The sequence below is a fragment of the Talpa occidentalis genome, unplaced genomic scaffold (genome assembly GCF_014898055.3).
Source record: "Talpa occidentalis isolate TD23 unplaced genomic scaffold, MPIMG_talOcc4v2.1 talOcc4.16, whole genome shotgun sequence".
NCBI classification, from domain to species: Eukaryota; Metazoa; Chordata; class Mammalia; order Eulipotyphla; family Talpidae; genus Talpa; species Talpa occidentalis.
Window position 1 is genome coordinate 21,045,005 of NW_023601653.1, and position 258,784 is coordinate 21,303,788.

General features: G+C 37.9%; 1 protein-coding gene across 5 annotated transcripts; it reads left to right on the top strand.

Moving 5' to 3' along the window:
• Positions 1–81,083: 81,083 nt before the first annotated feature.
• On the top strand, positions 81,084–202,405 carry ATP2B1 (ATPase plasma membrane Ca2+ transporting 1). Of its 5 annotated transcripts, XM_054696147.1 has the most exons (22): positions 81,164–81,236; positions 136,891–137,316; positions 147,511–147,708; positions 153,631–153,885; positions 153,976–154,101; positions 157,852–157,992; positions 160,204–160,242; positions 160,983–161,144; positions 163,333–163,547; positions 166,394–166,636; positions 167,946–168,187; positions 170,636–170,873; positions 175,709–175,888; positions 176,490–176,577; positions 176,951–177,057; positions 180,016–180,207; positions 180,482–180,695; positions 181,417–181,628; positions 187,103–187,210; positions 189,161–189,343; positions 189,726–189,839; positions 199,163–202,405. In XM_054696147.1, exons 2-22 carry the CDS (start codon positions 137,109–137,111, stop codon positions 199,472–199,474), a joined length of 3,777 nt encoding a protein of 1,258 aa, XP_054552122.1. In that variant the 5' UTR covers positions 81,164–81,236; positions 136,891–137,108; the 3' UTR covers positions 199,475–202,405. The 5 variants fall into 5 exon arrangements, with proteins under 5 accessions (XP_054552118.1, XP_054552122.1, XP_054552119.1 ...); XM_054696143.1 differs by lacking the exon at positions 189,726–189,839 and having other exon boundaries at positions 81,084–81,236; XM_054696144.1 differs by lacking the exons at positions 81,164–81,236; positions 189,726–189,839 and adding an exon at positions 81,593–81,849.
• The last annotated feature ends 56,379 nt before the right edge of the window (positions 202,406–258,784 follow it).

Consider the following 258,784-nt stretch of genomic DNA (forward strand, 5'->3'; position numbering starts at 1 on the left):
CTGCATAGTGACCTCTTTTACCACCATAAAAACAAAGTCTCTCCAGAGCAATTCATTGCATGAAATTAATTTAAAATGTTTCAAGGACTCTTTTCCTAATGAAGTTTTGAGTCCCTTAAACTGACACATAAGACCTCCAAAATGGTCTCTACAGCCCTGCTCAGGGCTGTTTCCCTCCATACACTGAGTCCCTCTTCATGCTCTAACCGCGGCAAGCTGTGCTGTGTCCTAGGCCTGGACAGACTAGGCACTCCACAAGTATTGGATAAGTCAAGCACTGGCAGCTCCCTACACACACCTACCCTTTGTGGTAGTGTCTGCTGAGCCCGGAAAGAATGTCAGAACTCAGAAGTAGGAAGATTCCCCCATAACATGGCCAGCATTAAGGTGTTTAAAGCAATGGGAAGCTAGGGAAGGGCTCTGGCAGGCAATGATGTAGGAAGGAAGAGGAATGATGTAGGAAGGATTCTCAGAAATAGCAGCCTGTGCACCATTCTGTACCCACATGACTCAGCATGTCTCCATGTGATCAGCTCTCAGGGCAGATTTAACAGCCCACTGCGAAGGGGCAGGGGTGGCCTCTGGAAAATATTTCCAGTTAGTAGTTTCCACTTGAGTTGCATCTCATACACTTTCAGTTCTGTCTTTTATGGAGCACATCAGTTTTGAGTAACATCCAAAGCCACCCAAGTAAAAATAAATCAAGGAGTATTGTGTTTTACACTCCGCTTCCCTCCATGTCCTTAGGCAGGAAGAAATCCAGCTTGGGGGTCTGAAACTTTCCCAGTCATTTGTCTATAGAAAAATAAAACTAAGTTCTCAATGATTTATTTTAAGTTATATTTTTCCAAAGTTAAATAAACATAGGAACAAACAAAACCTCCCTGTTTGGGTATAACTAATTCTGAACTTTATATTATTTGCCAAAGTGTTGCACATGGATATATTTGCTAATGTTTGTGTTGATAATGGCTACTTGTATTTGAACAAGAAATGACTGGGCATGGTTTATTCTCATCATCACAGTACTCTTCATGAAGAAAATTTTCTAAGAGTCTATTGATAAACTTTTTTAATAATAAATATGCACTAAATTGATCATGAATTGTTTATTTACTCTGTGGTAAGGATTCTTACCTGGTATTTGGACTGCTTTTTTTTTTTTTTTTCTTAACAGCTTAGGTATTAAAACTTCTTTGTGACTAAATGTCAACTAGAATCAGTTTTACTCATTTGTCAAAATATCTCAAGTTAATTTGACAGCATAAACATGATGTCTGCAAAGAGGAAGGTACATTGCTCTTTAGAGATCAGAGTAACTATGCAATGACTAGGCAACTACACGTCTTTCCTTTTTTCTTAAACAAATTCCTATAATTTTCATAAAATCTGAATTAAAATTCAGCAGTTTGCAAGACTTCATGAAATAATTTGCAGGTGCTGACATGCTGATAGCCGCTGCGCTGAGCTAAAAAACGTTAACATGTTGAAACTGGTGGCATTTTGGAAGAATCCAACATCTGGCATCAAGTGGGACACAATATTGGTAAATCTCATCTCCTTACACTCAGTGCTCAGAAGAGGACCGGCATGAAAAAGAAATAGAGGCAATCATAAGTTTGCAAGAGCAGGCCAGGCGCCATCTGGGCTATGTAGGAGGGCTGGTGGGGGAAAGGAACATGCTGGCATATGCTCTGAAAGTACAGATTGTAAAGAAGGGTAGCACCCTTATTTTGCAGACAAGTTACTACATTTGTGTTGCAAAAGAGCCCTCTAAGACTCAGGAAAAAGAATGCACTCTGGTTTCAGGTTAGCTGCATTGCAGCGTTTCCTAACCCTGAGGATGAGGGGTTGGGGGAGGGAATGTGTCTCTATTAGAGCCTAATAGGTATAAATCGGTGTCCATGGGTGTAAATTTCGTAACTATTGAGTGAGAATCTTGGGGGAGGAGCCATGTCTAAAACGTCTCCTGCATTCCCCACAGAAATGTAATGCGGGGCATGTGAGAGTGGCAGAAACACTGTATTTGGGACTCAGAACATCTGGGTCTAATTACCATCTGTGTTTTTGTGAGAAAGTCAACCTCCCAGCCTAACTCCTCATCTGCAAAAGAAAAAAAGGTGGGGGAGGTTAATGTCGGTCCAGTCAGGTTTTTTTAGGGCTTTTTTGTCAGAACTGGATAGATTAATATGTGATGATGCCACATAAATGGTAAAATGTCCCACAACTGAGAGGTGATGAAATTACAACTGGTGTTAGATGGGTTTCTTGATTAGGATTTATTCATGACTCATCCATGAAGGATTCCTTTCCATTTTCTCAACCTCAGGACTATTGGCATTTTGAACCAGATCATTCCTCGCTTGTGGGGATGGGAGGGTAGGTTTCATTTAGAAAAGAAACATATCACTCCACCCATCAGATGCCAGCACAGCCCCTTCAACCTCTTAAGAGGTGGTTGTGTCTCCACATATGGCCAAATGTAACCCCTAGGAGGGGTGGGGAGGAAATCACTGTCCCCAAGACAATTTCCTGCTATATTCTGAAAAAGTCATGTGAGTTTTGTTTTGTCTTTCCCTGAACCATAAATGATAGCCAGCAGTAGTCATTTATGATTAATCTATAGAAGGCATTCTATTAAACTATTTGCTTACCTAACTCCTTTAGTCCTAAAACAACATGGAAGTTCAAGTCATCTTTACTGTATAGATGAAAAATTGAGACTGAAATCATTGAAGTGATTTGCCCAGGTTCTAAGTTAGAATAAAGAAGAGCTGTATCTGGATCTTGCTGTGTAGAATAACAAAGTCTTTGCTCCTACCCATTCCTGCTATACTTCCTCCCGTGAGATAAAATGATCAAAACAGCCCCATTTTCTGTGGAACCTAAGACCACGCTTGTCAAGGTGAATCTGACTTAAGACCTCTGAAGAATAAAGCATGCAGTTATCTAAAACTGTAACTGCTTGATGTTACAGTGTTATTTACATGAGCTATATAACTAGAGATTAAAAAATCAGGCATATCTGAGGAAGAAAAGCAGCTAGTCATAATATATTCATGCATAATCATCCTTTAATTTCAGAGAAACCAGTCTGGGGGGGGTTATATTTTCTTTGTAAATATTTACGTTTTCTTACTTTAGCAACATGAAAAGAGATAAAGCTGTCCAAAAGTAGAAAACAAAATGAATAAGAATAAGTTGATTCAAGTGCATGTTGACAGATATAAGTGCTAAAAGCTTAGCTATAGAATCAGTAAGCTTTGAGCAAATGCTATTTCATTCATTAGGCATCTATGTGGCTATGCTTTGCCAGGTGCTTAACAAAAAGTTAATGCTTAGTGACTTAATACCTAAGATCAGGGTTCTTTCAAATTTGAAAAGTTGCTGATATTACTGCCAATTTCTGGCCCAAAATTTAGACAAGATTGAGCAATATGTGCCAAGTCACAGAAGTCAAGAGTTGGCAAAAGAAAACTTTAATTACAGAATGAGGTATGACTCGGATCATTCCACATATACTGTCAATCATTAATGTGTACTGAGGAGCTTGAGTAGCAAAGGTATTTATTTTCTTAAGAGATCCATCACTCATAGATATCCCTTCTCAGCTGAACATGGACAAGACTGTACTTACTAGTTTATTCCAAGGAAGCCAGATTTCATTGCCCCCCGACTGCCAGAATCAACGAGAATTCCTATCTTCCACAATTTGATACACATGTATTTCAGCTAAAAATCTTGAAACTAGGTATATTGAGGTGCATTTTTTCTACCAATATAAGAGTGCATCCATGTTCCCCCAGTGGGGAAGATCTGGCGCTTAGCAATTAGAGGTTCAGTTTGAGCCTGAGCAGGCAGGCATGGGTATAATTTTGTTCTCAGCTTCCACAATCAGTTTCACAAGTATCCCAGCATTCTGCACTTTCACCCTTGAGCTTTTGTGCTTGTTGGGGAGTATCTGCTTGTGTTTGCCCCCCCCTAAGGAGTTCTACCTGTGGTCACCTTCTCACATACTACCACATTTCATCTGACCCAAAGCAAGCCTTAGTTAATGCAGGTGCCTGAATTGTGAAGAAACTGCATAATCAGGCTTCTTTCTTTATGAAGGACAGAAATCAACTCAAATTTGTTTAGGGACAATTATCTCCCCTAAATGAAAAACCCTAGGCATGAACATACTCAAAGTACACTAGGATTCTGAGGCCTTCCTAAACCGTCTGCAAAGAACCTTCTGATTTATTGAATTTTTAAAAAAAAATAAATCTGGGCCTCCCTTGGTGGTGCAGGTAGTTGAGTGTAGTGCTGTGAAGCTGTCCACAGCCTCTGCAGTGCCGGTTTGATCCCAGCCACCCAGCGAGGGTCCCACATGGTGCAGCAGACCCCTCCTGTCATGCCCGCTGCTCCCCTCAGCAATGTATTTGGTCAGTCTGCCTGTTCTGCTTCCCTCTCTGTCTCTGGTGAATCCTCTCACCCTCCTGTGAATCTGGCTTGTTCCCTGGTTCTTGTATAAATAAATAAATAAATCTTTTAAAAATATAAATAAATAAATCTAAGCAGTATGCAGGACAGGCGTACTTCATTTTCTAGATGCTGTTAAATGATGTGCTCAGCATCTCTCAACTAGTCAGTCACCAGGCTGATGGCTCAATCACCCCAGGTGTTCTGAGTCCAAAGCAGTGCACATTTCCCAGTGTAGTATATTTTGAAAGCAAAGCATTAGACAAGATCCTTATCCTCAAGACACTCAATTAATAATGAAAAAAGAAATTGACATCCTTGAAAGCACATTTTGGAAAGAATTGATGTGTGCATCAATAGTACTACTTTGCTTTTGTTTTTGATTCTTTCCCTAAGAGGAATTCTACATGACTCACTTGTGGAACTAAAATCATGTGCACAGGAGAAACTGAGGCTTTATTTTGTCACAATAACATTAAATGAACAAATGGACCAGGGCAAGAGTATTATCATGAGGTCACCATCGTCAACAGCTATCACAAGTACCTTGAGAGTAACTGGCATGTGAGCTGAGTGCCAAAAAGCAGGCACAGTCTTTTGTTCATTGTCACATTCTTGACACTAAGCATAATTTTGGTTGAATTAATGGAGAACAAGTTCTAATGGGTTATAAAATCTGAAGACTGAGTAGAGAAAAATGGAACTCTGAAGACTTTATGAGGGTCATGATCATCGATCATGAGGGTCATAGATATTATTCTTTTCGAGAGTATAATAAAATTAATCATTTCTTGAACTTCCCATTGGTTATAAATGAAGAGTACTAATTGATGAAGGATACACATAAGTTCCCCTATGGTTGTGGTGCATATTAAGTTCCAGCAGAATTAGAATGGAAAGTTTCCTCTCCTGCTACTTGCTTTGAACCCATCTCCCCCACCCCCCTCAGGAAACTTGCCATCAAATATCCACTTTCATATACAAGTTTATTCAACACAGAATTTTAGTTGTCACTCTCAACAGTAAAGCAATTCTGCCTCTGCCTTATTTCCTCCTACAGTGGCTTCTCTTTTCTTTCCTTCAGAAAACAAAATCCATAACCATTATTTCAAGTTTTCATTCTGTGACTAGGTTTTCACCCCCTCTACTCAGCTTAACTTGTCCCTGCCAGTTTTTAATACCATATACCAATTTAAATTCTAAAATATTATTTTTATTCCTGATCTTAACCTCTTTGGCATTTAATGTTGTAAACCATTCCTTCCCCAAAACTCTCTCCTCTGAGGCCACATTCCCTGGATATCCCCTACTTACTTATTCTCACATTGTTTCCCCAACACATCTACTCTCTTAAATGCTATTATTCACCCCAGTTTCCCTTATCAAACAGTCTTTTTCTCTCTATATTCTCTTTCAGAAAATCTTACTTATATCTATGCATTCAATGATTGTCAATGACTTGTCTCCCAATCTCTGCCTCCTTCCCTGCGTTTTCCTTCAATAAATCCACATTCAATTCAGCTATCCCACAATTTCTACAATGCCCCAAATTTATTGCACTGTATTAAATACCATCTGAAAGGTTCGGCGCGGGAAAGAAAAGGAGAGCCAGGCTAAATTTCTCAAAGGTAAGGAAAGTTTATTGCACCCCGGGCGGACCTCACACACCCAAGGTGGGGGTTAGTGAAGCCATGCATGTTGTCAGGGGGAAGCAGGGTTTTATAGGGTGAGGAGAGGTCAGGTGGGAAGTTGGGTTCTATGGCGTGAAAAGGTTTGTGGGGCAGGTAGAGGTTCTTTGTCTGAGAAAAGACTCTTAGGGGGAGGGGGAGGCTCATTGTCTGAGTCCTCAGGCAGGTATCCACATTCCTGCCCCACAGGTAGGCTTCCGGGTAGGCTTTTGCATTGCGGCCTACTGCATGGACATTTCACCATCAACCTTCATATCACTTACTCCCTGTGCCCATGAATACCAGCATCATTTACTCCATCGCCCAAGTTGGAAACTAAAGTCATTACAGACAATTTTGCCAAATTCTCTTAATTCTCATTTCCTGTTTCTTATATTTCACCCCTTATCCCCCACTCTCATCTTCATTCCCCAGATGTTCCTCCTGGTGTTTTGAAGTTCCTCATTTGTTCCCCTTTGTCCTTCCCACCCACTCATTTGCCCCCATTTCTGTATCACCACTGTAAATTCATATCCTAAAGAGCAGTCCGAAGTCCTTCTAAAAAACAAATCTGTTCAAGTCATTTCTGTGTCTAAAATACTTTGCAGACTCCCCATTGCCTTCAGGGTGAAATTTTAACTCCATAAAATATCACTCACACAAGGTGCTTCAGTTCTGGCTATAGAACATTTCTCCTATTTCATTTCATACAGTCTTCAGTTAATATCTGTATTTATAGCTCTAGTACAAAATGGGCCTTTGACAGGCATTGAATGACTAGATGAATGGATGCAGGTATGAGAACGAATGACTGAATGATTTTTGATAAAGATGTCCATAGATTTAAAAAAAAGTTATATGACTTCCTTTTGTCTTCAACAAATAATAATTTTTATGCAAAGCTAAATTCCATAGCTTCTTTGTCTTAAAGCTTAACATTATCATAAAAAAAAATAGGGTCTTAAAATTTGCTCCTCTTTTAGAAAGTGTGTCTCCTAGGAGAACATTTAATAAGTTATTTTACAATACCTCCAAATATATGAGGAATTCCCAAACTTGTAAATAGGCTATATTCCAAAAATTCTTTTATAATTTGGTTCTTTGAAACTTGGAATGCTTTTTCTCATAGAAACAATGCTTTATATACTTTATTTAATTTAGACTTAAACTATTTTTAAAATGATTTCAAGTAGGATATAATAAAATACACATGTCGTAAGCTTTTTAAAATAATGAAAGAAAGGTCTATAGCATGTATTTGCCCAATGGAAAGTAATTATAATCATAAATCCCATAAACCTACACTCACTGAAAACCAAGAAGAAATTTAACTATGAGAATACTGTCAGTCAATATAATATAAAAGTGAGAATAAAATGAGAACTTTCTCCTTTTTTATTTTTTAACCTTTTTTAATTTCTTTTTTATTATCTAATACATACAGTTCATCAGAAGACATATTTTCTTTGTAGCAAATTCTCAGAACTTATTTTGCATGAAACCTTATTCAAAGAATGTTTTAATAACCTAATGGGCAAAGATGGCTTAATAGGACAAGCAGAAACATCATAAGATGATTCTTAGAGCTGAGAACATATTTAATTATATTCCTATGAAGGTATGTCTATAAGTAATTCAAGTAACACATAGCTCTCTCCCTAATGCTCTAACTTGATATGGAATCAAGATTATTAATAGCCAGCACATATAGGATGTATATACATACATTATCTCCTTTAACCATCACAAGATCTCTGAGGTAGGTGCAATTATTACTATTCCTATTTTACAGATGAGAAAAGTGTCTAACATGCTAATTTCTCATGGCTGCATTAGTGATATTCCCTTTACATTTTTCTCTCTCAAATACTAGTCATAATTTTAACACAAGCTAAATAAGAGAAAAGGTCAAGTTTGAGCTTTCTATTGACCTTAAAATGAGCTGGCCCACACCAATCTTCCTAATGCAATCTTACTCGATTACCCTCCTTGCTCACGGGATTGCTTCATATGCCTCTATCCAACCAAACTGTTCCTCACATTAGGATTTTACATTTGATGGTAACTGATATCGTCTTGGAGAGGTGTGGGGTCCAGTGAGTGGGGTCCTTGGGTTACCGCTGAGAAAAATTTCACCAGAGTACCCCTTTCAGCAGCACATGGTGAGTTTACCCATAAGATGAAGATGTTAGACACAGGCAGGCAAAGGGTAGAATTTAAAAGGACAGGATTATTAGGAAAAAGAAAAAGAGAGGCACATACACAGTCACAGGAGGGCAGGAGAGCTGACAGTTTTTGCCAGAGAAGTAATGTACTGATTCAGTATTCTTTGGGAGAAGGGTTCATTCCTCTGTGGAATTGTTATCTATTATGAAACTAATTACTTTTAGGTTGATATTTAAGGACCACAAACTCCCTACATTGGCTCTCCAGCTCTGTATCCCACCTCTGGCCTGCGCCTCCTGATACCTTCTTTAGCATCTGATACATGCTGTAGCACTTGGGGCCTAGGGACTTTACATTTCTATAGCTGGCTTAACAGCTATGTTAAGCATTTCTAACCCCACCTCCAGTTTCTGGTCTTGTGAAGCCCCCATCCTAAATTCTCTACTCACCCTCCATTATTACATCTTCCTAGAACATATCTCCCAAATATATTTTGTGTGGCTGATCCATTTTCACAATTCTGGTCTCAGCTCAAGAAAGATGGCCACCCAATCTAGAGCAGTCAAATCAGATACTCTCTGATGCATCATTGGATTTTTTTTTTCAATCTATTTATTAGTATTTCATTTATTCTCTTCTCCCAACCTCTAGAACATGCTAATAAAAACATAATGTGAATCATAAAATAACTTAACTTTCAAGTTGCCACACTAAAAATGTAGAAAGAAAGCAAATGAAATTAATTTTTATTTTTAATTCGATGTACCTAAAATATTACCATTTCAATATTAAACAAAAATTTTAATGATGAATTCATGTTCCTTTTTTCATGTTAAGCATTCAAAATCCAGTATGCATTTTACCTTGGCAATACATTGCAATTCAAGTACCGCATTTCCGGTCCTTAGTAGCTTTATGTAAATAGTGACTGATACATTGGATCACACAACTTAAAATATAAACTCTTGTTTACTAGTGTACCCCAGAAACTCTCTTAGCACAACAGGGCTTAGATCTTTGTGTACTCAAGAAATTCATTCATCGAATGAATTAATGGTATGAAATATAAATATGCTCTGTCTTAGCTTGAAAGAAGACCTACTTCCTACTGGCACCTGATTTGTAGGTGACAGATATTCTCTCGTATCATTTAGGAGAATCAGCTCAAATTTATTTACCATTTGGTTTTTTTCACCAAGGAAACAAATATATGGTGCTAGAGTGGGAGAGGAAGGTACTTGGATAATAGGGTAGTCCCCAGGAAAAGGGAAGGTCCCAGTTTCCTTGCCACACCCAAGGGAGGGTGGGACTGAACAGAAAAGAGGAGAAGCTGGAGAGGACACTGAAGGGGAAAGGAAGGAGGATGGAGAGCCAGAAGGAGACCTGGAGGAGGCATATCGAGTGAGAGACGTGTGAAGAAACTGCGATTGATTTTTGGTCCTGAACTCATTGAAACAGATGTGGGTGAGAGACTGGTGGAGAGGTTAACAATGGCAGCTTTGATTTTGATTTTGATTTTGTTCTTTTCCTCTCAGACTTGTCTGGCTATATATGACTCTTTTCTATGGGTCCCTTCCAGAAGATGCCTTAGACTTGTGACAGGCTTTCAGGCCTCAGTGGTTTTGTTTGGGCCAACCCTATTTGGCTGGACATTTACCCATGAGCGGACAGGTAATTTTGGGTGCTTGATTTGGAAATTTTATTCCTCCCCTTTTCTTTGTTGCACACTTAATGTATTAAATTTCCTTTCCATTAAAGGTCTTATGTATTTTGTCTTGATGCTGCAGATGGCAGAACCTATTTAGAAAGGGCGGGTTTGGGGGTTCTGGGGAAATAATTAAATTGGCATGAGAGATTAGCAAAAGACAAACTTTAAATACAGCATGGGGATGAATTGGAGGGTGGGGACATAGGCTATGAACCTGATGTCGTTTTGTGAAGTTGTTCGGTCCTTGGGGGCACTCTGGGAAAGGTTTCACCAGAGCTCCCGTTTCAGCAGCACACGGCGAGTTTCCCAGGCAAGTTTCTCCATGAGACAGAGACGTTGGTTATATTTAAAGAACAGGTTTATTAGGACAGGTTTTGCTAAGAGTGGCCTGCATGGTTGTAGGCAGGCGGCCTTGAGGAGAGCTGCCTCCGCTGAGGGAGGTCAGTGAAGAAAAGTCCTGGCATGGTACAGGTCATGGGCAGGCAGGAGGCTGCTGCCCTGCAGAGGGAGAGAGTTGGTAAAAGAAAGCACCTGCATAGTCACAGGTGGGCAGTGGAAGTGCTGCCCCAAGTCTGTGCAGAGACAGCATTGATCTAGTCCTTTTCTCTTTGGGAGGAGTCACTCCTCCGTGGAGTGGCTGCTTGTTGCTGATGTTGGGTAGCAGGCAAAACTAGAAAGGGATCAGAGATTCCAAGGTGGGCCCAATCTCCATATCTTTAACCTTAGGCCTGTGCTCCACTCCCTGTAGCAGTCTGATCCTGCTTGGGTCTCAAGCCTTGTGATAAGGAACTGATGCCTGAGGGTCACGACCTCTACAGCTGGGTTAATGGTCATGTTATTCCCCTCGACCCCCACCTCCTTATGTGAGTCAGGTTTTAGTCTTGTGAGGCCTCCTTTCCAGTTTTTCTATTCTTGTCCTTCATCAAACCCACCATTCCAACATATTTAGGAGGGAGAAACAGAACAAAAACTTTTGGTTTAAACAAAACCTAATTTGGCTGGGTTCACCTATATTTGCATCAAAAAGAGGCCTTGCAAGCCTTGAGGTGATAAGGCTGTAGGGTTGTCTTCCACTACTAGAAAGTTCCTGTTTGTGTTTGTTTTCACTTTTTAAAAATATATATATATATATATATTTATTTATGCATACAAGAGCTGGGGTATAGGCCAGAGGCGTGGGAGGGTGAGAGGATTCACCAGAGACACAGTGAGGAGCAGAACAGCAGACTGACCAAAATACACTGCTGAGGGGAGCAGTGGGTGAGACAGGAGAGGTCTGCCGCACCATGTGGGATTCTCACCGGCGGGGAATCGAACTGGCACTGCAGAGGCCGCGGACAGCTTCACAGTGCAGCGCTCAACCCGCTGCGCCACCGAGGAGGCCCTGTTTTTACTTTTTAAAAGGACAGATTTATTAGGAAAAGGAGAAAAGTAAAAGAAAGACACCTACTTATGCACAGGCTGGCAGGGAGGAGAGCTGCCAAAATGCCCTGCTTTGGAAGAAAGATAATTAAGCAAAACATCGTTTTTTGATCTTCTGTCTCTGCACGCCACCTGGGCACACCCTATGGCAGTCTGTCTCTGGTTCCAACACTACATAGCTGGATATTATCTATCTTTACTTTGATCTTCCAAAAGATAGTCATAACCTGACTCTAGCAATCACTAATATTACCTTATAAGGGCAAAAATGGATTTTGCAGATGTGATAAAGGATCTTAAATTGAGAAAATCATCCCGAATTATCCAGGTGGACATTATGTGCATCCTTATAAGAGGGAAGCAGAGGAGTTTCAACCACAGGCGAGAAGAAGCTAATGTATGATATGGAGGCAGAGATTGGAGTAACACAGCCACCGACCAAGGAATGGCAGCAGCCACCAGAGGAGGGGAACTGATTTTTTCCCCTGAAGTCTCCAGAGGGAGTGCTGCCCTACTGACACCTTAATTCAGCCAGTGAAACTGATTTCGACTATCTGGCTTCTGGAAATTAAAGGAGTAAATATGTGTTATTTTAAGTCATCAAGTTGGTGGTAATTTGTTTTTTTAGCCATAGGAAACTAACAGATTTTCTAATTTATGAAGCTACCTCCATATTAAATATAATTCTCCGATACTTTGCAAAAATAGCCACAGTCTCAGCTCCTCTCTATATCGCCTCCCTTTGCAATAGTTGCAATAGCAACTCCTCTCATTAAGAGGTATAGACTTGTGTGTCAACTTTAGTGATTCTGCCATTGAGCAAATATATAGTTATGCAAATCTGGATGGTATAGTCTTATCATGTATCTGGGCTTATATAGGTACCACTGTTGTCTATGTGGATCATCATTGACCAAAACATCTTTATGATATCATGACTGTAGGTGATTTCTCCATTCTATCACTTTGGTCAATAAAATGCTACAAAAGCAACATTCTACCACTTCCTAATCTAGTATCAGGTATGTTTTTTTTTTTCTTCTCACTTGGTAGTCTGTGAACTTCCAAGCAAAGAAGCATGGTCTAGCAGCAATATGGTGATAAACTTGTGATCCACAGATCCCCTATTAACCAACCTGAGAGTGAACCATCTTTTGGACATTGGAGTGAGGCCATCTTATGTCAGCAAACTCTCAGTTGACCTACCAACATCTGACTGCAACAAATGAGTAATCTCCATAGACAAAAAAATCACTACCTACCTGAGCCCAGCCCATATTGCCCAACCATAGAATTGTGAACTCAATAAATGGTTGTTGTTTAAAACTACTAACTGTTGGAGTAGCATGTTATACAACAGTATATAACAGATAGATTCCCCTAGAGCATAGCCTTTCTACGTGTGTTCATTTTTTCCATACAAATTCAGAGAAGTCTGCCAAAAGAAAAAAAAAAAAAACTATTTGTAGTCTTACTTAGGGACAGTGCCAATGACTCCATTTCCTACTGGAACATCTACAGAGCTAATTTTTTTTTTTAATTGAAGCAACATTTCATCATATTGAGTATCTCAATGAATACTTGGCTAATGTCAAGAGCTTATCATATATCACAGTAGAGGTGCTGCAGGCTTAGAGTTTCAAGGTAGATATAGGCAAATAGTTGATTTTAAACATTTATTAAATCCCTTGCTATCTTGCAATAAAATTTTGAGTTATATTAAGTCCTTTCTGTCCAAGGAAGATGAGCTAATAACAAAATATGTCTTTGGTAACTATAAGAATTGACCTGTTAAATCATGAATTTATCTGGTCAATCTGAATCCACAGGAATAATTGTAAAAAAAAAAAGTCATGATTCTAATATTGGCAGTTAATATGAAATTTCACTGTCTGACAGTAATGAGCCACTAATTTCAGCTAGTTCAACTTCTTAGTCCTGAATAAGAATAAAAGTTTATCTCCAAAATAGAAGATGATGCTAGTTTCCATGTTTGCTAAAGCAGGAAGACACACACCCCATTTATTGGAGTGATATTCAGATAGGTGATTAATAGATGCCAGGGTATGATCTATATACCAATGTTTAAAGTTGGAATCCAAGGAAATATTTCAAAATTGACACTTACTAGAAGCCCAGGCTGCAGATTGTCATAACGACTTGCTAAAATACCTATGAAGGCAACAGAAAAACAAAAATGGATGACAGCCGAAAGTAAAACTGACAGTCATCTTACTAACAGAATCAAGGGGGAAATTCCATTAACTGCAGAAGCTAGGGAGATGAAGTGCAAATCATATTCAGCAACTACTTGAAATAGAAGAAATTGAAAACGTGAATACATGTAGAACTTTCTTACATCCTTCACTGTATAGCATATAGATCAAAGATGCAGGATTAATACTAGTCAGAACACCAGAAAATATATGCCACCCAGGGCAAAAAAAAAATGCAGTGTGAGTGTGTATAAGGGGATGTGGGTGTGTAGGAAGAGAAGGAGAAAGTCATGGTGACCATAGATACATTGCATGTTTGGAGAAGTAGTTTTGTAAGAAGGAAGGCATATGGGTAAAAGCAGAAAAAAAAGAATATCCTATTAGTCAATAATGAGAAAGTTATTCTTAATTGAGTTCTATGTATTCTTTGTAGGTATTGGAAATTTTCCCTTTGTCAGATGCATGATTTGTGAAAATGTTTTCTCCCATTCAGTATTATATCCTTTCATTTTAATAATTATTTCACTGTGCAAAAGTTTTTCACTTTGAATCTAGTTCTACTTATTTATTTTTGGTTTAGTTTCCCTCGCCATATAGTTGATTCCCCCAAATCATCACTGAAGCCAATGTCTTAGAGTGTTGTGCCTATGTTTTCTTCTGTATACTTCATAGTTTCAGGTCCTATAACCTACTCTTTAATTCAAATTCATTTTGGGTTAATTTTTATGTATAGTATGACATATCGGTCTTGTTTTATTCTTTTCCATATGGCTGTCCAGCTTTCCCAGTACAATTTGGTGTAGAAACTTTCCTTTTTCCAATGTATACTCTTGGCTCCCTTGTCATAAATTATTCATATAAGTGTGATTTCCAAGCTCTCAAATCTATTTCATTGATTAATGTGTCTATTTTTATTCTGATTCCATACTGCATTGATCATACAGTGTAATATTATTACTTATAAAAGCAAAATAAATCAATCTAAATACTCATTAGGAAATGTGTGATTAAATAAATTGCAACATATCCAGAAATTGGAATGTAAAATAATTTAAATGAAAATATAAATCTGTATTTATTGTGATATAAATGTGTACATAAAATATTACATATGATTTCATGTCTTTATTTAAAAATATGTGTATATGTGAGAACACAGGCAAATATCTTAACATCTGTACCCCTAAGTTTTAGCAGTATTTAGTTATGCAGAACATAGATGTCTTGTTTCCTTAGTGATTTTCTGCCTTAATAGAATTCTTATAATGCACAGCAAAATTCCATAGACAAAATTCTTGAGAGTATCCAGAAAATCTCTCTTAAGTCTTTACCACATACTAAATTTTGCAAAATTTTCTTTTTCTAAACTATCAGTATTTAAAAAGCTTAAAGTTCTAATTTCAAAATAAAAAAAGGTTAGATCAAAACAACCCACAACTTAAAGAACAGATGCTTGGGAAATAACAAAAATGAGAACCCACCATATCTTCCTGGTTTGCAGATATCTAGCTAGCGACCTTCTCCTTAAGACCACTCTGGATGAAAGGAGAGCTGTGGTACCTCTACCTCTCATAATAATACCAGTTGAATAGAATTATGATATCACTTAACTTTAATTACCTCCCTAAAGACCCAAATTCCATATACAGGCAAGTGGAAGTTTACGGTTTCAACATAAGAATAGAGAAGGGTAGGCTGGGGTCAATCTAATCCATAATACTGGGTAGCTTCCCTTGACTTTTGCTTAAAATACTATTTTAATAGTAATCTTTTCTGCCTTCCCAGAGGTCTTTACCAAACTAAGAGAGATGACAACACTCCCAGTAAACCACAAGGCAGTAGGTAGCCCAGGTTATAACTTCAAAATACTTGTTTAGCAGAAAATGCTATACCCATAAGGTACTATTAGTAGCAAATTCTTTTATAAAAATTACTCACTAAAACCTCTTCTGGATCTTACCTTTTTTAGTCCCCCACATCTTATTCTGCCAGTTATGGGTAGAGTTCTATTCAGCAGTAGTTATGTTAAGGAAAGAAAAATAATTCAGAAAAATGGTCCTTAACTTTAGATAAGTTTTCTATCTCACAAATAAAGATAATTAAAGGATTACTGATGAAAGTGTATTGACCCCATCAGCATATACCAAGAGCCTTTAAGTTCATTGACTATATTTTTGATTTTCAGAATTTATCGTAAGTACATTAGAAAAATTACCCATATAGTTACATAAAATTCTCTCCTTTGGCATTATATAGATAACAAAAATATCAGCAACTTCAGCAAGGGCATGGTTAAATGAATTATAATATATTCTGACCATTAAATATGATAGACCTTTTGGAGTAAAAAGTAAACTCTGAGTCCATGAATGATGTTTTGAATGAACTCAATTTCCTTATATTTTTACCAACTCAACCGCTTTCTCCATGCTAAAGAGATCTTAGACACTGAGGATTACAACTCCCATCATGCCATGAACTTCACTTCCTGAATGGGGGATGCTGCAAACTAAGGGTGGAGTTAAGCAGCCATATTTGGTTTATGATTAAACACATGTGGGCTTGGGCCCTCTTGTTTCTCTGGCTTTAACTTGCACCTAGGAACATGAAGTAGACACAAAGAGGAGAGACGTGTAGCGATACTTGGAAGAGATACATGGGTCAGAAACAGGTGGGAAGGCTCTCCTGGTCCCTGACAGAGACAATGGCAACTGTTATCCTGACTTTATGGTGGATTATTTGGTATATTTTGATTTTGTGTTTCTCCCATGTCCCAGCTTCCTGGGACCTTCCTAAGTGCTTTCTTGCACATCCTTGGCAAAATGTACCCTAGAATTATAACCAGCTTTTGGGACTCAGTAGCTCTGCTTCAGGATAAAACCGTTTGGGTAGGCATTTGCATACAAGAGGATGGGTAATTTTGGAGTTTAATGAGCAACTATTATTAAGAATATCCTTTCTGGGCCTCCCCGGTGGCGCAGAGGTTGAGCGCTGGGTTGCAAAGCTGCCCGCAGACTCTGCAGTGCTGGTTCGATTCCCAGCTGCTCCCCGGCCACCAGAGGAGGGTCCCACATGGCGAGCAGACCTCTCCTGCCACCCGCTGCTCCCCTCAGCAGTGTACTTTGGTCCTTCTGCCTGCTCTGCTCCCTGCTCTGGCTCTGGTGAATTCTCTCACCCTCCCCGCGCTTCTCACTGTACCCAGTGCTTGTATAAATAAACAAATAAATCTTAAAAAAAAAAAAAAAGAATATTCTTTCTTCTCTATGTCTGTGCACAACAAGTCTATTAAAACTTTTTTAATTCTAAGAGTCTCTTTCCTTTGCCTTTATGCAGCCACAACCCGTTTGTGCAACCTGACCCCTTTTAGAGCATATACCCCCTGGGTACCCCTCAGGCACATGACATCAGGGCCATTAAATTTAACAATTGCCTAAGAATTTTACATGAAACAAGAACATGGTCACAAAACATCATTTAAAAGGTATACATGGATGCTGGTGGTTAACCAATTTATGATTCTGAGAATTAATAAAGGAAAAATAAATTTTCACATTTTCTTGCATTTTCTGTACTAATGAATTTTGTATAACTAAATATTGATGAAGGAAATTTCTTCATAGAAGAATTCTAGCTAACAAATGCAAGTGGAATGACAGAATCAGAAAATCCCCGATTTTGTAGCTGCTAAAACAGAGAGAAAAAGCTCACATTAAAGGGAGGACAGTCAGATACATGTTCCATGAGTAATGTAATAGGGATTATGAAGTACCACCTGTTAAATAGTCCCATCAAAATAATATTAATTAAATTGGGTCTGAATCCAATCAAGATTCTAGATCCATCTCCCAATAATAAGAAAATATGGATAATAAAGGAACAGGTAAAATGACATCACAAGGAAGCAATCCATCAAATTCTGAATGTGAAGTAGCATAACAAATCTGTTTGGGGTTTTTTGGTTTTTTTTTTCCTCACACAAATTTTTTTTTTTTTTTTAAGACAGGTGTGGTTTTTTTTTTTTTAAGATTTATTTATTTATGCATACAAGAACTGGGATACAGGCCAGAGGTGTGGGGGGTGGGAGGATCCACCAGAGACAGAGTGGGGAACAGAACAGGCAGATCGACTGAAATACACTGCTGAGGGGAGCAGCGGGGAGATTCATGCGCCATGTGGCATGCTCCGTGGCTGGCCGGGGATCGAACTTGTGCTGCAGTGGCTGTGGACAGATTCATGGGCTGCGTCCCAAACCCTTGTGCCACCAGGGAGGCCCCACAAATGGTACCTCTTTAAGTAGAAAAAGGGGGAATTATTGTGAACTAAAAGTGACATTAGAAACATATCAACCTGGCCTCCCCAGTGGCACAGCGGTTGAGCGCTGGGCTGCGAAGCTGCCCGCAGCCTCTGCAGTGGAGGTTCCATGCCCGGCGCCGGCGAGGGTCCCACATGGGGCGACAGACCTCTCCTGCCGAACCCGCTGCTCCCCTCAGCAGTATATTTCAGTCAGTTTGCCTGTTCTGTTCCCCGCTCTGGCTCTGGTGAATTCTCTCACCTTCCCATGCTTCTGACTGTACCCAGTGTTTGTATAAATAAATAAATAAATCTTTTTAAAAAAAAATCAACTAAATGCAATGTAGGCACTATGACTCCAAATTAACAAACCCCACTATACAAGGTAATCTTTGAGATAATTAGGAACATTTAAAAATTAATCAATACCAGAGGATATTAAAGAACTGCTATTTTAGTTTTAAGTCTGATAGTAATATTGAGATTGTATTGAAAGCAAAAGAAAAATACATATTTTAAAGATATAAGTACTTATGGGTGAAGTGATATGACTTTGGAATTTATTTTAAAATACTGTAGCAAAAAAAAAAAAAAAAGTATAGTTGGGGAATAAATAGCCAGTAGAGTGAGAGAGAAATGAAATGTGACTGGCTGAAAATTGTGAGATAGACAATAGGTACTTGGAGATTCATTATATTCTTCTATCTATTTTTATCTGTGTTTGAAATAAAGTTTTTTAATGTACATCTCTCATGAAATACCCTGAATAATATAAACCTAACAATATTAACAGTACATGCTATTTCTGAAATGTGGAATTGGTGATACACTTCTTTACACTTTTCTTCAATTTAATTTTCTACAAAGATCACAAGTTACTTCTATAAGCACAAAAGCAGGCACTTTAGATAAATACTAACCTCCTGATTAGGGATGTCAGCTAAGTCCCTCCTACTCACCCAGGCGTCCCATTGTCTGGCATTTAATGATATTACGTTATGGGGAGTTATGTTTTTCTTATTAAACTCAGCCAGTATCCCTGAAATAGTGGAAGAAAACCATCTCCCAAATTCAAATGTTCCTAGATGAGAGCTTAACAAAGGTATTATTACTTTTAGTATTAAAATGTCCTGCAATGCCTATGTGAATTAATAAGCTATTTTTTAGAGGAAACTTACAAGATATTTGTATGCAAAACTGTTTTAGAAACCAAAATATTAAAAGATCATGAATATGAACATTTCAAAAAATAGAAAATAGATAATCTAACCTGATACTAATATCAAAAGACTAGAAAAACAGACTGATCATCCAAGGACTACAAATGCATCATATTAAACAAAACAGGACAACTAAGCACTTTATGACATAGGCTCTTCTTATTAGCAGTTATGAGTTAAAATTAAAAGTTAAATTTTAGGGCTTCCCTGTGGCACAAGGGGATAAGTCTCAGCACCATGCTGCTCTCAGCAACCACTACAGCATGAGTTTGATCCACAGCCAAGGAGCCAACCTACAAGGTGCAGCAGACCTCTCCTATCTCGCCTGCTACTCCCCTCATCTGTGTATTTCAGCAGATCTGCCTGTTCTGCTCCATACTCTGTCTCTGGTGAATCCTCTCATCTCCCCACCCCCACACCTCTGGCCTATACCCCAGCTCTTGTATGCATAAATAAAATAAATATATTTTTTTAATTTTTACATACAAGAGCTGGGGTACAGGCCAGAGATGCAGGGAGTGAGAGGATCCACCAGAGACAGAGTGGGGAACAGAACAGGCAGATTGATTGAAATACACTGCTGAGGGGAGCAGCAGGCAAGACAGGAGAGGTCTGCTGCTCCATGTGGGTTTCTCCCTGGCAAGCCGGGGCTTGAACTCGTGCTGCAGAGGTTGTGGATTGCTTCATAGTGCAGTGCTTAATCCCTTGTGCCACCAGGGAGGCCCAAAATAAATATTTTTTTCAAAAGTTAAATTTAATTCAAGAACATACTCCTGAAATTATCTGAATTTTGTAAAAGGGCTTTGTTTTTACATTCATGTTATTTAGTTTCTAGATTTGTTAAAAGGAACAAATCCTTTAGTGTGAAGGGATCAATTACTTACAGTCCATGTTTCCTGTAAATAGATGATGTTAAAACCAGATCAAAGAACTTCAATTAAATATAACAAATTCTATAATGTATTTTACCTTTTCCCCACTCCCTAAGTTTCTCTAAAGCAACACCAAAGAGATTAAAAGGGCATAAAATGATGAAAACAAAGAGAGCAGGTTAACAACAATAAAATTCAGATGTGGTTATTGACTTAGAATACCAGAAAAATCTAGCAATACACACTGCAGGCCTTTGTAACGATACCTGAAACTGGGAATACCTGATGTCTCTTGAAAGAGAGAATGTTAAGTTGGGATGAAAAAGAATTAGATGAAAATCAGTATGAGAAGCAACACTTCTCAAATCTAAAGTTTTGACTCAAACTGAATGTTTCACTCTCTGGAGAAGTGAATTGCAAGAACTCTAATTTGGGGACACCAGGCACATCTGAAGACTAGGATATCATACAGAATACAAGGATTAACTAAAATCTACCCACCCAAACAAAATATTAAACTTTGACACCCAACTAAGACTCTCCTCCAAATATGTTTATCTACAAAAACTACTGATGAACTGTTCCACCAAAATGGGTGAATTCGCCAAGAAAACTGAAAACGTAAGATCCAGTAAAGCAGCACAGAGGAGAGAGCTGCGGATGACAGCTGTGAGGCAGGCCTAGTATAGATTGAAAGACAAGGCTCAAGAAAGATGTCTCCAGTGAGGTGAATAAAAGAGGAATTAAATAGGAATCAGGGGCCTCCCTGGTGGTGCAAGAGGTTAAGACGCAACCTATGAAGTTATCCACAGCCACTGCAGCACGAGTTCAATCCCCAGCCAGGGAGATACCCACATGGCACAGGAGACCTCTCCTGGCTTGCCCATTGCTCCCCTCAGCAGTGTATTTCAGTCAGTCTGCCTGTTCTGTTCCCCACTCTGTCTCTGGTGAATCCTCTCATGCCCCACACCTCTGGCCTGTACCCCAGTTCCTTCATGCATAAATAAATTAATCTTAAAAAAAAAAGTAATCTGAAATGCTTTAATATCCTGAGCAAAAACTGTAGTTCTAGTGAGAATCTATATGGATAAATTAGTGAAGAGGTAATAAGAAAAATGAACAAAAGCAGAAATAAGATTGTTATTACTTCAGAGCAATGTTTTTTCAATGTATGAGAAAGGAAATACGAGCCTTATGCACTGCTTTGCTCGATGCAGTTGTAAATGATGTTGACATACTCATAATAACGTAAACACAAAGTATTCTTTCTAATCAAAACTTGATGGCTATATAAGAAAAAGATGAAAAGGAAATGTGCTGAAAGTATTGGGGAAAGAAAAAATAGAGAAAAGTTTGCATCTTTTATAAAAGCAAGTCAAAAGATAACAAATAAAAGTAGAAAAACTCAAATAATAGCAACATAACATGTTATTTAGAAATAAAAAGTATATACCAGAAGAACTTGCTAGAACATCTGTGAGGAGCAGGAGTCTAGTATGCAGAAAGGAAGACATAGGCAATTGCTGTTTTATGTTACAAATCTAGTAAAAAAAAAAAAAAAGACTTTTAAGTCATATGGTAGCACTGATAAAAATGAACAATGAAAATTAAATTTAAAAATAATGTAAAAAAAATAAAAAAATAAAAATAATGTAAACTGAAACCTATGAACAATATAAGCTGGCCAGAATTTTGGAATTAAGTTCATTTTCCTGCCACCTTCTAGGACAGGATTTTTTAGTAAGAAGTAAGTTTCTGGAAATAAAGGGAAATATTACCATTTGCATTTTTTTTTAGCACTTAGCAATGTGTTAGGTTTTAGTGACGATAAAGACCCACTCCAGCTTACCCCATCAGTAACTACCACAGAAAACAGGTGCTTACATAACTGGAAGAGCAAGAGCTAGTCTTAACTCCCAGAAATAATGATTCCCAGACAAAACAATGAACTTATATGGGAGCTGTTATTTCTGCCATCAGAAAACTGGAAAAGAGGGAAGATGCAATTAACCACTTCAGGAACACACCACCCTCACCACAAACCACTCCAGCAAAGTGGATGCTCTACGGCCCACTTCTCAACACCAGAGAAGTTAGGAATCCTTATTGCAGAAGACCAAATGCTCTGAGACAAACTTAACCAATGCAACAATGAAAGCACAACCAGCTCAACTCTGACTTCCAAATCTCACACGTGAACATCTGGGAAAATCCCAACAGCAAAGAAAACTGGGAAACATAGGCTTTGATGCAGTCTCTTTCCTTCAGTAAGACATAACCCAAAGGTCAGAATGGAGTTAGGTGAGCCAAAGAACAGCATTTTTACAAGGAAGGAGTTGGGTGAGCCAAAGAACTGTATTTTTATAAGAAGTATATAATACTACATCTGCTAATTCACTAACAGATCCCAGATGGGACTGGCCACCCACTGAGGTCTGGGCGAAAGCTAGTACAGTCATTGATTCTTACTGTCGAGCCTTTAGGAGAACTCCTAAAACTGATCCTCTCAGAAGTGCTAGAGTTAGATGATAAGTCAATGATTAGTAATAGTTAGTAATTAGTAATAGAATATGTATTTCTATATAATTATATATCACATATAACATTACCTCCATCCTGGAGACAAAAGGACATAATGAGTAGCTAGTAGGTATTCATGGACAAAACTGTTATCAGGCAATTAATCTGAACAGGATTACAGAGACAGATCAAAACAATAAGTTAACTAGAAAATTTAACCCTGTATGAATTCAAATGATAGATTCAAGTCAAAAATCCAAATAGCTTCTTTAATGAAATTAAAAGATTGAAACCAATTAAAAACAAAAGATTTTTAACGGAATCTTAGCACTCTTGAGGCTCTTTTTTATGCAAAATGTCCAAAAGTGAAGTTAGGGTCATATTTGGTAGGAAGTTTGAGAGTTTAGATCTGAGAGGGAGGTATATGGGATTATTCTGTTACTTCCAGAAAAGAAAAAAAAATGAAAGGAACTGCATGCACCCTAAAGCCCACAGTAGTGAGAATCTATGGATAAATTAGCAAAGAGGTATTAAGAAAAATGAACAAAAGCAGAAGTAACATGGTTATTACCAATTCTAAACAGCTCCTTACTTTCCATCATAAAGAGTTAGAAAGCCTAGTGTACCAGACATGAGGGGAATACTTTTGAGATTTTACTTTAAAAGTTGACAACAGCACTTGAAGTAAGTTGCTGTTCTGCCAAAGGAGACTATTTGTGTATACAACAAATACATAGCACATATACAAACACACCTCTTTAAGATTATATTAAAATTCCAACATAAATACTATTGTCTAAGTGTTTTAGAAGTGAAGTTGTGATGAGCAGAACTATGTTCTACACAGGATTGTGTCTTTCCACAATGTCAATTCATGTGCAGTTTATCAAACTAACAAACCAATGGGTGATGATCCATGACAAGTAAAAATCAGCCAACCTGATTATTAGAATAAGTGAGTTGGGCTCACTTAAATCGACACAACAAGCAATGCATTGATTAACAACAACCTCAATGCATCTGTAAGTCTGATGTTTTCAAACACTGTCAAACACAGTCAACTGTTAATGAACCAAAGTCCAAGCAAATGCAGGTGCTGGTCCAGTCTGGGCAGAGATGTTTTCAAGCTCCACAGCGGGAGCTTATTATGTTCAAGTTCTATGTGAGCTGCGTCCAGCATCCAAGAATTCAGAGGGGAAAAGTACCTCAAGGCTGATGCCTAGACTGAGTAGTCTCAACAAACAGATTTATAGGGAGATGTGCCTGTGGCTTGCTTGATGTCCAGATGCCATTTTTATACTTTTTTAAAGTCTGTGTACCTAGAGTCATATATCTGGTTGCTAGGTTTCCAGGAAGACCACATAGAAAGTTCCCCTGGGGTGCTACCCTTATCATTGTGTTGGTAAGTCCATTTGGGGACTGTCTAATTTACTTCTCCAAAGTGGATTTGTGCATTGATATTGGCGATCCCATTTTATATTTGACATAATTTATTTTATTCATAGCTTATTAAATAGTATACTATTTGAACTATTTGAACAATAGTATACTATAATTTGATAGATGACATACTCATTGAAAGGGATTTGAATTTAAAGAAAACCTGGGGTTAGGGTAGAGCAATGGATAAATCAGCTAAAAGGAGTCAATTGTATGGTTAACAGTAGAATGGACTCAGTGGTAAACATAATTGTAATATGCAAATGTTGACTTAAGATGAGGTACAGCTGAAACCAATATAATTTCATAAACCAAAGTTATTTCCATATTTTAAAAAAATCCAGGATAAGATGACCTGCTTACTGCTTACTTCACAAGTATAAGAGAGGTCATGCAAATAACCCTAAGAGGTGAGACACAAGCTGAGTTCCTTAGACTCTCAGTGCCCAGCAGACATTCTTACTTCCTGCCACCACAAGAACATTTCAGTATTTGTAGAAAAGTAAATGTTCATCAACTGTTAGGAAATGTTGGTTATTTTTTTTAATATTTATTTTATTTATTTATGCATACAAGAGCTGGGGTGTAGGCCAGAGGTGGGGGGGTGGGGGGAGCAATGAGTGGATTCACCAGAGACAGAGTGGGGAGAACAGGCAGATTGACTGAATTACACTGCTGAGGGGAGCAGCAGGTGAGACAGGAGAGGTCTGATGCACCTTGTGGGTCAACTCCCTGGCCAGGGATTGAACTCATGCTGCAGTGGCTGCTGAGAGCTTCATGGTGCTGAGACTTAACCCCTTGCACCACCAGGGAGGCCCCAGAAATATCAGTTATTATATCAATCTCAAAAGCATATGTTTCTATATTGTTACATGATTGTTATGTACCTGTAGGTGAAACTGGAATTGGACACATACATTTTGAGGCTAAAATCCAGAACAGTTTCCTGGCATTCACTGCCAATAGAGTGATTTTGGACATTCTCAGAGCTGAATGATAATGTTAAATTGAGTTTGCAAAGAACTGAATTAACAGAGATTGACTGTCTACATCGTCCAGACAACTAGCTGCATCTTCTCCACAAGCACTTGTTGCTACACGTTGCACTTGGACCCTATGGACACAATTTATTTCCTTAAACTTCATGAGCCAACCTCTGCAAGCTTCAAACATTTCTTCTGCAGCTTCCTCACTTCTCTCAGCCTTCAGTCATGACAGAATTAAAGAGTTGGGGCCTTGCTCTGAATTAGGCTTTGGTTTAAGAGAAAGTTGTAGATGGTTTTATCTTTAATTCAGACCATTAAAATTTCTTTCATATCAGCAACAAGTTTGCTTCACTCTCTTATCATTTGTGTGTTCACTCAAGTAGCACTTTTAATTTCCTTCTAGAACTTACCCTTCATACTCACAACTTGGCTAACTGGTGCAGTGGCCCAGCTTTCATTTTATCTCAGCTTTCAACTTGCCTTCCTCACCAAACTTGTTTTCAGCTTTTAATTTCAAGTGCGAGATGAGTGACTCTTCCTTTCAAGCACACTTAGAGACTATTGTCAGGTTATTAATTGGTCTAAAGTCAATATTGTTGTATCTCCAGGAATAGAGAGGGCCAAGGACAGGGAGGGAGATGGGAGAACATCCAGTCTGTGGCACACTCAGAACACACACACACATGTATCAATCAAGTTGCCATCTTATATAAAAGGAAGTCATTCTTGGCACCCCAAAATAATTACAATAGAAATATCAGAGATCACTGATTACAGATCAACATAATAATAGTAATAACAAAGTCTGGACTATTGCTAGAATTGCCAAAATGTGACACAGAGACTCGAAGCAAGCACAAGCTGTTGGGAAAATGATACCGAAAGACTGACTCAACTCAGGGCTACCACAGACCTTCAATTTATAAAAAAACACTATATCTACAAAATGCAAACAGCGACACACAACAAAGTAGGGGATGCCTGTATTCACAGTCTTCCAGGGAGTCCAAAGTAAATGAGTTATTTATGCAAATAAGATAATAATGCAACTAAAATGTATGCTATTAAAATAATAATGCCACTGAAAATCCTAAAAAAGATATTTTAAAATTAAAATATGTCCCTGCACAATATGGAATGTAATTTTATCCATATTTTTCAGGATAATCAATTTACTCATTTGCTATATTGCATACTTTTTCATCAACATGATTACCAAGTAAATGAAATTATTTACTTAGTCATTTTAGGTTTACAAAGAGAAAAACAATATACCTTGGATACAATTACAAGTACATTGTTCTGGATGCTGTATGTGCTCAGTTCATTTTAGCTGACTGGCTGGCTGGCTGCTGAAGGTCTATCTCTCCAGACAGGTCCGTATATCACAATGGAAAGGACACTGGACTAGGAGCCAAAAGATCAGATAACAGCTCTACAGTGTCCCTGGGAAAATCTCTCAGCCTTTATAAGTCTCAGCTTTTTCATCTGCAAAATAGGATAAAAATATCTTCTGGCCTGTCCTGCTGGATTTTAAGGGGCATCAGAATAGACAATGCATGTGAAAGCATTTTGTAAATGCAAAAAACTAGTAATACTTGAGTTTTTATATTCTCCTGGTTTAAAGTCACATTTTTAGAACTAAGACAATTAGTTATGGCAGCTCACATATATCCCAAAGCTAAATTTGACATAAAAACATAAAGTTCAAAGGCCGAAACCATGTGTCCTATCCTTAGGCTGAAAATTATTCAATGTTTTTTAAAGCTGGGGTAAGTTAGTTGGTGCCTTGGGGTGGTATCAGCAGCTTGCCATGATACTCAGCCTTAGCAGGGGCCCGCTTTTCTTCTGACCTCAATATCACAGTGTTTCAATGGTCACGTGTTAAAAGCCTGGAGGCTGGTGGATAAGAAAAATGAGGCACTGTACTAACACCAACACCTAGGGCTCAGCTACTTTAGCCAAGTCGTTGTTAGGAGTTGGGAGGCATTTCCAGCTGGTGCTCATGTTTATTTAAATTGACTTGAGCTTTAAAGTAAACTATAAACCTACTTTATTTTTTTTAAGATTTGTTTATTTATACTAGAACCGGGGTACAGACCAGATGTGGGGGAGGGTGAGAGGATTCACCAGAGACAGAGTGGGGGGAACAGAACAGGCAGAAGGACCGAAATACACTGCTGAGCGGAGCAGCGGGCGAGACAAGAGAGGTCTGCTGCGCCATGTGGGATCCTCGCTGTGTGTCCGGGATTGAACTTGCGCTGCAGAGGTTGCAGACAGCTTCACAGCACTGCATTCAACCACCTGTGCCCCCAGGGGAGGCCCTATAAACCTACTTTAGAAATGACCAAATTAGTTAGCAATGTAATTGTTCAGTTATCAAAAAGGTCCGCTATGTACCTAGTCCAAGAAAGAATATGCTGTCACTTAGGTATTTAATCGGGGCAGAAATTCTTTTCTTTTCTTTTCTTTTTTTTTTTTGAGCTTGGAACATTTTATTTTTTCTAATAATTTTATTTATTTTCAATTGAGGCACTATTTGGATGCCCTTTGGATATTACCAACCTAGTGCACTCACAGTCCATTGTGTTTCCTTCCCTTTGTTGTATCCCCTCTCCCAACCCCTCCTGCCATGGCGATTCAGTTGTGTAGTCATCTAATTTTTAAGCTTGTCTTTATATGACTCCTAGATTAGTTACTCTATATTCCACATATAAGCAACACATTCCAGTATTTATCTTTCCCCTCTGGCTTATTTCATTTAGCATTGTCAATTCCAGCTCCATCCATGTTGCCACAAAGGGCATGAATTTATCTTTTTTGATAGCTAAGCAATATTACATTGTGTATATTACCACATCTTCTTCATCCACTCATTTGTTTTGGGGCACTTAGTTTCTTTCCATAATTTAGTTATAGTAACTAGCACTGCAATAAATATGGGAGTGCAAGTTCCTTTCAAATTAAGAGTTTTTGAATTTGGGAGCAGATGCCTAGAAGTGGAATTGCTGGGTCAAATGGCAGATCCATCTTCAATGTTTTGAGATACCTCCTTGCTGCTTTCTATGAGGGCTGGATCAGACTGTATTCCCACTAGCAGTGTAGGAAGGTTTCCTTTTCTCCATATACTTAGCAAAACTTATTGTTTCCTGTCTTTTTCATATGTGCCATTCTTACAGTTACGAGTTGGTATCTGATTGTGCTCTTGATTTTCATTTTTCTAATAATAAATAAGTGATGGTGAACTTTTTTTCATGTGCATGTTTGCAGTCTGGATGTCTTCTTTGGAGACATGTCTGTTTAGTTCTTCGGAGCAGAAATTAATTTCTAGGTCGTAGTATCATCTTATACTTGTCCCATCTTTGGTGGATAAAGGTGTATAGTGCTATGAGAGCAAGAGGATGGACTGGAACCTGCATGAACGTCAAGACCATGAAGCCATTGCTTACAATTTCAGCTTTCAATTTTCAGATATCAAAACAGCAAGAAATGTTTTTATGAATGAAGTGGTACTTTTCCCTTCCCCTGCCACTTCACAGCTACATTATACCTGGAAGTGAAGATACAGGCATAGGACTTTTGTGTTTCCATTAGCAGGTTGGTTTGCACCATTAGATAAAGATGTCTGGAGAAGTTCATATCTATTTTACCACAAGGCTCCTTTTAATTTTTCCACTTTCTTCTACATTGTATAACATAACAAAGTTAAATAGCAAAATTTCCCAGGTCAAGAGCTAGCAATCAACTATACTAAATCTATAAGAATTCAAGCTGTGAAGAAGCAGAATTTTTAAGAAAACTGAAGGAGCAGAGGTAGGAGAGCATATGTTTTAATTCGTTATACCTCTTTTGGGCTCCTAATATTTGTAAAATTATCCCCTACTTTATTAGCATGATCTGTTCAAGTAAAGCAATTAATAAAGTATTACACTGCCTCTTCCATCAATAAAAAAAAATCTATAAGCAGAAGTACTACATCATTTTATCAAAGTCACTTTTTAATAAAATAATGGTGTTTGGAAATTAAGGTCTAGTGACATTGCGACTTGTCCCAGCACTTTGTTGATCTATAAATCATAGTAAACCAAGCATTCCTAGGATTCCTCCACATACTAACATTCTATGCTTGTGAGACTACAAAGAACAGATGCAGACAGCTATTGAATTGAGATAAAACAACATACCTTAATAGAATGTAACTGATAATACTAAAATATAATTTTATTAATTTTTTTTTGGCTCTTCCCCTAAACATTTTCTCTTATGACTATTCTTTGGTAACTGCATAAATAGCAAAGGGCCAAAGAGATGACATAGACAAAAAACATGTTAGGTCAAGGGATAAAAAGTTTTAGTTATAAGAAAAATTAGTTTTGAGTCTCCAATTCAGAGTGTGATGGTTATAGTTAACAATGTGGTATTGTATGCTTGAAAGTTGCTGAGCATTGACCTTAAGCATTCTCAATACATACACACAAAAAAATTAATTATGTGAGTTGATGGATGTGTTAATTATCCTAATGTTGGTAGCCATTACACTAAATACATGTGTGTATACATTTATGTGTCTTTGTATACGCACACACATATATATACACACACACATATATGATTTGATCATACAAATACCAAATCAGCACAATGTATACTTTATTTTTTTAAGATTTATTTATTATTTATGCACACAAGAGCTGAGGTATAGGCCAGAGGTGTGGGGGATGAGAAGATTCACCAGAGACAGAGTGGGGAGCAGAACAGGCAGATCTACTGAAATACACTGCTGAGGGGAGCAGCGGGTGAGACAGGAGAGATCTGCTGTGCCATGTGGGTTGCCAGGGATCGTACTCATGCTACAGTGGCTACGGACAGCTTCATAGATTGTCTTTACCCCTTGCACCACCAGGGAGGCCCATGCACTGAATAATTTAAATATATATAATTACATTTGTCAATTATTCTTCAACAAAACTGGGGAAAGACAATACACCTAAACTCTCAATATTAAAAAGCTGGCTATAGGGCCTCCCTGGTGGCGCTAGGGGTGAAGTCACAGCACTATGAAGCTATCGGCAGCCACTTCAGGACGAGTAGGATCCCTGGCCAGGGAGCTGACCCACATGGCACAGCAGACCTCTCCAGTTTCTCCCACTGCTCCCCTTAGCAGTGTATTTCAGTAAATCCTCCTGTTCTGCTCCCTACTCTGTCTCTGGTAAATCCTCTCACCACCCTGCTCCTCTGGCCTGCATCCCAGCTCTTGTATGCATAAATAAATAAATCTTTTAAAAAAGCTATTTCACTAAAAAAATTAAAAAATCAAAGGCTGGCTATAATTAGGAATTGACACTATTGCTAGGGAAATCTATTAAAAATTCTAACTTTGCTATAAGTAGCTTGGCCCTTAAAATATTCCAGGTGAGATCCTAAATGTTGCTTGCATTTATGTTTTTCTTCAACATCTTTGACTAGTTTTCACAGCCCCTTCAATTGAGACTAGGAGAAATAATGCAGTAACAATTTTGTTCCAGTGCTTTGTGCTACTAGTTGGCCTCAATCCTGACCTAGAAGGAACATCTTCAAAGATGAGAATTAATTTAGAGTCTATTCCAGGTCAGTCCTTGGCATCTTTACCGAGAAGACCTATTAATGCCAACCTCAACAGAAATAAACTCAAGCCCATTAGGAATTGGACTAAGACCATCAGTCATTTAACATGACAAATAGCAACACCTGTCAAGTCATGAAGCTCCACAAATACAAAGAGCAATTCCAAAATGTAGTAGTAGGTGATATCCCATTCAAGGCATACAGTGTACACATGACCAACAAAAGTCAATATACTATTAAAATAACATGCTAGAAAATTCTAATTGCAATGACTTCATGATGTAATATGAACCAAAAATACCTCAAAGTAACCTATTGCAGCTAGAACAATTCACTACATATTATCCTGTGTATCTAGTGCAACTTAAGATACCTACAGGGATACATTTCTGGGTTATCTAAAAATGGATTATCCTAAAAGCAGTAAGCTGAAAATATTAAAACATAACTAATTAATGATTCAATTTTTAAAATATCTTCAAATATCACCATAGGTGAAGGTGTTTATAGGGTTATAAAGTAGGTACAGGATTTTCTTGGCAGCAAATCCTAGCAGTACAAAGCTCACTGATATTCATTTTCCAATAGCCAAAATAGTCACAAATTTAAATTAGCAAATAATATTACATGATCATATTGAAAAGCATGTCCTTTGCAGTTTATACATACATATTTCAGACACAATTTTGTATGCACAGGAGAACTGGATTAGAAGACTGCCTTTCTAGGGTTATCCTTCCTCGATATATAAGGGCAAGCCCAGACTGAAAGTCTGTCTCATGTAGCTTAGAGACAGAGACTTGTGTTTTCACTTGGGCACACGTTGCTTCTGCTACTTCAGCAATGTAAGTGATGAGGGGAATGGAGCCAGGTCTGGGCAGGGACAGAGCTAGGAGAAACTGACCCTGCTACATGACAGGTGCTCAAGGAGGCAATCTACAATCAGTCACATGACCGTTCTGAAAGGGCAAAATGATCCTTGAGCTTGGTTGCAGCAGGCAACAGTATCTGTGGTCCACTGAACAGGTAAAGTCTGGCAAAATGAGGTTTCAGGCACTGATTGATCCACTGAGACAGATGCAACTGTCAATAGAGATGATCAGGTCCAGAAGGAAGCATTCATCACACTCAGGTGATGAAACACACTGCTGAGAGGTGTGTGCTGAGAGGTGCAGCAAGTGTGACAGGAGAGGTCTGCCATGCCATGTGGGAATCTCCCTGGCCGGCTGGGAATCAAACCCGCACTGCAGAGGCTGTGGATAGCTTCACAGTGCTGTGCTCAACCCACGTGCACCACCGGGGAGGCCCCAGAGGTTGCACTTTTAGAAAATTACCCAAGGGACTATTTGGGGAGAAAGATGTCTCAGATCTGATCTCTGACAGTTCAGGAAGAAAATCTAAGTGAAAGGGGGAAAAAAGACAAAAATTATAAAACATTAATATTTTGGAATTTGAATGAAGGATATATGGGAGCTCTTATACAATTTTTACAATTTTTCTTTGTCTGAAAATGTGCAATAAAATTGAAAATAAAAATCATGAGAGCTTTAACTGGAGTAATAAGTAAAGATTAAGCAATGAATTATCCAGGGGCCATGAAATTCAAGGCTTTGCTGCATGGAGTACTTGTACCATTTTGGGATTCTTGGCATGAATTGCTATGTTGTCTGAATATTATTTTAAATGTACCCTGGCTAAAGAATCCAAATATCTTTTTCTATAACATCTGTATTATATTTCCATTGTGTTGGCATTGGAGTGCATAGGCAATTAAATATTGTGGATCTAAAACAAGATCCTATATTTCTGTCTTATCGTTGGTAATACGAGTTTAATTCTTTTCCAGGAAAAGCAAGCAATTGTGGATTTACCTCATATGGGAGGATAGAAAGCCCCTGACAAATCAGTCCCTCTTCTACAGATTTCTCTGGAGTACAGTGAGAGCTCTTCCAAAGCAGCATAAGAACATGTAGAATCCAAAAGTAACTCAAACCTATGAGAGAGTGAGTGGTTATCTAGAACTGATGGGAAGCTAAGTTGTGAGAGAAAACATTCTCAAATAAACACTGCCTCTAGCACAGAACAGAAAAAGAAAATCAAATGTCTCATATAGGCTTCCATCAACCACTAATAGTCATGGATGAAATAAATTGTCATCATTTCCCTGACAACCACTCCCCCACCATGTGTCTAACTCCAAGTACAAAGCCCAGTTGTTTAAGGCATAGTCTATTCAACAAACGACGTGTATTTACTATTATTTTCAGCACTACAATCATTATAAACTTATGGGTATTTAAAACCCACATTTCGCAGATGGTCCTGATAGAACATTTTTGCCACATTACTTATAACAGTATAAACTTTGTGGTACTAACTATGAATATGAACTCAGATGCTTAATGAACATGAATTATATCATACTTTCTTATTACTCATAGCCTTAATGGGACTTTGGTTATAACTAGAATTGGTGGAGTCTATTCAACAACTAGCAACTAATGTCCAAGAAACTTAGCTCTACTCTCATGCTGCTGCTGAGTTGAGAAGGGAATGATATTGAAAATATCATTGAAATGATAGACAACTATCAGTGAAATAGGCAACTGTTAGGCATCCCTGGTGGCGCAAGGAATTAAGACACAACCTATGACGCTATCCACAGCCTCTGCATTACAAGTTCGATCCCCGGCCAGTCAGAGAGCTAACCCACATATTGTGCAGCAGACCTCTCCTGCCTCTCCCGCTGCTCCCCTCAGCAGTGTATTTCAGTCATTCTGCCTGTTCTGTTCCCCCACTCTGTCTCTGGTGGATCCTCTCACCCCTCACACATCTGGCCTGTACCCCAGTTCTTGTATGCTTAAAGAAATAAATCTTAAAAAAAAGAAAGAAACAGGCAATTGTTACTAATTTATGCTGTCTGGGAAGTTCCAAGAAGACTTATTTATATATATAATCTACAATATTACCCACTATGAGAAACTCCTTCCTTTGAAATGACCATACCTAACAAGGTCTCTTTTAAAATGCAAATACTTTTAGGTATGTCCATGACACAGAAGGGTAAATCAGTTTATTAAATATTTGAAAAATGAGGGTAACATAAGAGTATTTGGGGAGATCTAGGAGTGGGAGATTTTGAAATGAAGGAAAGAACAGAGAATAGGGAAGTATAAGATCTTAAGGGAAAAAAATCTGCCTACTTCGACAGGTTTCTCTTAGACCAGTCTGGAACTAAAGTCATGAGGGAATGGTTGTATTTTCTTTAGCTCTGTCCTGTCAAGAATTTTTTTTCCAAGCCACAGTCTATATCCCCAAATTTACATCTTGTATCAGAGAGTTGTGGGATTATTACAAATTGATTACTAGAAATTTCAGAGCATGTGACCCATAGACATCATCCTTTAAATATGGGAAATAGCATCAAATTTAGGAAGAAATCCAGGAAATTTGCTTACCTTCTCTATTTGCTTACCTCTCTATGACCTGCCACTTCTAGCAATCTTTCTGCCAAAAATAAAGGTTTTTTTCTGATTCCATGAAAGAACGTTAACTGAAGTCTGCAGCGGTTTGGAAGAATATCTTTAAGCGTGGGGCTGAAACATCTTCAATTAATTTTCAAAGAACATTTTCTTCTGTAGAGATTATGTTTGGAAGTTCAGGATTCAAAGCAAAGTACCTTAAGCCTCATCTTCAAACCGAGCTTTCTTCATTAATTTCTCCCATCACAGGGTGTGTGCATTGTAGACAACTCCCAAGGACCTGTGTCTGATCACAGCCCACAGTTCAGCAGGAGGGACTTTCCAAGCTATGATCTAAAGATAAATTGTGCATATTTTCATGAACATCTCTCTGAATAATACCTTGCATCTAATCACTTCAACTACTGCAGTTCTTTCCCCTTGATAACTTGTCTTAATTTTCTTCTTTAGTGATGAAAAAGAGCAAAACAAACATATAATCATTTTCTCCTAGCACTTTATCATTGAAACTACATTTCTTTCTAAATTTCTAAGATTTTCCTGTCCTGACTATTTTCCTGAAAGCAGAAATGCACTTAAAGATGTGTATATTATAAAATCTAACAAGGTCAAATTTCTTGTTGGGTCTTACATGCATAAAAAGGCAAAATGCTTTCTGTCTCATAGTGTCATGGGACAGATGAAATTACCTAACACATGTTGACTCTCTTGCACAGTAAGTGGCAGCTCTTATTTTCTAAGATGGGCATTTAGAAGTTGGCAACTCAAAAGCAAGATGAAGCCTGGATATGCAGAGTATGGTTGATAATGATGAGCCTGTGTATGATGTTTTACAATACATGGTGCATTTTCTAGACATCACATCACACAATGACCCCACAAGGGAGATGAACATTATTACTATATTTGTTTCCTATTGCTCTATTACACATGGCTGCATATTTAGTGGATTAAGCAGCACAAACTTATGTTACAGTTCTGTAAGTCAGAAAACAATGGTCTCACCAGGCTAATATCAAGGATCAGCAGAACTGTTTCTTCTGAAGACTCTAGGGGAGAATCCATTTCCTCACTTGAGGGGGGGGGAATCCTATACTTCCAATACATAACCCTCAGGAGGAACTATCTGAGTTCATTGACTTTATGATGATTACTTCTTCCAAACTCAGTGCATTACCTTTCAACAGTTTTCCTTCTTAGTCACCACTAGTGTAATTTTTAATAATTGCACTAATAAATTGCGCTAATTTTTAATAATTGCACTAAAAAATCTGTCTTAGGGTCTTCTTCACACCACTAGCACAATGTACCTTCGATTCAGCTCACTGGGAAACACACTCAGCTGCAGACTGCACGCAGGAAGCTTGGGGAGGAATATTCACTCCGTGAGCACCTGTGAGGTAGTACTGGCACCAGGACAGGTCTGGTGGAGAAATTGAACTGCAATGCAATTGAAACAAGGCCTCAGCTGACCACTGGGGGCGGGGGAAGCCAAAGAGCTTGAATGGCCCTTCAGAATTCTGAATCAAAGCAAAAAGCCTTACCTTTGAATTCTCTTGGCCTCAAATCAGTCACTGAAAGCAGGCTGTCCCTAGGGACAAGACAGACGGGTGAGACAACTCTGTTTGGCAGAGGATAGTATCCAGAGAAAAGATTTCCTGAGGAGGATATGGATTTTTCTGTCTCCGCCACCAATAGTTCCAGCTGTCCACAGGCAGAGTGAGAGTCTAAGACATAAAAGTGGGGATGAGGGAGAGAAGGGGGTTTGAGACATATGGGCAGTGTGCCTCAGCAGCCACAAGGTTCTATCCCTGGTGCAGTGACAGCAAGGCACGGGCATGTTCTCCAGCGATTCCAACAGAGGGTAAAGGAGAGTCCCAGAGCCCTCTGGTTTATTCAGGCTTTAATGCTCTTTCTATGCCAATTGCATGGGGCAAGCCCAAAGGCTGGCAAGGCATGGAGGCCTGGGGTGGGGGCCAGGAGGCTGGCAGGTCTCCCAGGCCCCAGTGAATCTTCGCTTTCTCATTGGGCATTCTCTGGTGTCATTTCGTGGTTTCGTCTTCTCATAGCCGTTCTGCTGCAGCCATTTCTGTGTGAAGCCAGTCATACAACCTCCACCTCCAGGCTCATGCATGCGTACAACACTCATGCATGTGCACACCATACTCCATGTGTCCACCATCAGGTGTGTGTGCCCCGAACCCATGCTCCCAAGCACCACCTGTATGCTAGCCACAGATGATAGCCTCAGAGGCCAGTGGCATAAAAGCCTGGGCATCTTCATTTACCCCACATTTGGCTTTGCCGCTAGCAAGTAAACCTGAACAATCCAGTCAGTCATCCTCAGTCTTTATTTTCTCATCTGGTAGCCAGGGGAGTGCAAGAACTGAGTTCTAGATGGTACGTAAAATGGCAGGAAGGGTCAGTGCAGGTTTTCTATGATCCGAGCAGACGGGGTAAAGAGGAGTCTTGGAGCCCTCAGTGGCTTTTGCAGGTTTTTATTTGGATGTACCAGGCACACGCCAGGCATGGGTGCTGGGGGGCCGGGAGGCTCGCAGGCCACCCAGCCCCCAGCAAGTCTTCACTCTGTCTGGGCTCTCCTGCATTCTCTGGTGGCCTTGTTCTTTGCTGCTCTCGTGGTTCTTCATGTTTCTGCTGACGTCCCTGTGACGCTGCCCTTAAAAGCCCAGTCTCAGCCCAGATGAATCCCATCTACACAGGCTGCTTTTGGCCACCAAGGCCTACTGGCCACCCCCAGATTCCCATCTCCTCGGGTTTACAAACGAAACTGTTCCACCCCCAGGGTCCCAAAAACATATCAACCTGCAAGGTCCTCCGCCTTCTGGCAGGATTGTCAGTCCAACTCCATTAGTCCAAGTCCATCAGGCCTCTCCCTGCATCAGCACTGGTGAGCTCCGAATCATGATCCTCTTTTCGCCAATGATTCTGCTGCCTCAGGGGTCATTGGCTGGTCCTCTCGGGCATCTCCTCCTCCAGCTGAGGTCTCGCAGCTGGAGGACGGTGTCCACCTTCTGTGCCGCCATGGCGCCTCCAGCGTCGTCACAGTCAAACACAGTCTGTTACTCCTTAGTCCCTCCAGGTCTTCGGAGGGCTCCAATACCCTTCTACATGGATCATCTTGCCGACTTACGCCAATTGTAAAAGGCAGGAATGACCACTGAGCAGGTTTTCTGATCCAGCAGACCAGGTAAAGGAGGAGTCAGAGTCCTTAGTGGGTTTTTGCAGGTCTTTTATTGGGGTTCACCAGGCGTATGGCAGGCAGAGGTGCTGGGGGGCCGGGAGGCTGGCAGTCCTCCCAGCCCCCAGCAAATCTTCACTCTACCTGGGCTCTCTGGCGTTCTCTGCTTCTGCTGCTTCTTCTCTGCTTCTCTCTCGGCTTCTCTTTTGGCTTCTGCTGCTGCTGGCGTCCCCGTGACGCCGCCCTTAAAAGCCCAGTCTTAGCCCAGGTGAATCCCATCTACTTATGCCCACACCCTACTCCAGGTGCCCGCCATCAGGCATGCATTCAGGACCGCAAGGATCCATCATCTATCCTGATGGCGGGAGGGCAGAAAAGCCTGACATTTTTCCTTACCCTACACTCATAAATTTAGTTTTTAATGATGGTATTCTCAAGGTAGGAAAAAGAAGAGATTCAGACAGGAACTTTTGCTGATTTTTATAGAAACAGCTGCTTCTATCAATGCATTGCTTCATTTAAAATAACCTCAAGTCAATACTTAGTTTCCAGAAATTTCAGATTTCTGACTTTCTTTTATCATTCTGTATCTTTACAAAGCATCTGAGTTTTACAAGGGCACCTAGTTTCATCACCGCACTATGCAATCCATTGCTTTATTTTGTGATGATGAGTTACATCTATTCACCTTTAAACACACACACAACCAAGTTTCATAGATGAACCTAAAAAAATGACTTCATAATGCAATCTTATCTCTGCTACTGTGACTGGATGGGACTGCTTTTAAAACATTCTGGGGGAAAGGTTATATCCATGCTTAAATGTCATCAAGGAATTTTTAAGAATGTGATATAACCTTCATTCAGAGATCAGCAGCTCTTTCAATTAGGAAGTTCTTCCTGGTATCTAACCTAAATCTCTCTTACTGCAATTTCAAACCATTTCCTTTTCCATTCTTAATGAATTAGGAAAGGAGTTGGTAATCACTGTCTCCTGTCTTTTGTTTTCATATTTCATTTTTTAGAATTTAGACTTAACATTCGCTCCTATAAGGCAATTTTTATCCCATTTTTAACTAATGTCTGCTTTTTAACTCTTGAAAAAATATTAGTCTTTTAAACATATTTTCTAGCTCTCCTGTGTATTCCATTAACTGTGGTGACTAAACTTAATGAGATTTTTAAACACTATGAATGAGAAAGTATGTTATTTTAGGGGTGGCATGTTACAAACCAACACTGATTAGCTTTCAAATTGCCTTAAACTATTCCTACATTAAAAATGTATATCAGATTGTTTAGCCTAAAGGAAGAACAAATTTTCCCACAAGACCTACTTTTACAGTAGGGCAGTACTTTCCCTCAGATGGGAAGCTGAGGTAAACTATTCATGACATGTATCAGGTGCAAAATATTCTTAATGCTAAATCTCTCTAAATAATCTGTAAAATAACAAGACTCATTTTGTCTATTGCAGTTTGGTTTTGAAAGTCAAACAGTTTAAGTATTGTAAGGTCGATAATTAACACTTGGGACATCACTTTTTTTTTCCTAAATGTGGTAGTTATGGCATCATTGCTTTGACATTGTTCCTTGTCTATGACAATCTGTTACATGCAACATCCTTCCTCATGTTTATGAAATTAAAAGGGAAAATGAACGGAGCTGCTTAAAAGATTTTTCTTTGGTAAGTAAGTTAAAGAGAATTACCTGCACATAGATAATACAGAGTTCAAACTTTGAAGAACATGTGGAGAAGTACAAAAATTGTAATTCACTTTCTATCTAGTGTATCAGAGATAAAGGCAATTTAAAACATTTGAGGGGTTTCTATATTCTTTATAAGTGTAAATTTTATACTTCCATGGAAAGCAATATTATATATATATATGTATATACTTGTGTTTTAGAATACAGCCTCCTTTTTTGATCTATTTGATAATTTGATAACGCATCTCCTTCTAAAACTCAGCTATCAACAAATGCCTGTCAATAAGAGGGTCTCATGCACACTGTGTTTTGTATACCCACTGGCCTGTAAGTATGGTGACTGTGTGCCTCCTAGGTTTATATTGCTCTTCATATTCCAATAACAATTTTTCAGACAAGTAATAAGAAGGAAGGAAGAGGGGCAGTAAAATGCACATTAATTCATTATTCCATTTTAGAGTCTGGAAATTCGTCACCTAGTGACACCTCCCCCCTCCCCAGGAAATTGGGGATACTGAGCCAGTGTGTTTGGCTCTTGGACAAGGGAGGTGCCCAGAGTGCTGCAGTGGACAATTACTGGGCACCAAGAAACACCAGAAGGAACACATAGTTTCCACTTTAAATTGTTGCTGAGTATGGCTCTGCTTGTGATTTATATTATGTCATTGTTGGTCTTATGACATCATTTTGATCCTGCCAATTTTAGATGTAACCATTGTCTTCATGTTGATCTACCACATGTTCAGTAAAAAGAACAACAAAAAAAACCTCTGTAACTCTGGCATACTAATGGAATTTTCAAATAATCGATGCTAAATATTTTTATATACAATTAAATATGGCATGGGGGGACATCTATTAAATCTAGACCTTAAATTTGAGTTGCTACTTTTTTCCTTAACATTCTATTTCTTTATAATTAATTAGTTCCACAGAAAATGATATTCCACCTAAGTAGCCAACTTCTAGACTTCATGACAGCTTTCAACTCTGTATTGTGCCTGGCACCAACATCTTAGAACACTCAAATCATCTTGTCATACTTTAAAAATTAAAGTGTTGGGGGCAAATATATTAAAAAATAAATAAAATTATTTTTAATAAATAAATAAATGAAATTGAAATTAATAAAATAAAGTGTTGGTGACATGGTCAAAAACTGGGACTCCATTGAAGGCATCACCTAAGATTTACCTGACTTCTTGTTTCAGTCTCCTTGCAGACATATTTGAAAAGTTTATTAGTCTGCAGTAATTCTTTATATAAAAAACTGAATCACACAGTGGGAAGAGTCACAAAAGCTAATGACCCTTTTTTACCTTTACTCTTCCAATTGCTGCACAGGTAGTCAAAGGAATTCAAATTTGCCACTACCAGTTCAGATGAGCAGTTACTATGTTAGAGTAGTAGGGACCTGAATGAAGATTCACAATACAAAACCGAGGGGAGGACACTGTATTATTATTATGAATGCTTCAGTGAATTTTTAAATGTCTAATAGTCACTCTTCTGTGTCCCTCCAATAAAATCAATGATGACATACTAAGAATGATCATTTATAATTGAACATGTGGTTATTAGTGTATCAAAGACACCAATGTTACTCAGTTCAATTTTTTGAGTTATAGTAAGCCCTACCAGAGGTTGCCATTATTCTAGTGCTTTGGCAGATACAAAGAAATAAAACTAATACATTTTAAGTGTGTATCAGTTATCATTTATAATTAGTTCTCACTTAACATTGTCCATTGGCTCTTGGAAATGTGACTTTAAATGAAACAAAAGGTGATGAAAACAAGTCCAGGAATAAATGTTTCATTCAACATTGGCCAAGATCATCTTTTTCTCATCAACATTTTAAGTGAACATTGATGAATGAAACCATGCAATTCTTGGACCAACTGTATTTTTCATACATAAATTAATTCATACCTAATAGTATCACTCTCGTGTAAGAAATTAAATACAAAACCAGACAAACCAAAAAAAAAGGAGTTTATATAATTTGCCCAGAGTCATAGGTAGTAAGTTGCAAAGCTGAAAACCAAACTTCATCTTCTATCAAAAAAACAACATATCCTGCTCTTAAAAGACCCACACAGGTCTCCCCAGTGGTGCAAGGGGTTAAGTCGCAGCACTGTGAAACCATCCGCAGCCACTGAAGCACGAGTTCAATCCCTGGACAGGGAAGTGACCCACATGGCACAGCAGACCTCTCCTGTCTCGCCTGCTGCTCCCCTCAGCAGTGTATTTCAGTCAATCTGCCTGTTCTGTTCCTCACTCTGTCTCCGGTGAATCCTCTCACCCATCACACCTCTGGCCTACACCCCAGTTCTTGAATGCATAAATAAACGAATCTTTGAAAAACAAAAAAGACCCAAATCTCATTGCTGTGGCCAAAGTTTCACAGAAATGTTGCCTTAAAATCCCTTGAAATAAGACAGACAAAAAAATAAGACATACTTGCCTAAATAAGGGGTAAAGCATCAGACATTCATCAAGTTATAATTTAAGAAAAACCATTAAGGTCTTTTTTGGTGGGAAAAGAAAGTGTCTCCAGAAGTGCTAGAATGTTACAGTGCTAGACCTTCAGGTGTTCCAAAAATGTGTAGAAGCGGAAGAGGAAAAGTCTGGATTCCACCTGTGACATTAGATAAAATCGTAGAGTCAGACATCTGCCAGAGGGTAGTAAGATACTGATGAATCTTGCAAACCACAGGAGCAGGAGATTTACACTGGAGAGTAGCAGGTAACAGTGGTGGCCAAAGTAGAAGAGATGAAGTTTAATAGCTCAAAGACACAGTTAAGATCACAGTGTAGGTAACAGAATCTGGATTCAACCTACATCTCCCACTCTAAATTTGGTGTTTTTGCAAAGGTTATGGTTCTTTTAAAATACATAATGAAAACTGGAAAAGAACCTGCTACAAAGTGTCCCCATGAAAGCAAAAGGGAGAAAGAAGTGCAAGATAGGAAAGGACATCATTGCCTTTAAAGAATAAAAGCATATATAGAAATAGGGACAATTTTAAGGTAAAATAACAAAATATAAGCTGGATAGATATAAAACATATGCTTAAAATATCTAAAGATGCTCCGTGGGTGGCATGACATTGTTTATAAACTATTACATATTAACAAAGAATTCAAAATTGTCTCATATTCTTTGGTAAATTTAGGAGTACTTCCTGAAGTTAAAAAACATTAAGTGATAGAATGTTATAAACCTGAAATTTTATATTTTTCATATTATTTAGAAATTGGGCATAATTTTGCCAAGTGCCAAGTGATATGTTTTTCTTCTCTATAAAACGCATGTTCTTTGACATTTACCCCAGCCAGGCCATCATCAACTCACAGCTTAGTGGTGAAATTCAAAAACTAAAACTCAAGAAATTGTCCAAATAAATGAACATTTGACCTGCACAGCACTACAGAAAACAAAATGTTTCCTTCTAAGGTATGAATCAGAACAAAATAGTAATCATCTCATGAAAGTATTTGATCCTTGTTTAATATGCACTTTCAAAGTGATTTAATAAACATAAATGATATCAGTTAATATTGGACTCTGGAGAAGAAATAATTCACAACCAAGTCCTTCCTGGGATCAGCAGTCCTTCCTCTGGGCCATTCCTCAAAATCACCTGCAATGCTTTATAAAAACACTTGCTGAATCAGAACCTCTGAAGGTGCAGCTCTGAGCTTCTTTGTAAAAAAAAAACCCTACCTCCACAAATGAGTTTAATGTACAAGTGAGATTCAGAATTCAGATAAAAGCAATGCATAAATAGCTCTTTGGTGGGTTTCTCTGAGAAGAATTAGTTCATATATTGCCATATAGCTAAAAACAAAAAAGTGCTCTCTGATAAGGGGAATTTGAGCACTAAGAAGAGTTATCTCAATTTTACTGCTCCACAAAACAGCTGTGTTCCACAATCTGTATACCTCCAGGCTATCCCACTTCAGGCAGCTGCGATAAATTCCAAGCATATTTCCAATGCAAACTGACCCAACCTTTGAATCTAAATCCCTTCAAGTCTCTCCTAAAGTTTAACTGAAATGTTCACTATAGTTCGACTTTCCATTTGCCTTGTTTTAATTCAGTTGATATGGTTTAAACATTTATAGGTAACAAGGCTCAGATATGATCCATATTTTATTGTAGTCAAATGTTAACTGGGTTGTCCATGCTATTGACTATTTGATTGCTATGGAAATTTTAAAATAATGATTGCCAATGAATCTTGACTTTTTTTGTTAAAAAATAAAAGGACTTGCTTAATGAATATTTATTGGAATTCTATTATTGCTGGACATTGTGACATATATAACATACAATAATGCTCATAATTTGCTCATATTCTAATAGGAAAGGTTTCACTTGACCAATGTTTATTGAATGCATGCAAAGAGGCATAAGATATAATCTCTGTATTCTCGGACATCACAATCTATGTATAAGGGAGACTTATAAACAAAATTTCCTCTTTAATTTGGTTCAGATTCATGGTAGAAGTAGCTACTGAGTGCCATGTGGTCACAAGGGAAAAGCAATCTATACAGGGAAAATCATTACAAGAAAGTGGTAACTAAACTAGAAGAATGAATGGAATTTTCCAGTCAGAGAAGAGGAGAGAGATTATTCCAAACAGAAATAGTGCAGGAACAAGAAACCCATGGCACATTCTGAGAAGAATGAGAATATTTAGTGGAATATTTAGCACAAGACTCATGAATTCTCTGTCCATCTTTACTCTTGTCATCATTCTTGATAACTTTACCAGTCTCGTAGATATTCATCCAAACTGCTTGGTCTCTAACTTCTTCACTTCCAATCATCATACAAAAAGGTGGAATTAAGGAGAACTTGTTCTCTGCCTCACTGTCTTGAAACTGAGACACCACTCATCTCCTGCACTCAGATGTGAAATCATACCATCAGCTGTCATGGTTCCAGGCCTTTGAACGTGAACTGGAACTACCCCACCATGTCTCCTTGATCTTCATCTGCTTACTGCAGACCTTGGAACTTCTGAGTCTCCATAAATGTGTAAGTCAATTTCTTATAAATATGTGATATATACATATGTGCTTACTTGCATATGTATATATATGTATGTGTGTCCTAGTGGTTCTTTTTGTCTAGAGGATTGAAAAGAAATATAGTAAGAATCAAAGTGAATGGATTAATGATCCTATGTGTAGTTAAACTATGACAGGGGAATTAAGATATGAAGCTAGAGATATACCAATAACAATAACCAGAGGTTAATGTGTTATGCCTTAATTATATGGAAAAGATTTTGTCAAACACTTTCAATGGACCATTTCATTTAATCTTTTTAACCCTATGGGATGTGTATTATAATTATCTTCATTTTACAGAGAAACTCACTGAAGCTCAGAGAGATTGGGTAGCTTTCTTAGGTCACATTATTATATGTTTGTTTTAATTCATTTCTCAAATAGAAATCTCTTTCTTTATTATTTCTGTTCTTTCAAACCGATCAACTAAAAATTGAAGCAATAAGAATATGCTGAGTTTGCTATTATGTGACCTAGATGATTTCCTCTCAGGAAATAAAGGCACTGATGGTGAACACAGACATCTTTTTGACTTCAAGAAACATTAAGTCAAAAACACACCAAAACACATGATGCCTTTGGACAACCCTTCCATTTCCAGTTCTGTAACTAGTTATTTGCAATAAAAAAAAAAGTAATTATAAGAGCAAAATAACTACTAATTACAAGCAACTGTAAATAAGAAAAATTGAGTTTAACGAAGCATTTTAAACCATGTGTTCCATTTCAGAAATGTGGAGTCCTGCTCATTAGTAACGTGGGACTTATGTTTTACTCTAAAAATCAAAAAGTCTGTCTCTGGTAGACTTAATTGAAAAAATAAAATCTTAAAAACAAGCTTATTCCCCCCTCACACAGAGCCATCTAGTTCAGGGATTGGCAGATCATTGCTGTAAAAGGCCAGATAATAAATATGTTAGGCTTTGTGTGCATATAGTGTCTGTCGCAACTGTTCAGCTCTGCTGTGGTAGCGTGAAAACAACCATAGACAATAAGTAATGAATGGGTGTGCTGTGTTCCAGTAAAACTGTATTTCCAAAACCAGATGGTAGGCTGGATTTGGCTGGAGGGTTGTAGTCTGTTCAATCCCCAAGGTAGAATTTTAGGTACCATCTTCCCAGATTAGGAAACATAAGCAGAAGAAGACAGGCTACTCACGCTGGTGCAAATTATTGATCAAGTCTAACCTAGTGAATTGCAGTGTTTAGAGGGAAGAATGAGGTGTGAAGGGGTAATATTTAGCTGCGGTTAGAAAGTCATGTCTCTATGGAGCCTATCATAGATAAACAACTACAACAGAACCTATGTCATTAAAGAATCAAAGTGGTTATCACTTTAAAGCAGGAAACCACTTTTGTGTTCAACACCATCTTTCATCAGTAGGCCCTTAAACATTGTCAGTTCTCTTACATAAATACCATTGTCTACAGAAAATGACCTGCTCTCGATAAAACAACTTTGTTGCTTTCCCCAAATTTATGGTGACTTATAAACTGAGAAATAGATACCAACTATATAAAATAATCTGCAAATTATTTTTTAGGTTTTTTTCCTAATAATCTAACCAATACTTAGCCAAAATAATTCATTCAATGGAAATTTTCACACTCAAAATATTCAAGTACATTGATCCTAATTGAGTTTCAAATTATAATAAGCTTCTTTAAGTGGTCTGTAATACAAATCTATGAGATTGTCTTACCACCACCAATTTCTGAGAATCAACCTCCAACAGCCTACATGGTTACCATAGTGCCGCAGGATTTCATCTCCATACACCATTGAAAAGTCCTGTATTGGACCTCCCTGGTGGCGCAGGACGTTGAGCGCAGTGGTGTGAAGCTGTCCACAGGCTCTGCAGTGCCGGTTCGATCCCCGCTGGCCACGAAGATGCCCACATGGCACTCCAGATCTCTCCTGTCTCGCCCTCTGCTCCCCTCAGCAGTGTATTTCGGTCAGTCTGCCTGTTCTGTTCCCTTCTCTGTCTCTGGTGAATCCTCTCACCCTCCCGCACCTCTGACCTGTACCCGAGTTCTTATATAAATAAATAAATCTTAAATAATTAAATAAAGAGAAAAGTCTTGTATTAATGCTTGGAGCTGCTGTAACAAAATATCACTGACTGGGTAGCTTAAACTGCAGAATGTATTACCTCACAGTCTAGAAGTATCAGCAGCGTTGATTCCTTTTGAGGATTGTGAGGAAAAAATAAGTTGTATACCACTCTCCTAGCTTTAGGTGGTTTGTTGGGAATCTTTGGCATTCCTTGGCTTTTAGTTGCATTACTTCATTTCTGCCTTCATGTTCTCATGGTAGTCTTCTTATTTGTCTCAATGCCCAAATTTCTCCTTTTTATAAAGACACCGGTTCTGTTGGACTTGAATCCACCCAAATGAGCTCATCTTAACTTGCTTTTCTGCAAAGACCCTATTTCCAAGTAAGGGCATATTCATAGGGCTGGGCACAAAGACTTCTATGTCTCATGTGGGGATATAATCCTATCCATAATATGTCCTAAGTTTTTGGAAGCACAATGGATCAAAAAGAGTCCTTTCTGAGAATTTTTCAAAGTACAGCTGAGATAGTCCAGATGACTAAAGGGATCATACGTAAATTCAGGAACTATTGGCAAACATTCACTAGTGAGAAATTAAAACTAAAATGCAAAAGAAATAAAAAACATGGAGTTGCGATGGCATTTGAGTCCCTAGTACTTGCTGTGTCTGTCGTCCAATCTCAAACCCACCCTTTCCAAGATTTCCTTATAGTCCATAGGTTTCTGTAACTTTCAAACAAAAGTACTAGCATCTTTAGCAGCTCTTACAATTAATCTTCAAATATATGTTCTCTGATATACTCACCTAAGAGACTCCACAGGAAATGCTTCATAATGCTAAAAATGACTTCAGAAATATATTGCACCAAAATACAGCTATATGATACTGAACACATTGTTGAATCTAAGAGATAAAAAGCCATCAAGAGACATCAGGTGTTAAGCAGAGAGAAAACATTGTCAATGAAGATATCCATGACTACATAGAGGTTATTAAAATTTGGCATGTAATAGTACAATCTTACATGGAGTCAGTTCCTCTTCCTTAACTGTTCTTTTCTGAATGTGTCTCTTTTTTAAAAAATATTTATTTATACAAGCACTGGGTACAGTCAGAAGTGCGGGAGGTTGAGAGAATTCACCAGAGCCAGAGCAGGGAACAGATCAGGCAAACTAACGAAATACACCGCTGAGGGGAGCAGCAGGCATGGCAGGAGAGGTCTGTCACGCCACGTGGGACCCTCTCCGGTGGCTGGGGATTGAACCGGCCCTGCAGAGGCTATGGGCAGCTTCGCAGCCCAGTGCTCAACTGCTGCGCCACCAGGGGAGGCCCTTCTGAATGTGTCTTGTCCTATGTGTTTGACACATAGTTCTCACTATATCAAAAATTATTATGACTTTTAGCCTTTGCTCTCAAAGGTGTTTATAATCTAGTATTTATACACCCACACTTAGATAGATAGATAGATAGATAGATAGATAGATAGATAGATAGATAGATAGATAAGAGAGATTCTGCTATAGATATAGATATCTAGATAGAGATAGAGTTGGGGGGCATGGAGAACAGGAAGATACTTTAGGCATATATGGATATTCCTGGAGAATTTGTGGGACCAGAATTGTAGAGGAATAATGCTTTGAGAGATGAGAAGACTGCAGGAAAAAAATTCATCCCAAGGACTGGGGAAATCAAAGACTGATCCGTAATAGTGGTCACCCACAATTTTCCTCCAGTTCAGCCCCAAGCAGTTCTGTAAAGTCCTTCATAGGGTAAAAAGACATTTCATCTACCAAAGTCTTCATGTGTCACTGAGAATGCTAGTCAAACTCATTATCACTGCTTTGGCAATAGCAGGACAATGTAACCATGAGTTACCCACATTGAACAACATTAAGCAAACAAAAGAGCATGAAACGATTTCAACATCAGTGACTTTATGAGTAGAGGTGATATAATTGCCACTTTTGGTGTCATCACCACAGTGAGCCCAAGGGGGAGAAAATAGAATATTCCACATGGCAGTCAGAAGGACCAGTTTCCAAATCCATGTGAGGCCACATTCTAGGGATGCCCAGAATTTATCTGAGGCAAATATATGAGGACTGGACTTCTACAGAGAAGAAAGGAGAATCAAACAGGAAACCTGTTTTGTGACTGTAATTGTCATTTCATTTTTGTTGGTCTCAGCCAGGGAATAGGGTTGATGAAAAAAGATCCTGTCATTCTAAGAAATGATGAAGTAAATTTTTTATGTATTTTCAACTATCTTGTGACCTTACCAATTTCTTGAATATTTTAAATGTAAAATGAAACCATTTCAGAGTTTCATTACTCAAGAAAAGGTCACAAAAACATTTGTTATCGTTTCATATGAATGATACCATAGGTTTCAAAGATAAGTCCTAGATATCAAGGAATCTGCATTGCTAGGTTTTGAACATTTCTAGTTTGTTTTTATTTTTATTTCAAAAGGCAAGAGAATGCTTCTAAAATTATAACCAAAACATCTGACTCATAATTCCAATAAATATTAACATTAGGATAAAATATTGTCTTTCCATTGAAAATGATGTCATTGCTAACCATCCAACAAAATGTCATGAAACTGAAACTCACCATTTTAATGTCCCTTAAAATTGGACTTACATCAGTAACACTTTTTTTTACTTTACTCATTTGTTTTTATAGATTTATAAAATTTATAGTATTTTGTTAAACAAGTTGAAAATGAGATCTTGTTAACACATTACACTGTAATTTTATTGTTAAAAGAATTGAAGAAACCTTCAAAAGCTATCTGGTTTAGGCCTTCACTTACAATGTTGAGTCATTAAATTTTAATTTCCAAGTGAATTCTACAGAACACAAGTGTCACCAGTAAGAATGATAATTTCCAGGGTCAACTAAGTTTAGGAAACTCTCGGTTAATATTAAACAGGTTTCAAGAATGATCTTCACATAATTTATTCTTCTGAAATAATTTATTCTATTTGCCCGAATTTCTATCCTCAGAAGGTTCATGTAGGATTGGGGTAACATTTCTAAGAAAACAGCATTCCACTTCTGGAAAAACTGTGTATCAGGTGCAGGGTCAAGGATGTCCCTGGGGCACAGCAAAAGTCTCCAGCTCTTTCTTTCCAAACTACTAAAAGATGTCAACAAGCAGGTTCAAGCACTTCCAGCACAGGAGGTCTTTTCCCCTCCTATATAGGAGGTGGGTCGCTAACTTTGATAAGAGAATTTAACTGAAATCAAGTAACTAAAAAAAAAAAAAAAAAGTTACACTTATCGAGTTAATGTTCTGCTATACATTATGGTACTGTTATTATTTTGAGTTGTAAATTTTTCATGAAAGAATGTTTAGATCCTCTGGGATTTTTTTTTTAAAGATTTATTTATTTATGCATACAAGAACTGGGGTACAGACCAGAGGTGTGGGGAAGGGGTGGGAGGATTCACCAGAGACAGAGTGGGGAACAGAATAGGAAGACTGATTGAAATACACTGCTGAGGGGAGCAGCGGGTGAGGCAGGAGAGGTCTGCTGCATCATGTGGGTAACTTCCTGGCTGGGGATTGAACTTGTGCTGCAGTGGACAGTTCCTTCGGTTGCATCTTAACCCGTTGCACCACCAGGGAGGCCCTCCTGTGGGATTTTTTTTAAATTGATAATTAAAGTACATTGAGGCAAAAAAAAAAAAAAGGTACATCTTTATTTTAAATTACAAAATGGATTGTGACAATAGTCTTTTAACAAGCAAAGGGCTATTGTGGAACAGGGAAACACATCAAAGAAAACCCATTTTTTTCTTTTTTACCCTAGGAACTTGAGGTTGGAGAGTTAAATATACTTTCTCAAATGTTGCTCCATTTATTCCAAAACTTAATGTGCATGACTTCTGTACATAACAACACTTATCAGCTGATTATCAACAACTGCTTACATGAAACCACAGCTCAAAATGTGGTTAGAAACTACCAAGAAAAAATGAAAGAAAAAAAAAGCTTCCTATTTTTCAACTTTATAAAAGGAGAAAGGGTGTGGTTCAAAAAACAATGCATTTTAAAATACTGAGAGAACCCTTGAGGCAACTAAGTCCATCAGTGGTTGCTTGAAAATATATTGAAATATATTTTTAAGTGAGTATCTTTTAAAATTAGATACTTTATTTCATGAAGAACTGAAATGAAGCCATCCTATGTCATAATAAAAAACTGCCTTGTGATTTCTTAAAATCACCCAGCCTCCAAGTGCCAGAGGGACTAATCAACCAAAAGAAGAAAAAAAAAAAAAAAAAGGAAGAGGTAAATAGTAGAGAAAATAGAAAATTCGGAAAGAAATTTCAAGAAAAATTCTTTTAAAGATTTCTAGAGAAGTCTAGAAACCTAGTAAGAGAAGGAAATAGATAAAAGGGAGGTGAGAGAGAAGGCAAAGAGACAGAAAAAATAGTAAAGAGGGTTTAAAATAGATTTATATCAAATACGCATTGCCTTAATTTTTCTTCCTTCCAAAAAAAGAATCCCTATTTTGAAGTTGTCGAAATTACGTAAAAACATAAACTGCAACCACCCAAAAATGACAGAACTGAAACTTTTCTGTCACCAAAGTAGCCCTTTTGCTGTTCTATACATAGCCTGCCCCACTGGTGTTTCTGGTACACAGTGACCACCCTATCTGCTATCTGATGCCATGGCTCACTTCCTTCTCTTTTCATCGCTCATGGTCCACTTTCACAGGGAATATACATGACACAGCGGTGTCAGAGTTCTGGAAATAAAGTTTTAGCGGTAGAAGATTCCTGTTCTGCTTGCAGCCATGTAGCATGGAGACAATGAGAGCTTTGTAGCCACCACAGTGTAGTAACTAATTGAGGCAAGTAGAGGAAATAGATGCTAAAATCTTGCTCTCAAGTATTACTGCACAGATCGCTTAGTAATTTTAAAAGGGGGACTCTTGTCTTTACAATGGAAAAATCTGGCACCATTTTAATTGAGCAATCAAGCTTAATATTACCAACAGTGGAACAACCTAATAACTTTCACCTCTGTACTATTCTTGCCAAAAATAGTTTAACTCAGATCTAATTGTGTGGAAACATTCAAACAAATACAGAATTTGGGACATTCTGAATGACAAGTGACCTGACTTTTTAAAAAACATAATAACATGAAAAAGAAAAGCCAGAGAAACTTTTCTTAAAAGAGATGACAGATGCAATACTCAAATGTTAGACGACTCTAAATTGGTTTTTAGGTAGGAAAAAAATATAGAGCTATAAAAGATGTTTTGGAACAGTTATGGAAATTTAAATATAGAGGGCATGTTAACTGATGTTACTGAGCTATTATTATTAGTTTCCTTAGGTGTAAAAGATTTGTTATGTAGGACCACGTCCTTAATAAGAGATGTCGGTTAACTGTGCTTGAGTGTCTTTAACTCACTTTCAAGTATGTCACCAAAAAACTGCTTGCTGTGTGAGTGTCTGTTGAAAGATACAAAATTCAAAGGTGGCAAAATAACAATTGATGAATTAAGCAAATTAAGCAAGGGTATATAAGTGTCCACTGTTCTTGTTTAAATTTTCTATAGGTTTAAAAATGTTCTAGAGCCTCACTGGTAGTGCAGGGGTTAAAGTCTCAGCGCTATCAAGCTATCACCAGCAACTGCAGCATGAGTTCGATCCCAGACCAGGGAGGTAATCCACATATATATCGTGCAGCAGACCTCTCCTGTCTCACCTGCTGCTCCCCTCAGCAGTGTATTTCAGTAGATCTGCCTGTTCTCTGCACCTCTGGCCTACACCCCAGTTCTTGTATGCATAAATAAATAAAAATAAAACTTTTTAAGAATAAATAAATGAATAAAATTGTTCTAAATAAAAAGTGGGGCAACAAGTGGGTATTGGGAATGCCTGCTCTTGAAGTCAGAGACCCTGGAATCTCAAATCTGAGGCAAGCCACAGATTAGTCCCTGGAGCATGAAAAGAATAACTCACTTTTTAAAACTATACTCCATAAGACCTGTGCAAGGACAAGTAATAGACACAAAAGGATGATTATAAACTATAAAGCACCCCAGGTTTTGTGACCTAGATGGAATCCATGAATAGAAGATAGGGTTCTATGAATTTGGAATGGGAAAATAAGAGCACCTTCACTTCCACTAGCCTCTAATTCAAAATTAACATGTCCCCCAATTCTACATATGGGTATGAGATAACATGTCATGTGTCTCACTGAACTCATAAGACCTCAATAAACATTCACTCCATTATCATTACAGTTCATTTTTTTAAGTTGCACAAATGAAGGTCAGCTCGAGTCAGTCAAGGAACAGCTCGAGTCAGTCATGGAGTTCTTAGGAACCCGCATCATCTTTTTCCTTCCACATCTAAAAGGACACAGCTACTCTAAGCCAATACTATGTGACAGATGCGTTGTTACTGACTGGTTTCCACCGCCCTCAGTTGTGAAACTTTAACAACAACAACAAAAAAGAATTGTAATAACAGAACTAATTCAGTGTATTCAGAACTAAACGGGTTTCTCCCGGAACCACCACCCTCCCTGTCAAAAAAAAAAAAAAAAAAAATTACCTAAAACAAAAAATACCCTGCTCAGTCAAAGCCTCTTCCTTAGTAGCACTCTATCTGTCTAGGTACAGGGCAAAAATGTTGGGGTTCTTCTTTTATGCCTCTTACTCTCTGCCCCTTCAGGAAATTGTGTTGGCTCTAATTTTAAAATATGCTTTTAAAACTTAGCCACTTCCTAGCTCCTCCACTGCAACTATTGTGGTTTAAGTCACCATCCCTTGCAGGTCTGCTAACAGACCTTCCTTCTTCCCTTACCCCTCGCATCTATTCTCTCTCTCTAGGGCGATCCTTTTAAAATATGTCACATCCTATCATTCCCCTTCTCAAAACCTTGCAATGATTTCTATTTCCCCCCAAATAAAATCAAAGTCCCTCAAGTGGTCGCGAGAATCTATGTGATCTAGACTGCCCCCTTCTCAAATCCTACCATTCCTCAACACGGGCCTTTGTGGGCCTTTAAAAGGACAGCCTTGCTTCCACCTTAGATCTTTTGCCCCAGCTGCTCCCCACTGCTGTAGAATGCTTCTTCCCCAGCATTCCATCATCTCACGTCTCTCTGCTCAAGTCACAACTTTAGTAAAGCCTACTTTGACAATCTTATTTAAACCAGCAACCTACCTCAGGAGCCAAATCTCCCCTTATCCAGTTCTGCTTCTTGTGGCTGTAACACTTACCACCTTCTAACGTGAATAATTATGTATCATCTAGCTCTCCCTGCTAGGTTATAAGCTTCAGAAAGATAAATATTTTTATTGTTTGCTTATATATTTTAAAACTATGTATTCATTCATTTATTTTGTAGGTTTAAAAAATTTTATTGTGATAAAATCCACGTAACTTAAAATTTACTCTCAACCGTTTTTGAATGTACAGTTCAGGCATATTAAGTATATTCACAATGTTCTGCCACCATTACCACCATCCCCAAAACTCTTTCCATCATGCAAAAGTGAAAAAAAACTCTATAGCCACCAAAGAATAACTCCCCATTTCTGTTTACACATGTTTTTTAAGTACCTAAAATGGTGCCTACTACATAGAAGCTTAATAAATTTTGACTGGATGAATGAATGCCTCTGACAAAATTTCAAATGTCATTTCTGTGGGGAATTTTTCCAAATGTATAATTCAAGCAAACACATTCTGTTTCAAATTCCTCCAGTCTGTCTAAATTATGCCTTTCTCTACACTAATAACTGTTGGAAACATGGACTGGCCACTGGCACCTTTGTATTTTTCAGTATTCATTAACATATTATCTTACTCAGAACAAATGTTTACTAAAAGTCTAGTAAATGGATACATGACTAAGTACCAGAGCAATGAGTGTTGGGTCTCCCCTGGTCTCAAAACCACCCCCACATGATTATTAGCACCTCCTGCATAGTCCCAAAGCTGCCAGCATGTGTCAAAACTGAGAGGTCCTGAATAGGAAAGGGATGAAAAGTCAGTTGAAAACACACAGAACCACATTTCCAAATCACAAAACCAAGGCTTAACCTGATATCAGTGGCCTTACTTTCAGATATTATTACACTGATGGCCAGCAGATGAGAAAGATGAGAAGCATGGAAGAATCTAATCAGTATATTCACATCAGGAACCGGAGATAAAACAACAGGAGTTCTAACTGCTTGAGAACCTGCTTCTCAGAGAAAAACTGAGAGGGAAAGAAAGCCTAGGAAACCATAATTGACACGTCTCACCCAAAAAAGAAAAGGGAAGTGATACAAACCCACCTAAAGTAGGAAAAGATCAAGAAGTTTAGAATCCATCCTGTGATATCTGTTAATTATAGTGAGGAAGAAACGATTTTAGGAAGATATGATTATGTCACTGAAATTTACTTGCTCCCAGTCCCTAGGAAGTGTTCCAGATTCTTTAGCAGAAGTGCTTGTAAATGAACAGTCAGTATAAGGATCCTAGGGCAGAGCCACAAACAGCCAGAGCTGGGGAAACCTCCCACTCTTCAATGAAAAAGGAAGGCGCAGCAGCTGTCGTGAGCGGGGAGGTGGATGGACCAGAGGCACCCAAGCAGGGGTACGCAGAGTATCTGCTGCTCTGCAACCCATGAGCCTGCAACAGAAGCAAATCTTTCGTGGTCACACTGGAGAGGCTAAGAGGAAGGATGTGTGGAAAGACTAAGAGGTCCCGGTGGATTTTTTTTTAAATGATATATATATTTTTTTTTTAAAAAAAAAGATTTGTTTATTTATTTATACAAGCACTGGACACAGTCAGAAGCGGGGGAGGGCGAGAGAACTCACCAGAGCCAGAGTGGGGAAAAGAACAGGCAGACTGACAAAATACACTGCTGAGGGGAGCAGCGGGCTGCCGGAGAGGTCTGCACATCATTTGGGCCCCTCGCTGGTGGGCAGGGATCGAACAGGCGCTGCAGAGGCTGCAGGCAACTTCGCAGCCCAGGGCTCAACCACCGTGCCACCAGGGGAGGCCCTGGATTTTTTTTTTAAAAGACACATTTATTCAGCACCATGACCCAAGTATTACATTTAGCAATCAACAGCATGGGTGCAAAAATATTATACATTTGGATTTTTAACTTAAACCCTGAAAGTCCTTATTTGTCCCTCCTGTTCTAAATTGCTATTAGATCAATTCAATTGAATTAGATCAATTCAATTGAATTATCTTTTCTGTAAATTCAAGTTTCAGCCACAAAAATGGGTCATAGAAGGTCTGTGTGTCCTAACTCAGAGATATTCTATATTCCAAAATTTCACACTGGTTGAATTTTTCATCAAACTCTCCATATGATTAGATCTAAAAAGTTGAAACTGACTTCTGATGGCTGTTGAACAAAGTGATACAGTCTCCTTCATGTCCCACATCCTTGTTCCTCATCCAATGCCTCTATTTTTAAAAAACTTCACTTCTGACCCCTAGATCAAAGCTGTAGGATTTGGAGGGTAAAGGAGTAGACAATTATGTGATGATAGAAAAGTGTTTCTACTCTCGTGGGCTTCTTCAATTGGTCACAGCCCCAATTCACAAAAGCACACAAAGATTTGGATCCTGAACACCATGGATCTCAGACATTCCTGCAGCATCTCCTTCTTTCATCTGCTTCAAACTTGCAGAAATATGGACATATTTTCTTATCTCAAATTTGGTGACATATCTTCTAATTGCTTACCATATAGGCAGTCCCCATTTTTCAAGAGTTCACTTTATACCACTTGGCTTTTAAGAAAAATATACGCCAGTACTTGTTTTTGCTGACCAAAGGAAATCTGAAGAGGATTTCTGCTTTCATGACAAAAGGCAAAAAGTAGACATCATCCTCAATGTTTGCAGCAGCTGTTCTAAAGGAAGATTGCACCCTGAACAGCTGGAACACCAACAAACACCTCCTTCTTGGGGAGCTACTCTGTACAGGCTAGATAGTTATATCATTCCCACTTTTGCTGTGCATTAGTGTTATTTAAAGTCTTCTGTGTTATTTGGCATGATTTAGTAGGTTATTTTTTATGGAGTCTGGAAATGTAGGCACACTCTACTTTTGGATAGCTTGGGCAACTTGTATCACTGTAAGACACTTATTTCTAGTGTTTTTTCTTTAGCTCTAGGGATAGCAGCCTATACCTTTGGGAAAATACCAGCCAGAGCCATAGGGCCCTTTCAGGGAAGGAAATCAGTCACCAGAGTAATATGAAACAGGGAGTCACCTTATGTATTGCAAGATGAAATATTTTGAAATTCAGTTTTACTCAGTCATCTGTTTATCCACTTGTTAGAATATGTATTAGCTGACATTACAAATGATGTTATAAATGATAGTAGCGGTCATATAGTTATTTAACCGCCATTTCTTCTTTTTGTTTAAAGAACTCTGGTTACATGGCGAGACTTAAGAGAGAAATTGTGGTCTAGACAAAAAACGGCAAACTACTCTATAAAGAGCCAATAGCAAACATTTTAGACTTTATAGACCTATGGTTTCTGTTTTAACCAATCACCTTTGCTGTTGTAGCATAAAAGCGCCATAATAAGTATAGGTGTGAGTGTGTTTCACTAAAACTTTATTTATAGTTTTAGTGAACAAGCACCAAGGCAGGGATTGACTCGTGGAAGCTAGTTGTCAACCCCAGGTCTGAGACAACATAGCAACTCTATTTCCTTTCACCAGTGATTGATGTGATCATAGATCACTGAGTTCTTTTCTGTAAGAAGTAAGAGGAAGTCAGTTAGGAGATTTCTGGTAAAATTTTCCTTTCATGATAAAAGAAAGGGGGTATAAAGAGAAGCCTTTTTGATCCCTTCCCTTCCTCTTTGCTTTGAAAATTTGTGTGGACATGATACCTAAAGCTATAGCAGCCATCTTGTCCTCATGAGACTTTAAGTTGGAAAACAAGATAACAAATTCAAAGTGATGGAACACCAGAATGGAAAGAACCAGGGTCCTTGTTGAGTCACTGACCTGCCACCTTTCTCTAGATTTCTTACTAATAAAACAATAAATATTCCAATGGTTAAGCCATTAAACCTTGGATTTCCATTACTTGCAGCTAAAAGCATTTTTAATTAATATAAGCACAGAAGCTCAAAATAAGAATGAAATAGCTTAAGTTCTTTGCTATATGATAGGATATTTTCTGTCAGGAATTGGGGTGCACATAAAAGGAAGACAAAGATTACCAATAATGTACAGGATTTCCATAGCAGAAGATGTAGAAAGTAGGGCAGTTACACCAGTGTGTCTCACTGGTGCAATCTTGGAGTTATCATAACTATAAAGGACATGATTTTTTATATATAAAATAAATTAGATCATATCTGTGTAAGTCAGAGAAAGTGTATTGATTGTCCAGACCAGGAGCTGGCAAAATACAGCACACTCTAGTAAAAATTTATTGTAGTACAACCACACCCATTTGCTTTCAAATTGTCTATGACTCCTGTAAAGGCAATGTTTTTGTATATTTGTTAAAATATGTATAATTTTTGCTGTCAGAATTTTCCATATAACTCTTAACAAAGACCAACATAACCAGTAATCTATACATAAAATTTTGTCTTATTTAGTAATTGCTTGTTCTTTGAAATAGAAGCATGATATATGCTACACATACCAGCATTATTCAGTCTTTGCCTTTTTATTTTTCCTTCTTTACCTCTCTCCTGTCAGTAAAATGCCCCTTCCATGAAACTCATAGTCTAACCAACTTATCTCTGTATTGCAGAGCCAAGTCCTGGAAGTCATGGGAAAAAAGTATTTCTAAGTATCACAAAATTCATATAGTTGAGTGTAAGTACTTTAATCATAAGAAAACACTTAATAAATTAAGGCCTATTTACGATTATTTTAGGCATAATGATTTAGCTTATGCTCCAACAGAGCAAGGGGAACAGCACATTAGAGGAGAAGGGAGAGGTAGAGAAAGGCACAAAATAGAAGTAAAATTGATTCAGTGGAAATAGCATTGGGCATATGAGAAGAAACCTCCACTGAAGATGCAATTTTGTGGCTAAACGGTTTTTAGAACTTGAGCAAATCAGGACACGACTCTAAGATTTAATAATTTAATCTGTAGTATGAGGAAACTAAACAAGATCAAATTTAACCACATTATATCTTTTTTTAACCACATTACATCTTAATGAAACAATAGGTTTATAAAATAATTAATATGGTATTTCACAAAACCAAGATCTCATAGTAAGTGAAACTCAAAAATACCATATAACTTTGCATAATATTCTCTTACTGGAAATTTATACAGAAAATTAACATAATAAAAGTTCTGATACCTTCTGAAGTTAAATGTTTTTAAAACAATGTTTCCAAAAATTAATAAATGGTGAGACTTTTTATTTTTTGAATTAACTATCTGTTTACATTAGGAGAAATTAAGTTTCAGAAGACACAATTTGAGACTCACCAATCTAGATGATTCTTGAGGGTCTCTAGATTTTCAAAATTTTAAGCATTAATTTAAAAATATGTATTGGCTGAACACACCTATTGTGTGTAAAATACTGTTCTAGGCACTGTAGACAAATCTACTAATACTACAGATTTCTGCCCTCATGAACATTATGTCCAAGATCAGGAAACCAATTCTCTATGCATTAAATAAGTTTTAAAGAGTGGTAAAAATTATGAGTAAGCCTAAAGCAAGATAAAAAGTAGAATATAAAAGGGGATAGGAGTCCTCTCTCAGAGTGTTCATAACATTGAACATGAATGAAGTAAGTAAGTCATGGGGGATCTGAGGGAAGATCTTAATAGAAAGAAGAGCAAATACAACAGAAAACAATAAAAAGTGGTGTGGGGAGAGGAAAAAACAGCTGGAGCAGGTAGAAAACAAATAGTAAAGTGGTAGCTATTTCAAACTCAGCCATGTACATAATTACATTAAACATAAGTTCCCTAACTATTGAAATTGACAGGCAAGATTGACAGATTGGATAAGAAAATAAGAGCCAACTATTTGCTGCCTGTATGAAATTCTAAATATAAAGAAACAAAAAGATTAAAAATTGGGAAAATCTATACCATGCTAGCACTAAACAAAAAAAAGTTGGAGTGACTGTAACAGAAAATGAAGTGGGATTTTTGAATAAAAAATTATGGTCAGAAATAAAAAAGTAAAATAATGATGGTGAATGCATCAGGAATATCCCAAATCTTTATATACCTAAAAATAGATAATAAAGATAAATTATGCCTAATATGGATAGAAATGCAAGGAGAAACAATCAGATGACAATTACAGCTGAAAATTTGAACACCCCTCTCTCAACAAAAATACAAATATCAGTTTGGATGTAGACTCAAACAACACTCTCTTAACTGACATTTATAGACTATTCCAGCTAATAAGGATGATTTTAAAAATAGATTTTTATTTTTAACCAGACCCAAGTACATAGCAGTCAGGTGGTCCTGAGAACAAGATTATGATCCACACAATCCAGTCCACCCTGAAGATAGCATTAGGTACAATTATATCATTTAATAATTCATTTGGTTATAAGGAACAGAATGTGGACACAGACAAAGTTTTAATAAATGGATCATTTTTCTAATATTGTAGCAATGACTCAGTGTTTGGAAGACAAATATCTCTGTGATTTTCTTGATCTTTCTTCTATGAACAATAAGCCATTCTGAAATTATTTGAAAATGGTTTCAAATAAACCATAACTAAATGATTTAGATATCATGCCCACATCATGTCCACAACTAAAGGGATAAAGAAGTCAGAAAGCAACAGAGCAAAGTAACTTCAGTTCTTTCTTATGAATAGTTAACTTTTTAAAAAATTTATTGCAGAGATGTTGGATTATATATAGCAAAAGTTTTAGGTGCACAGCGTTATAATTCAACATTTATACACACTGCGTCATGTTCACCAGTAAAAGTTTAGTTTTCACCCACCACTATACAAATGTCCCCTTTGACTTAATTCACCCACCACCAAACTCACTTCCCCTTTTGGTAACCAGAAATCTCTGTCTCCAAGAGGCAGCTTTTGTTTCATTTTTCTTGTTTGCTTTTTTTCTTTATAGTCCACATATAAATGAAATCACACAATGTTTGTCTTTTTCCCTCTGACTGATTTCACTTAGCACAATACCCTCATTTGATGCAATATTTTCTTCTAATTTAAAAAAAAAACTTTCCCAGAGGGTCTCCCTGGTGGTGCAAGGGGTTAGGCACAGCACTATGAAGCAATCTGCAGCCACTGCAGCATGAGTCCGATCCCCGGCTGGCCAGGGAGCTATCCACATGGTGCAGCAGACCTCTCCTGTCTCACCCACTACTCCCCTCAGTAGTGTCTTTCAGTAGATCTGCCTGTTCTGCTCCCTACTCTCTGGTGAACCCTCACCCCCCCACACCTCTGGCCTTTACCCCAGCTCTTGTATGCATAAATAAATAAATCTTTTTAAAAAAAGCTTTCCCAGAAAACCCTGTGCAGGTTACTCAGCTGGAATTAGGTCACATGGTTATTCTGACTTTTCAGGGAGGCTGGGAAAGAGAAAAGTTATGTTGACTAGATCGGTACTGGCCAATAGAGACAACTAACAATGATTGTCACATCAACAAAATTACTGAAAATAATATTATTTTGAATTGTCAAATAAAAGTAAAATCACCTGGTTTCTATTTATGATTTAAAGGTGTATTTTTAAAGTTTGTTGTGCAATCAAAAATAATGCTATAATCTTTGGAAAATTGAGCATTACAAATAAACTCATGTTCCTTGACCCTATTCATTCAATAGATGCTATTTACAGGTAGCTTATAGTGTTTTTTGAACTTTCTGTGTGACCTTTGGATCCTAGCACATGTTATTTCTGCTGAATGGAAAATTCTCCCTCCTAGTATCACCTTCCCATAATCTGACTGACTCTAACTCTTCTTTCAGTCTCAGATTAACTATTACTGCTTCAGGAAAGCCTTTTTCTAGCTCCACACAATTGTATTATATATTTTTATGGCTACCTATCAGTAAGTCAGCCACCTATCATTATGTTCATTGTACTTCACTATAGTTGTTTTATTATCAATCTCCCTCACTACATTTTATACCCACAACATCTAAGATCATGTCTGATTTATACAGCAGGATCCAGCAGAGATTCTGACTTCTGTTTAATGGGTACTTGTTTAATAAATGAGTGAATGAATGAATGAAATACCATGTAAACTGTGAAAAAAAATTGAAAACAGAACTAAGATAAATGAATAACATTCAATACTACTACGTGGCTAAGGCTACTGAAGAAGTATAGACAAGGTGCTAAGGGATTCAGAAGAAATGAGTTTAATCTGAGTCCTGAAAAATGTGTTTTCCAGGTAGCCAAGGTGGGTAAGAGCATTTTGGGCAAAAGGGACAATAGTGGGGCCTCCCTGGTGGCGCAAAGGATTAAGTCTCAGCACTATGAAGCTATCTGCAGCCACTGCAGCATGAGTTCAATCCCTGGCCAGGGAACTACCCACATGGCACAGCAGACCTCTCCTGTCTCACTTGCTGCTCCCCTCAGCAGTGTATTTCAGTAGATTCATCTGTTTTGCTCCCTACTCTGTCTTTGGTGAATTCTCTCACCCCCTGAACCTCTGGCCTGTGCCCCAGTTCTTGTATGCATAAATAAATAAATCTTTTTTATTTATTTATTATTTTTTAAAAAACATTTATTTATTTATTTATACAAGCACTGGGTACAGTCAGAAGCACGGGAGGGTGAGAGAATTCACCAGAGCCAGAACAGGCAGCAGAACAGGCAGACTGTGGAAGTACACTGCTGAGGGGAGCAATGGGCGGCAGGAGAGGTCTGCGCGCCATGTGGGACCCTCCTCTGGTGGCCGGGGAGGCAGCCCGGCCGGGGAGCAGCCGGGGATCGAACCGGCGCTGCAGAGGCTGCAGGCAGCTTCGCAACCCAGGGCTCAACCACTGCGCCACTGGGGAGGCCCAAATAAATCTTTTTTAAAAGCAGGGGTTGGTGGGACAATAGCCTAGCCAAAGACTAATAAAATCCCAAGTCAAGACAATTGTTGTGGGAGAAGATGATTGAAAGTTCATGATATTTTTAGAAAATAAGATTAAAAAATTTGTGGATGTTGAGGAAATAAAAGGCATTCGAGATGACAGCCATTTTTTTTCCTTAGACCACTAAGCTAGAGATAATACCATCTATTAAGTAGGAATTCAAAGAGAAATAATGTTAAGAAAGAGAATAAAATTAGTGAAGTTTAGGAGAAACAGAATTTTAGTATTTGGGGAAGTTTTTGTGTGGAGGTGAGAAGTTAATCAAGTTTGAGGTGGAAGACAAATCTGAGGGAATCAATGATGCCTAGAAGAGAGCGAAAACATGGGCACAAATCAGGTCAAGTTCAATTAATGAGCATCTGTAAAATCATGGCACAACTATTAAGTAACACAGTTGTTCCTTCCAGAAAAAAAAGAAGGGAGAAAAGGATGAAGGGACAGAGAGAAGGAGGGAGGGAGGGAGGGAGAGAGAAAAAGATTTTCTTATGTGACTTAGCACTGAATCTTAAAGCAATTTTAATTCAACCACTATCTCGGCAGGGTCTGTGGGGTAGCCACTGTGTTCTGTTCACAACAGCAAAAGGGAAGCTCCTGATGGGTTCTGTGCTATAACACTATCATTTGAGTAAGTATTCAGTTTCCCCAGTTGAGTCCTTTGAAAGAAATATTACTTAGAGAAGTATTATATCTTCCTGGCTTCCACAGGGTTGAGCCAAATGCCTCTTTAGTGTGCTCCAAAGCTCCATATGCATATCTCTTTGATAACATATTCATATGAGGCTATTACCATCTCTATATGTCTGTCTCTCAAGACACTGATTATCTTAGTCAGCACTTAGCACAATGCCTGACACAGAGCAATGGTTAATAATTGAATATGTAGAAGGATTAATGAGTGAGTGAGTAAATGCATAATTTTGAAACTTCAGGCAGATTTCTGCTCAAATAGCTGTCCTCAGGGAGACCTTCCTTAATCAGTTTATCTAAACATCTACACACACCTGCCCGTCTGTCTCTATCTTTTTACTATGCTTTATTTTTCTCAATAGTATTTATAAATATCTAAAATTATGCATTCATTTGTCTATATGAATATTTAAAATTATGCATGCATTTGTCTACTTATTTTTTATTGTCTGTCCTCAGGAGAATGAAAGCATCCTGAGCACAGCACCCTTGCCTAGGTTGTTCATACATGCATCCCCTGATGCCCAAAACAGTTGCTGGCACAATACATTTTTTTTCATTTTACTTATTTTTCTATTCAGGTGACATTGGTTTACAACACTGTACGTGATTCAAAGACATAAATTCATACCTCCTGGGATGCACAGTTTCTTTTCAAACATACAAATACCTATCTCAGTTAATCTGCTTATGTAATAAATTGCTCCAAAATTTGGTGACTTAAAACAACAACTATTTTATTATAACTCACAATTTTGGTGGTCATGAATTAGGATTGGGGCCACGAGGAGTCTTATGACAACTGAGGCCCTTCACTAATATTTAGCTGATGGCTGGGCTGGTCTAGAGGGTGTAAAACAATCTAACTTACTTTTCTGGTTCTTTAACATGGATGAGTGGAAGGCTGCACCTAGCTGGACCTGAATACCAGAGTGTGTCCCCAAAACCTCCCTAACAAAAAGATTTCAAGGTGGTCAGTTTTCTTAGTTGGTGGTTGAGGGTTCTCAGATAAACAGTCAAAGATATATGGACAAGAGATGCAAAACTTTCTATCACCTAGCCTCAAAAATCCGATTCTGGCCTATTCATCAAGCCAAATCATTAATTCTAGCTGTATTCAAGAGAAGGAAAACTAGGCTTGCTCTCTCTCTCTTTTTTTTAAAGATTTATTTATTTATGCATATGAGAACTGGGGTACAGGGCAGAGGTGTGGGGGGTTGGTGAGAGGATCCACCAGAGACAGAGCAGGGAGCAGAACAGGCAGACTCACTGAAATAACTGCTGAGGGTAGCAGCAGGAGAGACAGGCGAGGTCTGCAGCACCATGTGGATAGCTCCCTGGTCGGGGATCGAACCTGTGTTGCAGTTGCAGAGGATTGCTTCATAGGTTGTGTCTTAACCCCTTGTACCACCAGGGAGGCCCTATGCTTGCTCTCTTAAAGAGAGGTTTGGCAAATAACTTATGATCATGTTTTTAATTTTCCACGTACCATGAATGGGAAAAATATATAAATATGTGTGTGTGTGTGTGTGTGTGTGTGTGTGTATAATTGGAAAGGAATGAAAAAAAAAAAACACTGATTGCTAAATGAGTGAGACATTAGTAGGCAAGAAGAAAAGAATGTATAGCCCATATATCTTTTCTCTAACCACAAGAGACCCATTTTTAGAAAAGATCAAATTTCTGAAAAATAATATCTACAAAGCACTTAGTATGTATTGTCCACTGTACTGAGTATGTTATACATAATCTCTCATTCAGTTACAAATCACACAATTGAGTGGATATTATTATAATCATCCCCTTTTTCACATGAGGAAACTGATTCATTCAGATATTCTTTAAGATTATAGAATTAGAGAGTTCTATAAACCTAGAGAGTTCAAGTCCAGAGCCCACATTTTTATCCATCAAACATAGGCCTCTCTAGCTGGGCATCATAGTATATTGCAAGGCTGACATTTCTCTTTAAAAGTGAGCAGCAGGGGCCTATTTTAAGAAAGTGAAAAGACATTAGCTTTACAGTAACCCTGGGTCATCACCCTGGTTCTTCCTGGTAATAACTGTGTAACCATGGGCAAGTTATTTAACCTTAATTACTCATCTGTAAAATAGGGGTGTTAACAGCTAGATTGTAGGATACAGTGAAGATGAAAGTGAATATTTTAAGATGGCTAGAATGCTTCCATCCCCTAGGAAATCTTAAAAAGTGTTCATTTCTTTCCCATGTACTTAACTAGAGCCCCACTTACAGAATCATCCCATTGTGTGTCAGTTTTTCAGAATTTCTCCTGTCATAATGAAATGTTTATACTTATAGGGGAAAAATAGGGATATTCCAGAAGTTTAGATGTATTTATCTCCCTTAGTCCAGTGCCGTCCCTATCTAATAATGGACAATAGAATCAATTCGTACAACCAATGCTAGGATTCCACTGATAAAGTCATAGAGAAATTTCAACACCATTTTCACTGGACATAGAAACAGTTTTAGAAAAGGCTTACGTTTTAGTTGAAATTAGAATGACCTATAAAATAAATAAATGAAAACGCTCTAGATTTAGTATCTAGTTCCATGTTCTACTAAATTTCATAAGGGGGAGAAATGGCGATATTAAAATACCAGCATATCTAGACTCTCACAATCTTAACACTATGATTAACACGAATATTTTATTACCCACAGTATACAGTCATGGCTTTGTAAGAAAATTTCCTTTTCTACAGCTAAAAGCACAAGATTGGCACTCAGCCACTTATAACTGTTATATGTAATAATTTACACTACTATTTTAAGACTTAAATTAGCTATTTGTCTGACAAATAACAAAGAATATCAATTGCATTTAGCATACTCAAATTCTGCACACTCTGTTAAAAGATGAGAAAAACACTTGAAAGCAAGCAGGCAGCTCAAGTCTGCAGAACATAAGTACACCATTAGACTAGGGCAGAAGTAGGACAGTGCATGGGGTGACCGCAGGAAAAAGCTTGTAGCTATTAGAAGGAGGAGGAATAGTAGTTGGAGGTCAAGTGCAGAATAGTTTGGCATAGAGGACTAGACAAATACATGACAAATACACAAGATGAAAACATTCTTGAATTCTAATAATGCTATATTTACAAGGACCACATTTGAAGACCAGAATTTTTCGTTACCACGTATTTTTTATGACCTAAGCTACAAAATTCGAATTTTGAATTTCAGAAAGGGAGAACTACTTTAAAGAAATAGAATGTGACAATTACAGTAGAAACAGAAATGCATGTGGAGACAAAGTCTGATTATTTCAATTGTTTTAAAAAATAATGAGCCTAATTTTTTTTTTTTTTTAACTAATGAGAATACAGTAGAAGCACTGGGACCTTGAAGAGAAAAGATTTCAGAGAACTTAAAAAGAAGCATGGAAGACCAAGGGAATTACTTAGACTATGAGAAAACAGTGTCTGGTGGTGAGACTGTGCTGTTGCTATAGTGCAATAGCATAGGTGATGGATAATTATTAAGCAAATGCATTTATGGTCAATGAGTTACAAAGGAATTTCAAATCTCTGTTAATTACATAATATATGCATTTCTAAAAGCCTCCTGTGAAGTAACCAGTGGAGATCAATTAAAAGGTAATGGCTTGGTCTTTGCCCACTAAGTTACTATCATCAGCCAAAACAAAAATTCAAAGAAAGGAACTTTTTATCATGAGTGATATTCAAACCTATAAAATTTTATGGCTCCTGCTAGTTATGGAAAGTCTTATGAATTATTGCAGTTAGGATTGCGATATTGCACTTGTGATTAGCACACACATTAAATGAGATAGAATGGAAAAGTAAGGGAAGAAAGTCTGAAAGTCACATGTGGATCAATACCCTGAGTCATCACTGTGGCAAGAATGTGACCAGCAGATTGCTACACATCTGAGGGTTTTTTTTTTTTTAAAGGGGTAAGTAGAGAAATATATGTTTGCATAATGGAAAATAGTGAATGAAAGAACTTCGGATAGTCATATACTGGGCAGTTTTGGAAGGAAAGTGTTATACAGATAAATTTAGGCAATTCCTTCTATGTCCTGTGATTTGAGATCTACCCCAAAGGGGTGCCTGTTCTCTACCCAAAAATAAGACTCCCACTTATTGAGGCATCTAACATTCATGCCATCACTTATCAGTTTAAGTTTACAAATAGAAAGGAAGATCCTTGGTACGTTGGGCCAGGGTTGAGGAGCACCATGAAGAGGGAGCCCAGGAGCATAAGAGTGTGTCGTTTTCTAAAAATGACACAGAAAGAGTAGCAAGGGAAAATGGGAAAAGGCACTGAAAATAGATCTTCCTGATATTGCCCAAGAATTTGGTACAGAAGAAATAAGAATTGAATATTTATCTCATCAAATTGGTAATTTTGGCCTTTTTCTTAATTACTGTCTTTTTAACTCTTCGCTGCTTACTGAGTTGGGTTTCATGTACTTATTATGAAGCTTTTGTTTCTTTTTGGAAAGTAATTTTGCATTTGACTCCTTTCCAGCACAATTCCTTTCTAATCACCATTAATGATTATTGATTGAATGGGACAATTTTCAGTTGTGAATAGAATAAATGTCTTTATAGTGATTTATAACAAATCTAGATTATATTTTTATCTAAATCTTTGGAATTTGATTCAGGTAGAGTGATTATAGGAACCATATTTATATTTATATGTACTAATAAAAACTTTTATATATTTCAAACTTTCAAATATATGCTTTTTGCATATAAGAACATATATGGAGTAAGACAAAGAGACAAAGACATGTATATGCATATATTGAACTTTAACTTAACATCTTAAAACATTTAATTTGTCTAAATGATTACTCTTATGAATGAGTAATTATATATACACGATTATAGGAAAATCTCTACGGGCTGTGTAAGTTACTAAAGAAATAGGGGGAAATCCTATAGATTTCACTTACAGAGAAATTGTTCATTTAACATTATCCTCTGATACTTTAGCACCCTAGTTATACAAATGTAAATTGGGCTTTTATTAGAGTATAAGTGACCTTAAAGATTATGGAATTCCAAGCATCTACTCAATGCAAGTCTTCAACAGATAATCATACAATTTTGTTTAAGGATATCTAATTTCTAGTGGTGAGGAACTCACTGCTTTATAAGACTAAAATTAGATGTGGTGTATAGGTATTTGTATTGTCATTTTCTGTACTTATCTATGTGTTTAAATTGGCATACTTCAAAATGAAAACTAAAAATAACTTCAAGACATATATATATATATATATATATATATATATATATATACACACACATATAAAATTACCTAAGCATTAACCCACTGACTGACTTAATTCCGTATGCATCTATTAGATTTTAAAGTGGGAATATGTATTATATGTGAAGTTTTATTTGTTTGGAGGTATCTAGTGTCTACCCAGACCCTTGCTGGTTTATTCACAATGCATTTTTACCTGCTACATTATAAACATCCAAACTATTCAACCATTCAAAAGTTATCTCATTTTGCTATAGCAATGACAAGAATGCAGGATAAGTGCAAGCCTGTATATTCTAGGGTTAAGTGGAAAAAATTGTCAAGGATTCACTGACTTGCTTCAGTTTTCTTTTTCTATACATGGATCTCCTAGGTCCATCTGTAATGTTTTCTTAAGTCACTACATCAAGGTGCCTGAAATAAAGTAACGTATTTTATGGCCTTCAAAAAATTTCCAGTCATTCATGTGTCTATATTCATGTGTCTTTTACTTCTATTCTTAAGGCCCATAGACAATAACTGAAATAATGACAGCTTTCAGTACTTACTGAGAAAGGAGATTTTTGTTTCTTACTTAGATTTCTAGGTATAAATTTTAAAGCTTAGTTATTAAATTAAGAGAGAAAGTATTAAACTTCATAGTAATTTAAATTATTCTTTCCTTACATATTTCAATTATTACTGATTTATTTCAAAGTTAATTAAGTGCAGAACTGCTACATATTTCAAATATATATCTAGCCGTTCAATTCTAATCATCTAGTATACTAGTAGTCATCATTGTCTTTTAGAATCTTAGAAATAATAATATAGAATATGAATTTATTTTTGAAAGTGCTGTCAGAGTATATAAAGCACTGTCTTCAGATTTTATTTTATTTTTTCTTTCGATTTTAATGTCAGAGTGCAGTAGCCTCATTATTTTGCTTAGAAAGCATTGCTTCGTTTTTTGCATCTATATAAAGGATCTCCTAGGTCCATCTATAATAAGTGGCTTATCCAGTATGTTAATTTTTTAAATGCTGATTAAAAAAAAAAAAGGCTGCCTTCTTCTGATAAACCCCCGACTTTAATAACGTGTCCTCTGAATTAATTCTGTAAATGCAATACTGAACTTCAGCTCAGTGATCTGGGCTGTTTAATTAGCTCACAGCTGCACTGCTGGATAACATTTCTTCTTGAGGAGGTAACTTGGTATTCATTATTTGGGCTCTGGTTCAGAGTTCAATGGTCGGTTTAAGCTTTCTTAAAGAATTACTTTTCTTTGTTTTCAGGGGAAGACCATATACTCTCTCGCTTAATCATTACTCAGAAACACTTGTTAGTTTTCTCTCCTGATTGTATAGCCATTGATTTGGCCTTAACAATTGGTAGCAGTTTTCTAGCTAGAGAGAGATCCTCTAGGTCAAAAAGGTGATCAGAGTTATTAAAGAGAAGTCATGCAGAGAGAACCTAAATCACAACTGCCTTACTATTTTAGAATTCTTTACCTTTTTTAAATTTCCTTTTAATGATGAATGTGGATTATGAAATTTAAAAATTCCTATTGAAGCTGTAAATTTAACTTTCTACATTTCTAGTAGACTGTATTGTGATTTTGCGCACTAGATAGTACAGAGTGTGACAGATTATGTGGGAAAACGAAGAATATAAACACCGATTTATGGACTGTCTACTCAATAAATGAAAAAGATATTATCTAATTTCATCTTCACACTAGAAGGTGACCCCCTTTTCATATGGGGGAGGTAGGGAGGGGGGCGCCTAGAGAATCAGAGCATTTAAGGAACTTATGCAAGATCACAAGCTGGTAAAATTCAGAGCGGGGTTTGAATAAGGCTTTCCTTACATCAAAATCAGGCTTTTTTTACATGTCATGTTGCCTCCTCCTCAAAGTTAAAGATTCATCTTTCCCATAATAACTTTTCCAATGAATTTTAATATTCTTGATGTGAATTTATAAAATGTGTATTATCTGTCACATATTTATATTTCTTTCCAATTATTTTTTGCTATGATTTTTCCAGTTTATGAGAAGTAAGTACCCCCTAAGTCCAGATTTTAAATTCTCTGCTCCTATTATGCTACACAGCAATGACTCTGGACATTGTATAACTTTTTGCACTGTTTATGTCAGAGTATCACTACAGAGATCTTTCACTTTTTGCACTATACATATCTGTACTTTCTACATAGAAAAAAGAAATACATATACACATATTGATAATTATACTTAGTATTAAAAATGCAATGAATTCCTAGTATGTGAACTATAAGGAAAAAAGTTTACAAAAAATATATATACATATTTATCTAATATACTAATTTTACCATATGACTTGTTGCAAATTTTAAAAGGAGGTAGGTGTGCGAGGTGGCTTAGTTATTTTTCTGTTTACAATATTAGTGGCTAAGATTGTAAAAATCTAGTAAAAGATAATCAATGCACAGAAGTAGAAAAAATATGAGGTTACTAAATACCTCACACTCCGCTTTTAAAGAAATGAAGAGGAATTATGAGGGATGGTGAGAATGAATATCACAGAGAAGGATGACAAAATGTGTAAGACAAGTATTTACAGGATGAAGGGAAAGATAAGCACACCATATTTAAGAAAATGGGACCTGTACAAACATTACAGTCTATTGAAAATACCCTCCAAAATATTATCATGAATATAGGAAGTCATATGACTCTATGCATGTTATTATGTCAGTAAAATAACAGTGTCTCAAAGAGAAGTTAAAATGGCCAATCAAAATGATTAAAACTTCACATTTTTTTGCCCGATTATTTAGTATACAAGTGTTTTGTGACCCTACAAACAAGGCTCTCGTAGTTGGGAAACACAATTTTGCTAGAATAATATCTTGTCCAATGATGGAATGATTTCATATAGCTTACGTGGAAATAAGGCATTTGATAAGTGTGAAAAAATATTAGGTGACCAAAACAAGACATGAAATAGTAATGAATAAACACTTGACTAAATGCTGGGATTGTGCATGAGAGCATGAGAGCATGATGGCATGAAAGGATGGGTCAGAATTTGGAACTGGGAACTCCAGAAATTTAGAGGAATTGAGAACCTTGAAAAGACAAGGGATTTAGCCATTAGGACACTTCATCAGAAAAAGGCATATTTAAAGTTCAAGATGAGCCAATGAGGTCAGAAATTAAGCAACAAACAAACTCAGTGATTATAAATAGATGTGAGAAGTAAGTCTAATCATTCGGTCAGAAATCGGGCAAGCCAGCAGAAGATTAAAAGGAGAGCTACTAGAATTTGGAGCAAAGAATGAGAACAAGAGGACATGGGTTCCATAAGAGAAAAATAAAGCAAATTAGTCAGAACTTGACAGGTGGTCTAGAACCAGAAAATTCACAATAGCCGGGTAAGTAAGGTTGGTACAACAATTTATAATAAATTGCCTCCAGAAGTTTCCCCAGCATGAATGTAAAGAAATTTCATTAAAAAATCAGTATTTGTAGGTCTCAAGAGTAGAAATAGGAAGATGCATCTAACCGGGCACATTGTTGCTGGGTTTTCATGATGATAATGTTCAGCAATTATATCTACAGAATTTCAAAGTTGGTGTTCTCTTCCTCTCTACCACAAAGTAACTCCTCTGTCCCCTCAACTCTGTCCCTAAAAAACACAGCTTAAGTTCTTTTTTATGTAACTGTGATTTGCAATTGTATTATCTCTTGAATTCATTCACTTGTTTAGTCTTCTGATGACATTTGTTCACCTATGAAATTATGTTTCAATGCATCACTATGTGGTACTTTTCTTTTTTTAAGATTTATTTATTTATTCATACAAGAACTGGGGTACAGGCCAGAGGTGGGGGTGGTGAGAGGAGTCACCAGAGACAGAGTGAGGAACAGAACAGACAGATTGAGGGCCTCCCTGGTGGCGCAGGCAGTTGAGCACAGCGCTGTGAACGTGTCCGTAGCCTCTGCAGTACCGGTTTGATCCCTTTTGGCTGCGGAGCAACCCACATGGCACGGCGGACCTCTCCTGTCTCACCTGTTGCTCCCCTCAGCAGTGTATTTCGGTCATTCTGCCTGTTCTGTTCCCCGCTCTGTCTCTGGTGAATCCTCTCACCCTCCTGCCCATGTGACCTATACCCCAGTTCCGTATTAAAAAAAAAAAAGAGAGAGAGAGAAAGGAACAGACAGATTGACTGAAATACACTGCTGAGGAGAGCAGGTGAGTGAGTCAGGAGAGGTCTGCTGTGCCATGTGGGTAGCTCCCTTGCCGGGGATCGAACTCATGCTGCAGTGGCTGTGGATATCTTCATAGGTTGCATCTTAACCCCTTATGCCACCAGGGAGGTCCTATGTGGTATTTTTCTTAAGCAACTAACTTTAACTATCAGCCAATGAATCCCCCATAAACTCGATTTTTTCTGTTGGGAGAGGCAGTATTTGCTTTTCTACGCCCCTCTTCTTTACCTTCTATAAGTCATGGCTATTCCAGTGTTGGAGACAAGCAGGATGGAGGAGGAGAAAAGGGCAAAAACTCTTTTCTTTGCTCCATACCTCCCCAGGCCCTTAGGGCTGGGCAGGCATCTAAGTAAGTACTTGTGTTTTTTCTTACAAAAACCCAGGAAGGCCTTCCACTGCTCAGTTTACACACACCCTAAAATCCCTCTTCATTTTCCTTCACTCAGAAAAAAGCAGGTGTTGATCACTGTATCTGCTGCTTATAGAGACATCCAACCAAGAAATACAAGACCTCCGGCATTTATGTATACCTGCCCCTTGGTTTGTAATCAGTTGAAATTACTGTCGCGAGAAATGATGCTTTCCATACTTCACACAGGACCAGCGAACTTACTCATCATCCTTTCCTTCCTATCCCATTCTAGCCCTCCTTTAAAAACAAAATGGTAGGGGTGGGAGGAAATTAAGGCACTTGTGCTTCTTTTAATAAAGTTTATGGAGTTACACAATTCTGTCTGTGCATGGTTCTGTTTACAATGTGGGTTATTTCTTGCATCTTTTTCCCTTACTGTGGGTCCTAAATTCAAGTTCTTAGACTCCAGGAAAAATTAATTCAATATCTTATTTCATGATGTTGCTGTCATTAACACATGAGACTTTTATTTGTCAACCAGAAAGGGAACTCACATCAGAATTGTTGGAGGATATTTAAAAGTATCAGCACTTTTTCCTAATGTCTGATCCATAATGTTTACACCATGTCCACTAACACCAACAACTGGTTTATGTGCTAAACATTATACTCTGATATTTTATTGGCCATCTTACTATCTTTATCTTGTAAACTTATAAGCTTAAAGTTAAAATGGAGCTCTGATCTTCTCACGAACATTATAGAGACCTAAAGTTTAGTCTAGTTATGCTTTCTCCTGTCACATTCATGATCTTCAATATTTTCATTCCACTATATGTTTAGCTCCTAGCTCTTGTTTGCTGTTACTATTATTGCTTTATATCTTATATCTTATCAGATTTCCTGGTTTCTTTGTTTATTAGTCCCTCAGAATTCAATTCTCTTCTTTTTGATATATATACTTTAATAATTCAATCATGAAGAGTCTCTTTAAAGTATGCTCTTTTAGGGTTTTCTGAAAATGTATTTACCTTCATTCTTTAATAATATTTTACTTAAATATGGTATTGTAGGAGAATTATTTTCCCTTAGAATTTTAAGATATAAGATATTTCTTTATCTCTTGGTCTCTGTTATTGTTAATAACAATTCTGCTGTTACTCTAATTATTTTAATTTTCTGTTTTATTTTCTCTGGCTACTGCTAGGACTTCTCTTTGTCTTTGGTGTTACACAGTTTCTCAATAATTTATCTACAGTGGATTTCTTTGATGTCTTTCAACCCTTCTCCAAAGTTCTCAGCAGATGACACACCTCCTTGATACTTTTCTGACACATTCTGGGGAAGGTTTATTGGTAGGAACTGGTTACCAGTTCAATACTGGCTAGAACACAGGATATGACTTCACCTGGGGTTCACATATGACTTCAATGACTGCTCAGGGCCTGTCACATCTATCATTAAAACTCCACGTTTATACATTTATGACTTAATCCCAAGTTCAGCAAACCCCTGGGCTCATATCTATTTATTGCATGCTGACTATCCTAACCTTGAGTTTCTAATTTTCAACTCTGCAGATTTCAATTTCTTTTTGTACTTAGTTGTATATTAACCATCATTGCTATATATTTTCCCAACATTTATACTCATGTAACTATGATCTGCAATTGCATTTTCTCTTCCAATTCACACACTTGATTATTCTTCAAATAACAGGGGTTGCATAGTGCAGGAAATCTAATCCAATAGATCAGAAGCAGGACCCTGATGTGTGAATTCTGAAAAAATATTCAGCAAATGAGTCTGAATTGCCCCCTCAGAAACACATATACCCCAACATGCATATGTTGAAGCTTCAAGCCCAATGTGATTATATTTAAGGAGTTTATGGGTATAGGGCATTTAGGGAGGAAAGTAAGATTAAATGAGATCATAAGGGTGGGGCCCAAATCTCAGAGGAGGGGTGTCATGATAGGAAGAGGAAGAGATACAGATCCTTTTTTTCATGCCGTGCACAGAAGAAAGTTTACATGAGAACACAAAAAAGGGGGTTGACTTTATGCAAGGAGGAGAGTTCTCACCAGAAACCAAGCCTGATGGCACTTTGATCTTGCATTTTCAGCTTCTAAACCTGTTAGAAACAATATTTTTATTGGTTAGTCACCCCATTCTGTTGTGGTTTCTCATCACAGCCAAGTCAGTTAAGATGGTCTGGTTATCAATGTTCATGTCCATCCCAGCCGAGAAGCTCTGCACACTCTAAAGCTGGTAACAACAATAACCACCATGGGAAACCCCAACTTTGAGTCACCATAAAATATCATGTAAGCCTATTTGATGTAGATCAATCTGTCAATTTACCAGGTCTTGGTTAACATTTTCTTTACCTTCAGCTCATTCTTCAGTCTCTTTAAACTGCATATTTTAATGCTTAATCTGACTCAATTCTGCATGATGATCATATGTGGCTTTTATATAAGAAATATTAAAGTGACATTTATATGCCTATGTCATCCTTTTTCTAAACTTAAATTTTTACTCTTCCTTCACACTTTTTTTTGGCCTTTTCCTGCTACATCAGAGAAAGAGGTATTCCTTTTTCTTTTTAGATTGTACCCCCATATCTGTTTTAACTGCCACCTTCTTCTGACCTCTGTATCCACTCCCCAATATTTTCAACTTTGCTTGCTTGGTCCCTCTCTGTTATCAAAAATACATAATTTTGGGCTTTCTGTGACTTGATTTTTGACACTTGATTTTTGGCTTCTTTCCAATACATTTATCTTGAAGAAAATCAATTCACATAAAAGAAATTTTCCTGGGTCACCAAAATAAGGCAGCGGTATAGATTTAGAATTTATCACTAGAGTGGTGATAGTTTATATTTTCATTCCTTCACTTCAACCTATTTTAATTGTAAACACTTATTATTTGCCAGGCCTAATAGGACCTGGCAAATCCTGACAAATAATAAGTGATTAATAAAAGGAGTTTTGTGTAAATGAATACATGGACTATATTACCTGAATGCCTCCTAAATGGACACCTGCTTTGTTTTCCTGTCTTAATGAACTGAGAGGACATTTGTCAGCATCAACAAGTGATTAAAAAGCAAATGAAAGAGTAACATTATCCTTGTCTTTAAGAGGCTGAAGTCGTGAAAATGGGTCAACTTTATATAGGTGAAGATAGAGAGAATGGCTCGAGTATAACAACTCAGTATTGAAAATCACCGTGGAAGTGTATGTCATGCTGGAAAAACCTAATTATAATAAAGTAAAAAGCAAAATCAGCAAGCAACTATAAACTAGAGACAAACTACGGGCGGGAAGGAGGAAGAAGGAGGGTCAAAACAAGGGGGGTGGGAACTGTATGGGGACTATAATCAAGATGAAAATTCATACATTGTGCAAAAATGAAAAATGATGTAAAAAATGCATAAAAAATAATTAATTAATTAATTTTAAAAAATCACCATGGAAAGAAAGACAGAGAAGAATTACTGAGGAACACAACAAAAACCACTGGGAGATAGGGACACGATGAGGTACATCTCACTCATTTAAAGGGATTGTCAAGAATGCAGTTCTGGGGCCTTCCTGGTGGCACAAGGGGTTAAACACAGCACTGTGAAGCTATCGGCTGAGTCTGCAGCAAGAATTAGATACCTGGCTGGCCAGGGAGCTACCCACATGGTGCAGCAGACCTCTCCTGTCTCACCCACTACTCCCCTCAGCAGTGTATTTCAGTAGATCTTCCTGTCTCTGGTAGACAGGCAGACCAGTAGATCACTCTGTCTCTGGTGAATCCTCTCACCCTGCACCCCTCACCCCTGCACCCCTGGCCTGTACTCCAGTTCTTGTATGTATAAATAAATAAATCTTTAAAAAAAACAAAACAAAACAAAACAAAACCAGAATGCAGTTCTGCAGACTTCACTCCAAGGTGATTGAATCAGAAACTTTGTGAGTCTGGCCCCAAAAATCTGCATTGCTACATTTACAAAGGTGACACTTCTGTATAGTCTAATGTCATGAAAAACAGAGAGGCAGTTTCAAAGAAGTGAGGGAAAATGGAAACAAAAATATAAACACTAAAAATCTGAAAAGTGTCAGATTCACCCCAAATGTGAGCATGATCATTTTCCTATTTTTAGTCTAAAAAGATATTGAAGTATGCCTTTACAGCATGGTGGATCAGAAAGTATGGGTTTGATGGCTACATTCAGCAGATGACTCAACCATACCATCGTCTATTTCTAAACTTCTGATATGAGAATAAAAACCCCTATGTATTAAGGTAAAGTGAAAATGTGTATTCATGTTTGCAGTCCAGTTACTTGGCAATAAGGGGTTAAGATGGCTGCTTATGAACAATAATGACAATATTTATTGAGCATTCATTATACATGAAGCACTCTGTCAAAATCTTTATGTAAATATCTCAACCAAACTCCTTAACATCCAAATAATACACCACAACTCACCATTATTAATGGGAAAATAAATGAATTCTATCCGTGGAGGGGAAGCATATCAAAAGTAGCAGATATATTATTAAAAGGATAGGAAAATGGGGCTTCCCTGGTGGCACAAGGGCTGAAGTCTCAACACTATGAAGCTATGGGCAGCCACTGCAGCACGAGTTCAATCCCTGGCCAGGGAGGTACCCACATGGTGCAGCAGACCTCTCCGGTCTTGCCCTCTGTTCCCCTCGGCAGTGTATCTCAGTAGATCTACCTGTTCTGCTCCCCGCTTGGTATCTGGTGAATCCTCTCACCCCCTCCCCACACCACAACTCTTGTATGCATAAATAAAACAAATCTTTAAAAAAGAGGGGGTGTAGGGAAATGGATACAGTAAACACTTTAATTTCCACTTACTTTTCCTGGCATTTCCATTGCCCATTTTCTTTTGCATTCATTTAAATCTGATATATCTTTTATGGCACATGTTAAGACCAAATCCTCTTTTAGGAAATCTTCCTCAGTAACATTTAAGTGTGCACTTTCCCTTTTTTGATTCTCTGTCATTTAGATTTAGGACAATGCTCCATGACCTGGATTACACAACACTTGAGGTAAATCTTAAGTCTAGAAAAGACCAGGGTGTTAAATAATTCCTGTCAAACATTGACATCGAACCATTTTGCATTTTTCAACACTAAGAATTTTCCAGTATATGACTTGAAAATTCTTATTTTATAATCTTGCTTTAATTCAGCAAATGTAATTAATTTGTTACTAATAGATAGCAGTTCTCTGTGGCTTTTAGCTCAGTAATATTTCCCTTGACAGCCCTCTCTGGTGGTCTAGGTTAACGAAATTTGAGAATATATACATCTACTTTTTACGAGGCATTGAATATTCCTCTTCTCTTGCCTCCCTACAGCTGTCAGTTCTCTTTAGCATTCTGCAATGATCTGAACTGACACATTCATATGCGCATTTGGGGAAATGATATGGTTTTTAAAATATACTGCTGTTGGCATGTCTTTATTTTGTCCTGTTGCTAGATGAACGTGATTGAATCCTTGAGAGAGTTCCGATTCTAATGTTTCTCTTTTACACTTAATTACACTGAGGATTTTAGAAAACTGTCTCCATGAGTTTGCATTCCTTCATGTTGCAATGATCAACTTATTAGGAAAGATTTCAGTAGTTTAATACTTACTAAAGGGAACACACTAGCAATTTTGAAAATACATTATTTTGCATACATGGCCTAGCTTCAAACAATGTCAACATCCAAATAGTAACTTGCCATAGAATTTTAAATACCTTTGGTGAATTTTGCAATGTAACTAAAGATATATTCAAACGTATTAAAAGAACTTGGTAGGATTATGTATTCCAGTAATAAATTGCATTAATATGCTGTTGATATTATGCATTGATGTATCAACTAAATCCATAGGATAAGTGAGATTTAAGATGAAAAAGATATGGTTGTAGCATATGCAGTGACATTTTTAAATTCAAGTTCTTCCTTTATTTTTAGGAAATTCTATTTAAGTTGTCAATGTTTTCTTGGTTTTCACGTTGAGAAATAGACTTAAGGAGATTGCAGTACTAAAACTTTGGAGGAAAATGAATTTCCTAATGTAATGTGTGCAGTTATTTCTATATTGTTTTTAGTCTTCATTTGCTATTTGAGGAATGAAAATATAAAAATCAAACTACACAGTATAATCATCTTGATTATGACAGTAAAAATATATCATTGTATGTGACTCATATTTCATTAAAATGCATATAAATATGTTCTGTGATATATATGTATATAATCTCCATAAATGAAAACTCTATTGAAATCATGTTCTGAAATGAAAATGCTGAGTAATTTTTTTATGACCACAGCACTTTAGGAGCATATATTTTATTATTTGGAACTGCTACAAGCCCACGAAGTGAACAGATTTTAGTTTATCTATTATCCATTTTGCTAGTGTACTATAGCAATGATTCATATATTACTTTAATGTCAAATTCTCGATTAAAGTAGAAACCATAATTCAATTTTCTATTGTGACTTCCTTGGAGGAAAAGTTGGACAAAAGCCAATGATTCTTAAATGTCTCTAAGGCATTCCGAAAAGTTAATCTGTTTTTCTCTTAGGAAGTTCTGAAATAGTGTCTAAAAAACTGCTTGGTACCACACCAACCAATTCCTTAACAGTGATTAAAGACAGGGAAAAAAATGATGCTATCTATCTAGGGCTAATTTTGCATGTCAAGGGCACAGCTCAAAAGGTTGGTAATATCTGACTTGGTGAGATATGCCAATCGATAAAAAATTATCTTCAACAGGATTAAGTTGGATTTTTTTTTCTTTTTAAACTTTTCACCTATTTTGTTTCTAAGCCCTTAAAGCATTAAAACATTAAAAGATAAATGTTGCCAGAGAAAAAACATACACAACAGCCCTTCTCATCGCCTGTACGCTTTTAAGACGACGTGAGGAATGTTAAAATTTCCAATCCTAGAGTTAAGACAAAGGAGGCGACTCCGCAGAACTTATCTTTTTGTTTTGATCAAGTAGTAGTGAAAATAACAGACAAGGTTATTCTGACAAGCGGGGGTGGTGAGTTCAAAGAAAGGCAATTAAGACGAAAGCGGAGCTCCAAATCTGGGGTCTAAGACACAAATCTTTACATTGGTGTGTGTGTGTGTGTGTGTGTGAACAACCATTTCATTTTTCAAGAACGTAGATGTCACGATGGTTTATTTCTTTATTTTTTAAGTTAACTTGCAAAAATCTCTTGATCAGGCAAAGCAGGTGATCTTTCAGCATATCTCGCACTTTACACTGGGTTTTCTCCACACGAAAGAGGGGTGCAGGAGTGAGATGCTACAGGTGAGCTAGGAGAACCCCCTGCTTGGCACAGGTAGAGAAAGCACACCCACAGCGAAAACACGCATTTTAAGCGCGGATCCAGCGGGGGCCCGCGTCGAAGTGCCCAGCGCCTGCTTTAATCCTGTGAGCTCTGCAGCCGGGATCCCCGAAGTCTGCGGGCCCGACCCGCAGGAAGAGACGGGGCGCCCCGCGCCGGTAGGGGGAGTGGGTTCTCCTCCAGGAGCGCGCGAGGCGGGCGCGCTTCTGTCGTCCCGCACGTGCGTCACGGCCCGGGACGGGCAGCCAGAGTCGCTGCGACGAGTCGCTCTAAAGCCCGTAGACGCGGGGTCCACCTGAACGGGTCCCCGCAGGAGCGCCGGCCCCCGAACCCCCACCCGCCCAGCTCCTCGGCTCCAGAGGGGCGCCAGTCCGGGAGGGAGGGGGGCTGGGCGGGGCCCCAGTAGCGTCCCCGCGCTCTCCGCGGCCGTCCCCGCTCCCCGGCTCGCCCCGTCGCGGGAGCTGCCCGGCCCCGCGCGGAAACAGCCGCTGTGACAGACGGAGTCCCCGCCCCGCGCGCCCGCACCGCCCCCTCCTCCCCCGCTCCCCCCCCCGTCGCCTCCCTACGTCATGGAAACACAGACGTCAGAGCCTCTCAGCCAATCCCGGGCAGCGGCCGGAGGAGAGGAGCGCGCGGAGGGGGGCGGGGGCAGCGGTGGGCCGGGGCTCTCGCGGAAGGAAGAGCGGGAGGGGCGCGCGGAGGCGCGAGGCCCCCGCCCCTCACTCCGACCACTCTCCCCCGACCGCGCGGCAAGTTCCAAACGCCGGGCGCGCGCTCTCCAGGCGGGGGCGCGCTGGCCGGGTTCCGCCCCCGCCCCCCCTCTGAAACGCCTCTCTCCGCGCCGCTCGGTCCTCAGTCCCCGTCCGAGCCGCGCTTCCTCCGCGTGCGCGCGCGCCCGCCCGCCCCCAGGCTCCCCGCGGGCCGCGTCACGTGACCGCGCCCAGCCAAGGCGGCAGCAGCGGCGGCGCGAGCTGCGGCGGCGGCGGCGGCGGCGGCAGTGGCAGCGGAGCAGCTGCGCCGCCAGCGCGGAGCGGGAGGCGTGAGGGCGCGCAGAGGAGGGAGCGCCGGGCCGGAACGGGTGAGCGTTCTCCCTCCGCCCGCCCCAGCCGTCTCCTCGGTGCCGACGGGGCCCCTGCCCGACGCTGCGGGCAGCCCCCTGCGCTCGGCCGTGCGCTCTCGGGGGCCGCGGGCCCCGCCCGGAGCCGGGCGGGCTGCGGGGCTCTCGGGGGGCGCTGCACCCCGCCCGCCGCCGCGCCGTTGCGAACGCGGGGAGAGGCCGGCCGGCGGGGCTGCCCGTGCCGAGCGCGGCGCGCCCAGTGTGCGGCTCTGCGGAGCCGGGGAGGCGGGTCCTGCGCGGACGCGGGCGGCCACTCGGCTGCGGCCGGGCTCGGGGCGGGGGCCGGGCCGGGCGCCGCCTCCTCGCCGGCTCGGGGCGCAGCGCGAGTGGGGAGCCCCGGCGGGTGGACGCCGAGCCTGTGGGCTCCGCCGCGCCTCCTCCCCGAGGTGCAGCTGCACCTCCGCGTGGCGCCCCGAGTCCGGCGAGCCGGGGGCGGACGCCCCGAGGGCCGAGCGCCGCCTCTGGGCGCCTCCCGCGGCCCCTCGGGGACCCCCCGCCCGCCGCCGCCGCCGCGACCCCCCTGCAGCCGCGCTTTTCCTCCCCCCTCGGAAAATGGTTCCTGCGGCCGGGCGAGGTGAGAGGCGGCCGCCGCCCGCTCGCGGCGGGGAGGCCGGGGGTGCGCGGGGGGCGGCGCGGCGCGGCGGGGGCCTGACAGCGGGCGCCCCGCGGGCGGCGGGGGGCTCGGGAGAAGTTGGCGCGGGCGGCCGGGGGCTCCCCGCAGCTTGTCTCCTGCCGCGCCCGCCGCGGGAGAGCGTAAAGGTGAGCGGGCTCCGCGGGGTGAGCCTCGGCGCGGGGTCCGGCCCGGAGTCCCCGCCCAGAGCCGCGGGGACCCGGCTCGGCGGGGTCCGCGGCTGCCCCGCACCTCCGAGGCGCCCCGGCGGCTCCGCGTCCATCCCGCCCCCGGCCGCCCCCGCCCGCGCTTGGTGACCTTGAGGGCAGCGGTGCCCCGCGCCCTGGGAGTCACCCCTCTGAGCCCCGACCGCGGCGCCCCGCGGGTGGGGAGCGGAAGCCCCGGGGGGCCCCGGGCTGGGTGAGGGCATGGATGCGAGACACCTCGGACGGCGGTTCCCCGGAGTTCCAGCGCCGCCTCGCCCTGCGCCTCGAGGCTCGGGTCAGGCCCCCGGGATGTGCGCGCTGCCTCCGAATCGCCTTTTGGGACTTAGTTTCAAAGGAAGCCCAGAAAATGCCTGCGATCTGCACCCCCGCTTTGGAGAGGGTCAGTCGGAAAGGACCGCATTCCACTTGCGGGGGTGGAGGGACTGTTCCCCCCGTTTTCCGCGGTGCTGGGGAACCCCGCGGCTCAGCGAGTTGGCGACCCCTGGTTCTGCGTCGCGGCCGCGGGCCAGCTCGGTCCCTGCGCGCGTCTCGTTCCCAGCTCGGCGCGGGGCTCGCCAGGCGCCCTCACTCCGGTGCCGGGAGCGGTGCCTGGCGCCCCGGGGAGGCTGCGGAGGCCGGGCCGGGGGGGGGTCTCTGGAGATGCCCCCCTCGACCCTTCTCCGCAGGAGCATTTGTCCCTTTTCCTGGGGCTCGGGCTCAGCAGACATCCATCTTTTACTGTTCTACGTGGTACTTTCCTGGGGTTATTAACCTAATGGCTCCCACTGGTAGCGATTGTACGTGAGTTCTATGGATTTTTGGGGTGCGTGCGTAAGTATATGCCTGAGTCTGGGCTGCCTTTCAACATGGAAGCTTTTGTTGTGTTTTGCCTCCCCCACCTGAGGACTATCTTAATTTAAAATAAAGCTCTTGTTCGGCGTGGGTGTATTTTATAAGAAGTACTTGTGAGGATCTGCTTTGATTGAGGTTTTCCTCGGGCAGAGGGTGTGTAAGCCCACGTGAGTGAGTGGGGGGCCCTCGCCGCTTGCCCTGTTGCTGTCTCCTCAGCCTGTCCCTGTTCATGAGGCAGAGGCGCATTGGGGGAGTTAGAGGGACTGGAGGAGAACCTGCTTTTTGTAGTTTGTGTTTTACTTGGGCCTCTCTCTCCCTCTCTCTTCTCTTATGCCCTGGTGAGTTCAAAATTGAAGCAAATAGAAGCATTTTCCTTAAAGGGGGCCTTTGAAAAGTAATATATGAAATGGGCTTATTTAGCCGTGATTTCGGGGGGGGGGCTTGCGTTTTAGTTTCTACCTTGCTTTGGATGAGACAGTTAAATTGCTGTAATTAAGGGTGGATCTCTGTCCTGATTTTGGCTTGGGTGTAACTGCAAAGATCTTTGAAAAGTAACTGTTATTTCCTACCATATAGTCTGCAAAAGTGAGTCACAATCGGGTGAGTTGAGGACAGAGCGCCACCTTTAATTTAAAATTTTGCGATTTTCTTTTATTAACATGGTGAAAATTCAGAATACGCCTTCTAGATTTTTACTGCAGTTTACTGTTGTCATTGGCATCCCCATTTAGATCTATAAGGTGAAATTGTCTTCATTTTTCTGTATTCTGTAATTTCTTGGGGGGATTTCTTCAATTTTGTTGGGAATATGGTTCTTAAAATTGAAGCTTGGAGTTCAGTCAGTGTAGGATTCTGAGCAGAGGTAAGAAACTAGTTTTGATTTGTGCTTATGATATAATAGTAGCGGTAATGAAAATCTGGATCTACTTAGAAGAAATAAGGAAAATAAAAGCTGTATTGTAAATAGATACTCAGAACTAGCTATTGCCACCAAATAAGGAGGCAACTATCAGCTTGATAGTGGTTTTACAATTTTTTTCAGCCTCTGTGCTATTAACAGATTTTGAAATAGACATATATACAAAATTATAAAATGTCTACCCTTGCTTGACCAAGGATAGTCATTTTATTGTTTGTTTTTCAAACAGCTTGACTTTTAGGTTTTACTAAGAATTTAACAATGACATTTTTAAATAATACAAAATGAGATGTTCAGCGGATACTTATACTCAAAGTTATTAAAGACCACGTTGGGGAAAAAAATTGTTTCTATATATGGCTCCTCTCAAATGCATCTCCTGTAAAAAGCAAATAGAGTTTTTAATGCTTGGATAACACATGCTGTAGTGATAGCTGAATTGATGAGATTTCCCTTCCCTGCCCACTTGATCCTGCCTGTCCTCCCTTCCAAATCAAAAATTTAAGTAAGGTACACGTCTCTTTAGGCACAGAATACTTTTTGATTACTGTCACTGCAGTTATAACACGAAGAAACAGTTCACTTTCATTTAATGAATAAATTAATGTGTGGATATTACCAAAATATAGTTTTAATTGCAAACCACAAGATATTATTGCCCTTCTGTCTGCACTTGAGTTTTAATTCACACTTGCAGTTTCATCATAAACTGCTTTAAAACATAGCTATTGAACTATAGGTAAATTTTATTAAGTTCTGAAATATCTGCCTGAGATGAAAGGTGGTTTATGCTTTTTCAATCTTTGCAATATGGCCCCAGGCTAAAAGGATAGTACTTAGCAATTAGTTTGATGTATGCAGAGTAATTATACATTGTTATGCATACTTTGATAGAATCCTTGATTTTTGGGGTTAAACTTACTGATTTCCTTTATTTGGCAGGCATTGAAACTTCATTTTGAACAGTACCTTACCATGTGAATTGAGTTGATTAGGTCAACAGATTTTTTTTTTTAAAGATTTATTTATTTATGCATATAAGAACTGGGGTACAGGCCAGAGGTGTGGGGGGTGAGAGGAGTCACCAGAGACTGGGGAACAGAGCAGGCAGATTGACTGAAGTACACTGCTGACGTGAGCAGCGGGTGAGACAGGAGAGATCTGCTGTGCCATGTGGGTCAGCTCCCTGGCCGGCCGGGGTTTGAACTCGTGCTGCAGTGGCTGCAGGTAGCTTCATAGGTTGTGTCTTCACCCCTTGCGCCACCAGGGAGGCCCCAAGTCAACAGATTTTAAATGGAATCGCCAATTATAACTGTTGGCATGGTCTTTTGGAATACTCACAGAAAAGGATATTTACCCTTTCAATCCCCTTACATTTTATACATCTGTGCAGTCAAAACTGGTTGTTTTCACTTTTTTAATTCTGAAATCTTATAATGAGTGAGCAAAAAATCAAAGCTGTAAAGATCAGTAAGTAAAAACAGAAGATTTGAATTTTTGCAACTTGAGTATTTACTTAAACTGTTGGAAGGGAATAAGCGTTTTCTAGTAGGTGTCAGGGTATTAAAGGATACTGAGAGTAATTTTATTTTGGAATATATAGAGTCAGAGGTAACATTGAAGGAAAAGAAATGATACAATAGTTGGGTGAATACTTTTCCCCCAAAGATAAAAATATTTAGTTTTAACTTTTACAAGTATTTTATATACATACATTGTAATGTGATTAAAAATTCTTATTATGGAAATTGTCAGATATGTGAAAGAAGAAAAAATAATATACATACTGGCCAGTTTTAATAGTTACCAAATCTTGGCCTGTCTAATTTCATTTGCATATTTATAATAAGGAACAAATGTTATAAATGGGGACATAGGACTAATAATTGAATCAAATTCGTACGTTTTATTCGGCAGCTTATAGAATACACACAGTAGTGTCCAATAATCTAGTTGGAGCTGAAAGATCACTTTTTATGTTCTTTATTGTTTTTGTAATATTCTGATTTGCAGCAGGTGTATAAAGGTAGTGCTTCCCAAATTTTCTTCTTTTAATAATAATGCCTTTGATTTATAAAGTACAGCATTTGAGAATTACTTATGTAGGATCTCATTTGATACTCAAAATAAATAATCCTGTGAGGTGAACAGACAGTTGCACCTTTCTTTTTCCAGATAACCAAAATGATCTGTCTAAGCCTGCAGGTCACATAGCTAGCAGTTAGATTAGCTAGGTTAGCTAAGACTGAACTCAGTAGCTTCTAGTTTTTGCTCCATTACTCTTTCTATTAGACATATCTATGTAAGTTTTTGAAAGTTATATAAATTTATGAAAATTCGGTTTCTGATCATGTTACTTGCTCTGTAACAATCAAAATAAGTTAATAACGTAATATGTATTTGTTTGAGTTTAGCTTTATAAATTTAACGTTGCCCATATTTGGTATAATGTAAGCAGCTCTTATCCTGACTTAACAGATGAGTAAATGAAACTGAATATATTTGAAAACTCAATTTTTCAAATTTTTTATATTGTGGATTGGATTATTTTTAAGTTAGGAATTTGGTTATCATAGACCTGTTGGTCTTGAAATGATTAGGGGTGTCTTAAATCTTGAGTTAAGAATAAAAGTTCCTTTTTTTAAAAACTGCAGCTGTGTTTTTTATGCAACATATTTATTACTTACATGTTTTTGAAATATTGATTTGTCATGCAATGAAATTTAGTTTTTAAAAGTTCCAAATGAAAAGATTTTAGTTTGAGATCCAAATCTTACTATAACTCTCACAAGGAAAGTAGAAATTCACTAGTGTTAGCATGCGTGAGGAGCCACCTGGGGGAGTTATTGAAAGTGCAGATTCCCAGGCATTGCTCTGCAATTCTGATTCAGCAGATTTGAGGTGGGGCCCACAGTCTGCATTTTGAGAAACGCTGATGTTGAATTTATAAATTGCTTAAAATTATGTTGTAGGGATGCCTATTAATTAGAAGGACCTCATTGCCTTATCTGATTTTGAATATAGCAAAGTTAGTGCTTTCAAATGGTTTTGACTGTTGTAACTAAGTTTGATATGTGGACTTAGTAGTGGATTTTGTGACAATTGTAAAATTGATAAATTGAAAATATTTGATCTTTGTGCACTCTTTTTCCAGAAAAATCTATCGGTGATTTTTATTAAATTATTTATTAAGCACAGTAAACTCCTAGACAGAGAATGTTCCCTTTTTGTTTTCATGCCTCATTGTCTGCCATTTCTAAATGACTTAGTTATGGGGCTTATTTTTGTAGAAATAATGCATGCTGTGTCAGTATATTTACACCTTAGCTCATATTTTTTTGTTTTGAGGAAGGACTTTGAATGTTCCTTTAAACTAAAAAGACATAAAGTGGTGAATAAGTATGGTCCCTTACTAGTTTTCAGTTAACAAATAGCGCTTCCTTCATAAACACTATGTTAGTGCCTGATAATCTTTCGAGAATATTCACGCTGTAAGGCTAATTGATAATTTATCCTACTGTGCATTAAAATAGAATTTGCTGTTATTTCACTTAAATGTTAAATAACAGTTACATAGTTCAATAATTACTGTAAGGTTCATTTGATGTTAACTGGTCTGTCTGAGCTATTTCATCTAATACTGTATACCACATATGGAGTCCTTTCTATTTAAGACTGGTTTTAAGCTGCAGTTGTTTTTGCTTTATAACAATATAGTAATATCCTGTATTTGTACTTAAAATACACTTTTTATGAAATTCATTTCAGAGCATGTCGATCTCAAGACTGTTCTGAGGATATTTATGTTTGTTTTTACCAAAACTTTGGCTTCTTGCTACACTTTAGGATATTCCTGACCTTAATAATCAGGAATCATGACTTATGGTTTGCTAATGATCATGGAAATAAGAGGCTAATGCAGATTTCTGGCAGAGACATCCTCATAAAACTATGGGTAAACTTTTACCCATGTTCTTTTGAAGCTATTTTTATCAAATTATTTCTAGGACAGTGTCAACTATTCTAAACTGCAGTGTTTTAGTTATCTCTTTGCTGAGACTGTTATCTGATATTTCTAAGTACAGTAATTTCTTTCTAACTATGTTGTTTCTCAAAAGCTGGGATACCTGCTTTGTATTAATATTACTGTCACCTGGGCCTCTGGGGTAAAGACTAAGGATAGTTTTGAATGGATCGGTGCTTGCTTACACTGTGAAATCTGAGATTACACTGCCTAATTGTAAACTGGTATGACTACTATAAAGACTTGATAAATTTAGAAGTAAAAGTCTTATGTTCTAAAATGTAGCTCTTAAGAAGGTTTTGTGTTTAAATAAGTGTTTTTTAAATAAGTTTGTTAGTAACAGTGCAATTATTGTTCACTGTATTAGTGAATTTACTGCCAGGATTTTTAAACAATCTTTTACTCTCAAAATTCTCAAATCTGCTGCTTTAGATACCTTTCACATATGTGCCATTTTTTTTTAAAATAGTTTTCCTCCTGTTATTTTTTCACTAAAAACTTTCATTGGTTCCTCCTTTTTCTCTATCTCAAGCTGTAGTTTTGATCTGAAGCTAAAGACCTTTAATAAAATAGCTCCGTATTTTCTGAAAGTGTGTTTTAGAACACTGGTTCTGAGAAATATTAGTAGGGGTTTTCTGGGGAGAAGGAGACAAAGCAAAAATTCAAGACATACTGGTTTTTGTGATTCCCCCATTTGGGACTTCTCCCATACTTTGATAGACTTATGTGGACTGATTTATCTAAATGTGTTTAGGGATTTGCTCCCCTGTTTTATGGAATCCCTTTAGTGCAGCATCTCACCTGTTTTTTTTTTTTTTTGTTTTGTTTTTGTATTACCTAACCAAGAGCATCATTTTGCACAGCTCCACGGGTTGCTGTTCATAGCATAATCTGAGTTATGAAATCTGGAACATAATCTGAATTATGTAATCTGGAATTGAGAACAGTGCTACAGTACTGTAGTACTTGCTGACTGCCCACCATGTGACAAGCATATATCCTGGCATATACTCTTCTCATTCCCTTTGGTGTGACCCCATGTATGTTTTCTCTCTCACCCAATAGAACCCTCTTCTTGTCAATCTAAATGTTCCTATCTTCAATTCTCACCATTAGTCACCCTTTCCTAGTCACCACTCATTAATTTTCTTGTCTGAATTTCTCTACGTTTATTGTCTGGGTTGTACACTTCCCAATAGCCTTCTAAAGGGATAGTATATAGTATTTTGTTTTGGTAATTTCACATGGAGATAATATGGAGGAGTTAAGAACATGGGTTCTTGCGGATGTGTAAAATTTTATCCATCAAATGTTTTAAAATACTGACCAGTATTTTTTGGCAGCCTGATTTAGAAATTCGATGTGTGTATTCACATTGTTAAAGTAAAGCAGATACGATTGAGGAATTTTTCTTGGAGACTTTCTAAAAGTTTTACTTTTGGAATTACAATTTTTAGATAGATCATAGAACAACCTGTTTTACTTCTGGCGGGCGGCCTACATTTCATAGAATGTTGCTAGGACAATAGAATTTAGCTTCTAAATATAGCAAGTCTTTTTCTTGATTTCACTGTAGTAATTTATTTGTCCACTTTAGATTTTACTCTGATTGTAATTAATCATAATAGCTAAAATATATATCTTAAAATGGCCAGTTTCATTTTTCCTTTGCCTTATGTTAACCATTTCCTTTCATCTGGATTGATGTTCTTGTTGGATCTGTAATCCACCAGCAGTACAGGTAAAAGAACCATAATTTGAAGCATATATTGTGACTTAAAATGTAAAGTATTACTCTTACAGTTTCTGTTTATTGATAGGAACACTGGTGGAGCGTAGTTTTTAAATATCTGTTTGTTGCAGGGTCTGATTTTTCTGAGAGAGTTTTTTCCCTAACTGTCAGCTTGTGACCTGGTCGCTATCGGCATCAGGAAGGAGTAGAGGCCTGTGTTCTCTGTTACAGACTAGAGCACTGTTATGTGGTTATTCATCTAACTGCCTTCCTTGGGTCAAGAAAGGAAAGCCCGTATTTGACTTTATCATTTCTGTTGAATGCCCATGTGATATATGGAACCATAATTTCAAGCATTCGATCTATTTGTGATTTATATAGAGCTAGCAGATTAATCAGAAGAGGAACATTGTAGTGGTGTTACTAGTTTAAAAAAAAAAAAAAAGCGGAAACCTATGAAGGCAGAAATCACTGAAACTAGCAAAAGTGAAATGAGTTGGGACGCTTTGTTTTTTTCCTATTAGACTTTGATTTTTCTTGCTGGGACACTGTGGACAACTTTGGCATGTCATCTTTGCTGCTGTACTAATTTCTAGAGTTCGGCAAGATTTTCAGTTTCTTTGCTATAAGTTTGTCCCTTCTTTTCGACTTATACCCCAAATCAAGTGAGTTATGCTTGAACTTTTTTTGTTTAAAAAATGACTCAGGAACTTCCTGTATTTACTTTGGACACTCCTGACAACTAATATGATGATGAGAACTAGTGAAGAAACACCGGTGCAGATAGAGAGCTGGAAACAGGGAAGATCAGTCAGCGAAGTAGAAAGAGATGATGGCTAAGTTTGGGGAAAGGAGCTCCTTCAACATCAGACCCTTTTACTCCCAGGTGTCAGAACAACAAACATCAGTCAGTGTCAGCCCTTCTGTTCCTGCAAAGTGGACTTAGGGCAAAGTTAGAATCACTTGCCTTTGACGCAGACTCTACTATTTTTATATATGTAATGGAGTCCTAGACCTTACCAGTTCTCTCTTGCCTCTACATCTCTTGTTGCAGCCTTCCTCTTGTTAGGAATGGCCACCTTTTTCCAAGCCTGTACATCCTCATGGTTTTCCTGTATGTTACTGAAACTAAAACTTATGATTTGGGTTTTCACCCTGTGGTGTTACCTTTAGGTCTGCCTGGACTTAAAATAAATTTGCTGTACAGATTGAGATTTTCCACTAAAAACTAAGTGTCCCTGGGTATAAATCACTTGTTTTCTTTGTTACCTTCCGAAACATTGTTAAATATAAAGACAGTGAGTTTTATTATTTTCTTGGGAATTTTGGATTTAAAAGAAAACTTGCTTTGGGGGAAGAAAAAAAAAAAAACAAGACACCACAAAAGTTGGTATGGCCGTACCAGGTCTTATTCTCCCCTGCCCCTATTTTTCAAATTTTTAGTTTTTTATTCTGTTAGATTTACCCTTTAGTTTTGCCCTTTAACTAGCTTATTTGATATTTCGTCCGTGGTATGCTGTTTCATTCATGAACATAAATATTTATTAAAAGGTGAAATTATCTAAGATTTCCAGTTAAAGAAATGGGATATAACTGGCATTTAACTCTGCTACCTGCTAAAATCATACTGAAAGTTGTGGGAATTTATGTTAAGGTCCCCAGCCCCTTCCCTCACTAATCTTTCAGAATGTTGGGCAGAGCTGAAGTGTCTTCTCTAAGGACTTTGACCAGCTCAAGGGCAAGGACCTGAAGATTCTGACACTGCCCTCTGTGTGAGTACTTTTTCCAAAGAAAATGTCCCAGTTTGATCCCTGTAGTGAACTCTATGGTTAGAAAGCTCCACATGTGAGTTCAGAATTTGTGTTTAGCTTATTTGTTTCCTATTCTTTTTTTTCATAATTAAAAAATTATTTGTTACAGCTTTATTAAGGTAAAATCGACGTACTAGAAACTGCACTTCTTAAAAAGGAAAAATTTGAATTTTGACATATGTGTACGGTGAAACTACCATCACTGTCATCCTCTTAAATATTTCCTGGTGCCTTTTGGTATCTTCCTCTTTTCCTCCCATCCACTTTCTCAGCAACCATTAATCTGCTTTTTGTCATTATAGATTAATTTGAATTTTCTAGAATTTTTTGTACATGAATCAGTATGTGCTAATTTTTGGTCTGGCCTTCATTCAGCATAATTATTGTGTTTCATCCATTTGCATGTTTTAATAGTTCAGTCATTATGGTTGATAAGGATTTCATTGTATGGATATATCAAAATTTGTTTACCAGTTTCCCTGTCGGTAGACATTTTAAAGTTCCAGTAATTTACAGCATCTATTCAAGTTTTTCATTCAATTTTTAATTAGGTTGTCTTATTATTGAATTATAGTTTCTTTATATACTTCTGATAAAAGTACTATTGTAACAGGGTGGTCCCCAGGAAAGGGGGAGGTTCCCTGCCCCACCCAAGAGGGTGGAGCTGAGCAGGGAGAGGAGAAGCTGCAGAGGAGACTGAGGAAGGAAGGAGCAGGATGGAGCCAGGAGACCTGGAGGAGGCACATGGAGCCTAGAGACACGTGAAAAAACTGAGCTTGTCTTTTGGTCCTGGACTGGGTGACACAGATGTGGGTGAGACCCGTGGGGAGGTGACAGTGGCAGCTTTTATCTTGATGTTGATTTTGCTCTTTTCCTTCCGGGCTTGTCTGGTAGTTTCTGACCCTTTTCTGTGGGTCCCCACTGGAAGATGCTTTAGACTTGTGGCAGGCTTTGGGGCCTTGCTCTGGGCCGATCCCATATGGATGGACTTTTACCCACGAGGGGACGGGTAACTTTGGGTGCTTCATTTAGAAACTAGACTCTTTGCCTTACCTTTATTGTTTCCTAGTTTTATTAAAGTTCCTTCCCATTAAAGTCTCCTATGTTTTGTGTTAATGCGGCGGATGGCAGAACCCATTTAGAATAGGCAGGTTTGCGGGGTTTGGGCTGCCCCTCTCCTTGTCCTATAACACTATGGGAAGCATTTATTTTGTGTTGGGAGTGAATGAATGGTGATGAAAGATACATGTAATGTCTAAAGTGAGAAGGCAAACAGGAGCTCTGTTAAGTAGTATTTTAGAGATGGAGTTAGGCTCTAGAATGAAAGTGTACTTTTCCTACTTGAGTGGAAAATGACATGGGGACTAAGAGGACTGCAATATTTTTCAGAAGGCCTCTCTGTCAGTGTCCATAAACAAACTTTGTTAGTTTAGTCAAAACTAAATTCGAATGCATATATGGACTAAATTTAAATGTGTGCATAGCTCAAATATGTCACCAGTCACTCAGTTTCTGTGTCTCTATGCAGTCTTGTGCAATTTAGATGCAGAACTCAATATTACTTTGGGTTTTTAAAAATCCAGTTTTATAAAAGCATTAGTGAGGAATGTGGACTTTACCTAAAACTCCTTTAATGCAAGCCACATAAGATCTTAAATTTCTCCCTCTAGCCCTTCTCCACTTTGTAAGTGCAGTTTCCTCATTCTTTTATTATGTAGAACAGTTGGTTGTCACCTTTGGTTTCTTGGGTTTTTTCCTGGGGCTTCCCTCTCAACCACACTGCCACCACTACCCACTCCATACGTACTCCGGGCAGCTGGTAAAACGTATAAAGACATTTTTCCTGACAGTTACATATAGTCCTCTCCCTGGTAAGAGTATGTGTATGATTTCTTCATTTTCCAGAAACAAATCATCTGGATAAATGTATATTCTTAGTGTTAGAGTTTAATCCCATGAAATACTGACATCTGATAGACTTTTAAGAGAGTGTATTTTTGTATGTGTCTTAACAATTAGCCATATTTTAAAATTCTGACCCCTTCATTAATTTCCTGTCTTCCCTTTGTGGACCTTGATATTTGAATTTCGTCCTCTTGTTCTCTGAAATAGATTCTCTGAGGGGATCAGCATTCATCTCTTAGAGATGTTAGAATTCGGGGGTAGGGGGGCGGAGGGGTGGGGGTGGGGGGGAGAGTAGTGTTTCTTTGCCAAGATGACATTGAGAGGAACTGAAGTAAATACCAGCTCTAAAACACACTGGTTACTTTGATTAGATAAAGGGAATTTAAAATTACCTAGTCAAATGAGCACTAGTGTAGCTGCTTTCTTCCTGCCAGATATTGTTTTGAGCAATTTACAATTATTAACCCTCTTTACAATGAGTGGCTTCTGTGGAATTTATGGGATGATACTTTGTACCAAAAAAGATGAAGAATTATTAATGGTGTTAAAGGGAAATCCTAAAATACAGTGACTCATATAGCCTTTTCACTGATTTAAAATGTAATAATACTGGTTGTGTAATATTTGGAAAACAGAGAAGAATGTAAAAATGAGACAAAGCCACTCAATTCTACCTCTGGGAAAAAGCCAGTTTAACATTTTGATTTATTTTTGGTCTCTTTCTAGAAAACTTGTTACTTATATAATACATTTGAGATAATATAGTGTATTTGTGTGCTTTTAAGAAACTATGTCATTTTCTCATGTCATTATGTTATTTCATTAACATTTCGGTGAATCTAATAGTCTGTGGCTATTTCCAGAGAAGTTTTGGTTTTTAGGATTTTTTTTTCTGATGTTAAATAGTCCTTCAATGAGCATCCTTATTTGTAAGTATTTTATCTTCATTTATCATTATTTCCTTTGTAATTACTGAGTTTAAAGGATTTTGATTGAAATTTTTTTTCTAGTTTCCTTATTGTGAACCTGACTAGGTATTTGAGATTCTTTGTCTTTTTTCCATTATACTCACTGTTAGATCTCTGCTTTGTTTTTTCAAATTCCTGTAGCACTTTAAAATATAAAATTTTAAAATGTATAATTTATGTTTTGTTGTTGCTTACATGTTTAGCACCTCTATGAGATGTTCAGTTTGAGAGCAGGGACTGTTAATCTTTCACTTGCCCTTGGCATAGCGCCTTGTACCTATGAGGTTCCTGATGACTTTTGAAGGAGCAGCCATATCCAATCTTGAGCTTAAACCCACAAATATTGGTTATTGACCAATATTTTTTGTCTTGTTTGTTTTGTCTCTCTGTAGAAACACTAATATGCTTGCAGTGGGAATTTATCACAATGCGCTGTTTAACTTCAGTTGTATGACACTATTAAAGATAAGAGAATATGTTGTTGTAGCTAAGCTGTATAAATTTAATTTCTGAAACAATTCCACTTTTTCTGATTTTAGAGGGAAGGGTAGGCTTTACTAAGTGGAGAATAGTAAGAAGTCCATAGCAATGAAGATGACTTATTTCAAAATGCCAGTGAATATATAATCAGATTTTACTAAAATTCTTCTTTACAAATTAATGTATCTATTTTTTTAGTAGAGGGGAAAATGTTACAAAAATTTAATATCTAACCTGTTAAGTACTAAATGATGTTAAGAGTTAAAAGTTTTAGGAAGGTGTTCTAGCAGGTTTTTTCTGACATAGTATCTGACTTTGAGTGGAAAACTTAAGATCTGGAATAAATATATTCCTTTAAAAATATTTGTGTGATCTCTGAGCAAGACAGTAACAACTGTGACCTGTCAAGAAAACACTGGTATGCAGAGCTTTAAGTCAGCCTCACTCAGTGTGTCCAGTGTTCTTTCTTGGTTTCCTTTTTTGTGTGGTGATTCATCGGGTGCTGTGTGAGTCCAGTGAGCCAATATAAGTGTGTGCACAGGTCCCCTCCCTGGTCTTTGATCTCTTCCTATAATGAATGGGATATATTGTTTGCAACTATTCCTGTGCCAAGAAGAAAGGCATCTTAGAATCTGCTGTCAAACTTTCAAACCTCAATTGTTTTGCTACCATTGTATCCTATTCTTAGAATTGTGATAGGGATCTCTGTCCCTCTGTCACTACTACTTTTTGAAGGGTTTTTGTTTGGTTTTATCAATAGGTTATTCTGAGCTCTGCTTGTATTTCCACATATAACTAAGATAGAGAGCCAATTTGTCATTTCTGAGTTGCATCATCATTTAGACTGCACCTACTATCTCTCATAGTAGAGAGATAAATTCAAATTGAGTGTTTCCCCAGGTGATGACAGGATTGGTGAAAAGTCTTTGTCGCTGACAGGAGAACTCTTTGGTCACGCCCCTTTAATAATTCCATACTAGGAAGTCCCAGAAGGCAGATGCCCCAGGTTGTGGAATGGGAAAACATTTCAATTGGTTTGAGAATCAGGACAGTTTATAGTTTAACTTAAAACTGCAGATGTACAAAAAGTTGGAGTCATCAAAAGTCACTAGATTATAGCAGTATTAGGACTTTAAGATGACAGGTGTAAAAGTTGAATCTGATGGGGAAAGAGAATAGGACAGATTATGTTGACTTCATGTACCTTTTTATAGGTGGTTGGTAGATATAGTTCAATGTGTATTAGACCATTCACAGATAGTCTTTCTTTCAAGTACTGCCTCTTACAGGTATAAAAGGATATAATGTTTCGAAAATCATGTATAATGACATTATTCTAATGTGTTCAGTGAATACTGGTCTTGTCTTGGGATACAACTTAGCGGACTAAGTGATATCTGGAATGAAAAGGAATGAATGAGAAAGGACATTAGGTTGCAGGAAAAGTGGGGCATAGTTTTCTAGCCTGAAGGCTATTATTTATACAACTTCCTGAACCAAGTAAAACAAGTAGAGAACCAGGAAATTGGCAGGAAAGCCCTTCTGGAAGCCAGAAGTCCATGCAAGCTCTCAGTGCCTCACTTCACTTTAGGTGTATACTTGGTGTGTTTGACATTTTAATAGTGAAAAGGGAAATTTTTAAATAAATAGGAGTCACAGCAAGCACAGGTATCTATCTCTGCAAGAACCTACTTGATCCATGTTCAGACGTATCATAGTAATGGAATTACCATGGAATGGATACCTAATAGAACATGTATAGAAAAAAAGATAAAAAAAAAAAAAGAATTCATAGAAGTTAATGGTCATGGGCAATTTGTTTCAAAAACAATAGCTCTCTGCTACTCTTCCCATCTGCAATGTCCTCATCTGGACTGGTCATCTTTTCGGGCTCATCATGAAACTCCTTCATGAAGGCTTTCCAACCTCTTTTGAAAATTAGATGCTTCTTTCCTGAACTAAACTCACATGTGTTCAGTTAGACTTTGAATTCCTTTGCCCATCTCTGTTGTCACAGCGGTAACCTCAAGTCATACCAGGAGTTCACTGTATTACAGACGTGCTCATTATTCTTTGACATACTTTGTACATCATACATCCCTTGCCTAAATTCCTCACATACAAAATACTTCTCTGCAAGACCCATCTTAAAAGTTCTTTGATGAAGCGTTCTCCCAGCTTCCCTTGACAGGGTCATTCCATAGCTGTGTTCATGGAATGAAGTCAGTGTTTACTTGATTCTGAAACATAATTGGAAAGTAAAGCTATTAAACAACCATCGTGGACAGTAGAAAGAAAAACTAAATATATGCAAAAATACTTTTACTAATGGGAGCATATATAGGCATATTTTGCTTTACTACATTAAAAAAAAAACAGCTGAATCCAATCTTTTTCTAAGCTTGAAGACCTTAAATCATTTTGGTTGTTGATTAACAACAACAGCTTGGTAACGTGTTGCTTTTTATAATCTGTGATCTTAACCTCCTTAACACCTTTATAATTGACCTATAACTTTGAAACTTAGCAAAATATATGGATTTTTTTGTATTTCCTATTAAACTCAGGTTGTGTTTAAATTTTTTGTCCTTGATGTAATAATAATAGTTAGATGCTGATATATAAAAAGGAAATAATGTCTTTTCTTAGTTTCAGAATCTTGTTATTTTCTGAGTAGTGGCAAATTCTCTTCCATAAAGTTGATTGGCCTGGTGTGACAGGCAATCTATGTATACTTTAGCTTCGGTTTCAGTGTTACGTCTTAATCATAGGCATTTGAAAGATATTTTAAGCAAAAATTAGGGACTCAAATACCCATTAGCTCAACATGGAAAACAGATGGAATTTCCTATTTTATGGGCTAAAAATACTGGGAGGTGGAAAGAATGATACCTGGAATATATTTGAATGAGGGAAATACGGCATTTCTAAAATATCATTTATCATCTTATATTTATCTGCAAGTTCATCCTCTTCAATAATCTAGACGGAGTTCTTCAAGGGTAAGGTCTAGATTGGTGGTCATTTGTATACCTAGTACCTAACATAGTAGCTGGCACTCTTCAAAAAATGAGTAATTCTTTGTGATTAGTTGCAGTTTTAATTATGTTGGGCTTTTTTAAGTTGTCCGAGATAATTTTGTGGTATGTTATTGGAAATTTTAGAGTAAAACATTTAATTTTTTTAATTAAGGGTAAGCTTCAGCTTAAAATAATCACCTTGTAACTCCATTCTGCTTAAAAAGTACGTGCTTTCATCATGAAGAGTCTGACTATTATACTGTAATAGTCACAGAATGCAGTTCCTTGCTTTAGTTAAAAAAAAAAATGAATTTGGCTTACTGACTAATATTTGAGGATAAAGAATCAGATTTTCCTTTATAGTTAGAAGAGGACTGGTTGTGTCAAAAGCATGCATGATGGTGCGTGTAACAGTTGGTATTGTTTACTGGAGAGCAGTCATCCGAATAAGATGATGACTCCTTTCTCTGTAGATACAGAAATGAGTCAATTCACCTGCCCAAGTGCTAAATAGCAGAGAAGGCATGTGGATCCAACTTCCGCTATATAATGCATTGTTGAATCTCTACCATGTTATGAGAAGTTTAATGTCAGGAGTTAGTGAGGATTTTTTTTTTTCCCCCTTAGAATTGAAATGTTCTTGGATAATTCTTGAAGTGCTTGCCTATTTACCTAAGAATTGATGAAAAATGTACAAGAAACTAGATAATAGGTTTATTTTTATTCTTTCTGACTTTAATTATTGACTGCAGAAGTCAAAACTTTAATTCTTCAGGGGATATAGAAAAATTGTGCCATACATTTAAAGTGACAAACAATAAAGACTTGCTATTATCCTGGTCTTAAAGGGAGATCAGAATATTTATGCTAGCAGAGGTTTTAGGAGGAAATTTGTTAATTGTTGATGAAATGTATTTCTGATGATATTGGGGAGGGAGGAGGTAAATTCTGTACTCTGTAGTAGAAAAAGACAACATGAGGTTGGAAGCACTCTCGTTAAAATGAACAAATGGTTAATAACAACTGGCAAATCACATGTTCACTGGTTTTAAAAAAGTGCAGTTCTGATGATTTCATCCCATGAGATTGAACTACTCTTTTGGGTTTAGGATGTTGACATTCTGTATTGATTGAGGAGATTCTGTTACAAAATAATGCCTTACATAGACTATTGCCTTTGGTAAATAACAGTTTCTAACTTTGTTTTACCAGGGTCCCTGTAACATAGTGTGTCATTCACCCTATTTAATTTACAAAATTTATTTACAAAATTACTCTGGCAGTACATCTTACAAAATAATTAGTATGTGCTATCACTGAAAAAAGTGCTTCACAATCTAAAGGAAATTTCAGAACATGGTATTTGAAATGTTTTTAGGATGAGCGGCCTTATTACAATGAATAAGATAATTCTTTCCTGGTACAAAATAAATATTTTTAGGCCATATATGTTCTGATACATATTTTGAAATAACACTTTTTAGTCATACAATATAGTAAGCAGTATCTAAGACAGAATCTAGATTTATTAAATGCTCAGTAAATGCTTACTTGAAAGAAAATAGGTAGTGAGAAAGTTCATAACTGGAATTTTTATATATTTTATGCTTAAACTATGGACAAGTCAAGCTGTCAGTATGAATTTATTTCAAAAAATGAATTCCAGGTTTGTCATAGGATCAGTAAGAATTCTGTGCAGACCATCAAATGTTTGTATTTGTAGTATTCTACAGTGACATTTAATATTTAGAAAACATTTGCTAAAATTCTGTGTATATAACACTGTGTATGGGAAAGGGTAGGAGAGGAAGGTGAGGATATAAAAGCTGTACTCCGTTAGGCTTAATAATTTAGGTAAGATAACTGAATATAAACATTAATATAGCAAATTAAAGAAAAAGTGAGGTTTTAAGAAACTCAGGTATTGATAGTCATAAAATTTAATTTATAAAATATGGTTTGTATACATAAACTGGAATGTTAATAAGCCATAAAAAAAGGAAACCTTTCCATTTGTGACAACATGGATGGCAGTTATGCTAAATGAATGTCAAAGATAAATACTCACCGTGTGATCTCACTTATATATAGAAACAAAATAAAAACAAAAACCTGTCATAGATTCAGAATATAAATTGGTGTTAGAGTTGGTATGTGGGGTGGGAAAATGAGTGAAAGATGATCAAAAGACATAAACTTCCGGGCCTCCCTGGTGGCGCAGCAGTTCAGCCCTGGGCTGCGAAGCTGCCCGCAGCCTCTGCAGCACCGATTTCGATTTCGAACACCTGGCCGGCCGGCCGGCCAGCCAGCGGGTCGAGAGTCCCACATGGCACTCAGACCTACCCTGCTGCGCTGGCTGCTCCCCTCAGCAGTGTGTTTCGTCAGTCTTCTATTCTGTTCCCCACTCTGGCTCTGGTGAATTCTCTCACCCTCCTGCGCTTCTGACTGTACCCAGTGCTTGTATAAATAAATATATAAATCTTTAAAAAAAAAAAAAAGACGAACTTTCAGTTATAGAAGAAATTAGCCTGGGAAGTGTCATGTATAGCATGGTAACTATAGTTAATACTGTACTGTGTATTTGGAAGTTGCTAAAACAGTAGATCTTAAAAATTTTCATCACAAGAAAACAAATTTGTGATTTCTGTATGGTAATGTTTACTGGACTCATGATTATTTTATATTATATACAAATATGCAATCATTTTGTATATCTGAAACTAATATAATGTTATTTTTATCTTAGTAGCATGAAGGTATTAGTTTCATTAGCAGGGGGGCGGGGAAGGCAAGGCATATGGAAGGGGCTATTTTTACAATTCACGTCCAATGTTTTGTAAGTGTTAGGTTGGGATCCCAGAGTGAGGTGAAGCTTAGCTGGCCAGTTACCTTCTAAATCAAAGAAAAATTAAATTTCATGTTTAAATTGTTTTTAAAGGTTTATTTCATTGGAACCTGGTAATTAATCAGGACCAAAGTTGTTAGATTTAGCAAATAAAATTATAGGATGCCCATTTAAATTGAACTTCAGGTAAGCAATATTTCTTTTAGTGTAAGTATGTCCCAAATATATCCCAACAACTAAGAAGTTGTTGATTGTCTGTAACTTAAATTTAAGTGGGTATCCCATGTTTTCTCCAGCAACCCTATTAGGACGTGACAGGACAGGCAGTAACAGAGAGTGAATCATTTGTCTAAGTTGGGAAACTGGAAGAGACGTGTAGACCATATATAGATTTGGAAAATGGATGCCTCTGAGACTACACTGGGTTGCTGCTGTTGCTGCCACACTTGTACCAGATCTCAGTGAGATTGGCTAACACTCAGAATGGGAGACAAGTCAGTTTGGGAGCAGATTGGGTCCAGGTTCTTTCAACATTACTACCTTCCTGTTAGTTGATAATGACAGAGCACAACTAGGCACAGTTTACAATGAAGCGCCATGCCTTATGTGGGAAGGACAGCAGTACTGGCGGAAAGCCGCCTTAGTGAAAAAGTTGCCTGGTTTCCATTTCAGAAAATCCAGTACAGTCTCATGGTGCAGAATCATCAGGCCCTGCCAACAGCGGCATCATTAGCATGGTTTTGGACCAATTCAAGACTATGAAGACCCCATTCAGGGTTCCACCAGATGTTAAAGCATATCAAGGAAGCTTCTGTTTGCACCAGTGAAACGTTCAGGCTTGTCCTCATTCTAGCCAGGAACTCATGTTCTTTCCTTCTCCTTACAATTTCTGATATTATTCACACTCCTCCAGATACCCAGATGTCATATGCAAACAAGTGTGACCTCACTGGGAGTGGGCACGTGTGCTGCTGCCATTGAAGTATTGTGTTATTGGGGTGCTAGACTATTGGGATGCTAGACAGAAGTTTGTGATGTACCAGCATGCGCCTTGGAAAGACTTAAGTAATGCAAAATGTAAAAGATTGTCTCTCTCTCTCTCTACCCCCCCCGCCCCCTTTTTTGGTTAATTTACTGACAAGTTGGTCTAGTAACCCAAAGAGAAAACAGCTGTCTCACTGACCAGCTATTGATTTGTTCCAGTGTTTCAGTGCTTTTCATGATACAATAAAGCCATGAAACTTTTATTAAAAGTTAAAAAAAAAAAAAAGGATACCATTATTGAAAACGTTTGAGGAGCATCTGTTTATTTTCAATCAGAATAGATAGGAGTTTCTTAGATTCCAGATGGAACTTAACTGACTACAGTGAACCAAGGTTCTGAATCACTGAAGTGAACTTGATACTGAATGTACATTTCAGTTTGCGCTTTCTTTTGTTGTATTTTCTGGAGAGGAAGCTATAAGCTAAAGATACCAGTAGCCCTAAACTCATGGATAGTGAACACTTTGCACTTGGACTAGGAGGAGGAAATGAATGGCACCATTTTAAGGATATGCAAAGAAATTTAGAGCTAATAAAGATCTTAGAAGACTTGGTTTAACCTTTGTTTATAGATGAGCAAACAGACATGGGGGCCTCTGCAGCTTGCCCACTCATGAGGCACAAGTGAGAATAAAAACTCGGATCACACTCCCAACACGTTGCCCCGTTTAGTCTTCTTTCCACGTTTACCTCTCCTAAACTTGACAGAAATAGTATTCATTCAACAAAATAGATCCCTGTAGCTTACTCTACTGTTCTATAGTAATTATGCAAACACTCATGTCTCTAGATATTTTATAACCTAAAGCAACTGATTATCTCTAGTGGTTTATTTATAGTTCACTCAGTTATCCTTGGTAATGAAAAAATAACATCCATGAGACCTCAGTGGTTGTATGAAATTTCATCACTTGTTACAGTGAATAAACAAAAATCTGACCTTGTCTGAAGACCTCATCATCCTCTGAGTTAGATGCCACCTAAAGGCCTTGATGTGGCGTGATGTGTAATTTTTAAGAAGGTGGGAGTCTTTAGTATTTAGAGGAGCTCTCATTTGATTAGCACTAAATTCCTGATTTTCCTTGCCTCTCTTGGAGAAGAGTGTTCTTATGTTATTGGAGCTTTTTGTTTTTCGTGTTTTTTTTGTTTGTGTGTTTTTTTTTTTTTTAAAGACAGTGCTGTGCATTTGACTAATTTGATGGAGAGGATACCATGCATATACTTTGAATTTTGCCTTCTTATTTTGTCTTGGCATCTTCAGGATATATATGCAGAACATACTTGGTTTAATTCAAACATTGAAAAAAAAACAAGTATCAAACTGTAATTTTTAAAATCTAGTAACTAAAGTTGCTAGGTAACTATTCCATTTCCTTATTAAACTTACCCCCAAAATATTAGTGGTCTTCTGTCTAATATATGGGTAAAACTTTGTTTCTTTTATTCAGGTGCTTCAGTTTATAATTTTTATCATCAGTACTTTATTGGATAATATACATTAAGAGGAAGAGTGAGCTAAATTTATACTTTTCCAAGAATATTTGGAATGTGTTCTTTAAATTGATCTCATTTATAAACTTGACTGTGTCTCTAAATTGGAACACAATTTTTCTGATTAAATATTAGGTGAGATTCTAATTAACTGTGATTTTATACCATTTTAAAAAGGCATTTAGTATAATATCTTTCTAGGAAAATGATATATTAGTATTGTTAAAACAAAAAGGGACTAGATTATTAGATTGACCATTTTCTTGACCTTTTTGTTTAATATGTTGAAAGCGTTTTATCATATTTCTAGAAAATATAAGTATCCATGTAAGGGTATCATGTTAAATTAATTATGGATGTAAAGTAGAAAGAGCATCATATTTTTATTTATATTAATACCTAGTTGCTTTCTCTCAGTATATGTGACCACTCTAGTAGCACTTAACTGTCAGTCCGCTATGGCCACAATGGTAAAATAGCACAGGCTATTTAAACAACAGAAATCAATTTTCTCATATTTGGGATACTAGAATTTCAAGATCAGGATGTTGATAGGTTTGGCTTTCTCCTGAGGTCTCTCTTCTTGGCTTGTAGATGACTGACCTTGTTATAGGACAGGGAGAGGGGCAGCCCAAAACCCCGCAAACCTGCCTATTCTAAATGGGTTCTGCCATCCGCCGCATCAACACAAAACATATGAGACTTTAATGGGAAGGAACTTTAATTAAACTAGGAAACAACACAGGTAAGGCAAAGAGTCTAGTTTCTAAATGAAGCACCCAAAGTTACCCATCCCCTCGTGGGTAAAAGTCCATCCATATGGGATTGGCCCAGAACAAGGCCCCAAAGCCTGCCACAAGTCTAAAGCATCTTCCAGTGGGGACCCACAGAAAAGGGTCACAAACAACCAGACAAGCCCGGAAGGAAAAGAGCAAAATCAACATCAAGATAAAAGCTGCCATTGTCACCTCCCCACAGGTCTCACCCACATCTGTGTCACCCAGTCCACGACCAAAAGACAAGCGCAGTTTCTTCACGTGTCTCTAGGCTCCATGCGCCTCCTCCAGGTCTCCTTGCTCCATCCTGCTTCCTTCCTCCGTCTCTTCCTGCAGCTTCTTCTCTTGCTGCTCAGCTCTACCCTCCCTTGGGTGGGGCAGGGAACCTCCCCCTTTCCTGGGGACCACCCTGTTACAACCTCCCTGAGGTCTCTCCCTCTTGTAAGGACACTAGTTCTTTTGCATTCAGGCATCATTGTTACTGTCTCATTGAACTTTAATTACCTCTTGCACAGCTCTGTCTCCAAATACAATCACATTAGAGGGTTAAAGGTTCAGTATATGAATTTTGAAGAGATACAGTACAGTCCATAAAAGAAAAGCAAAGAAATTCATGCCAAAGCACAATTTTAGTAAAGAGGAACAGGGTTCCCAAACTTTAGCATTTATCAGAATCACTTGGAAGGCTTGTTAAAATACTTTGCCAGTCCCTACCCTTTCTGATTTAACAGTTCTGGAATGGGTCTAATAATTTGCATTTCTCACGAGCTCAAAGGTATGCTGATAATGCTGACTTGGGGCCATACTTTGAGCATCATTGAAATCTTATTTCCTGTTTGGATCAAGAGAAATGGCTGAAGAATGCCCCTGAAATGGGAGAAAGTCTGTGGGGTGGGACTGATGAGATGCACTCCAATGGGAAATAGAAAATGTGGAAATGTTGAAGAAATGTTGGCTTTTCCTATCAGCAATTATGTTTACTCTGAATTCATTAAGTTAAAGATATATTTTGACTGGATGTTGAAAGCAAGCACTTCTGTTGTCTGTTACAGAAGGAAAATTGGCATCACATCCTTCCAGTGGCTGAAATGTTCCCCTTTTGGTGAGGCATTCCCTGACCATCCTTTGCATCTAAGAATTGGCCGGCAAAGTGAAAGGCTGCAGTGAAAAATATAAGTTAGGCAAAGTGATATCTAATCATAATGTTTGCTTAGTTTAAACAAGCTATAGTTTAAGCAAACTGTAGACAGTTGAGTAAAATTGGATTATGCTTTAAAAGTTCTTTTTTGTTTAGAACTTGAAACACACTTTCCCATAGAAATAGAAATATACACAGTTGGTCAATTAAACTATAGTAAAGTTAATCAACTAGTACTACTCGACTGAGATCTGGGAGTCCCCATTGTTTTTAATACAGTACAACAGGCAAAAGGAAGAGAGAGAAGAGAGAAGCTGGATTCCCTTCATCCAATCTCAAATGGATCACCTGGGATTAAGTTTTAGAGAGAGAGCTGTATTTAAAACTCTGTATTAGGTGCTCCAAATAACCAACATTTCTTTTAAAAACTGTTCTTTTGATCTAGCTGATTTTAGCTGAGTATTGAAACATTTCTAATTCATTTTACAGTCATGTGTAACTAATCCTCAGTCATGTGTAACTAATCCTCATCCTCAGAGATTCTTGTGTTTTAAGAAGTTGTGTAGACATGTATGCTATCTGTATATGTTTGTGTAATTATGTATAACTATATATGAAATCATCAATTCATACTGCTACCTTCAGTTCCAGTCTAGCACACAGAGTTCTTTGCTTTTCCTCCATTCCATTTTTTGTGTCTCTACTTCCACAGTGAGAATTGTAACTTCTAACATAGTCATTGTAATTCTTTGCTTAGTCTTATAGTACACATGAATGTGTACTTTGAGAACTTTTACATCCATGCCACTATGAAAAACAAAAGTACTGAAAAAAGTTTAAGATTTGTGTATACTCTTCCCCCCCACCCTTCCCCATGAAGGCTGTGTAGTAAAGATAATAGCTTTTCCGAAAGTTACGTGGGGTGGTCATTTTATTTTCTTGAAACACAGCTGGGCTCATTTACTTATGTTGTATTTAGTTTTAATTCCCTCCCCAACCCTTTTTATTTCAATTTAAAATTTTGAATATGAGCGACATTATTATGCTTCCAAAAGTCACATTATCCACAAAAAAATGTATACTCTAAAAGTGTATGTCTGTACTTCGCTTTTCCTCTATGCCCTGAAGTCCTGCTCTTTTTTGTGTGTAGCCAGTTTTCTTGCTTTCTGGTTTATTCTTTCTGGTTATTTCCCCTAGAAATAGAGGACTCTGTATATTTTCTTATTCTTTCTTTACAAAAAAAAAAAAATTACACTCTTCATTCTACTTGATGTATCCTGAAAATCCCCCATTGACTCGTAGACTTCTTCCTTGTTCTTTCTTATAACCGGGTGTGCCATTTTTTAAGCAGTCACTCTTCTGTGTTTGCACATTTAGATAGCTTCCAGCCTTCATGCTTTGATGAGTAACTAAGTATACATATATTTCATAATGTTAAGATGTGTTGTCAGAGTGGATTTCTAGACATGAGATTGTTGAGATTAATGGAAAATTAATATATAGCTTTATTACCTATTATCAAATTTTCTTCCTCGGTTATGCTTTGTTCTTATCTAGTTATCTACTAGTGTTCAATAAACCATCCCAAATGTAATTGTGTCAAACAGTCCTTGTATTAAACTCTTGGGTTCTAGATTACACTTTTGGATAAAGAACAGTGTGGTGATTTGTCTTTGCTCCAATGTCTGGGAATTCCATTGGTAAGTCTCAGATGTTGGGGGTGAAGAGTGTTAAAAGAACAGATAGGGGCTGCAGTTACACAGCAGTGTCTTCACTGATGGCTGGTGACTGCACTGAGATGACTGAAGTTGGGCTCAGTTTCTACTAATCATGCACTAGAACTTGTACCCATGGTATCTCAGTGTAGCTTAGACTTCAGAATTTTGAGTCTGAGCTCTGAGCAGGAATATCAAGAGAAGAGTGAGCATTGCCAGACAACCAGACAGAAGCTATTGACCTTTTATGACCTAGTTTTAAATTCAGTGATGTTGCTTTTGTTGGAGGAAGCAGTCACAAGTTTGTCAGACCTAGAGTCAAGGGTAAGGACCCCCACCTCTTCATGGGGGTAGTGTCAAGAAATTTGTATCCGTGTTTTAAAGCTGCCCAGTAACATTTTGCATACATGGATGGTGATTTGATTTTTTCCCCAAAACCTTGTCAAACAGTACATTTCCTACCATTTGAATTTCTGTTAATGTTTGGTGAAAGACGGTGGGTCTCCCTACTTTCAATTTGCATTTCTGTTAAAACTGAATCTGACACTGGTCCCTGTGTCTGAAGGCCTATGTTTCACATTTTTGTGAAATGTCTATCGTTTTTGTTCATTTTTCTATTATTTGGTTTTTTTGATGGCTACTTAAAAATTTATTTAATGTACTATGGAAATTAGCTCTTTTTCTGTGAAGTTGCTAATCTCAGTGTTCGTTCTATCCTAATTTTACTTACAGTGTGTTTTACCATCTAGAAGTTTAATTTTGTAGATTACAGTCTTTAATAATCTTATTTAACATATCTGAATATTAAGTCATGGTTAAAAAAAAACTTCTTACATTCAGCTATAGAGGGATTCACTTACGTTTTTTTCTTGTTTCGTATAGTTTCACCTTTTGATCATTCACATCTTAATATGTCATAGAAATGAATAGATCTAATGTCTCTATGTCTGAACTGTTAAATTGTCTGAATACAATTTATGAAAAAGTCCATCTTTGTTTCCCCTTCCTCACAAATAATTTGAGTTACCACCATTACCAAAGACTAATTTCAACATGTAGTTGTGTCTTTTTCTGGACTTTTTATTTTAATCCCTTAGTGAGAGGCTCTGAGAATTTCACCCTTGTCTTTAAATTATAGTATCTTTGAAAGGTGTGTTTTGACTTTTTATTCCTATATTTCATATTCATTTTCTAATTTGCCTGCCTTTCTTGTCACTGTTAGATTTTTCAATCCATTCTCCCTTAAGCATTTGTGACTTTTTTCCTCAGTCTCTGAAATTGTTTTGTCTTACTTTCTTTTATTCCTTCTTTGGGGTAGCTCAGTTCTCATTGAATTTCTTCCTAGATTTTGGTTCCTTTTCTTTTTTTAATTTTAAAATTCTTATATTTTATTAGATTTTTTTTCTTACATCATTATAGTGTCAGCTTTACAGCTTTCTAATGTTCCATAGGTTTGTTGCTGGGTTGTTTTTTGGTTTTTGTTTTTTTTAAGATTTATTTATTTATTTATACAAGAACCAGGATACAGGCCAGAGGTGCGGGAGGGTGACAGGATTCACCAGAGACAGAGTGGGGAGCACAACAGGCAGACTGACAAAATACACTGTTGAGGGGAGCAGCGGGCGAGACAGGAGAGGTCTGGCGCGCCATGTGGGACCCTCGCCAGCCAGCCAGGATCTGAAGAGGCTGCGGACAGCTTCACAGCGCTGAGCTCAACCACCCAGGGGAAGCCCTGGTTGGTTGGTTGGTTTGTTTGTTTGTTTGTTTGTTTGTTTGTTTTGGGGCGGGGTGGGGGGTGGGTCATTGTTTTGTAGGAGAATATTTGTCCTCTGAAATGTTTTAAGTTGCATTTTGTTTTCTTCCTCCAGTAGCTTTGTATGGAATTGTTTTAATTTTTTCATTCCTAACTCTGGGCATTTTGTGGTCAGGGTTCTTAGTTCCTGAACTGCCTTTTGTCAAAATAGTGAAGTATCTTTTTTTTTTTTTTTTTTTTTTTTTTATGGATGGTGGCAGTAATGGGTTAGGCAGGAATTTGTGTCTTTTTCTCTCTCTTCTTCAGAATCCTTATCTTTTCCCTTTTTCTTCACACTCATATCTCTAAGGGATATCTTCCTTTATTGATCCGCTTCCCCCAGAAGCATTGTTTGTCTTCCTGGCATTTCCCTGTTGCCTTTCAATCTCCTGTGTAACCAGTGTGAACTACCACATCCCATTGTTTAATATTTTGGCATTTGGTGTTGGGCCTTTTTTCTGTGGGTAAGACAGTGAGCGCTGTTGGATTTTGGTGAGCTCTATTTGCTTTCCCTATTTACAGTGAGCTCTATATGATTTCTCTGTTTACAGGTAATTTGAAGTTTGTGGTGGTGTGTGTCTTGGTAATAATGGTAGTCATGTGCATTTTTATTTATACTTTTTGTGATTTTATGTTTGGGGAGCAAAGAGATTGTAATTCACGCTGCCCCTATTATTTTGACTCAGAAGTTCCAGGGAAATGTATAAAAATTAAGATTCTTAGTTCCTAGTCCTGGTGACTCTTACTCTGTTGGTATGGAGTGAGACCTAGGACTTTTTTTTAAAGCTCTTTACACAATTCGGGTATAGAACTGGTTTGCCTCAGAAAAAGAGTAGCAAACTTTTCCTAAAAAGGTCATATTAAATATTTTAGGCTTTCCAGTGCATGTACAGACTGTGTTACATATTCTTTTAAAAGAAACAAAACAACTTTTAAAGCAGTATAAAAAGTATTCATAGCCTTAGGCCTTGCAAAAACAGGCTGTGGGCAATTTTGGGTAACCTGCCACAGAGCATCTTCAAATGCCTTTTTTTTTTATTTGACTTGAAAGTTAGTACAGTGTTTTACATTTTTCTGTGTCTAAAACAAGTTATGTTTCAAATGCCTCAGCAGCTTTGAATTTACTCACTAGTATAAACCAAGATATGATATGAAGTACAAAGAAAAAGCATGGAGGTAACAATATAAGAAACAGGAAATGTAAATATAGATGTCTCTGGTTGCCTGCCTCAACAACAAAAGAACTTTATATGATTCTTGTAAAATGCCCAGCTTCACAAAATACTGTGTGTGTGTGTGTGTGTGTGTGTCCCTTGAAGAATAAGTTGCAGCTATCCCTCCAGAGTAATAAGTTTAACTTTTAAGAATTTGTACCAAACTTATTTTGATTTTATGTGACTCATATTGAACATTTCTGTGCATATATAGCCTCAGTTGCTTAAGGAAAGGCTTGGCAAGTGTTAGTTAAATGGATACAAAGTAACTCCCTATTTCCCTTGGCCATAGGGCATGTTACGTTCTTAGTCTCATAGTAAGACTTAAAAGTTTATATTGAATGAGGTACATGTAGTTTTACTGTTGAGATGACCATCCTTATTACTTCTGATTCCCTGGCAGTGATTTTAAGCAAGTTTTTACAGCATAAGACTATCTTAATGAGCAAAGATAGCATTTTTGAAGGGTAAAAAACATGAATAACAGTACAGAGGTGAGAGTAATGCTTAACTAGCAGGCTTATTAGTAGGTAAACCTTCTCTGAATGTCACTCACTGGCAGGTTCTTCTTTCTCCACCCAGTAGATGAAATGGTGGTCAGATGACCACTTTTTGGAGGGAAGAGAGGGAAGGGGGCTTTTTGGTAACTTTCTATTGTGGATCAGTATGGTTTGAAGCATAGGGGTTTAAAAAAGAAGGCAATATGTTAGTCACCTTTATTTTTGGTCACTAGTCATCCTGTTTATTATTCACTGATGCAGTCAGTGTTTAAATGTCTACCACAGACATGGGAAGGAAGTGAAGTTAGTACTTTGAAAATTTTGCTCAATACAAAGTAGTGTCCTTGATTTCTCTTTTTTAGAGAAGTTGCGATTTCATTTCCTTGCCTAACCAAAAAAAAAAAAAATTGACAAAGCAATTACAGCTTCATTCTCTCCCACAATATGGTCCATTTTTCATAGAAACCAGAATAATCTTAAAGCATCAATCAGACCATGCCACATTGTAATTAATATTCAAACTCCTTGTCATGGCTTGTAAAATTCAGTATCTGGCCTTTTGCAGTTTCCCCACTCAACCCCTCCTGGTTTCTGTCTCATACAGTGTGCTAGCTGCATTGGCCCTCTTTTTTACTGTTTTGGCTTGTGTTGTCTTGGGACCTTCCTGTGCCCACCACCAGCAGGGCTCTCACCCCATCACCCTCGTCTTTGCTTCCTCCTCATTGAGGAGACACAAATACTCCTCTTCATCTTCACTAAAATTGTGCCCTTTCTTGTGTACTGTCTTTTGAGGTATTTTCATTCTTAGAAAAATAGATGAAACAGGTAATTAATAGGATTCATGGCAGGCAGGAGCATGGCCATTTTCACTGAATTTTGGGTTTTTTTAAGTTGCCTGGCGCACATTTCCTTTAAAGAAATGATTGCAGAGTTTTACTATCTTTGTGACTTTTATTTCAATTACAAAGATTATAGATAAAATATGAACAATGGTGTAGCTCCCCCACTAGACTCACTTCTGTGGTGGAAAGGAAGGGACTACTTCAGCTGAGCATGGAAGTTGTATGGGGTGGGACCTCTTACATGCTGTCACTACCCTGGTCCGTAGGTTGTGGGAGAGATTTTAAAGGAGGCACCTTTCAGTATAAGGGTAAGCACAAAATTGTGTCTCTGCATGATACCTAGGAAAGTTGACTGTTACCAGTTACCTTTTTAGAGTAAATTTGCAGTATTCACATCCATGAATCAAATAATGAAGAATTACATTTACCTGTACTTCTGTTTGACAAAAGGATGGGTTTGTTTTGTCTTTAATAGGACGCTGGTTTTTGCGCTTCTCCATAGAGCATCTGAATTTAGGTTTCCATAGAAGCAACTTCACCCTACAGTGGCCTTAACCACTGACCCACCCAGCGGAGCTTTTCTGTGGTGCTTCAGTGTTTCGCTCCCCCAACCTCATGAAGAGATAATTAAGCCCTTCTAAAAGTGGCCAAACCTAAGGGCATCAAATACCTATCCAGGCAAATGATGTTTTTTCCTTAATTAGTTTATTCGAGAAACTTTGAAGATCCATTAATACCTTCCGACTTACTTTAGGTAATGTTAACATAGACAGTCTTAGATTGAATTTGTAATGAACTAAAACGCCTAAAAAATTTTTTTTAAGATATCTCTGTTCTGTGCTTATAAATGGCTGTTTTTCCCCTTAAGAAATCTAAATGCAGGATTAGTGTGGATAAAATTTTGTCTTGTTCCTTTTTTGGTTCCACTCTTTGAACATGTAGTTTGCCATCTGGTATATGAGATCTCCCCTCTCTGTGGCATTTGAAAATTGTGTCTTTTATGTCTTCATTTAGGTTTTTGATGAAAAACAAGTGAACAAGATGAACATATAATTTAATTGATGGTCTACTACCGGTGAAATTATGAATAGCTACACCTAATTTTCTGGTACTATAAAGAAGAAATGAAAACTGTAGAGGCTTAGTACATGAGAAATAAGCAAGTGCAAAAAGATTTGTTGGAATCAACTCATGTGTTTTCAAGGAAGTATAAGTAGTATTACTTGCAGTACAGTTTTCATTTGAAAATAATGGAGAAAGATGTAGAGAGTACATTTATTCTGTGGTATTTTCAGTCTTAAAATGAGTAAAACATAGTTCATTATAAACTTGGTCCCTATGTTCTCCCATTTAAAGTATAGTGAATCAGATATTGCTATTAGTGAGTTAGGAGGAGAATATTTGAAGGACAAATTAATCTCAGTTGGAAACTATTCCTTAAAATGATCATTAGTGTGCTAGAAAGATTTAGGGAGGGTATAATCACTGCCTCCCACTTCCGAGCACACAATTGAAATTAAACTCCTGTGGATAAATCACTCAAAACAGCTGGGCTCTGCATAGGAGTACCTCAAAAGCTAGGCCCTGGATCCGTGACAAATACAAGGTGTTTAATATCCTGCAGGGTGTGTATTCGGTATCATTTGGTAATGATAAAGAAAGCTATCTGCTGGTCCTTGTGTTGCTTTTCCAAGTCTATTGGCTATATGGGGTAGTTGTTAATATTCAAAATTGTGAAATACTTCCCAGATTAGTGCTATGGTTGGGAGTTTTGGTAGTGGATTTTGTGTTTTTTTTTTTTTTTTTAAAGATGTATTTATGCATACAAGAGCTAGGGCACAGCCCAGAGATGAGGGGAGTGAAAGGATTCACGAGAGACAGAGTGGGAAACAGAACAGGCAGACTGAATGAAATACACTGCTGAGGGGAGAAGCAGGCGAGTCAGGAGAGGTCTGCTGCACCTTGTGGGGTGTCGAACTTGTGCTGCCCAGCCCGGGGGGGGGGGGGGGGGGGGGGTGTTGTCGAACTAGTGCTGCAGAGGCTGCGGGTTGCTTCATAGTGTGGTGCTTAACCCCTTGCGCCACCAGGGAGGTCCTGGTTTTTGTTTTTGAGAGACAGACAGACAAAATGACTTCTGGACTTTTTTTTTTTAAATCCATAATGCATGCTTAAGTTTTTCTAAGGAGAAAATGCAGTTTGAAACGCTTAAAATCTTTTTTTTTTTTTTTTTTTTTTTAAGATTTATTTATTTATTTATTTATTTATACATGCACTGGGTACAGTCAGAAGCGCGGGAGGGTGAGAGAATTCCCCAGAGCCAGAGCGGGGAGCAGAGCAGGCAGAAGGGCCGAAGTACACTGCTGAGGGGAGCAGCGGGCGGCAGGAGAGGTCTGCGCGCCATGTGGGACCCTCCTCCGGTGGCCGGGGAGCAGCCGGGGATCGAACCGGCGCCGCAGAGGCTGCGGGCAGCTTCGCAACCCAGCGCTCAACCGCTGCGCCACCGGGGAGGCCCCTTAAAATCATTTTTAAGCTTGTGTTCTGTAATAATAATAAATGACCAATAAATCTGAGTATTAAAATTATTTAAAAAATGTGAATTTAGAAGAATAATTATCTTGTGCTAAATGGGAGAACTGAAACTGTAAGCAAGTCAACTCTGTTTTTGGTGAAGTGGAGCTTAGTATAAGTGACTGCATTTTGGGCCTTTTTTTTTTTAAAGATTTATTTATGCATACAAGAGCTGGGGTGCAGGCCAGAGGTGTGGTGGGAGGTGAGAGGATTCATCAGAGACAGAGTGGGAAGCAGAATAGGCTGATAGAGTGAAATACACTGCTGAGGGGAGCAACAAGTGAGACAGGAGAGGTCTATTGTGCTCTGTAGGTTAGCTTCCTGTCTGGGAATCAAACTTGTGCTGTAGTGGCTGCAGATAGCGTCATTGTACTGAGACTTAAAACCCTTGTGCCACAAGGGAGGCCCTCTATTTTGTTTTTAACACTTGTAAGAATGTGGGAACCAGAAAGGTATGGTGGTGTGTCTTTTTAATGCATCTGTGGCAATAGCTACACAATGAGTGAACTATATCTGTTTGCAACTTTTATACCCTTGGTTATGTAAAAGTGGTGTTTTAGAGAAGACTTTGCATATCACTGTTACCCTTTTAATGTAAGTAATATCTGTGTAAACAGCAGCAGCAGAAACACTTAAAAATTGAAATATAGTAAATGCTAATTTTCCAGGCCTCTTCTAGGAAAACGTTATGATTTTTAAATTAGTTTTCCAAGTCGTAAGTATTTATATCTGCTGTTGCCACACAAAGTCTAATAAAATACCTCACCAGTGATTCTATCAACCACTACTGTGTAAACCCTGTCTGTAATTATTCTGTAATGCCTGATACAGTTCTGTGCATCCAGGATAAAAATTCAGAAATTATTTATTGTTGGGAGTAAACCAAAACCCTTTGTTTTTACTCCTTTAATCTATACTTCCAGAACCTGCAAGAATCCTCCTGTAATGGGGAGAAGAGGAGATTGGGAGTTCTCCATCTTTCCCTATTCCCTTTGCTCATTCCCAAGGTGGATATTGTATTCTAAGTATTAGTCACTCACCAGCAAAGGGTTAAACTGCCTTAGGAAACACCTTTCTGCTAATTAACTTCTCTCCCCAGTGAGGAAACATTTTGATGACAGTAAATCTGAGATTGTAAAAATAGTTCTTTTGGCTAAACAGATTTATTGATTAAGTACATATTAAGTAAAATTATTTTCCAAGGACCTGTTAAATAATTATACCTAAAAATACATCCTGACCCAGGTAGGGCTTTAAGGTAAAAGCAGTATCTCCCCCAGAAAGGTAAGCAGTACACCCACAGACTGTAATGAAGACTGAGGCATCCTGGAAAGGACCCTTTTCTTATCTGTTTTATCATACTGATAACTAATGATTTAATCTGTGAAATATTTAAAGACTCATAAGCTTGATATAAGGACTACTTTTCTGGAATGTAGGAAAAGCATATCATTGCCTCAGTTGTATGTTATAATACAACAGTGTTATTTTAGGAAGGGTGCAGATTTTATATTTTCATGCTTTTTATTTATTTTTTAGCAAACACTTAAGTACCTTCCTTGTGCCAGGCCACATATTCTGCAGTTAGGGGTAAAAGATCAACTTCTTAGGCTTCTTACTATAGCAATAACACACATGTTCTTAAAGTTCAGAATATTACCTTTAAAAGAGAAAAGGAACATTACCTTCAATATACTAGTTTGTCATCCTTTGGAATAGATGAAAGAGATAAATTGACATTTATGTAATGTGGTTACCATTCACATATATGTCCTAATTGTGAAAAGCATGAGCTTAATAAGCCTCATTGCCAAGGTAAACTGAGGTTTTCTTGTTTGTATTTAATGAAGAATTCTTTTAGGTTATAAAGTGGTCAACACTTTTCCTTTATTTTAGCTTCTTTTTATTTACATGATATATTGACTTCAATTAATGTTGGTGGTGATGAAAATCCCTTCCTAAACATAGGATTCTTCAAAACTAAAATTTCCAGAGGATTTTAATAACAGTTTAGTTTTATGTGCTGAATTTTCAAATAGAAAATCAGAGATCCCATACCACACCTTCAGGTTTATCTGTGCAAAGGCAGAATGGTGAGGAGCAAACCATGCTGCTTGGTTGTTGACCCTTATCTCTGACCTTAATAACTTTGTGACCTCAGACGAATTGCTTAATCTACTTTGATTCAGTTTCTTCCACTATACAAATGGAAAGGAATACTACTAATCTCATAGGATCATAGTAGTGTAAAACACTGCATAAATGTTATTATTTTTACCATCATCATGGTAACCATTCAAATTTTTGTAAAGCTGATAGCACAGTGCTCTCTTTTAGAGTTACACATTCAAAAGCAGGTGGTTTTTACATTGGGCATTAAACCAAGGCATTGGTACTCTTGAGCTGTGTTTGCTGTCATAGGCACAATTTCAGAGAATTTGCTTTTAGTACTACCTATAGCCAAAGTTCCCTCACTTAGTCATTGTTATCTTCCCCCCAAATATCATACATTCATTTTGCATTTTCTGGTTTATTCCAAAATATCCTAATGTGATATACTGTATGAGGTTAATGCCTCCTTTATCCCTCCCTTTTACAAATTATGAATAACTGAAGGTTAAAAAAAGAATCAACTGATGTATACTTAGCAAAATTGTAATTAAGTAAGTGTATAATTAGTAGCTTCATATATATCCTCCAGAAGAATATAAGTTCTGTCTTGTTTTCCACTTTGTCCCCAACACCTGGCATTTTGGTATACCTTGAATGAGAATATAATGTTTGAAAACTTACAGGTTAGTTGAGGAGGTATGCAATTTAAAGATACAGTTAGAAAAATCCAATTTATCATACATGAGAGATTAGCTATAAGCTGTTACCTATTCTGTATATCCTAATTGTGTTTTGCAGGTGGTGGTGACCCTCTGATAGATAGGACACTGATTGTGCCACTCCTGTCATATTTATATCATCTTCATTTTTTGTTTACATTATTTAAAAATCCTCAAAAATGGCTCATGTGTAGGAACAATAATGCCATTATCAAGGAAATGAATATCCTTAAGCTTTTAATTAAAATTTGCCAAAATAAAGAGCAAATTCCAACTTAAGTGTGAGGGAGAAATGTTGGTGCTTATGACAGACGCATGATCAAGATGTCACATTCATTCTCTTCCAATTCTCATGATAGTCTTGAGGGGTTGATAGCATAGCTAATATCCCAGATGATCTTTAGCATTTGTGTATGACAGATTCTGCAATCCATTGTTTTAGATGGAATAGAAATGCTGACTATGATAGGATTTGAAGGGAAGGGAACTGAGTTACTGATTGGATATTGGGGAGACAGTGAGAAGCCAGAGGTTCTTTTCGTCTTAAGTGGTGGTTGCTTTGACTGAAATAGGAAAGAATGGAACAGTGTTTCCTAAAGTATTCTGTGAAGTACTGGTTCCAGGAGATATTAATAGGTGCTCCATGGAAAAAAAGAGTAGTTAAAAATAAGTTCAGGAAATGCTACATATAATATTTCCCTCTTGTAGATTTACAGATATGAAAGGCTATGAAAAGTTTCTAACTAAACAAACCTATTTACTGTGCTGAACACTAAACACCTTTTCACATCCTAGCTGCTAGTATACTGTGATTAGTCCACTCTTGCATACCAGTTTGGAAAATACTGGTCAAGAGGCATTTGGGGATTGCTAACAGGAATTGAGTTTTTGGATTTAAGCTTGAAATCAGGACTAAAAATTAAATGACCGCCAAGGTTTTAGAGATTCTGAAGATGAGAGAAACATGAGACTTGGAAGTCTGGTTTTGTAGGTCAACTAAGTAAAAAGCAAGTGAGAAAACTTGGGAAAGAAAACACTAATAACTTGTAATCCTGAACCCACTAGATGTTATATGTTCCAGTGTAGTCAGATAATGAGGCGTACGGGTAGTATTTATAAATACAAATCTAGAGTAAAAAATGTGAGTGGTGATAGATATAAAAGTCAAGGACCCCACCTTCTGCCTGCTCTGCTCCCCGGTCTGGCTCTGGTGAATTCTCTCACCCTCCTGTGCTTCTGACTGTACCCAGTGCTTGTATAAATAAATAAATAAATAAATAAATAAATAAATAAATAAATAAATCTTTAAAAAAAAAAAAAAAAAAAAGTCAAGGACCCCAGACCTCACGGAGATGGCTGTAGAGGCAGAGAGTTGATGGTAAATGTAAAACTGAAAATTGCACATGGTAGGTAAGGCTAAGTGTTGCATCGCATAGGCCCCCGTAGCAGTCATATAAGAAAGAACTTCTATTGGAACCAGCTCCTCTACTTTATGCACAAGGAAAATGAGACTGAGAAAGGAGATAGGGTGGTTTGCTGGGTATTAAAGATTGGTATTGGAGAGTCAGGGTTACAATCTTGTCTCTTCATTGTTGCTTTGTCCCTTCTTTGTAATCTAGAGATTTCAGAAGAGACTGCTAATGGTGATGTTGAGGTAAGTGCTCTCCCGGGGCAGTGAAAATTAGCTGTCCCCAAAAGGCCTTCATAGGATAGGGATTGAATTTCTACTTACCTTGATTAAGCAACTGAGACTTGCAGCCTTATCTATCTACTAATGATAGCTTTTTTGGGTTAAGTTCATATTATTCAAGTTCTTGATATTATTGTAAATATCAGTGTGTCAGTTTATTAATGTACAGTAGGAAAAGAATAACTGCCGGGCCTCCCCGGTGGCGCAAAGGTTGAGCGCTGGGTTGCGAAGCTGCCCTCGGCCTCTGCGGCGCCGGTTCGATCCCCGGCTGCTCCCCGGCCACCAGAGGAGGGTCCCACATGGCACGCAGACCTCTCCTGCTGCCCGTCTTTCCCCTCAGCAGTGTACTTCGGTCTTTCTGCCTGCTCTGCTCCCTGCTCTGGCTCTGGTGAATTCTCTCACCCTCCCGCGCTTCTGACTCTACCCAGTGCATGTATAAACAAACAAACAAATAAATAAAACATGCCTCTATTTAAAAAAAAAAAAAAAAAAGCCTATCTCAGTGGGGTGATAATATGTGTGAAATCTTGAAAGGTTTGTGACAAGAAGAGATCTAAATGGGAAGGCCAGCTACAATATTAAATTAGTCTACCTTAAAAAAAAAAAAAAGAATAACTGCCATGGGAAACAGACAACAGACTCTCAAGTCCTGGCTAGCACATCTTCCCCCATAGATTTGCCAAATTATAATTAGAAGGTTGTTTAGTGAGTATGTAGGCAGAACAAGTGGTATATAGAGTATGTTTGGAATGTGTAATGGAGTCAGACTTTCTTAACCTCTGAAAGACCTTATCTGGCAATTGGAGTAATAATAGTACCTTGTTCATAGGGTGTTGGGAGGATTACATAGAATAGCCTGTGAAGAGTGTACTGTAAATTGTTTACAGATTACCTGGCACAAGGTATTCTATTCTTAATAGTAACTACTCTTTGGTGTTATAACTCTTAACAATTAGGATACACATACTACTACAACTTCACTGTGGTTTAAAATACTCTTTCCTAAACACTACTTGAATGAGGAAGGCCATGTTTTCTGTTCTTTGCTTGTGATTTCATGGTTGACCATCCCATTACTGATTGTAAAATACTTTTTCCCCCCATTAATTTAAATTGACACATTTAACTAATGTCAGATATTGAGTCCTGTGTTCTGTTTGTCTCTCTTTAAGGTGCTCTGCTTGATTGATTATATTATGTTGAACTATACGAAATAGTTGATATGGTGCTGTTTTCATCCACAAAAATGGTACTGTCATACAACTTAGTCTCTCATATTGGCTTTAAAATTTAATCCCTCCAGGATGTTCCCAACAGTTTGTATTATGAGAGGCTGAGTTGTTGGTGGGTTCTGAAGACTTTAACTGCAAAGAGGATGCACCAATACACATTTTTCCTTGTGGCCAGATTTGGAAAGTGTCGTACCTATTGTTTGTTTGCTTGTGTCTTTTGTGTCATCTGACATTTTTCTTCTTCTCTTTACATTTAGTCTCTATTTGCTCAGGTCAGCATTGAATTTATGAAAGATTTGTACTTCCTTGATTGTTTCATGGTTTCACGGTGATTGATTATTAAATCATTGTTTGCTGTTCACCATATATTCTGCTTATGATATCCTAGGTCATAGGCTTTAAAATTACTCAGAATTTTAGTAAGGATGTGAATCATTATCAGAGTCGGAAAATTTCTTTCATTGCACTAGAATTTAAATATAATACTGATAGATTAAAATCAGAATGCCTAAAAATTGAAGGGAAATACTTCAGTTTATTTTGTATAAAGAAAACCCAAAGCATGTTTTTCTGGTTCTTGTCCATTTATAGTATGTGAATTCTATATGGTTATAATCATTGGATAGATGTATTTCAGCATTTCCCCCTGAATATTCTGTCCCAAAAAGACTTTTCCATCTTGATGTTTAGTTTTCATAATCATTATTTTTAAGTCTCTAAGAATCTTCACCAATTAATCATCTTACTTTAACTATGGGATGAAAGCCTTCTTCCCCTCTGGGGTGTCACTCTGCTCTTCTTTCTAAAGTAGACCAGTCTAGTTTTCAGATTGGCAGTCATAAAAGTCTGGATGTGTGATACCATACTCTTGCTTTTACATTCTTAGGTACTATTAGGTTTCGTACATAGGGACATCATGTTCACTGTTGAATTAAATGTCTGCATTTATTTAGCAAATATGCATTAATATTCCTTCTATTTTAGAAGGATAACTTAAATATTATATAATGTATGCTGAATGTCAGTTTATTGGAAATTACTTAAAATGTGTTACTGCTGTTGATAGCAATTAATACCTATAGTTTACTGAGCATTTATTATTAAATATCAGACACTGAAATGTTGGGATGATTTCAGGTATTTCATATATGACTTATTTAATCCTCTCAGATATTATGATGTTGATTGTATAGCATCCTTTTACAAATGAGGAAGCTGAAATACTGGGTAAATTGCTTAAGATCACACAGCTAGTAGGAAAAATGCTATTAATAGAATGATATCTATGAAGTTACGGACTTGTTACCTTCATCCTAGTTAGATTCATGGGTAGGCCATGCATCTTCTCGGGTGCTGAATCTGTTTATCTGGGAATGAGAATTTCTGTGATTGACATCTGAGATGGATCTTGCTAAAAGACCCCTGTTTGTCTTCAGTGCCTTGTCCCAGTGTTGTCCACTTCAGTTTTGCCATTTTGAATTGAGTAGTTTCTTTGGGTGAGGTTCTGTTGCTGTGGTGGTCACAAGAAGATACAGAAATGAGCAAGACCATCCTGCCCTTAGAGCTTACAGTTTCATCAGGAAGAAAGCTATCTGTACAACTAATTATAATATAGGTATATGTATATATTATGTATGATAATGGCTCAGAAAGACCACAAAAACAGAGAATATTACATTAATTGCATATTATGGGGTCAGAATAAATGGGGCATTTTAAGAGTTTTGTGAAGGAGTAGTAGGAAGGCAAAAGGAATAGGCCAACTTTCATTATGGAAAATGATACTAGGAGAGTTTGAAACTTCTCCAAAGTAAAAGGAGGTAGACAGTCTGAGAGCCATACTGAAACAAATGAATGAGAAGGAGGGATGCCAGATTGTTACCTAACACCCATGTGAAGCTGTCAGTACCCACATTCTTTTATGAAGAATTGTGCAAAAGGGAGATGCTTGGGGAGATGCTTACAGGCTGGATGCTGCCGGCCGGTATCTCTCACAATCTTGAAAATAATTTCTTGTGATCTCCTTCCTGGTTCCTTTGTTTTACTTTCTGTAGTTGCTAAGAGAAGAAATTTAACATATTCTTACCTACTCAAAAGATCATATTCTGATCTTGTCAGAATCTCTTTAGTGTTACAAGATTTCAATCATGTTTATTAGAAAATTATATGAAAAAATTGGGGTAGTAGGACCTTTCGAAATGATACGATTTTTGTCTTCTAGTATTATATTAGCCTAAGGTTTTGGTTATTTTCTAATTTATGTGCCTTTTTATTGTATTCTGATTTCCTGTTAGGGCTCATGGCAGGCTTTAATATCATTACACTTTCACAGTTTAACCTTTACTCTTACTCATTTTCGTGCTGGTGAGCAGTTAGGCAATCCGTCAGCCTCTGTAAGAGGCTAAGAATAACACAAGTTGTGGCTGCTGCCCTCAGGAAGCTTAAGCTCCAGTTGAGGAGAAAACAAAACTTTTAGGAAACCTTACAGAGGTAAATATAGTGTTTTTACCAGGGTATCCGAATTTCCCTGTGCTGTTTCCTGATCTCTCTTCAGATATATCAAACTATCAATCACACCTCCTTATTTTCCTCCCCTTCACACCCTTCCCTGTTCTTCCTCAGCTAAACGGGAAGCCTGTTTCAAAGCTACACACCCATTTCACACTTAATCCTTTTGTGTGTTCACCAAACCTTTTGTGGTGCTCTCTATAACACTTAATTGTACTTGCTTGTATACTCGGCTTTCTTTCTCATTTAGTTTGTAAATTCATAGAAGAAAGTTTTGGACATATTACTCAGATGTTTGAGACTGATAAGAACTTAGAGAAGAACAAGTTTGGGAGGGATAGCGATAAGTTTAACATTGGTGATTGAATTTGATGTGCTGTAAGATATTTATTTATTTATTTTTATAGAGGCATGTTTATTTATTTATTTGTTTGTTTGTTTGTCTTGTTTATACATGCACTGGGTACAGTCAGAAGTGCGGGAGGGTGAGAGAATTCACCAGAGCCAGAGCGGGGAGCAGAGCAGGCAGAAGGACCGAAGTACACTGCTGAGGGGAGCAGCGGGCGGCAGGAGAGGTCTGTGCGCCATGTGGGACCCTCCTCCGGTGGCCGGGGAGCAGCTGGGGATTGAACCAGTGCCACAGAGGCCGCGGGCAGCTTCGCAACCCAGCGCTCAACCGCTGTGCCACCGGGGAGTCCCTGCAAGATATTTAAATGGACATATCTGTTAACAGTTGAAAACAGACCTAGAGCTTGATCAGGGCATTAGATGTAGGTCGTGGTGTGGTGTGGGCTGCTGAGAGATCTTATAGGAAAGAGAGGTCAGTGGATAGATCCTTGGTTGATAGCTTCATTTAGGGCGTGGAAAGATTTAAAAGATTTAAAAAGCTATGGAATGTGGCTGAGGAGATTGGTTAGAGATCTGTGAGAACTCAGTTAAGTAATGTAATGGATAAGAGAAAATAACACTGTCAAATGACAAAAGGTATACAGGATGAAGACTGAGAAAAAGTCCAGCGATCATTAACCACTGCAGGGGAGGGTGGATCTGCTTTGCCAAGGGTCAAGGTGAGAGTAGATGATCAAAAAGAAGCATTAAAGATAGACCTTATTTAGAGATATAATAGAAAGAGGGGGAATAAAGGATAACTTGTTTAATTAACAAAATCTAGGAAAGGTATCGTCTCTCTGGTGGTGGTGGTGGGAACAGTCTTTGATGCAGTACAATATATCTGAATATTGGTTAGGCTAAGTGAAGGAACCAATATGAAGTGGTGGTGATGGTGGTAGTTTGCTGTGGTAACCAAGGAAATAAAGTCTTGGAATAGACTTGAGTAACCTGGGCAGAGATGGGAGCTACAGTGACTTAGAATCATAGTGGAAAGAAGAACATGCTGGAGTTAGAGTAATAACCCTGAATGTGATGAGAAAATTTTCTAAAAGAATCAAGAATTCAGTTTTGAAAAGTTTAACCAGTATTGCTCAGCCAGATGGTGTGTCTGTTGAGGAGTACCTAATTAAACCAGAGATAAAGTAGAAAGATAAAAGAGCAAGTGAGACTAAGAGCAGAACTGTAGTCCCTGACCATAGAGAAGTTACCTTTTTTAGACAGACAAGTATGATTAGAAAGAGTCTTAAAGCCACTGAACCCAGAGGTCAGAACACATGCCCACTATTCTTTGTACTGCAGAGAAATGAGGGGATTTAAACTGTGCTGAAAGGAAATCTTGAAAATAAAACAATTCCAAGTGATGATGACTTTTAGTATACAGCTCTACCCTTGGATAGCAGTCACGGAATAACAAGTCAAACTCTTGGAAAGAAGGTCAGGAACTCTGTGAAACCAGAATTTGAAGGATCATCAGCATGATGTGATGGAGTAGTTACAGTTCAACACATTTTCTAATGCCTGTATTCTTTGTACTTGGTTAGTTAACCCTAAATCAATTGCCTAACAGCCTCTTAAAATATAGCTTACCTTATTTTTCAACCAGATTCTTTTAATGATTTGTGAAAGTGAGTGTTGACTTAATTGAGCTGTTCTCTAGTAACCACAGCTAGAAATTGCTGACCATCAGCTATCAAGCTATATAAATAAAAAGGAGATAAAAAAGTAGACAAGTATCTCCTGCCCTTATTTCTTTGTTTAGTTGTTTAGTTATTGGGATAAATAATCCTTAACATCTATAGAATTTTTAATTAAGAAAACAAAATGCTCATATTAAATTTACAGATAAGAGCTGTGCCTCCCTAAATATTGCCAGTTTTATTTTTGTGAGCTTATTCAGTGACATAATGAGCATCCTGTTTCCTTAAGCATTTAAGTGTAGGTTCTTGTGAACTGACAGGATAGAAGCTCTTAAGAACTGAGTAGGCTGATGGAGCAGCTGGTGTGACATTCAAGTGTTCATATTGCCTTATAGCTCCTGAACAGAAGGGAAAAAACAGTTTTAATTTAGAAATCTCTTTCTTGACTATAGCTGAAATTCTCAAAACCAGTGAGAATAGAATATGATAGAACATTTTGTTCTCCTATTTCACTGGAGATATAATACGTTCTTATATTTGGTGGTAAGATTATGTAAAATTAACTTTATTTTTGAGCTTTTCAAATAATTTTTACTGGGAAATTAATGCTGTTAAAATGGAAGTTCATGAAATGCTTAAATGGAACAATAGAACTGGGAAAAACAAAGCATAGTTTATTTTGGGGAAAACAGGAAAAGGTAGGTATCTAAATTATATTTCTCTATAATATATAGGTATCTAAATTATATTTTAAATTGGTTAAAGTTTAGTTCTTACAAGTGTTGAAAATCATTTTATATATGTTTAAAATTAGTAAAACGGGTGTACATTTCTTTGAATGAAATAAATTAATTGCAGTGTTTGTAGAATACAGTTTTAAGTAGGAAAAAGATCAATATACTTCCATTTAAAATTATAACAATTTAAAGATGCAACTCAGTATTTTTAGAATATGATCTACTTTCATACAAATTAAGAATAATATAATAAAGAACCACAGGTAATTGGCTTATATTATTGTTGGGAAGTTTTGGAGTAAGCTGGTAATCCAACAGTTTGTTCCTTGGTCAAGAGTTGAAGGCATATTTACTGTCTACAGTAGTGGTCCTCCAGCACTGTTGTCTGCGAAGTTGTTAGAAATGGTAATTCTTGTGTCCTATTCCAGTTACTGCATTGAAACACTGGGATGGACACCCAGCAACCTGGAGCCTTTCAGGTGCTTCTGCACACTGAAGTTTGGAAAACACTGATACATACTGTGTAGAATTAGCACGTAAGCGATTTTAATCATCGATTACGTGATTCAGCACTTTTAAATTTATCCTGGTTCTATAAATTCAGAGGGTATTTGGGGGGTAAGGGGAATTTCACTTTGAAAGTGCAACCTTGCAAAATTAGGACTTCTTTTTAAGAGCTACAGCTGTTGTCAATGTTTGGAATAAAGTGATTCTAGCCTTAAAATTTTCATCATATACTCTGTGTAATTAAGTACTTTGTTGGTATATGCAAATAATCTATGCTGGAAATGGCAGGTATCAAAAACCAGAGTAAATTTTCTTACTACCCCAAGGGGAGAAATGAATCACCAATTTAGAGTACCTGTTCTGCTGTGCACTGTCATATTTCTCTACAGACTAAAGGCTGGGAGGGGGGGATAGGAGCTGTGTTTGGGGCCAGGATAAGGAAGCTTATTCACACTTCCCCTGAGCCAAACTGCTGTAGTGTGGTTTCACCATTTTAATTGAATTGTGAAATTCTGAAATATGAGAAAAGAAAAAAATAAGTAAACCTTGTAAATACACATGTAGATAAAAATTTGCTGTTATCTATAAACTGATCTCAGGCGCTGACTAAAAAACAGATGAAAACAATTATGGTCAGGATTGCATTGCCACCCAGTCCCTCCCTCCCCACTGGCTCCCTTGACAATTATTCAAGATGTGGAAAGTGAGAACAAGCAGCTTGGACTGAGGTGTGGTAGGAGCAAGAATCCAGCATAAGAGAAAGCACTAGAAAAAGTGAGGGGGTTGTGAGAAATAGCAAAGGCTGCTCGGATAAGAGGGACTAAAGGTACCCATTAGATTTAGGTCATTGGTCACCTTGAAGTTTCAGTGCTGCACCAGTGAAGCTTGATCGAAATGGTTTGGTCCTTAAATAGGAAATAAAGTAGAATGAGCAAATTTCAGGGAGCATGGTAGCTATTCAGATTTGATGTGAGATGAGGATTTTCTAACTAAATAGTCTTTACCGGTAAGATTTTTACCTCTCTATTATTTAGAATTGCTAATTGTATTAAGCATATTGATTTGGTATAAATTTAATTTATACCCCTAACATTATTTCTCAAGTAAGTACATCTTTTCCTCCAGGCTTTATGAAATACTGAAGTTTATTATTAGTACTTTGCAGAGCCTCACGGATCTAGGACTCCGGTTAAAAACTATTGCCACATTACAACATTGTATAATTCATTAGAAAATCCAAAATACTTGATAGTCTCAAAAGAATTTAAAGGAAAATTAAGTTTATATATCTTGCATACCAGGGTAGTTTGAAAACTCCTCTAATTCTGTAGCTTTCTCTTAACTCATTATACACTTAGCATAGCATATTTAAACATAGGGTTATCAGGTTTTATTTTACTTTGCTATTTAAATGATCATTGTTTACTGTTGTAAAGTATAGACATCAAAGATGAAGAAGGTGTGTTTCTGCCTTTAAATAAATAAATTTTCCATGTACCAGGCCTAAATTTAGGTAGTTCTGTAGTAGTTACACTGCAAACCCTCTAGAGGACATTTAAGGTGGAGAGTTTCAGATTAGTGACACTTAGACACTGACTGGTTTTTTTAATGTATGAGCTAGAACTCACTGTCAATGCCAGTAGCAGCCACATTGAGGAACAGCTTAAAGGCTTACTTATCCCTCTTCTGACAACTGCCTGTCTACAAAGGAAGTTGAATTGATTTTTTTATGTTTAAAGAAAAGCAACCAAGAAAATGGGATTTCTTAAGTGTTCTTAGCCTTTTATTAATCAAATAATGTAACAGTTATCAGTATTATCCATTTGAAGTAGAATGCCAGTTACTGCCCTGATAAACTTTTAAAATCTATACATTGTTACAATTTATTCCATGATTTAAGTTTTGATCATTTACTCTTTTGAATAATTTTGTGAGTGTTTTATGCTTGCTTTCTTTATTAGAAACATCTTTATCCTTTTTGGAAGTAGATGAATATGCATGTTTTGTTTCACTGGCTATAAAATGAGCAGTTGGATTTGATCTCCAGCATCCCTCTTAGCTGTTAAATTCTAGGGTTATTTCCTTTGTAACCATTTTTTAACAAGTTCTGGCTTGTTAAAATTTGTTAATGGTTAATATTTGATTTTGATTTAGCAAATTTTAAACAAGTATTTTCTTAACAAGTGAATGAAAATAAGCCGTCTTTAGAGGATTTGTTTTGTCAAAACCCCAAATGCATAGTTTATGTTCATATAGAATCAGTCATGGATTAAGCTCCTTTGTAAGTATTATTCTTTGATTTTTAAAAAATTTACTAAGATATATAATAAAGCTAGTAAATAGATGTTAAGTTATTTCAGTATATCAAATGAAAACCCAAAGACAGTTCTATGAGTTACTTCAGTGTGGCTATCTTAAGAAATTTGTTTGAATTTTCTTGAGAAAGAATCTGTGAAATCGAAAGTAACCTCATGCACTGAAGTAGTTAGAAAATCTGTAAACATTTGAAAATTGAAGAGTCGGATTTAGGAGTATAATTTTTTGTTTCCTTTTGAAATTTTACTAGAATTGAAAGTGATTTGGGAAAAAAAATCAAGATTTCCTAGCAATCTTTGTAGTTGACTCTACGGGCATTTTAAAAGACTGATGAGATTTTAAGTGAAATGATTGGTTTATAACAAATTACTTTTGATTTATTACCAGTTTATTTAAATTTAGGGTTGAAATCAAATGATTTTTCCTAAGCTTAGGGTGACCAAATTTAGCATGACTGAGTTTAAGTAGTATCTTTATGTTAATCTAGAAATTCAGGAGGCCATTAAAATGCAAAGTGCATTTACTTGGAATCAAATGATTGAAATTTTGGGAGCGCAGAATTTACATTAGAAACCCAGAGTGTCCTGGGCCACCCCGGTGGCACAGTGGGTTGAGTGCAGCTGTCCACAGCCTCTGCAGCTCTGGTTTGATTCCCAGCCTGCCAGGGAGATTCCCACATGGCGCAGCACACCTCTCCTGTCTTGCCCGCTGCTCCCCTCCCCAGTGTCTTTGGTCCATCTCCCTGTTCTGTTTCCCGCTCTGTCTCTGGTGAATTCTCTCACCCTCCTGCACCTCTGGCCTGTACCCCAGCTCTTATATAAATAAAATAAATTTTTAAAAAAATTATTTAAAAAAAAAAACACCAGAGTGTCCTGAGGAGGGACAGAGGTTGGGGGCTTCTTTTACAGAGGGAGAAAGTCGGCACTGTAACAGATGAGATGTAATGGTCAGATGAAGGAGTCACAAGGAATGAAAGGAACAGATGGTGGAGGTCTCACAAAGTAAAAACAGGTAGAAGTTCACTTTTATCAGACTTTTCAAACGTGATATCCTTGGTCTTGCTGTCTATTTTGAATATAGGCAGTTTAGCCCAATGCAACTGTCTGGTGAGGTTAAAGAAGAAAGTAAGTTATTTTTCTGCCGTGGCTTGCCTGGCCCTATTTTTAAAAGGCTCCCACAATGTACTATATACAAGAAAGAACAACTTTTCCTGTCTGGGATGTGTCATCTTTGAAATAAATCTTGTCTAAAAGGAATCTTGATTTTTAAAGGCTGAACAGGATTAATGGAAAATAGGTTGCTGAACAGGAAGTCACTTGCTTACATATATAAGCCATACTTACTACATTAGGACTCATACTTACCTTTTAAAATAGGAATAGATTTTTAAAGATTAGAATTGTCACAAAAAGGTATGGAGTTCTAATTCGGTATAAGGGACCTATATTAAGGGTTCTCTGGAACAACAAAACCTATCAGTAAGAATATATTTTTTATATATATTATATATAAAATGCATGTATATATAATATATAAATAGTACATATATAATGAGATTATTAGCAATTTGCTTAGCATTTACAGAGGCCCAGAAGTTCCATGTTTTGCCATCTACTAACTGACAGCCCCGGAGAGCCAAAAGTTTAGTTCAGTCTGAGTTTGAAGGCCTGAGAACTAGAGACTAATCCAATGGTATAATTCCCACTCTGAGGATGGGGAAAGAGTGATGTTTCGGCTCAGCCACTGAGTAGAGAGGGTCTGCAAAGTCCCCCTCACTTTTGCTCTATTCAGACCCTCATTGGACTGGTCATGCCCACCTACATAAAGGGCAAAGTGATTTATTTAATCTACCTATTTGAGTGCTAATCTTATCCCTAAACACCCTCAGAGGTACCCCCAGAAAAGCTGTTTAGCTAAATATCTCAGCCACTGGTGATCCAGTCCACTTGACATAAAATTAACTGTTGCAGACTCATTTGTCCATTTTGGATAATTTATTGTTAAAAAGTTATTCCTTACTTTTTTAGCCAAAATCTACCTCTCTGTTAAACTTTATTTCTTCTCATTCTAGTTGTGCCCTCTAGTTCACTATAGGATATATACAGCCTTCTACATTACAAAATTTCAGATATTTGTAGTTATCATGTCATTCCTCCTTTAGACTAAATTCCTTCCATTTCTTCAGTGGGCTGGTTTCCTGGCTTTTTCATCATTCTCTTTGTTAAGTATTTGATGGGATACATTTCATGGTAATTCAGACCTGACTAGTGCAAACTTCAGTGGGTCTATTTATAATACAAACAAAAGTTGGTGCCTATCTTTCATTGTTATATGTTTTTTATGTGTTTGGTCCATTGTATGCTTTTTCTATAACAGAATTTCATTTACATTATACTATCAGCATTCTCTTTTCTTCAAGGTTTAGAAGTTTTATTTCTTTAAGCATTTCTCATCTGAAGTGGCTTGGGGGTGGAGGGCTCCCCTATATAGGGAGAGGTTATATTCTGCACAGTGTAGCTATAGATATTCTTAAATAATAAAAATTAGCTAACATGTATTTACCATTTACTGTACAGCCACACTAAATTAAAATTGTTTTACGTATATTAATACATTTAAGGAGGTGTATACTGTTGTTGAGTCTCTATTTTACAGATGAGCATGTAACATTATAGGGATGTTTATTCAACACAAAGTAGGTCTGTTACCTCTGTTAGATGTTAGACTCCTGTTATTGCTGCCTAAGACAGCTCTGGGGTTGGGAGGGGAAACCACATCATCTGGATTAACATCCTATTAATAGAGACTAAACTTTGAGTAAACTGAAGCTTTGTCTTTGAATTTATACTGTTGCATTTTTTTATATGTCATATTTCTCCAGTTATGTTTAGAGAATTAGATGTAAGAGACCATTCTTTTGTGCCAATTAAATTTAACCTGTCTTTCTGGATCCGGATTCTGTCATCTGACATATTTGCTGACTTACTTAATTTTACGTTATCTACAGATTGGATAAATAAAACTTCTGTGTCTTTAGAAATTAGAAACCCAGTAATGCATTTGAAAACACCTTATAGATTGTTCCTCTTGTTCTAATATATTATCTTTTCTGCAGGAATGATTATATAATAATCACTTTTAGAGGTCCATGTTACATCCAGCTCCTTATTTCATTCCATAATTTCCTTAACTATTCTTTATTTTTGTTAGGTTTTTTAATGTGTGATTTTGTTGTTATCATTGTTAAGTCTAGATAACTTCTACTTCAAACTTTCTATGATCTATAAGTCAAGTAACCCTGTGAAAGAAGGAATTAAAATTGTATAATTAACAAAGCTGTCTCTTTATTAGCTCTACTCATTACTGGGAACTCACAATCATCCTTTTGTGCTCTTCTGGGGCACTGCCCATTCACAGTAAAACTTATGTGTCAGATAGAATCCATCTTATTCTTTTTAAAGATGATGTTTGTCCAACTCGTTCTTAAACTCATCTTTGTCTTTCTCTGTAATCCCTCAAAGACTGTCAACAGTTACTTGATCACAGACATCATCTAAGGATTCTGGGATAGTTACATAGGCCAATAGGTCTTAGGTAGAGAAGCTATATGATTTCTTTAAAATCTCCCTCTTTGGGGGCCTCAGTTTCCATTTAGCATTTTTAAAACTTTTCAAATAGAAGATCAGAATCTTTTAGAGAACAAAGAAGCAAGATTAAAAGTCCTCCTTTCTGTTGTCTCTCAGTTCCAAATAGTGTGTTTCTCTCTTGTCATGTTGGAACTAACAAGTAAAAAACAGAACTTCATTGGCCCTGCATTTTTGTGAATCCACCAGTTAGGTGAATGGAAGGGCAGCATGAAGATAGAAAGGAAAATAGTGGGAGAGGCTGTAGATCTAGAAACAGACTACTTGTAACTTGTAAGTAATCAGTAATTCAGATAGTCCACTTTTTTGTAGGGTTCATTTGCATTTTGTGCTTTTGCTTGGATTTTCCTTCCTTTAAAGTAAACATGACTGGTAATCATGTACTTGGCAAAGCCCTATGGGTTGCAAGTGATAGAAAACCCAACCTCGAAAAAGGAACTTAGGCTAAGTTACTGAAAATATCAGGGACAGATCAGACTTCAGGAATTGATTGACCAAGAGCTTCAAATGATGCAGCAATAACAGTAGTCGCTCTCCTGTCTCTCCCTCTGTCCTTTTTGATCCTTTTGAAGAGGCTTTCCACACAAGTTCCATAAGAAACCAGTCTCTGCCCCACAGTCACAGCAGCTTCATTGTTGTCTTATTGGCCTTTGTTGGGTCACATGCACATTCCAAAGCAAGTTGTCATTATAACCAAGAGCTTATCTGAAGATGTGGATGGCACTTCATACAGACTACTTCAAGAATTGATCCCTAAACAACATGTAGTGCTATTGCCGAGAAATGGGAGGAAAGAATGTTAAGATGGCAAACAAATATTGTATAAATTAGTATGTTTTTTTTTTTTTGTTTTTTTTTTTTTTTTTACCTACAAAACTTCCATTTTTTTTTTTTTTTTTTTATAAATTTTATTGTTATATTCCCATACAATTGCAGCCCCCCCATTCTGACCCCAATCCCTCCCCTCCCGCCCCCGCCCCCCTAAAATTGTCTCTGGTTCATAGTTTTTTGTTGATTTTGATTTTCACTTTCTTATATTTATTCATTTTCCTGGTCCCTTATTTAAGTTTTCTAGATTCCTGCTATGAGTGAGACCATCCGGTATTTTTCTTTTTCTTTCTGGCTTATTTCGCTGAGCATGATCCCTTCCAGCGCCATCCATGTTGCTGCAAATTGCATGTGTTTATCTTTTTTGAATGCTGAGTAATATTCCATGGTATATATGTACCACATCTTCTTGATCCAGTCATCTATTTTTGGGCATTTGGGTTGTTTCCAAAGCTTAGCTATTGTAAACAGTGCTGCTATAAACATAGGGGTGCAGGTGTTCTTTGGAATTGATGTTTCTGTGTCCTTTGGGTAAATACCTAGGAGTGGAATTGCTGGATCATATGGAAGCTCTATGTTTAGTAGGTCCAGAAATCTCCACACAGCTCTCCACAGTGGTTGGACCAGTTTGCACTCCCACCAACAGTGCAGAAGAGTTCCTTTTTCTCCACACCCTCGCCAGCATTTGTTGTTGCTAGTTTTTTTAATATGTGCCATTCTCACTGGTGTAAGACGGTATCTCATGGTAGTTTTGATTTGCATTTCCCTGATGGCAAGTGATGTTGAACATTTTTTCATATGCCTGTTGGCCATTTGCATTTCCTCTTCAGAGAAGTTTCTTTTTAGCTCTTGTGCCCATTTTTTGACTGGATTATTTTCTTTGTTGTTGCTGAGTCTCATCAGCTCTTTGCAGATTTTTGTGATCAGTCCTTTATCATTAGTGTTGGGTGCAAAAATGTTCTCCCAGTTGGTGGGGTTTCTCTTTGTTTTTGTTATTGTCTCTTTTGCTGTGCAGAAGCTCTTTAATTTGATGTAGTCCCAGCTGTTTATCTTTGCCTTCACTATCACTGCTTTGGGTGATGTGTCTGTAAAGATGTCTTTGATGTGCAGATCACGTAGTGTTTCGCCTATATTTCCTTCTATATATTTTATGGTTTCAGGTCTTATGTCTAGTTCTTTAATCCATTTTGAGTTGATTTTTGTGTATGGTGTGAGGTAGTGGTCAAGCTTCATTCTTTTGCATGTAGCGACCCAGTTTTCCCAGCACCATTTATTGAACAAACTTTCTTTGCTCCAATGCATAGTCTTTGCTCCTTTGTCAAAGATTAGTTGACCATAAATCTGTGGATTTATTTCTGGATTTTCTATTCGATTCCATTGGTCTGTATGTCTGTTCTTGTTCCAATACCATGCAGTTTTGATGATTATGGCTTTGTAGTATAGTTTGAAGTCTGGGAGTGTAATGCCTCCATTCCCTTCTTTTTTTTTCAGGAGAGCTTTGGCTATTCGGGGTTTTTTGTGATTCCATATGAATTTCATCAATAATTGTTCTATTTCTTTGAAGAATGACATTGAAATTTTGATTGGAATAGCATTGAATCTGTATATTGCTTTTGGAAGGATGGCCATTTTAATAATGTTTATTCTTCCAATCCACGAGCAGGGGATGTCTCTCCATTTCTTTGTGTCTTCTTCTATTTCTTTTAACAGTGTTTTATAGTTTTCTTTGTATAGGTCCTTTATCTCTTTTGTTAGATTTATTCCCAAATATTTGATTTTTTTTGTTTCAATAACAAAAGGGATGGTTTTTTTTATTTCTTCTTCTTCAGATTTATTGTTTGTGTATAGGAAGGCTACTGACTTTTGCATGTTGATTTTGTATCCTGCCACTTTACTGAACTGATTGATGAGTTGAATTAGCTTTTCTGTGGAGTTTTTGGGGTTCTCTATGTATAATATCATATCGTCTGCAAATAGTGATAGTTTGACTTCTTCTTTTCCTATTTGGATTCCTTGGATGTCTTTCTCTTGTCTTATTGCCCTGGCTAGGACTTCCAGTATTATATTGAAAAGCAGTGGTGAGAGTGGACATCCTTGTCTTGTTCCAGATCTTAATGGAATTGCTTTCAGCTTTTCACCATTGAGAATGATGCTGGCTGTTGGCTTGTCATAGATGGCCTTTATGATGTTGAGGTATGTTCCTTGTATCCCAAGAATTTCAAGGGATTTTATCATGAATGGGTGTTGCACTTTGTCGAAAGCTTTCTCAGCATCTATTGATATTATCATATGGTTTTTATATTTCTTTTTGTTGATGTGTTGGATAACGCAAAACTTCCATTTCAACTTCTGTATCTCTGTTTGGAAATTTAAGGGCATCCAATAAATACCACCTGTTTCCTCTCGCTTGAGTTCTGTCAAGAGAAAAGAGAAAGACTGGCACATAGGAATAAAAGTGACAGTTTTACTACTGCCAAAGCTGAAATGAAGGGGTTACTTTTTGTGTGATAATAATGGTTTTCAAATATTAGACCTAGAATGAAATAGTAATTTATTCCCTGTGTCCCTTAGTAGCATGGACAAGAGTGCATGAGGCTCCCAATAGCATGCAAGAAGTGAAGAGGCTGCATATATCTAGTTGCTATGCAGGAAATCTGTCAGGCATTTCATTTTAATTTAGTGGAAATTGGTGGGTTAGGAGGCCAGAAGTTGTCAAGGAAAATTCCTCTTTGTAGGAACCAGAGGAATGTTGACATACATGCCCCCAACACACAAACTTATGAATGTTAATTATTTTATCTGTCAAACAAATTACATTTTAGGACAGGTATGTTTAGAAGTCAGCAGATGTTGGGAATGGAAACTCAGGGAAATTATCAAATAACTACTCTCCATTTTAAAAAAAAATAGATTATTATAATAATTAATGTGTGAGTAGGAGAGAACCCACTGTGTGCCCAGATGAGTAAAGTTGGTAATAATTGCACATGCATAAAGTTTTGTGATGTGGGGGGAAGGAGACAATGAAAGGAAAAAGAATATTTTCCAAATCCATAGCTATCATATCCTTGCATATTTATCCCAAGTCAAGCAACCTTTTAGTTTACCAGCCCATCCTCAACCAGCTGGTGTGAATTCAGTTTTTTGACTATTCTTCTCTCCAGTGGTTCTCATTGTGTACATCCTGAATCTGTAAAAATCTGTTGAAAAAGCAAATTATAGCACCCACCCTAATCCTACCTGATCTAAAACTCTGAAATGAGGCCAAGCAATCTATATTTTGATAAGCCTGGTAGGTGATTTTAAACATCACCTATGAGAAAACCACATAACATGATTTGCAAACATTCTCATAACAATTTAATAGCTAAAGATTCATTGCATTTCTAGCTCCTAATCATTAAATATTTTCTTTATTACATACAGGGGAGGCAGATATTTAGGGCAAAGAGGTTTAATGGGTAAAGTAAAACAGCATGAATGCCAAACAGGTATGAGCAATAGAACTGTATTTTCATCTTCTAAATTTACATATGGTGGCATGTTTTTAAAAATATGGCCTATTTAAAAAAAAAAAACAGGTGCACAATGGATTAGATGTAGGAGAAACTAGCAAAGGGGGAGAATCTGGAGTAGGGGGCAAAGGGGAGGTAGTGATTATAATTTATGTAGGGGGACTTCTGAAGAACAGGAAGAAAAAGTTATAAAAGAAGAGGCTTTTCAAAAGAATAATTAACTAAATTCAGTAACTGACTGAAACTCCAGTGGATGAAATAAAAGTTGATATAAGATTTTGAGCCCATCTGACTGGGGAAGAGAATTCTCTCATTATGGAATAATATGAATTCAGTGTTGGGTTCATTGATTTTGAGGCGATTATTAAAAGTACATATATGGACAAAGAAGAGTTGAACACTTACCTTTTGTAGTATAAGTGGAGAAATTTAATGTATCTTATTCCTCTAATACCTAACTGAGTGTCAACCATATACCTGGCAGAGTTCTAGGTTCTCAGGATGGTAGTAATGAACAAACCCATGCTCTGCATTCAGCACCAATATCGTAGGTAGCGGGAAATAAATAAACAAGGCAATATCAGATAATAAAGGCCAGCAAGGAAAATAAAGTACCAGAAAGAATAAGGGGTAAAGAATTTCTTTAGATAGCTGGTCATGGGAGACTTGAGGCAGTGACATTTGATACAATTCATTTGTGGATCGTAGTTTTAAGAAGTCAAAAGATGGTGCCATCACAGAGTGGCCAAGGAGAGTCATAGGAAAGCATATTAGAGGGTTTATTGTACTTTTTGCCCTTCTAGGGACTATTAGAAATGAAAGGTTTGGAGAGAGAAGTCCATGTATCAGAAGGAACATGGACTTGGAAACATCCCAGCTCATCCATTTGAGGCATTTGTTGGCTGTGCAGAAACTCCTCAATTACTCTGAGGCTTACTCTTCTCAGTAGAGTAAGGAGTAATATCACCTCATGGGATTAAATTGTGATGATTAAATGAATTTAAAGCAACTAGCATAAAGCTTGGAACATAAGTGCTTAATGATAACTATTAATATCAGTAATGTTGAATGGTTTATAAAATTAAGTTGTGTGAAATGCAGTTACTAATGTGAGATCTAATGTCTTATGGTATACAATTTTATTTAGTAAGTTAGACTTTGGTCTTTTGTCATGCAAAATATTTTAAAGTTACGTGACTAGTTAAAATATATTTTTATAATTTAAGGATGTACTGTGTTTAGCTCCTTCATGACAGTTGGAAAGTGTGCTTATGTGTATAATATGCTAAGATGGATTTTACTTATTTTTAAATATTTTTTTCTTACAGATGTGTGTATCTCGTGATTGACGTGAAGAAACTAGTCATGGGCCAAAGGTCAAGATACTTCTCTGGGAAATGCTGCTGATGCTGCTTTACAAAGTTAGACAATGAGTGTTTGGCTTAAGAAAGATTTTCATATTTAAAGGATTTTCATCTTGGAAATATATCAAGTGAAAATTAGAGTCTTTTGGGAAACATTTTCCTTCTAATAAATTATACTTGTAATGGGCGACATGGCTAACAACTCAGTTGCTTATGGTGGAGTAAAAAACTCTTTGAAGGAAGCTAATCATGATGGAGACTTTGGAATTACGCTCGCAGAACTGCGGGCTCTCATGGAGCTCAGGTCTACAGATGCATTACGAAAAATCCAGGAAAGCTATGGAGATGTCTATGGAATTTGTACCAGGTTGAAAACATCTCCTAATGAAGGTGAGTTTTATTGTGTTCATTTTTAGTCATTTGTGTGGAGATTACTGTGTATTTGACTCATAAACAAACACACTTACATTGTCTTGGCTAGCTAGTGTATTATTGTGTCATAATTTTAGTGAATTTAAAGATAGGTTTACTCATATTGGTGCAGTTAAAGTAACTAGATCAAAAAGTAATGTTGCAGATTAATTTATATATTTTAGTTCGGTAGGAGGAAATATTTTCTACTGTTGTACATATTATTGCTGCTTGTTTACTGTAGCAAGATTGTCTTTCCATTCCAGCTGTAGAGGATGGAATCATGCTTGGTAGCCTCCAGAGGGTTCAGTGGAAATAAACCTGCTAACCTTCATTTTGCCAGGTGGCTTAAAATACTTGTCACTGCCGGTAACTAACTGAGCTGTTTTTAACCTAAACGTTTGATAATTTGTTCAGAACATCTTAAGCAAAGGGAATAGATTAGAAAGACAGTTGTTGGGTTTTTGTTTTTGTTGTTTTGTTTTGTTTTTTTGCGGGGGTGAGGGGGGCATTTGACTTTGCAGACATTCCCTTTAATTTAACAGTTTTAAATCTTAGAATCATGTTCAATTTCCCTGTGTTTAAAGAAACATAATTGTTTATTTGTACTGGTTTTTTTTTTTTTTTTTTTTTGTGAGAATCAGGAAAGGAAAATTCATTATAATTTCTTTTTGTTTTTATGGTATTTGAAATTATTTAAAAGGGATATTTAAGACGGATGGCCTTTTATATATTGATCATGTTGCACATGAAATTAGGGTTAGGAACTTCCAAGGAAGACATTCCTAAATTTCAAACGAAAGGAGAGGAGTATACATGAAGATGAATGTTTGGTGATTACAATTTATTTTAGTAGTGTGGGAAATAATTAATGTTGAAACTTTAAAGTATGTTACTATGTATTCCAAAGGCAAGTCTAGAAAATTATGCAGAAATATTTTTCTTGACATTTTTTCCTGATACATCTTGTGCCTTGTTACTATTTATGATAAAATTTTAATAGCAAAAAGTTATGTCAAAAATTATTAATATATTTTAAATCATAGCCCTAGCTTCTTTAAAAAATTTATATAAATCTGCTTGGAGTTTTAATTGTTTTAATGAAGCAGTATTAGATTTACACATATATATCATAAAAGGGCTGCTTCTGCTAACATTTTGGGAATGTTCTTTTTCTACCGTACCTCTTAACTCTTCCAGATATTCTGTATCTTTTTCTCAAGTCCAAACCATTAGAAAAATGGACTTCTTTGTTATACCTTGAATATGCTGTATCATTTTAAGATAGCTGGGATCCCTGTTGTTGGTGTAAATTTGGGGACTGAGGAAATGATCTTTGATAGATAGTAATTTGACAAAATTCAGAACTTGTTCATTTTGTAAAACCACTTTGAGATACTAGCTAACTAAGCCATTTTAGAAATTTGCACATTAATATCTCAGTTGGTAGCTTCATTAATTCAACCTCATGTACTTACTACATTTATCTAAAACTTAATTGTTACATGGTACATCACCACATTGCCAGTATAAAAAACCTTCAGTATAACTACTTAATTTGAACTTCAGTATTAAATCTACATTTAACTGTGTTTCTCCCATCCATATGTTGGTATTTCTCTCTTATTAATCAGAATTCTTGTTTTTCTAAACACTTTTCCATGATGCATTCTCACTTTTAGTGGACTCTCGTTAGTTTGCACTGCAGTTTCTTTTGCGCTGTTATTTTGGGCAGTACTCCTTACATTAATTTTGGTTTAATTAATGAAGTTTTTTAAGGTAACTGACAACTTTTTATCCAGTACAGTACAGTGGTTTTTAAAATTTTGGGAAGGAGTGGTTTTATACCCTCATTTAACAACATGATGGAAGTTGTTGATGATCTTCAGAAACACTCAATACTAAAATTTTTTGTGTATTCTTGGTATCCTGTGCAATTCACTTAGTCTTAAAAATTCTTACTCAGGGCCTCCCCTGGTGGCACAGCGGTTGAGCGCTGGGTTGCAAGGCTGCCTGCAGCCTCTGCAGCGCCAGTTTGATCCCTGGCCACCGGCGAGGGTCCCACAAAAAAAAAAAAAAAAAAAAACAACTTATTTTCTTCCAAGTATTGTGCTTTGAAAAATTTGTATAAACTGTTGTCTTCACTGTTTATATATATATAGTTTGTCATTTTGAAATTATATGAAAAAAATTGTAATAACTTTATTTGTGTGTAGTTGTAAGAATAATAAAAACAGTCTTCGTAGGAGTATTATTTCCAAAAGATAGTTTCATTTATAAGTAATTCACTCCAGAGCTAATGTACATTTGTCACTGATCAACTAGACAAATAATAGTAAGTAAATCATCAGGAACAGTTAGGAGTTTCAGTGTCCAAGAAAATGATCTATCTAGACAACAAGTATCCTGTAAGTATTACCTGCTTATAGTCACGGAAAAGGAAAATTAAAAAGATTCTTCAAAGTATATGAATTTTGACTAGTTCATATTAAAGTTTGACATTCCCCTTAGTTCTTTTTATTCATTAATTCATTCATTGACACAGTCTTTCACCAGACCTAGGTTGTTAATTGTCATATATTTTATAGCCTCTTTGAAAGAAGAATTAGTGTTGGCAGTTACAATTGTAAGATAATTATAAGTGCAAATTGATGTGCCTCCCAACTTCAGAGATGTTAATAAAAAGTAAGAACATTTGTACCTTAGAATTGGTAGAATATTGTATTCAGCAGGTATCTACTATGTGGCAGGCACTTTCCTTGGCTCTGAGCACATATCCATGAATACAACAAAAATCTCTGCCATAATTTTACATGTGGGAGACAAATTCACAAGACAAGTAAATGAAATGTTTAGTGTGTTCATGATAGGTACTTCAAAGTGAGATGAGGAAAATCCAATATTGAAGTTGTTGATACTCGATTACTGTAATAAAGTCTTAAGTTTTTCTTAAGAACAGCCACTACAAGGATGGTAAGTTACCCTTGTATAACTCTTTGTGCCAGGTTGGTTATTAGAATTTATAAAAATTAACTGATTTTATTCTCACAACAACTTTATCCTATTTTACAGCCAACGAACCAACAGCACAAAAATGTTACATATTTTACCCAGTAAATACTCACTCTTAAAATAATTGGAAGTTATTTATTTCAAGGTTAACTGGAGTTGAGGCTTTGTAACGTCTCATTTTTAGCTTTATCTATTAGCATAAGCCCCTGGTTGAGGTCCTTGGAATCCAAGAATGTTAACTTTCATGCCAAAATAACATGCTTGCAACTTCCTAATAGCATAAAATTACCGCTACAGTTTTTGTGTTCTCTGTCTTCATTGTTTTTCTACATTGACTTTCTTATTCTTGTTCTAGTTCACATTTCTTGATCCTTTTGTTTTTGCACTAGCTTTTGGTATCTTTTCCATTTTATTGTGTTTATGTGTTAACTGTATTACATTTTACATTGAGTGGTAGAATAGACTTTCTAATAAGATTTCTAGAACACAGATCTGTAACCCTGCTATCATGTTTTTTGTTTGTTTGTTTTTGTTTTTAAAAAAGATTTATTTATTATTTATATAAGCACTAGGTACAGTCAGAAGCGTGGGAGGGTGAGAGAATTCACCAGAGCCAGAGCGGGGAGCAGAGCAGGCAGAAGGACCAAAGTACACTGCTGAGGGGAGCAGCGGGCGGCAGGAGAGGTCTGTGCGCCATGTGGGACCCTCCTCCGGTGGCCAGGGAGCAGACGGGGATCAAACCGGCACTGCAGAGGCTGCGGGCAGCTTCGCAACCCAGCACTCAACCGCTGTGCCACCGGGGAGGCCCAGTATCATGTTTATTGTACAGTAGTATTTCATTAAACAAAAGATAAAAATCATAAAAATTGAAGACAGGTACTGAGCGATACTTGTAAGAGGTATGGCTCCATGGACTTATAAAAGGTAAGGAAGCAGATGAGACACTAAGCTTTTTATGTTGTGATTGCTAAAATTAGGTAGAAGAGGAAAAAAGACAAAAGGAAACAGGGTTAGAGAGAAATAAAAGAGGCATGTGGTAGGAAGTGGGGTTGAGGCAACTGTAATTGTCCTGGCTGATGATTCTATGTTTCAGTGGCAGTTTCTATTTGCACTCTAGAAGTAGGACTGTCTAATGATAGAGTGCTTTGACCATTGCCTTCATCGTGTGATAAAATGAAATTAACGTATGTGGAAATATATGTGTTCTAACATATTTAAATATAGAATATATTAAAAATCTAACTCTGGATTAAAATCAGCCTTTTACCAAGAACATGGCTAAATTATCATTGACTTACAAGCTACTACAAGAATGCTCTAATGCCCTGATAGATGTGCTTGGTTACACAGGTTGGCACAGCCCTTTTGGGCATTTTGCAAGGATGTAATGGCTAGCCACAATTGTTTTAATACTTGCATAGAGTTTACCATTGATATCTTTATAGCAATGTACTATTTGATATTTAACTTTGACTAGAAATTATTACTGCTGTGTTAGAGAATTACATACCTGCTCTGGTGTCTCCAGTGTTCTTTGCTTATGAATTCTTTTGAAGATAGTTGTAACATTGACCACTTCTCTTTGTAGCATAAATGTTATTTTTTAAAGTTGCACATCTTGATAATACTTAAACTAGCATGACTTTAGAGTTTTTTTAAATGCAGTTTTCTCTGAATACAGTAGACATTTCTTCCTCAAAGCATTCTCTTCTGCTTTCATAACATTATACTTGTAAGGTTTTCATTCCTCATATCTGACTAGTCTCATTAGTCTCAATGATATCTTTTAGGTGGGCCGAGGCTTCTGTACATCTGCCTTTGTCGGTGCCTTCTCCCTAAGTTGTGTTATCCACTTTTAAACCTGGATGCTAGTGATTCCCACATCCATAGTGCCACTTCAGGTTTTTTCCCCAAGCTTTGGTCCTGAAACCCTGGTATTCTAGACATCATCATCACCTTTTTTTTTTTTACTCTTTCCAGACTTTCCCTTCTGAAAATATACTTCTTCCCTCTCCCCCTTTACCGGTGAAACTGTTGTCAGCCTTGCTAGGTGGCCTTGATTTTAACAGGAATCTTTTACCAATTCTGACTCAACTTGGTAGACAAGACCTGCATACCATAACTTCTCTTAACTATAAAGGGTTGCTTTTCTCTATCTCCATTTACTCTGGTCAAGGCCAATGTCTTCCCTTGCAGTAATTCATTAGCAACATATTAACTGGCATCTTTTCCTGTCGCCTTTATGCTGCCTGATGATTTCTTGCTTAAAGCTGGCAGTGATTTCACATTGCCCTTAAACTTCAGACTTGTCACTTAGTTTAACAAATTTTCTTGTGATCTGGCTTCTGCTTACCTCTCTAATCTCATCTCAGCGTTTGCAGCATTGCGTAATTTTGAGTTAATCACACACTGGGTTGTGATTAACTTGTGACTTGTCAGTTTCCTCCACCAAACTGTGAGTTCCTTGAGGGCAAGTGCCACAGAAGGGTATGGAGCCTGATTCACTTTCCTTTGTATGTTTAGTGCCTATCAGTGTCTGCCCTATGGTGTATATTCAGGTATTAATATATGTTTGACTTCAGACCAATGATTCTTAAATATTGGGGGCATTCTCTTTTAAAATTGATAATTTAATGTTAAGACCCTTTCCCAAGAACAGTACACATAGACATAAACTTTCATTTTTTAGTTCTGATTGTTTTCCTGTGGCCTTTACCTGGAGAAGTCAGAGTGGCTGCTGCCCCCACCACCATCTGTCTGTCTCCTGTTGGCTTGTGCATGTGTGCTTGTACCTGCTCGCGTGCACACACTCTCTCATCATACATACACACAAACACAAGCATTAATTTCAAGTTTAGAATTTGGAAAGGCTATAGTATCTTCTGTGTATTTACCATGATTTTAAGTAAACCTAGCTGCATTCCAGTATCACACCCCCATTCCATTCCTAAATTGAGATATGATTGTATTAATCCCAGTCATTTAGAAGCTACATTTTCTTGTAAAAGTTCAAGATTGATTGAACTTGCATTTGATTGCTTGCATTTGCTATTGATCACATTTGCATTTTATCCCATAATATGACCTTTTCAAATGTAAAGATCCATTGTTTCATTATTCATAGAATAATAGGGTTTTTTACTTCCCACAGTGATGGATCTTGACTCCAAAAGCATATAATTCTGAGGCTGCTTTTGGAATATATTTTCTCTTTGTGAAGCTAAGTGGGCCATAAGATCAGTCACGCCCTGACCTCATTGCCACTGCACTGTCCTCAGCTGAGCCAGTAGGACTAGGCAGATTTCTTACTATATTTATTCACATAATATTCTTAATGCTTTGATATCATATCTTTATTTTTAAAACTAGGATTGTGTAATCATGTTAGTTCTACCAGCTTAACTATTATCTCTTCTCACAAACTACTTTTTTCCTTGCTCACAGTATAAGCCTCTTTCTGCATCTATGATAGGCTAATACCCACACACTGGATTCAGTCCCTCTTGCCTTTTTATAGGCTTTATTCTAGCACTAGCCTTTGTTTCCTGTATCATTAATGCTCTATTTTCTCCTTAATTATTTCCATTGGTAAGTAAATTTTCTCAATATATATCACTCATTCAAAAAACAAAGCAGGTTTTATTTACCCATTTTTAATCTCCTTAGCTGCTTTATTTCTGCTTACAGCATCACTCTCCTGGAAAAAAATAAAGTCCAGTCACTGTTTCCACTCACTCATTCCTATTTTGTGTTAAATTCTTTATAGTCAGACTTTGTTCCATACCACTCTTGGAAGATTTCTTATCAAGGTCATCAACCTCCATCTAGGGAAAACCCATTGTCCATTCTCTGTCTCTATCCTGCTCAACCTTGTAACACCATTTGATACAGTCAGTTCTGTCATCTTTTAAAAAACTCTGCTAAGGCAGAACTTAATCTGCATACTTTTGTCTACTGTATCCTCCCTGATTAGTTCCCTAATTGATCTTCTCCCTACCCTCTCAAGTCTTTCTGTCTTAACTAAACTGTTTAAGGTGGTATCTGAAGTCACACGCGCAAGTTAGTCATGTATTCAAGTCATATACCTGTTATTAAACTTCTTTTTGCCTTTTTCTCTCATTTAAAACTCTCCTTTTCTAGGCTTCCATAGTACTAATGAACCTGTTTGTATGTATCCCCCACCCCCAAGAAACTATTTCTTCTCAGTTTGACTCTTCCCCTATCTGACCAACAAACTTTTGAGTCCTCCAAGGTGCTCACCTCAGCCCTGCTCTACTACTTCTAGCGGTCCGGGAGTGCAGATCAGGCCCATGGCTCCAGAATCATCAGTATGTTGATGTCTCTGTAGCTCAGACCTCTCCCTGAGTTCTGAATACAACTAGCCAGCTCTCTACTAGTTATTTCCACTTAATTGTTTAATGAGTAGCTCATGTTTAAATCTTTAAAACCTTGACTCCTATGTCACTTTATCCACCCAAGTTTTCAATTCCCAAAGCCTGTTGTGTTGGTATATTCTCTACCACCTACCCACTCAAATGTTTGAACAACAAAAAAAAAAATCTGGATATTATTCTTTATTCTCTCTTTCTTTCAGTGCTTGAGCATGTTCTGCCTAAGCTCCTTACAGGATACTTGTCAGATCCAGTCCCTCTGCTTCCACTTCTAAAAGCCGTCATCATCTCTTACTTTGTACTGACAACCTCTCAGCTGGTAGCTGGTCTTTTTCATCCACTTTTGCACTCTTCACTTTTCTCAACAATTTAAATGAGCTTTCTAGAAGGCAGATTAGTTATTACTACCCTGCTTTAAAACATCATGGTTTCCACTGAAAGTAAAATAAATGCCAATCCTCTCTCCATATTATTTCAATTGTCTATTTACGTCTTTCCCTCCAGTATAAAATAAACTTGCTGAATGTAGGATGCATTTTGTTCACACTGACTTAATATATAGAACAGTCCCTGGAAGCATTGAGATGTTCAGTAAATATATGTGGGAGAACAGACTATTTTGCAAAACTCTTGACTTAAGTTTAGGAAAATTAGAACCACCTTTAAGACCTACTGCTTTTTCACTTCCTTAACCACCTCGAAGATGTATTTTTAAGCTACCTTTAGCTGTTTATTCTTTGCTGCATTAGCATCAAATATTTTCCATGTTATAACCAATGTAAGTTAAGATTTGATCAATTATTTTTATAGTTAAAGTGGTGATATTTAAAACTACCAGGTTTTATACATAGGTAATTTATCATAGGCTCTGTTTAATGTGAGTTAAACTGATATAACCAATATCTTCAAACAAATTTCTTAGACAAAATTGAAGACTTAAAAAATGTCTTGCTAGTAAGGGGCATTAGAATATAAAACAAAAAAACTATCCATTGTGTCGTACTGTCTTTCTGTAAAATAAAGGGCATGTAATTTGAAAAGCAACAAGCACATGATCTTAGAATATCTCAAAGTATAGTTCCTTAAAACAAATTTTGTTTCTTGGCAACCTCACCACATTGACTCCCCCAACAGCACCCATCTGTGAATGGGGGGCATAGCCCCTATACTTTGGAGAAACTGTTGTGTGGATTTGAAATAATAATTTAGATTTTTTTTTTCTCATGTTGTTTTTCCCAATCACAGTTACCACCACCCTTTCTTTTTGTTGACTGTCTCAGAGCCTGCAACTCTAGAAGATTTGAGTTGATGACTTTGAGTTGATGAGTTGTTTGTCATCAGGAATCTTAAAATGCCTTCTGAACCATTCACTGGAGTGACTGTTACAGTTGCTAGTGAAAACTTTCTCTGGAATCCTTTTGTTATCTTTAGTGTGGTTAATAATTATTTAAATAATTATTTTAAAAATAATTATTTTAAGGGCCTCCCTGGTGACGCAGTGGTTGAGCACTGGGCTGCGAGGCTGCCTGCAGCCTCTACAGTGCCAGTTTGTTCCCTGGCCACAGGTGAGGGTCCCACAAACAAATAAAAAAATAAAAATAAATTTTAAAAAATAATTATTTTAAGTGTTTATATTACAATTTCATTTATTCTAACAACTTTCTTTGTTCTGTCTTCTATGTCTGCCTCTGCATTGAAATTAGTAGTTAAAACACTTAAAGCTGAGAACTTTTAGTCACCTGTTGTTAGAAATGAGCTCTTGTTAAAAAAAAAATATTTAAGCTTAATAAATAATTATAAATTTAAATTGATGGTGAATTAAAATTCATATTCTAGTGTCTCTACCCTGTCTTTAATATTCTTGAACAGACTAAGGAAAAAAAATAGCACTTGTCACGGCTGTGTTTTCATATCCTCCACAATAATGTGTATGTCTGCATATTTTGCATTAGCTAACTATGATATGTCTAAGTTTGACAGGATCGGTTGAGGTTAAATTAGAGGAGGACTTGTTTGATAGGGTGAAAGAAAGGCAAAATTAGTATAACTCTTTTTTCCTCATAGCTGTCTAGTTCCAACTAAGAAATATTTTGTCTGACAGTATACTTGTTCTTTTACAGTGACAGTAGGTGCAGTCAGTAGCATTTCTTCAATTGGAAATGAATCCGAAAAGTAAAACTTGAAAGAAAGGACATCCTAAATTCTCTGTGTTTTGTGACTTGCACAAGTACAGCATATATCTCTGTGGAGAAATTTTTAGAACTCGAAGTAGATTAATTTTTCATTGTTCTTCAGTAATTAAGAGTGAAAAATCAAAGTCTTTCACTATTTAAAGTTACTCACTTATAAGTAAATCAAATATCTTTATATAAGTCTTTCTGTATTTTTTGAGGGGAAACATTTTAAATAAAGGTTAGAGAAATACTTAATTCTAGTATAAAAGTGATCAAACTGTCATTATCAGCGCTGGTCTCTTGCAATATACAAATAATGGTATAAGGTAGTGTAAACAAAAAAGAATGTTTACCAGAGCACCTCACTCATTTTGCTAAAAGTAATCAAAGAGAACAAACAGACAAAACAAGAATGATTTTTAGGCTCTGAATATCTCAATCCAGTTTTCATTAATACATTTAAAATATTCTTTAAACCATTTTGATAGGGTCCTATGAATTGAAATTTAAAGTACATGTGAATGTGTATTCCGAATAAAATATATTCGATTTGTAAGTATTAAAACAGTTTACTGAAATTTGTTTCTTCTTATTAGGTTTAAGTGGAAACCCTGCAGATATAGAAAGAAGACAAGCAGTGTTTGGAAAGAATTTTATACCTCCTAAAAAGCCAAAAACCTTTCTTCAGTTAGTATGGGAAGCATTACAAGATGTCACTTTAATTATATTAGAAATTGCAGCCATAGTATCATTGGGCCTTTCTTTTTATCAACCTCCAGAAGGGGATAATGCACGTAAGTAAATGGGGCAGGGGGTCACTTTTATGTGTGATACTAAGTTCAACTTGTTTGCTTATTTAATAGATAATAATAGTGCTTACTGACTGTTTGCTGTATGCTAGATACCATTCTGATAGTGCTATAATAGATTTTTAAATATATGAACTTAAATACGTTCTACAACAACCCCACGAGATGATAATCTCTCCATTTTAAAGCAGGACAAAACACAGGTTTGCATCCTGTGTGTATGGCAAGGATCAAGCCATATATGTGATGTGTTCTATGCTTCAGTCTCTCCATCCTTTAGAATTCTGTTGTTAAGTAATTGCAGTTTTCAGTTTGAGGGTTTTGTGGAAAGTCTTCACAAATGTCATTATGAAAGCAAAATTCTATTCTCTCCCTCAATCTATTATTTTTCAGATTCCTGAGATGTATTATAATTTCCTTTGAAGGTCTAGAAATATCTATACTACAAAATAAACATTATAGAAATATATTATAGAAAAATCTGTTTTAACTTATAGCTATAAATGACTGTTTTTCTTGCACCTTTTTATGTCCTTCATTTCTCTTTTAATATCTTCTGAGTTTGCTTTGGCAGCACATACACTAAAAAATAATGTCTTCTCTTAAATAAAATATTTAAAGTGAATGTTCTCAATGCCTTCTATAAGTATTAAGAAAACTACCTTGTGTTTTGATCTCTATATTTAGGTAGTTATAGAGTGTCAAGTAGTATCTCATATGTCAGAAGAATGACACACCAAAATATTTTATTTGTGAAGCCTTCATTCTTATGCCTTTCAAGTTAAGAAGTGTTTAATAAATGCTTGCTAACTCTGACTCTTAAAAGTTGACTCAGGTAATCATTTAAAATAATTCCTTAAATAGTTTCCTTAAATAGTTTCACTTGAGTTCATGCCTAAAATTCAAGTGAAAACTTTTTTTTCTTGAGCTAGTTGGTTACAGAATAAGCCAGTTTACCTGAAATCATTGTTGATCAGGGTTTCTAGGTGCTTTATACTTGACATTTTGCACTACCATATTTTTTTCTTGCCAGGTTTATTGTACCATTTACCCTAATTGAAGCAACCAAAAATGTCTCCAAACATTTTCAGGTTTCACATAGAGGGCAAAATTATCTAAGAATCACTTATGTAGATAAGAAGGGATTTAGGTAGCCAGTATTGAGCCAGATTATCTTTAAAGCTTTTATTTATTTTTATTAAATAAGCAGTACATATTTTGCTGTAGAAAAATTAGGAGGATAAGAATCCAAAGGAAATAATATTCTCTGAAAATCCCACTTCTTAGAGATAACTGCAATACCATTTTGTTATAAATCCTCCCAGATTTAAAAAATGTTTATATATGTCTGTGTGCTCATGTGTGTGTGTGTTTACATGCATGGGTAGCTATGAGGGGTGGTATAAATGAGTGTTTTTTATTATTTTTTAAAGATTTGTTTATTTATACAAGCACTGGTTACAGTCAGAAGCGCGGGAGGGTGAGAGAATTTGCCAGAGCCAGAGCTGGGAACAGAACAGGCAGACCGATGAAATACACTGCTGAGGGGAGCAGCAGGCGGGGCAGGTCACACCATGTGGGACCCTCGCCGTTGGCCGGGGATCAAACCGGCACTGCAGAGGCTGCGGGCAGCTTCAGCCCAGCGTTCAACCGCTGCGCCACCAGGGGAGACCCAAATGAGATTTTTTAAATCTGAAAAAGGAACATCATACCATGTTTAGCTATATACTGCTAAATTCTTTAGTGTTCAGTTTACCAAAATTATCATGATAGACTATTAGGAATTGGCAATCTAGAATTGTATGTTAGATTATGAAAAACTTAACTACTTTCAAGTTTTCCAAGATTATAAGAAAGATTGGCATGGATTTTGTTACTAATAGGTCTGGATAAATCTTTTTAGGATTTGGATCACTTCATTTGTAGCATGTAGTTACAGACCTCTCCCAAAATTTGCTTAAAGAAATACTGGTATGAAATCCTACTGGGAAGATAATCTAGGACTCTCGATGTCACAGGTGCTATAAAAAAAAATTCAAAATCTTTTAGGTGGTGTTACTTAAAATATAGAAAGATGTTTTGCCTGATGTTGAAAAGTTAGTGTTTGCACTGAATTTTTAAACATTTATTAGTGTATTGATTAGTGTATTCTATATGGTCATATTATATTTTAATACTAAGAAGTAAATGGGCCTCCCTGGTGGCGCAGCGGTTGGATGCCGTGCTGCAAAGCTGTTGGCAGCCTCTGCAGCGCCCATTCGATTACCCACCGGCCAGGGAGCTCCCCACATGGCACAGCAGACTTCTCCTGCCCCTCCCGCTGCTCCCTTCAGCAGTGTCTTTGGTCTGTCTGCCTGTTATGCTCCCTGCTCTGGCTCTGGTGAATTTTCTCATCCTCCTGCGCTTCTGACCTGTACCTCAGATCTTGTATAAATAAATAAATCTTAAAAAAAAAAAAATACTAAGAAGTAATAACATGCTTCAGAGAAAATCCATTAGTTGTAAAACTAAATTCACAGAAATCTAAATTATGGAAATTCCTTACTAGTACTGTTTGATTAGAAAATAAGCACTATAATCCACATCATAAATAAATCTACTCACTAGTGTAATGCTAGTGGTTCTTCGACTTTTTGGTCTCAGATCCCCCTTACATTTTTATAGCTTTGAGAATTCAAAAGAGCTTTTAAATATATATATAAGTTAAATACCATGCTAAATTAAAACTAAGAAATTTAAAAACATTTTTCTGGGGCCTCCCTGGTGGCGCAGGGGGTTAAGACGCAACCTAAGAAGCAGTTTGCAGCCACTGCAGCATGAGTTCGATCCCCATCCAGGGAGCTCCTCATATGGCGCAGCAGACCTTTCCTGACTCGCCCACTGCTCCCCTCAGCAGTGTATTTCAGTCATTCTGCCTGTTCTGTTCCCCACTCTGTCTCTGGTGAATCATCTTACCCTCCACACCTCTGGCCTGTACCCCAGTTCTTGTATGTATAAATAAATCTTTAAAATAAATAAATAAAAACCATTTTTCTTCATTTTAAAATTAATAGCTAAGTATATTTGCAATATAGTTACGATTTACTTGGAAACACCTTTGGTAAATTAGATCTGTATTGTTATATTTACACTTATATTTTAATGAAAACATTATTAAAATTCTTTTAAAAAACATAATGTGTAACTTTGATTTAGGGATTTTTTCCCCTCCCCTACATCTCCCTAAAAATTTGTAGTGGTCATCAATAGGAGCATGATTAATTTCTAGAAATATTTTACTATTTCAGAATCATTCCAAATTTATCTGTATATTTTCCTTTCCCTCTAACTTTTGTTGCATTGATCTTTAAACTTTTTTGGTTATTTATCTTTTTTTTTTAAGATTTATTTATTTATACAAGAACTGGGGTACAGGCCAGGGTTGTGGGAGGGTGAGAGAATTCACCAGAGACAGAGCGGGGAGCAGAACAGGCAGATGACTGAAAACACTGCTGAGGGTAGCAGCGGGCGAGACAGGAAAGGTCTGCTGCTCCATGTGGGTATCTCTGGCTAGATGGGAATCGAAACTGCACTGCAGAGGCCGCAGACAGCTCCACAGTGCTGTGCTCAACCCACTGCGCCACCAGGGAGGCCCCTGGTTATTTATCTTAACAGGAAAAATCCTGGGCACTTTATCTTCAAATGATGCATTTATGATGCATAAATACATCACTTGATATAATTACAGGATTTTTTTAGTCATATACAAAAGTAGAAGTTAAAATATTAGAAATAAATTTAAAATATTGATATTTTTAGTAGCCATAAAACAACATTTTTGAAAGCTTGATAGAATATACATTATTCAGCAGCACTCTGTTGTCTTCATTTAACCTGATTTGGGTCTATATCAGAACTTGGTTTTTATATCTCTCACAGCTGGGGGAAAAAACCATCAATGACATTACATAAATTATTCCAAGTGAAAGAACTGTATTCACTAAGTTGTGATACATATTTTTACTCCCGTCCACCAGTTATGCAAAAGTTTTTTTGAAATATAACTGATAAACTCCATCTTCTAATGTCATTCTGTTCTTGCACATTGCTATAATAAAGTATTGCATTTTTGTATTTTTAACAAATGAAATAAAAACTCACTAAACAACTTTATTTGGAAAATAGTATTTTAGCTGTTTCCAAGTTGTTAACAGTGGTCAACATGGTATTTCAACCTTTATCCTTTCTTGAATATATACTTGCTCTGTCTCGTTCAAAGAATGGAGTAATAAGGGACTCTGTCCTTACAGCTTTGTTTAAAGTAATGTATATCATAAATTCACCTAACTGGTTATTGTATGCATTGATACATGGTCATTTTTTCAGCATTAGTACAATTAAAATAGAAGTTTTAGTATTTGGTTGGGGCCTGGCACTCTCAATGGGTCATTCTGTTAACCTCCTTTGAAAAAGGTGCCTTCTATCCATTGTTGGCCAGATCCTATTGATGGTCCTCAGGATATTTTTTGTCATTTTTCACATCATCCCTCTGTTTGATCTCCAGTGTGTCTTCGTCCAGTCTCTCTCTTCTCTCCTTTTCATTACCCTACATGTATCTCTCCCAGATGAATCTTTCTTCAATACTTTTACTGCACAAATCCTCCCTTCAGTTCATGCTTGCTAGTCTGGAATATGCTTTAATCACTTCCAGTATTTTTCATTTTACCTCATTGTTTTCTTCTGATTAGTTCTCTTTCCTATTTTGCCTGACCGAAGAAAACCGTGAAATATATTTCACATCAAGCGTCAATAAAAAATAACTTTACATAGGAACGTAGAAGAACTTATCCCTTCATGTGAATTTATTAATAACCAAAGTAAGCTTTGAAGAAGCAATATTTAACCATTGCGAGATGTAACAACATTTCTATTTTGTTCCATTTCATTTTTCAAAATGCTGGCAGTGAGCTACTGAATTGATTTGATTCACAGCTAGATTATAACTCAAAGTCCAAAAAGCACTGTTCCATTCATTCCTCACCATTTATTGACCCTACTGTTTGATGGTTTCTTCCCTTCCATTTTATCATTTAGCTCCTAGCTCAGATGTCCTGGATACCTTGGAGGGGCCATTTCTATTCATCCAACCACAATTAACTCTCTTTTTCATCTGATACTCATATCATCATGTGTTATTTTCTTACAGACTTGATGAGATAAGAAATTATTTATCTTTTATTATCTGAATTCTTCATATACCATCTACATCTACCAGTCTGAATATTGATTCCCTAAAGAGAAGGAACTTGTGTGTCATAGTTACTCCTCTATCCCTAGCTCCTAAAATAATGCCTGGTACCTAGAGTTAGGTGTTCAAATAGTTGAGTTAGTAAGTAGCATTTGACTTAACTATTCATGTTATAAAAACCAAGCTTTGCTCATACTCTAGTAAATTGATAGAATGAATAAGCATGCTTCCTAGGAGCAAGTAATGCTTGACTTTTTAATGTATGTAATAATTAATAGCATTAATCATTTGTTGACTGCAAAGGATGTCTCAGCTACCATGTACTTCACACAGATATCCTTTCACTCCCAGGTAGGTAGTGGTATCCTAATTTGACAGATAAAAAAACTAAGTCTCAAAAATAAGTAACTTGCCTTGGGGCTAAGATTTAATCTTCCCCAGTGGCCTTGCTGTTAAGTAGTTCCCTAAACTGCCTCCTTATCCTGAGGGTGCAAATCTTCACTGGTGGGGGAACTTGAAATTGACGTAATAAGCATTGTTGTCATTATGAAATGCTTTGATTTCAATAAAGCCTTCATAGCTGTAAGTAAAATTAACGAGATATACAAACACGGTAATTACTACCTGTCCATTGCCATCAGTTCAGAATCCTTTTTAATAAGTATTTTCTTTCTAAATAGTTTGTGGAGAAGTTTCTGTTGGAGAAGAAGAAGGTGAAGGTGAAACTGGTTGGATTGAAGGAGCTGCAATCCTCTTGTCAGTCGTCTGTGTGGTCTTAGTAACAGCTTTCAATGACTGGAGTAAGGAAAAACAGTTTAGAGGTTTGCAAAGTCGAATTGAACAAGAACAGAAGTTCACGGTCATCAGGGGTGGTCAGGTTATTCAGATACCTGTAGCTGACATTACTGTTGGAGATATTGCTCAAGTGAAATATGGTGAGTAAGAAAGACAGTACATCTTAACAGTAGATGGATTATTATTTTACTCTTGTTTACAGGTTAACCCATCATTGGTCTTTATTTTAGGTGATCTTCTTCCAGCTGATGGCATTCTTATTCAAGGCAATGATCTTAAAATTGATGAAAGCTCATTGACTGGTGAATCTGATCATGTTAAGAAGTCTTTAGATAAGGATCCCTTACTTCTATCAGGTATAACTTTCTTTTATAACCGTGAACTCTTTTGCCACAACTATTGCTACCATTGTTAGCAAACACAGTTTCTCTGAGAGTCAATAATGTGAAGAATATTCTGTATTTTATGTTAGTTTCTACTCCTGTAAAGCTTAGAGAGACTTTTTTTTTTTTTTTTTTTGTAAGCTGGCAGGGACAGCTTACCAAACATTAACATTAAAGTTAACATTTATTATCTTTGAATCCAGAGCTATAATTTACAAATGAGGAACCTGTCCAAAAAATCAAAAGATTTAAGAATCAGTTGTTAGTTATTGTTAGTATAATGATAGAACTAAAATGTAAGCCTAGAGATAACTATTGAATTATTTTGTTTTTCTCTATCACATTTATTATGAAGAACCATTGAAATAAAGTTAAGGAACGATTGTGTTTAAAGCAAAGTAAGGAACTCTTTACAATGGTTTATAAAGGATAGGATTTTTGAAAAGAACTTTTTAAAATCTCAATGTTTTACCTAATCCAACTACTTCATTTTTCTACTAAGGGATGAGTCTGAGATACTTATCCAAGATTGTATTAATCGGCAGTAGGTCCTCAAGTAGTGCCATATGTGCTAGGCAGGATTAAATTTGCACATGATTAGATATGTCTTGAAAAGGAAAAAGGAAAGATTTGTATACATTCTGGTATTGTTTAAAATGGGGAAATGAGTGTCTGCTTGGAGACTCTTAAAACAGTCTGATTGTGTTAGCTTGACCTAAGGTTGATTGAAAATGAAATGTACTGAATATGGGGAAAATGACAAGCTGTCTTGTAAAATACTAAATAAAAGGAAGCCAGGACACAGCTTGACACCAAAAGTATTCCAGTTCTTTAACTTCTGATTTTTAGGTTTCTAATCTTAATTTAGAATTGTCTGTAGAATAATTGTTTTAAATATATTTGCTATGTTGCACTAGAATTTGGAGGAGGCAAAATGTTGCTGTGTTCTATCATTATCAGATACTAATAGATTGCTAATGTTATATATAATGTAAGGCGATTCCTGTTTAATTTAGCTATTTAATAACTGGGCAGTTAATCTTTTGGTTCTTCTCTGTACACTTACATTTAATCAGTTGAACATAATTTTACAGAAACCAAAGTCAAATCTGTGGCAAATGTTCAGTAAGTTAGAATCACAACTTTAGGACTCGTATGTAAGTTTAACGATTACCTGTTTAAGATCTGCAAATATGTGCCCAAAAATATATTGCAAAACATCCCACCATTAAAAGCCATTGTAATTATATATACAGATATACACCATTTATAACTCCATTAGAATAGAGTGAAAGTTCCAATTGTAGTGTAGACTTCTTCAAACAAAAATCTTGATATTTGTGTACCTTTAATATCCTACACCATTAAGTGCATTCATACTCTGGATTTTCTCTACATTGGTGTGCTTGTATTCCAAATAGAAATATCTTGAATATATGAGTATAATGTATTTAAGTATAATGCATACTTACGTATTCTTCACCATACTTCTAAGAAACTAGTTAATGTTTGCCAAATAAAATCTATAATCTTTCCAGAGGGAAGGGAAGCTACCTGATCATGATTTACTGCCACAGAGTAACTGGAATACTATTTTTGGTGAACTAAAATAGTCTCCTCTTGCCTCTTTGCCTTATATACTTCATGGACTTTTATGCACATCCATCTTATTTATATAATGCTTAATTCTTCAGGTTGACATTCTTTAACTGATCTTTAACTGATCCTTTTTTTGTTTTAACAGAGATGGCTGGTAAATTTATGTAGACTTGAGTTCCTTAAACACCAAGTATACTAAGAGGACTCTACATTTTCCATGTTTAAGAAAAGACTGAAATAACTTTGTAGAGTCCTTTATCTCAATATGGATGGGAAAATTTTTCTGCTTTTATTTCCCTATTCCAAAAATGTACTGAAAGACATGAAATGCATGTATTTTTAATTTATTCTCATGATGCCATCTCTCACTGCTATTCATTGGCTTCTTAAATTTAGATTTTTAAAAGCAGTTATTTTGTTAGCAGTGGGGATATGGCCAGAAACAAAAACTATTTACTTTGCCTGAGCACATTAACTGCCAACATCTGATTACCTCTGGTAAGGAAGATTTGTCATAAAAAATTGAAATCTGCTGAAAGCCAAAATTATTAAAGCAGTCTTTTACACGTAGTTCTTGCTCAATATCCTTAATTTCACTTTCCTTAATTACATTTCTACTTTACACTATCACTGGTGAAGAAGTGAATAATTAGAAATTATTCAAAATATAGATGTTTTATAAACAAAAAATCAAAGGCCTAAAAAGTTCATTTTAGATAATTTTCTCAGTAATTAATAGCCAAACAAATTCTTAAGTACTAGAGTAACTGCCTATGCTTTGTGATCTTATTCAGCTAATAATCTTTAAGCATTGGCTTGGTGCATATGGTAGTGGTGGACCAATAGATAAGTTATAATTGTAAGGATTTTACTGAGTATTTTTTTAAGTTAGGTTTTGAAAGCTATTAAAAATTCACAAAAAGAATAGAGAGGGCGGGAAGCTTTTAACAAGTGAGAAAAGATGCAGAGATTTGGTTACACTAGTTGAAGAATTATAAGCAAACTTATTGGCATTATATTATAAGAAAATGGCCTGTTTCCTCTGAGAAAGCTGAACTGAATCTTTTCCTTGCACTTTATAGTTGTGTAATCTCAAGGAACTTTCTAGCAAATAAGAATTGTAATGCCTGCCAACTTGTAGGGTTGTTGTAATGGACAGACTCAGAATTCAGTGGTGTTCCCATCTCTGCTCCCTTGCTTTCTATAATGGAATTTTATGTTAGAGTAGTGGATGAAAAAGTTAGAAATGTTTGTTAGCTTCGCAGTGAAGACTATGAACTTAATGCAATATAGGTAGGGGAGTCACAAGGTTTTGAGCCGTGAGAGACTGATAACAGAAATCACATTTTTGAAAGATTAAAACTGATTTCAAGATTAAATGGAAATAGATGGCTCAGAGGCTAATACCTTCATCTAGGAAGGCTGAGATTAAAATCTGTGTTAGGTCAGGTTGTGGGGTCAAGTATGGGAAAGGTGGCTTTGGTTGCTGTGGGATCCTTGGGTTATAAGCATGTTTCTGTAAAAGCAATATATTTCTTAGAGAAATATTAAAAATATTGATGATGATGATGATGATGATGATGTTATAATAAAAAATAATGAACTTTCATTGAACCCCTATAAATTCTAGACTGTATGCTAAGTACTTTACATTTATGGGATTATTTGAGTCTTCCTATTTTCATAGTTTTTTTTTTTTAAGATTTATTTATGCATACAAGAACTGGGGTATAGGCTAGAAGTGTCAGGGGGTGAGAGGATTCATCAGAGACAGAGAGGGGGACAGAACAGGCAGATCTACTGCAATACACTGCTGAGGGGAGCAGTGGGTGACACAGGAGAAGTCTGCTGCGCCATGTGGATTGCTCCCTGGCCGGGGATTGAACTCATGCTGCAGTGGCTATGGATTGCTTCATAGGTTGTGTCTTAACTCCTTGCGCCACCAGGGAGGCCCTTTATAGTTACAGAATTAAAATCTTAAACATAAGAATTTAGGTTTTGTTTAATGATTTACTGAGTGTAATTAATATTGACTATATTAAAGACATTGTTACTGAAGCTTGAAACTTGGTGGTTAAGAGGAAAAACCTATTTGAAATTAAAAAAATAAGTTTTCTGTTGTAGGTACTCATGTAATGGAAGGTTCTGGAAGAATGGTAGTTACTGCTGTAGGTGTAAATTCTCAAACTGGAATTATCTTTACCTTACTTGGAGCCGGAGGCGAAGATGAAGAAAAGAAAGATGAAAAGAAAAAAGAAAAGAAAAGTAAGAATAGCCATTGACTAAGAATTGGTATTTGAAAATGGGGCAATTATTTTCCAAGAACTGGTATGAAAAGCACTTCTTTCATGATATTCTGATATGAAAATGTCTATCAAAAGTTAATTAACCATATTGTACTTTCAAGTGGTAGAATTAACAAAGGTATTGTTTTTCTTTTAGATTTAATGGTTTAAGAAGGGCCTCTAGTCTCCTTAAGCTTTTAATCTTTTTTATGTTTCCTGCTATTCCATTTCCCATTCTTACCTACAAAGTTGAATTTTGAACATAAGACCAAGACTTAAATTCGACACCAATTTGCTTGCCTTGTATTTATAACCCATTCTTAAATATCAAGATATGCTTTATTTTGATTTATCGTATATGCTGTCCCTCCAAGTGACCTATCATCAGCAAACTTGATAACCATAGTTTATCCATAAAGGTCTTTTAAGAAACTCTGTGAAACACAGGGAGATAGCTCAGAATCACCCAGTTGGGATGTGGGGGAAGAGGGACGACATTTTTTTTTTTTAATTGCCCTCCCATTCTGTTTCTTAGTGTCTGCTGAACTACCCTTCTCACCTCCAGAGGTGTTTCCCCCCGACCCCCTTTATTTGACAGCAGCTGACTGGTTTAGCCACCGAGATTTATTTGATTTTACTTAGGGTAGTAAGCCCATGTTTCTCTGTCGTACCAGTATTTTGAGATCTTCTGAAACAAATGCCTTGCTAAAATATTGGTTTGCCAAAATTACAGTATTATTTGGGTTGATTTCTTTTGTTCTTTCGGTTTTTGACTTTAGTTATGAAATTTTCACTTCAAACAAGAATGTGTTTGAAAAATTCTGACTGTAGGAGCAGGTAACAAGACCCACATTCTCAGTTTTCCTCTCCTGCTCCTCATAGCAGCCTCCATGTGCCACCTGAGTTCAACCGCTTAGTGGAAGGCAACTAGTAGTAGTGGTACTATTTATTGAGTACTTTATATTCATTATCTCCCATTTCTCATACCATATGATGCAAATACTGCTATTTTTACTGCTGAATAAACAGCCTTATGGAGGTTGGGTAACTTGGTCCCAGTCAAAGATGTAGTAAATGACAAATTGAACTCTGCTCATTTCAACTTACTCCTGTTTAGAAAGAAAGGGAAGTTTGTTACGACTTTATTCTTTTGTCTTTTTCAGTAACCACCATATTATCTAAGATCTTACATCCCTGTTTTTATTAATTCAAGAATATCCCCAGGAGTTAATATCTAACTCATTGTCTACTTTTTGATTCTTACTTGTTTTTGTAGAACAGTACACCATTTTTCCATTTGTGGACTGCCAGCCCTTCTCCCATCCCCTTGACAGCTTTGTTGGTTACGCAAAAGCAGTCTAGGGCAATCTGTTTCTGTTCTGTTAGTCAGGAAGGTGGCTGTCTGGTCTCTCTCCAAACTTGAGCTCATTGAAAGTAGCCAGGTATTCTCTTACTATCTTCTCCTCTATCTTGAGCATCTGTTCCTTCTTGACTATATTTGTTCCACGTTTTCCAGTTTGAAGATCATTTACCTGGTAGAGGAATTGGGAAAAAAAATAGGCTAAATGGCTTTGCTGCTTCTTTGTCATTTTTTAATATTATACTGTGTACTTCAGACAATAGGCTCATTCCCTCCTTAATTATTGCTCCAAAAATTTTCATCTTTCTGTTTTCTCCTAACCTAAGCTAATTTGGGGAATTACCTTAACGTGTGTTCTTACCAGATTATTCTAGTTTTTCTTCCTTGTTTGCCTCTCTAATCCTTATACAGCACTTTGTTCTCATTCCCATCAAAGCTCTCCTGTGTGCCTGTTCTTTCTGTGACATTCCTTCCTCTCCCTCTCTACCTTTGCCCTTTTCTACTTTCTTTGGATTATATCTATTTTTAGTTTGAAGCTTCTTGTACCATATTTGGGTCTAGTACAGCATTTAAAAGAGTAAAGTGTTGTGGCAAAATCAAACATATAAATGCCCCAAATTATTTTGAAGTATTCTCCCCCCCCCCATGGATAAGATCTAGAGAGTGATTGACTTAGACAATCATTACAAGCTAAATGCTTTCTAATCTGTATCAGACACATACACCATTGTGTAACAATCCCGTTATAGAAATGTGAACTACCTTTGCATAATTTAACATGGCTGTATTCATTTCTTTTGGAAAGCTTTAATTCCCATTTTGTTCCTACAGATAAGAAACAAGATGGAGCTATTGAGAATCGCAACAAAGGTAAATTCAAGAGGTTAGGAGGACGGTTAGTTCGTTTTAGTTATACCCATGGATATACCTACTATGTACTATATTCTTTCATAAGTAGAATAGGTGAACCTGGGAAAATCAACACTATATCTTACCTTACATTAACCTCTCTTCCTGTCTGTGCCTTAGTCCTGCTGCATTGTTACTTACTACAGTGCTAGTAGGATTTGAATTATAACTTGTAGTAAATTTAGAAAAACCCAATTACAGGTAACTTTCATCTTAAGTATTTGGGACATTTTAGGACTGGTTATTGTATAATTGCTTTCATAGATGTATAAGAAACAAATATTTAACAGAGTTTTTTTTTAATCTACTTAAGAGTTTTTACACAATGTACATTCTGTAGTATGGTCATACATGCTGTTCTGCTTTATGGTCATAAATTATATGGCAGGGACGTACAGTGTTAGGAATAAATCTCATCTAACACAACACAGAGAAAAAGATAAGACTTAGTTCTTATCTGATTCTTAAATGATTTAGTTCTAAGTTTAAGGACCCTGTATTTGTTTTTATGCCTTATTTCCCTATTACCTCCCACACATTCTCAAATTTGGTGCAGTTTCACTACCTAGTGTCACCATTGTCGTGTTTTCTCTGAATACACACACACACACCTGAATGTTTAAATCTTTTGAAAAATTGTTTCAAAATATAAATAGATGTCTTTAAAATGTCGTAAAGGTTATATTTGCTTTTAACTGTAGCAAAAGCCCAGGATGGTGCAGCCATGGAAATGCAGCCTTTAAAGAGTGAAGAAGGTGGAGATGGTGATGAAAAAGACAAAAAGAAATCAAATTTGCCAAAAAAGGAAAAATCTGTTCTACAAGGAAAGCTTACAAAACTGGCTGTTCAGATTGGCAAAGCAGGTATGATATATAGAAGAAAATAAGGTGTTTTGTTTTAAAATATGCTAACTTTCTGCTTAGAGATTTTTTTTTTTCCGAAACATTTAAGATTGGAAATTGTTGCTTTATGAGTAAGAGAGCAGTTAAAATATTTTCAAGTTTTAGATTCTGACTACAGAATTGAGGTTACCAGAGTGGGGACAACGGGTTGACAGTGTCCATTGGACTGTGGTGGGTTGTTGTTGATACTCTGATGGTGGGCATGGTATGATAATACTCATTTGAAGAGATGTTCACCTGCACTCCAAAAACATACTGTGTTGTCAATCATTTTCTTGAAAAAAAAAAAAAAATGATTTTTCTTAATGTTTTCAGTTTAATCCACAATGTACCAGGCTTTTTGAGTTACTGAGATCTTTGTAATAACATTGCAGTTTAGAGACTTATATCCATTTTATCTAAAGGGAAGTGTCTTCTGTCAACTAGCTTATCAGTGGCCTAGTTAGAATTAGCACTTAAACCTGCCCAATTCATTAGCCGCATGTTCTCATCCCTGAATTTCTGGGAGTAGTAGAAAGACAGCTAGCAGTGCTATTACTGTATATATAGAGTAATATCTATATATATCTATATCTATATAGACTATATATATCTATATTATATATATATTATATATATATATATATATATATATATATATATATATAGACTGCCCAGCTATAGCTTTTTGAATTATAGTTTTCTTGTCTTAGAGTAATTACCCAGAAGTGGAATTTCTGTATCATATGGTAGTTGTACTTTTAATTGTTTGAGGAGTATCTGTGATTAACACTAACAATGCACAAAGGTTCCTTTTTCTCCAATTCCTTACCAGCACTTGTTATTGCTTGTCTTTTTGGTAATAGACATTCTAATAGGTATGAAGAAGTATCTCATTATGGATTTGATTTTCATTTTCCTGTTAGTGATATTAAAGACTTTTTCATATACCCGTTGGTCATCTGTATGTCGTTAGGACAATATCTGTCCAAATCTTCTCTTTCCTTTTTAATCAGTTGTTTGCGCTGCAGGTTGTATTAGCTCCTTATCAGACAGAGAATTTGAAAGTATATCCTCCCACTCAGAAGTTGCCTTTTGATTTTTTCGTTGGTTTCCTTTGCTGTGCAGAAGCTTTTTAGTTTGATGAGGTCGCACTTGTTTATTTTTGTTTACTGCTTTTGCTTTAGATGTCAGAGTCCCAAAATGATCTGTAAGACCTATGTCAAGGAACTTATACTTATGTTTTCATTTAGGAGTTTTAAGGCTTTGGGTCTTATATTCAAGCCTTTAATCCATTTTGAGTTAATGTTTGTGTATAATATAGCAATGTTCCCATTTCATTCTTTTACATGTGGCTGTGCAGTTTTCCCAACACTGTTGAAGAGGCTGTCTTTGCCTCATTGTATATTCATACCTTCTCTATTGTAAATACATGTGTTTACTTTGGGACTCTGTTCTGTATTCTGTGATATGTTTTAATCTCCATACCAAGCTGTTTTCATTAGCATATCTTTGTAATGTAGTTTGAAGTTGGAAGTGTGATGCCTCCAACTCTTGCTTAAGATTGCTTTGACTGTTTTGGGGTCTTTGAGGTTCTGTACAAATTTTAGGATTGTTCTATTTATATGATAGAAAGTTAAATATTTTGTAACACAATGTTAGCTCTTGGTTTTCTAAGTAATAAAGCAGTGAGGATGGATGTAAAATAATTAAGAAATAATTCAGATGATTTTATAATTTTTTATAGAAAGCATAGGGTTGACTATTTCATCTCATGTTTCCCATTGAAATGATTCTTAAATGACTTCTCTTTCAGCATCAGGTAAATTGCTAGAGGAAATAACCAGTTTATGCTAAGCTTTTGGTATTTCTTTGTCATTGCCTATTATTTAGTACCAGCTTTAGTTAAAAGCCAAAGATAAAATAAGTCTTGGAAAGAAGCATAAATGCTTTACCCCTCTTGTGCACTGGGCTATACTTGGAAGCAGAAATTAACTCTGAAATGTCAAGTGATAAGTGCCAAAAAGAAGAAACAATTTCTCAGAGATATTTAAATAAATATGCAACCAGTTTAATTCTACTTTGACTAATATGTAACTGACAATGGGTAGTAGTGTCTGGAATATTTAAGTAATTACATTTTTCTTTTCTTTTTTTAATACACTGAAAGGTTTGTTGATGTCGGCCATCACTGTCATCATTCTAGTATTATATTTTGTAATTGATACATTCTGGGTTCAAAAGAGACCATGGCTTGCTGAGTGCACACCAATTTACATACAATATTTTGTGAAGTTCTTTATTATTGGAGTTACAGTTTTAGTGGTAGCAGTGCCAGAAGGTCTTCCACTTGCAGTCACTATCTCACTGGCTTACTCGGTTAAGGTAAGTAAAAAATAGCTAAGTACATGTACTAATAAGTTTAAAACCTCAGCTTATGTAGAAAATGCACACTTTTCTAAATAGAAAATTCTGGAAGTTGGAGCTTTCCATAAATTTATCCTGTTTTCTTTTAAAATACTGTCATTGATTCCCTCCACATCACCCCTAGTGAAGATCTCTCTACATTAAGAACTAATCATACCTTGCATGGTGGTCTTGACTTAATATAAGCACAACTTTGTTAGGCAAAAGTTCCAGCTTAATTTATGTTATCTGATAGTTACATTGCCAAGTCATGTCACCTTCTTTTCCAATCTATAAAATTAAAGGAAGAATGTTTGTCATTTACCTGCTGTTACAGTACAAAAACAAAAAAAAGATTTCACTGGAGTCCAGGCTTCTAAGGCCTCCTTGGTTTCCACTCTTGTACCCCCTCTCCTATCCTCATTACCCTACAACTTAACTTCATGTAGTAGGTAGACTCATGTTTCCAAAAAACCAATTCAGATCAGCTTGTGCAAAATTCCAGTGGCTTCTCATACTTAGAATAAAATCCAGACTTCTTCCTGTGACATGCAAGCCCCTGCTCAGTGTGACCCTTGCTTACCTTTCAGTGCCTATCTCCTAGCTCTCACTTCCTCTTGTCCAGCCTCACTGGCCTACAGGCTGCTTCTCATATATCCCAACCGGCCTCATTTCTGGTCTCACTTGTTCCTTCCTTAGAATAATGTCTTATTCAGGGCCTCCCCTGGTGGCACCGCGGTTGACTGCTGGGTTGCAAGGCTGCTCGCAGCCTCTGCAGCGCTAGTTCGATCCCCAGCCACCGGCGAGGGTCCCACAAAAAAAATAAATAAATAAAAGAATAATGTCTTACTCAGGTCTCCAAATATCACCTTCTCTTACCATTTGATTTATATAGCTCAACCCTTGTTTTCCAGTTAAAATGCTAAAAAGAGAGCTTCATTGGCTTTGCTAAGTGCTGTTTACCTAAGAGAATAATCTGTCTGAAGATTATTTATTGTTATCAACTTAGGTCCTATATGAAAAAGATGAATTGGATTTTTTGACAAAGGTTTAACTTGGACAGTTTTGATCTTTCAAATGGCATTGCAAGCAAAATCCTACTTTGTAGAAGAATGCTGCTCTTGTCAGTTTTTAATGCTAATTAGCAGTTCTCCTTAAGTAGTAGTGCTGACAGTAAGCAATATAAAGTAATTAGTCATAGTTTTTGCTCCAACACTCTTATTTTCAGTATTTCCAAATATTTTACAGTAGTCCTGTCATAAGAGTATTTTTTTGCTTACTATTTCTTTACAGGCATTTTATATCTTTTATTACAAAAACAAAGTGGTAAATGTATCAAGTGATTGTAAAATACAGTGTAATCATCTGTTTGTCTTTTTTATAGTTAGAAAAAACTGTGTTTATCTAGCCCAAATGTTATAGTTGCTGTTATTTCCTCTGAAGTCATTATGGATTCTCTGTTATATGACTTTGCAGAATTGAACACATTTTCTTACTGCAGAATTTCATTCCTTTGATATTCAGTACTATTATAGATTACAAGCCTTTTTTTTTTGCAGTATTTTGTATATTAGTAGTCATAGAATGCACTTTGTGAAACAATTACAGTTTTTAACCTTTTCCACATTTGTATTGAGAATTATCAAGTATTTTAACTTAAATGCCTATAGGGGCTACTGTAAGAAGCCTTAGGTTTTTAAAAATGGTCTTTATTATAAATGAAGGAGGTAAAACACATTTGATCCTAAGGATGAGAATGCCAACCTGTGGAATAGGTAAAAATGACCCATTCTTATTTGGAGATAATAAATCAATCCTTCAGAATCAATCTAACTGATAAAATATAATTTAATTATATTTTAACTGATTAAAGCTACTTTTTTCTTGGTGACTGATATAAAACATTTTGTTTCCTACTTAATAAGAGACTTAGTCCTTAATGATTATGTATCTCTATACTTAAGAGTATAGATTGTCATTGCTCTTGAATGCAAGGACACCTCACAGAAGCTGTTGGAAGCTGTACTTTTTTTTTTAAAGATTTATTTATTTATTTATTTATTTATACAAGCACTGGGTACAGTCTGAAGCGCGGGAGGGTGAGAGAATTCACAAGAGCCAGAGAGGGGAACAGAACAGGCAGACTGATGAAACACACTGCTGAGGGGAGCAGCGGGTGCGGCAGGAGAGGTCTGCACGCCATGTGGGACCCTCACCAACAGCCGGGGATCAAACCCGCGCTGTAGAGGCTGCGGGCAGCTTTGCAGCCCAGCGCTCAACCTCTGAGCCACCAGGGGAGGCCCTCTTTTTTGTTGTTGTTGTTGTTGTTAAAGATTTATTTATCTATGCTTACAAGAGATGGGGTATAGGCCAGAGATGCGGGGGGGGTGAGAGGATTCACCAGAGACAGTGGGGAACAAAACAGGCAAATTGACCAAAGTACACTGCTGAGGGGAGCAGCAGGAGAAGTCTGATGAGCCATGTGGGTTGCTCCCTGGCTGGCCGGGGATCAAACTCATGCTGCAGATGCTGCTGATTGCTTCATAGTGCTGTGCTTAACCCCTTGCTCCACCAGGGAGGCCCGGAAGCTATACTCTTACATATAGGTGCAGTATCTGTAGTATTGACAATGTTGTTACGCCTTGAGAAAGTGACTGAATGCATAGAGAGCTAGCACTGTCCTTTGCTTACTTGAATTGATGAGCTATACTAAATGTTGTATGTAGCTGGGAGATTTAGCCCTGATTTTAAAACAGTTTCTAATCCCTTTAATAAGGTGATTTTTTTTATGGAACTTAACTAGATTTTTTTCTTTGTCACCACAGAAAATGATGAAAGATAATAACTTAGTAAGGCATCTGGATGCTTGTGAAACCATGGGAAATGCTACAGCTATTTGTTCAGATAAAACAGGAACATTGACAATGAACAGAATGACAGTTGTTCAAGCTTACATAAATGAAAAACATTATAAAAAGGTTCCTGAGCCAGAAGCTATTCCACCAAATATTCTCTCCTATCTTGTAACAGGAATTTCTGTGAATTGTGCTTATACATCAAAAATATTGGTAAGATTTCCTTTGATAATTTATACATTAACATTACATTAGGTATTGATAGCTCTTCAAAGCTATCATTACTATAAATAAGTAGAACAACCAAATTGTGCTTTTAAAATGCATATATCACATTGTAAGGTATGTTTCTTTTGGTATTTGTGGTACAAGTGAGATCTCTTTATCAACATGTACATTCTCTTATTTGTTTTCTCCTGTATTTTGAAACTTTCAAGCCATGTAACCAGAACACGTTCTCATTTTCAAATTCTTACTAATTTCATTTTGTGAATAACCAGTCTGTGCTACTACAGAAGGTCACCTTTCAGTTTTTTAAAGAAAAATTTGAAGCCATATTTCAACTTAAAATAATGTTTTATGTAAATGTCCTGTTTGGTTTCTCAGTAGTTTCTACCTTTAACATGGTCCTTAGCTTAGACCTTTTGGGACTAAATAGAGTAATTCTAGATTGGTGCTACCTTTGAATAAAATACCTTTACTCTGGCAAGTCTTAAAAGTTTTAGTTATATGGTAAAATAGGAATTCTGTTTGATTTGATATATGTTCTGCTGGTTTATGAATGAAAACCATGTATTAAATTAATATTGAAAGTTGTTTAGTGAAAATATGCATGAATTAGATTATTAGGCTGGAAAGTTATGGGATCTTGGTTCTAGATCTTGCTTTGTCTTTTACTAGCCCAAAATTGAGCTTTACTTTTTCAGTTGTTCAGTAAAGACAGTTGCATCTGCCCTCAACACTATTGTGATGATTATATAAGGTATTTCTGAAGATACTACGAAGGGAAAAAAGTTTTATGTACATGTAAGACAGAAGTGCATTATTTTATTGCATATTATTTTGAGCCATAAAATTTTGTAAAGTAGATTTAATTTTGAATTATTTAATATAAATGTTCAGTGGAAACAAGGAAGGGAAAGGAAAGGAATTAAAATTTATTAAATTCCATTGAGTGTCAGGAAGCAACTTTAAACTTTACATGTATTATCTTATTTCATTCTTGGGTTGTGTGTCCTGCTCCTCTTTTCCAGATATTGAAGCCAAGGACCTCAGCAATTGAGTAACTTGCCAAAATTTCACGTCGCTAGTACCTGGCAGGGCTGAGATTAGAATCCCTGTCATTCTCCCCGCAGGGCTCCTTTCCGCCTTACCTTTCTGTGTCCCTTTTTGAAATGCTGTATTACTAGAATTTGCCTATACGATTTTGTTCTAGAATGTCGAATTCTGTTTTACATTATAAATTAAATTGTTATAAAGAAACAAGATGATACCAGCTTCTAAACCTTTTTTTCTCTTATAGCCACCAGAGAAAGAGGGTGGATTACCTCGTCATGTTGGTAATAAAACTGAATGTGCCTTGTTGGGACTTCTTTTGGATTTAAAGCGGGATTATCAGGATGTTAGAAATGAGATACCAGAAGAAGCACTGTACAAAGTCTACACCTTCAATTCTGTTAGGAAGTCCATGAGTACTGTCCTGAAAAATTCAGATGGAAGTTACCGAATATTCAGCAAGGGTGCATCTGAAATAATTCTGAAAAAGTAAGAGTAAAATGCTTAGATGATAAATTGCTTACTGTAGTTGCTTTATGGAATATCTACTATGTTGTCATTGTTGCATTTTCTTTTTTGTGACCATTAGGCATTTGATGGAACCTTAAGAGTTTTTTTTTAGTATGTGTTAATGATATTTAGATATTTGCCCATGGTATTTTGCCATTTTCATGTTCTGCCTTCTTTCATTTCTTAGCATTTTACTATAAGGAAAAATAAATACATTCAGTCTGGAAAGTTTAATATAACAAACTTTGATATTTGTCTAAACATGTTGATTTTCCCTTATTATATAGGCTCATGAAAAATAAAAGTTTCCTCAGAAGAAAAACTCATTTCTGTCTGCAACACTGTATTGTAGTAGATAGTAGACTCAAAAAGGTGTGGTGAATTATAAGATGTTTTGTTTGACTAGCAAAACAAACTATAATAGATCTTCATAATTCTCCTTTTATATCAGAGAGAAGATGTATCATATTTATGTTTCTGCAGTGTTGTATTTAAATGTCTCCTGTCATTTTGAATGTTTTTTTCCTTTTTATACAAATAGCTTCAATTTTGACATTTCATGATGATGTATAATTTTCCAATGTTTATCGATTATTACAGGTGTTGAAATTACTTGGGTTTCTGTAATTCCTGTAGAGGAGTAAAGAATTTTAAAGAATATTTAAGAGCAATCATGGAAAATTAGAACTCATTTGAAATTATAACATTTAAAATATTTCTGCTTTTAATTTGTTCACCTGTGGACTATAATCCACTGTTATTTTAGTAAACACTTGACGGTATAGTCTAACTGATTTATGAGACAAGTATATAAATAAATGAAAAAGTAGTTTTGAAAAGTGGATACAAAGTTTGTGATGAGAGGTTGTTCTGTGAAGGAGGTTACATTTTAAATAGGTTTTGATATGAAGTGAGAACATCACAGAGAAAGAAGCCACATCAGAGGAAAGGAGATAGGGAGAACTAGTCATACAATTCATTTGAGTTGTGATGGGCTTTTGTGGCTCACGGGGCATATAGCATTTCCCTCACAGTATTATTACAAATCTGATTTCCATGTGAAAGTTTAGAAATCTTTCTAATCTGTGGCTTGCTCAGTAACAGATGGTAGAGGGGAGATTTGACAATTCTGAAGCTAACTAGCTTTGGGATATTGCACAGATTTCTTCTTCCTTGCTTTCCCGAACTCTGTAATGGTGAAATAAAGTAATGCATATAAAACATCTAGCATGTATTCTGAAATATAGAGTAAATATACAGAAATAGTGCTAGTGCTAGTGTTGAGATTTAAATGTTAGGCTGAACAGTTAAAACTTGTAGATCATATAATGCAATGAAATATTTTTTTTCATCAGGTAGTGAAATAGTCAAAGCTGTGATTAAAAACAATTCTTGCATCAGGGAATGAGGTGGGTTCGGGAAAAAAGACAAGAGTGGAAACAAATCATTAAAAGGCTATTGCAGTAGCTCTAGTTCCAAGTAGGGGCCAAAAAGAAGGCAGTGGCCAGGGAATGAAAGGAGAGGTAACAGAGAGCAAATAGGAGTTAGGAGTTACTTCTATATAGATGATGAGAAAAAGTATATAAGTGAGACTTTAGACTTAAATCGAAATTATTGGGGGCAAGGTTATGTCCATTAGGTGGACAATGAGACAGCTTTTAGTCTTGTAAGCAGTATATTTCTCTGAATGGAACTCTTCAACAGTGATGGAAAGGCAGCTTGAAAAACAAACAAAATGGATGACGTGGAATTGGGAATCATCTGTCTAGAAACTGGAGGTGGTGACATCACCAGGGTAGAGGAGCATAGAGAGGCTATTTCAAAAATAAACTTTAAATAGAGGAGACAGTATGACTTTTATTTACTACATAATTGAAAAGGTTGCGGTTAGCTTGATTGAAATTAAAACTATTTAGGCATCATCTCATTTTAATAGAAGACTTATTTTAACAATAAGTTATTTTTTTTCTTTCATGGCTAAAACAATATAGGTGATGAAACAGCATCTGAGGTAAAGGGTTAATTGAACTTGGCTTTTCACTTTGAAAGAAGAAAATATTTGTGAATTTGTGCTAATTAAAATTATTGTCAAATTCTGTACCAGAAGGGACAAATTTGTTCTGCTCTGCCACTTAGAGGTTTTTTTGTAAAAATTTAAAAGCACTGCATTTGTATAAGAGAAAGTTTAGAGACTCTTTGGAGTAATTGATAAAGTAGAGAGCTATTAAATGATAATCACAAGGATTAAGAACTTTTTTATAAAGGGGAGGGTGAAAAATGAATATGATTTAATTCTGTAAAAAGTGCACACTATGTAATTCTTCAAATTCCAGATACCAGATCCCATGATTTCTAGCCCTTCCAATTCATTTAAATGGCATTTATCGTTTGTTAATTATTGATATATGGATTCACATTTCCTTTTAGATGTTTCAAAATCTTGAGTGCTAATGGTGAGGCAAAAGTATTCAGACCCAGGGACCGTGATGATATTGTAAAAACTGTGATTGAACCAATGGCATCAGAAGGCTTGAGAACCATATGTCTTGCATTCAGAGATTTTCCAGCAGGCGAACCGGAACCAGAATGGGATAATGAAAACGATATTGTCACCGGCCTTACATGCATTGCTGTTGTGGGGATTGAAGATCCAGTGAGACCTGAGGTGATGGAACATTCTCTACTCTGTATGTGAAGACTCCCTTAACAATAGAAGCTCTAGGCACCATTTTTTAGTAAAATTCTTTGTGTTTATGGTTCCCCCCCCTTATGTTAATCCACAATAAGTGAACTAATAGTCCTCTTGATAGTTATGTTACCTCTTTATTTTTTGATTAGATAGCTTCTCTTTGGAATTCTGTGTGTTTATATTACCATAACCTAGCACTGAGCCATGACCTGGTATTAAATAATGGGTGTCATTCAGTTCTTTTCACAGTTTCTATTTCAGCACGGTCCACATGATGAAAATGTTCTGTATGTTGTTCAATACAATAGTCACTAACCACGTGTGATTATTGCATTTTCAAGGTGTGAGTAATGCAACTAAAAAATTGAATTTTAAAAATATAAATATCCTAGTTAAACAAACTGACAAAATACAACAAAAAATAACTCTTAGACTCTGTGAGAACTGTAGTAGTTGCCAGAGAGGTTAGGCATGGAGTGCAGAAGGAATATGAAAGGTATTGACACTAGAGCTTTGGTGGACAATGCATGATGCATGTGCACACATGAGGCTCGAAGTTGCACTCCCAAAATTGTATAGCTGTGTAAATAAATTGACAAATCAGTAAAATTTTAGAAGAAGAATTTTAACATCTTACTACCATATTGGACAGCATGTAGCTATAGACTTTGCCTTCTTTAATCATCTTTTTAAAATTGGTTGAGCTACTACTGTGCGCCAAGTACTATACTAGGACATTAGAGACGTAAGATTTTTGAGATCTGATCCTTTGCCTCAAAGAAGTCACTGTCCAGGATTAGGGTGAACAAACATGATAATTATAACCCAGAGTGGTAGTGTATTGTTAGATATATACGGAATATGTTATGTGAACAGAGAGCATGAGTCTCCAACGTGGTGTAAAGTAACAGCATATTTTATTAAGTCCTTAGTGTTTGCCAGGTACTGTGTCTTATTTTGTTTTATTTCATTTAATGTTCACCTCTATGAGTTATGAATATTATTTCTTGACAGATGGGGTAAAAATGAAATGTGTAGAGGTTGGCTCTGGATGATAGCATTAGTGTTTCAAATCCTGGCTCTGTCTAAAACACATATGCTTTAAAGATTGCTGTGCTGTATTAACACTGGAGGGATAAAGTAAGACTTGCTCAGGGTTAGTTACCTTGTGTGAGTCTTAAACGATGAAATATTAACTACACCAAGAGAAATAGCTTCGTTCTGAGCCAAGAATCAACATGAGTAGAAACACAAAGGCAAAAACAACTATGTTCAGTGACTACCAAGTAACCGGTTTAACACTCAGTGGTAATAGCAGATACTCCTTTAGAAACTAAAAATACTGCAGTAAACAAAATAGTCGTGAAATTTATATTCTGGAAAAGTAGGATGATCAGACAAAATGGTAGACACATGAACAGTATACTGTGGAGAAAGACAGCATTACAGATTTCTGAGGGTATGATATTTGAGATGAGGTCAGATGACAAAAATGAACCACCCATGTAAATAGCAGGAAAAAGACTAATCCAGGCAAGTGAATCAAAAAGCACAGGACCCTAAAGGTGAGAAAATATTCAGTTTCAGAGATGGAAAGGAGGCCAGTGTGGTTTCATTTGAACAGGAAAGGGAAGGTGACACCATTTTTATAGCCTTACTAGGCAGTACAGGCTCTGAATTTTAATTACAATAAAAAATTCAAAATTTTTATTCTAAAATTCAGTGGGTAATAGCTAGAGAAATGCAGGTTGGGAGGTACATGATTGTATATTTTAACGTTACAAATATATAGTGTATTTTGTATAGCATATTGACACTGTTGAGGTATCTGGAAACACTCAAGTACATGTCAAAGAGGCATTTGGAACTAGTTGCCTGAAAGTGGTCTACACTGGAGGATTCACATAATGAGACCAAAAGTCATCTCCTGAGAGAAGACAACTTAGGACTGGGTTTTCTCTGCAGCTGGATGTCTTACAGAGGAGAGTGAATCATTCTCTAACTTGCTTAACTGGGTAGGTGAGATGGTACAACTGTTGTAATAGGAGAGTCAAAGAAGAGGCCTATTTGAAGTTTCAAATGCTTATGAAGCATCCAATGGATAACGTCAAAGGAAAAAGCCAAGTTTTATATATTGACTTATGGCTTAAATCTTAAGTATATATAGTAATAAATCCAAATGTCTATATAGCTTTCATCCTTTGTAAAAAATACTGCTATTTTGGTCTTGGCATTGAGGGTAGATAGCTTAATCTTTTTTTAAACATAAGTGGCACTTAATTTTTCCATTATTTCTAAGTGACTACAGTTCTGATTTAGGGACTCGATTAATTAGATATAATAATATATTTATTTAGAAGCTATATTAGATCGTTTTATTGCGTATGCTTAGGAACTTGATCAAGATAAAGCTACTTGGCTTCTCTTCAGTTCCTTACCTACAGATAAGAATATATATTTGCCACATAGTTCTAACCCAGTTTCTCCCTCTTGTTCATTGTTCCCCTATTCTAAATGATCTCAGGATATATCACCCAATCAGTGAGGTGGACAAATTTGGATTAGTTTATCTCAAATACAATAGATGGATGTTTTCAAAATAAATTAAATAGGGAAAGAAGTAAAGCTGTCATTATTTGCAGACAACATAGTAATATAGCAAACACTGAAGACTCTACTAAAGAACTAATTGTAACAATAAATCAGTTCAGCAAAGTGAAGGTTACAAACCCAATACCCAAAAATCAGTTGCCTTCCTATATGCAAGCAATGAACTAGAAGAGGAAAAAAATCAAGAACACAATCCCATTTACAGTTGCACCAAAAATAATTCAATACCTGCGAGTAAACTTAGCAAGTACTGATTTTTTTTTTAAGTAATCAAGCAGACTCTGTCCTTTCATTCACCTTTGTCACTACCATTAGGCATTCAGTAAGTAATAGTTTGAATAAATGCATGTGCTATTCCCCTCCAATGATTAGAATCAGAATTTACTAGGTGAAGAGAAATATTTTTATAGTGCAAATCTTAAAGTTTATAGATACACTTATTTATGTTGCTAGTAACTAAAATGTACATGTTCTGAGACACACAGCCCCAGTAGTACCTTGAGTACCCTGTCAGGAACCTGCACCATTTGGAAAATACCTAAAGGTAACATTTTCCCAGAGATACTTAATTTAGTAGTTCAATAAATAACCTACCTCCAGTTATATGCCCAGCGTGTATTTGTTAAGTGAATGAAAAGCATTGTACTAAGCATTGTTGAGGAGATAATGGGTTCTAACTTCAAGAAGCTCATTGACTTTGCGAAAACGCAGGTAAACAAATAACTATAACATAATACAGTGTAATTTGCTACAGCAAAGATTTGTATAAAGGCAGATTTCTGTGTAAATAGGCCAAGAAAACTCCCAGCGATATTATATTTAAACTGTATTTACAATAGATGTCAAAAACAGGCAGCCTGCTGGCCAAATTTAGCCTTCAGTCAAGTTATCTTTGGACTGTGTAATGTGTAAAACACTAAAGTATTGAGAGAGTACATAGAGACCTGGATTTCGGTTCTCTCTTGATATTGTCAACATTGGGCATTCATTCCACCATGGTATAAATTGACTAGTGCTGCGTAGCTAGCTGACTGTTTAATTAGCCATTTATCTTAGATTTGTCACTTTCAGCATGTTTTCCTATTTGTTACATAACAGCTCTGTGTGTCTGTAGGCATTTGCAGCCTCTGCTGTAGTAGGATCAATATGAATTTTCTGTTAGAGAAGAATTGGAAAGGATTTTCTTTGCAAAGAGAACTTCAGAAGGAGAGGTACAAAAATAATATATAGATTATTCATCTGTCAATTTGTATATGGTAGAGAAAAAATTTAGATAAGTCTAGAAAACTATTCTGAGGCTGAATTGTAGTACCCTGTAATACCAAGAACTTTTGTGACTTACAGTATTACAGTTGAGGTATCCTGTATTTTAAAGAAGTACGTTGATGTATTAGGGAAGAAACTCTCATCAAGTATATGAGGTCTTTTAAAGGAGGAATAAACAAAGACAGGGTTTCCAATTAAGCTATGTATGTATATATAGAGAGGTCATGGGCATGTGCTCAGGCAGCAAGCAGTGGGGACCAAGTACAGGGAAGATTTGAGGTGCAGTCCACAGGACTCATTACTCATAAAGTATAAGGAAAGGGGAAACAGAAGATCAGATGATCTTTAGGTTTCTGTTAAATAGGTCTAGAAAACATAGTCTCACTTCTGGACAACCAAATTCTGATGTCCACTCTTCTGGTGGAACTATGAATCCACTTCCCACATTGAGATGAGGAAAGATGATGATTTACAAGCTAGTAGCACACAGATGGTGGTAAGAGAGTAAGCCAGATGACCTTTACAAGATAAGCAGTAGGGGAGAAGTGAGCCTAATAATGGCTAAACAATGCCAATAATCCTAAACAATGCCAATATTTTACTGGGCAGTAAAACCAGAAGGGTAGATAGCCAACCAGAAAAGAATTGCCTGATGGTTGCCAGGGTGGGAAAAAAGCACTTTGACAAGCCATTGGTGTAAATAATGCAAACAAGTAGGATGGTAGCTGAAAATGAAGCCTGAACTAGGTCTGTGGCACTGGAAGAGGAAAGGAGATCATTGGGACTAATTCAAAGAAATAGTGTGTATCTTGAGATGAAATTAAAGTTATCTTTATTTGTGGAACTATGAGGTCATACACATTTGTTCAATGGAATATTTTTCCCCTCTGGAAATACTAATTTTCTTTCTTAATATTTTTTTCCATGCACACCAGGTACCAGATGCAATAAAGAAATGTCAGAGGGCTGGAATTACTGTGCGAATGGTCACTGGTGATAATATTAATACTGCTCGTGCCATTGCTACCAAGTGTGGTATATTACATCCTGGGGAAGATTTCCTGTGCCTAGAAGGTAAAGATTTCAACAGAAGAATTCGAAATGAAAAAGGAGAGGTAAGAGGTCTTTTTGATTTTTATGCTGAAAAAATATATTCTTTTAGTATTTCATTCAATAAATCCATAGAGTATGTACTGTGTGTTAGGCATCATATGTGCTTATATACAGTCCCCCCCCCCAAGAAACAGAACTTAGCATTCTAAGAAGTCAAGTGGTAAAAGAAATTTTCATCTATAGAAAGTCAGTACTTCTTTTCAGTTTGAGCTAATTTCAGAAATACAGAATGTGTAAGGAAGTTGAATTTGGAAAGATTAGTGTGGAGCGTATTTGAACTTTTTATGCTAAATTAAAAAGTTTCCATATTTATAGATGGTAGGGAATTTTTTAAACATTTAAATCTTACATATAGCAATGGTTTTCAAACTTGAATATGCATCAGAAACCTGGAGAACTTCTTAAGATACTGAGTCCCAGCCCCACCTCGAAGATTTGATAAGACAGGCCTGAGGCTTTGTTCAAGAATTTGCATTTCTAAAAAGTTCTCAGGAGTTGTTATCTGTTACCCCACTTTGAGAACCACTGATATATATGCTAGATAGCTAATTTCAATTGTGAAACTAGGTTTGGGCACATTTTAACTTTGACAAAAATTCATAGATTGAGCAAGAGCGGATAGACAAGATTTGGCCAAAGCTACGAGTTCTTGCAAGATCATCTCCTACTGACAAACATACACTGGTTAAAGGTGAGTAGATTTTACTGTTATTTTAAAGTTTCTTAATACAAAAATGTATTCTGCTTTCTAAAATAGTATTAGATATTGAATATTAGATTGGATATTTTCTTTTCCAATAAAAATTTAAATACATTTCCTTTCGATACCTTTGGTGACTTATGTTTATGTTCAGTCATTAAGACAGGATATTGCTCCTGATATAACCTTAGTTTCTGGAGCTGGTCCATGACCAACATCTCAGCAATTTCCATTTCTCTCCGTTTGTTTAATTATTTAATTTTAACCTTGCGTCTATAAAACTGACTAGTCAGGATGTTCTGCAGAATCACCCTATTAATCAAAGGAAACGTTTTTACAGCACAAATATTTACTTTTATTTCAGGTATAATTGACAGCACTGTCTCAGAACAACGCCAGGTTGTAGCCGTAACTGGTGATGGTACAAATGATGGCCCAGCACTAAAGAAAGCTGATGTTGGATTTGCTATGGTACGAATTTACCTATTCAAATATTCAGATGTTGTTTACTGACTAGTTTTTACATTGGTTGGTTGGTTGGTTTTTATAAAATTGCTATTAATTTTAAACACTGTCCCTCAAGATTAGTTTGAGGATTAATATATAATCCTAAATTGGTTCATAAATATAATTGGTTTATACAATATGCCTGGAAAATGACTTGTTTTGAAACAGTTGCAATAAGACCATACATTTACCTAAGCTCTATAAAATATGTATATGTCATCTCATCTGAACCATGCAACAGTCCTCTTATAGGAGACAGGCTTAGAACAGATATGTGCATTTAAATTAAAAGTATAATTGAGACTCTTGCACTAAACTGAAAATGTCTCCTAAGAGTAACTGAATATATAATAGATGTAATCTTTTTGTGATTGAAAGTAAAGTACTCCTCCCCCACAAGTCCTCAGATTTGATTCTTCAAAGTGCTAGAAAATGTCAGCATTTCATTATTATTTTCTTATGTTGTAGCCATATTACTGATGAAATGTTTACTGTAAAGTGGATATCATAAAATACATATTCTATAGAAATGGTTAGTAATGGTTGTTTTGTTGTGTCTGAACCAGTTTCTTCCAGTTTTTCAGTGTTGAGATGAATGTATCGTCATTGCCCTAGAAAATTACTGTACTTGGTTTTAATTTAATTACATTTCACTTTTTGGAAATTAAAGGTTCTTAATCATAAATCTCAAATCCAAAAATCTCTGAAAGCCGAAATTTCTTTCCTAGATTCACAGCAGGCTCATTTGACTATAAAACCTACTTTGATCTGATGTGAGAATGTTACTTGTCCAACGTAATGTGAATATGAATATTGATAGCCAGTGTGGACTACTAATGTGTTTTTAGTAGTTTTCTCTTTGAGGAAAATTTGTGATTGAAGGTATATATGTTATTACCTTTCTCACATAAGAGAGACTTTGAATTCTGAAACACAGTCTAGCCCCATAGGTTCCAGGTCAAAGAATATTGATGTGTGCTAATGTTTATTTATGTAATTTGTCCCTCTGATAATTTGCTGCTGAAATAGAAGGACCATAGTCATGCTGTCAACATTTCCACTGGAGTGAGAGAGGCGGGGAAAGGAAATTATTTGGGCAGCATTTTCTCAAGCAGTTGCTGTGAGCCCAGTGATGCCCACCATACACCATTCCAAACTTAACTAGGTTAACAGTTGTAAGGAACTTCTGAAGAGCTGAGGAGAATAGCTGAAGAGTTAAGGAATCAATAAGCAGCACTACTCTTTCTGCTGTAAGCAACAGTCTCTTGTAGTTGAGCAACGCAAGATCACTCACTGCTCTTCTTCAAGCATTTAGTAGGATTCTTCTTGCTGCTTTCCTCTGTATAGCTGACCAGGAATGTTAATGCCAAGTTTCTTCTCAAAACTAAATGTAAGACACAAACTAAGGGCTGTAACTAAATATAAATAAATATAGTTAACAACCAAAAACAGTGTACAGTGGCTCTTTTGTTTGATTTTTAAGTCCTGAAGGTTTTAGACTCATCGTGCCACTTTTTTAAGGGAGCACATCAAAAAATATGTTTATTTTTAAAAATAGTGAAAAAATAACCACCGCCTTAGTGGTTTGGACTCGAAAGTATCTTGGTTAAGCTACAATTTACTTTGATTATGTATTTATTCATTTCTTCAATTTCATATTTTGAAACTGAATGACAGAATTGTTTAGCCATAAGAAATTGTTATTGATTCTTCTGTTCTATACTTATTTTTCAAGAAGTAGTATTTTAGAACACTATAATATTCTCTCCGTGTGTGTGTCTATACACACACTACATATTTAGCAAATTCAACATTGAAATATAATTTACAATAATAAGATTTACAAAAGAACTCTAATGTTGACTATATTATTAGTTTGGAAAGACATCTGGCATTTTCCCCTGCTTAGTCACTCCCCTTAGAATTCCTTTAGATAGCAAGCCTCCATGGTACATTTAAAATAGGATTATGTTATTTTTATTATGTTATTCTTACCAAAATTCATTTAACCACATGTACAGATATTTCTGTCATCAGCGAGTGAATGCCGGTGTATTTCTCTAACCAAATATATCTATGGTAGTAAAATCTTCTTAAGGTAATTAAAATGTTGTCTTTTAAACTACGGATTGATAAGAGATAGATTTGTTTAATCTCCACACATTAAGAAACTGTTTAGTATAGTATTATGGTCTAGAAACATTAGAGGTGAGTAGTTGCTGCCTCCTGGAGGTTCAGGGAACAAGGAATTGAATAGTCAAAGCAGAGCAGCAGCCAGTGAAGCACTAAACCTAATACAGAAATGTGCATGGAGGGTAACATCAGTGGCATCAAAGATCACTGGTCACATACCACCATAACAGAGTAACAGTGAATACTTGAAATATGGCAGGGGTGACACAGGAACATGTAGTGAGTACACACTGCTGGAAAACTGGTGCCATAGACTTACTCAATGCAAGGTTGCCACAAACCTTCAATTTATTAAAAAAAAAAAAAAATTATATGCCTGTGAAGCAAAGCACAATAAAACAGGGTGTGCTGGTTTCAGCTTTCCAGCCTTTAAGGTTTTCTTGCTTATCTCCTTACCCACTAGCTTTGTCTTTGAGAGGTTTTGTTTTTTAACCTATCTTTTTGTGTTAATTTTCAAAGGAACTTGGCTCATGCCTTTGTCCAGTCCTCTGTTTTTTAACACAGTTTCACCTGTCTTCAGTGTCTCATTCTTTACATTTGATTTCTGCTAAGATAGAATATCTTTGGAGAAATACCATCTTAGAATAACTATTAACTTTTACATTAAATTTAAGTCAATAATTAAGTATAATGGTAATTTTTTTTGCTTTTTAATTGAATATTAGCCTTTTAATACTTAAAAGTTGTACTTGACACATTTAGTCTAATTCACAGAATTTTTTTTAATAGGGCATCGCTGGAACTGATGTAGCTAAGGAAGCATCTGATATTATTCTCACAGATGACAACTTTACAAGCATTGTTAAAGCAGTTATGTGGGGACGAAATGTCTATGACAGCATCTCAAAATTCCTTCAGTTCCAGCTTACTGTTAATGTAGTAGCAGTGATTGTTGCTTTCACGGGTGCCTGTATTACTCAAGTAGGTTGACTGTTTGGTTATTAAAATTTGTGTATTTTAAAGTAAATGTGTATAATCTGCCTTTTAACAATACTTAAATATTTAAATAGGTACTTAAATATTTAAATAAGCTGAAATGCTTTTTAAAGTACTTAAATATTCAAGTATTCAAATAGGTTAACTAATATAAAAATTAATCCTGTGTAACTCAAGTTTTTGAATACTTAAGACTTCCTAAGAATTGCTATATCCCTAAATAGATATGAATGTCTATTAGGAAACCTATCTTTTCTAGGATTCACCACTTAAAGCTGTGCAGATGCTGTGGGTAAACCTCATAATGGACACACTCGCTTCTCTGGCTTTGGCGACTGAACCACCCACCGAGTCCCTCTTGCTTCGGAAACCTTATGGTAGAAATAAGCCTCTCATCTCACGCACAATGATGAAGAATATTTTGGGTCATGCGTTCTATCAACTTGTAGTAGTCTTTACACTCTTGTTTGCTGGTAAGATTTCAGTGCCTCATATGGCTTCTGTTGATTCTGTTCCAAGCTCATATTATCCCAGATGTTTTAATATTATAAGTTTTTCAACAACATAAGTTCTATTCCTGATTCCCCATTTATCCGTACTTTCTTCATTTGTTAGTGAATGCGTAGTAAATTTGGGGAGGCCATATGATAAATAGTGGGAAGAAATTTAAAGAGTCCTGATTTTTTTTAAGATTTATTTATTTATGCATACAAGAGCTGGGGTACAGGTCAGAGGTGTGGGGGGGTAAGAGGATTCACCAGAGACAGTGGGGAACAGAAAAGGCAGATTGACCGAAGTACACTGCTGAGGGGAGCAGCAGGGAGAGTCAGGAGAGGTCTGCTGTGCCCAGTGGATTGCTCCCTGATTGGCCAGGAATAGAACTTGTGCTGCAGTGGCTGCGGATAGCTTCATAGGTTGCGTCTTAACCCTTGCACCAACAGGGAGGCCCAAGAGTCCTGATTTCTTACGCTGGGTCTGCTACTAATGTAGATAGGATGATTCTGAAAATGTTCACTATAGTTTTGGGAACTTCAGTTTGCTTATCTGTTAAACAAGACAGTTCTAGGTAATCCCAGATCTCTTCCAACAAGTGCTGTCACTTGTTATCAAATAAAGGATCAACTAGGTTTTCTTGTTGTATAGTTCCTTGAAATGATAATTATCATACAAAACAGTAATTTTTTATTCTTGCAGGAGAAAAGTTTTTTGATATTGATAGTGGAAGAAATGCTCCTTTGCATGCTCCTCCTTCGGAACATTACACTATTGTTTTCAATACCTTTGTGCTGATGCAACTTTTCAACGAAATAAATGCCCGGAAAATTCATGGTGAAAGAAATGTGTTTGAAGGAATCTTTAATAATGCCATCTTCTGCACAATTGTTTTAGGCACTTTTGTGGTACAGGTGGGTAATTGGAAAAGATAGTTTCAATTTGATTATTTTGTCAATAGTGTTAGGTGAATAGGGGACTTGATCCAGAAGTTACTTGAAAGCTACATGTATTTGGCTTCCTTGTAGTGCCCCGATGACATCTAAAAATATAATGACAAGTAAAATACACCTGACTTTGAAATCCTTCAGAGAGAAGAGCACTTCAAGCTAATACTACTTTAATCACACTACTGTTTCTGTGTCATGACACTCACATTACTTTGATTCTGATTGTTCATTCTGTATCATCATTAAATTGTTATAATTTTGATGTTATTAAAAATAAATCTTACAGTTCATCATGTTATAGTCTGGCTAGAGTGATTACGTCTAGAAACTAATAACAGTTGTATTTCTGCCATTGAGTTTGTTAATCAATCAGATTTTTACTTTTTTTTTTTAATATTATTGAGGCATACAAGAACTGGAGTGCAGGCCAGAGGTGTGGGGGTGAGAGGATTCACCAGAGACAGAGTGGGAAACAGAACAGGTGGATTGACTGATATACACTGCCGAGGGGAGCAGCAGGCAAGACAGGGGAGATCTGCTGCACCATGTGGGTTGCTCCCTGGCCAGGGATTGAACTCGAGCTGCAGTGGCTGCAGATAGCTCCATAGGTTGTGTCTTAACCCCTTGCGCCACCATGGTGGCCCTAAACAATCAGATTTTTGAATGAATATTTTAAAATGCAAGTGAAGACCTCCCCTGGTGGCTCAGATGGTTGAGCTCAGTGCTGTGAAGCTATCAGCAGCCTCTGCAGCACTGGTTCGATCCAGGCCTGCCGGCAAGGGTCCCACATGGCACAGCAAATCTCTCCTGTCTTGCCCGCTGCTCCCCTCAGCGGTGTATTTCATCAGTCTGCCTGTTCTGTTCCCCACTGTGTCTCTGGTGAATCCGCTCACCCTCCCGTGCATCTGGCCTGTACCCCAGTTCTTGTATAAATAAATAAATAAATCTTATAAAAAAAAGAATAAAAAAATTTTTTTGAAATGTAAGTGATTCTAAATGGTTGCACCTTACCAAGTTTTCATTTTGTAATATTGTCAAAACAAGGCAGAAAAGGGAGTGGAGAAATGAGTATCAGGAGTGGAATTGAGATTAAATAGGAAGGACTTAAATTTTTCCTGTTTTTAGAGATCATTTTAAGAACAAAACTAAGGATCATTTTGCATATGGTGATTTTATATAATATATATTACACCTATATTATTTATTATGGATTCAGTGGTACCTTCTATGTAAATGATTGTTAATAGTAAAATCTATAATCAAAACAGGTAAGTGAATGATACGTGATTACACCAGGAAGTCAGTAAACTTAATAAAATTTAAAAACTAAATATTGGAATTAGTAATGGTATTATTTCAAAATGAAGACCTAAAAATTTTAAACAAGTTTTTCAGCATATACTTTGTGTGTTATAAATACCAAAATCCTGGAGTTAATTATTTCTATAATACTTTTTTGCTTTAGCTTTTAATTTCTATAAATTTTAGGGGAAACATTGCTTATTTACCATGTAATGTCTGCAAATATTTTAAAAACTCATTGTTCATGTGCTAAAACTATAGCTTTTACTTGCTGTAAAATTAGGGTTTTTTTTTTTAATCTTTTTTAATATATGGCCATTATAGAAATTGAACTGCCTCTCCATCAGGAAATCTGTTAATTCATTTCCCAGCAAATATTGTACACCCAAAACAGTGTTAATGTGAGGTGTGGTTCTTCAGTGCCTTATAAATTAAGCAGTGCTACTCAGAGTGTGGTCTCTGGACCCACACATGACTATTATAAATCTACAGTGAGATAAGGAGTATGTGCCAGAATATAAATCAGCTTCATTAATCATACTATGTATGTTAGCCAAGGGTTTTTGTACTATTGCTGGAGAGCTGTGCTTTTTTTAATTTTCATCTTTATTTATAGTGGAGTAGTATTAATAGTAGCAGCACTATTGTGCAAACAATGCATTGATTTGCGTTCCTGTGCATCTTCCTTGTCCTTTTGTCATGCATTAGCACTCAGAATAGCTCTTTTGTAGAGAATCAGTTGGGTAGGAAAAAGTGACCATTGATTTACACCTATTTCATTTGTATCTAAAACAGTCTAGCAAATATCTTAATTTTAGGTCTGCAGTACCTTGAAGGGACTAGCTTTATAAATTGTATTAAATTTTATTTCTGTGTCTTATTTACTAGCTAATTCTCATTCTCAACCTTGTTTTTTCCCTTGACAGATCACGGAGTACATAGTAATCCGTGCTAACTGTTCATAAAAACTTTTAGTTTCTTTTCTACTTTGAGACAACACAGAATCATTGTTTTCAAAATATGTTACATGAAACACTAGTCCTTTGAGTTGCTTACATATGCAGATAAGAGGGCTAAGTTTATGAAATATTGCTGCTCTGCTTACCTCTTTGAGATTCTTTAAAAGCAATATAATAGTATTTACGAGTATGAACTTAAAAATCAGTCTTGGGGACATAGCAAGACTGCTCTTGTCATTGTGTGAACTTGATAAGCTAAATTTCTTTGTGTATAAAATAAGAAGAATATTTCTGGGTCACATCATAGAATTACTCAAGCATTGAGACAATACATGTGAAGCGCTAAGCTCAGTGCCTTGAAGCAAAATGTCAGCTATTTCTTTACTCTCTTTTTTATTTATTTATTTTTTTTTAAATTAATAAATTTTATTTTTATATTCCCCATACAATTGCAATCCCCCCATTCTGATCCCAATCCCTCCCCTCCCGCCCCCCACCCCCAAAAAGTGTCTCTGGTTCATAGTTTTTGTTGATTTTGATTTTCACTTTCTTATAGTTATTCATTTTCCTGGTCCCTTATTTAAGTTTTCTAGATCCCTGCTATGAGTGAGACCATCCGGTATTTTTCTTTTTCTTTTTGGCTTATTTCACTGAGCATGATCCCTTCCAGCGTCATCCATGTTGCTGCAAATTGCATGTGTTTATCTTTTTTGAATGCTGAGTAATATTCCATGGTATATATGTACCACATCTTCTTGATCCAGTCATCTATTTTTGGGGATTTGGGCTGTTTCCAAAGCTTAGCTATTGTAAACAGTGCTGCTATAAACATAGGGGTGCAGGTGTTCTTTGGAATTGATGTTTCTGTGTTCTTTGGGTAAATACCTAGGAGTGGAATTGCTGGATCCTGTGGAAGCTCTATGTTTAGTAGGTCCAGAAATCTCCACACAGCTCTCCATAGTGGTTGGACCAGTTTGCACTCCCACCAACAGTGCAGAAGAGTTCCTTTTTCTCCACAACCTCGCCAACATTTGTTGTTGCTAGTTTTTTTAATATGTGCCATTCTCACTGGTGTAAGATGGTATCTCATGGTAGTTTTGATTTGCATTTCCCTGATTGCAAGTGATGTTGAACATTTTTTCATATGCCTGTTGGCCATTCGCATTTCCTCTTCAGAGAAGTTTCTTTTTAGTTCCTCTGTCCATTTTTTGACTGGATTCTTTTCTTTGTTGTTGTTGAGTCTCATCAGCTCTTTGCAGATTTTTGTGATCAGTCCTTTATCATTAGTGTTGGGTGCAAAAATTTTCTCCCAGTTGGTGGGGTTTCTCTTTGTTTTTGTTATTGTCTCTTTTGCTGTGCAGAAGCTCTTTAATTTGATGTAGTCCCAGCTGTTTATCTTTGCCTTCACTATCACTGCTTTGGGTGATGCGTCTGCAAAGATGTCTTTGATATGCAAATCACGTAGTGTTTCGCCTATATTTCCTTCTATGTATTTTATGGTTTCAGGTCTTATGTCTAGTTCTTTAATCCATTTTGAGTTGATTTTTGTATATGGTGTGAGGTAGTGGTCAAGCTTCATTCTTTTGCATGTAGCGACCCAGTTTTCCCAGCACCATTTATTGAACAAACTTTCTTTGCTCCAATGCATAGTCTTTGCTCCTTTGTCAAAGATTAGTTGACCATAAATCTGTGGGTTTATTTCTGGATTTTCTATTCGATTCCATTGGTCTGTATGTCTGTTCTTGTTCCAATACCATGCAGTTTTGATGATTATGGCTTTGTAGTAGAGTTTGAAGTCTGGGAGTGTGATGCCTCCATTCCCTTCTTTTTTTTTCAGGAGAGCTTTGGCTATTCGGGGTTTTTTGTGATTCCATATGAATTTCATCAATAATTGTTCTATTTCTTTGAAGAATGACATTGAAATTTTGATTGGAATAGCATTGAATCTGTATATTGCTTTTGGAAGGATGGCCATTTTAATAATGTTTATTCTCCCAATCCATGAGCAGGGGATGTCTTTCCATTTCTTTGTGTCTTCTTCTATTTCTTTTAACAGTGTTTTATAGTTTTCTTTGTATAGGTCCTTTACCTCTTTTGTTAGATTTATTCCCAAATATTTGATTTTTTTTGTTTCAATAATAAAAGGGATGGTTTTTTTGATTTCTTCTTCTTCAGATTTATTGTTTGTATATAGGAAGGCTACTGACTTTTGCGTGTTGATTTTGTATCCTGCCACTTTACTCTCTTTTTTAAATCAACAACTCAAAGCCTTTGAGAAATATTGTAACCACAGTTACTGGAAACCTGTGGAACTTTGTTTAATCCAGCTCCTTATACATTTAGAAGACATCTAATTCTACATTCGCTCAGCGCATGTTTAGGAAATGCTTCAACTCACAAACACAGCTCTGTAGTATCATGTTGTTCTAAGGTATATGTTAAAGAATATAGAAGCTTAGTTTCTTATTCTTAGAAGTAAACAACTAATTAGTTTTATTTTTTCAAACTCTAAATGGTAGGTATATTCTTTATTATGAAACTCAGTCAACCAATCCTATTAAGCATTGTTTCTCCTTTAAAATAAGAAGGGAAACATACGCATTGTATTAGGAATTTTATTTATGCAGATCATTGGACTCTACTTAACAGGGAAGAACAAAGTTCTGAGAGCTCCTGACTTAATGCAGTATTTCATAGAACTTTGCAAGTTTCATTTCTTCTCTCTCAGTCCATTCATATTTGTCTTAACATCTGAATATTAACTAGGAATGAACAGCTCTGTAGGGCAAAAAAAGATTAAATAATATGTCCATTTTCCCATAGCATATATACCTTTCCTACAAAAGAACATTAAATTATTTTTTTAAAAAATACACAATGCAGGGAGACATAGTTACTCAGGGTTATATTGGAAACAGTGTATAATATCTTCTTGATCCTGAGAATTGGGGATGTTGGAAGCATAATGTAAACATGAAATGCATTTAAAATTGGGGGCAGAGAGATTTTACTTCATTTAATGTGTCTTATTTTCAGCTTCAAATGAATATAACACACATCAAAATAGTGGTTGTTCAACTTGAGTTTTTGAAGAGACAGATTTGGGTAATTGTTGAAAGTATATAAATGGTAAATTTTTAAAGATTTCAATAAATTTACTCTTAATTATTCCTCCAGATAATAATTGTGCAGTTTGGTGGAAAGCCTTTCAGTTGTTCAGAACTTTCAGTAGAGCAGTGGCTATGGTCAATATTCCTAGGAATGGGGACCTTACTCTGGGGCCAGGTAAAAATCTCAATGTTCTTTGTTCAAATGTATATTGATTATTTTTAAATTTCTGATGTGTGTTTTCTTTAATCAGCTCTGTTACGTCAATCTGAATAGTCACCATTCTGGGTCAAGAAAAGTCAATCAGGACATATATTGTTTATGTTTTATAATGTTCCTTGTTTATTATATTTATGCCTATGCAATAAACCACTGTCTTAATTTCTTACATTTTTACTTGTTTTTTTCCCCAATTTTATAGCAGTTGTTAAGATGATGCATTTTTAACTGATTCAAATGTTATTATCTGTATGTGTTGCCGTAAGACCTATTTTTATGTTTTCAGAGTGCTTTACAAAAATATAAAAATAATTATGTCTAGACTTTTCATCATTGCTTTTTAATCTAACCCACAATCTAGCATAGGAAAAATTTTTTGTTTCAGCTCTCTTAGAGAACATTTTCATTAAAAGTATGGTATCTGGAAAAAGGGACCACAAGATGACATTTTTGATTATTTGGATTGAATGGTTTTGACAGTGTATGTATAGAATACATATACTGTGTGTATAGAAATATCCTTCATCTTTATTATAGGCAACTGACTTGCAAATGGATGTCACCATTTTTTAAAAGATAAGTGGTAATGGTGTGTGCATTGTTCATTTTAAGTTCATTACCATTACTGCAAGATTAACTGATAAAAATTTGTTCTAACATTTTCCTAAATGAAGGTTAACATGTACAATGTATAACTTGTGTGAGCTAATTTATTTTCTGCAAGTCAGTCAAACCAAACATGCAGGTTTCACTTGAACTTGAATCAATCTTTATGTGCCTTTTATCTCCCATTTTTCTTAATTGTGTGTTTAGGTACTGAGGTTTCTCCTCTTACTCAATTCAAAGACCTCTTTAATTGAGGTCTTCTTTTAAGTAGGATCCACGCTTGGCCAGCTTTCTTTTTTGATTATCTTTCTAATTTCATAATGTTCCCTCATAGGCAAAACTGAACCCCACAACCTCCCCCAAAAATTCTGGCTGATTTCAGGAAGAGGAAACAGTGCAGCACACTTACTCAACAGACATCAGTTACTGTCTTTGGTGCACGTCATCAATTGACGTGTGCCATGGTAGAGCTAGGGTCTTAGTCACTCCATGAATAAGTCACATCTCGTGTCTCTGAGCCTATTTTGTTTTTTTTTTTTTTTTAAAAAAAAAAAAAAACAAAATACTCTGAACAAGATAGGTGGTCTAGGAGTTCTCCAAAAAGTTCTGTATCCTACTGTGTGCTTGCACCCCCCAAGGAGCCCCACTTCCTTAGGAAATGGCTACCAATATTTACAAATTAATACTATTTTTGGCATTCTCTGTGCCCTGTATGTTTTCTCGGGCACCTGTTCTTATTTGGTATCATTATCAATCAGTGTTGTTCTATCTTTTAATAGTTTCATTTTATAATAAATACCTTTAATAGGCAATTTTCACTTTAACCTTAAAAGATTTTTTTAGTTTTTGATACTTTTCCCCCTCATCTAACTCCTAGAACAGTAATGAAATATAAAGTTTTTTATATCCAGTCAGATCACCTGCCATTTTTGGTTTTACTTATTATAAATAAAATTTATATGAATTTAAGTAAATAGATGTTTATGTGCATATATATATATAAATATCTCCATCCAAGCATGGCTGTGTAATTTACTATTTTGTATGTTCATATTAAAATATGAAAAATATAATCAGGTTATTTCCATTCAGGAAATCTTTTTTTACCCTTCAAGCTTAAATCTTTTGTATAGCTAAGAGAAGAATATTTTTTCTTCTGAGAAAGAAAGGCTGATGGACAGGATCATTCTTCATTGGTAAAGAGAGTTGGACACACTTGTTATTTTTCATACCTTTTGTGTTAAAGTTGGTCAGTTTAGTTGTATTATGATTTATTTCTAAGTTCTTTCCCCTATATTGTAGCTTATATCAACAATTCCAACTAGTCGTTTAAAATTCCTAAAAGAAGCTGGTCATGGAACACAAAAGGAGGAAATACCTGAGGAGGAGTTAGCAGAGGATGTGGAAGAGATTGATCACGCTGAAAGGGAATTGCGGCGTGGCCAGATCTTGTGGTTTAGAGGTCTGAACAGAATCCAAACACAGGTATGAGCCTGGTAGAGAGGTAGGAAAGATGGTGGGAATGGGAGCTGAGGGCTTTTGCACCTGGGGAGGAGGTTAAACCATGCTCCTTGACTTTCTTTCTAACCTTCCCAAACCATAAAACTTATCTTTTGAGAAATAGTACTGGTGCCTGGAATGAATGAAAGTTTTAACTCATCATGAAAGACTGTGTCTATATGCCCCTAAGCAACTTTTTTCCTAGCTTTTCCCCACTTCATCTCAAATTGCTACTCTTGCCTATTTATCTGCTCTGTAAAAAGTGCCTTTTTCTTTACTTTTTATATGTTGATAGATGGAATGGTCCTTTCTCTTGTTCTCTCTCTCTCTTGCTGAGCAAGCTGTCACAATCTCTGATTCCTTGCAGATGGATGTAGTGAATGCTTTCCAGAGTGGAAGTTCCATTCAGGGGGCTCTAAGGCGGCAACCCTCCATCGCCAGCCAGCATCATGATGTAACAAATATTTCTACCCCTACACATGTAGTGTTTTCCTCTTCTACTGCTTCTACTACTGTGGGGTGTGAGTGTGTGTTCCTAAGTGCATGAAATTAACATTTCCTACTTCACACACCTAACGTTTCTCATTTTCTCCTTAATGTTTAAATTCATTGTTCAGGCTTTTCATAAAGCTTTCTTTTCGTAAAGTGGATTGAGACCTCAAAGTGTTGTCGTTGTTGTTGTTTTATTTCTTAGAGGGTTAGATGACAGGTGAAATAATTACAATCAAAGATTAGATATGAAATCTGCGAACTTCTCTCTATGCTATCTATGATAGTCAATCATGGGGAGTAAAACTAGAGTTTAGAATTTGTGAAACTACTATAAATTTTTGAGTATATGCCTTTGAACATGTTCATACTGCATGTGATTCCCACAAGCATGTGATTTGAAACTGATCTAACAGAACCAAAATAATTGTGTTTTAAAAGCTATAAATGAATTTAGCATTTTGACTTTCTCTTGTTCAGTTTGTAAAGTAAGTTAGTACCCTGAGGGAAAGTTCTCAGTGTAAAGCTAGTTGTTTGCCTCCTTGGCCTAGCTCGGATCTCTTTCTTTTATGAATAGGGGTCCCTGTATAAACTTAAAAGAGCTATGGGTATGTATTGGTGTTTCTTTGTTTTATTTGTATAATCAATTTAACAAAATCATATCCTAGATGAGAAATGTTCTATTTTAAGTTCTCAGTGGGGAAAGTATATTATTGATTAATTTTTGAATGTTGCTTGTTAAAATTTTCACTTAACTGCCTTCTTTCAGGGTTTTAATAAATAGCAAACTTCCTAATAGCCTTACAACCTGTCATCCTTACTATGAATTCAGGTCTGCTCTTCACTGTGGATACTCAGTATATTAGAGTCACTAAAGATACAAACCTGCCAGTTCACCTCCCTGCTAACCCCTACCTCTGAAATCTGAGAAGATTTAATCTTGCTATTTGGCCAAAGACCTCTCCTTCCATTTGCTCTTCAACCAGTAAAGGAGCAGAGGAACCTTGGAAGCTGAAGAAAGTGAAGTGAGAAAAGGAGAAAAACAATGCTGTTTTAAGGAATGCTTATTGGATGTCTATTTGTTAATTTTCATTTTTTTATTTTTAGCAAAATTTTTAAAATAGGCAGATAAAACTATCCCCATTTTATAGATATGAAAACTGACTTTACTTAGCAGAGTCAAAATGATAATACAGCAAGGAGCGGAAAGTATTGTAAGATGAACCAACTAATATTAGTGTTAAAATTATATATGTGGACAGATAGGATCTTCCTTTTAAAAAGTATCCTAGTATCTGCCTGAATGAGATAGCAGATGTGAATTACCTAGCCATATTCCTGGGACATTAAATGTCATTTATATCCCTCCTCTTTGTCTGTGAATTTCACACTATTCCTGACTCTCAAAGACTACTTAGTATTCAGCCCGTCGTCCTCATTAAATATTAGTGTTTCTTCAGTCGTGCACTGTAAACATTTGTGGGAGGTCTTCTCTATCAAGACTGGCAGAATTTCCAGACCTTGAGTATGGTAAGGGGAACAAACAGGTGGGAATTTTTACATGGGCATAACGAAAGACAGAATATTATAACAGGGTCCTTAACCCACCCTGGAATTGGCGGCAGTTGCCTGACAGAAATGACTCCCGAGCTGACCCTTAATACTCTAGAATAAAGAGAATTTTCCTTTCCTCTGGAAAGGAAAACAGGCCTCTATGATACGGTTTGGTCCTAAAAGAGTAATAAAATACAAGCAGTTGATGTGTATGGAGTGGAGGAAGGTAAAGGTCTGTTTATAATGCAGCAAGAAGGAGCCAAATTAAGAGTCTATCCTGAAAGATTCCCTCCCTCTCAACATTTTAAATTTGAAAAATCTCAAACCTATAGACAGTTTAATAAGTGAATATCCTCGCTTGGGTTTACCGCATTTTATACTTTATCTATATATACAAACATTTTTTCTGAGCCATTTGAAAGTTAAGTAGCTTATCATATTTCATCTCTAAATCCTTCAACATGTACCTCCTAAAAATAAGATCTCCTAAACAATCATATTATGTCAAGAAGTTACAGTTTGGTAATATTTTCTGTAATACACAGTCCATATTCAGATTTGTGCAGTTGTTCCCAAAATGTCTTTTATAATGTTTAATCCAACATCCAGAAAAGGGTCTCTGTATTGTATGTTATGTCTCTACTCTTTTGCAACTGGATCCAGTTTCTCTACCTTTATTTCTGATCATGTTGACTTTTGTAAAGAATCCATGCCACTTATAAACTGTCACACATATATTCTAGATTTGTCTGTTTCCTCATGATTCCTTCTTGTTAAATGTTTAGACAATTTTATCTCATGGGTGATAAAATATATTCTTTATTTACCTAAGCAAAATTTTAAATAATTGGCTTTATTTGTTGGGGTATTCACATGACTTAGATATACCATATTTAATATATACTATTTTTACTTATACTATATGTATTTATCCATATAGTTGTATCCCAGGCTTTATAGTAAATATCTCATTAATCCAAACTCTGTTTTAAGACATACTCATCCACACCTGCCCCAGCATCTTTTCTGATGCACAACTATATCTGAAACCTGGACCCATGTGTCCACAGGAATAGAGATATACTTCAGGAATGGCAAGGGAAGATTTGTTGCTTTATCAAGTTTTGAAGATGTTTATTCTCTATTCTGTGTCCTTGGGACATTAGGTATCCAGTGACTAATACATATTTTGTTGATGAGGTTATCATTATACACTAACAGAGTAATTATATTGCTATTATCATAATTTCCTCTAACTTTCCTGGCAAAGCATTATCTTAAGTGCTACATACGGAACACCAACCAATATATAGGATTAATTTAACAAAGAAATACTTAATTTCCTCACATGCCTACCCTAATGTAGCATAGTCTTAGAAATGTCTGTGGATGTCAAATTTTTTGACTCTCATTTGAGTCATTACTAAATGGAAGAAATGATAATCTATTTTAACTTCAACAAATACTAGGCTATATTTACACCTAAGTACTTCTAGAGAAAACATTCTATATAGTACATCATTTTAATAGTGTTTACCATTAATGAATTCTTTTGCTGAGTCAACAGTTAAGCCTTCCTGGTCAGGAGAAATTGAGAGAAAATTTGGTCTTCTAGGTGAATGGTTGGCAAAGTCATATGGGCCAAATCTGCCTTTTCTCCTGGTTTTGAAAATAAATTTTTATTGGAATATAGCCATGCTCATTCACTGAAATGCCATTTTTGGTAGTTTTTGCACTATAATAGCAAAGTTGAGTAGTTCTTCAACAGGGGATGGCTCACAAAACCTAAAATATTTACAGTCTACCCCTTTCCACAAATGGCTTACCAGCCTATGGTGCACATGATTAAAACATTGCAGGCCCATCATATAAATGGGCCTCACTTTGACAAAATTCACTATGCAAATTCCCAACTTTAAAAAATAACCTAGAATTTTCTTTCTTGTAGCAAAGTATCTTTTGCTTGCTTTACCATTGCAATTCTTTGAGTTAGTGTATGTAGTAAAAGTAATGATGAATACAAATTCCAGAAATGGAATTTCTATTTACAACCTGTTATAGAAGATATCAGCTACCTGTAAAGTAGTCCTGTGTTTTCATTGATCACTTTGTATACTATGTTTTGGATAATAATGTACCAAAAAAAATACTGTACCAAAAAAATAGGTTGTATTAGGAAAGTGGGTGCTTGTTTTGCTTGTTTTGATTTGGTAAAGTTAATATGCTTACCTGATAATCACTTCAGGTTTTTTTTGTTCAACTTACAATTTTTTCCTGATATGTTTTCCTCTGTTGAATAATTAGCTCTTTTTTAAAAAAAAAAAAAATTTGACATAAGAATTACTGTATTTTCTTATTTTTAATAATGTTAGGAATTGTAATTGTATATAGATCTCAATGGACATTAAAGGAATTGAGTTAAAAAACTGGATAAAATGAAAAGTATTAGGCACACAGCTTTGCTTTTTATTTAGAATTAGAACTGTGCTGTGACAATTTTACATAGAGAAGACTATAAAGAACAGAACAAGTGTCTGTTAGCCCAAAGCCATGCCTTAGATTGACATGCCTTCTAATTTGTGGTGTTTATGAGTAGAAAGTAAAACAAATCTGATTCGATGACTCCAGTTAATCTATCTTTTACTGTGTATCTCTGACTTGAGAACGGTTCTTTGGAAACTTTATTGCTTTGGAGCATTCCTAAGCTAAGTAGCAGAGTCAAAGAAAGTTCACATTAACCTTACCCTTAGGATGTATTTTATTCTAGTGAAATTAACTGTAATGTTTTTTTTTGTTTTTTTTTTGTTTTTTTTTTGTTTTATGGATGTCCTCAGGCCTCCAGTCTGAGAGAACATATTGTAGCAAGTGAGAGCTCTAACTCTGGAGTCAGGCTGCTTGGGTATGCTCTGCAATCATGGGCTAGTTACTCAGTTTTTTTGTGCGATATCTGTGAAATGGGAGTAAAAATAGTACCTATCTTTTTTTTTTTTTAAATAATAAATTTTATTTTTATATTCCCCCATACAATTGCAAACGCCCCATTCTGACCTCAATCCTTCCCCTCCCGCCCCCCACCCCCCAAAAAGTGTCTCTGGTTCATAGTTTTTTGTTGATTTTGATTTTCACTTTCTTATATTCATTTTCCTGGTCCCTTGTTTAAGTTTTCTAGATTCCTGCTATGAGTGAGACCATCCGGTATTTTTCTTTTTCTTTTTGGCTTATTTCGCTGAGCATGATCCCTTCCAGCGCCATCCATGTTGCTGCAAATTGCATGTGTTTATCTTTTTTGAATGCTGAGTAATATTCCATGGTATATATGTACCACATCTTCTTGATCCAGTCATCTATTTTTGGGCATTTGGGTTGTTTCCAAAGCTTAGCTATTGTAAACAGTGCTGCTATAAACATAGGGGTGCAGGTGCTCTTTGGAATTGATGTTTCTGTGTCCTTTGGGTAAATACCTAGGAGTGGAATTGCTGGATCATATGGAAGCTCTATGTTTAGTAGGTCCAGAAATCTCCACACAGCTCTCCATAGTGGTTGGAAAAGTTTGCACTCCCACCAACAGTGCAGAAGAGTTCCTTTTTCTCCACACCCTCGCCAACATTTGTTGTTGCTAGTTTTTTAATATGTGCCATTCTCACTGGTGTGAGATGGTATCTCATGGTAGTTTTGATTTGCATTTCCCTGATTACAAGTGATGTTGAACATTTTTTCATATGTCTGTTGGCCATTTGCATTTCCTCTTCAGAGAAGTTTCTTTTTAGCTCTTCTGCCCATTTTTTGACTGGATTATTTTCTTTGTTGTTGTTGAGTCTCATCAGCTCTTTGCAGATTTTTGTGATCAGTCCTTTATCATTAGTGTTGGGTGCAAAAATGTTCTCCCAGTTGGTGGGGTTTCTCTTTGTTTTTGTTATTGTCTCTTTTGCTGTGCAGAAGCTCTTTAATTTGATGTAGTCCCAGCTGTTTATCTTTGCCTTCACTATCACTGCTTTGGGTGATGTGTCTGTAAAGATGTCTTTGATGTGCAAATCCCGTAGTGTTTCTCCTATATTTCCTTCTATGTATTTTATGGTTTCAGGTCTTATGTCTAGTTCTTTAATCCATTTTGAGTTGATTTTTGTGTATGGTGTGAGGTAGTGGTCAAGCTTCATTCTTTTGCATGTAGCGACCCAGTTTTCCCAGCACCATTTATTGAACAAACTTTCTTTGCTCCAATGCATAGTCTTTGCTCCTTTGTCAAAGATTAGTTGACCATAAATCTGTGGGTTTATTTCTGGATTTTCTATTCGATTCCATTGGTCTGTATGTCTGTTCTTGTGACAATACCATGCAGTTTTGATGATTATGGCTTTGTAGTATAGTTTGATAACTGTAATGTTAATGTCCATATATTCTCTTCCTGTATTGACTTCCAAAGAATCTGCAATTGAAAGTCCCGAAACCTTGGTTTCTAAGACCTTTGCCACTAATTAGGAGTGACTTGACAAGTCAGCCTCCGATCCTTTCAGTTGCTTCGTTTCATCATTTATAAAGGGATAGAATAAAATATCTCAAATATCCTTTCAAGCTCTGATGTTCTAGAATAACAAAAATAAATTTTTTCACATAGAAAAAAATCTTATCAAAATTATAAGTTTTGGTTAAAAGGATACTAATCTAGTGCAACAGGTGTGTGTGTGCACGTGTGTGGGTGCGTGCTTGCTTGCTTGTGCACGTGCACATGCATACTTGTTGCCCTCACTCTTCACACTTACAGTCTGCCCCTCTTAGACCTTTGCTCATGCCCAGGGCTCTAAACCACATACCTTTCTCTCTCCTGAGCTCTGTATATTTTTACTTGGTTGTTCCACAGCTTCTCAAATTAAACATGTTCTAAAATTGGAATTATGTCCCTTTTAATTCTTCCCTACTGCTCTCTACCCAGACTGATCCAAAGAAACTTGTTTCTTGAGACCCATTAGCAACAATACCAGCAACCAAGTCAAATAAGCAACAACTTTAGGATCACCATGAACAGCTCTCATCATCATCAGATTTGCTGATGGACCCTCCATTTTGTACTCTTCTCCTTGCCTGGTGACCACTGACAGCATGAAAAAAATTTTTTGAAGAGCATATCTTTTTTTTTTTTTTTTTTTTTAAGATTTATTTATTTATTTATACAAGTATTGGGTACAGTCAGAAGCGCGGGAAGGTGAGAGAATTCACCAGAGACAGAGCAGAGAGTAGAACAGGCAGAAGGACCGAAGTACACTGCTGAGGGGAGCAGCGGCGGCAGGAGAGGTCTGCGCGCCATGTGGGACCCGCCTCTGGTGGCCGGGGAGCAGCCGGGGATCGAACCGGCACTGCAGAGGCTGCAGGCAGCTTTGCAACCCAGCGCTCAACCGCTGCGCCACCGCGGAGGCCCTGAAGAACATATCTTTTTAACTCTATACTTTATTATTAGGATAGCTGGAAATCTGGCTAAATGTCCATATATAAAATGTGGATCATAAGATTTCACCTTGAAAAAGCTTAATGATTTTAATGGTATATTTAGCAGACGTTTACAATACCATATGTAAAACACTATATCGTAGTGAAGGGGCAATAAGAACAATAAAGGAAGTTAAAATACATATTTGTACTATTAGTCTATCAAGTACAAACACAAGAATAGACTTGTAAAATAGGATGTGATAGAAGTAGAAGACAGCATGAAATAGGCGCTTCCTGCTCAGAGTGTAAATCATGGACCAGCAGTTTTAGTGTCACCTGGGAGTTTATTAGAAATTCAAAAAGAATCTCAGACCGCTGCTGAATCAGAATCTGTATTTTTTAACAAGATCCCAAGGTGATTTATACACATTAAAATTTGAGAAGTCCCAACATTGGTTTTTATGTACTAACACTCTTATCATCTGTGGTAATTTAATCTCCCATAGATGCTGGAAGGTAGATACCATTGTAATTTATCATTTTAGACTGGAGGGAATCTGTTTGCCTAGTGTTCCTCAGTTAGCAAGTGGCAGAAATGGAATTCACATCCAGGCATTTTACTGTAGGGTTAAGGGAACATGGAAAACAGTAGTCTGTACACAAGGACTTGACAAATCAGGGAAGCCACTTGAAGAGAGGTTTTTAATCAGAAAAGGACATAAACTATTGCAAATGACGGTGTTTTTTAGTACTCAATAATATTTCACTGTATGTATATACATTTTCTTTATCTGTTTATCTGTCAGTGAACAGTTAGGTTGTTTCCATATCTTGGCTATTGCAAATAATGCTGCAGTGAAAGTAGGAGTGGAGACATCTAGACTCTGTCTTCCATTCCTTTGGGTCATTTCCCAGAAGTAGAAAAGTGAAGTAGCCAAACCTACAGAAGCAGAGAATAGAATGGCGATTACCAAGGGATGGGGGAGGGGAAAGCGGGGCCATGTTGGTCAAGGGGTACAAAATTTCAGCTACACAAAATGATTTGCACCTGGCCATCTGTAGCATGTTGACTGTAGGTAACAATACTATACTAAATGCTTGAAATTTGCTGAGATAGAATACTAAATGTTCTTTCCACCAAACACACAAATATAGCTGTGTGAAATAATGGATATATTTAATAGTTATATTGTAACGATTATTTCAAATGATATGCTTATGTCAAATTGTCAACTTTACCATAAATATATCATTTTGTTTTAAGTGGGCATAAACTATATTACTTTAAAAAAATAAAATCATGTCCATTTGAAGAAATTTATCAGTTCATTACCATTGTCTTATGAGATGACTTTGGTGACTATATCTCTTTTTTCTGGAATGTTGTCGTCACATCTCAACATTGAGTAAATGATGTGCTCATTACTGAATAGGATTCATTAGAATCAAAGCAAAAGCAAACCTTTTTACTCATCTGTAGTAGATACTCAACTATTTTGATTTTGTCTTTTTAAAGGTATGCCTGACACTGGGTTAGTGAGACCTTATGTCATTGTGTTCACGGATAGATTTTGGTTAATTGCCTATCACTTGCAACCATACAGAAGATTTCTTAAAAGGAAGGTGAATTGTTGGGGGATGTATTTCAGTGTGAAAATACTGGAAAAGTTTGTGTCATACTTTAGGGAAATTTTAATCTATTGTAGAGAAAAGCATTAACACTTTGTAGATAAATGGCATATACTCAAATATTTATAGCTGTTTAATGGCATTTTATAGATATTTATTTGGGTCTTTATTTTTATTTTTTAATTAAGGGGCTGGTGGGGTAGATGTGAGTTCATTGTGGCATTCGGCTTATATTTGCTTGGCTTTTTCATAGTCGGTGACACCCTGATTCCTAGCATGATAAATAGTAACCCTCTGTGCTTGACTTTGTTTAACTTAATGAATTGTTTTCAATAATTACATTTCTTTTATTTAAAAAATCAGCCAAAGCTTGTGTATGGTTAAGTTCTTGTTTGTTTTTTTGTTTGATTTTTATTTTCTTAGGGAAAAATTCCTATAAAATGGCTATTAAATTTTTAGCCAGTGATGAGATTTTCTTAGTATTACTTTGAATTCTATACCTCTTAATTCTTAGAGTATGTGGTCTTGTTGTTCTGTAGTGTCCTACTAAAATATCATTTTTTTTACAGTGTATTGCAAGTTCCACTGCATTACATGCAAATATGATTCACTCATACCTAGCTGTTTGTGGATTCAAACTCATAAATGAACCATTTTTAAGTTAAGCTAATAGCATACTGACATCTTTCTGTGTTTTTTTGATGTTTACAGATTCGAGTGGTGAATGCATTTCGTAGTTCTTTATATGAAGGGTTACAAAAACCGGAATCAAGAAGTTCGATTCACAACTTTATGACACATCCTGAGTTTAGGATAGAAGATTCAGAGCCTCATATCCCCCTTATTGATGACACTGATGCTGAAGATGATGCTCCTACAAAACGTAACTCCAGTCCTCCACCCTCTCCCAACAAAAATAACAATGCTGTTGACAGCGGGATTCACCTTACAATAGAAATGAACAAGTCTGCTACCTCTTCATCCCCAGGAAGCCCACTACATAGTTTGGAAACATCACTCTGATTGTAAGCTGAATGTTAACACACTAGCTGCATTGTAAAGAAACAAATTGAAACTGGGTCTTTTCACATATTGTGACGGACAAGATAGTATTCTTGTCTCTGGACTTCAACAGAAGACACACTTGTACGAATGTAGATTTATTTTTTTAAAAAAAAAAAGCAAAGCTTTGCCAGACTGAGGGTGCTTTTTGGGGGGTGGGAGAAATGAACTGACAGATAAACAGTAACTCAGCATAAGTTGACCTGTGGATCATCAGTAGTACCTAAGAATGGTCCTGAACAGTGTATTAGCAGAGCTTTAGTTTATCTCAATCCTTGATGGGAGAGAGGGAGGAGTAAAGCTGGGCAAGCAAAGAGCCCTGGATCATTGAATTGATACTTTAATTTCTGCTGTTGGCTGTTAATAATTTGGATTATTTATGTTTATAAATGATACAGATCTGTTTACAAGGTTTGTAGATACTTTTTTCGTTCCTGTTCATAGATGGGAAGCTTCCTTATAACTGATGCGGAGTAAAATTAGTCCTTCAAATACTGCTGTATTTTCAGGAAAAAAAAGGGGGTGTTTCTATTGAAACTGTACTAAATTTTTGCCTACAATTTACCTTGTTAAATATTGTAGATAAATTGCTAATACTAATAGCCAAATAGATAACACTAATGCTTTGTTTAAAAAAACATAAAAACAAAACAAAACAAAAAAACATGAGCAGTGGTGTTCTAATGAAGTTATGGCATCTGTCCTAATTAGTTTCTTAAATACATTTACTACTTAATGGTTTTGAAACAACTGTTTAATTTTTAAAATTTTTGAAAACTTGCTAAATAACCTTTTGTTCAGAACTTAGTAGATTGTTTAATGCGGGACATCAACTACGTAATGAAAGATGCTTGAAATGCTTTTGTTATTTCAGGCAAATCAAATTAAATCAAATTATCAAACTACAAGAGAACCTTAGTCCTTTTTGTTTTTGTCTAAACATGTTAGTTCAGTGATGTCTTGGTGAACTGTGAGTGAATTGTATTGATTTTTCTAATAAATCTTTAGAAACCTTCACACAGCATGAGGGCTGTTGGCATTTTGAAAAAGGTTAATAAATAGAAGCATACATGTTTTTCCTTTTGTTTTTGAAACTTGTTTGTAACATACATAAATATGCCCTTTTATTAAATAAATATACAGCAATGTTTTTTTAAAAGAAATTTCAGCTTCTTTACTCCATTCTGCATATATGGTGCATCAGTCTGTTCTCTTTAATCACAATTGGAATAAATTTCAAGATGGTAACAGCCCCATGAAGTACTGCTTCAGTTCTATGGTGGTAATCTAATAGAATCAGATTAAGAAAATTACTGTAATTTCACCATTTGACAGATTTAGTTGGTCTAAAATAGTCTCAGTTAAAAAAAAATATATGACCACCATTGTCTTTGACATTTATTTTAATTCTCAAGTGGCCAAATAACAGATTAGGTAAAAGGAGAATATATGGAAAGGCGGAAAAGGTCCTAAAAATATATATTTAGATGTAATAACTAACCATATGCTGGAATACCCATTTCTAAACCAATTGTAGTCGTTAGCTCTTTGTTTCTTTTGTCTGCTTTCTCCCCTCTTTGCTCTGTCTTTGCCTTTTAGGATCTGACATTGTGTTAGGGCCCAAATTTCACCAGATCTACAATCCTCAGGCTGACATAAAGTTTACGAGGACTACTACAACATCTGAGAGTGCTGACCCAGCAAAGAAACATTAGTTGATGGTGCTTGATATTTTTGGTGGGTGGGGGAAAATCTCTTTCTCTCCATCAATCCTTTGCAGTAATCCTCTGCAAGTCTTAGAAACACTTGGCTCTGTCAGCATTTGTAATTGTACATTTATTCATCAGGTATTTATAGTGAATCATACTGTAAAAAAAGGTAGCATGATATGCTGGAAAGCATACTAGACTAGGAGTCAAGACCTGGTTTCTAGTCTTGGTTTTGCCATTTAATGTGCTGCATGACCTTGGGAAAATCATTTACCCTAAATGAGGGTGGTGGACTAGATTATCTCGAAGAACCCTTTCAACTCTAAAATTTGACCCTATCAACTGGAGAAGCCTGCAAGGCATAGGGAATAGAGAAAAGGGAAATGTTTTCAGTTTTTTTTTTTTTTTATTTTGGTTATGCTTAAATATGAATGTAATTACCAAAAGATTTAGAAGTGCATGTGCTTTGGAGGATTTGTATTGAGCTTTTACAGTATTCATTTTCAACTCAAGGCAATGGCTTTTTACACCAATTCTAATCCATAAACGGGTCTGATGACATCCATGAAGTAGTAGCAAGACATGCTTAGTATGTATTTCTCTCTTTGAGACACTGTAATTTCTACCAGAAATTCCCAGAGCATTATGTAAGTAGGAAAAAATGCAAGCAAGCTGTTAAAGATCTTGGATCCCATTATATAGTATGTATAGCTGAAATCAGCATCTGTAATTCAAACACTTTTTCTCTTTTATCCTCTAACCAAAAAATTGTTTAATTTTGCATCCCAAATGTTTTTAATCTTTGTATATTTTTTAAAAATCCTTTTCTCCTCTTCATTGCCTTTTTTGTGGTTATAAATAGACTTTCTTGCACTTTGAAGATGAGTTACTCCTTGTCATCTTACAAATATGTGATATGGTAAATTTCATAACAGATGTCAGTTTTGAACCAAGAAATGGTGATTTGTTTATAAGAAAAAAAAAACTGGCTTCATTTCTGTGAAATTGCTCTTTGAAAATTTCTTTTTACACATGTAAGCCAACTGAGATACCGTGATGGTGTTGATTTCTTTCAGTGATGCTTACCATCTATTTTAGCCACTGAGCCTTTTATTATTTGTCTATTTGTAAAGTTTATTTGTCTTAACTCATTTAATAAATATACTGTTTATCTGTTTCTGAATGGGGACTGAACTTTTTGAATATTTAAATTGATTTTGAACATCCTATTTTGGAATTACTTTTTCCTACTTGAAATTTTTAAAATCTGGTTAATGAAATTCAATAATGTACTTGGAATGTTAATGTTGTGTTACAGTGCATCAGTGTTCTAATATGCATGGTCTTGCCCCTGGCGTGAAAGTGGGTATCTTGTCCCTCCTGCCCCCTGCCTGGTCTTCAATCCTTGCTGCAGTCTGTGGGAGTATAATTTTTGATTATAGAAAAGCTTAGTTTTTCACATTAACTGTAAGAGCTTATTTTTTCATTAAGTAATCCAAACTTGCCAATAGCAATTATCTGCACTTTGGTAGCAAAATTAAACAAAATGGCCCTTAGTTGGTTTTTACAATAAGTTAACTAACATAAATTAACAACTGTGTTGAAATACTGATTGAGCTTAATATGATTACAAATTAGGTTTTATATGTGTCTTATGTATCAGGATTGAATTTTGAATTAAGTTCCCTTTGCAAAATTGTCTGAGTAGGAAAAGAGGAGTTTCTGTAAGTCTTTGCTTGTTGGCATTTAGAGAGTTGTCATATTGCAACTGCCTTCTTTCATTTATTTAACCTATGCCATGCTGAGACTCTGAGGCCCAAACCTTGGATTAGTCTTTTTAGATTACAGTGTTAACGTTCATTTCTAGACTCCCCCAAAGGTAGTTTGTTTATATAGTTGTACTATCTAAATAAAAATGATCTTTGAAAAAGCCTTTAAGAATAAACTTTCTTTAATAATAAAGCATTATAAAAATATCACGAAGAATGTTTCCTGCAGCAAGGGAAGCCGTGGTTGTGTTCCTGTACTTCTCTCATCAATACTTGTCAAAAGGAAATTATCTTTATTCTTAGAACATAATTTCCTTCACAACAGTTTGATAATTTGTCCCTTAAACTCTCAGTTGAGTTTATTTTTGTACTATTGTCTGAAGAACTACTACTTTGACATTTTCCGTATTTGAAAAACACTCGAACTTACAGGTGAGTATACCAAAATGTGGGCATGTTAAACTATTCTCTGCTTTCAGAATGTCATGAAACAATATAATATTAATGGTTCCAAAGTAGTTCATTAAGAAAGGTGCAGATGTGTGTATACAGTAACAGTCCTTGACATGTTCCTTAACCAGCACTGTGCCCTGGGAAAACCAGTCCCCAAATCAGACACGTGTTAAGTTCAGGTTTGGGTTCAATGCAAGAAGTATCTGAGGTTCTCTTAAATGAGACTTCCAAAGACCACATATTTTGAAATTATTTTTCAGATCCTTAAGTATAAGCACTGATACTTTCCTTGGCTATTAAAAGGAATATTGACACAGTGTAAATTAAACATTATGGAGTACCTGCTATATGTTAAGTACTTTGTGAATTATGTAAATAATAACACTCTGAACTCCTGCCATTTTCATATGAATAAGTTCCCTTTGTAAAAATAGACTTAAACAGTGTTACCTTGCTCTAGGTCACATGAGCAGTTAGTGTAGCTGGGATTCACACTCAAGGCAGAACTTCACTAGAGCCAAGCGGGTCACTACTGGCTTTATTGCAGTACTGCTTAGTCTGGGTCAGAGCCCAGTGCCTAAAAATCCACTTGTCTGAGTTCCTGTTGTTGTTTTCTGATATCAGAGATGAGCTTAGGAATCTTCACAACCTTCCTGGAGGATAGGACGAGATGGAGGCAAAGAATGACCAGTTAAGATACATAATCCAAGCTTTCCTTACAGCCAGACCTCCTCTAGCTGAAGAATCAACAATACACTCAGTAGAACGGTGTATTTAGTAGCACAGTTTGGCTAGAGAATTTTGTGTTTTGGTACTTTTAGTATGTTTATTATAAGTTTCATAGATAACCTATTTCAACAGGTCATTATTTTAAATAATTTGGAATGGAAAGAGGTGTGCACATTGAAAGAATCCATATTTTTTCTTGAAATTTGCCAAACTAAAGATGCTTTTCATTGTTTGAAGAATTATTTTGTCCTTCAGCTTATTTTCCTTGGTGAAAATTCTTAATGTTTTAATATTTAGCTTAAGGAAAGACTATTACACATTGGATTTTTAATGAACAATTTTTTAAATAAAATTATAGTCATTATTTTGCTACTATTTTAATACCATATTAATCTTGCTTATAGTTTGTGTATAATCTGTTAGCCTCCCAGATAGTCTAAAATGAGATGCTAGGTGGTTTTTATAATCTTTAAGGTACTATCTATTTTAGGAAAAAATATTTTAAAACACTTTCTGTAAAGTTGCTTTTGAAATAAATAGTTTGCCTAAGGCATAGATTAATGAACTGCTTGCACATGAGTGCAGAAAGAAATAATAACATTACCTCATGGAGACCTGTAGTATCTGAGGTTGGAAATTCAAATTAGGATACTTTTATCTAGCATTCTAAATCTTTTAACCATAAGCCTGCTTATTTCAGTTGCTTCTGACATTTCAAAAGAGTGTCTATAGTATCTAAAATCATTACTCTTTTACTTTTTCATTGCTGTAAATTTAGGATGGGTAATAAAGCTCAGTATCTAAAGTGTTTGATGCAGGAGAGGGTGGATTATAGCAGTAAGACCCCAACAACTTTCTGAAGTCTTAAGAGTCAACTTCTAAGAAGGTCACCCTAGTGTCTGTCTCTCTCTCCCATATTATCTGTTAGCTGCTTTCATGCCCTTTGTCTACATCTCCCATGCTCCATCTATTCACTCTTTAAAAAATTGGTAAAAAAATAAAACTTGGTAAATGTCATAGGGGATTTATACCCTTCTAGACTCTGGCCAGGACCAAATAAGTTCCTTCCTCTAAAAAGGTTTGTTCTAATTGGTGGAAGTGACCCATGTGGAGTGGTAGGAGATGACGCTACTGTTAAGTAATACATTCAGGAAAGACACATATTAGGCAATATTTGCAGAGACCTGAAGGAACTACTTTGTCTCCAAAATCCAGGAATAGGTTCCAGTAGATGGTGCTTAGCAAGTTCAAGGAACATCAAGTGGGGACTGAACTAGTGAGAGTGGTAGGAGAGAGGCTTAGAGTGGTGATGGCAGGTGCTGACTGATCTTAAAGTTAACAAGCCTAAGCAAGAAATTTGACTCCCATACCTAGTGAGATGAAAAGCCAATGGAGGATTCTGAGCGGAGCAGAAATGTCTGACCTGTGGAATCATTATTGGCCGTTTTATGAAAAGTTGCAAGTCAAGAAGTTACTGCCTTTTTCAGACTTGTTCCATTCCCACTTAGCTTTTTTGGCTGCTTTTGCAGACCCTCTTCTAAGACTTTTGTGTATCACTTGTTTCTTTCATATGCTTGTGCTTGTCCTCATCCAGATGATGCAAGGTTGGCATTTTCACAATCAACTCACAGGGCTACCTACACGTTTTCCTCATTTCCTTTAGCCTTTAAGCATTTTCCCACATGGATCATAATAGCCTTTGTCTTTCGCTCTTATTCAGCATGATAATCACAAATAGATGGTCATTCCTCCGTTGTCCAGTCTCCATGATCATCTCTAAACTGTCTTATTCCTGCTTTGTAAAAGCTCTTTGTGCCTGCTCATCTTAATGTTTATATTATTCATGAAGCTAGTCTCTTGATTCCTCCATCACCCCCCAGTCTTTTTAGTATGTTAACCAAGAATCTTGTGTTGGCAACCTCATGCCTGCTCTTCATTGACCTGGGAGACTTTGCCTCCTTGATGCTTCACTACCTGGGAGCCTATACCTGAACCACCTTCAACTTCATACCTCCCCTCAGAGTTAGTGTGTGCTCACAGACTTCCTGGCAACCAAAATTCACACCCATATCCTGTTTTTTCCCCACTGATGCTCAAACCAACCTTTTTGATGGGTCATTCATTGCATTTATTCCAAGCCTTAACGTTTTTCTTGAATCATAAGGATTCAAGGTGTGATTTGTCTAACTTGATGCACCTTTTCCATTCTCCCTCTCACTCCCAACCAAATTTGTCGTTCTTTCACATACTGTACTACACAACAGCCCCTCCTAATACTTTCTGTTACTGACTTCTGGTGCCAATAAACAGTATTTTACATCTATCTATATTAAACAATTGTTTTAATCAGTTCATCACTTTGACTCAATTTTATTCAGTTTTCAACCCTTTTGATTTAATGCTGCCTACGACAGAGATTAGTTATCCTTCTACTTCATTGAAAACACTGTATCAACAAAACTGAAAGACTGAGCTAGATTGGCCAACTTTGCTTTACAAGATTAGTACCAAGTTAATACTAATGCTAACTGAATCATTCAACAAGTTAGGATCATCTAATTAGATGTTCTGCCATCCCTAGCACCAATAACATCAGTCCAAGAGTAGATGATGTCTTACTGGAACTAGAAAATATTTCTTCCTTGGTAATGTACCCTGGCACTCTTCAGGTACACTCTTGTTAGTCTATCACAACTCAAAATCTTCCTAAATCAGCACTTTGCCCTCAATATCCCTCCCCTTCTCAAATGAAAATAAAGGCTGAATGACTATTTGCTCCTTATTTGCTCCATAGCTGTTTCCTGTCCCTTCTCTCCACCTTTACACTATTTGTGTGACTCCTGTCATTCCACTCTGTTGTGCTCCATGTCCCGGGCACTTCGTGCTTTATGCCTCTTCATGGCGCATGTGCCACCCAACGTCTTTCAAACGCAACACATCAGACATGTGAGAAATAGTTGTGTCTTTTTGCCTTGTTTTCAGAAGAAAATCACCGCTGGAGGAGTCTCAAAGTGTGAATTTCTGAGGCTTGGGGAGAAAAGCAGTGTTATGTCCAAAGGGCCTTAATTACCCTGGAATTAGCCAACGTGGGTTCTGGTCCCAACTCGGCCTTGTACCACTTTTTCATACCTGAGCCCTTTTTTCCATAACAGGGTTGTAAGTATTACAATTCCTGCCCAGTTTTGAATGTTCAGATGAACTTGGAATGTTTGGCAACTCTTAGGTTAAACAGAGGGAAGTTTGGAGAACTATACACTGAAATGGAAGGAGTAATTTTATAAATTTCCCTATCGAGAGAATATTTGGTTCCAGAAGTTCTCTTTACTTGGAGAAAATTCTTTTAAAAAATCAGATCGTCTCTGGTACTTTAATCACTGTCAAAGGAAAGCATATAGATAATTACATTAAATTTAGTATTTTTTTAATTGACTGATTAATAGCTAGTCTAAAATGTATTTTTGTGGAAACATACTAATAGGTTAAAACCTCTTTTTCTCATTATTTGAAAAACAAATGGTGACCAATTTTTACAATAAGCAAGTTCATTTTATGAAAGTAAAATGAAAGGATTTCAAATTTATCAGGTCATGAAAGTTGACAAGTTTTTGAAATTCTATATTTGTAGATAGTTAACATGCCATTTTAAAAATTATTTCTGGCATTATGCATTTTTTTGCATAGTTGAAAGCAATCATCATGTATCACTTGACAGGAAAATGTCATTTTATGATGAAAGTTACTGTTGTATGATATGTGAGTATATTTCTTTAAAATAAGATCTTACATAAAATCATGTTGTACCTGGGAAAATTTACTAATTGATTTTGTTTTCTATTTCTAAGGACAATTTCATGTTAAATTAGTCAAAAAAAAAAAAAATGGTCTCAACCATCTGTTTAATCCCTAAAGTATCCTGTGTCATTACCCAATGGTGGTGTCTGTATCTTAATGTTTCAAGGTATAGTTACAGTACATGAACTAACATTTATAAAGCCTCTGTTCCAGGACAGTCAGTAAATCATTACAACTCTGTCTACCGTTTATAACAAAGAAGTGAAGAAATTTACACAGCTAGTTAGTGTCATCTGGGATTTGAATTCATAACTCAGGACCATTTTATCATTCCTCTTCAGTGTGATCCAGTCACTCCAATTACTAAAATTAAGATCACATCAAACCAGATCTTCCTAAGTCTTTCAGAAACTAAAGACAGCCTTCCTGTTCCCCACCCCCCAAACCTCCACCCTACCTACTCTTTTCCATGCTCAACACCTCCAGTTTTGCAACTGTTCTTTGAGTAGGGTCACTGAATGTCCCACCTCCCAGGGACAGCCTTTTGCATGATCCTGCCATTCCAGTGTGGTGCGTGAGAGGCCCCCTTTCACTCTCCAAAGAGTCTAAATGGATAAAAATTATGTTTTCAAGTTGCATTATCTTCATCCCTTTCCTCTAATTTGTTTATATACTTCTGTCTATAGCCTGGTAGCTGTTACTTGAAATTGTAAAATTGGGTGGGCCTCCCTGGTGGCGCAGCGGTTGAGTGCTGGGTTGCGAAGCTGCCCGCAGCCTCTGCAGCGCCGGTTCTATCCCCAGCTGCTCCCCGGCCGCTCCCCGGCCACCGGAGGAGGGTCCCGCATGGCGCGCAGACCTCTCCTGCGGCCTGCTGCTCCCCTCAGCAGTGTACTTCGTCAGTCTGCCTGCTCTGCTCTGCTCTGGCTCTGGTGAATTCTCTCACCCTCCCGCGCTTCTGACTATACCCAGTGTTTGTATAAATAAATAAACAAATCTTTAAAAAAAAAAAAATGAATGAAATTGTAAAATTGGGGTTCTGCTATGACAATTGGAAAATCAAAAAAAAAAATCACTGTCCTCTAAAAATGGAGACTTTAGAGACTATTCTGCTTAGTAGGGGTAGCTCTCAAAGTCCAGTTTGTAAATCTCAATAAAGTCTCCTAAAGTTTCTAGCAGAAAAAGTCACTGTAATTGTGCAATTCCCCAGATTGGGCTGTCTGGGGACACTTCCCTTTCCTGTACCCAAGAGACCGAGGTTATAATTTGGATTCTAACCATGGATTCAGAGGTCCTTAGATATCTTAAAAATTTATATAGCTGACCCAAGTGCTTGTTTGTGATTTTTTTTTAATAAGCTAAACCGTACTTACCAGAGATCACATAACTAGTCACACTTCCCTTTGAGGATAGCAGAAATCAACTAATTGGCATATAGGCCATCAATGAATGATTTTTTAAAAATGAAGTCAGGATTTAAAAAAATACCTTCCTACATGATTTTTAACAGCCACTCAAGTGTTAATGAAAGAGATTTGTTTGTATATATTGTAGTATAACTTCATGATAAAATAATATCCAATCACTAAAAATGTCTTTTAAAAGTAGTTTTAAAATCAGACTTTTTTAACCTGCTTTTTTTCATTAAGCATGTTATGAATATTTCATGTCAATATTTTAGTCACTGTAAAAAATTAGTGGTGTGACTAAGGGACTAAGGATGTGTTATTTGATCTCTATGAGCCTCATTTCATTCTGTAAAATTAGGATAATAGTGTATTTACCTACCTCTCATGATTAGCCAGAAAGACCTAGCTCAGAGCACAGCGTGTGCAAACTCAGTAAGCATTCTGTAGGTCATAATAGTATATAGTATCATTAAAGGGATATTTTTAGCAAATTACTTAGTATGTGCTGATCCCAGTTCAAGGGAGACACGATAGATCAGGTGTTATAGACTGGTAGTCTGTGAGCCCTGTTCAATACATTGATGTGTTTTGTTTGGTTCAGACGGTGTGGGTTTTTTTATGTTTCTTCAATTGATTGTCTACACTGAAAATTAGGTTCCACTAAAAACATTCAAATTGCTGGCATCTGGCAACATCAGACTCTGAATCCATATGAAAACAGTAGCATGGTGTTTTACTTACCTCTCCAGTTTGTCCTAGTCCCACCACTCCCTATTGCCTCCACACCACTGTCATTTACTGTTTCTCTCATAATGAAACTAAGGAAAGTGAAAATTTTTTATTGTTATCGAGTGTAGAATAATGAAAGATTAAGAATTCACTCCCAAGGAAAATTCCCTTCGCTCAGATTTTTTTTCATGCATATATGTTACCTGCCTCAACCCATAGGTGTTTGTGTGAAACCTGTAGCCTCTGATAGAATTCTAGAGCAACAAGGAGCCAGCACTTTGGACTAGTCATTTCTTTTATTCTTCTTTTTAAACTATATTCTTCATTTTATGAGAGTGCGTGAAGACCCCTAAGAGGTCGTGACTTGCCCCAAGGTTCAGAAACGAAGTCGAAACTGAATCTAGATGTGGAGTTTTGATTTTCCATGTATTTATTAGGCTTTTAAAAGTTCAATTATTTTTGTCTTGATTTTTAAGTAGTGGAAATTAGTGTAAATAAATTCTCTTTAGAATAAACAAACTGTTCAATCATCTTTACAAAAACACATGTAAAGTGTTTGGCTTTCTAAATGTACGTTTAGAAACGTACATGGCTCTCTAAATGTAGGTGTTTTGCATTTTCAGATAACTTCAAAAAGCTTTCTAGCTTAATAAGCTATAGTTTTGCTGTGTTGCTCAAAGCAAATTTAAAGAGAATATTTGAAAGGCATTACTGGTTTTCCTTTTTTCAGGAATGGAGAACCTGAATAGAGCTTGTCCATTGAAGGCCATACAACCTTTAAACAGGTAATTTTGGTAGCCAAACAGATTTGGCTCCGTTATCTGAAAAAGACTTTGCAGCGGCTCTTGGAATACCCGTGAAACTGGAAGACCTCTAGATCTATCCATCCTCCTACAGATATAAAATATATGCTAAATGGATCTAACTATATACATATAATTTCTTTTAAACAATAATTTCAAGATTTCCCCCAAACATTATTTTATACAATAAAAATAAAAAATATTTTCTTTAAAAATATTTTATTTTTGTGTTTATTTTCCTCCCCTCTCCACTTTCTGGACAGGGAAACAGCCCAAGGAGGCTGAAAAGAAGATGACATGGTTAGTTCACACTAGGCTGTATACTAAATACATGGGGCATTACTACTATGTCTAAAAATATAAAACTCTTGAGATTTATTGTGTGACTAATTGAGTTAATTTGAAAACAGAACAAAAGACCTATAGCTAGTAGTTTTATTAAGAAAGCATATTTTTACACTTTCTCTTCCTTTTTTCCCACGGGTTTGGAAAGTTTTTTATGGGAGATTTTGATTATGTTTATCATGAAGCATTCCAACTATAAGTAGCTTTTGTTTTTATTTCAGGCCATAAGGATAATCCATGCTCATTATAAAATAAGGAAAGTAATGACATGGAAAGCTACTCTGAACTCTATGACCCAGACTTGAAATATTGGTGTATATATTTAGAAGCTTTTGTTCTATGTGTTAACGCCACCACCAATCTCTAGCCAAACTTTGGGAGCTGTCTACAATGGGTGTTTCACATATTTTTTAAAAAGTTGATTGATGCATTTAAGGATAGCTTAATGCAATCCTAGTTGGAGGGAGGGACAAGGGGCACCTAAAAGAAAAAATAAATTCAGCATTTATTTACGTAGGTAAAAGCATGGCCGATCAATCTGGTGCCCAGGTCAGCTGAGGGGACAGGAGCAAAGAACTTGGCTCACAGGGAGGCTGCTGAGAAAGAAAAAAGTGTGGGCCTCCCTGGTGACACAAGGGGTTAAGCACTGCAATATGAAGCAATCCACAGCCTCTGCAGCATGAGTTCGATCCTGGGCCGGCCAGGAAGCAACCCACATGGCACAGCAGACCTCTCCTGACTCACCCGCTGCTCCCCTCAGCAGTGTATTTCAGTCAGTCTGCCTGTTCTGTTCCCCACTCTGTCCCTGGTGAATCCTCTCAACACCTCCCCTCCTCCCACATCTCTGGCCTGTACCCGAGAGCTCTTGTATGCATAAATAAATAAATCTTAAAAAAAAAGAAAGAAAGAAAGAAAGAAGCAAAGGTGAGAAAGTGACTCTGTGATTGAGTGGGTCTCCCAAGAAGACTGTAGAATAAAGCAGCAACACCATCAGTGGTCCTAGTGGTCCAAGCCACTCTTTACGGGACTTTCATAAGGCAAAAGGAGTTCATAAACCGAGAAGCCATTTCTCCACTAGTGAAAGAGGGAAAGTGAGCTGTGTTCATAGGAGGCAAGACAATTGGTGGTAATTCCACAGGCATTGGGGAAGACCCAGGCTGAGGGCCACGGGACGGAGGTTCGAGCAAGGCTGCGCTGAAAGCAATAAGCAGACCTGTTACACTAAAAACTCCAGTGATGTATTCAACCCTGTTTTAAAATGTGCTGTGGGTGTCTGTGCTACTGTGTGAGGCTTAAGGGGTCCCAAGAAGAAAAAGGCCCCAGCTCCAGCATCTGGGACACATCCTGGCACAACTAGCAGTGCAATAATGATGCTAACTAGGGCATGTTGGAAGAGTAAATCCAATAAGAATGGAAATCCAGGGTTAAAGCATGCTGAGCAGGGAAATACCCTGGGCAAGAAATTGAGATGGAAAAGACTTGGCCAACCCAGAGAACCAGAGATAAAGGGCCAATGCAAAGGAACAAGAATTACAAATTTTCTCCATGATCCACTAGCCATCAGGTAAGGAATAGCTCTGATTTCACTACCCCTTTAGATTAATTGAATGACACGTGTTAAAAATCAGTAAAAATCTCTCTAGGACAGGTGTTTGGGAAAGACAGCTTAACTAGATTCCTTGCGATGTGGGAGTGTATTTCTTTGAAATATGTAAAAAACACTCAAACGAGGATAACTTGGATGACAAGATTTTTGGAAACTGACAATGACTCATTGGCTTAATCCTATGTGCTCATAATGTGTTTAGTCTAGCATTTAAATGTTTCCCCTTACATTCTTGATTATACAATGCATTTGCTAAATTCACCTTTTTTTTGCACCCATCTAACACAAAGTAAACCCTCAATCTGAATAATAAATATTTACTGTATTATTTTGTGCCAAAAAAAAAAAAAAAAACCCAATGTTTTGGTCATCAAAAGGGCATTCTGCTCTTTAGTGAATAATATGCCTAGTAAATATTTTCTCATGGTTTGATTTGGTGACAAGAAAGCATGCAGATAAATATCCGTTATACCTTCAATACAACAATATAAGTTCACGTCAAGATTGAACATAATTGGAAAAAAATCTCTTATGCCAACATAACTAATTTCATGACATTTGAATCCTCACTCAGCTGAAATTGTTTCATAATTTATCCAAGGCTTTTAACTATACAGTACATTTTATTGTGTACTCAGTTTTATGGAATGTGGAAGCAGCATCTGAGTTAATATTTTCTATTCAGACTGTTTACTTTGTAGTCAAACATTCTTCAAAACATTTTAATCTCCCCCCACATTTTCCATCCAGCTCTGTCAGTTCTTATTTAGAAAGGTTAATTGAGACCCGGCGTCTCCAACCTCTGATACAGAAGCAGCTTTTACTGGCCTTAGTAGTTTTCTTTGAATTTGCTGCCAGGTCTGATTCTACAAGTAAATATTTGCCTGAGCTGGTTTAAATTTTTTTTTTTTCCGCAAGCCTGGGGGGAAGCGAGGTTACCATAATGTAACTTATGATAAGGGAAAACTTTCATTTCTGCATGCATTGTTTTGTCCAATTTATAGACATCTTCATTACTGCTCTTCATTAAGTCTGAGACGCCTTTGGATTTGCTGAGTGAACCAGGAGTTCATGCAACACGTTTGCAGGAACCGGTACTGTTTTAATTACCTGCCCTCAATGTCAAGGGGAGTTGAATGTGTGGGCCCTTTGCCGTGACCCCTAGCCCTGGAAAAGTGGGCATCTTCCTCTGAAAGCCTGCTAGAGGAACTTACTACTGGGCCACTGACACAATCCTTTTTTCTCTGTCCAAACTGCAGAGCCTGCCTTGGAAAATGGTGGAATAACCCATCTCAGAAGAAATAGCTGGTGAGCCAGAAGAACTTGCTGCTAGTGTTGGCTTTTTGCCAGAGCCTCCTGCTGGGAAGGAAGAAACCTTGTCTCTTTCCACCACCTCACTTCCTCTTTCCAGCCAGAGGTCACCCTCCAGGGTAGACAGGCTGAGGAGAGCCAGCCCAGCCAGCTCGTGCTCCCTGCTCTGGGCCCGCACTGCCCAGTAGGAACACAACGCGAACCACATAGGTAACTGTAAACATTCTGGAAGCCACATTTTAAAAAGTAAAAAGAATGCCCTGACCAGACTGTGACCTGGCTCAGCGACCCAGGCTCCCAGGAAAAGCTCCCCAGGGTCATCTGTGGGTCACACAGCATTGCTCCTAAACTGCCTCTTCCTTTTATGCAATTGGAGGTGACTTCTGTCTTTTGCAAATAAATACCAGATTGTCAGAGCAGGATTGCTGGGTTGTCCATCTAAACCACTCTCAGGAGAGCAGGATCTGAACCTGATTGTTCACATTGTGCGATCCCTCAGCCCAGCCCTATCATTTCCATCAAGGTTGGCGCCAATGCTTGTTTGTTAAATGAATAAGTAAACTGTTGAGCATAAAAGAGAGGCCAATAAACAGTGTCAGATAGTCATGTCTTCACGTTCTCAAAACAAACTAAACATGTTCCATGATTTAAGAGAATTCATGGAAAATTAAGCTCCTGAACTAAATTAAAGATAATACCTGAATTAAAAAGAACTCTTTGCTTCACAAACTGGTTCACCAAAGATTTCTTGCCTGGGTTTTCCAGTGGTCAGTTTTGCTTTCTTGCTATGAACTATTAGAGGTGCTTACACAGAGCACAAAATAGAAAGTTTAATTTCCAAATTAAAGAAATAAACTATTTGAAAAACAGCATGTTCGTATGCATTGGCAACAGGACATGGTTTCCCCATGAAGATCACACCTATCTGAATCACAGAATTTTCAGAAATGAGTATGTGGTGTGCTAAATTGCAAAACTGTGCTAAAGCAGTTTGCCAGCACAATTAAACTTACTTTGTGGCCCTTGTCCACACCAGAAAACTAAAACACAGCAGAGAAACTAATTTATCGTAGGTCAAAGAGCTAATAAGAATCGCACAGCTAAAGAGCTGAGATTTAAACTCCAGCTGGACTCCTCAGCTTAAAATTTCAAGCGCCATGCTGTGTTTGTTGCCTGAAAGATTTGCGGCATATGTTTATGATAAAGACCGACTCCATCCTTGATGTTTGACAACTGACAACTTTCAGGTCCCGCCTGTCACTCTTCTTTTTGCCCCACATCTGGACAACCCCTAAAACCCACGTGTTCCCTTGTGCCAACAAAGCAGTTCTCCTCACTCTAACCCTTCCTCCTAACCACAAACACAGACAGACAGACAGACAGACACACACACACACACACACACACGCTCAAAGACTCTCACCCACTTCTTCTATGCAGCCCCATCTGGACTCTGTGACCACATGTTCTCCCCAGAAAGTCTCAGTGTGTGAATAATAAGTCTCTTCATAGTCTCTTGGTGATTGTGAGCATCATCCATCTCAACATTTGAACAAATTTTGGGTCAGGGGTGTTGATTCCACCCTCTGTTTGTTAGTTTTTTTTTTAAGATTTATTTATTTATGCATACAAGAGCTAGGATACAGGCCAGAGATGCAGGGGGGTGAGAGGATTCACCAGAGACAGAGTGGGGAACAGAACAGGCAGACTGATGGAAATACACTGCTGAGGGGCGAGGTCTCCTTGTCTACCCACAGGAGAGGTCTGCCTCGCCATGTGGGTAGCTCCCTGGCTGGCCCGGGGTCGAACTCGTGCTACAGGGGCTGTAGATTGCTTCATATTGTCGTGCTTAACCCCTTGCGCCACCAGGGAAGCCTGATTCCACCCTCTGTGAAACAAGCATAAGACAGTATCAAGTGTCAGTACTGTGCCTGAGCTATGAATCCAGAAAAAAAGGCTTTGGGACTCATTTTTGCATTAACCGCACAAAGAACTTCACTTATTACTGTGTCTATATTTTGTGAATATTATTGGGGAGGAGAATGAATGTTTCTGTCTTCCTGCTCACTCCAGGAAATTTCTCAGTGCATCTGATTGATCTATTCATAATACTAAATTTGACAGGTGGGCATTGTCACGCAGTGGATCCTACTCAGTGCCTGGCCTCATGTAAGACACTCTTCTGCTGCAGTGGCTGGTGATAGCTTGATAGGACTGTGTCTTTAACTCCTGCGCCAACAGAGACAGCCATGCTGCCTCCAATTACCCTCCTCATACTCTCTCTTAAAACCACTACACTCATCTTTTGACCCTATCATTTCACATAATATAAACTGCTCTTGTCAAGGAAAAAGCCAGGACTTCCATATTGTCCGATGCAGTGGTCAGATCCGAATCTCCATCTTACTGAACTAAGTGACAACATTTGACAGCTGGTGGCACTTTCCTCCATGAAGCTTTCTTCCCAGACACCTCATACTCTTAGTTGTATTGTATTTTTTTTTTAAGATTTATTTATGCATGCATGCAAGAACTGGGGTACAGGCCAGAGATGCAAGGAGTGAGAGGATTCACCAGAGACAGAGCGGGGAACAGAACAGGCAGACTGATTGAAATACACTGCTGAGGGGAGCAGCAGGCAAGACAGGAGAGGTCTGCGCGCCATGTGGGTAGCTCACTGGCCAGGGATGGAACTCATGCTGCAGTAGCTGCCAACAGCTTCATAGTGCTGAGACTTTACCTCTTGCACCACCAGGGAGGCCTGCCTGTTGGTGGAGAGACACAGTGTGACTTAGGTGAGATCATAAAGGAGATAAAATACCATTCTCCAAGAAAGGGAACTAGTATTCCTTGTAGAAATTTTAAAGAATAGGGCAGAGAAGATCCAAGTGCTCCTGGAAACATTCCAGAATGTAAGGAAATGTTCAAAATAAAATGGGGAGGGCCTCCCCGGTGGCGCAGCGGTTGAGCGCTGGGTTGCGAAGCTGCCCACAGCCTCTGCAGCGCCGGTTCGATCCCCGGCTGCTCCCCGGCCACCAGAGGAGGGTCCCACATGGCGCGCAGAACTCTCCTGCCACCTGCTGCTCCCCTCAGCAGTGTACTTCGGTCCTTCTGCCTGCTCTGCTCCCCGCTCTGGCTCTGGTGAATTCTCTCACCCTCCCGCGCTTCTGACTGTACCCAGTGCATGTATAAACAAAAACAAACGAACAAACAAACAAATAAATAAATAAATAAACATGCCTCTATTTAAAAAAAATAAATAAATAAAATAAAATAAAATGGGGATATGTCGAAGATATATAGTAGTCAAGCAAAAGGAACGCCCAACACCCAAAGCTGGAACAATTTGAGCAGTAAAATAGCATCTTTCCCAATATGCATCCCCTCAATCTGGGAAGAACATCAGACAAATACAATTTGAGGGATGGCCTACTGACTATACAAATAACTAGTTAGTACCCCTCAAAACTGGTAAGCTCATGATAAATAATACTGATATGATAAATTGTCATAGACCAAAAAACAAACAAACAAACAAAAAAAAAACACCTAAGGAGACATGAAAGCTAAATGAAAATAAATGGATCCTGGAACATAAAATCCAAGAGACTCTAGAATTCAGTTAATAGTCATGAGCCAATATTTGTTTCTTAACCTTGACAAATATACCACAGTAAAGAAAGAAGTTAACATGTGGGAAATTGAAAAGTGGAGAGATGTATAGATACTGTGAACTTTCTCTGTAACATCTCTGCATAATTTTTGCAAGATAAACTTACCTTATAGGGCCTCCCTGGTGGCGCAAGGGGTTGAGTGTCAGCACCATGAAGCTGTCTGCAGCCACTGTTGTGCAAGTTCAATGCCCAGCCAAGGAGGTGACCCACATGGTGCAGCAGACCTCTCCTACCTCGCCCGCTGCTCCCCTCAGCAGTGTATTTCAGTCAGTCTGCCTGTTCTGCTCCCCACTCTGTCTCTGGTGAATCCTCTCACCCCCCACACCTCTGGCCTGTACCCCAGCTCTTGTATGTGTAAATAAATAAATCTTTTAAAAAAATAAAATAAAAATAAATTTACCCTGTGTTCATTCTCTCTCTTCCTCTCTCTCTCCCTTTCCCTGTCTCTCTCTCTCTTTCTCTCTCCCTTCCCCCTAAATCCCCCCACTCCTGGCTCTCAGGTCCTCTCAGTCCTCTCTATTTCCCTTGGGGTACCTGTTCTTGGGTCCCAGTTTTCAGGCTGCAGGAGAAGCCCGGGCACACCAAGGAGCCTGGTGTGGACATGCGGATTGTAGCTGTTCAGCTGACAGCCCCAGCCGCCATCTAATGGTGACCAATATCCACCAGCAGTCACCTGTGTGGGAAGCCGTGAATTACCTGAATGGATCTGAGGGTGACCAACCAGCTGAACCCAGCAATCCTCAGAACTATGAGATATAATAGTAATAAACGACTTTTGTCATTTTATGCCACCACGTTGGGATGTTTTGTCAGGAAGCTAACACAATCTCAGTTCCCAGATTAAGTATGCCCTGTTCTTTCTCCCACTCCACACAGTATAGGGGGGCTCAAGCATTTAGAAAATTTGGGGGTCCTCATCCCTTTAATGGACACATTTACATCTGCATTTCCCGGAGGACATAGGACACCTCACTTGTGCTTCAAGCCTTAAAAATTTGTGCCAAAGGTGGTTTTTACCAGATGTTGGGAAATATTGGGCACTTGAGCATCTATTAATCAAGAAACCATTTGATTCCATTCCTGTCATTTTTCTTTGTACATACAGAATCCTGAAGGAATTCCAAGGTAGTATTGACAGGGTGGGATTCAAACATCTCAAAATCCCCACTCTTTACAAACTTAGGGAGAAAATATCTCCATTGGGATTCAGTACAAGGGATTGGTGTGTGTCTCAGAGCAGCAGGTTTCCTTTTGCCTTTGGACACAGAATCGCCTGGAGTGTTCATGTGTTGGCTGATGGCATTTCCAATGGGCTTGCAGCCCCCTGCTGGCAAATGGACAGGAGACATGTCCCCTGGGCCCCCCACTGGCTTCATCATTCTTTCTTGTTGCATGGTGTCCCCAGGTACCCTGTGCGCTGTCTTAGAATCATCTTTATATTCCTTTTGGAAAGGGTATAATTAAAAGAAGTACACAAATATAAAATAATGCAAAGTGCCACTCACAATAATTAACATCCAGTAGAGGAGATTCCTTTGGCCTTTGCCTAGCACAGCCTTATGAGAATATTGGATTTCTCAGCCCCTCTCCGTGTTCTGTATTGAAGGATTCCCATAAATGGAACTGCAAGTGGAGAGAAGACTGTTGACACTGTGATCCACTTTACATAAAAGGCGTGCTCCATCCAGGTTTCAAGGGAGGCCTGACTCGCTTTGCCCTGGGCCTCAGTTCTAAGTAAACTACAACTGTGAGGATCAAGTCCTTGTACCCTTTGGAATGCGTCTTGGAGAGGGGTGTGATCAGGCTAGGTCCAGATCATACCCCTAGTCACCTTGAGGCTTATGAGAGGAATTTTTATTTGCTGAATTGCTGGAGTTGAGATCTGTACATTTCTCTGAATCTTTAGTCTCTCCTAAAACAAGTGTATCAACTTTAACAATTCCACAAGGTAAAGATTCTACATAGTGGAAAAATTCTTGTAAATTTGTCAAGTTTCTTTATGAGAAAAATAAGAAACCTTGCTCAGGCTGTCAGAATAATATAAGACAGCTTGTGATTTTTTTGCCTTGAGTTTGCGTGGGCAGGAAATTTATTCTTTGCTTGGTACAGCTTTGAGCTGCACACAGCTGTGTGAGATTCCAGTTCTTTACAAATTGCTAATAAAGAAGATAATGCCAACATTTGCACTCTTCTCAAAAGTCAACCACTGAAGATTTAAATCAAGATGTCTGGATAGAAATTCTTAATCTTTTGAGTCATGTTGCTATGCTTTTAAATTCGCTTCTTAACACTGAAGAGAACTAAAATTAGAATTTGGAATAAGCCAGAAGCAATGGAACAATTTTCTCATTCATCTAACATGTATTTACTGAGCATCTAATCTATATATATGCATTTAGAAATTTAAAAAAAAAGACCACAATGGTTTGGTTTCCATTTCTTTGGCCAAAGAAAAAGAAGGTAATTAATATTTATTGAGTCCTTACTATGCGACAGGCATTTGGCTAGAGTTTATATAACTATTAGGATATAAATGTTATTTTTCCTATATTACATCTGAGGATACTGAACTACGTAACCAGTAAGTAACAACGTTTGAATTTATCCTTGGATGAATTGGTTCCAAAGTCCTCTACGTCCCACTACCTGCTATAATCTAAAATTTCATTTTGATTGGAAACATTTTTCGTCTTACTTTTTAAAAATGTTCTCATAAATATTTTCAATTCATTTAAAGAATATTTTAAGGCACAAGGTAGATGAAATTATATTCCCATGACATAACCACTTATTTTTAAGTTAATATGATATTGGATATGGGTGTGTAAAGTGAAATGAAGCAGTCCCAAAGAGGTGAATGGTCACCTTTAGGGTTTTTACCACTGTTTCCCATACTTCTTTCTTACCCTTTTGTAACTGCTTCTTCCCACCCTTTCCATCCATCCATCCATCCATCACATTCTATCAATTGAGCCTCTAGCACATCCTAGGTACTGAATTAGGCATTAGAATGAAGAGATGAAGTGAAACGCACTTAATTGCCCAAGAATTTCCAGGAGAATGGATCAAAAAGATGCATAAAGTATGCAATTTATTTATTTATTTATTTATTTAAAAGATTGACTTCTTTATGCATACAAGAACTGGGGTACAGTCCAGAGGTATGTATGGGGGGCTGACCGGATCCACCAGAGACAGAGTGGGGAACACAACAGGCAGATTGACTGAAATACACTGCTGAGGGGAGCAGCAGGTGAGACAGGAGAGGTCTGCTGTGCCACGTGGGTAGCTCCCTGGCCAGAGATCAAACTCTTGCTGCAGCGGTTATGTCTTAACCCCTTATGCCACCAGGAAGGCCCTAAGTAAGCAATTTAAGCATGTGTTCTCATGGAAGGAAGTATCAGAAATGCACTTGGAAGAATAAGAAAGTGATTATGAGCTTATCCTTGAGGGGGACCATGAGATGAACAGAGCAGTAAGCTGGGAAGACCAAGGACTGAACTAAACTACATTCGTAATAATTCACCCCTCTGTCATGCATAGTATAACTGAGGCTAACTGGCACACCCAAACCTCAGCTGGTAACACCACCCATCTACCTCTATGTCTCTTTCAGTTTCCAGGCAATCTTTACTCTTAGGGCCCTTGTCATTTTTAAACGCAGACAGGAAAATATGCACAAGTTAGAAAAATCTTGGTCCCGGGATATGCCAGATTCAACTAGGAACAACAATGCTACTGAGCATGGGGGTGGAAAAGGAGTGCTGGGGTGCTCTGCCATCCTCCTCAGAAGTCATGCTTCTCAAGTATGGCCTGAAGACCCAGAATTCACTCAGAATCTCACCACAAACGGAGTGTCCTGGCCCTATTCCATGCCCCTGAGTCGGAATCTTTGGTGGATCCAGGAATCCTCATGTAAATGGAGAATGAGGCTGATGCTCTAAAGCCTTCTTTGACTTGTATCATTTTGAGCCTTTGGATCCAGCATTTGCCCAGAACTGATAATAAGAAGACATTAAAACTGCTCATTCGTCATCATGTAAAACTATTTGTTCGTTAAAAAAAAAGGGGGGGGGCTTCCCCTGGTGGCGCAGCGGTTGAGCGCTGGGCTGCGAAGCTGCCCGAAGCTTCTGCAGCACCTGTTCGATCCCCGACCACCGGCGAGGGTCCCACATGGTGCGCAGACCTCTCCTGCCACCCGCTGCTCCCCTCAGCAGTGTACTTCGTCAGTCTGCCTGTTCTGCTCCCTGCTCTGGCTCTGGTGAATTCTCTCACCCTCCTGCGCTTCTGACTGTACCCAGTGCTTGTATAAATAAATAAATGAATCTTTAAAAAAAAAAAAAAGGAAAGAAACTCATTATCTGCAAAGTATTGACTAGGAACTATGGAGGATTAAACAGAATTATGCAGCACAATTCTACTCGGAGAGAGCTTGTCCTGGTTTGAGGAGAGCTGGCCAAGCCCTAATCCTCCTCTTAAACTCAGTCATTGCCTACAGCTACCTGGACAAGGTGTGCTTGTCTAAACCCCAAAGACCCAAGGAAAACGTAGTCACACTCCAAATCTCTGTCCACGAAGCACAGAGCTGAAAAGTGTGAGATTTTTTTACTCTCTCTAAATTTGGGGTTGACAAAGAAAATATTTTGTGAACTGGCCCATTGGTACCATGACCCTCGAATTTCTGACATTAAAGGATTTTATCCATTAATATTGCTTGCTCACCCCAGGAAGGTGTGTCTTTTCCATCTTTCCTTCCTGTTCCTTAAGAATTTACTGTCAAGCATCACTGCTTGTTCTTGGTTGAGTAACCTGGGACTTTTCTGTCCCCAATCCTTTGGAAAGTGAGATTTTGATAGTGGTAAAGCTAATTTCTTGGGCAACTCTTACAACCTTAAGGATTTTGTCTTTAATATCGATTGAGCCATTGCTTTTCATTTCTTCCAGAACCTTGACTCTCACTCTCAAGGGAAGGTATTTTCTTCCCATTTTTTTTCATTTGATCTCCTTCTTGAGTCTTGGTTTCAGTTTTCAGGAGCAGGACTTGTCTTTTCTGAATCTTTTTTGGAGAAGTTAGATCTGCCCATGCTTTCTATGTGTTATATTGTTATGTGCCGGTTTACATTGCTAATTTCCAACTTGAGTTTAAAGTAATAAGATCTTTCCTCCTCTAGGCACTGTGCTGTCCTATGGGTAGGAAATTTGGATTTTGGATTCCATTCTTGTCATCTCCTCACCACGTGATTTTCTCAGTCTTGAAGTTTGGGTGCAGGTATTTCTAGCTCCATACTCTGTCTTCAGTGTTGTTATAAGAAGGTAAAAGCTATTGCTAAAGAAATATTGAAAGCAGGGGCCTCCCTGGTGGCACAAGGGGTTAAGATGCAACCTATGAAGCTGTCAGCAGCCGCTGCAGCATGAAGTAAATTCCCAGTCAGGGAGCTACCCACATGGCACAGCAGACCTCCTGTCTTGCCCGCTGCTCCCCTCAGCAGTGTATTTCAGTCAGTCTACCTGTTCTGTTCCCCACTCTGTCTCTGGTAAATCCTCTCAACTCCCACACCTCTGGTCTGTACCCCAGTTCTTGTATGCATGAATAAAATAAATCTTTAAAAAAAAAAAAAAGAAATATTGAAAGTCAAAAACCAAAAAGGCACATAGATTTTCATTCTGCCTCCAAGGCTTTTGAGAACTGTTGATGCATATTGAGCCTATCCTTTGTTGTGTCCTCTGTGGGAGGGGAAAGAACCACTTTGGATTTCCTGGGGAGCAATGGTGAGCGCTTACTGATTGGCTAAGTCACTGTCTCATTGGAAAACTTAATTGCTTATTGGATCTCTGAAAAATTTAGAGAACTCTTATAAATTTCCCATTAGAAAAAGAGATTAATGGGCCTCTCTGGTGGTGCAGGGGCTAAAGTCTCACCACTATGAAACAATCAGCAGCCACTGCAGCATGAGTTCAATCCCTGACCAAAGAGCTGGCCCACATGGCGAGCAGAACTCTCCTGACTTGCCCGCTGCTCCCCTCAGCAGTGTATTTCACCAGTCTGCCTGTTCTGTTCCCCGCTCTGTCTCTGGTGAATCCTCTCACACACACACCCTCCTCTGGCCTGTACCCCAGTTCTTGTATGCATAAATAAATAAAAATAAATCTTAGAAAAGAGAAAATTAAATTGGTAAAAGAAAAAAAGGGAAAGTCTCTTTGGTTAGCCTCAAGGAATTTCTTAAAACCACATCTTATAATTATGGCCTTGCTTTTTAAAATTCTAGCTTCACTGGGCTGTCTATCTAAAATTCTAGCCTCATGGGCCCATTGATGTTACAGCAGCTAGTGGGGACTCATGGGTTTCAAAGATATTCTAACTTCAAGATTGCAGATTTAAAAAAAAAAAAAACTAAATGGACTGATTAGTCAGCAAACAACTGAAAAGAAGATAAGAGGTCTCAGTCTATCCCCTTTCTGGTCCTCCTCTCTGTTCCGGCACTGTCTTTCACTCCTGAAAACTGGGATTTGATCACAAAATTATGACTGAATAAAAAATGTCTTTACTATCACCAACCTTCAGGGAAATTATCTAAGTCTTTTCTTCAGATATCTCTGGAATAATTCTGAAGTCTTCTAACATTACCAGAAATGTTTTCTATTCACCTTAACTAAAACTTGACAAGATATTTGAAAGGACACTTTTTCAAATAACTCTGTGACTCAAAATTCAGCCAAATTAGAAAACATCAGAGACTGAAACTTTTTCTGCTAAGACAAGGGTTTTCCCTTGCAAAACCAGTATTGCAAGTTTAAAAGGTAGCAGCTTCCCTCGAGTTTAACTGGACAAGATTGGGAGGGTGGGGGTTCAAGGAAAAGAGGCTTGTTTAAATAAATTTCCCTTGCCATGATTTCTTACGGGAAAATACAGGAATAGAGAATAAACTACAGAATAAACTTCTCCTCAGCTATTAAACTTAACCATGTGAGGAGATAAATCGAGCTTTTCAACTGTTCCTTATAAATTATTGAGTTTTACATTTTTACATGCAAAATTTTTGAAAATTAAGAAATCTCTGCATCTGTCAATATGTTTGTGTGTCTACCTATATGTGTTATTGTTTTATCTCTGATGGTAGTGTTAAAAATTGCTTCACATATATTTGGTTATGAAAGCTCCCTAAGCAAATCATTTCTACACTCAGAAACTAACCCAAACCATTTTTGAAGAAACCTTGATCTAGAATAATTTTGGGGTAATAAAAACTAGCTTTAAAGTGTAATGGTTTCATTAGAAAAGTGCATATTTTTAAAGGTTTTAATATTGGCTATAATACTATTATTCTACCTGTATTTTGATTTTAAAAAAATTAGCTTATGCTATCTACCAAGAAAAATAACTGACTTGGTCTCATGACATTTTTGTGACTGGTAATCAAGAAATAAAAGGCCTGAGATAGAGCTGTTTGTGCTATAGCCACATTACCCTGAAGTCAGTCTGAGGTTTCCTAATTGTGTAATGCTGGGAATTATAATCCAGGAGGGCTGCATTTACATGGGTGCAGGGTAGATACTGCCCATTGAGTGTGTTACACTGTTCCTCTCCCTTACACAGAAATGCATTCTCGAACTCATTTTGGATCTGTTCATTTTACCATTACTTAAGTATTTTCCCAAATCTCTTTTGGAAACTTAAAGTTTACTTAATTTAATAATGGGAATTCATTGGATGTCTAAATTGTTCTTCTGAAATATTATTTAATGAATTTTAGGTTTACTTTTGGCTTCTTATTGCAGACAAATTAGCTTTTGTCTAGAAGTAAAATGTGTCTTATGTCACCTTGAAAATTATACTGTAAAGGATACTGATGTCACAATTTTTATAATTACTTACAATTATAGATTAAGGTTTTAAAGGTGAAGAGCTCTAATTAGCATATCTAATTAAAGCTAGGGGCCTCCCTAGTAGCACAAGGGCTTAAGTCTCAGCACTGTGAAGCTATCCACTGCGACTACAGCAGTTCAAGCCTGGGCCAGTGAGGTGACCCACATGGCGTGGCAGACTTCTGTCTCGCCTGCTGCTCCCCTCAGCAGTGTATTTCAGTTAGGTTGCATGTTCTGCTCCCCACTCTATCTCTGGTGAATCCTCTCACTCCTGTGCCCCCCCACCCCCTCATCCCTGGTCTGTACCCCAGCTCTTATATGCATAAATAAATAAATCTTAAGAAAAATAAAATAAAGCTAATGGACAAATGGGAACTATGTTTGGTTTTGTTACAGATACACTTCCATGAAGGAGAATCACATTTCCCTGCCCCCACTAACATGCACCTACCTTGGATTATAAATCCCAGTATGCCATGGACCAGACTTCCTGAGTGGGGGGACTACTAGGAAATAGGGGTGGAGCTGAGTGACCAGGTGGACCTATGTAACAGAAGGCAGGTGGTGCACTTTCTTGTTTCTCTGGCCTGACTTACACCTTGGCTCTGCTGGGAAGGAGACTTAGAAGAGACACATGGTGATAGACACATGGAATACTGCTCCAGTCCTCAGCAGAGACAATGGCAGCCATTGTCCTGACTTCATGGTGGATTATTTGGCATAATTTGATTTCGAATGTCTCCTTTGATCCTAGCTCTCTGGGACCTGCTTAAGCCCTTTCTTGTGGTTCCTAAATGGCTAACGCAATATTGCTTTTCTCCCATACAAGGTAGTTGAGAGGTTTGAATAAGATAAGTCTCTTGAAGTCTGGCACATGCTAGGTACTCCATACATAGAAACTGTGATTTTTATGAACTGAATTTTCTATTTTAAGTCTCTTTGACTTCAAGTAACAGTAAACACCTCACACTTGAGTAAATTGATTTTTAAAATATGTGTTTGTGTGTGTATGTGTGTTGTAATAAAGTAGATTTAGCTTATGAACCTGTGAACAAGAATTTACCTGGTGCCCAAGGAAGAGCTAAAACAACAGACTAAGAAATGGCTCAGAATTCAGACAATTTCAGTAAATGAATTTCTCTCAGAATAACTTCCTCTGGTGGGAAACAGTCCTCTTAGTGGGAAAATGACACACAGTAACTCCTGAGTTTACCTCTACTCTCTCTCCAGTTCATATGGAAAATTGCTTAATGTGATCTCCCATCAAGATTATCTGATTAGTCTTTGGGTGAGGTGTCCAAAGTGTATCTTGTCCAAAGTGTATCGTTCCAAGTGTATGGGCAGAGAGGAAATTTCCCCTACCTCTCTGGTGTAAAACAAGCAAATTAACAGCAGGCAGATTAGTAAGAGAAAAGAACAAATTTAATTATATACATGAGGAGAACTACATGGATTCAGATTCTTAAAAAAAGAAAAAAGACAATTTTCCTAAGGACACTGAGGACATTTAAGCTGAGCTAACTAATGAGATAGGGACCTGGAGCTTCAAGAAGAGAGGAGGGTAACTCAAATGACAAAAACCAGATATTTGCCCTGGCAAAAAGATTGGTTTCTCTCAGGGGCTTCCCTGGTGGCCAAGGGGTTAAGAAAACACAGCACTATGAAGCTATCCACAGCTACTGCCTCACGAGTTCGATCCCCGGCCAGGGAGGTGACCCACAGGGCACAGCAATCCTCTTATGTCTCGCCCACTCTCCCCTCAGCAGTGTATTTCAGTCAGTCTGCTTGTTCTGTTCCCCGCTCCGACTCTGGTGAATTCTCTCACCACCCACACCTCTAGCCTGTACCCCACTTCTTGTATGCACAAATAAATCAATCTTTTTTTAAAAAAAGGTAGGTTTCTATCATAGAAAGTTTATTTCTAGAGATAACCCTAAGTCTGGGTAATACCCCCAATTTTCACTCTTCTAGATAGTTAAGGGAATGGTTAAAAAATTGCTCTTGAGTCTTCAGGGCCTTGATTCACCTGTTTGAAATAGTACACATGCCAAAGTGACACATTTTGGAAGGCCTGTTCTGGACATCTGAGGAAAGCCTACGCTTCGCAGTAAACTTTTGGTGTAGTGTGGGGCCACGCAGCATAAACCCCTCTTGAGATCAAAGTGAGAATTCCAGTGTTTCTTTGTTCTCTGCAGCGAATAGCTAGTACCCCGATCTTAGATGAGGAAAGCTTAGTAAAAGAGCTACTTACAGTGGTGCAGCAGGGTGTAGGCAATTGGAATAAGGTAGCGCCCACACCAGGCTTTCTTGACTTGTAGACCCAACTGGAAGAGAAGGAGGAGAAGAATGAGGGGTTGTGAAATTCTTATATAAGCTGAAACACGGCAAGATCGCCCTGCAGGAGGCAGCTTAGAAAATAAATGTCCTCACATCATCACCATCCCACCTTTGGATTCCTGCATGTCACCCGATTGGCCAAACTAGAAGGCAAAGAAGATTCAAAACTAGATACTGGAGCCCACGCTGTCCTGCCAGCCAGCTGGAGAATAAAGTAGGAGGAGTTAGGTGGAGGGGGTAGCTGGAGGGCAGAGGGATGTATTTGGCACTGATCCTTCTACATTACTTAGCAACAACAAAGGAAATCATTCCTGTATCTAATTTTTAATGACTCTTTTTAGAGAGCAAATCAGCAAGTTTTTAGCATCACACCTATTATCAGGCCCCAAGAGCCATCATTCCTACTTCAGGCAAAATAGGCTACTAACCATGTTACTTCGTCCAGACTCCCACTCCATGTCCCTCCACCGAATCCCACTTACCCAGCCAAGACCCAATTTAAATCTCACCTAGTCCACAAGGCCTTCCCTCTAACAATCTCTCCCTCTTCTGCTTTATTTAAACTTTGTGTGGCATGAAGCTGACTCATTTCCAACTTCATCTTGTAATTTCTGTCCAGGTTCATGTACGTTCATCTTTGTATCCCTACGGAGGCCTACACAGACCGTTGCTTACCCAAGAAGCTATGGAATGTTTGTTAAGTTGTTGTTGAGGAGGTATGTGGACTTTGGAAAATCTCATTTTTTCTAGGGTGGTGTGCCTTTTTTTGTGATTGTTTAATAGATCCTTTAAGCTTGAAACTTGAAAATACGCAAGTTCAACAAGTTAGAATAATTGTGAAAGGATTTATGTTTACATTACAACGTTGGGTCAGTTCAGCTACTGCCCTTGGGTTACTTTTGAAGAATTTTTATTTATAGTTTTACTGTTTCTGAGAAAAGACAGGTACTAACTACCACAGAAATGAATCATTATTTTTTTTTTTTAAAGATTTTGTTTATTTATACAAGAACCGAGGTACAGGCCAGATGTGTGGGAGGGTGAGAGGATTCACCAGAGACAGAGTGGGGAACAGAACAGGCAGAATGACCGAAATACACTGCTGAGGGGAGCAGCGGGTGAGACAGGAGAGGTTTGCCTTGCCATGTGGGATTCTCGCAGGCCGGCCGGGATCGAACTGGCACTGCAGAGGCTGCGGACCGCTTCACAGCACTGCGCTCAACTGCCTGCACCACCAGGTAGGCCCCATTATTATTTCTTGTATAAAGAGGTAAGACATGGAATTAAAATTATTAAAATGCACGTGGATTGCATCTTGAGATGGTATTAACGGAAAAATCAAGTCACATGGTATAAAATTGGAGGTGTAAAAATTTACAAATAATATCCTCTTTTGCAAACTTTAACCTTACTCCCAGAATTCTTTTGGGTCTGCAAGTCCCCCACCCCATTTTTCCAAATGGGTCATGAGAGTAAGAAAATAGCTTACCCTTTACAGTCTCATAATCTCAGGCTCAACCCTAAGGCAAATGTTTTTATATTTAGAGACCATTCCTACTACGCAAGGCCATAATGTTGGTTTTTAGCCCTTCTTTGTGTTCAACCTGCCATTTTTCCATCTTGTTCTTATTGCTATTATTGATTCTCCGTCTTCTTCCCTGGTCCCACATTCACATACCACACCCCATCTCTCCTGTCTGTTACAAACCATTGAATTTTCTTGACCCCAGGGCTCTTTCACAAAGTCCTGAGTACTTAATAAGAAAACAAAAGTAAATCAAGTGGGAGTTCAATAATGAGGGTAATAATACCTGAGAAGTTCGGTGAGAAGGATTAAATAGGGTAACGTATGCAAAGCACAGTGCCTAAAGGCACATGGTAAATGCAAAATAAACTCCAGTTCTATAGCTCTACAAATAATGAGAAAAACGGCTCCATCCCATAGATTATTCATCTTTGGATGCTGGCCATAAAACTGGTATGGCAGCAATGGACACACTTAACACCTCCTCTCCACACTTCTGGGCAGGACTTGCTTGGTTGGTGAATAAGCAAGTTTGGAAAGAACAGCCTTGCCTTTAGTGAGCTCATGTTCTTTTGTATCACTGGAGATAACATCTCAAAAACAACAGTCCTCACCTCCACATATCCTTAAGAAAACACTTAGGTGTTTCTCATTGGCAAGTTTCATCTCTTCTCTCAGCATCTAAGGTCTTACACTTTTTTTTTTAAGATTTATTTTATTTATTTATGCATACAAGAACTGGAGTACAGGTCAGAGGTGTGTGCGGGGGGTGGTGAATGAATTCACCAGAAATAGCATGGGGAGCACAACAGGCAGATGCACTAAAATACACTGCTGAGGGGAGCAGCAGGCGAGACAGGAGAGGTCTGCTACACCATGTGGGTAAGCTCCCTGGTTGGGGATCCAGCTCAGGCCTCAGTGGCTGGTGAAAGCTTGATAATGGTGGGACTTTAACTCCTGCACCACCAGGGAGGGAAGCCCTAAGGTCTTAAACTCTTAAGGTCAAACTTCTGCAAGAGTCCTTAACTCTGCTTAGGAAACCCCAGTGAGAGGTAAAAAGCATTTTAGTATCAAATGGAGAGAGAGGGCCTCGCCGGCGGCGCAGCAGTTGAGCGCTTGGTTGCGAAGCTGCCCGCTGCCTCATGCAGCACCAGTTCGATCCCCGGCCACCGAGTGAGGGTCCCACTTGGTGCGCAGACCTCTCCTGCCGCCCGCTGCTCCCCTCAGCAGTGTACTTCATCAGTCTGCCTGTTCTGCTCTCTGCTCTGGCTCTGGTGAATTCTCTCACCCTCCTGCACTTCTGACTGTACCCAGTGCTTATATAAATAAATAAGTAAATCTATTAAAAAAAAAAAATGGGACCTCCCCTGGTGGCGCAGGCAGTTGAGCACCATGCTGTGAAGCAGTCTGCAGCCTCTGCAGCACAAGTTCGATCCCGGCTGGCCGGCGAGGGTCCCACATGGCGCAGCAGACCTCTCCTACCTTGCCCGCTGCTCCCCTCAGCAGTGTATTTCGTCAGTCTGCCTGTTCTGCTCCCCACTCTGTCTCTGGTGAATCCTCTCACCCTCCCGTGCATCTGGTCTGTACCCCAGTTCTTGTATAAATAAATAAAATAAATCTAAAAAAAAAAATGGAGAGAGAGTTTAGTTGGTCTAATCTTAATGGAAAAATACCAAACTACTACAGAAAACTTCAATCCTGAATGCCAGCTTGTAAGACATTTTGTTTCTTTTCTTTGAATTCTCCAATCTAGTTCAAGTGTACCATGGATCTTATCACCTCTCTTCCCAAGCCCTAAAATCCTGCAGTGAATTATAATAATAACAATAAATACCACCAATTACACCATGACAAACTCTTGGCATGTGTTATCCCATTCAGTCCTCACATTAACTCTATTATGTAGTTACTAACATTATTCCTACTTTACAGGTGAGCTAATGAGATTCAGGGTAGCTAATTGTCCAAAGTCAAATTGCTGGTAAATGGTAAAGCCAGAACTTAAACCTGCTTCTGAACCCAAAACCAATACTTTTAATCTCTGTGCCTAACAGTACCTAAAATTTTCCCTCCTCAACCCATCCTTGTCACCTACCATTTTTCATATTTTTGCTTTATTTACTTAATCATTGCTTCTGGTTGATGTTTAATTCAATTTAATGCTGAACTCTGTACTAGATACAAAGAATTCGTCCTTCAATTTTCTTAAAACTGAACTTTCTTTACTCAAGTGAGGTAGGTGTGCCCTTGCATTGTAAATCCTGGCCTTTTTTCCCTTCATGCACAAAAATCATGAACACATAGCAAAGCACTGGATATAAGGCATTATAGGTTGGTTCTGTTAGCTGCTGACTCCCAGAAAAGATCACCAGAATAATCCTTTTTTCAAGTAAAGTCAACTGTATTTCTTGTTGCTGGGAGAGCTTATTCAGCTTATTGACATGATCTTAGTGTGTCTCAGAAAGAGGACTTCAGGGGCTGATATTTACAAAGCTTAAGCTGTCTATATTAAGGTGGGGTTTTCAGTGTGGGGACCTGCTTGTGACAGGGCCAACTTTGTAATATAATAATTTGAGATTGGTGAACTCAAGGAGGCATGGATTTTGAAACTATTCCTGATGAGTAAACCCTTTAATAAGCAATGTGGTATTCCCAGTTGAGCTGTCTAGTCTTCAGATAAACGATTTTCCAGGATGTCCTTGAAAAAAAATATTTTGCAACTTTATCGTCTTAAGCAAGAACTTCCCAGAATAGAAAGTTATGCTAATACAGTCAGTCCTATTTCTTGTAGTTGCAAGCAGTTTTTTCTCAGTTCTTTATATCTCTTATCTGTAAATGGAGATGATTATAACACTTACGTCATAGAGTTATTATAAGTTTTAATGAGTTAATGTTGGTAAAGTACTTAGGAGAGTGCTTGGTACACAGAAGGTGCTGTGTATGTGTTTATTATCATCTTTACAACCTAGTACATTTTAATTAGCTTTTGCCTTGCCAGACTGTAGAAGATGTTCGATCTAAATGGGTGTTTGAGAAGAATTTTTCTCTGATAAGATCAGATTTGTAGATGTGATAGTCATCCAACAGCTCCACATTACTTTAATTTTTAAGTTATTCTGAATAAACAAAATCCATAAAATTTGCAAGGAAAATAAAAGCAAAAATAGACAAACGGGACTATGTACAAACTAAAACGTTTTACACGAAGAAAAGAGTTTCATTCAAATGAAAAGACTTCCACCACATGGAAGAAGATATTTGCACATCGTGCATCCAACAAAAGGCTCATATCCAAAATCTACATAGAATTCATACAACTCTATAAGAAGAAAACAAAGAGCCCAATAAAAAAAAAAATAGGCAGAAGAGCTGAATAGACAATTCTCCAAAGAAGACACACAGATGACCTATAGGCATGTTAAAAAATAAAATGTCCAACATCACTTATCATAAAGAAAATACAAATCAAAACCACAGTGAGTTACCACAGTGAGTTACCACCTCACTTCCATTTGAATGGCCCATTAAAAAAAAAAAAAACCCAGAAACTTCAAATGTTGGCTAGGGTGTGGAGAAAAAGGAACGCTCAAACACTGTGGGTGGAAATGAAGCTTGGTCCAACTCCTGTGGAAAACAGTATGTAGGTTTCTCAAAATATTAGAAATATCACATGATCCTGCAATTCTAGTCTTTGGTATTAAGCTAAATAATGCCAAAAAACTAATTCTAAGATATGTATGCACCCATATGTTCATGCCAGCACTATTTACACGTTATGGAAATAACCTAAGTGCCCAATGACCGATTAGTAGATTAAGAAGAAGCAATACATAATCCTATTCAGCTATAAAAAAATATAAACTCTTGCCATTTGCCATAACATGGGTGGAACTGGAGGGGATTATGCTTAGTGGTGCAAGTCAGAAGGAGGAAGAGGGCCTCCCTGGTGGAGCAAGGGGTTAAGCACAGTGAAGCTATTCACAGCCTCTGCAGCATGAGTTCAATCCCCGGCCAGGGAGCTGACCCACATGGCGCAGCAGACCTCTCCTGTCTCGCCCACTGCTCCTCTCAGCAGTGTATTTCAGTCAGTCTGCCTGTTCTGCTCCCCACTCTGTCTCTGGTGAATCCTCTCACCCCCTCGCCCTAACCGTACCTCTAGCCTACACCCCAGCTCTTGTATGCATAAATAATTTTTTTTTTAAAAAGAGAACCCAAGGAACACTTCACTCATGCTCTTAGCCAACACACACTGTGTCCAGAGGAACACATAGCACAAGGCACCTCCAGTGCCAGAAGCAACATTCTCTTTGTGTGTGGGACCTTAGCTTGCCCAAGCACGCATTACAGTCCTTCTTGGTGCTTTTGTTCTTCCAGCCTAAAGAAAGCCACAGCCCTTGTTCACCCCTCCAAAAGTGAGTAAGAAGATTTTCACCAGAGCACTACCAGCTGCAGCCCCAAGCTCCAGAGGGACTTCACACCCCACTGTGAAGGGAACTGCCCCACCTTTTTTGTGGTGACATTTCTATGTGTGTTCTTGGTACACTGCTGACCTAAGGCAATCCATCCATTCACTAGGCTCTGGCATATTACTATGGCCCAGTACGGCTCATACATTCTGTTGTATGTAGAGTTCTCTTTTGAGGAACACTAGAACTAGACGGATCTGAGAGGCTTGCCCTATAGTAGAGGGAAGCGTAGCAAATGCACAGGCAGAGCATGTGGTGGGCAGAGAGAGGAAAATGATGCAAAAGATTGAGCATAGCAGATAACACTGAGACAATCTTCGTCTAGGCTGATGGTTTCCAGAAAGAATGCCTATGTGTTCTTACAGCAACCCCCACTTCTCCCAAGGTAACCTGAGATATAAGCAAGCCAAGCTAAAGCAAGTTCCCAAGTCACTCATAATGTTTTCAAAAGATAATGCCTTTTGTTCCACCTGTCACCAGGGAGATGCCAACTCTTGCCTGTGCTAACCCAGCAGTGGCTGTCTGCCCTGTGAACGCGGGAGAGCCATAATCCAGACTTCAGTCAAAGACAGTTCTCCAGACTTATATCAAAGGATTCTCCCTTCTCTGACCTGGAACACAATGTTCCAACCGGAAAAAGCATTTCACCAAGACTCTTTTCTCCTATCTGATAATTTCCTTTCATTTTCTGTATGACTGCTAACCTAGTGTGGAATTAGAGATCCAAAAATAATCTTAGCAAGTTAAATCCACCTTCTAATATTCAATCTAATCCAATAAACACTTAGTGAACATCTATTGTGTGCTGGCTACTGGGAACAGCTGTGCCTAAGGGAGATATGTTCTCAGGGAGTGTCAGTCTAAACTAAAATAAAAAGCAACAAATTTGTCTTCCTTTGAGTCTGGCCACATATGTTCTGTTGTTTGTAGAGTTCTTTCCTGAGGAACAGAGAAAAGTAATGGTTTCTCTTTGGTGTGAGCTTGACAACTTGAAGTTGGTCATATGCTGATCCTGCAAACTCTTGAACTATATCACAGAAGAAGCTGATTACAACAAAACATGTCTCCTTGTCTCATGCCCCGAATACTTCCATGAAGGTTTAAATATCCTCCTTGTTCCTTCAAGCCATGGCCTCATGCCAAGTCATTAACTTTCTGATGGCCTGTCCTCTCCCCGACTATCTGTTCAGATCTGCAGTCAGTGATTCAAGCTGCGCGGATGTTTTGATGGAATTTGGGAATGAACAAACATGTAGTGTATTCAGCCTGAAAGTACATTGACTAAGTGTTTTCTACCCCAGATAAACACAAGAGGCAAATTGAGCAAAACAGGGAGGGAGGGAGGAGCACAGGGGACTGAGGTGATGGTGCACAGGTGCACTGGTGAAGGAAACTCTATGGGGACTACACCTGAGGGGGTGTGGGGAAGAAAATATTGTTTAAAAATGAGCAATGATGGGGCCTCCCTGGTGGTGCAAGGGGTTAAGCACCGCACTATGAAGCAATCCACAGCCTCTGCAGCACGAGTTCAATCCCTGGCTGGCCAGGGAGAAACCCACATGGTGCAGCAGACCTCTCCTGTCTCGCCCGCTGCTCCCCTCAGCAGTGTATTTCGTCAGTCTGCCTGTTCTGGTCCCCGCTCTGTCTCTGGTGACTCCTCTCACAACCCCCCACGCTGCATCTCTCGCCTGTACCCCAGCTCTTGTATGTATAAGTAAATAAATCTTTAAAAAAATAAAAATAAATAAATAAATAAAAACGAACAATGATGTAACAAAAATAATTAACTATTAAAAAATAAAACAAAGCAATCATATTCCACCTGTTTTATATATCTGTGCCATTGCCTGTGTTGTCTCTTAGTGTTATTTTTAAAATTCACATGCAGTAAAATCGACCATTTCTATTTGTACAGTTCTCTACATTTAACACATGTATAAATTAATGTAACCACCACCAGGATCCAGATACAGAACAGTTTTATCATAGCCCCCCCAAACTCCCTTAGGTTGTCCCTTTACCATCACAATCTGTCCCCTCACCCCAAGTCCCTAAGAGATCAGTACTCATTTTTTAATCTATTGTCCATCACTCTGATTTTGCCCTTTGAGAATTTTGTATAAATGGAACCACCTTTTATGTAACCTTTTGCGAGTGGCCCCTTTCACTCAGCTTAATGACTCGGAGATTCATTCAAGTCTCTGCATGGTTCAATCACTGGTTTTGTTATTTTTTTAAATAGTAATCCATTATTTAGATGTTCCTCAGTTTGTTTGTTTGTTTGTTTGTTTTTATAAAGATTTATTTCTTTATTTATACAGCACTGGGTACAGTCAGAAGCGTGGGAGGGTGAGAGAATTCACCAGAGCCAGAGCAGGGAGCAGAACAGGCAGAAGGACCGAAGTACACTGCTGAGGGGAGCAGCGGGTGACAGGGGAGATCTGCGCGCCATGTAGGACCCTCCTCCAGTGGCCAGAGAGCAACCACGGATCGAACCAGCGCTGCAGAGGCTGCAGGCAGCTTCAAAACCCAGCGTTCAACCGCTGCGCCACTGGGGAGGCCCTTCCTCAGTTTGTTTTTACCTATTCACTAGTTGAGAGACGTTTGGAGTTTTTCTAATTTTGGGTGAAGATGAAAAAGTATATAAACAATTATGTATGTACACATTTTTTGTTTTCTTTTTCCCTTGGAAACAAGTTTATTTCTCCGTGGTAAACCCCCAGGAGTGAGATTGCTGGATAGGCAGTGACATGTTTAGCTTTAGTAAAAACTTATTTTCCAGAATGCCTTTTTTTTGCATCCTTGCCATCACTTGGTAGTTCAGTATTCTTTATTTTAATCATTCTATTAGATGTGTAATGATGGCTTAAATTTGCATTTCCCTTATGGGGGATGATGTTGAACATCTTTTCATGGGCTTATTTGCCATAAAGTACCCATTCAAGTCTTCAGTCCATTTTAAAACTGGATTGTTTTCCTATTGTTACCTTAGGATTCTTCATATATTCTGGATAAGCCTTTGTAGGAGATATAATTTGCAAATATTCTTTCCTAATTTGCAGCTTGTCTTTTCATGCTCTTAATGTGTTTTACCGAGAATTTTTTTTTTATTTTGATGAAATCCAGTTTATCAGTCTCTTCTTTTATGAATCATCTTTTGCTGTCATTTTTTTTTTTAACACTGTAGGCTATTAATGTGGTAGATTGCACTGGCTGCTATTCAACATCCACCCAATCTTACATTTGCAGGATAATTTCCACTTGGCATAGTATATTATTGTATTCACATATTGTTGGATTTGATTTTTCACATCTATTTTCACCGGGGAATATTTTTCTCTAATTTCTTATATTACCTTTGGTTTTCATGTCGAGGCAATGTTGACTTCATAAAATGAGTTAGATAATGGTACCTACAGTTCTATTCCATGGAAGATATTTCTGTGGAATTGCTCTTATTTCTTCTTCAAATATTTGGTAGATTCACCGGTGAAACCATCTGCACCTGGATAGGTCTTTTGGGGAGGTTTTGAATGTGGAATTATTTTTTTTTATTACTTATAGGACTATCTGGATTATTTTGCTTTTCTGGGGTGAATGTGGTAGTTTTTAGTTTTTCCTATGAATTAGTCTATTTTGTAAGTTACCAACTTCTAGAGAGAGTTGCTTATAAACTTATAATCTTTTTAATGTCTGTAGAGTCTATAGTAATATCCCTTTCCATACTTAATATTGATAATCTGTGGGTTTTTTCAATCTTGCTAGAGGTAGGTGTGTGTGTATATAAATATATATATATTCTATATAATAAGTATATAATCTTTTTTGAACTACTTTTGGTTTCATTGACTTTGCAAGTTTTTTTTCTTTCTAATTTAGTCTTGTTGATGTGTGCTCTCATTTTTATACTCTTCATTCTGTTTGCTTTAGGTTTGGGTTTATTTTGCTCTTCTGTTCTTCCCTAAATTCAAATTTTAAATGATTGATTTGAAAGCTCTCTTTTTTCTAATAATAATATTTAGTGCTGTAAGTTTCTTTTTAAACACTATTTTTGCTGAATCTAAGAAATTTCTGTGCACCTAGTTAACTTTTCAAAATCTACTTAGGTTCAATATTTTATTACATGAAGTGGAACACAGAACGCTTTCTACCACATAGACTTTGTTTCTCTCTTTGGTTTTTCTTGCAGTTGTCTCATATATTACATTCAATACTTCAAAAACTCTCAGACAATATTATAATTTTTGCTTTCAACCATCAGGCATGTTTTAAATAGTTGATAAAAAAAAAAGAATAGTGCTATCTAAGATATTTACCACACCTTTTTGTTTTTCTTCATTACTGAAGTTATGTTTTTATCTGGCATCATTTTATTTTTGTCCAAAGACCTTCATTTAGCAATTTTTTTTTAGAACAGGCCTTCTGGTAGTGGAATCTCTTAGTGTTTCTTCTCTGAGAATGTCTTTTCCCCCCGTAGTTCCTAAAGAACATTTCCACTGGTTATAGAAGCAGTTTAAAAATTTTGGCCCACGTTCTTTTTCCTGGTTTCTGATGAGAAATCTACAATCATTTAAATCATTGTTTTTCTGTAAGTGATGTATTACTTTTCCTTCATCTCTTTCAATACTTTCTCTTTGTATTCAGTTTTGAGAAGCTGGATTATAAAGTGAGAGTGATTTCTTAGTTTATCTTTTGGGAAGGTTGCTGAACTTGAATAAATCTGTAGTTTATTTTTCTCTTGCTAAATTTGAGACATTTTTAGTTGCTAATTCTTCCAATAATTTTTCTGCACTACATTCTTTTTCTCTCCTGAGACTGATGATACAAATGTTAGAATTTTTGGTGTTGTCCACATCCCTGACTCTGTTCATTTTTTCAATATTTTCCTCCTGTGTTGTTCCAATTGGATAATTGCTATTGAAAATATCCTCAAGTTCTTTTTTTTTTCTGTTAGCTTCTTTCTGCTATTAAGCCTATCCAATGCGTTTTTATTTTTAAGTTGTATTTTTCAGTTTTGACATTTTCAAAGGGCACTACTTTACATCTTCTATGTCCTGGATAAGGTCTTCTATCACTCCTTTCATATAACAGTTTCCTTCCTTACTTGGTGGAACGTTTTTGCAAAAGCTCCACCAGCAAGCCTTCATCAGATAACCCCAATATCTATGTCATCTTGGGGTAAATGTCTGTAGCTTATCTTTTTTTCCCAGTGAATCATGATCTCCCTGATTCTTTGTATGCTGCATAGTTTTGTATTTTATGCTAGACATTTTGAATAATTTGTTGGGAGACTTTAGGTAAATCCTACAAAGAATATTAAATACTTTTTTTTCGCAGGCAATTGACACAGCAGGGTTCAAGTTGCAAACTTTGCTGAGTCACCTGTGGATTATGATTCCAATATCAGTCTATTTAAGTCTTTGTAGTCCTGATCGGATCTGTACCATGGATTCCCCACCCACTCTACAGTCAGGTTATGGGTGCTGTGGTCAGTCCTTTTATTCAGTTCTCATGGTACATGTAGCTTAGGGTCAAGGGTGAAACCAGGAGTTCGTAGATAACTTCATGGGGTGGCAATCCTGAGCTCCCTTCTTTCTGTGATCTCCTTGATACTTGGGAAACCAGGGGCTCCCCTTTAACTATTCTGGCCAGCAACCTGGGATTTTGGTAGCCCTACTCCAGTACACACCTCCTGCCACTGTCTCACTTCTGAGACCAAGTGATAAGAGAACATAAGGACAAACTAGTCAGATGAGTCATCTCATCCTCTTGGGACCACAGCTCCTGTAGTTAGAGACCATTTCTCCTCTGTTTCAGAGTTTGTCCTGCATGCTACCTTTACAGCCTCTGCTGCAGTACAACTAGGGGGCTAAAGGTGAGTAAGAAAAAAATAAAACAATGGTTTTCCCCAGTGTCTCCAAGTACTAGGTGTGTCCTTTCCAACTCTTTCAATTAGAATTGGAGCTGTTTTCCTCAATGCCCACCCTGGGCTTCAGACAGAGTTGTGTTCATTTCAAGGGACACTAGAGGCAGGAAACATGATAATCACATCATTTGGGTTCTCTTCTCCAACCTGTCTATTATCAACTTGCAGAGTCCTCAGATGCCCCACCTATTCTGTCCAGGTTTTACAGCAGCATTCAGTAGAAGGGACAGGGTGAATGGTGATGTGCTTACAGGATTATACCTAGAATCAATATTTTTAAAAACTCCTTTAAGAAGCAAGAGAATGATGGATGAATTCCCTTATTCTAAATTTCCTGCCTAACCGAATGTTTAGACTTATTAATGCTAGGAAGAGGGAAAATGTAAGTGTGGGTGGATGAGGTGGGACTATCATGTAGTCATGTGAAAGATTTTAAAGCCAAAAAAAGAAAAGAACGTCTTTTAAGCTTCACTTTTACAGGCTTATATTTTATCCAGTGCCATCTGTGGGAAAGGAAATAAGAAGTGAAAGGCAAGAATTAAAATAAGTTTTGGAATCAGTAAAAGACTAAAGAAAGTTTTACTGGGCAAGTCAGTATGGCTTCAGGAAAGAAGGAAATGCACTATACTTACTGAGGTCTTTTTTGTACCATCTCCAAGCCAGAGCTTGCCAGGAATTTCCCTGTTTCCATTTACCCTGCTCATAAGCCCACCACAAAGAACAGCACTTGGGTTTGCCTAAGCCTACGCTTGGGACAGAAATAAAACCCGTTCACCACCCAACAGGGGGCTGAGTTGTGAGACTGAAAGCTTTGCTTGTTGGTTATCTTTCTTTTTGTTGTTGTTCTTTCAGAGCCTTGTACATTCAGAATATCCTTACCTTTTCCCACACAAATAGCTAAATTTGGCTCTCATGTCCACATAATCCATAGTTAGGTCACAATGAAGATCAGCTGTTATACAATGTGCCCTGTGTTAACTGGTTTCGGTCTGAATGTATTAATTCTGGAGTGTGTGTGTGTGTGTGCATGCATATGTGTGTGTGTGTGTGTGTGTGTGTGTGTGTATGCCTTGGGAATGTTTCAAAGTCAAAGTTTAACCAAGGATATAAGAGTCTGAATTAGGAGCCCTCGAACAAGAGAGACAAAGGTTTTTCTCCACACACTTTTCTGCAAGTATCTTTATAATGAACTCCCATCTGTAACTAGTTTGGTAAGAAACATCCTTTCCTTCACTCATCAAGGCCAAGACTGAGAAAAAGGACTGCTGGGTATGATTTATAAGACAAAAATACAGGCTATTCATCCCAAATGAAAAGCTAAAACCTACTGTTTGCCCAGAGATGACTCGCAGAAAACACCATGGCATCTCGCTAAATGAGAGTTGTTATTACTCAACTCAGTCACTCCTCTGGTGACCTTAGAAGCAGACAGAATGTGGAGTTCGGGGAAGTGAATTACTATATGCTGAAGAGAACAACCAGGTTGCAGGTGTTTTGTGCCTAGAGATCAGGCTTTCTTCACTTTTACTCATGTTGAGCAAATATCTCCCCACAAAGTGGGTGATCCATCTAACTATTTAATTAGTGGTATCTTGGCTAGATCTGAGAAATCCAATATCATCATTCAGCAACATTTAATGAGTTGCTTGCTCTGGGAGAGGCTTTGTTCTAGATGTAGATACTGGGGAATAGAGAAAGAAGGAAAGAAATCACATTTTAAAGAGTGTCAGTGGAAGGCAGAAAGTAACCCATGTTCTCAGTCAACTGGACTGCTGTAGCATGTCATAGACTGGGTGGCTTAAACAAGAGAAATGTTTTCTCATAGTCTCCAAAGTCAAGGTGCTGACTGATCCGGCTTCTAGTGAGGGCCTCATTCTGACCTGCCACCTTATCATATGTTCTCACATGGGTGGGGAGAGAGAGAGAGAGAGAGAGAGGGAGAGAGAGAGAGAGAGAGAGAGAGAGAGAGAGAAAGAATGGGCTGTGGTGTTTCTTCTTATAAGGACACTAATCCTGTTTTATCAGCGCTCCACCCTCATGGCCTTGTTTAACCTAAATTCCTTCCTCACACGAACTATGCATAGCACACTGAGATCTAGAACTTTAACATATATATTTTAGGAAGTTATCACACAGGCCAGAGTACCAACCAAATAAATATAATATTTATTATACATTTTTTAAAGATTTATTTATGCATACAAGAACTGGGGTACAGGCCAGAGGTGTAGGGGCTGAGAGGATTCACTAGACAGAGAGTGGGAAGCAGAACAGGCAGACTGACTGAAGAACACTGCTGAAGGGAGCAGCGGGCAAGACAGGAGAGGTCTGCTGCGCCATGTGGGTTAGCTCCCTGGCCAGGGATTGAACTTGTGCTGCAGAGGCTGTGGATAGCTTCATAGTGCTGTGCTGAAATCCTTGCGCCACCAGGGAGGCCCAATATTTATTATATGTAGGTGGTAGTGAGTGGTATCATGAGAAAAAATGGAGGTGCCTGATGAGTTTGATGTTGACCCATGATAGGCATCTCTGAAGAGGTGACTTAAAGCAGTGGCTTCAGTGAAGGGAGGCAACAGGGAAAAGGATCAGATAGAGGGAGTGTTAAGGGCCTAGGGAGAAAAAGAAGGGCACTGACCACTAGGTCAGGAATCTGCACACAGAGCACAGGCTGCACGTACATCCTATCTGACTAATGATCTGTTTTCTTTTAACTAGAACTCTTGCTTTACACTGAGATTCCTTCCCCAATGATGCCTAAAGGAGTGACAGGCATTGACTCCATCAGATGCACCAGGGTCAAGATAACCTGGAGGCTGATAGCAAGTTCTGGGGGCTGAATGTGACAAATGCCAGGAACATAACTGTGATTGGCTGTTCTGAAGGGCTGCTTGCTGATGACGAACTGTATTTGTTTTATTCATTATAAAATGGCCAGCTCGAGATGAGATGGCAGAATGGTTTCTTTCGGGTGCTCTGCCCACTGTTCTGTCAGATCAATGGCCAGCCATCTGAAAATATGTGATTATAGATTCAATTCCGGTCTCTTCTTATTGACTTGTTGGTAGTGACAGGCAACAGGAATAGCAAGACAGAGGATCTTGGGCAAAAGAATGATTGGTAACAGCAGGACAGATGTGTAAGGATCAAAAAGAATGAATCCAGGGCCTCCCTGGTGGTGCAGAGGTTAAGACTCAGCGCTATAAAGCTATTGCCAACCACTGCGACATGAGTTGGATCCCGGCCTATGAGCTGACCCACATGGCGCAGCAGACCTCTCCTGTCTTGCCCACTTCTCTCCTCTGCAGTGTATTTCAGTCACTCTGCCTGTTCTTCTCCCCACTCTGTCTCTGGTGAATCCTCTCACACACACACTCCCCCCACCCCCACAGCTCTGGCCTATACCCCTGTTCTTGTATGCATAAATAAATAAAAATAAATCTTAAAAAAAAGGAATGAATCCAGATAGAGTTGATCAGGGAGGAAGAACGGATGCTTTGGGTGGAGCAGCCTGCAGGTTGTCAGCCCAGTCCAATAGGAGCTACCTCGACCCATCTGGTCCTCAGTGTGCCTGGCAGCTACAAAGGGGAAGAAGTCTAAATAAATAAGAGCTTAAACCTCATGAGATTTTGGTCTATCCCAGAGGCCTGAAATAATTCTGTCAACAGCTTGCAATAACTAAGCTCTTATTACGTGCCAGGTACTGTGCAATTATTCATGATCAAGTTTCAAACTTCAAATTATTCATGATCAAGTTTCTATATCAACATAGAAACTGGAAAAAAATGTCTTTGGACTTGTTTTCTTGGGAAGTAATCATGACAGTGGTAGTGTTAAGTCAACCTTTCCTGTTGCAGATTTGGAATACCCTGGGCAGAATTAGTTATTCCTTCTTCCTCTATTGCTTGGTATGCCTCATAGAGTACTCCAGATTCTAGAGTTTAGCTTCCTTCTCTATTTTATACTCTCTCTTTGGTTATCTCATCCAGTCCTATAAGCAGAATCTCTATGCCTATTATTCTGAAATTTACATTTGCATCCATAAACTTTTTTATACTTAATTGCCGACTTGACCTCTTCATTTAGATATTTAATAGACAATTCAAACCTAATGTAACTAACACTGAGATTGTAATCTTCCTCCCCAAATCTTGTCTACCTGTTAGCAAGCAGATTGAGGGGTAGACTGGTACCCCCAAACTTGCATGCTCTAACTGGGTTCTGCCATCCACTGCATAAAGACAAAGCATAGTCTTAGTGTGAAAGAACTTTAATAGAATAGACTTAAAGAGCAAGAAAAGAAGAAAGGATAAATTTTTCCAATCAAACACCAAAGTTACCCCGTTTTTCATGGGTAAATGCCCAGCCAAACAGGGTTGGCTCAAGTGGGGCTGCTAAGGCCTGAAAACTTACCACAAATCAAAGGCACCTTCTGGCAGAAAACCACAGGAAAGAGGCAGAAGGGGCCAGACAATTGGGAGTGAAAGAAGCAAAGTCAGATTATAAGTCAAGTTAAAAGGCTTCCACTGTCAGCCTCCCCACAGACCCCTCACCCATGTCTCTTCCAAGTGTCTCTACATGTCTTGACCCCACATGTCTCCTTCCATGTCCTCCAAGTCCCTGGTGCAAGTCTGAAACCAAGAAGCAAGTGCACACTCCTTTACACATCTGCTGCACGTATCTCCTCCTCCAGTCTTCTCTGCCAAGTCACTTTGAGCTCCTCCTGTCCGTTCAGCTCCACCCTTCATTGCATGGGGTAGGGAATATGGAACCTGCCCTTTTTATGTAGATAACTCGCTAACATTCCCATGGCGCAATCACTTCTGAGTTTCTCTCTCTCTGCTTCTCTAAGTGAATGACATCTCCAATCTGTTCAGGCCCCAAACCTCAAAATGATACTTGACTCCTCTTTTTTCGCAAATCATACATCTAATCCTTCAACAAGTCCTTGGATCCATTTTCAAAATATCTCCAAACTCTGAAAATATATATTTGACAGAAACACACCCACTACGACCAGCCTGGTCCAAGCCACCATGATTTCTGATCTGGGTTATTGTAACAGCCTCCGGATTGACCACCCTGCTCTGTGGTCTACTCCCAAAATGACAACCAGATACTTTTATAATGTTAACTCAATTCATGTCACCGCTCAAATCTACTCAAATTCCCATAATAGAGTCCAATCTCATTGAAAGGAAAAACCGAAATCTTACAATAAAGTACAATTATCTTTCCATCATTAATTCCCTGACCTCACATAGGCTTTCCTCTACTGTGCTCACCTTGTCCTAATCACAGTGGCTTCTTGGCCTTGAACTTGTGAGTCCTAACTAGTCTCATTGTTCCCTTTGCCAGATCCAGGCTATACTCATAGCTAATAGCTTCTCCTTCAAGTCTTTGCCTATCACCTTCTTAGTGAATGTCCTACTTAAAACTGCAAACTCTCTCCCCACCTCCCCAGCCTGCACAACACTCACTGTCACCTTTACCCTGCTCTAATGCTTATCACCTTCTAACATATGCAACTTATTATTGTTAATTGGCTTGCTGGCTCCTCTCACTGAGCTTAAGTTCCACAAAGATAAGAGTTCTGTCTGTTTTGCTCCCTTGTGTCATCTCAGGGGACAATCAATACTAGTGTCTAGTACACAGTAGGTGTTTTATAAATATTTTTTGGTGTAAATGAGATGCTTTTATGTAAATATATTGCCCTCTCCATGAGACTGTCGGCTAAATCTGATGCAATTCTTTGCATTCTAAGCCTTCAATCAGTGACCTTGAAGGGCTGATTTTGTAGCTGGAAGAATATACTAATTGCCAGCCATTCATGAAATTTTCTTAGTTTCTAGTTCCTGCCAACCTTTGCAAGTTGGTCATCATTACATAATACACATTTCATTTTTTCCTTCTTATTGAAGATAATACACACATAGAAAAGTATGTCTGTCATAAGTGCCCAACTTCTAATTTCAGAAAATGAAAGTTCCCATATCACTAGAACCCAGAAGAGGAAACACAGCATTATCAGACCCAAGACACCTCCTTCTGCTTCTGTTCCTGACTTCTAATGTCTCTACTTAGTTTAAGCACATTTTCTTTTAAAGACTCCCTCTCGGGATCTCAACAGTTTAAATCATGCTTCTATAAAACAGATTTTATAGATTTGAGCTGATATCCTCTCACCGACAAAGAATATTAAAAATGGAACTTCTTTTATTAATCCTTTCATTAAGATAATATTTACAAGGAACTTGTTTTTAAAAAGCATAAGTAAGGCCTCCCTGGTGGCGCAAGGGGTAAGTCTCAGCACTGTAAAGCTATCAGCAGCCACTGCAGCACGAGTTCAATCCCAATCCCTGGCCAGGTTGCTGATCCACATGACGCAGTAGACCTCCCCTGGCTCTCCTGCTGCTCCCCTCAGCAGTGTGTTACAGTCAGTCTGCCTGTTCTGTTCCCTGCTCTGCCTCTGGTGAATCCTCTCACCTTCCACACTTCTGGCCTATACCCCAGCTCTTGTATGCATGAATAAAAATAAATCTTTTCAAAAAAGTAAATAAAAAATACATATATTTTTTAAAAAGCACAAGTATTAGAAGCTCACATTTCAAGATAGACTTTTTGGCCAACTCAATTAAAAATAGATATGAGATGCATCTACTTCTGCCTCCGATACACTTAGGAAAGACTGGGAAATATGTCATTTGTCAGATATATATGTCGGGTGCTAAGATATTCCTTTATTGCCTTATTGGCTTATAATACATGGATGCTGTTTTATCTGTAAGGATTTTCTCACATAAAGTAAGAGGAAGCTTGCTGAAGAATCATTCCATTTAAACTTAAGGGTATAGAACTTGCACATATGTGGGTGAGCTGTTATTCTTTATTCCTTCACATCCCCACTTCTATTCTCAGCGCTTCTCTTTCCTGCAGAAGCAGATGACTCAGACTTTCTACAGCTTCCCGCCTTTCCCTCAAACCTTCCCTTTGGTCCCATGGGAAGTTCTCTAGGACCAATTAATGAGGACACAAGGGAGTGGGGATGGAGGGGGTACTGGTCTGGTTTCGGGGTGCATCTCTATGGGGGGCTCTGAAAGCCACAGGGAAATCTCCCAGTAGACAGAATTTCCAACATTATAGCTCATTGAACTCTGCCTCTGGCTGCATGAAATAAAAGGGAGATAATGGGGCCTCCCTGGTGGCACAAAGGGTTAAGACTCAGCACTATGAAGCTATGGGCAGCCACTGCAGCACGAGTTCGATCCCCAGCCGGTCAGGGAGCTGAGTCACCTGGTGCAGCAGACCGCTCCTGTCTCGCCCGCTGCTCCCCTCGGCAGTGAATTTCAGTGGATCTGCCTGTTCTGCTCCCCACTCTGTCTCTGGTGAATCCTCTCACCCTCCCTGCACCTCTGGCCTGTACCTCAGCTCTTGCATGCTTAAATAAATACATCTTAAAAGAAAAAAAAAAGGAGATAACCTGGGTTTTTCTGAAACACACTGATTCATGGGCAGTGGCTAGTGGGCTGGTAACTTTACCAGGAACTTTGTAATTTTAAAACATGGTTGGAAGATTGGCACAAGGGAGATTGCACGCTGAACCTCCAAGAATGACTACAGTCTCCAGAGCTATTTGAGCCCCATGAAGACGACATCCAGGGACACCCACTGCAGGAAAGCTAAATAAGGAGGTGTTTAAGATGCCCCATACTTTGACTGCGAGTGAGTCTCCTTGCCAGATGCCTCGGATCTATGGTCAGCCTGCAAGTTTTATCTTTTTCTTGATCTTTCGTTTGGTTTCTCTATATTCTGCATGTAAGTGAGACCATCCGGTATTTATCTTTTTCCTTCTGACTTTCCTCGGCTAGCATAATCTGGGTGGGTTATTCTTTTTTTTTTTTTTTTAATAGAGGCATTTTATTTATTTATTTATTTATTTATTTATTTATTTATTTGTTGTTTGTTTGTTTGTTTGTTTGTTTATTTATACATGCACTGGGTACAGTCAGAAGCGAGGGAGAGTGAGAGAATTCACCAGAGCCAGAGCAGGGAGCAGAGCAGGCAGAAGGACCGAAGCACACTGCTGAGGGGAGCAGAGGGCGGCAGGAGAGGTCTGCGCGCCATGTGGGACCCACCTCCTGTGGCCGGGGAGCAGCCGGGGATTGAACCGGCGCCGCAGAGGCCGTGGGCAGCTTCGCAACCCAGCGCTCAACCGCTGCGCCACCGGGGAGGCCCTGGATGGCTTATTCTTACATCTCTTCTCTGCACCTTCATGTCATGGGCCCAGGAGGCTGACCTCCACTAAACCTGCAGTTTCACTTGCTTTTGCTTGCCCTCTGGCAAGGAGGAGTCAGCAAGAAGCCAGGGAAAGGACAGTCAGGTCATGGATTTTTACTGCTCCCTCCTTGCTGCTGCCACAGTTCAGGCAGGGGCCCCAGCTCAGACTCAGGCCTCTCTTGCACAGCTCAGTTCACACTAGGCTGGTAACAGCTTTCCCTCCACTTAGGGTGAGGGTTAATCCCTGGGTGTGCCCCCAGATCTTGTTGGTTCTGTTAACCCTGTCCAAGCCTTTGTAAATGATCCCTGCATGAAATGCTTTTCAGTTAAAGGCATTGGAGGGTGCCATCTGTTTCCTGCTGAGACTTCAATGGCAAAGGCAAAGAAAATTGCTGGGTGAAGAGAGAGCTATGTGGTCAGTTATGATGAGGTGGAGGGAAATGTGAGGAGATAAGGCTGGTGTATGACAACAGGCCAGAATACAATGCATTTTCACGGGCTGAAGCTAGGCTGAAGATAAAAGCAGTAATAATCTCTGTTGGTCAGAGTTCATAGTTAGTTTACTTACTTATTTATTTCTTAAAAGAAAAAAAGATTGTCAGGTAGAAAAAGCTGGGCTGTGCTCAAGATTGAGACATTTCCTGTGAGTGTTTCTGGAAAAAGTGACTAAAAACTGTTATCTATTCAGAATCTCTCTCACCATTCTGGACCTGATCCCCGACTCTCACAAATACAAGCAAAAGGGCCGCTGGTGAAGCCAAAAGGAGGAGAAAACTTAGCCTAACAGGATAGAGGGAGAGGGAGTGGCTCTCTGTTCAGAGCGTGAGCTGGAGCTGCAGCTGTAGAGGCTGGCACAGCAAGGCCTACAGCCCCTCGGGCAAAGCTGACCAAATGCTACCAGCACCTGGGCCACCCTATTCTCTGTCAGGCTGGGGGTCAGCTGCTGTCTGCAGCAGCTCCAGTGACAAAAGATTGAACCCATGTCCTCGGCTCCCCCTTCAAGGCTCCCAAAATGACTCAGCTCTACTCCCTTCCCAGCAACCCCCTCACCCGGGACTTCAGGGGCAGCGTTCAAACCAGGCACTCAGGTCCAACTTGGGTGGTGTGGGACTGAGGTCCAGCTTGGGGAGTGGGGGAAGACACACTGTTTGTACACAGCCTGGAGGCCTTGCACGCTGCCCCCAGGGCCTGAGGGTGCAGGGCCTCTACAAAGAAGAACTTCAGTACTACAATTGGGAGAGTATTAGAAAAACTAGGATGGCTGGCACTTTAATCTGTGGCTATAATCAGTATTTCTGAGTCCTGCTCAGACGCCCCTGCTGAAAGGACATACTTGGCAAAAGAACACTGTTCTAGAATCATGTGCTATCGCTTCTCAATCCTCTACCATTTGCACATGTCACTCACCTCCCACAGCATTCATTCTCATTAATTCTACATGCAATCTGAGAATCCCACTTAACACAGCAGTTCAGGTAGCCAGCACCAGTGGGCTGGTGTTGGAATACCAGACACCTGTCTGTCACCTCTGAATTTGAGCTTAGTCCCCTAACCCCAACACTGAGCTGAATCATGTAGAACTTCTAGCTCTCCTTTGGCCCTGATAAACTTGGACTTTGCTGAAGCAGCAGCAGGCAGTGTGGCCTTTTTGCCTCCTTTGCACTTGACTGAGAACTTGATCTAGTGTGAGTCTCTCCATCTTCTGTAAATCTTCAAAGGCTGACAGTATGTTGTAAGAATAACAGCTCACACCTTCGTAATTCAACAACAGGCCTGGCTAAGTGCTTTGAATTCCACTATTATGCATATTTTATGGACAAGGAAACAGGTGACTTAAGTAACATGCGTTGGATCATACAGGGAGCAAGTAGTCAAGTGAGCTCAACCAGGCTCTGAAATCTCAGGTGCTGTACTTGGGTGTCACTAAGCTTATTCCTCCAGATATCCCTGGGACTTGGCTCAGAGTTTGGCAGGGAGCCAAGGCCCAGTCATTATATATGTGCTTAAAAATGTTAAATGAAGACAAATCCTAACATCAAAAGTTTCCTCTCATTTTAGGTCTGTTCTTTCCTGGATCCTGCCCTGGTTTGTGTTAGGTCTCTTAAGCAAATACAACCTTTGACCTCACTGGCTAAATCAGTAGGATGGAAGTAAAAAGGATCAGAGTGGTCCTATGTAATGTGGGCTAAAGTCTAGGCTCCATAAAATGGGAATAACAATGGTGTTAACCTCAAATTTTTTGTTACAGTAAATAAATCAAGAACTTGGCACAAAACTACTCAGTGTTCGCTTTGTTATTATTACAAATGGGTCCCAATGTAGCAAATGTAAGTGCAAAGGGAAATCTGCCATTCCAGGAACAATCCCTCCGCACCTCCTAATTCCAGGGCTTTTTCCAGGAAGCCTATTTAATCCTTAGCCTCCTCGGATCCTTCTCCGAGGTCAGGACCGAGTGGAAGGAGAGAAATCCTCGCGCTCCCTCTAGAGGCCTGCCAGGCGCCTTACTTGGAAACCTTCGGTGAAATTCCAGGACCCACAGCAAGTTTTCAGATACTTTTTTTGTTGTTCTTTCAAGTGTTTGTCGCTCCAGTGCTGGGTGTTATCTGGGTTTTATTTCTCCCCCTCTGGAACTACTCCCCAATCCTTCCCCTCTGTTCTGGGTCCCAGGAGGCTAATAGGTCCCTGGCAGTAGATATTTTATTCAACAGGAAATTAAGTTTTTGTTCTCTGGGTTCAGGAAACAGCTCTCCCTTTCAGAGTGAATAGGGAACAGGTAGTTACAGCTACTTCTGGCAACCATCTTGTGCCCAAGAAGAATGCCTGTCTGAGGAAGGAGCTAGCCTGGAGGAAGGGCCTTGCCTCTACCCAGAGCCATGACTGAGGTCACTTAACACAGGATTTCAATGAGTTCTGTACCTACTTGGGGTTTAAAGGACACAGGGGTGGGGGAGTGGGGGAGTTCCCTTTAAGCCCCAGCCTGAGGGTGACAAGGTGTGGAGAGTAAAAAAAAAAGTTTAAAACCAACTTTCCCTGAGTCTGAGCCCAGAGGGACTGTTCTCATGGTTCTCCAAGGACCTCACTGAAAATATTCAGCTGGACTCCTGTGAGGTGGGTCATGCATTTTTCTCAGTGTGTCACTTTTGTTTCCTCCCCAGTTCCTGGGGTTCAGGCAGCCCATCTTCCTGTGGGGTTTGTGGCATCTCTTCAGCAGCTTGAGCTACTGGACAGTCGCTGCTGCTCCCCCTCTTCCGCATCTTTCAAGCCGCAATGACAATTTTCTGGCTTGGTCTCTTGGCTGGTTGGTAAACTGTTTTGCTGGGGTGAAGGGTTGGATTGGAGGATAGGCGGGTTAGTTCAATTCAGCAGTCTGCTGTATACTTAAGCCATCATGAATATCAAAGCTGACATTTTGGTAGGTTTTTTAAAAAAGAATTATTTTATTTATTTATGCATACAAGAACTGGGGTGTAGGCCAGAGGTAGGGGGGGTGAGAGGATCACCACAGACAGAGTGGGGAGCAGAACAGGTGGATTGCCATGTGGGTTAGCTCCCTGGCTGAGGATTGAACTCATGGTGCAGTGGCTGCCTATAGCTTCATAGTGCTGAGACTTGACCCCTTGTGCCACCAGAGAGGCCCTCAAAGCTGACATTTTGAACTCCAACTGCCTGAAACTTATAGAGCTCAACTACCTCTCCATTTGGGTGGGAAAAGGAGGTCTTATTTTGGGGGGTCCCTTAAACATCATCAAAATCTCACAGCTTTGATTTTTTTTTCTTTTGCCCACCAACTTGAAAGACTTTCTAAATCATTCACAACTTTTGAAATTAGAAAGATTTTATTTTTCAAAATTGTTTTAAAGATGTATTTATGCATACAAAGACTGGGTTAGAGGCCAGAGGTGTGGGGGGTGAGAGGAATCACCAAAGACAGAGTGGGGAGCAGAACAGGTGGATCTACTGAAATACACTGCTGAGGGGAGCAGCAGGTGACATAGGAGAGGTCTGCTGTGCCATGTGGGTAGCTCCCTGGCTGGGTATTGAACTCATGCTGCAGTGGCTGCTGAACTCATGCTACAGTGGCTGTTGCAGTGGTTAAGTCCCCACAAAGGGACTTAACCCTTTGTGCCACCAGGAAGACCCATGAAATTAGGAAGATTTTAAACAAAATGCTGGATTTCTAGCTTAACTGTGATCATCTCACTGGCCAGGCCACTCTGGGACTGCTTTCCTTGTGGCCACAGTTCCTGAGACTGAGACTGAGCAGCAGCTGCTTCCCCGCAGTGAGGCATGCACTTTCCAATTCTCAATTCCTACCTAGCTAGAGTGGCTGGATTTAGCAAATAAAAATTTAAGATGTCTAATTTAAAGTGGAAGTTCAGATAAAAAGCAATTTTATTTTTACTGCTTTTCAGTATAAGTGTGCCCTATGCAATTCATACAATTCAGCCACCCCTTAGTAATCTGTCAACCCTACAATCTAGTCTGTCACACTCTTGTATGAGCTTGGGCCTAGAAAAGCAGAGAGCTCTCTCGACCCTTGTATTTACTTTTACTTACCTTTATGTGGTTAATAGCTAATGTCCTCCTTGGTCCCAAATAGAATATATCAGTATATAACCCGAGGACCAAAATTATATTCCATAGAGTATGTCACGAGCCACACAAGATGAATACAGGGTGTTTGCTGAGCTTGTCTTGAATGAAGAGTACACTTTTGGTGTTCTTTGAGGGCTGGCCCTGAGCTGGTGTCAGGGAGCATGGACTTGTAAGCTTGGTTCTGTTGCTGTGGAGTTGAATGGAGTTGGGCAGATCCAGGAGGCTTCATGGGCCTCTAATTTCCCATCTCTAAAAGGAAGGGATTGAAAGACTTGCTCTCCAGGACCTCTACCAAAGCTAGTATTTGTGTTTTATTATTCTGAATATTCATCATAGAAAGAGACCAGCATGCATTTGACAGGAGAAAAGTCAATTAATGACTACGTCACTGGTGATAATAAATCAGCTAATATAGGAGGAGGTTTACTTTTTCATGTTCCCAGGTACTATTTCAAGAATTTAATCCTACAAGCTTAGAAATGTGTAAAATATACTACTTATTCTGTAGCATAATATGCCATTAACTGACACCCACTGTGATTGGATAACAGTAGGGGGGCATATAGAAACTCATATCTCATGCCAATCCAAAAAACTAAAACAGGGATTTTTTAAAAAGATTTTTAAAAATTCATTTATGCATACAAGAACTGGGGTATAGGCCAGAAGTGGGGAGGGTGAGCGGATTCACCAAAGACACAACAGGCAGGGAGCACAACAGGCAGATCTATGGAAACACACTGTTGAGGGGAGCAGTCAGGGAGACAGGAGCGGTCTGCTGTGTCTACACCTCTAGGCTCTACAAGCAGTCTGGCCCAGCTGTGTCAATGGCTATCTCTTCTACCCCCACCTCCTTGTGAGGCAGCTTTCTGGTCTTGTGGCACACCTCCTTTTCATTTTTTTTTTTCTATTCTCGTCCTCCGTCAGATGAAGTAGATAGCTTGTTCTGGGGTGTCCTGTCCTGCTCAGATGGATGACATTCCAGCTGTGCACACGGGCGCCGGCTCCCCCTCCAGGAAACTGTGAGATATCATTAGGATCTAACACTTTTTATCTATCATGGCTCCTGGTGGTCAGTGTGGTGAGCCTTTGGCCAGGGCTCGCCAGTCCGTGATTTAGTCCACCTGTTCAGACAGGACTGGGGTGACTCATCCCTCCGGCGCACAATTTCTTTTTGTTTTTTATTTTTTTTTAAGATTTATTTATGCAAGCACTGGGTACAGTCAGAAGCGCGGGAGGGTGAGAGAATTCACCAGAGCCAGAGCGGGGAGCAGAGCAGGCAGAAGGACCGAAGTACACTGCTGAGGGGAGCAGCGGGCGGCAGCAGAGGTCTGTGTGCTATGTGGGAGCAGCCGGGGATCGAACTGGCGCTGCGGAGGCTGCGGGCAGCTTCGCAACCCAGCGCTCAACCGCTGCGCCACCGGGTGGCGCACCCCCCCCCACCCCCGGCGCACAATTTCTTTAACTCAGCTGTCCCAATATTTGTCTTCTTTTTGACAGCAGTTTTCCTCAGCAGCACTCGCACACTTCTCTGGTCCAGCGATCTGACCTGCTCATCCATCTCCCAGCAGTGGGGTTCTGCCAGGTCAGCTGGCTCCCCTCTGCGCTCCACGTCCCCCTCAATAACCACCAACTTACGAGCCCAGTGTCTGTATTCCTATCTGCCTCTTGTGCAACTCGCTTAGTTTCTTTGAGCTGGATTTCCTGGAGTTACATCTTTTTTTTTTGGGGGGGGGGGCGTGGGCCCCTCGCCGGCGGCCGGGGATTGAACCGGCGGGTGCAGAGGCTGCGGGCAGCTTCACAGCCCAGCGCTCAACCGCTGCGCCACCAGGGGAGGCCCTGGAGTTCCATCTTTTAAGACTCGGTTTTCAATAACCTTCCCACATCTCTCGCTCTCATCAGCAGTTTTCTCAGCTTCCTCCAGCTTTTAGAGGGTAGTGGTCATGCGCTCCTGAGTGTGGTCAGTTACCCCACAACCCGCAGGAAGTGATGATTTAAAGAGGCCGAGGCCACCTCAGTTTCAGCCTATGCCAGGGGAACTTTCTCTCTTCACTCCCAGCAGGAGGCGCTCGTCCTGCAGCTGCCAGCTCAGCTCCCTCCCAGTCTTGAAGGTGGTGATGGGGCTGTGGTGCCCTGCAGCTCCCTTTGCAGCTCTGCTGCCTGCCTTCTCTGCCCGGCAGCAGCCACTTCTCACCCCTGCAATCTAGGATTTTCTATATAAGGGATCTTGTCACCAGCAAACAAACCATTTTGTTTCTTCCTTTGTTTTTTACGCGCTTTGTTTTTTTTTTTCCTGCCTGATTGCCCTGGCTAGAACTTTCCATGCTTTTAATTTTTTTGTATGTTGGTTGCCATTGATGGCATTAATGAATATTAAAATCATTTGAAAAACTTGCTGAAAGGCAGACAGACTGTCAGCCACCAAGTATCACACCTGGGCCTCCACTGCAAACCTCTTAATCAGAAACTCTGAGGCAGGACTTAGTGAACACATGGTGATATTTTCAGGGATACCCCTTTCCCTCCCCCAGCCACCTCCACAAACTTACAGTGTGAACAGGCTTATAGCCTATGCAGGAATCTGCTGCCAGAAGGTAAAGCCCGTCTTTTCGTGTCCACTGAAGACCAAGGAGCCAGATAAAGAAGATTTAACTGTGAGTACTTTGCATTGCAGCAGGGCATTTTTTAGAAAGGGTGAGATTAACCCTTTATTGTCTTCCCCTAGCATCAGCCAAGCTTTAGGTCTGGAGAATTTACAACTGGTAGCCCCTCCTATCAAGAATAATTACTTTCTTAAAGTTAGTGACTCTGTTCCTAGGTACAAACCAAATACAAGCATGTCTTTATTGGGGCAGCTCCCACGGAGGAGTAAAATGTGCTTCTGGTGTTAGAATCCTCCCTTTGATTAGCTAATAAAACTCTCTATCATAAAGGCTATTTCTGATGAACAGTTATCTGCATTTCAACAAGTTTTTCAGATGAGTCTACTATCCACTGAACTTTGAGAGCCACTGGTTTCAATTAGTCTGACAATTTTAAAATTGCCATTTTTAAGTGCCATTTTCCCCTAAAATATTGTCCATCTTCTTCTATAAAACTTTTCCTGATACAAAAACATCATCTGAGAAGACCGATCACATCATAAAAATGACAATTAAAAATACAAAATATAGTGACTATATGTATTTGGTAACATTTCCATAGTTATTATGGATTTACTGCTTCACATGATTTATGGAGTCTTGTCTCCCCAACTAGGGCAGTGATAATGCTTTCTCTTTCTTTCATAAGTGTAAATTTTCACTTTCAAGTAACCACATTGCTGGCTAGCTAAGCCGCAGATCTTCAATCGATACAGAAAAGTTTTATTTTTTTTAAAGATTTATTTATTTATGCATACAAGAGCTGGGGTGTAGGTCAGAGATGCGATGGGTGAGAGGATTCACCAGAGACAGAGTGGGGAGCAGAACAGGCAGATGTACTGAAATACACTGCTGAGGGGAGCAGCAGGCAAACGGGAAAGGTCTGCTGCACCATGTGGGTCACCTTCCCTGCTGCAGAGGCTGTGGATAGCTTCATAGTGCTGCGTCTTAACCCCTTGTGCCACTAGGGAGGTCCCGATACAGAAAAGTTTTATTGAGTTTCTATTATGTGTTAGGGAGTGTGGTGGTTACAGAATGCTACCAAGATAAATACAACACAGCTCTGGTTTTTCGTGGACTTTCTCTAGGGTGGAAATTGGTAGGCACATAAACATAGATGAAGCAGTGCTAAGAACTCTAAGTAGCATGTAGAGGGGCCAAGGGAAGAACTGTAACCCAGCTCAATGGTGGTGTTCTGGTAGGTAGCAAGATTGAATAAAAACAAGATGAAGTGCAGGAAGAAAGGCATTTATTTCCTTGTGTAACAAAAGGAGACAGCAAAACAACATTCCCAAAGAAACCCCTCATAGAGGGACAGTGAGGTAAAGTTATATCCTTATAACGGCAGGAATGGGCGCAGTGCAGGATGTCTATGATCCGAGCAGACGGGGTAAGGAGAAGAGTCCTGGAGTTCTCGGTGGCTTTTGGGGCTTTTATTGGGATTTACCAGGTAAAGAGCAGGCATGGGTGCTGGCAGGCCTCCCAGCCCACAGCAAGTCTTCACTCTTTCTGGGCTCTCCGGTGTTCTCTGGTGGTTCTTCTGTGGCTCCACTTCTGCTGGCATCCCCGTGATGCCGCCCTCATAAGCCCAGTCTTAGCCCAGGTGCATCCCATCTACCTATGCCCACACCCTACTCCAGGTGCCCGCCATCAGGCATGCATTCAGGACTGCAAGGGTCATCCTCTATCCTGATGGCAGGAGGGCAGAAAAGCCTGAAAATCACTTACCCTACAATCCTATTGTTATAAAGTTATATAGTATTGTTCAGTGGGGGAGTTATATCCAAAAGGGAGTTATAATTTCTAGAAATAAGTTGTCAAAAGTATTTTTATTCTAGTGCCACATAAGAAAGTGAACAGTAGGTGGCACATTTGTACCATGCTTGAATTTTCCATCTTTGAAGGGATGAACCTAGGAAAAACTGCCTGTTAATATAAAAAGAATAATTTATAGTGCTCAAGTGGAAAGATTCAATATTTGATTTGAAGGGGATTGGAAAAGGACCACTACTTAAAAGATCAGTTTACCCTATCTAGTACTTGGCCTCCATCATCAAAAACGGTGTACACACAGCATCTGTTCAAGTCCCCACTTTCACTACTTTTGGTATATTCCTAGTAGTTAACTTTTAAACAACTGTGAGACTATATTCCAGAGTGCTAAACCATTTTCATTGCCACTAGTACCTACCATTATTTTAAAATATTTTAAGTTTTTTTAAAAAGTCAAACCCGACTAGGTTTAAGTAGCAAAACTTAGAATCCTGCTAGTTTGCTGACAAGTTGCTGGTATTCCCACATCACCTCTTAGACCAATGTTTCTCACTATACACAGCTGAGAACCCCACAACCATCACTTAAGGGGCTTTTATAATCTGTTGCATCAGGCAACACCACACTGACAAGGACACGGGAGTCGTGGAGCAGCTGCAGAAGGCAGGATGCTGCTGAGAGCAAGATCCTGCCCATCTTTATTGATAGAATAATCATAGAGCATCAGTTACGTGTGTTAGGAGGACAAGGAGAAAAGGATGGGTGAAACTCAGAAATTTTATCTAAGACTTGGGAGACACGAATCGGGGGACATGACTCTGCTGACCATGTGTAGGGTAAAGAAAATATCAGGCTTTTCTGCCCTTCCGCCATCAGGATAGATGATGGATCCTTGTCCTGAATGCATGCCTGATGGTGGGCACCTGGAGTAGGGTGTGGGCATAGGTAGATGGGATTCAGCTGAGCTAAGACTGTGCTTTTAAGGGCGGCGTCACGGGGGGGACGCGAGCAGCCCCAGCCAGCAGCAGCAGAACCCGAAAGAGAAGCCGAGAAGCAGCAGAACGAACGCTAGAGAGCCCAGATAGAGTGAAGACTTGCTGGGGGCTGGGAGGCCTGCCAGCCTCCCAGTCCCCCAGCCAGCACCCCTGCCTGCCATATGCCTGGTGAACCCCAAATAAAAAACCTGCAAAACTACTGAGGACTCTGACTCCTCCTTTACCCGATCTGCATGGGATCAGAAAACCTGCCTTGTGCCCTGTCCTGCCCCTTACAATTGGCGTAGTCGGCAGGATCCATGCAGACGGGTATTGGAGCCCTCCGAAGACCTGGAGGGACTAAGGAGAACAGACTTTGCCTGTGACGACGCTGGAGGCACCATGGCGGTATAGAAGATGGATACGTCCACGAGCTATAGGATGAGACCTGGTGTGAAGGAGACGCCCGAAAGGACCAGCCAACGACACCGGAAAGGACCAGCCAACGACACCGGATAGGACCAGCCAACGACACCGGAAAGGACCAGCCAATGACCCCTGAGGCAGCA

Bases quoted from the DNA above. Each gene is read 5' to 3' on its own strand.
- ATP2B1 (XM_054696147.1), top strand. From the start codon at position 137,109: ATGGGCGACATGGCTAACAACTCAGTTGCTTATGGTGGAGTAAAAAAC. The intron at 177,058-180,015 runs GTACGAATTTAC...TTTTTTTAATAG, and splicing joins CTGATGTTGGATTTGCTATG to GGCATCGCTGGAACTGATGT. The intron at 180,208-180,481 runs GTAGGTTGACTG...TATCTTTTCTAG, and splicing joins CGGGTGCCTGTATTACTCAA to GATTCACCACTTAAAGCTGT.